Here is a 288,358-nt window from a genome sequence, read left to right on the forward strand (position 1 = left end):
TTTGTTTGTTCGTTTTGTGCTGCATCATGCAGCTTGCGAGATCTTAGTTCCCCGGCAGTGAAAGCACAGAGTCCTAACCATTGGACTGCTAGGGAATTCCCAATTCTTCATGTTTCTTTATTTGGCTCATATCTCATTTAAATCTTCTGCCCCTTTACATAGCTTTGGAGTCAACAGAAAATTTTAAAATTTCACCTGTAGTCCATAAAGACTACCTTAGGGGCCTCTTTTAGCCTCTCCCACTAAGAGTGTCTGTGCTTATTGGGTGAGATAAAGTGCCTGAGAGTAAACCTGAATCTCAAGTCTAGGAAGGCTGTTCTGCTGATTATATGTCAACAAGAAAGTGATCTGGTCTCTAAGTTTTTTCCCTGTCCTAAGGAATAGAAATAAGGTCTAAGTGACTGAGATAACATCTGAAAAAAAATCATTAATCAAATTACGATAAATCCCTCTCCACTTGGATGCATGTGAACTGCTGCCTGGAGAATTTCCATTCTAGGTTTCAGACTTGATTTGAAGTTTGCTGATATGAAAGATGAGGAAAAGAGAGATAAAGGATAGCTCTTACATTTTTGTGGAGAGCAACAGCTGGATGGTCGCCATTTGCTAAAAATGCAGCAGACTAGGGAGAAACATTTTGGGGTAAAGATTGGAGGATGGAGTCGAGTTCTATTGTGGACATTCTTTTACCTTGTATCTGCCAGAAGCAGACCTTAAGATGAGGATTCCTATGCAAGTGGTTTATTAAGGAAGTTCTCCCAGTAAGAATGGTAAGGGCATGAACAAGCAGGACAGTAAAGTGGAAGTTAAGGGTGTGATCTCAGCTGTAGTCCTGCCATGGGTCGTTTCAGCCCGATCACTAAGGAAACTCTAGAATGTAAGTTATGCCTTAGACTTGTCAAGATTCCCCCCTCATTGTACTGCCAGCTGCTGAGGATCTTGACTGCTGACAATTCACAGCTAAATTCCTCTATAGGAGTTGCTCTTGCACAAAGAGAGCTGGGTCGTGCACGGTTAACACTGCCTCCCCAAGGGCAATTTAGAGCAAGTCCAAAGAGCCAATCCAGAGCTCCCCAACAGATTGCAACCCTATCACAGATCAACTTAACCTTCCACCCAATCTGCTTCCTCTCAGATTCTGTTTCCCAGGCAACCTGACTTAAGACAGGCAGACATTTTACAACAGCAAGTCTCAAACTGAAATAAAAATTTTTAATTCATTTAAATGAATAAAATCATCACATGTTAACATGATAACATTTTATGAATAGTAATTATTTTCCAAAACAAAAATAATGAGAGTGGCATCATTATATAATTTTTTAGGTACCTTTAATAGTTTAATGGAAGACAGCTGGTGTCTCCTATCTGCATTCATTCTGTAGCAATGTCACATGTTATATAGACTGGGAGACTCTACACTCATGAGAGAATGAAAGTGAAAAAGGAAAATAAAGTCTTGGAATTACTATGGAAATATTTTGACCTAAGGGACCCCTAGGGATTCTCCGACCACTCTTTAAGAATTGCTGTTTTGACATCTGCCCTGGTTTCTTCAAAAACTCTTTGTTAGTGGACTAAAAAGTTGTGAAGGGAGGGGAACTGAGGAGAGGTGTTGGCATGCTATTTAAATATATAAGTGGTCCTAGATAGAGGATTTGAGAAACAAGAATAGTGGGCAAAGAAAATGTTAAAATGTGAATAAATAGAACAAATATTGACAGTGGAACAGAATAGCAGAATTGACTTATGGCATTAAAAATGACAGTGAAATTGCTGGAAAACACTGGCATATAATTCACAGGATTGGTGTGGGTTTGATTTAAAGTATTTTAGGTCCCTTTATTGTTAAAGCTAATGTTTTGAGATACAGATTTAGAATGTAAGAGACCTCAAAAAACAGTGCCTTAAAATAAAATTAAAACCTGATTTTTTTTATCCTTACTTTAATAGTCTGAAGTTAGGTAGTACAGAACTGGTACGACTTCTCTTTCTTGTTTTCCAGCACTCCTAGGGTGGTGACCTTATTCACACAGCCCAAGATGGCACACTATCATATTCACATCCCAAGGAACCAAGTGGAAAAGGGGGCAGAGAGGCACATCAGTTTACTCTAAGGACAGGTATCTAAAGTTGGAGACATTACTTTCCTTCACATTTTACTGGCTAGCACTTAGTAACAAGAACAGAAATAGCTGCAGAGCCAGCTGGGAAATTACAAAGACATAACATCCAGCACTGATGATTATGCAAGTAAGTGAATGGTAATGATGTGAAATGTATGACTCTTTTGGAAATTAAAGTTTTCATACTGATTTAAAAATTCAGGATTTCTGGTTTCAGCTCTGATATTTAAGGAGCTTGGAAGTCATTGCTCCCATCCTTACAACAAGGAAAAAAAAACCTGAACAAACTGAAAGTCAGTGACTTCCCCCCGCCTCTGAACTCTGGGAACCAACAATTATTACTATTATTTTTTTAAGATTTTTTTGTGTGTGTGTGGTACACGGGCCTCTCACTGTTGTGGCCTCTCCCGTTGTGGAGTACAGGCTCAGGACGCGCAGGCCCAGTGGCCATGCCTCACGGGCCCAGCTGCTCCATGGCATGTGGGATCTTCCTGGACCAGGGCATGACCCCGTGTCCCCTGCATTTGCAGGTGGACTCTCAACAACTGCGCCACCAGGGAAGCCCTAAAGATTTTTTTTAAGGGAAGTTTTCAGTTAACAGGAAAACTGAGGGGAAGGTACAGTGATTTCCCATATGCCCCCTGCCCCCACACATGCCTAGCCACCCCATTACTAACATCCCCCACCAGAGTGGTACATTTGTTACAATTGATGGACCTACTTTGACACATCATAATCACCCGAAGTTCGTAGTTAACATCAGGGTTCACTCTTGGTGTTGTACATTCTATGGGTTTGGACAAATGTATCCACATATATCCACCATTATAGTATCATACAGAATATTTTCACTGCCCTTAAAATCCTTTCTGCTATTCATTCCTCCCTCACCCCAACCCTTGGCAACCACTGATCTTTTTGTCTGCATAGTCTTGCCTTTTCCATATAGTTGGAATCATATAGTATGTAGCCTTTTCAGATTGGCTTCTTTTACTTAATAATATGCATTTAAAGTTCCTCCATGTCTTTTCATGGCTTAATAGCTTATTTCTTTTCAGCACTGAATTGTCTGGATATGCCACAGTTTATTCATTCACCTGCTGAAGGACATCTTGGTTGCTTCCAGGCTTAGGCATGTATGGATAAAGCTGCTGTAAACATCCGTGTGCAGGTTTTTGTGCAGACAGAAGTGTTCATCTCTTTTGGGTAAATATCAATACCAAGGAGTGTGATTGCTGGAATATTTGATTAGAGGATGTTTAGTTTTATAAGAAACTACCAAACTCTCTTCCAAAGTGGCTGTATTGGTTTCCCTGGTGGCACAGTGGTTAAGAATCCTCCTGCCAATTCAGGGGACACGGGTTCGATCCCTGGTCCAGGAAGATCCCACATGCCATGGAGCAACTAAGCCCGTGTGCCACAACTACTGATCCTGCGCCCTAGAGCCTGCGAGCCACAACCACCAAAGCCCATACACCTGGAGCCCGTGCTTTGCAACAGGAGAAGCCACTGCAGTGAGAAGCCCAAGCACCACAACAAAGAGTAGCCCCTGCTCACTGCAACTAGAGAAAGCCTGTGCACAGCAACACAGCCAAAAATAAATACATAAATTCATTAAAAAAAAAAGTGGCTGTATCATTTTGCATCCCAACAATGAATGAGAGTTCCTGTTGCTCCACATCCTTGTCAGCATTTGGTGTTGTCAACTTTCCAAATTTTGGCCATTCTAATAGGTATGTATAGTTGGTATCTCATGGTTGTTTTAATATTAATTTCCCTGCTGACATATGATATGGAGAATTTTTAAAATTTCATTGAAGTATAGTTGATTTACAGTGTTGTGTTCATTTCTACTATACAGCAAAGTGACTCGTTATATATATATATATTGCTTTTCATATTCTTTTCCATTATGGTTTGTCACAGGATATTGAATATAGTTGTCTGTGCTATACAGTAGGACCTTGTTGTTTATCCATTCTATATATAATAGTTTCCCTCTGCTAATCCCAAACTCCCATTCCTTCCCTCCCCTACCTCTCCTCCCCCTTGGCAACCACAAGTCTGTTCCCTGTATCTGTGAGTCTGTTTTTGTTTTGTAGATATGTCGATTTGAATCATATTTTAGATTCCACATATAAGTGATATCATATGGTATTTGTCTTTCTCTTTCTGACTTACTTCATGAAAACAATGACTTTTCTTAAACCCATCAGAGAATTGAGGTCACAGGGAAAACCACCACTCTGAATTGTGGAGAGATGGAAAAATATAGATAACAGCCAAAATCAGCTTACCCGGAGCAAAAGCCACAGGAGCCATAAACTGTTAAGAACACTTAAATGATAGTTTTGATGAATTGCTGAAAGGTGAGTGTGGATTAGCTTGAGTGTGAGAAGCTCTGGGGACCCAGCCTTAGGGAACCCCCACACTTTCATGTGTTTTATCTCTTGAGAACCCACCAGGTTCTCAAGGTAAAGATCTAAGAAACACCCTCCCCTCATTTTGGGGACTAGGAAAGGGCAGGCTTTTTGAAATACACTTAGAGTGTTCTACATAATAAATTCCTGCTCTCCTAGGCAAATGGTATTACCAGAGCCCTATCTCCTGGAGGGAAGGGCAGCTAGCCAGTGCCAGCCCCCTTTAACCTTCCTGTCTCACTGAAACGGAGAAGGGGAAAAAAGGCTGAAAAATACTTCCAAAATATTATAAGACTATAGAATGCTTCCCCTCCCCCACACCTTAGCACCACATGATAGGGCTCCTGTATAATAACAGTGGATTGCAATGGAAAGAGCCACAGGATACAGACTTGATTTAAGAAGGAGATCTTAGGGAAACCCAAAGACAACAGAGGAGGAAGAAACGATGACACCAGAGAAAACTGAAGCCTCTGTCACTTACAGCTGTAGCAAACATTAAACATGGTCCAGCTACTGGCCAGATTTACATAAAATCTCACACTAAGGTATATTACTTCCGTTTATATTACCCAATACATCATATCCAGTTTTCAACAAACAATTACAAGCTATGCTAAAAGGCAAGAAAAAACTGAAGTGATGATGCAAGCATTAGAACCAGGCTCAGATATGACCCAGGTTTTGGAATTATCAGGTAGGAAATTCAAAATAACTGTGATTAATATGCTAAAGGACTCTAATGGAAAATGTAGGCACTATGCAAGACAGTTGGGTGTGTAAGAAAAGAGATGAAAACTCTAAGAAAAGATCAAAAGAGAATGCTAGAAATCAAAAAATACCTTTGATAAGTTCATCAGTAGAATGAATATGGTCAAAGAATCGATGAGCTTGGAGCTATGTCAGTAGAAATTTGCCAAACTGAAATGTAAAGAGAAAAAACTGGTTTAAAAACAACTCCAAAACAAAACAAAAAGTCAGAACAAAATATCCAAGAACTTTGGATAAATAACAAAAGTGTTACATACATGTAATTAAGATGCCAGAAGGAGGAGAAAAAGATAAAGGAGAAATATTTGAAATAATAATGGAGGAGAGTTTTCCAAAATTAATAACACCAAATGACAGATCCAGGAGGCTCAGGAAATACCAAGCAGGTGAAATACCAAGAAATCTACACATATGTACAGTTGATCCTTGAACAATGCAGGGATTAGGGGTGCTGACCCTCAGAACAGTCTAAAATCCACACACTGCTATCTCTGTCTCAAAACCAAAGGAATTGATAAATGACTCACCCAAGGACAGGAGGCTGAAACAGTTTGGAAAGAATTAGGACTCAAACCTTAGTTCTTTTGATCCCACATATTGTGATTTCTAATTGAACACAAACCTTTCCCCACACATAAAATTCTGTGAAATGAAAATATACGTACTGTATTTATTGAAAGTAATCCATGTATAAGTGCACCCACACAGTTCAAACCCGTGTTGTTCAAGCAGCAACTGTATATCATATTGAAACTGGAGAAAACCAAAGACAAAGAAAAATCTTGAAAGAAGCTAGGTTTTGTGGTGGGGGGAACACCTGAAGTCTGGAGAACAAGGATAAGAATTACATTGGGCTTCTCTCTAGAAACCATGTAAGCATGAAGAGAATGGAGTGAAATATGTAAAGGGTTGGGGAAAAAAAACCTAGTATTCTACAAAGCTATAGTAATCAAAATAGTATGGTGCTGGCACAAAAACAGACACATAGATAAATGGAACAAAATAGACAGCCCAGAAGTAAACCCACACATATCTGGTCAATTAATCTATGACATAGGAGGCAAGAATATACAATGAAGAGACAGCCTCTTCCATAAGTGATGTTGGGAAAACTGGACAGCTACATGTAAAAGGATGAAATTAGAACATTTTCTCACACCATATACAAAAATAAACTCAAAATTAATCAAAGACCTACTGTAAGACCTGAAATCATAATACTCCTAGAAGAAAACATAGTACACTCTTTACAGGTCTTAGCAATTTTTTTTTTTTGGATCTGTCTCCTTAGGCAAGGGAAACAAGAGCAAAAATAAAACAAGTGGGACCTAATCAAACTTAAAAGCTTTTGCACAGCTAATGAGACCATCAACAAAACAAAAAAAGCAACCTACTGAATGGGAGAAGATATTTGCAAATGATATGTCTGATAAAAGGTTAATATCCAAAATATATTAGGAACTCATACAGCTCAGTAGCAAAAACAAACAAACAACCTGATTTAATAATGGCCAAAGGACCTGAATAGGCATTTTTCCAAGAAGACATATGGATGACCAACAGACACATGAAAAGATGTGCAACATTACTAATCATCAAGGAAATGCAAGTCAAAACCATTGTGAGATATTACTTCACACCTGTCAGAATGGCTACTGTCAAAAAGACAAGAAATAAGTGTTGGCGAGGGTGTGGAGAAAAGGGAAACCTAGTACATTATTAGTGGGAGTGTAAATTGGTATAGCCACTATGGAAAACAGTATGGAGGTTCTTCAAAACATTAAAAATAGAACTACCATATGATCCAGCAATTCCACTCCTAGTTATATACCCAAAGAAAATGAAAACACTGATTCAAAGATACATGCATTCCCATATTCACTGCAGCATTATTTACAACAGAACAAGGAAAATTATCAGGGGAAAAGAGGGCATCAAATAATCATAAAGAGATCAATTGCTCAAGAAGTCATAATAATCATTAAAGTGTATAGACCTAAGAGCAGAGCATCAAAATGCATGAGGCAAAAACTGATTGAACTATATTCATAATAGCCAAAAGGTAGAAATAATGAAAATGTCCACTACCAGATGAATGGATAAACAAAATATGCAGGGGCTTCCCTGGTGGGACAGTGGTTGAGAATCCGCCTGCCAATGCAGGGGATACGGGTTCAATCCCTGGTCTGGGAAGATCCCACATGCCCCGGAGGAACTAACCCCATGTGCCACAACTACTGAGCCTGTGCTCTAGAGCCCATAAGCCACAACTACTGAGCCCGCATGCCACAACTACTGAAGCCTGCGTGCCTAGAACCCGTGCTCCACAACGAGAGAAACCACCGCAATGAGAAACCCACACACCACAACAAAGAGTAGCCCCCATTCGCCGCAACTAGAGAAAGCCCGCACGCAGCAACAAAGACCCAACACACCCCAAAATAAATAAATAAGTTTTTTTAAAAATACTGTATCCATTTAACAGAATGTTATTTGGCCATAAAAAGGAATGAAGTACTGATACATGTTACAGTATAGATGAACCTCAAAAACATTATGCTACATGAAAGAAGGCAGAAGCAAAAGACCACATATTATATGATTATTCCATTTAGGTGAATTATACAGAATAGGCAAATCCAGAAACAGAAAGCAGATTAATGGTTTCCAGGGACACTGGGGAATGAGGGATTGGGGAGTGACTGGTTAATGGGCATGGGGTTTCCATTTGAGGTGATGAAAATTTTCTGGAATTAGTGGTGACAATTGCACACCGCTGTTAATGCACTAAATGCCACTGAATTGTACACTTTTTAAATGGATAAAATGTGAATTTTATCATCATATAAATGACTGATAGAACCGTAAGGAGACTACTACACCCCACCTTAAGTAATTGATAAGTCTATGAGGCAGAAAATCAGTAAGGACATAGTTGAACTGAATAGCAGCATTGATCAGCTGAATTTAATTGACGCTTATAGACTGTTTCATCCAAAAACAGCTGAGTACACATTCTTCTCAACTCAGTTCAAACATTCACCAAAATAGACCACATTCTGGCCATAAAACACACCTAACACATTTTGAAGACTAGAAATCATATAAATTATGGCCTCAGGCCACAATGAGAAATAAACTAGAAATCAATAATAAAAAGCTGAAAAAAGTCACAAAATGTTTGGAGATTAAACAACAGATTTATAAATAACACATGGGTTAAACAATTATCAAGAGAAATTCAAATATGTTTTCAACCAAGTGAAAATACAATTTATCAAAATTGTGGAGTGCAGTGAAATGAGTACTTGGAGAGAAATTATAGGCTTGAAGTACTATATTAGAAAAGAAGAAATATCTAAAATCAATAACTTAAGCTCCCACCTTAGCAAATGAGATAAAGAGGAGCAATTTAAACTTAAATCAAGCAGAAAGAAAGCAATAATAAAAACTAGAAATCATTGAAATTGAAAACAGGAAATTAATGGAGAAAATCAGTGGAAACAAAAGCTAATTCTTTGAAAATATCAATAAATTGATAAAGCTCTAATGAGTCTAACCAAGAAAAAAGATGACAAAACTATAAATCTCTTAGAAAAAAAATTTAGGGGACAACTGACATTGGATTGGTAATAATTTCTTGGCTATGACACCAAAAGCACAGACAATGAAAGAAAAAGTAGATATATTGGACTTAATCAAAATTAAAAACTGTGCATAAAAGTATACTATCAAGAGAGCAAAAAGACAACTCACAGAATGGGAGAAAAAAATCATATTTCTAATAAGTGATTAACATCCAGAATATATGAAGAATTCCTAACAACAAGTAACAATCCAGTTCAAAAATTGACAAGTGCCTTTTATAGATATTTTTCCAGTGAAGATACATAGATGGTTAACAAGCACATGAAAAGATACTCAACTTCAATTGTCATTATGAAAATGAAAAATCAAGACCATAATGAGATATGACTCCACACCCACTATCATGACTATTATTTTTTAAATGGAAAATAATAAGCTTTGGCAAGGATGTGAAGAAATTGGAACCCTTGTGAATTGTTGGTGGGAAAGTAAAATAGTGCAACTGCTGAGGAAAACTGTTTGGCATTTCTTCAAAAAAGTTAAACTTAGAGGGCTTCCCTGGTGGCGCAGTGGTTGAGAGTCCGCCTGCCGATGCAGGGGGCACGGATTCGTGCCCCGGTCCGGGAAGATCCCACGTGCCGCGGAGCGGCTGGGCCCGTGAGCCATGGCCGCTGAGCCTGCGCGTCCAGAGCCTGTGCTCTGCAACGGGAGAGGCCACAACAGTGAGAGGCCCACGTACCGCAAAAAAAAAAAAAAAAAAAAGTTAGAATTACCATATGATTCTGTATTTCTACACCTAAGTATATATCCAAAAGAATTGAAAGCAGGAATTCAAATTGATATTTGTAAACCAATGTTCATAACAGCATATTGACAATAGCCCCAAAATGGCCATCAGTGGATGAATGGGTAACCAAAATGTGGTATATATATACAATAGAATATTATTCAGCCATGCAAAAGAATGAAATTCTGATATACACTACAATATAGATGTAACTTGAAAACAGTGGTGACTTTTGTCCTGAAAAACAGTTACCTTGGCTGGATTATTTTTTAATAAGAATCTTGATAGATGGAATTTTTTTTGATATTTATTTTATTTATTTGGTTGCACTGGGTCTTAGTTGCAGCAGGTGGGCTTCTTAGTTGTGGCTCACTGGCTCCTTTTTTGCAGCTCACCAGCTTCTTAGTTGTGGCAGTCAGGCTCCTTAGTTGTGGCTCATGGGCTCCTTAGTTGTGGCATGCAAACTCTCAGTTTGGGCATGCATGTGGGATCTAGTTTCCTGACCAGGGATTTAACCCAGGCCCCTTGCATTGGGAGCATGGAGTCTTAACCACTGTGCCACCAGGGAATCCCTTGGCTGGATTTAAAATACAATCTGTCTCCCCTGAATAAGCAGTAACTGAAATATCTGCTCCATTTTTCCAGTCTTCTAGTTGTTGATTTCCCTAGGCTCTTTGGAGTTTCCTTTTACTTGTAAGTTTCAGGCATCAGTCAACGATTTGGGCAGAATTTGTATGTAGATCTTGAGTCTCTTTCTCTGTAGCTCCCTCCTTACTGGAATTTAACTCTTCATTATTAAACCATTTCATGAAACTTCAAACGTCATCCTCCAACTTCTCAAGCCAGTATGATTGTGGCTTTCTACTTGTGTTTAGCTACCTCGTGCCACAGAGGCTGTAAAGTGCTCTTAGGTGATAATCTATATAAATGTTAATGTGTCACAGTGCACTTTTTGTTTTTCAAGGTTCAACTCCGCTTCAATTTTTGCCTACTTTTATTTGTTCCTCAATGCCTTCACATTGTGTGTGTGTGTCTGTGTGTGTGTGTGTGTGTGTGTAAAAACCTAGTCCAGAGTTTATAGTTATTATCTTTGTGTGGATTAGTCTGAAATAAGCAAGTCTGCCACTACTGAAAGTGGAACTAGACAATGACATTTGAGCAAAGAACTGAAGAAGGTGTGGGAATGAGTCATGGAAAATTTTGAATAAAGAACATTTAGCTTTAGAGAACAGAAATTTCAAAGACCCTGCAGAGAGCATACATGACATGTTCAAGGAATGGTAAGAAGCAGGACATTATGGTCAGAGAAAAGAGAGGTAAGAAGGGACTAGTAAGTGATGAAGTTTAGAAAGAGATTGAAGGCCAGATTAAGTTGTGTCTTGAAGATGAGTCTAGGAAGGGATTGGCTTTTGTTTTGTAAGGAGTGGGAAACCATTGGAAGGCCATAAGTAGAGGACTAACACAATATGACTTATGTTTTAAAGGGATTGTCTTATAGGACCTATTAATATTAGAGGGCAGAGGAGCTAATGTGGAACCAGAGATACAAATTGAGAGGCTCAAGGTAATAAAGGCTTGGATCTGGGTGATAATGGTTGATGTATTGAGAAGTAGTCAGTTTTTTGAGATATTTTCAAGGTAGAGCTATAAAGATTGGCTGATAGATTTGGTGTGGCTCATTAGAGAAAGAGAAAAATCAAGATGATGCCCAGATTTTTGACCTGATCAACTTAAAAGATGCAATTTCTATCTGTTGACATGGAAAAGCTACAGGACAAGCTTGTTTGAGTGTCTGGATGGACAGGTTGCTAGGGAGAGGCCTAGATTTCCAAGCACAGAAGTCTACTAGACAACTAGATATGTGGATCTGGAATCCAGGAGGGATGTCTGACTAGAGATATACTTTCATGGGTTGTTAGAATATTAATTGTGTTTAAAGCTATGAGACTGGATGACAAGAGATCTAAGGACTGATCTTTGGGGGGAACTCTATCATTTAGAGGGCAGAGAAATGAAAAGCAAGCAGCATAGGAGGTTAGAAAGTGGAGCCAGGGAGTTAGAACAAAAACCTAGGGAGGAAAAGGTATTGGGAGCAAAGTGAAGAAAGAGTTTTTAAAAGGAGGGAATGATGAACTTTATCAAATTTTGCTAATTGGCCAAGTAAAAAGACTGAGGGACTTCCCTGGTGGTGCAGTGGTTAAGACTCTGCACTCCCAATGTGGGGGGCCCAGGTTCAATCCCTGGTCAGGAAACTAGTTCCCACGCTCATGCTGCAACTAAGAGTTCGCATGCCACAACTAAGGAGCCCTCAAGCTACAACTAAAGGAGCCCGCCTGCCTCAACTAAGACCTTGTGCAACCAAATAAATAAATAAATATTTTTTAAAAAGAAGAAGATGGGATACTGACCACTGAATTCTTTAGCAACAGCAAAGTTATTGGTGACCGTGACAAGATTAGTTTCAGTAAAGTGGTGGTAAGTAAACTCTGAAAGTAGATAGACTATGTAGTTAAAATGACTATAGTGATGGGAGATTTTACAGTCTCTCTAACTGACTGATCAAGCAGACAAAATGTTTTTAGGCTTATAGATAATCTCAGCAGCACAATTAACAAATTTGACCTGCTGGACATATCTAGAGCATGCATCTGACAACTTCAGAATATACATTCTTTCCAAGCAAACATGGAACATTTATAGAAGTTGACCATAAAGAAACTATCAAGCAAATATCAGTAGATTAATATCTTAAGCTGCAATCTCATCACATTGCAGTTAAACCAGATATCAGTTACAAAAAGCCTGGAACCTTTCAGTATATCAGAAAGCAAGAAAGTTATCAGATTACTGGGGTCATTTCAAAGGACACAGGAGCCAACTTGAAGGGACTCTCACTGGCCAAAGATGATTTTAACAAGGAAAAGATTAATGACTACAGAGGACTGAAATATAACAATTGGTGAAAATCCATAGGATCAAATTATGCTGGAAAAATAGCAAGAAATCAAAACTTATTTTTCACCAGTGGCTGGTGCACCAACTCCTTATATTGAAAATGTGATAATTAAAGAGTTCTCTGTATGAACTGTATTTCGTAGTACACAAATAGTCCTAATAGTGGTTGCAAATAGCTAAGTAGTTTAAAAAGAAAAGTCTGTACAGAGTAATTCTAGTTAATAAGTCTAAGAAGTATGCTAGAAAAAAGTATGCTAGAATTAGAAAAATCAACATTTTACAACCTTAAATGAAATAACTGATTCAAGGAATCATCTTCAATCTATGCTAAAACCCTAAATAAATGGTTGATTGAGAAGTGGATATTTTTAGGATTTCAAAGTGTCACCCTACATAAAAGTCAACTTAACTTTAAAGTGGAAAGATCACTGGTCAATCTCAGACTCAAAGTAGGACAACTAAATACTAGGTACTGATTGGTGTTATACAATACAAAGACAGGGCCAGTAATGTTTCATTGGAATCTAATTGAACATTTAACTTATAATTTACATAAAGAGTAGAGGAAAAGTTAAGTAATGCCAAAAAGAAGCAATCAGGCAAATCCCAAATGTTGCATATTCTGTTGGACAATTGATCTATTCAGTTTCAGTAAGTCAATGGCATGAAAACAAAGGAACATTCTAGATTAAAAGAGACTTGAACCTCAAAATTCAGATAATTTAAATCCAATAAAAGTAAACCAAATTTAAAAATAAATAAATAAATAAATAGACTTGAGAGACATAACAGCCAAACACAATGTGTAGACTCTGTTTAGATCTTTATTTATTTATTTATTTATTTTTGGCTGCATTGGGTTTTCGTTGCTGTGCGCGGGCTTTCTAGCTGCGGCGAGCGGGGGCTACTCTTTGTCGCGGTGCACGGGCATCTCATTGCAGTGGCTTCTCTTGTTGCAGAGCATGGGTTCTAGGCACACAGGCTTCAGTAGTTGTGGCACGCGGGCTCTAGAGCGCAGGCTCAGTTGTTGTGGCGCATGGGCTTAGTTGCTCTGCGGCATGTGGGATCTTCCTGGACCAGGGATCAAACCCGCTTCCCCCGCATTGGCAGACGGATTCTTAACCACTCTGCCACCAGGGAAGTCCGTGTTTGGATCCTTTTTTGATGAAACCAGTGGCAAAAGGATATTTGGGAGTATAGTGGTATCTTATTGCAGTACCTTTTTGTATATTATTGGCCATTTAGATTTGCTAAATGCCTGTTGTAGTCTATTGCCCATATATTTATTGAATTGTCCATCTTTATTAATTTGTGGATATATATTCTGGATATGTATCCTTTGTCAGATGTACACATTATCTTCTCCCAGTGGCTTGGTTTTTGACTCTCTTAATGATATTTCTTAATGAACAGAATTTCTTAAATTTGAGTGACATCAATATTTTTTCTTTTATGATTAGTGCTTTCTGTGTCCAATTTTAAAAATCTTTGCCTATAGGAGTATCATAGATATATTTCCCTTTAGTTTATTCTAGAGACCTTAATGTTTTATCTTCCACACTTAAGTGTATTATCAATTTTGAATTATTATGTATAGTTTGAATTAAGGATCAAGGTTTATTTTTTTTCCTCACATGAATATCCAATTGATCAAGCACTATGAATTGAAAAGACCATTCTTTACCCATTGAATGTCAATGGCTTCTTTTTCATAAATCAGGTATCTAAATATGCTCAGTCTGTTTCTGGACTTTCTATTCTGTTCTATTGATCTATTTATTTATCCTTGCACCAAACCACAGTCTTATTGGCTGTGACTTTAGCACAAGTCTTGGTAGATGGTAATTAAGTCCTTCCGCTTCTTCATATTTTCTTGGTTATAATAGAGCCTTTGCATTTCCATATCATTTTGGAATTAGCCTGCCAATTTCCACAAAAATTGTGCTGAGATTTTGATTGAGACTACATTGAATTTATAGATCAATTTGAATGAATATTGACATAGTAACAACAATCTTGCAGTCAATGAACATGGTATATCTGGGCCACCATTCAATCAGTATAGATGGAGACAGCCTATCAGGCCAGTGAGGAAAGAAGGGACAGTTGAATCAAAGGAGCAGGAGAAAATTGGTTTTTTATTTGGCAAAAGATGAAGTTCGGCCTTCAATAATACACAAGATCAACTCCATAAAGATGAAGGATTTTCATGTTAAACATAAAACTTTAAAACACTGGTTAAAAATATATAGTTGCATGTCTTTTAGACATTGGGGTAGGGAAATATTTCTTAAATAAAACACCAAAGAGTTGATTAACAAAGAAAGAATTAATGTATTTGGCCATTTTAAGTGGTCATTCATCAAATGATATCTTAAACCAAAAAAACAAGTTATAAATTAGGAAAAGACATTTGCCATACACATAGCTGACAAAGAATTGATATCAAGAAAACCCTCTACAAATCAAGGAGAAAAGCAAAACAACCCAGTATGAATATTGACAGGAAACATAAGCATTTCAAGAAAAAAATATATGAGATCAATAAATACATTGAGATGTTCAATGTAATTAGGAGTAGAGGAAATGCAAGTTCAAAACCACAGCAAAATATTATTTAACACCCATTGGATCAGCAAAAGTTAGAGTCTAACAATAATGTATCAATCCAGGCCTTGCAGGAAATAGGTAGTCATTCAAATTGGGTACATTGAGTAGAGGTAATTAAAGGAACTATTTATAAAAATGTGGATAGAGTGTAGAGAAACCACAGTATCTTGAGGCAGAGATCCATTATCACCCTAAACCTGAGAGGTGTCCGGGAAAAAGAGTACCAGAACCCCCAAATAGAGAGGGCCATGTGGAGAGGGAATGTTTGTCAAGACCTGAGAACTTTAGTTGAGGGTCACAGCCAACATCATGCTTCCACAGGGAAGGAATGGGGAAGGGATAAATGCCTCATCCACTTTCCTTTCTCCCTCTGATCTCCTGGTAGGGCTCCCATTGAAGGAATGCAATTAGAGAAAACAAGTTACAGCTTGTCCGAAGGTAGTGCATTATCTCAATAGATTGTTCACAGTCAGTTACAGATCGCACTCCTCATTCTGCTCCTCCCCCCCTTCTCACTACTGCACTTGACTAGTCTTAAGAAAAAAAGTTACAAATTAGGAATATATATTTGCTATACACATAACTGACATTGATGCAAGTCAGCCTCTCCTGCACAGAATAGGGTGAAAAATGATAGAGAATTGATCAGGAGAGGCAAAAGAAAGCTATTCAGTACAAATCCCAAATGTTGGAGAGGATGTGTTCCCAAGTTCTGTCATTCGTTGCTGGTAGTAACATAAATTAGTGAGCCATTTGTGAAGAGTTTGGCAGATTAGTTTTTTGGGTTTCTTTGCGGTACGCGGGCCTCTCACTGCTGTGGCCTCTCTCGTTGCGGAGCACAGGCTCCAGACGCACAGGCTGCGGATGCGCAGGTTCAGCGGCCATGGCTCACGGGCCCAGCAGCCGCTCCGCGGCATATGGGATCTTCCCGGACCGGAGCACGAACCCGCGTGCTCTGCATCGGCAGGCGGACTCTTAACCACTGCACCACCAGGGAAGCCCGGCAGTTTAGTTTTTATCTTCTATGGTTGAACATTTACATGCCCAGGAACTGTACTCCTAGGAGTATACCCAAGATAAGCTGTTACACATGTTCACCAGGAGACACGCACAAGAATGTTCATCACTGCACCATTCTCAATAGCCAAAACATAGAAACAACCCAGATGTCCATCAACAGGAAAAAGTGCTTTACTCTCACAGTGGACTACTTATTAGATAGCAGTCAAAATGAATGAACTGCAATGACACAACAGTACAGAAAGTCTTGGTGATATAATAATATTAGAAGAAAAAGTAAATTCCAAAGATTACATATAATGAAGTAGCTTTTATTAATCAAGTAAAAAATAATTAATAATATACTTTTTAGCAAAACATATGCAGTAAAACTGCATAAAAGCAAACGAAGGGACTGATGAACACAGGATTCAGGATGGTGATTACCAGGAGAGGAAGGGGGTTGGAGAGAGTTAACATATAGTTACATATAGGCTATTATCGAGGTTATATTTATTATGCTGGGTGGTGGGTTCATGAGTGCTTATAACATTATTTAAAATAACAAACTTAATTGATCAGTTTAGAATGAATTACCACGTTGTAACGAGTGAGTCTGAGATCTTAGTGACAAACAGCAAAGAATTATTTCTCACTCATATTCATGTCCATTGTAAGTTGGCAGCTGGTCTGTTCCATGTTATCTTTATTCCAGGACCTAGATTGCAGAAGCAGCACTTATATAAAATGTGGCAGTCTCATGGCAAGGGGAAAGAGAGATGGTGAAACCAAGCAACTACTCTTAAAGCTCCTGCTCTGAACTGGCACATGTCACTTTCACACATCACCAAGCCTGATATCAATGGGCAGGAAGTATAATCCTCTTCTAAGGAGAGGCCCAGAGAAAAGTGGTAAAAAGTATGGTATAATATCAAAGTCTACCACAGTAGCCAACTAAAAAACCTAATGTGGGCCCTGAATGGACAAAGGCTGTTATTAATATAACTATGTGCACCTGAGGTAAAAATATCAGACAGGGACTTCCCTGGTGGCGCAGTCGTTAAGAATTTGCCTGCCAATGCAGGGAACATGGGCTTGAGCCTTAGTCCGGGAAGATCCCACATGCCGCGGAGCAACTAAGCCCGTGCACCACAACTACTGAACCTGCGCTCTAGAGCCCGTGAGCCACAACTACTGAGCCTGCAAGCCACAACTACTGAAGCCCGCGTACCTAGAGCCCATGCTCTGCAACAAGAGAAGCCACCGCAAGGAGAAGCCCACGCACCTCAACGAAGAGTAGCCCCTGCTCACTGCAACTAGAGAAAGCCTGCACATAGCAACGAAGATCCAACGCAGCCATAAATAAATAAATAAATCGAAAAATATATATATATCAGACAAAACCCAGCAAAACTAAAGACAAAGTTAGGAGACATGGATCTGGTATCTACATTTCTTCTCAGTAGAATTACATTCCTTACAATTCTGAAGTCCAAATAATGTCTTCAAAATTGACAGAAAGACTTCAAAAAGAAGCATCTCTGAAAATAAATAAATAACCACCTACTTCCCAAGCCTGTGATTAAGATATAATGTCTGTAAACTCAAAGTTTTCAGATGAAATTCTGATGGAAGTTAGTTGCCTTGTGATTTTCAAAGGATTTGTTGGAAGTCTCTATTTCCATTGGACTGTGTCTCAAGAATTACTAGGAAGGGTGTGTAAGGGTTTTGCTAAAGTAAGAAGGAGGGGTACTTGCTTTATTTAATCATGTTTCATTGGCCTTTCTCTTTAGATTTAGTGCAATGGGCTTCAAACTTTGCCCAAAGGTACCCGAGATTTTGGTTCGTTTTTTTTGTGGGAAAATTGGATGGTTTGGGGTCCTGTAGAGGAAATGGGTTCAAGAAGATCTCTAATAAGAGAGAATTCCATGTCCTATTGATCTGCACTGGGCCTAGTGAAAAGTCCTTTCACCAGGAGTTGAATGGGAACTGGGTGTGTTGAACGAAGTTGAAATGTAGAAGGCAGAGGCCAAGATCCTTGGGGTAGAAGATTATTTCCAACTCAGAAGTGTGGGAATAAGGGAGACAAAATACAGAGGGGAGAGAGGAAATGAAGAAAGAGTCACTGCTACTTTAAGATTGCAATAAACTTAAAGGACTTATGAAGGCTTCAGTACACTTAAAATCAAATAAATGCAGTAAAAAAAACCCCACATGTAGCCTACATTAAAATTATTTTTATGTAGCTCAATAGAATTGTGTTGAATATTAAACCTGTCACATTGAATTTTAGGGACATTTGACTATACATGGTAATTTTTATATCGTAGGTCTCATGTTTTAAAGCCTACACATAGGTCTGAAATATTTTAGGCCCTAGAATAGTCCACAGGGGTCAGGTGGTTTGCCCATCATTACTTCATCCTTTACTCTATCCCTGACTCATGTCTCTAAAACTTCCCCACCTACTTCCTTAATGACTAAAGGTCTTTTAATGTCTTTTTTTCCACTCTTTCCCTTTTAAAAAATTGAGGTATAATTTACATATAATAAAATATAAAAATATTAAGTATGCATCATGTGCATATAACTGTGTGTCCCTCACCCAGATGAAGAAATAGAATATTTTCTATTCCCTCAGAAAGTTCCCTTGGCTCCTTCCCAGACAACAGCTACCATCCTCTTCTGAAGTAATCACTCTTCTGACCTCCATTTCCATAGATTAGTTTTGCTTGCTTTAGAACTCCATATAAGTGGAATCATACCATGTCTTTGGTATCCGCTTCATTTGCTCAGATGTGAGATTCATCTATGTTGTTGTGTGTAGCAGTTTCTTTCTTTTCATTGCTGAGTAAGGGTACCACAGTTTGTTTATCAAATCACCTGTTGGTGAATAGTTGGGTTGTTTCCAGTTTGGGACTATTACAGATAAAGCTACCATGAACATTTGTATACAAGTCTTTGTATAGATCTGTGTTTCCATTTCTCTTGGATAAATACCTAGGAGTGGATTGACTGGGTTCTATAGAAGGTATATGTATGAAGATTCTTAATTTTTGATACTGTTAATTCAGTCTCAGTAGTTTCATTTTCTTAGCTTGGCAACCCATGGAAATATTAGCCAGAGTGGCAATTTCAACTGATAATCTTGGACCAACAGATAGAGGTGAACATCAGCTGCACCAGGCTTTGGGCAGAGTGCCAGTGGAAAAGCCAAGGCAAAGCTTCAGCAGCTGTTTCTGGGGCATAATTAATGACTGTTTTAGTGTTCCCAGATAACCAGCTGCTAGTTCTTCTCTAACTAAATTTGACAACCATGAGCAGCCATTTTATGCAATGCTACCGATAGAGTCTCTGTTAAATGAACTTGGCAGAGAGCTATACTATGACTGCTGCCCCATCCCAAAGTTGTCTCAAGCCACATGAATTTAAATTGGCCTCAACCTTCGTGAAATTTTACTTTCTTGTTGCATGTTGGACAATACCTTTCTAAGATCTCCTGGTGTCTAGCGTGCAGGAGTGGTTTCTGCTATGTCTGGGAGTTCCTTCAAGGGACAAATAGTGAAGGCACAGAGTAAGTCATAAGTGTTATTTAAAATACGAGGGACTCAAACTGATCTGATCTTTAAATAAAAACAGTGAAGTGAAGGTAGACATAAGAGGTGGTTGAGCTTGCAGCAGAAGACAAATAAGGTATGTCCCATGGGCTGACTGATGCCCCCAGTGTTAGAGGTAGAAGAGGGGTACCTCTGAATAAAAGAATTTATCTTTTGCACTCTCTTAATTAGGACACTAGTTTGGTCTTTAGTTATTTGGGGACATACAAATGTTACAGGAGGAAGATTACAGCTGGCCTTGAAATTTTCATTAAGGATATAAATGAGATTTTATTTCTTTGGTCATATTGACTAGAATACAGAAAACTATCAGCTATCCGTTCGAAAAAGACTAAGTAAATATCCCATCCCATCCTTTGTCTTTTAAAGTAGTGCTTCTCAAATTGTGGTGAAAGACAAAATCTTTTTTCTTTTCTTATTTAAAAATTTCAAACTGTTGTGGACCAAGACTTTTGGAAAATATAATAAACATAAATTTAATGAAAAATAAAAAAGACATACGTAACACAGCCCCAATTTTTTTCATTTTTAGACTCAACAAACATAAAATTAGATTTTCATAAATATAATCAGAACAAACATAACAGGGAAAAAGAAAATAATATTAAACACTTCACATTGTTCATTAAAGTGTGCATAGGGGTGATACAAAATTACTGTTATACTCATAGCTTTTGTAGTTCCATAATCCTAACCAAAGAAAATATGAAGGAAATAGCAATTCTCCATACTGTGTCTATAACTTGGAACGAACACTGTGCATAACACGTTTTTCAGTTTCTGTGACAAATGAGCTATTTAAATTGTTGAGTAGGAACTTACCTCTTCTGTGCTACCCAACTGCCATCTGCCTGTCACTATTACCTCTATCCACAGGCCTCAGAGTGTACACTCTTTCATCTACCCTGGTAATAAATGCTCCATCCAAAGCATCACCAGCATCTGCCACTTCCAGGAGAGTCTCACCTTGGCCCTTCCTCACAGGTTTTACCAGGGGTTACTCTCAGGAGTGATGATTTCTGTTTCTAAGGCCATGTCCTCTTATTTACCTCCAAAGAATCTGATTTGCACGTATCTCTAGTTCTAACGGTGTGATTTTTGCCCAAGTCTTAAGCTCAGAAACATTGTCTCTTTACCCAGAATCTTCACTCTGGGCCCAAGTTTGTATCTTTCCTGCAAGAAACCAGTTCTCTTCTGGTGGGTGCTTGATGTTTGACAGACATAATAGACAGTCTCAGCCCACCTTTGCTTTGCTGATTTACATTACAGATTTTGGAGGAATTCAGTATTTTATTTTCTAACCTACCTTGTGACTAAGGGCAACCATGTGCCATAAATCTGGCCAGTGATATATAAGCAGATATATTTGGGGGTCAGGGTGTCAGCATTTTCTTTCTTTCTTTTTTTTTTTTTTTGCGGCACGCGGGCCTCTCACTGTTGCGGCCTCTCCTGTTGCAGAGCACAGGCTCCGGACGCGCAGGCTCAGCGGCCATGGCTCACGGGCCCAGCCGCTCCGCGGCATGTGGGATCTTCCCGGACCGGGGCACGAACCCGTGTCCCCTGCATCGGCAGGCGGACTCTCAACCACTGCACCACCAGGGAAGCCCAGCATTTTCTTTCTTAATAGAAGGGGAACAGTTATCTAGCAAAGTCTTTCCCCTTAATTTTTGCCAACAGCAGAGACCAACCTTGAGTCCCTGATAAGGCACCATTCCCTGTGAGGACCAGCCTGGTAGAAGGTCGATTACATTAGACATTTCCATCATGGATGAGGCAGAGATTCATCCTCACAAGTATAGACACATATTATCTTAGATTTCCTTTCCCTCCCTTTAATGCTTCTGCCAGCATCACTAACCACAGACTCATAGAATGCTTTATCTACCATTATGGCATCCTGCACAAATTTTTGTCTGAACAAGAAACTCATTTCACAGCAAAGGAAGTGCAGCAGTGCATTAATGCCCAGGGAATTAACTGGTCTTATCACGTGCTGTATCACCTGGAATCAGCTGGCCCCATTGAAAGATGGAATGGCTTACTGAAGATTCAGTTACAGAACCAGTTGGAGACATCACCCTGAACGGTTGGAGTTCTGTTTTACAGGATGCAGTATATATTTTGAATTGGAGACCATTATGGCCTTCCCTATAGGTAAAACACATGCTCCAGAAATGAAGGAGTGAAGTGGGAGTAGCTTCTCTCACTATGACATCTAATAACCCACTCATGGAATTTGAGCTTTGCTGCTGTGGAGAGAATAGTTCCCAAGAGGGCAATTCTTCCACCTGGAGACACACCAATGGCACTTGGTCTATGGAATTGGAAGATGAGACTTACCTCTTGAACATTTTGGGCTCCTTATACCACTGTACCAACGGGGGAAAAAAGTTAATCTGCTGGCTGGAATGATTGACCCTAATTACCAAGGAAAAATCAGGTTAGTGTTATACAATGGAGGTAAAGAGGGACATATCTGGACATCTCTGGCATTCCTCTTAGTACTTCTATGTACTAGTAAAAGTAAAGTAAAAATTAATGGAAAATGTAGGTAATAAAAAGAAAAAAATACAGAATGATTGACGACACTGAATCTTCAGGAATGAAGGTTTGGGTAAATCTACCAGGTAAAGAATCTAGAACATCTGAGGTTCTTGTCGAAGGCAATGGAAATACAGAATGGATTGTTGAAGAAAGAAGTCATAGACATCAACTATGACCTCATATCTAGTTAGACATGAGGACTGTAGTAGCTTTACATATTTAATCTTTGCTTGTTGTATGAGTTTATTTGTATGTACTAACTACTTTTTCTTCTCATTTTTATTTTATATACAAGAAGTTGTTGGAGGTTAACTTTACAATTTATTCTCTAGGCAACAGAATATTCAGTGGGGCTATTACTGAATCCCACTTTGGCTTGAGGAATAATTAATATAGCCAAAAAATTAATTAATTAGTAATCAATATAGCTAGCTCTTGGGATTGTACATTTTCTTGTTTGGATAGTTTTACCTAGCTAGGCAGATATGTAGAGTTGTTTTGTTATTGTATGGGAGCTCAAATGTGCGTAGAAAGTTATTTAGAAACTGAGTAGACAAAGGGGTTGACTGTGCCCAGTTATTGCCTCTCAGCTCCAAATTCACCCTTCAATACCTATTCTGTGACTATGGACTGGATTTTTAAGAAATATTTATTTATTTATTTTAGGCTGCATTGGGTCTTAATTGCGGTATGAGGGATCTTTCGTTGTGGCGCATGGGCTTCTCTCTAGTTGTGGCATGTGGGCTCCAGAGTGCATGGGCTCTAGTTGTGGTGCACAGGCTCGGTAGTTGCAGTGCAGGGGTTAGTTGCCTCAGGGCATGTGGGATCTTAGTTCCTACCAGGGATCGAACCAGCATCCCCTGCATTGGAAAACAGATTCTTTTTTTTTTTGAATTTTATTTTATTTATTTTTTTATACATCAGGTTCTTATCAGTCATCAATTTTATACACATCAGTGTATACATGTCAATCCCAATCGCCTAATTCAGCACATCACCACCCTCACCACCCCGCCGCTTTCCCCCCTTGGTGGCCATATGTTTGTTCTCTACATCTGTGTCTCAATTTCTGCCGTGCAAACCGGTTCATCTGTACCATTTTTCTAAGTTCCACATATATGCGTTAATATATAATATTTGTTTTTCTCTTTCTGACTTCACTCTGTATGACAGTCTCTAGATCCATCCACGTCTCAACAAATGATCCAGTTTCCTTCCTTTTTATGGCTGAGTAATATTCCATTGTATATATGTACCACAGCTTCTTTATCCATTTGTCTGTCGATGGGCCTTTAGGTTGCTTCCATGACCTGGCTATTGTAAATAGTGCTGCAGTGAACATTGGGGTGCATATGTCTTTTTGAATTACGGTTTTCTCTGGGTATATGCTCAGTAGTGGGATTGCTGGATCATATGGTAACTCTATTTTTAGTTTTTTAAGGAACCTCCATACTGTTCTCCATAGTATGTATCAATTTACATTCCCACCAACAGTGCAAGAGGGTTCCCTTTTCTCCACACCCTCTCCAGCATTTGTTGTTTGTAGATTTTCTGATGATGCCCATTCTAACTGGTGTGAGGTGATACCTCATTGTAGTTTTGATTTGCATTTCTCTAATAATTAGTGACGTTGAGCAGCTTTTCATCTGCTTCTTGGCCATCTGTATGTCTTCTTTGGAGAAATGTCTATTTAGGTCTTCTGCCCATTTTTGGATTGGGTTGTTTGTTTTTTTAATATTGAGCTCCATGAGCTGTTTATATATTTTGGAGATTAATCCTTTGTCCGTTGATTCGTTTGCAAATATTTTCTCCCATTCTGAGGGTTGTCTTTTCGTCTTGTTTATGGTTTCCTTTGCTGTGCAAAAGCTTTGAAGTTTCATTATGTCCCATTTGTTTATTTTTGCTTTTATTTCCATTACTCTAGGAGGTGGATCAAAAAAGATCTTGCTGTGATTTATGCCAAAGAGTGTTCTCCCTATGTTTTCCTCTAAGAGTTTTATAGTGTCCAGTCTTACATTTAGATCTCTAATCCATTTTGAGTTTACTTTTGTATATGGTGTTAGGGAGTGTTCTAATTTCATTCTTTTACATGTAGCTGTCTAGTTTTCCCAGCACCACTTATTGGCGAGTCTGTCTTTTCTCCATTGTATATCCTTGCCTCCTTTGTCATAGATTAGTTGACCATAGGTGCGTGGGTGTATCTCTGGGCTTTCTATCTTGTTCCATTGATCTATGTTGCTGTTTTTGTGCCAGTACCATATTGTCTTGATTACTGTAGCTTTACAGTATAGTCTGAAGTCAGGGAGTCTGATTCCTCCAGCTCCATTTTTTTCCCTCAAGACTGCTTTGGCTATTCAGGGTCTTTTGTGTCTCTATACAAATTTTAAGATTTTTGGTTCTAGCTCCATAAAATATGCCATTGGAAATTTGATAGGGATTACATTGAATCTGTAGATTGCTTCGGGTAGTATAGTCATTTTCACAATGTTGATTCCTCCAATCCAAGAACATGGTATATCTCTCCATCTGTTGGTATCATCTTTAATTTCTTTCATCAGTGTCTTATAGTTTTCTGCATACAGGTCTTTTGTCTCACTTGGTAGGTTTATTCCTAGGTATTTTATTCTTTTTGTTGCAATGGTAAATGGGAGTGTTTCCTTAATTTCTCTTTCAGATTTTTCATCATTAGTGTATAGGAATGCAAGAGATTTCTGTACATTAATTTTGTATCCTGCAACTTTACCAAATTCATTGATTAGCTCTAGTAGTTTTCTGGTGGCATCTTTAGGATTCTCTATGTATAGTATCATGTCATCTGCAAAGAGTGAGAGTTTTACTTCTTCTTTTCCAATTTGTATTCCTTTTATTTCTTTTTCTTCTCTGATTGCCGTGGCTATATTGAATAATAGTGGTGAGAGTGGACATCCTTGTCTTGTTCCTGATCTTAGAGGAAATGCTTTCAGTTTTTCACCATTGAGAATGATGTTTGCTGTGGGTTTGTCATATATGGCCTTCATTATGTTGAGATAGGTTCCCTTTATGCCCACTTTCTGGACAGTTTTTATCATAAATGAGTGTTGAATTTTGTCGAAAGCTTTTTCTGCATCTATTGAGATGATCATATGGTTTTTATTCTTCAATTTGTTAACATGGTGTATCACATTGATTGATTTGTGTATATTAAAGAATCCTTGCATCCCTGGGAAAAATCCCACTTGATCATGGTGTATGATCCTTTTAATGTGTTGTTGGATTCTGTTTGCTAGTATTTTGTTGAGAACTTTTGCATCTATATTCATCAGTGATATTGGTCTGTAACTTTCTCTTTTTGTAGTATCTCTGTCTGGTTTTGGTATCAGGGTGATGGTGGCCTCATAGAATGAATTTGGGAGTGTTCCTTCCTCTGCAATTTTTTGGAAGAGTTTGAAAAGGATTGATTTTAGCTCTTCTCTAAATGTTTGATAGAATTCACCTGTGAAGCCATCTGGTCCTGGGCTTTTGTTTGTTAGATTTTTAATCACAGTTTCAATTTCATTACTTGTGATTGGTCTGTTCATATTTTTTCTATTTCTTCCTGGTTCAGTCTTGGAAGGTTATACCTTTCTAAGAATTTGTCCATTTCTTCCAGGTTTTCCATTTTATTGGCATAGAGTTGCTTGTAGTAGTCTCTTCGGATACTTTGTATTTCTGCGGTGTCTGTTGTAACTTCTGCTCTTTCATTTCTAACTTTATGGATTTGAGTCCTCTCCCTCTTTTTCTTGATGAGTCTGGCTAATGGTTTATTAATTTTGTTTATCTTCCCAAAGAACCAGCTTTTAGTTTTATTGATCTTTGCTATTGTTTTCTTTGTTTCTATTTCATTTATTTCTGCTCTGATCTTTATGACTTCTTTCCTTCTGCTAATTTTGGGTTTTGTTTGTTCTTCTTTCTCTAGTTCCTTTAGGTGTAAGCTTAGATTGTTTATTTGAGATTTTTCTTGTTTCTTGAGGTAGGCTTGTATAGCTATAAACTTCCCTCTTAGAACTGCTTTTGCTGCATCCCATAGGTTTTGGATCGTCGTGTTTTCATTGTCACTTGTCTCTAGGTATTTTTTGATTTCCTCTGTGATTTCTTCAGTGATCTCTTGGTTGTTTAGTAACGTATTGTTTAACCTCTATGTGTTTGTGTTTTTTACGTTTTTTTCCCTGTAATTGATTTCTAATCTCATAGTGTTGTGGTCAGAAAAGATGCTTGATGTGATTTCAATTTTCTTAAATTTACTGAGGCTTGATTTGTGACCCAACATGTGATCTATCCTGGAGAATGTTCTGTGCACACTTTAGAAGAAAGTGTAATCTGCTGTTTTTGGATGGAATGTCCTATAAATATCAATTAAATCTATCTGGTCTATTGTGTCACTTAAAGCTTCTGTTTCCTTATTTATTTTCATTTTGGATGATCTGTCCATTGGTGTAAGTGAGGTGTTAAAGTCCCCCACTATTATAGTGTTACTGTTGATTTCCTCTTTTATAGCTGTCAGCAGTTTCCTTATGTATTGAGGTGCTCCTATGTTTGGTGCATATATATTTATAATTGTTATATTTTCTCCTTGGATTGATCCCTTGATCATTATGTAGTTTCCTTCCTTGTCTCTTGTAACATTCTTTATTTTAAAGTCTATTTTTTCTGATATGAGTATTGCTACTCCAGCTTTCTTTTGATTTCCATTTGCATGGAATATCTTTTTCCATCCCCTCACTTTCAGTCTCTATGTGTCCGTAGGTCTGAAGTGGGTCTCTTTTATACAGCATATATATGGGTCTTGCATTTGTATCCATTCAGCAAGCCGTCTTGTCTTTTGGTTGGAGCATTTAATCCATTCACGTTTAAGGTAATTATCAATATGTATGTTCCAATGACCATTTTCTTAATTGTTTTGGGATTTTTTTGTAGGTCCTTTTCTTCTCTTGTGTTTCCCACTTAGAGAAGTTCCTTTAGCATTTGTTGTAGAGCTGGTTTGGTGGTGTTGAATTCTCTTAGCTTTTGCTTGTCTGTAAAGCTTTTGGATTCTCCATCGAATCTGAATGAGATCCTTGCTGGGTAGAGTAATCTTGGTTGTAGGTTCTTCCCTTTCATCACTTTAAGTATATCATGCCACTCCCTTCTGGCTTGTAGAGTTTCTGCTAAGAAATCAGCTGTTAACCTTATGGGAGTTCCCCTGTATGTTATTTGGCATTTTTCCCTTGCTGCTTTCAATAATTTTTCTTTGTCTTTAATTTTTGCCAATTTGATTACTATGTGTCTTGGCATATTTCTCCTTGGGTTTATCCTCTATGGGACACTCTGCACTTCCTGTACTTGTATGGGTATTTCCTTTCCCATGTTAGGGAAGTTTTTGACTATAATCTCTTCAGATATTTTCTCGGGTCGTTTCTCTCTCTCTTTTCCTTCTGGGACCCCTATAATGCGAATTTTCTTGTGTTTAATGTTGTCCCAGAGGTCTCTTAGGCTGTCTTCATTTCTTTTCATTCTTTTTTCTTTATTCTGTTCCACAGTTGTGAATTCCACTATTCTGTCTTCCAGGTCACTTATCTGTTCTTCTGCCTCAGTTATTCTGCTATTGATTCCTTCCAGTGTATTTTTCATTTCAATTATTGTATTGTTCATCTCTGTTTGTTTGTTCTTTAATTCTTCTAGGTCTTTGTTAAACATTTTTTGCATCTTCTCGATCTTTGCCTCCATTCTTTTTCTGCAGTCCTGTATCATCTTCACTATCATTATTCTAAATTCTTTTTCTGGAAAGTTGCCTATCTCCACTTCATTTAGTTGTTTTTCTGGGGTTTTATCTTGTTCCTTCATCTGGTACATAGCTCTCTGCCTTTTCATTTTGTCTATATTTCTGTGAATGTGGTTTTTGTTCCACAGGCTATAGGATTGTAGTTCTTGCTTCTGCTGTCTGCCCTCAGGAAGCAGATTCTTAACAACTGGACCACCAGGGAAGTCCCTGGACTGGATTCTTTAAGCATATCTTTACAGTGAATATGATATGAAACTTTGTCAGTAGAGGGCACTGGAGGAGGAAGGGGGCATCTCTTCCTGGTTCTGGTCACTGTATTTTGCTTTTTCTTGCTCTTGCTTCATGGTCTATGAGGTATGTGTGTGTCTGTGTGTGTGTGTGCGTGTGAACCCTCAGTAATGCTCAGCACCAGCTGTGCTCCAGAGCATGCAGTCTCTTGGAGGTCTCGCAGACTTGAACTGGACCCAGTGACCACCTTGCTGAGGTCCTCCTGATGAGACACTGTGTGCTCCAGACCTCATGCCCATAGTGGCATACCAACTCTCTCTGCATGCCTGCCCATCAGCTTTGGCTTGCATGTCCCTTGGAGGGCTATTTCCTGGAACTCTTCTGATGTGGGTACCATGCATCTCAGGCCTCATACCTGTAGTGCTATTCTAACTTTCTCTGAGTACTTGGCATCCCAGCAAATTTCCTTGCCATCCAGTGGGCTGCAACCACACTTTACCTAATGAGGTTTGAAACCCAGCTTCTGGGAGGGACTCTCCTTCCAAGTTTGTCCTTCCTCAGCCATAAAGGACCCTTTCAAATTCTCTGATGTCTTTATAGTTACCCTCCTATAATTGCTTTATAATTCTTTATATTAAACTTCTGTTTAAATTCTGGTACAATTTTTGTTTTGTGAATGAACCCAAACTGATACAAACTGACTATAGGAATTGGCTACTGGTACAAAAACTTCTCATTCATTTTTGGCAAAAACCCACGATTATTCACCAAGACCTTCACACTTAAGTTCTCTATGGTACACAACTATTAAAAGTCTTCGGGCTTCCCTGGTGGCGCAGTGGTTGAGAATCTGCCTGCTAATGCAGGGGACACAGGTTCGTGCCCTGGTCTGAGAGGATCCCACGTGCTGCGGAGCAACTAGGCCCATGAGCCACAACTACTGAGCCTGCGCGTCTGGAGCCTGTGCTTCACAACAAGAGAGTCCTCAATAGTGAGAGGCCCATGCACCGCGATGCAGAGTGGCCCCCGCTTGCTACAACTAGAGAAAGCCCTCACACAGAAACGAAGACTCAACACAGCAAAAATAAATTAGTTAATTAATAAAACTCCTATCCCCAACATCTTTAAAAAAAAGAAAAAGTCTTGTAAGGCAGGATAGTTTTTGCCACCTGCCTCCTTGACAGATCATGATCTCCACAATAAAGACCCTCAACTTTCTCTTCAAGATATGTGTTTCGGCCAATCAGTGTTCTTAACAGAACACTGAGCATGATGGAGAAGCTCAACAACCTGAAAGTGAATATTTGTTTACAGTGATGTTATATTTTTATGGGGGTTAAATTCAAGTCAGGAACAGAATAAAAAATTGGTTATAGTCTAAATTATACTATAAAATATCTTAAATGGTTCACAAGGCATATAACATGGATTGATTACCTAACACTGAGGAATAATGTATATATATGTGTGTTAATAATACATCATTAATACACATATATAAAGTCCATATACATAATACAATTTCATGGTTCATATTTACATGAAATATTAACACATATATTAATTTATGTAACATGTACCTTATATTAAATATCATATGATTGTTGAGAAATAGGATATTAATGTTGTCGTAAGTTATCAACCCTCAGGTTACTCACTAGTTAGGAAAAAATATAACTTTACAATTAAGATATCTGGCCATTACCACCTTAACCAAATGATCAAATTTAGCATCACCAATAGTGACATGACCTGACTTCATGTTTCTCCTGATGTGATACAACAAGAGGACACAACGCTGTCTACGTAGTATCCTTACCAAATATGTTTAACCTGGATTTTACCATGAGGAAATAACCAGATAAACCTAGAATGTAAGACATTCTGTAGAATAACTATGCTAGAATCTTTTTTTCTTTTTTAGTTTTTTGGTGACGCCGCGCAGCATGTGGGATCTTAGTTCCCCAACCAGGGATCGAACCTGCGCCCCTTGTATTGGAAGTGCAGAGTCTTAACAACTGGACCTCCAGGGAAGTCCCTTTTTTAAAAAAAAAAAAAAAATCAATGTTTAAAGAAAACAAAAAGGTGGAGGGACTGTTCTAGATTAAAAGAGACTAAAGAGACATAACCTCAAATATAGTGCATAAACTTTGTGTCCTGATTAAAGAAAAACCTGCACAAGACATTTGGGGAACATTTGGGGGAAATTGCAAGTGAATTGTGGAATTATTAATTTCCTTGGCTCTGATCATGGTGTTGTGGTTAGAGATACATGGGATGTGCTACTGTGTTTACTGATGTGAGTGTGAGTGGTTTTTGTGGTATGTTTTTTGTGGTACCAAAACAATTGAGTGTTTTTTGCGGTATGTGGTGATATATGTGTGAGACACTGTGTTTAGTGGTGTGTGGTAAGAAAATGTCCTTGTTTTTAAGATACGTGCTGACATATTTAGTAGTGAAGTATCATGATACTTGAATTTATTTTCAAATGGGAAATAAAGTTTATCAAAAGTGGCAAGTTGTTAACAACTGATGAATCCAGGGGATAGGCATGTATAAGAGTACTTTGTACTATTCTTTGAGTGCTTCTGGAGATTTGAAAATTTTCAAAATAAAAAATTGAAGAAAATGTGCCTTTTGAGTGATTCCGCTCTACCGTATGAGAGAAATAAATGTGGGAGGGCACTGAGATGCTTAAGGATGTACCCAAAGACCCCACTGGAACAGGAGAATAGGGAACCAGTTCCCCAATTTGTTTCCATAAAAGAAGTTTCTGGAGAAGGATTGCAGAATATCCTGGTTGGGCCAAGGGGTGGGGGGGGAGGTGAAGTATCTCAGGAAGTAAGGCAGAAGGACTTGGCTTTCTGATGAATTGATAGGTCATTCCATTCCTCCTCCTGCTCTGAAGGAAGATTTACTCATCCAGACAGAGGTTAGAAGACTGAAATTGATCTTATGGGCTAAAATCAAGGTGTTGGCAGAGCAACATTCCTCCTAAAAGCTCTAGGGGAGCTTTTAAAATTTATTTTATTTTATTTTATTTTTTGGCTGCAGAGCTTGCGGGATCTTAGTTCCCCAACCAGAATCAAACCCGCGGGCCCCTACAGTGGAAGCGCAGAGTCTTAACCACTGGACCACAAGAAAAGTCCAAAGGGGAGCATATTTTCTCTTGCCTTTTCCAGCTTCTAGAATCACCTGTACTCCTGGTTCATGGCTCCTTACTCCCTCTTCAGAGCACATCATTCTAACCTCCTCCTCTTTCCTCACTTCTCCTTTCTGACTCTGACCCTCCTGCCTTCCTCTTATAAAGAACCGTATGATTACTTTGGGGCTACTCAAGATGATCCAGGATAATCTTCTTATTTCAAAAGATCCTTAATTTTTTTTTTTTTTTGCGGTATGCGGGCCTCTCACTTCTGTGGCCTCTCCCGTTGCGGAGCACAGGCTCCGGATGCGCAGGCTCAGCGGCCATGGCTCACGGGCCCAGCCGTTACGTGGCATGTGGGATCCTCCCGGACTGGGGGATGAACCTTGTCCCCTGCATCGGCAGGTGGACTCTCAACCACTGCGCCACCAGGGAAGCCCCAAAAGATCCTTAATTTAAGCCTATCTGCAAAGTCTCTTTTGCTATGTAATATAACATAGTCATTCACAGGTTCTGAAGCTTAGGACTTAGACATATTATGGGAGAAGGGGCATTATTCTGTCTACCACATTATCTTATTGGCATCATTTGATATATATAGATATGTATATATATATATACATATCTATATATACTTTTTTCTCCTTTAATTTGTTCATGCAATACGTTTTGTCATTTTGTTGTTCTTTCAACATTAGCAAATTTTTGGACAAAATTAATTGTACAAATTTTATACTACATTATTGAAATCAGCCTTTTATTTGGAATTTTTGCATCTATAATCACAAATGTTAAAGTAATTAAAGAAGGAGGCTATTAGACTGAGGTGACTCTAATGCCTTGGTAGCTTATGTAAGCAAACCAAAACCTAACCCAGAGCCAGTGCACTCGAATCAGAGAAAATAAACCTTAGGGACAACCAATCACAAACAGCCAACTCAGCTTTCCCCAATAAAATGACTGCTTAAGGTATAGCCAATCAAATAACTTCCTTGCTTTGCTTTGGGGTCTTCTCTATAAAAACCTCTCCACTAGCTCCTATTTGTTGAGTGCTCCTAACCACTTTTGACTTGATGCTGCCTGTGTCTCAGTTTACCTTTTAACACAAATGAAACTGATTAATAACTTTTCTTTTGGCCTGTCGTTATCAGGTTTTATGCTAGTTAAACAAAGTTAATTAGAGAGTATTCCTTCTTTTCCTAGGATCTGAATAAACTGAACCATCATTATTAGTTCAAAAATTAGCTAAAACTCAATGATAACCATCTGGTATCTTTCTAATAGTACCTATTTTAAGATATATTTAAATTTCATTATAGCTAATGTTCTGTTCAGGTTTTCTACTTCTTAGTAGAAATTAGTAATTTAAATTTTACTAGAAAATCTACAGTTACCTCTACTGTGGTTATAAAGTTGCACATAGCCTCAAAATTATTTTAAACATTATGTCTATGGTTTAACCTTCCACACTTCTAATGTTTTTGTTTTGATTTAATTTTTTTGTTTTGTTATTGTTTATCGATATTGTGTTTCATTTATCTTTTAGAACCAAATTGTGAATTTTAAAAGTCCAGCCCACTTTTTTGTTTTCTGGTTCATCATTTTCAGAATCTATACTGATAGAAGAAATTTTCATATATTGAGGTATGGGGAAATCATTCTGGTTTATACATAATTTGGCCTGAAATTTATGTTCCTGGAACAGCCTTGTGTCCTGTTTATCATACATTACACACCTGCTTTAACCATTAAAGAAAAAAATGCATGATCCCAAAGTAAAGAATGTCCACTTTGAAGATAAGGATAAATGCCTCCCTTCCTATAAGCCCATACCAGTTCTCCTTTAAAGATAAGGTTCCTTTCCCAGACGCCAAGCCTATACTGACTCACTGTGTACGTGCTAATCTGTCTCTTGAAAGCTTGAAGGAATGTACCCATGTCATGTTTGATGTATGTTCTTTGTTCTGACAAGATATAAAACTATGCTGAAAGCCATGCTTCTCTGGAGCAGTTTCTCAGAACTACTGAGAGGCTATATCCCCTACTATAGTCCTCAGCACAGCTGGAATAAAACTCTCTTCTATTCCTTATTGTAGATGGTTTATTGATTATTTGCATCCACAATAGTTATTCATTTTATATTTGACAAAATTTAATAAGTAATGTTTTATAAGAAGGACATGAAAATGGCCAAAATATAAGGTGATACTCTTTGTGTGTGTGTGTGTGTGTGTGTGTGTGTGTGTGTGTGTGTGTGGTACGTGGGCCTCTCACTGCTGCTGCTTCTCCCGTTGCGGAGCACAGGCTCCGGACGCGCAGGCCCAGCAGCCATGGCTTACGGGCCCAGCCGCTCCGCGGCACGTGAGATCCTCCCGGACTGGAAACCCGTGTCCCCTGCATCCGCAGGCGGACTCTCAACCACTGCGCCACCAGGGAAGCCCAAGATGAAACTCTTAAAGTAAAAAGAAAAAAACTCACACATCCTCGAAATTAACTACTGTTAACAAATGTTAGTGTGACTTTCCAGCGATCTTATTACCTGTCTTTTTTTTTTTTTTTTTTTTGTGGTACGCGGGCCTCTCACTGTTGTGGCCTCTCCCGCTGGGGAGCACAAGCTCCGGACGCACAGCTCAGCGGCCATGGCTGACAGGCCCAGCCGCTCTGTGGCATGTGGGATCTTCCCGGACCGGAGCACGAACCCGTGTCCCCTGCATCGGCAGGCGGACTCTCAACCACTGCGCCACCAGGGAAGCCCCTACCTGTGTCTTTTAATCTATATTTATGTACTTATAAAATGTTTGAAAACAGTATTACATAGTATACAGAGTTTAGTATTGGTATTCCATTCCGGACCAGGGTTGTCCTTCCTGAACCTCCCCGGGCCCTTCTCAGACTCCCCCACCCTGAAGTCTACTGCTCCCCTTCAGACTCTCCCCGCCACGTCCCCAACACGCTAGGCTGGTACTACATTTCCCAGACGCCTTCAGGGTGGGCCCAGCCCCTACCGGGCGTCCCTGGGGCCCCGCCCAAATCGTGCTGGAATGCCGGGATTGCAGGCTGCAGCGTTCCAGCGTTCCAGAGTGAGGACTGCACTTCCCGGCGGCGCCCGGGATCTGAGAATGAATTCTCAGCGGAAACTTGAGCACCCCCTTTCCCCGCCTGTGGGCTACATTTCCCAGAAGCCTCCACGGGCCACAACCCTTTCTTACCCCTCCGCAGCCACCTATTGCTACCTCGACCTGTGAGTTCGCCCAGGTTCTTGGAGGATGTTCGCGTGCGGCTGGGCGGTCAGGACTGGGCTTCATTGAAGCTTGGAACACGACGCGACTTGGGGCGGAGAAGACTGTTGTGCCGGTTCAGGCTCTATTTGGATTTTTTCCCTCTCTGGACTGCATTTCCCCGAGGGCTCCGCGGTGTATGCGGATTCCGGCCGAAGTTCGCTGGCCGGTGTGAGTTGCCGGGAGTTCGGACGCAAAGGATCGGGGCATTCCAGGTTGCCTCAATCACTGGTTTGGGGCGGATTCAATCAGACTGGAGTGAGAGGACCCCGGAGAAGTGGACGGTGAGGAGGCTTGGGGCAGGGCTGGGGTCCTTCGGGAGTTTTAAATATGGGTGGATGTCTGGCATGTCCAAGATGCGTGCACGCGCTTGGAAAATAAAGGACGACGGGGAGGGTGGTGCTCTCCAGGCCGCTTGTCCACACTCGAGGGTGGGAGGTATGGGCCGCGCGCCATCACGGGAGGGTGTGGCTTAAGGCTGGCGCGGGGGCGGGCTGGGGATGTCTGGAGGTTAGGGGTGCCGTAGCTGTGTGGCCTCCTGCCTGGGGAAAGTCCGTGAGATACTCCCTGGTGTTGATTTGTGCGCCAGACGTCCGGTGCTCGGCAAGCAGTGCCTCGCGGTGCTGTGGTGGGTACTCTATCAAAGCGGGACTCCCTGTGGCTCGGTGTGCGCGCGCCCAATGTGGCCACGTCGCAGACTCTGCCCTTTGGAGCTGGGAATGGCGCCTTCTTTGTACATTTTTGGTGGGCGCTGAGTGGGTTGCGCGGGTGGGTGTGTTCCGGGCGTCTACCTCGGCCGGGACTGCGCTCCCATTGCACTCTCCAGCCCAAGAACTGGCACAGCTGCAGCCGCTCGCTCTCCAGCGCAGTGAATGGCGCTTCTGGGGCTGTTTATGGTGGTGTCGGGGGGTTTCTAGAGCTTTGGGCTGGGACGCCCTTCTACTTCCACTTCTCTGTTCTTTCACCGTGTGGCCACCAAGGCCCAGGCAGGTGCCCCCAGCCTAAAGGACAGGAATGTGGGATTCTTTAACAGGTGAATCCAATTAGGATGTTTCTTGGAGCCACAGATCTGGGCTCAGTGTAAGATACTGGAGTCTGAAAATACCCAAAGTCAGGTTCTTATGGAGGAAAGAGGCCACAGTCTGGGAGTCTTTCCCAAGACTCCCATCTGGGCCCCTAAGGTCGCCTGCTCTTCTTTTTGAAGATGAGAGAGGGTGGTGGGGTTGCAGGCTTCTTTGGTTTTGGGCTCCCTCTCAGTGCCTGGGGTGGGGTAGGGATTTGTTCTGACTTGGCCTCCTCTGGGCTCCAGGAAGGAACTGATGTCTCTTAGTTTCTTAACCATTTTCTACCTTTTTCCTTCTCTAAGAATCCAGAAGAGGAGGGGAAAAGAGCTGCTGGGCATCAAAAGTCATGGCGGAGGTAAGTTGTATTTGCAATTTTCTTCTGGAAAGGGCTTCTCTGTTTTCAGGACACTATCCTATTTCAGGATTCTAGCCAAGAGATTTACAGTAGTGATTTGGAGAAAGGGGAAGAGATGGTTTCCTCCTAAACTAGCCAGGAACCTAAACCTGGGCTGTCTGCCTTGCATACATTGTCTTATCTGATCTGGATTTTCCATTTCCCTGGATTTTGTTCAGTGCTATAACAGTCTTGACAGGATGTGCCTCCGTGATTTGGCAGGGAAGTTGAAGAACAGAATAAGTTTAGTTAAGTCTCACTAATTTCTTTGTTGTCCCCTCCAGAGTCACATGCAGTAGCCTATTTTCTTCCAGATTGCTAACAGCCTGGAATGCCTGCCTGCCCCCTTCAGATTTAGATATCCCCCCCTCCAAATAGAAATAACCTAATCGCTCTCTTTCTAACGATTAAAGTTATATAGGATTTTTGCAAAAATTTCAAAATTTGAGTAAGTTATTAAAGTTTATGGCCCATGGTCCCACCACCTAGAGGTTAATCACTATTAATGTTTTTAAATTATTTTGTCTGCACGTATGTGTGGGTATGTAATTTTGTTTACAGAATGGGATCATATTACTAATAGAAGCAACTAACTTATTGGGTGTTTACTTTGAGCCACTTGTAGTTTGAAGTTCTTGATATGTGTTATCTTGTTGAATCCACATAACAACCCAATGAATCAGTTATGACTGTTTTTCATTAATTCAGTGATGCATTTTTCCCCCACATTTTAACTTCTCTGAAATCAGGATGGGTTTTTCAATTCCCTGTAAGTTATAGTTTCATTGATTGCATTTTTTTTCTTTCGTGGTATATAAAGTAATGGTGGCATCTCAGATTTTATGAAATATATTATTATTCTAAGTTGACAAATGAGAAAATAGATTTTGTTAAGTCACTTGGTCCAAAATTACAGTTAATAAATGGTACAGTTGGGATTTCTAAATTGCCTACTGATTTCTTTTGCCCATTTGTCAGTTTATATGTTAAGCATATTTTCTCTTTGTCATTTACAGGTTGTTTTAGAAATATTTTTTCACGGTTAATGTATCTTTTGTGTGTTTTTAAGATTCAGAGTTTTCAAAAAATGTTCTCTTTATGTCATGCCAGAAGGTCTTCTCTACAAAAATAGAAAGTCACTCATTTTTCTAAAGTACTTTTGTCTGAACAATTTAATCCTTAAGGTATCTGGTTTGAGATATAACTAGAGAATGTTGGCTGTAAAATTCCTAGTTGATTTTAAAGAATGGCATGGTATTTGTAGTATGTGAGATTTGGAGTTTTTTTTCCTGGATGTGTCTGAGTGTAGGTCTTCCTTTATTAATTCTGTCCACTTGCTTTTCAAGGATTCTTTTCACTAAAGACTAAAGAAATATTCTTTCTTTTCTGGATGAATCTGTTTCTTCCTTTCTCTTTGACTTTTCTGAATCCTGTGAGAACTTATTGAGTTTGTCTTCCAATTTCCATTCTGGCCAAACCCTTCCTAAAATTCTCAGAAGAGGACCACATTCTCCCCATCAATTCTCAGCATATTTGGGTGAGGAAGAAAGTCTAGCTCCCCTTTGCCCTTCAACCTTCGACTGTCCATTTCTCCCTCTGTTTCCTCCTTTCCTCAGAGTGATCATTGTCCTTTCACTGTATTAATAAGAGGCTCTGCACTGCATAAAAGCGTAGAGTCTTACCCAATATCCACCATTTATTAGCTCTCAGACCATGGCTTCCTCATAACTTCTTCTGTATAATGTAGTCTACAGGGTTTGGGGAATATGCTGGTAATGGAAATTTACCTGAATGTGCACTTACACCAGCAACAGGGAGGTCCCCAGCTCCTACTTCCTGATCTCCCCAACATTCAGTGCGGCGACAGATCCCTTTGCATCTGTCCCTTTCCTGCTCCTTTTTGGTCTCATGCCCTGTGACCTCACTCCACTGTCTGTGTGCCAGATGAGACTTTTGTGGAAGTGGGTGATACGTTGATTTAATCGTACTCCCTGGCTCTAGGTTATTCCTCCAAAAGAAAATAGTCCAGTTATGTCACTTCCTTTATTCAGTGAATCCCTGCTACTTTCAGGATAAAGCTCTAGCTCTTTCACATTCATTGTTTATTTACTAAAAAGCACATTCTATATTTACTAGAGCACCAATCCTAGTATTGGAGTAAAGTGGTGAGTAAGGATGGTATGTTGAGTCCTGGCGGAGGTGACCGTCACCCAAGACCTTTCTGTTCTGATCCCTTTGGACTTCTTCAGCATCGCTTCTATCTACTCCTTGCCCAGAATCCCTCACCAGTTACCCCAGTGAACTGTCTGCTCCTCAGACACACAGGATTCAATTAGTCTCCCTCTCTACCTCCAACTTACCACGTTCACTCTGCTTGGAATGCTGCTTGGTCTGTTTTTGTTTGCTGGAGTTCTGTTCCTTTTCAGGGCCCCAGTTAATCTTCTACATGTTACAGGAAATTCTCCACATACCCCTCAACCTAAGTAAGTCACTGTACCTCGTTTCCCATAGGAAGTTTCTTCTACTTGTAATCGGAGCTCATGTATCCTGCTTAAAATCCCTGACCTGTGAGGGAATTCCCTGGTGGTCCAGTGGTTAGGACTCCACACTTTCACTGCCCAGGGCGCGGGTTCAATCCCTGCTCGGGGAACTAAGATCCCGCAAGCCACGTGGCACGGCAAAAAAAAAAAAAAAAATCTGACCTGTGAGAACCTCTAAAGGTCTCGTGAGCTGATACTTGTTTTCAGTCTCATTGCTCTGCTCCCTCTCTGACTTGACTTTAGCCTTTGTCAGAATGCCCAGTGCTATCTCTGGCCTCCATGGCACAAGAAGAACAAGGGGGGCGCTTATCCCTCACCACCACTTTCTCAGGGTTCTGTGAAGCCTACTTCACTTACCTGATTATGCTTGCTGCCTCTGAGTGACTGCATTCCCCTGTGTTGCATCTGTTCTTATCACACTGTATTGTAACTCTTTGTTTAAAAACTGCTTTTGTTAAATATTGAATAGTAAAAAATGTTTATGGTGTGGTGAATGAGTGAACACCCATATTTAAGAAGTAAAGCATTAAGCATTGTTAAAAACCCCACGTGAACTGTGAATCGTCCCAATCCAGTTCCCTTTTCTGCCCTTCAGAGGTAACTCTTATTCTGAATTTTATGTTTCTCTTTCCCTTGCTTTTCTTTACAGTTTTAATCATATGTGTTTATTGTCATTTTAAAATTTGATATAAATAAAATCAAACTGTTTGGAATCTTCTGCAACTTCATTACTTGTCTCTCAACGTATATTCATGAGGTTCATTCCCATTGTGAATTTATCCTACTGTATAGCCATCCACTGTATAAATATATTTTTTTTTCTTTCATATTTCAGTCATTATTCCTGTGAACATCCTTGAATTTGTCTCTTGGTATCATGCACAAGAATTTCTCTAGTTATATAACTGGAAGTGGAATTGTTGGGTCATAGGGTATGTGCATCTTTAATCTCACTAGACATTGCCCAGTTGTTCTCGTGTTTATACCCAGTAATAAATCCTGTTACTTCATATCCTCACCAAATACTTGGCACTGTCAGACTTCAATTTTTACCCATTGGGTAGGCGTGAATTGCTATGTTATTCTGAATTTAAATGTGCGTATCTTGGTTTTAAATGAGGTTGAGCCCCCTCTCATGCGTTCTCTTCTCTGAAGTACCATTTCATCTCATTTTCTAATTTTTCTATTGAGTTTTATATTTCCAGTTTTTTGTTCCATTTAATACTTTGTAAGCATTCCTTAAATATTGTGGATTGTCAGTCATATGTGCTGTACATGCTTTCTCTCATTTTTTGTCTTGACTTCTAACCTTTAGATAGTAGAAATTCTCAATTTTAATGCCATCAAATTTAACACTGTTTTCCTTTACTAATTTATGTATGTCTTGTTTAAGAAATCTCTTTTCTCCTAAGAGTAAAGATATTTTCCCATAATGTTTTCTATAAATGGTTTTGTTTTGCCTTTTGTGTTTAAGCTTTTAATTCACTTGGGGTTGATTTTTACCATGGTGTATGGCAAGGGTCCAATTTTACTTCTTCCATTTGGATAACTAACATCCCAGCATCATTTATGGAAAAGGCCATTGCAAAGGTTTAGGCAAACTGCACAGCCTAAGGGAATAAACCCTGTAAGACTGCCTGCTCTCACTTCAGACACCAGCTGCAAGTTTGAAGGCCCCAGGGCCACCCTCACTTGAGACCAGCTGGCTATAAATTTAGAAATTCTCACAACCACCCTCAGGTTCGACAGTTTATTAGAAAGACCCACAGAACTCACTGAAAGCTATTAATTCATGGTCACATTTATTACAGGGAAGGGATACATTAAAATTAGCCAAGGGATCACTATATTGTACACCTGTAACATATAATATTGTACATCAACTATACTTCGATTAAAAAAAAACTTGCAGTCTTACTGGACAGATAGAACAACAACAGCAACAAAATTAGCCAAGGGACAAGATGCGTAGGATAGAATCTGGGAGGGTTCCAAACTTGAAGTTTACTTTCCCAATATTGACATGTGACAACATGCAGGGAAGCTCACCTGAGCTCAGTGCCTAGAGTTTTTATTGAGGCTTCATTGCATAGGCAAGATTGAATCATTTTCACGTGGTCAAATGTAATCTCCAGCATCTCCCTTCCCTACTTGCTTGGAAGTCAAGCTGCTATCACATAACCCAAAGCCCCAAGGTTCTGATTACATGGTTGGTCTTTCTGGCATGGCCAGCCCCTACCCTGCATTGTTTCGTTAGCATAAACTAACATATGTGGTCTTGGGGGCCCACCATAAATAATAAAGACACTCCTGTCACTTGGGGAATTCCAAGTGTTTAGAGGTTGTCCTATTAGCTAGACAAAGGCAAGAATCTCTCTTTGGAGGCCAAATTTCTTACTCCACAATCATCCTTTCCTCTCTGTACTTCAGTGGCAACTCTGTCATAAATTAAGTTCATATATATATATATATCTCAACATATGTGCTTTGGTCTATTCTGTCCTTTCTAATCCACTGGTCTGTTTGTTTTTCCCAGCTGGCCTATTTGTCTATCCCTCCATCAAAACCACATTGTCTTAATTAAGACAGCTTGGTAATAATATTTGATATTTGGTAAGTCATGTTCCTCTACCATCATAGTCTTGTCCTCGAAGAGTGACTTAGCTGTTTCTGGCCTTTGGATTCTCCATATAAATTTTCGAGTTGGCTGATCAAGTTACGTAGAGATCCAGTTGGGATATCAATTCGTACAACATTGAATCTTTGATCGTTTTGTGGAATGTTGACATTTTTACAGTATTGAGTTTTCCTCTCTATGTGGTATAACTCTGCTGATTTCAGTCTTGTATAATGGTTTCCAATAAAGTTTTTTAATTGGAGTCTTACACATCTTTTGTTAATTTTATTCCTAGGTATTTTAATATTTTGTGTTTTTTGTGAATGGCATTAATTTTTAGACTAATTTTCTCATTGTTTCTTGTATACAGACATGAAATTGATTTTTAGATAATGATTTTATATCCATCCAACTTGCTGAACTCTCATTTATTGTAATATCTTGTAGGTTCTTTTGGATTTGGGGTCATCTAACCTAGATAATCATATCATTGATGAATAAGGACACTTTTTGTGTGTAAATAATTGTGTTATCTGTAAATATTGATGTTTTCCTTTTTTCAGTCTTTATTTGGTGCTAATTCTTGTCTTATCACACTGGCTCCATCTCCCAGGACAGTATTGACTGGTGAGAATGTGGGCACATTTTCTTAGTCCCAGTTTTAGAGAGGATTCCTTTGATGTTTCACTTCTATTTATGATGCTTTCTCTTGGATTTTTGGGTTTTTTCAAGATGTCCTTTATCAGGTTAGAGACATTACTTTTTATTCCTAATTTGCTCTGAATTTTTAATCACGAATGAATATTGAATTCTTTGAAACACCTTTCTACATCTCTTGAGGTGATCTTATGTATCTTCTCTTTTAATTTGCTAACGTGCTTAGTAACTTTAATTGATTTCTAAAATCATTTATACTATGTTATACCAGGAGAAACCTAACTTGGCCATGATGTATTATGATTCTTTTTCATATCGCTGAATTCAGTTTGCTAATAATTTATTTAGAATTTTTACATCTGGGCTTCCCTGGTGGTGCAGTGGTTGAGAGTCTGCCTGCCGATGCAGGGGACACAGGTTCGTGCCCCGGTCCAGGACGATCCCACATGCCGCAGAGCGGCTGTGCCCATGAGCCATGGCCGCTGAGCCTGTGCGTCCAGAGCCTGTGCTCCACAACGGGAGAGGCCGCAACAGTGAGAGGCCCGCGTACCACAGAAAAAAAAAAGAAATTTTACATCTGTAGCATGTGTAAGCTTGGCCTATAATTTCCATTTTTCATAAAATCTTTATGCAAGTTATGTTGTCAAGGTTACTCTAGTCCAAGAGTCAGCAAACTGTGGCCCTGGCCTGTAAGCCAAGAATGTTTTCTACATTTTTAAATGGTTAGAAAAAGAATTAAAGGAAGAATAATATTTTATGACATATGAAAATGGTATAATTTAGATTTCAGTGTCCATAAATAAGGCTTTATTGGAACATAGCCGCACTCATTCATTCATGTAATGTCTACGGCTACTTCCATGCCCCTGTGAGAGTAGAGTAGTTACAAGAGACAGTAATGACCCACAGACTTTAAAATATTTACTTGGGCTTCCCTGGTGGCACACTGGTTAAGAATCTGCCTGCCAATGCAGGGGACATGGGTTTGAGCCCTGGTCCGGGAGGATCCCACATGCTGCGGAGCAACTAAGCCTGCGCACCACAATCCTGTGCTCTAGAGCCCGCGAGCCACAACTACTGAAGCCCGCACGCCTAGAGCCCGTGCTCCGCAACAAGAGAAGCCACCACAATGAGAAGCCTGCGCGCAGCAACAAAGAACCAATGCAGCAAAAATAAATGAATAAGTAAAAATTTAAACATAAAATATTTACTTTCTGTCCATTTATAGAAAAAGTTTGCTGACTTCTGGTCTAGCCTCATAAAATATGTCATAGTGTTCCCTTCTCTTCTTTTTTCTTTTTCCCTTGGTAGGATGGGGGGAGGATTTGAGTGCAGTGTTAATCATAATCTTCACTTCACGGCACATTGTTATTGGTCTGGGCAAGGTTGTTCACTTGTTCTGATTATTTATTTCTCTTCCATTCCATTTCCCACCACCACCCCCATAGGCAATCCTATTAAGGTGCGTCTTTTTATTAGTATGTATTCATGAAAAATGTTTCTATCTTGTCTTAAAGTCCAGTGTGGTCAGTTTTTCTGAATCTTCCAGATATGATTGAGATGATTATTATTTGAGTTGGGTGCATTTTTCTGTGTGTGGCCAATAAATCAAGCTCACTAGTTTTATTATTTAAATGTTCTCTATTTTTACTGACTTTTTATCTGTGTTATCAGTTATTTTGAGAGGTATGTTAAATCTCCCATAATGATGAGGGTTTATCTGTCATAATTCTGTTCCTTTTTGTTTTGTGTGTATGTACTGTATATATTTATTATTTGTTAGGTGTGTACACGTTATCTACTAGCCTTTTACTTCCAGTCTTTCTGGATGTTTATGTTTTGGATGTGTCTCTTATAAACAGCATATAACTGGGCTTTGGTTTTTGACCAACTGTATCTTTTAATGAGAGCATTTAGTCTATACAGTGGTTGTAATTACTGACATAATTGAAAGTATCTTTGTTGACTTAGTTTGTGCTTTTTATTCTACCCTTTCTGTATTTTATTATCTCGTTCCCTTTTCCCTTCTGTGAGTTTGAAAGTTATAAACTATGTTTGTTTATTTATTGGTTACCTTAGACATTTTAACATACTTTTCTTACCAGTGTCTGAAACTAAAGAACATCTTTATGCTCTTGCTGAATAGTATAAGGAACTAGATATTCCAGCTGATCAAGCAACTTATATTGTAGTCAGGTATTTTTCTTTCATTGTTTTTTTTTTAGTCCATAAGACATTTTTATTATTTTGTATATTGAATGTTAGCTTAGTTTATCCACGTTTTTGCCATTTTAAAGAACGGCACCATTCACCATTCTTATATCTCAAACCCTCTATCTGGGAACACTTTCCTTTAGTTGGAAGTACATACATTAATGAATTTCTGTTCTTTTGGCTTTTTGAAAATCCTTTTATTTGTCCTCCCTTGTGAGAGAGAATTTTTATTCTGTCATCTCTGATTTACATTGTTGCTGTTGAGTAGACATCTGTCAATCAGACTGTTATTCTTTTGTAGACAATCTGTCTTTAATATCAAATTACTTTTAACATAGTCTGTTTTTAATGCTCTGCAGTTTTGATATAATTGCCTGGATTTCTTTTTATTTATTGTTTGAGACTCTTGGCTTCTGAATAATGCTTTCTTTTGCCAGTTGTGAAAATTTCTTAGCCATTATGTCTTCAATTACTACCTTTTTCAGTCCTTTCTCCTTTTTTCTTCTAGAACTCTAGTTAGATATCTGTTAAACCTTCTTACTTTATCTTCTTAACCTCTTATACTTTCCCCCATTGTCTTTGATAGCATTCTGCATAATTTCTTTTTAAATATTTCAGCCCAGTAATTTTTCTCTTCAGAGATATTTATTCCAGCCATTGTATGATTTAATTTTAGGCATTGTGTTTTTTATTCTAGAAGTTTTAAATTTTTTTCTTTTAAATCTACCTGTTATTTTCGTGGAGTTTTGTTTCTTAATACCTTACCCCCTTTTTAAAATCATATACCTGCGTTATCTGCATAATATGTAAATTTTTGCAGGTGTGATATTTCCGTCCAACATTTTATTATGGAAAATTTCAAATATAATGAAAGTTGAAACAGTTGATTTTCCTGCCTCTTGGATCATGGAATTATGCCTCTTTGCATGTTTCTTTTTATTTAGGTGAAATTCACATTACATACAATTAATCATTTTAAAGTGTACAGTTCAGTGGCATTTAGTTCATTCACAGTGTTGTGTTGTTTTATTATTTTTGACTCTTTGGTCATTTTCCTTGGAATTCTACCCATGGATTCTTGAGGTCTGGATGAAGGTTGTTCCTCTAGGACACATCTGGGCTTGCTTCTTCCAGGAGCACCGCCAAACCAGAACCACATTAAAGTAGATTCATAGATGGTAGGGTTTTTAGATTCACTTTAGTAATAGGAATGTGAGCTGAGACCTGTGTGAGGGCTAATTTGTGGTTACAGTTCCTCAGGGGAGAATATTTTCCTTCCACCAGCAGCCAGAGTTCAAGTCAGGCAGTTTTCCTTGTAGCCCCTGAGAATGGGAGTGCTGCTTCTACTTTTTCCTTACTCTGAGGGCCTGGTCCTAGAGGTCCCAGGTCTTTGCAGTGCAGAGCCAATACATTATGGACAGTTGGATTCCCTGGAATTCAGGGAAAGCAAAGGTTTGTTTTTCTCCTTCAAGTCAAGAAAGAGAAAGAGACTCTGTGCGTGTGTGTGTACGCACTGGGTTGCCAAAAGCAGGAAGATAGGAACAGAGGAGGAGAGAGGAAAATTCATTTTCAGTCCTTTGGGAACTCTGAGGTCAGTCTGGTGACTCAGGGCTGCTCTAGCTTCTTCTTCCTTTGCCTTTTTAAGCTTGCTTTTCTCTTAGATGAGCCCAGGATATAAATGATCTGGTTTTGCAACCCTAAAAGCCATTGTTTATATGAACTGATGTTTTTTCTCTCCTTCATTGAAAGCATTTTTTATTCTGGAAGATTTCAACAGTGGATTTCTTTTTCCTGAAACTGCCTGCCTCCCTGAGCCTTTCCAAGGGACTTGTTCCCCACTTCTTCCTATTCCAATGAGTGATGCTACCAAAGGCTGCTGTCCCATAAGTGTCTCTCTGTTCTCCAACAAATGTTTAGCTATTTATTCAGAAAACCCCTTAGCATTTGATAAGTGCTTATCCTTCCACCAGGAGTACTGATGGAATGGGAAAATCAACCCTTGCTGAAAATTTTGTACCTCCCTTGTTCGAGCTGTGCTTTGATGAAGTGGAGGTGAGTCATTAAGTGAGATTCCATGTTGCAAAGTTGGGTTTTCCAGGTAAACAAGAAGGTAATTGACACTGATTTGTTGCATTCTCAGTATTTGCCCGTGTCTTTATCTTTGAGATTTTTTTTGACTGGGAATATGATAGATTCAGTATATGAAGTTTTGTGATATTCCAAGGAGTCCGTGGGTCCATTTTGAACTTGTGTGGTGTATACTCATCTTGGGTCACATCAATGTGAGTCTGGATCTTACTTCATCAGTCCTGGTAGTTCTGGACCAAGGAGAGTATAGTTAGGGACAACTTATTGTAACAGGAACAGTTTAACCAGATGCATAAATTATTGAGAAGTAACGACTCTTGTAACCGCAAGAGAACTTGTTTAAGCTAGTGCTGCAAAATAAGAACATTGAATACATAAGATGGGGCATCATACAGCCAATGAAAATTATGTCTATATAGTGACATGGAAAACAGCTAGAATTGAATATGAGCCTGAGTTTTTAAGAAATTAAATCACATAAGTTATATCCAAATCCTATGTTCAGAGAGAGAGATTTTTAAAGATATCTGTGAATTCTTCAGACTTTTTTTTTTTTTTTTTGCTGTTTGCGTGGCTTGTGGGATCTTAGTTCCCCTATTAGAGATTGAACCCAGGCCCTTGGCAGTGAGAGCGCTGAGTCCTAACCACTGGACCGCCAGGGAATTCCTGAATTCTTCAGACTTCTAAACAGATTTTTAAAATGAGAGAATGGAAGGAGATGGTCACAGTGTTATGTGCTGAACATAGCATGTGCTATGTACATGTACGTACAGCTTCATTTAATTGGAAGACACCAATTATCTGAACTCTATCCACCCAGGCCTGGGAATAAACAATGGAAGAGGATAATGCCGAGAGGTTATATCTGTAGTAGCAAGCATGTTTAAGAATGATTTGTACAACACAAGGAATGTAACTAATATTTTATAATAACTATAAATGGAATATAACTTTTAAAAATTGTGAATCACTGTTATATACGTGAAACATATAATATGTACATCAACTGTATTTCAATTAAAAAAAAAAAGAATGATGTGTGCACCAAGAACGTGTGCTGTGATCATCCTTGTTTCCACACTGACCTATCCATGTTTTCTTTCTTTTTTTTTTCCCTAATAGAAGTATAATCAGTTTATTGATACAATGTTGTGTTAGTTTCAGGTGTACAGCAAAGTGATTCAGTTATACATATATTTTTTTCAGATTCTTTTCCCTTATAGGTTATTATAAAATATTGAATGTAGTTTTCTGTTCTATACAGTAGGTACTTATTATCTATTTTATAAAGCGTAGTGTATATATGTTAATCCCAAACTCCTAATTTATCTCTCCCCCACCCACATTTCCCCTTTGGTAACCATAAGTTTGTATTCTATATCTCTGGGTCTATTTCTGTTTTGTATATAAGTTCATTTGTATCTTTTTAAAAATCGATTTATTTTTATAAATTTATTTATTTTATTTTTGGCTGTGTTGGGTCTTTCTTGCTGCGTGTGGGCTTTTTCTACTTGCGGCGAGCGGGGGCTACTCTGTTGCAGTGTGCGGGCTTCTCATTGTGGTGGCTTCTCTTGTTGCAGAGCATGGGTTCTAGGCGTGCAGGCTTCAGTAGTTGCAGTATGTGGGCTCAGTAGTTGTGGCTCACAGGCTCTAGAGTGCAGGCTCAGTAGTTGTAGTGCACAGGCTTAGTTGCTCCACGGCATGTGGGATCGAACCCATGTCCCCTGCATTGGCAGGTGGATTCTTAACCACTGTGCCACCAGGGAAGCCTGTATCCTTTTTTTTTAGATTCCACATATAAGCAGTATCATATGATATTTGTCTTTCTCTGTCTGGCTTACTTCACTTAGTATGATAATCTCTAGGTCCATCCATGTTGCTACAAATGGCATTATTTCATTCCTTTTTTATGGCTGAGTAATATTCCATTGTATAAATGTACCACATCATTTTTATCCATTTATCTGTAGATGGACATTTAGGTTGCTTCCATGTCTTGGTTATTGTCAGTAGTGCTGCAGTGAACACTGGGGTTTATGTATATTTTCGAATTATGGTTGTCTCTGGATATATGCCCAGGAGGGGCTTGCAGGATCATATGGTAGCTCTGTTTTTAGTTTTTAAAGGAAACTCCATGCTGTTTTCCATAGTGGCTGTATCAATTTACATTCCCACCAACAGTGTAGGAGGGTTCCCTTTTCTCCACACCCTATCCAGCATTTATTCTTTGTAGACTTTTTTTTTTTTTTTCCTGTACGCGGGCCTCTCACTGTTGTGGCCTCTCCCATTGCGGAACACAGGCTCCGGACATGCAGGCTCAGCGGCCATGGCTCACGGGCCTAGCCGCTCCACGGCATGTGGGATCTTCCCGGACCGGGCCACGAACCTGTGTCCCCTGCATCGGCAGGCGGACTCTCAACCACTGCTCTACCAGGGAAGCCCTCTTTGTAGACTTTTTGATGATGGCCATTGTGACCGGTGTGAGGTGATCCCTCATTGTAGTTTTGATTTGCATTTTTCTAATAATTAGCAATGTTGAGCATCTTTTCATGTACCTTTTGGCCAGCTGTATGTCTTCTTTGGAGAAATGTCTATTTAGGTCTTCTGTCCATTTTTGGATTGGGTTGTTTGTTTTTGATATTGAGCTGTTGACTTACTCATGTTGAAAGGTCCAGCACATCCTGTTTTCCCAACAGTGTTCCCCTATTGAATTGCTTTTTCAAAATTTCTTTTATTTTATTGTAAAGATTTTGCACGTTAATTTCTGTGTATTTTTATCTGTGGTTTCAGGACTTGAAGTTCAAAGATGTGGCCATTTACTTCACTCAAAAGGAGTGGGAGTGCTTGCACTCTGCTCAAAAAGATTTGTACCGAGATGTGATGTTGGAGAATTATAATACCCTGATCTCACTGGGTAAGTTTACCTGCCCTCCAGAATTTGGAATTGGCCTTCTGGAATTTTTATGTTTATTGTTATAAATTTCTTGTGAGTGCCTCCCAAGTGCTTGACTGAATTAATGATTCTTGCTTACCAAAGAACGCTTTTTGTGCCTGTGAAGTTAGAAATTGGCTGCTCCATCAGACTTTATCTTCTTCATCCTTTCCTCTGACCCTTAATTTACTTACTCCTCTTTCCTGACAATCATGGACTGATTTTAATTCTGAGACACTCACAACATAACTTGGTCCTTTTTTTCTTTCTTGAACAGGATTTTCTGATTCTAAGCCAGATGTGATCTCCTTATTGGAGCAGGGGAAGGAACCTTGGATGGTTAACAGCAAGGAGACAAAAGAATGGTGCCCAGGTGAGTAATGGTTACTCATATGGGAAAGGCCATGGCAGGTGGTCACCCACCTGGCCTGTGAGAAGGCAGGCAGCACTTATGAGATGTTGGTAGGAAAGCTCCCTGAAAAGCCTGAGATCTGGAGAAGTAAGGATGTTTCAGCATGAGCCCCCAAATTTTCATTCCACTTACCACTTTCATGCTACCCTTGCTCTTATTCCTTCTGATTTCAAGAAGGAAGTGCCTTCCTCTTTCCCACGAGACAACAGTTTACCCTGCGCTTTGGGTCCAGTTTTGTCCTGACTTAAAAATAGCTCTGTTGAGATATAATTGGCATATCATAAAATTCATTCATTTAAAGATACAGTTCAGTGGCTTTTAGTATATTCAGAGTTTTGCAACCATGACAACAATCTAATTTTAAAACATTTTCCTTTACCCCAAAATGAAATCCCATACCCATTAGTGGTCACTCCCCACACCCAGCCCTACGCAACGACTAATCTGCTTTCTGCTATAGAGCTGGCCGTTCTAGACATTTCATATTAATGAAATCGCACAGTACATAGTCTTTGTGACTGGCTTCTTACAATTAGCAGAATATTTGTTTTCAAGGTTCATACATGCTGTAGCATATACTACTACTTCATTTCTTTATATTGCCAAATAGTATTCCGTGTTGTGACTATAGCACATTTTGTTTATCCATTCATCAAATGATGGACATTTGGATGGTTTTCCACTTTTAGGCTACTATGAATAATGCTTCACTTTTCCTAGTTTGTTAAATGTGTTTATCATGAAAGGGTTTTAGAATACTTTTGTTAACTGCTTTTTCTACATATATTGAGATATGTGGGCTGTATCCTTTGTTCTATTAATATGGTATATTGCATTGATACATTTTTGGGTATTAAACCAACTTTGCATTGCCCAGGTAAATCACACTTGGTCATGATGTATTACCTTTCTATTTGTTGATGGATTTAGTTTGGTTTTATTTGTTGAGGATTTTTGTGTCTATATTAAGTAAGGGATATTGATCTATAGTTTTCTTGTGATGCCTTTTTCTGGTTTTGATATCAGGGTAGTAGTGGCCTGAGAATTCATTGGAAGGTATTCCCTCCTCTTCTGTTTTTTTGAAGTGTTTGTGAGGAATTTGTATTTGAAGTGTTTGTGAATGATTTGTATTAAGTTTTCTTTAAGTGTTTAGTAGAATTCAGCAGTGAAGCCATCTGGTCCTGGGTTTTTCTTTGTGGGAAGGTTTTTTATTATTATTATTTATTTTTTTATTTTTTTGGCTGTGTTGGGTCTTCGTTGCTGTGCACAGGCCCCCTCTAGTTGTGGCCAGCAGGGGCCACCCCTCTCTGGGGTGTGCTGGCTTCTCCTTGCGGTGGCCTCTCCCGTTGCGGAGCATGGGCTCTAGGCACACGGGCTGGGAAGATTTTTAAATTACTGTTCAATCTCTTTGTAGGCCTATTCACATGTTCTCTTTCCTCTTGAGTTAGTTTTGGTAGTTGTCTTTCTAGGAATTTGTCCATTTCATCTAAGTGATCTAATTTGTTGCATATAGTTGTTCATAGTATTCCCTAGAAATTCTTTTAATTTCTGTAATGTTGGTAGTAATATCCCCACCTTCATTCCTGGTATTATTATGAATCTTCTTTTTTCCTTGGTCATTCTAGCTGAAGTTTGTCAGTTTGTTGTTTTCAAAGAACCAACTTATAGTTATGTTGATTTTCTCTATTTTTTTTCATTTTATTTATCTTCTCTCTTTATTTTCTTCCTTCAGGTATCTTTGGGTTTAGTTTGGTCTTCTTTTTCTAGTTCCGTAGGTGTATAAGTTAGATTATGGATTTGAGCTCTTTTGTGGTTTTAATATAGGCAATTTAAGCTGTACATTTCCCTTTAAGACCTGTTTTAACCATACCCCATGAGTTTCGGTATGTTGAGTTTTCATTTCATTCATACTGGAAAGTATTTTCTAATTTCTTTTGTAATTTCTTGTTTCATTGTTTTTTTAAGAGTATGTTGTTTCCTGTTTCCTTGTTGATCTGGCAAGTCGACCTATCTATTATTGAAAATAGAGCATTAAAGTCTTCAATTTGTTGAATTGCCACTTTTTCCCTTTAATTCTGTAGGTTTTTGCTTCCATGTATTTTCGGGCTCTATTATTAGGTGCATATATACTTATAACTGTTACATAATTTCCTGATGGATTGACCTTCTTATCATTATATAGTAATTATAAAATTATAAAATTGTCATTGTAAAATGGTCAATTATAGAATTTCCTTTGTCTCTAGTTATAATTTTTGTCTTAAAGTCTGTTTTGTCTGATAATAGTAGTTATTGAAGCTCACTTTTTTAATTGAAGTATAGTTGATTTACAATGTTGTGTTAATTTCTACTGTACAGCAAAGTGATTCAGTTATACATATATATACATATTCTTTTTCATATTCTTTCCATTATGGTTTATCACAGGATATTGAATATAGTTCCCTGTGCTGTACAATAGGACCTTGTTGTTTATCCATTCTCTGTATAAGTTTGCATCTGCTAATCCCAAACTCCCAATCCATCCCTCCCCACACCCCCCCACTTTGGCAGCCACAAGTCTGTTCTCTATGTCTGTGAGTCTTTTTCATATATAAGTTCATTTGTGTCATATTTTAGATTCCACATATAAGTGATACATATGATACATGTCTTTCTCTTTCTGACTTACTTCATTGAGTATGATAATGTCTAGGTCCATCCATGTTGCTACAACAACATGGATGGACATTATTTCATTCTTTTTTTATGGCTGAGTAGTAGTCCATTGTATATGTACCACATCTTCTTTACCCATTCTTCTGTCAATGGACATTTAGGTTGCTTCCATGTCTTGGCTATTGTAAATAGTGCTGCAGTGAACATTAGGGTGCATGTATCTTTTCAAAGTATTGTTTTCTCCAGATATATGCCCAGGAGATGATGGTCTTTTTGATGATGGCCATTCTGACCAGGATGGGGTGGTACCTCATTGTAGTTTTGATTTGCATTTCTCTAATAATTAACAGTGTTGAACATCTTTTCATGTACTTGTTGGCCATCTGTATGATCTATTTAGGTCTTCTGCCTATTTTTTGATTAGGCTGTTATTGAGTAGGATTACATAGATTTTTATTGTTGTGTAAAACTGTCAATATTCTAGGACACTGGTGTAGGCACATGAACAGATTTGCTCTAATGGCACAGGCTTGCTTCTGTGTTAACTGCCATATGCATCAGAAGTGATGTAGGGAGAGCATTTTGAAGCTGGGCAGGAATCAGAGACAGGAGGACACCTCTATCACCTGTTAAATAATTAGAAGCATGGAGTGATAGGTGAATCTCAAGTCACTCTCCTAATCTCATTATCTTTAGCTTATTTCTCTTTATTTCCATTTGAATACGCTTAATCTACTGATTAGTTTATTTAACATTAATTGAACTGTATGCTGGGGTTGGTTATATCATGGAGCATACAATAAGTATTATGTCAGTTCTAGGCCACTTAGGGAGAAATTATACCAGTAGATAAACTGATGAACAAATATGTAATTCCAGAACTGAGAAAAAGATCGAGGGCAAAGAACAGGATGCATGACAGAAAATTAAGATATTTAGAATGAGAGAAACTGGCCATGGAGAGATCCTGGAACACAAAACATTCATGGAAGATGAAACATTTCCTGAAAGGGTCTAAGATGAGAAAGTAATTGGCATGATATGGGAGTCAAATGGATGCCAGTATAGTGAGCTCATGGTGAGTCAAGGTGAGAGCACCTCAAAATGAAGGTGAATAGGGAAGCAGGGACCAGATACTCTAGAATTTTGCAGGTCTGGTAGGGAATTTTGTATATTTTTTGAAGTGCAGTGGGAAAGGCACTGTATTTAAACATTGAGTGCCACACTTTGAGTTGCCTCAATCAGTGAGGGAGATTAAAAAAAAAAAAATACGAATGGCCGTTCATTCACCAGTCATTGAGTATTTACTCTATATAGGTACAGTGAAGGGTGAGCAGACAATACAGAAATAAACAAGTTAAAATATAATCTGTTGAATTTAGAGGTGAAGTATACTAATGTCTGCAAGATGGATTGATGGATGGAGGGGCAGATAGATGTGTGAAAACGCAAGTAGAGCCAAATGTTTATTGTAGAATCCAGCTAGTGGGAATATGTGGGTTCCCTGTCTGATTCTTTTCATTCTTCTTTATGTTTGAAAGTTTTCATAATAATGTTGGAGAAATAGATTAAATGGCATGTGTACTGCAGAAAAATGCAGTAAGTAGAGGGATGAGCATCCTGTTTTGTAAAGTGTGGTCTCTTGGGGAATCCCCAGGTGGCCCAGTGGTTAGGACTCGGTGCTTTCATTGCCATGGCCCGGGTTCAATCCCTGGTTGGGGAACTGAGATGCCATGGGGCATGGCCAAAAAAAAAAAAATAGTGGTCTCTTAAGTCGGCGTTTGCATAGAGGTCAGAATGAAGTAATTGAATGAGCCATATTGATATCTAAGGGAAGATATTTGCAGGCAGAGATTCTGAAGGAGAGGTGTGCTTGGCAAGTTTGAACATCCAGTTGGTCAGGGAGCTGGAACAGAGTCAGCTGAGGGGAGGAGATAGCCAGTGTGGTTAGAATGAGGTAGTGCAGGACAAGTTCAGAGGCCCTGTAGATCACAGGAGGATTTTGACTTTTACTCTGCATGAGAGGGAAATACAGTGGAGAATTTTGAGCAGAAGAATGACGTGATCTAGCTTATTTTAAGAAGAACAGTACAGCCACTGTGTTGGGTGTGGAATATAAGGAGGAAGTAGGGAGATACTCCAGGATAGTGTTTTGTTAATCTTGATGAGGGATGGCTTTGGACAACGTGATCGCCACTAGAGATACTAGTAGAAGTAGTCAAAACCTGGATATATTTGAGGCTAGAGATGAGAGGATTTGCTGTTAGATAATGTCCTACTCCTTTAGATTCTCATTTAGTTGGTTGGGTCCTGGACATTATATTTTTAACAGTTCCCCAGTTGATTCTGATTCTTAACAGAGGCAAAGAATCACCTCCTTCACAAGCTCCCCTCATTTTCTCTGTTCTTATTCCCCCCAACCCTTTTTTCAAGTTGCAATGCAGTGTTAAGAGTTTACATTATTCACTATTTTTAGTTTGTCATTTCTACCTTAGAACTTTCCTTTCTCCTGCAACATGAAAATACCCACTATTTTCTTTGTTATCTTACAGATTGGGAGTCTAGAAGAGAAACCAAGATGCTAAAGGAGGACAGTTATGAAGTTCAATCATTGCAACCAGAGATAACAAAAAGACTTACAAACTCTACCCTTGAGTACACTAGGGTCAGAAGTAACAGAGAAATCAGATGCCACTTGGATAGGCTACAGGAAGGACATTTCAGACAAGCCACAATAACCTCTGAAGAAAGATCCACTTCCATTCAGCGCACAGATCGTAGAACACCTCAGACAACTCATACTGGAGCAAAATCCTGTGAATCCAAGGAATGTAAGACTTTGAGGTACCAATCACACCATAGTCAACATGAAAGAAGTCATAATAAGGAAAAAGACTCTAAATGTGGAGAATGTGGGAAAGCCTTTAATAGTAGGTCAGACTTCATTAAGCATCAGAGAATTCATGACAGCAAAAAAAGTGATGAAAATAAGAAATGTGCCTTTATTCGTGACGCTCAGATTACTAAATCTCAGAGTGTTAATACTGCCGAGAAACCTCATAAATGTAAGGAATGTGGGAAAGCCTTTCATTCTAACTCGCAACTTAGTAAACATCAAAGGATTCATATAGATGAGAAACCCTATAAGTGTACAGAGTGTGGAAAGCCATTTCCATCTACCTCACAACTTAATTTACATCAGAGAATTCATACTGATGAGAAATACTATGAATGTAAGGAGTGTGGGAAAGCCTTTACCCGTCCCTCACACCTTATTCGACATCAGAGAATCCATACTGGTGAGAAACCCTATAAGTGTAAGGAATGTGGGAAAGCTTTTCGTTATGACACACAACTTAGTCTTCATCAGATAATTCATACTGGTGAAAGACGCTATGAATGTAAGGAATGTGGGAAGGTCTATAGTTGTGCCTCACAACTGAATCTACATCAAAGAATTCATACAGGTGAGAAACCTCATAAATGTAAGGAATGTGGGAAAGCTTTTATCTCTGATTCACATCTTGTCCGACATCAGAGTGTTCATACTGGTGAGAAACCATATAAATGTAAGCAATGTGGGAAGTCTTTTCGTCGTGGCTCAGAACTTACCAGACATCAGAGAGCTCACACGGGTGAGAAACCTTATAAATGTCGGGAATGTGAAATGGCCTTTACTTGTAGCACAGAACTTATCCGACATCAAAAAGTTCACACTGGTGAGAGACCCCATAAATGTAAGGAATGTGGGAAGGCTTTTATTCGAAGGTCAGAACTTACTCATCACAAGAGGAGTCATAGTGGTGAAAAACCCTATGAGTGTAAGGAATGTGGGAAGGCCTTTGGTCGTGGCTCAGAACTTAGTCGACACCAGAAGATTCATACTGGTGAGAAGCCCTATGAATGTAAGGAATGTGGGAAAGCCTTTATTCGTGGCTCACACCTTAGTCAACATCAAAGAATTCATACAGGACAGAGGAGTGAATGAAGACATGTGGGAAGCTTGGAATTTAATTGACACCTGGAAATTCATACTAGTAAAACATAAAACCCCCTGTAATTGTAAGGAATATGGGAAAGCATTTAAGGATAATAACTTAATATCAGAGTTCATACTGTGGACGTGAGGGAGTCCAGAATTTGGTATTTGTTACTGATAAAAAACCTTATAAATGTTATGAATTGAGAGGGGTGTATTTCTGTTTCAGAATTTATTAGACATCAATCAATTGGTGAAAAAGTGAAAAACTCCATGAATATAAAGAAAGTGAAAAGGCTTATTAGGAAAGCAGTGTTAGAGACATTAATCATTCTAACTTTTCTCAACATCAAGGGTCAGTTAGCCCTTATGGGAAATCAGAAGTCATAATATAAATATTTATATGGAGCACCAATTTGCTTTAGCTAACTAATTATTCATCTGATAATTCATACTAGAGGAAGGCTACATTGTTAAAAATGCAGCAGATTCTTCCATTCCGTTCAACTCTTGTTAAATGTTTGCAAGCTCTGAACTGAATCAGAGTGGGAAAGGATTTAACCAATATTTAGTGTTTACTTGGCTTCACCATTATTACTCATTTCTTATAGGGCTAATGACTTAACCAAATTCTCTCATTTATGAGAGAACCATATTTCTTAGTAGCATTTTGTACATTGTATCCCTTAGAATAGTGTCTGGTTCATATTGAAAGTGTGTTAAATAAGAGGGGCTTTATTCTTTTTTTTTTTTTTTTTGTGGTATGCGGGCCTCTCACTGTTGTGGCCTCTCTCGTTGTGGAGCAACAGGCTCCGGACGCACAGGCTCAGCGGCCATGGCTCACGGGTGTAGCTGCTCCACGGCATGTGGGATCTTCCTGGACCAGGGCACAAACCCGTGTCCCCTGCATCGGCAGGCGGACTCTCAACCACTGCACCACCAGGGAAGCCCTAGAGGGGCTTTATTCTTAATTTTGTTTTCCTAATTGTGTATTAGAGATCATATGAGAGGAAGGCCTTATGTGTGCAGTGACTATATGAAGATCTTACATCATCTTTCTTCATGGAATGTTAGATATTTCCTTCTGGAGAAAAATTTTAAAACTGAAGCTTTTCATAGGTTGCCCTTTTCCCCATTAGGGGGTTCATAATGTAAAGAACCCCAGTAGAATAAAAGTGGGGTGCTGTGAGGTCAGAGGGAAGACTTAGATAATTTTTTTTAAGACCTTCCAAAAAACAAGAGACATATGCCATGATCTCTGGCCTCTCTCTTAGTGAATTAGAAAATAAGGCCTCAGCCAAAATCCATTTCTCCACGAGGAAATTTAAGATACTTGTATAAATAATTTTTTACATTAAAAAGGAAATCAAGGCAGGGCTTCCCTCATGGCTCAGTGGTTAAGAATCCGTCTGCCAATGCAGGGGACACGGGTTCGTGCCCTGCTCTGGGAAGATCCCACAAACCACTGAGCAACTAAGCCACAACTACTGAGCCTGCGCTCTAGAGCCCGTGAGCCACAACTACTGAGCCCGAGTGCGCCTAGAACCCGTGCTCTGCAACAAGAGAAGCCACCCAATGAGAAGCCCGGGCACTGCAACGAAGAGTAGCCCCCGCTCACCGCTTAGCCCGCACACAGCAACAAAGACCCAACGCAGCCAAAAATAAAAATAAATAAATTTTTTTTATTAGAAAAGGAAATCAAAAAAAAAAAAAGAAAAGGAAATCAAGGCAAATTATCACTAGGCAGATTGTCATTCAAATGAATGACAAAGAGACAACTTCATGTTAAAATTTGTAGGATGCAACCGAAGCTTTACTGAGGGAATTTAACTTCTTTCAGTATATGTAGAAAACAGAGAAAATTCAAAGCGAGGATTCATTCTCACTTCCTTATACTTAGTGCACTGCCTATTCCTGGTAGGTTCCCAGTAAACATCTGTTGATCAGAGGAATGAGAGAGTGAATGAATAAGCATCCAACTGTAGTATGTTGAGATGCTCTAACAAAATAAGTGCAAAGCCCAAGAAAACACCTTAAACTTTTTGAAGTGAAAAAGATTGCACCCTAGAAAGAAAAAACTCAAGCATCATAAGTGACAAAGGATATGTAACTACAGAAATGAAGGCGATGGAGAAATAAGCCAATATTGTTTGGCTGACACTGTTGGTTGCCTGTCCATTGGTATTAACCATTCTCCCTTTGCCAGGATTGCCTGCTGCCCACCTAAGTCTAAACGCCAGATGCTTGCCCTCTAATTGCTTTGCTGCTGGGCATGTGTGTAACAGTCCCGGCCGTAGAAGATCTAAGCAAAAAGTCTGCAGGTGAGCTTCAGTTAAATATTGTTTACTAACAAAATAGGAGGAAATGGTCTTCCTATAAACAGGATGCATGTCTCTGTGTCTGTGTGATACCTGGAATTATGGCCATTTTACAACCAGGGGAGGTGAGAAACTGAGATTGGCACAGGAATAACTTGTGTCTTTGACATTACTGAGATGATGAAACAATTCAGAACTGCCCTGTGCCCGGACGGGTGTGAACTAAGAAATTCTGTGCCTATCTGTTTTAAGTTTATATTCAACTTTATATATCCGAGTCCTGGAAAAAAATATTTTCCTATACATACACGTTTATTCTACTTTAGTAAGATGAGAAAATGTTTATATTCAGCTTTTTATAGTGTATGTGAAATTATAGAAAAAGCATTATTTTCTTAAACGTATATGTGTGTGTATATATATACAACTTTGATTTGTTAAGATGTAGGAAATGTCTGCATTTAGCGTCTCACAGTATATGTTTATATGCAGTTTTTTTAAGTATGTCTGAAATCCAGGAAAAGTAGTAGTTTCCTGAATATAGTAAGAACCAAGAAAAAACTAATTAAAGAGCTACACCATATAATTCCTCTAGTACTAGAGTAGATAAAATCTAAGTCTTTAAGATATAAAGAGTATCAGCTATGAGGCTAACACAACCCCTATACCAAATTTGGAAAAGGACAGCATCCAGCTCAAATCAGCTATAAAAAGAATCCATTGTACTCAATGGAATATGAGTATTCCAATTAAAATAGCAAGTCAAATCTAGCAGCCTATTAAAAGAAAACAGAGGGGTTGTTCTGTCTAGAATAAAATGGTTCATGACCTGATCTGTCAGATTGTAAAAAATGTGATGTATAAATGTAGTGTTTGCACGCTGAAAACTAGACACTAAAACAACTTATCCACTGAAAGTAGTAAACTGTTAGCAGCATATGCATATTCAACTGCTGTGAGGTCACTGCATTGCCCTCTTAATCACACCTAATGGGGTGTAATCAGTCACAGCATTTGGAATAATCACCATCCGGTGTATTCCACCTTTGCCCCACACTTTAGAAAAATATTACATACTAAGTTTAATGTAAACATGTATTATGTGACAGATTAAATCGGTCATAGCTAAATATCAATCAACCCATTGGAGGACAATTTATAACAAAAATTTGAGCATTTTTTTAAAAGAGGGAAATGATTACTAAATTTTATCTATACTTTCTCTACAATTTCTAACATTTTTTGAGTTATAATAAATGTTATAATTATAATGAATGTCAAGAAATGATTCTCTGTAGACTGGAGGTTGCCAAGGGGGAGGGGGATGGGAGAGGGGTGGATTGGACGTTCGGGATTAGCAGATGCAAGCTGGTATATATAGAATGGATAACAACAAGGTCCTACTGTATAGCACAGGGAACTATATTCAATATCCTGTGATAAACCATAATGGAAAAGAATATGAAAAAATATATGTATAACTGAGTCACTTTACAGCATTAATTAACACAACATTGTAATTGAACTATACTTCAATAAATTTTAAAAAGAAATGATTCTGATTTTTTGCCCCTGTATACATATTTCTGTTTTCAAGATTTGAGAGTTCTATTCCAAATTTATGTAACATGTTTTGCCAAAAATGAGATATACTGCAAAGGTTTAAACAAAACAGAAAAAAGAGCTATCTGTACCTATTTTCTGAAGTGCCAACATCAAAAGCTTTTCATCCTTTTCTCCATACCCTCTCATACCCACATTGGAGCTTTATTTTCATAATGGGAGTTATGGCTGGGAGTGGTGTAGTTTGAATGGGATTGTGCTGACACATTGAAGTATAGCCTCATTTTCTCACTTGATAACATACCAGTGGACTTCCTTCCAATCAAAACCTACAGATGTAACTAGTTAGCTTTAAATGATTACATAGAAAAAGCACATTAAAAAATGCCGAACATCACTAATTATTAGAGAAATGCAAATCAAAACCACAAGTACCATCTCACACCATTCAGAATGGCCATCATCAGAAAGTCTACAAACAGTGCTGGAGAGGGTGTGGAGAAAAAGGAACCCTCCTACGCTGTTGGTGGGAATGTAAATTGGTACAAACATGATGGAGAACAGTATGGAGATTCTTTAAAAAACTAAAAATAGGGGCTTCCCTGGTGGCGCAGTGGTTGAGAGTACACCTGCCGATGCAGGGGACATGGGTTCATGCCCCAGTCCGGGAGGATCCCACATGCCGTGGAGCGGCTGGGCCCGTGAGTCATGGCCGCTGGGCCTGTGTGTCGGGAGCCTGTGCTCTGCAAGGGGAGAGGCCACAGCAGTGAGAGCCCCACGTACCGCAAAAACAAGCAAACAAACAAACCTAAAAATAGAACTACCATATGATCCATCAAGCCCACTCCTGGGCATGTATCTGGAGAAAACCATAATTTGGAACATTACATGCACCCCAGTGTTCATTGCAGTGCTACTTATAATAGCCAGGACATGGAAACAACCTAAATGTCTCATCAACAGAGGAATGGAGGAAAAAGATGTGGTATATTTATACAATGGGATAATACTCAGCCATAAAAAAGAATGAAATTGGGCTTCCCTGGTGGTGCAGTGGTTGAGAGTCCGCCTGCCGATGCAGGGGACACGGGTTCGTGCCCCGGTCCGGGAAGATCCCACATGCCGCGGAGCTGCTGGGCCCGTGAGCCATGGCCGCTGAGCCTGTGCGTCTGGAGCCTGTGCTCCGCAACGGGAGAGGCCACAGCAGTGAGAGGCCCGCGTACCGCAAAAAAAAAAAAAAAGAATGAAATTATGCCATTTGCAGCCACGTGGATGAGATCATACTAAGTGAAGTCAGAGAAAGATAAATATATGATATCACATATGTGGAATCTAAAAAAAAAATGATACAAATGAACTTACTTACAAAACAGAAACAGACTCAGACTTCAAAAACAAACTTACAGTTACCAAAGGGGAAATGGGGGGGATAAATCAGGAGTTTGGGATTAACATATACACATTATATAAAATAAACAGCAAGGACCTACTGTATAGCGCAAAGAACTATACTCAATATTCTGTAATAACCTTTATGGGAAAATGAAAAAGAATGGATATGTATATGTATAACTGAATCACTTTGCTGTACACCTGAAACTGACACATTGTTAATCAACTGTACTCCAATATAAAATTAAAAACGTTTTAAATGATTACATAATAAAGACAAATCCTATTCTACCAATGAAAGTTCAGGTTATTTTTACAAATGATTGTACAATTGTACTGCACATGTATTACTTCATGTTGCTTTTTTAATTTCTGGAAGTGGGTAGATTCCTATCAGTTGGATTCCTTGCCTGAGAACATAGATATTTAAAATGTAGTTAATGCCTTATTTTTTTTTAATTTTTTTTATTTTTGGTGAAACTTGCCATTAAACTCTACAGGAATTTATATCTATTTCCAACCTAATTTCAACCAGGACTGAACTTTTTTTGTTAAATTGGATGAAGAAAACTAATGTGCCTTCAATTTGCATTTTCTTAACTGCCAATGAGGTTGAGCATCTACCATGCCTGAGTCATTTGAATTTTATTTCTGTGAATTGCTTTTTTTAATCTATTCCTTTTAATTAGACTAGCTTTTAAAGCAATTTGTAGAAATTTTGTTAAGGAGATTGTTTTGTCATATATTTTATAGTTTGTTTTCTTAGTCTAGCATGTATCTTCCTTCAAACTTTTGTGAAGGGCCAGCCAGTAAATATTTTAGGCTTTGTGGTCGTGCAGTCTCTACTGCCTTTGTAATATGAAAACACGTAATAAACCAGCGGTTCTCAATCAGAGGTAGTTTTGCCTTCCCTACCCCCACCCCCCAGAGACATTTGGCAATTAGACATTTTTTGGTTATTGCTATGAAGGGGAGTGCTGCTGGCATCTCGGATGCGCTAAACATTCTACCCACCCTCCCCGCCGCCCCCCGCAACAGAATTATCTGGTCCAGAAAGTCAGTGGTGCTGAAGCTGAGAAATCCTGACCTGTAAGCAAGTGGGCATGGCTGTGTTCCAATAAAACTGTATTCAGAAAAACAACAAGCCACATTTGGCCTACAGGTTGGCATTTGTTGACGCCTGTTTTAAATTATCTTTTTGCTATATGAGATCTCGTTTTCTGGTTTTGTTCCTGAATTGTCTTTCATCTCATTTTTTCCAAATTTTCTTCCATTTTATTTTATGCTTTTAAATCTTCTTGACTAAATAAAATACAAAACAATAGCAACTACTGCCTAATAATTAGGCCTCTTATTGTTTTGTTTTAAAAATGTTTTTATTTATTTTTGGCTGTGTTGGGTCTTCGCAGCACAGGCTTTCTCTAGTTGAGGCGAGTGGGGCCTACTCTGTTGCGGTGCACGGGCTTCTCATTGCAGTGGCTTCTCTTGTTGTGGAGCACAGGCTGTAGGCTCACAGGCTTCAGTAGTTGCGGCACGTGGGCTCAGTTGTTGTGGCTCGCGGGCTCTAGAGCACAGGCTCAGTAGTTGTGGCACACGGGCTTAGTTGCTCTGCAGCATGTGGGATCTTCCCGGACCAGGGCTCGAACCCCTCTCCCCTGCATTGGCAGGCAGGTTCTTAACCACTGCACCATCAGGGAAGTCTCCCTCATTGTTTCTGATTAAAATTTTATAAATCATCTCAGAAATAGGTCAAGTCTTTTCCCTTTGGTCCTGCTTTTCTCCCTGGGTCTGTAGAAGCAATAGAAAACCAACACTTGGTGTACACATAGAAACACATGGTATGAGGTACCACCTAAGTAACACAAGCAGTGATACATCTGTAATTTTCTTTATTGACAGTATTTTAGTAGGATCTAAAACTATTGAAAAATACTGATCTAATTCTTTTACTTGCTGTTGTATTTTTATGCATTTATCAGTCTCTTTACCGATAAAATATAGAAAAACAATTGCAGATAAAAATCCATTCTATTCTAAGCAGCAATGGATTTAATAAGAGGTATTTTGTAATTTGAAGAATTTTCAGGAAGCCAAGAAATCGGGCCTTTGGAGTGCACCATCCAGAAAAAAGTAGTAAGAATGAGGCCCAAATATAGCACAGATGCGCTGATAAAGGCTCAGATACACTGTTCCTTGAACAGTACTTGGATGGTACTGTGTTTAAGGAAAACTGCTGCTGCTACTTACTGCATATCACCTATTGTTCTATGGAATGGATGCTAGAAACTTCCATAGCTGCCTCAGGAGAACCAGTCACTCCTGCCACTGTGGGTCCTACCCCTGGATATGCTGCCACCATCTCATTATACTCATGTCTTCCACCTCCAGTGTTCAGGTAGTGCCTGCTAGAAGCCGGGGAGTTGCATGCCAGCTCCCAGCTACAGTGAGGTCCAGGTGAAGCCTGTGAATTGTAATGAGTAATCACAACTTGGGGGATGACAAGGCAGATTCATTCTTATTTAACACTGTCTCTTTAAATTTGGTGGAACAAGTACTTTCTCCGACCCCAGATAAAATCATGGGCAGACCATGTATAGAAAGCAAAACCTTTGTTTTTAATTAATTTATTATTTTTTTTAACAGTAGGTCCTTGTTGGTTATCTATTTTAAACATAGCAGTGTGTACCTGTTAATCCCAAACTCCCAATCTATCCCTCCTCCCCACCCTTTCTCTGACTTACTTAAGCATCCTTTACAGGTGGGCTTCTCCCTTCCCTTACCTCAGGCACGTTGGAGGGTGGGTAAGATGGCAGCTGAGAAAGAGACTGGAAAGGCAGAAGCCATCCATGTCGTTTTTTTCCTCATCTCCCAGCTGTCTTAGTTTCTGATTGTTTCCTTTATGGAGCTTAAGTATTGGAGAGCGAGTCAAGTTCCTATTTGCATGATAATGGTGATCCTGCCACACTGCTCCCTGCACTTGCTGGCTTTCTGCTGGGGTGCTTTAAGTTCTTTGCAGGCCCTCAGCATATAAAACTGATGACCTATTCAATACTATTTTTGCATTCCTTTTTTTAAAAAAAAAATACACCTTTATTTTATTTCTTGGCCGTGCCGTGTGGCATGCAGGATCTTAGTTCCCCTACCAGGGATCGAACCAGTGCCCCCTGTGCGGAGTCTTAACCACTGGACACCCAGGGAAGTCCTGCATTCCTTTTCTGATTTGTGTCTACGTTAGTATTCTCAAGTTTATCTTTTTCTAAATATTTTTTCTTAGCTGTTCATGTGATGGATTACTCAATTTGAGTCTGTTAAGGGTTCCCTCATGATTAAGTTCAGAATATGCATCTTTGCTTTTATGAATTTTTGACAAACACTAATCTCTCTTCAGACATTATGTGAAGGAATACACGATGCGACTATCTTATTATTGGTGATGGTAACTTAATCACCTGATTAAGGTGATGTTTTCCAGGTTTCTCCACTGGAAAGAATATCTTTCTCTTTGTAGTTAATATGTAATATGTGGGGAGATGCTTTTAGATTATTAAAATCATTGTTTTCCATTAAAGGTTAATATCCATTGATGATGCTTCATTGAACCATTACTATGATGGTCATATCCTATGATTCTAATCCTTTTGAGATTTGTTGAAATTTGTTTTATGGCTCAGAATATTCTCAATTTGTATAAAAGTGCTGTGCTTGCTTTAAAAAATGCCCATCCATCGAATCACTATTCATGAGCTTCTCAGGCTGCTTCTAAAAGTTTGTACCAAGAATCATCAGTTCAACAAATTAATGTGCAAGGTGTTTAGAACAGATCCTAATTGACCTGTTAACTGTTGATGAAGATAATACACGTACTGTTAGATAAATATTAGCTGCAATTTATTACTAACTTCAGCAGTTGTAAATTTTCTATTATTTTATAGTAAATTCATATAATTTCAGCAGTGTTTTATTGTGGAATTGAGTCTTGGTTTCAGACCTGCTCTCCTAGGAGAGAAATCCAAAGTGGAAATGTGTTCTGTTGGTTAACATTTGAGAGGGAAGCTCCTTTGGGTATGGGTAGAAACCAACAACAACAGTTATGCATAGCCTTGATTGCTTTTAAAAATAACTTAGCACATTACAGAAAACATTGTGACAATTACAGTGAAAGTGTGGCATAAAACCAGGAGGGTCCACATAGGATAACTAAACAGGAACAGAATGACCAGAGAAGAGACAGACTTGTGATTACATACAGTGCTTATTTCTGCTTTCTCCCTTAAAATGACAGTCAAGTGTAAAATCAAAAGAACAGGGAATTCCCTGGAGGTCCAGTAGTTAGGACTCAGTGCTTTCACTGCGGTAGCCTGGGTTCAGTCCTTGGTCAGGGAACTAAGATCCTGCAAGCCAGGCGGCACAGCCAAAAAAAAGAGGATGAAGGGGAATTAACAGAAAAAATGACAGATTTTTAGAAGATGGAAAGCATATGAGGACTTCCCTGGTAGCACAGTGGTTAAGAATCCGCCTGCCAATGCAGAGGACACGGGTTCGAGTCCTTGTCTGGGAAGATCCCACATGCCACGGAGCAACTAAGCCTGTGTGCCACAACTACTGAGCCTGTGCTCTAGAGCCTGCGAGTCACAACTGCTGAGCCCACGTGCTACAACTACTGAAGCCCGCATGCCTACAGCCTGTGCTCCGCAACAAGAGAAGCCATCACAGTGAGAAGCCTGCGCCCCACAACGAAGACCCAATGCAGCCAAAAATAAATAACTAAATAAATTTATTTAAAAAAGAAAAAAAAACATATGGGAGAATATCAACTGATACCACAAGCTTGGGAGCTTAATTAAGAAGTCTTGAAGAGAAATTCGAAGTGAGATCTTGTACCGCAAAATACCAGAAAGGCCTCCAGGAGTCCCATGGCAGCAATAGTGGTGACAGCAGAGGCAGTTGGGACAATGCCAAAAATTTGAAGGGAGGAAAACCTTTCTCTCTGACCAGAGGAACTGTGTTTCCAAAAACGTGGGGAATCCTGTTGCTTTCTTTATATCTGTTTACTGCGTGGCCCTAGAGGTTCACAAGAAATGCATGGTAGAACAGAAAAGCAAGTTGTCTCACCTACCAGAGGACAGGGAGGAGGGAGGGGGTCTCTGGGTAAAAAATATCCAAATGAAAATTTTAGAACTGAAAAATATAACTCATAGTTCACCATATGGGCTCAATATGAGAATGAAGGTGATAGAGGAAAGATTAAGTGTAGTTGATTAACAAAACTAATCTGTTTAACAGAAGAAAAAAGATCAGGAACTTCTGGTTTTGGTGCTGAGGTTTAAAGTGTTTGGAATTCATCACTCCCATCTCAAAACAAGAAAAAGCTGGACAAATTAAAAAACAAAACTTCTCTTGGGCACATCAGAAAACAGGTTGCAGGGCAATCCACTATCCTGAAATCTAGAGAGATGGGCAAACTCGGACACGGTCAAGATCCGTTTATACCTGCATCAGAGCAGACTTCAGAACAAACATTATCAGGATTAAAGAGGGGCACAACATAATGATAAAGAGGCAATTTCCAAGAAGATAATCCTAAATGTATGTACTTGACAACAGAACATCAAAGTACATGAGGCAAAAACTGATAGAACTGAAAGGAGAAATAGACAAATCCACTAGTTACAGTTGTAGAATTCTCTCTCCTGTCAGTAACTGATAGATCAAACAGGTAGAAAATCAGTAACGATACGGTTGACCTTAACAGCATTACTGTCAATTCAGCATGATTGAATTCATTTTTTTAGTTTTGAGTTTTTTGTTTTATTGAGCTGACATACAACACAAGTTTAAGGTGTACAACGTAGTGACTTGACATGCTATCCTGTGCAATGATTACCCCAATAAGGTCAGTTAAATTCATCACCTCGTATAGGGATCAAAAAAATTTTTTCCTTGTGAACACTTTTAAGATTTACTCTTAGCAATTTCCAAATGTACAAGACAGCAATGTTAACTATAATCACGTCGTACATTACACGCCCAATGTGTTTATCTTATAATTGGAAGTTTGTACCTTTATAGTATACTCCATCCAACAATAGAATATACATTCCTGTGCTCCCATGGAACATTCACCAAGTTAGACTACATTACTGGCCATAAGACACACCTTAACAAATTTAAAGTAGAAATCATCCAAATATATTCTCAGACCTCAATGGAATTAAACTAGGAATTGGAAAGATAGCTGGAAAAATCTCCAAGTACATGGAAATTTAACACAGTTCTTTATAACAGATGGATGAAAGAAGTCTCGAGACATTTTTAATATTTTAAACTAAAAAAAAATAAATAAAACTGTAATAGGCTGAAAAATGTACTCCCCTCAATAATATCCACATCCTAATCCCTAAACCTGTGATTGTTACATTATTTGGGAAAAGTGTCTTTGTAGATATAATTAAGTTACAGATCTTGAAATGGAGAGATTATTCTGGTTTACCTGATTGGGCCCTAAAAAGGAGGAAGAGGGAGATTTGACACACACAGAAGAAAAGGTAATGTGAAGACACAGCCAAGGTGTATTTGAAGATGTCAGTTCCGAGGGCTAAAGTAAAATCACCCAAAGGAATTACAGCAATTACCAGAAGCTGGAAAAGGCAAGGAATGGATCTTCTCCTAGAACCCTGGGAGGAAGCATGACACATGAATCCTTGATTTCAGCCCAGTTATTCTGATTTCATACTTCTAGCCTCCAGAACTGAGAGAGGATAAGTTACTGTTGTTTTAAGCCATTGAGTGTGTGGTAATAAGTGAAAACGGTGCTTAGAGGGAATTTTATAGCATCACATGCATATGTTAGAGAAGAAGAAAGATATAGACTCAAGAACCTAAGCTTCTACCATAGTAAAGTAGAGAAGAGTAACTTCATCCTAAAGCAAGTAAGAGAAAAAAAAAGTTTAGAGCAGAAATCATTGAAATTGAAAACAGAATAGAGGAAATCAATGAAAGCAAGATTTTAGAAAAGATTAATAAAATTGATAAATCTCTAGCCAAGGTAAAAGAAAAAGAAAATGCCAATCACCAATATCAGAAATGAAAGAGGGGTCATCAGTACTGATCCCATATACATTAAAAGAATAATATGGGGGGTTTCCCTGGTGGCACAGTGATTGAGAGTCCGCCTGCCGATGCAGGGGACACGGGTTCGTGCCCCAGACTGGGAAGATCCCACATGCCGCAGAGTGGCTGGGCCCGTGAGCCATGGCCGCTGAGCCTGTGTGTCCAGAGCCTGTGCTCCACAACGGGAGAGGCCACAGCAGTGAGAGGCCTGCGTACCGCAAAAAAAAAAAAGAATAATATGGGAATATTATAAACAATTCTACAACTTTGATAATTTAGATGAAATGGACCAATTCCTTGAAGACACAAACTACCAAAACTCACACAAGGAGAAATAGATAACCAAGTAGCCCTTTATTTTGAAGAAATTGAATCAATAATTAATAATCCCCCAAGAAGAAAGACGAGGCCCAGATGGTTTCAACAGTGAGTGCTATTAAACATTTAAGGAAGAAATGAAACCAGTTTCCACAATCTCTTCCAGATAATGGAAGCAAGAGAGAACACTAATAATTCATTCTATGAGGCCAGCATTATCTTAATACCAAAACCAGATAAAATTTATAAGAAAACTACAGACCAATCTCTCTCATCAATACAGATGCAAAAATTCTCACAAAAATATTAGCAATCAAATTCAACAGTATATTAAAAGAATTAAAAAAAAAAAGAATTATACACCACGATCAAGTGGGATTTATTCCAGCTATTCAAGGCTATCAACATTAAAAAAAAGAAAAAAAGTTAATGTAATCCACCATATCAGACAAAAGAGAGAGCATGTGATTATATCAGTGACACAAAGCTTTTGACAAAATCCAAAATCCATTCATGATAAAATAATTCCCAGATAATTAGGAGAAGAGGAGAACTTCCTCATCATGATGAAGAGCATCTACAAAAAACCTACAGCTAACATCATACTTAATGGTGAAAAACTCGATGCTTTCCTCCTAAGATCAGGAACAAAGCAAGCATATCCTCTCTCACTATTCCTATTCAATATTAGACTGGAAGTCCTAACTAGTTAAGTAAGAAAATGAAATAAAATGTGTACAGATTGGAAGGAGGAAATAAAACTTTCTTTGGTCATAGATGACACAATAGTCTATGTAATCCTGAAGGATCAAGAAAAAATTCCTGGAACTAACATGCAAGTATAACAAGGTCACAGGATAACAAGTCAACTGCTTTCCTATATACCAGTAATGAACAATAGGAATGTGAAACTTAAAGATGCAGCACCATTTATATTAGCATGAAAATAAATAATTAGGTATAAATCTGTCGAGAGTTTAGGTAAGCTACCCATAGTACTGCTGTCTTGGCATCCATTTTGTTTGGCCAAGCAGTCTGCAGGGACCTTCAACTGACACTAGCCCCCTCATGCTAGCTCATGCCCTAGATAACAGTCTGCAGAGTCACTAGCAAATGTAAGTTCCTGATATGACCTCCTCAATACCTTTGTGATCAACAATCTCCCCTGCCTCCCAGCACTTTCTTGTGCACCCCTTAGTCTTCTGCAGCCCCTGTGGGGCTTGTCAAAGCTCTCTTTTGATTTGAATTGGCCAATCCAGCCTTATCCCAGGACCCCCGAAGCCTTCCTTCATGACCCTAATAAAGGTATGTGCCGCAGGTCCTATCTCTCTGTCTGCACTCTGCCTTGACCTCCCCCAATGTCCCCTTGATGCATGCTGGGTACTTTCTCCAGGACCTGTGAGTAAGCTTCCCTATTTCAATTTCTCTTGTGGTCTATTGTTGAATCATAGCTATCTGGCCCTGTGCTCCACTTATCAAGTATTAATTTGACAGACTCATAGCAAAATGTTAAGTGTGTGTATATATATATATATATATATATATGTATTTATTTATATATAGGATCTATATGTGAAAGACTATAAAACTCTGATGAAATAAATCAAAGATCTAAATAAATGGAGAGAATCAAGTTCATAAATTTGAATACTCAAAGGGGGAAAGTGGCGGGGTGGTGGTGGTGGTGTGATGAATTGGGAGATTGGGATTGACATATATACAGTAATATTTATAAAAGGGATAACTAATAAGAACCTGCTGTATAAAAAAATAAATTAAATAAAATTCAAAAAAAAATTTTTATACTCAATATTGTGAAGAAGTCAACTGTTCCAGACTTGATCTGTAGATTCACTCCAATTTTCAATCAAAATGCCAGAAATTTTGTAGATATCAAAATTATTCTAAAGTTTATGAGGAAAAGTAAAATCCTGAGAATAACCAACACAATGCTAAAGAGGAAGAACAAATTTGTATGGCTCACATTACATATTTAAGACTTATTCTAGGGGCTTCCCTGGTGGTGCGGTGGTGAAGTCTCCGCCTGCCAATGCAGAGGACACAGGTTCGATCCCTGGTCCAGCAAGATCCCACATGCCGTGCAGCAACTAAGTCCATGTGCTACAACTACTGAGCCTGTGCTCTAGAGCCCGTGAGCCACAACTACTGAGCCCACGTGCCACAACTACTGAAGCCCACACGCCTAGAGCCCATGCTCTGCAACAAGAGAAGCCACCACAATGAGAAGACTGTGCATTGCAAGGAAGAGTAACCCCCATTCACTGCAACCAGAGAAAGCTCACACACAGCAATGAAGACCCAATGCAGCCAAAAATAAATAAACTAATTAATTTTTTAAATTCTTAAATATTTAAGGAGTCAGTTGATCCCAAGGTGGAATGCAAAATGTGATAAAATCTAAATGTGTTGTATAGTATTGTGATTAATTTTAGCAAGTCCATTATAACAAACATTATAGTAAGATTTGTAATTATGAAATTGTTCTTATTTCAGCATTTATGTTGTTTGAACTGATTAAGGAATTTGTGGTTTTATTGACATTTAGTGTTCTACAGTTCTCACATTCAAAAACATATTGGCTGTCTTGACAAATGAAATAAAACCAGAAACAAACAAATCAGACCTCAAACTTAAAAGCTTTTGCACAACGAAGGAAACTGTAAACCAAATGAAAAGACAACCTACAGAACGGGAGAAAATATTTGCAAACGATGCGACTGACAAGGGGTTAATTTCCAATATATACAAACAGCTCATATCAAAACAACCTAACCAACAAACTGGGCAGAAGACCTAAGGAGGCATTTCTCTAAAGAAGACATACAGCTGGCAAACAGGCACAAGAAAAGATGCTCAACATCACTAATTATTAGAGGAATACAAATCAAAACCACGAGTACCACATTGCACCAGTCAGAATGGCTATGAAAAGTCTACAAATAATAAATGCTGGAGAGGGTGTGGAGAAAAAGGAATGCTCCTACACTGTCTGTGGGAATGTAAATTGGTACAGCCACTATGGAGAACAGTATGGGAGTTCCTTAAAAGACTAAAAATAGAGTTGCCATATGCTCCAGCCATCCCACTCCTGGGCATATATCTGGAAAAGATGAAAACTGACTCGAAAATTTACAGGCACCCCACATTCATATCAGCACTATTTACAATAGCCAAGTCATAGAAGCAACCTTTATATCCATTCAACAGATGAATGGATATAAAGATGTGGTGTATATACACGATAGATTACTACTTAGCCATAAAAATAAAAAAAGAAATATTGCCATTTGTAGCAACATGGATGGATGTATAGAATATCACACTAAGTCAGAGAAAGATTATTATATGATATCACTTTTATGTGGAATCTACAAGATACAAATGAATTTATCTACAAAACAGAAAAACATTCACAGACATAGAAAACAAACCTATGGTTACCAAACAGGAAAATGGAAGGGGGGAAAGGCATAAATTAGGAGTATGGGATTAACAGATACATATATCAATACATATAAAATAGATAAGCAACAAGGATTTACTGTATAGCACAGGGAACTATATGCAGTATCTTGTAATAACCTATAATGGAAAATGTGAATATACATAACTGAATCACTTTTCTGTACACATGAAACTAACACAGTATTGTAAGAAACATATTGCATATTGTAACAAATGCAGTTGAGAGAATCCTTAATTTATCTGAAGTATTAAAATCACACTTTAGGGGCTTCCCTGGTGGCTCAGTGGTTGAGAGTTCGCCTGCCGTTGCAGGGGACACAGGTTCGTGCCCCGGTCCGGGAAGATCCCACATGCCGCGGAGCGGCTGGGCCCGTGAGCCATGGCCGCTGAGCCTGCGCGTCCGGAGCCCGTGCTCTGCAACAGGAGAGGCCACAACGGTGAGAGGCCCGCGTAACGCAAAAATAAAAAAAAAAAACAAAAAAAAACAAAAAAAAACAAAAAAAAAACCACACTTTAAAGAAAAGGGCCTCCCAAGTTTGTTGACTTTTTTTTTTTTTTTTTGCCGTACATGGGCCTCTCACTGTTGTGGCCTCTCCCGTTGCAGAGCACAGGCTCCAGACGCGCAGGCCCAGCGGCCACGGCCCACAGGCCCAGCTGCTCCGCGGCATGTGGGATCCTCCTGGACGGGGGCACGAACCCGCGTCCCCTGCATTGGCAGGCGGACTCTCAACCACTGCACCACCAGGAAAGCCCTATTTTGGAGATTTTAAATTTATTTTATTTATTTATTTTTGGCTGCATTGGGTCTTCGTTGCTGCATGCGGGCTTTCTCTAGTGTCGAGCAGGGGCTACTCTTCGATGTGGTGCGCAGGCTTCTTATTGTGGTGGCTTCTCTTGTGGAGCATCAGCTCTAGGTATACAGGCTTCAGTACTTGTGGCATGTGAGCTCAGTAGTTGTGGCTCGTGGGCTCTAGAATGCAGGATCAGTAGCTGTGGCACATGAGTTTAGTTGCTCCGCAGCATGTAGGATCTTCCCAGACCAGGGATTGAACTGGTGTCCCCCTGCACTGGCAGGTGGATTCTTAACCACTGCACCACCAGGGAAGTCCCTGTTGACTTTTTTTTTTTTTTTTTTTTTTTGCGGTACGCGGGCCTCTCACTGTTGTGGCCTCTCCCGTTGAGGAGCACAGGCTCCGGAGGCGCAGGCTCAGCGGCCATGGCTCACAGGCGCAGCCGCTCCGCGGCATGTGGGATCCTCCCGGACCGGGGCACGAACCCGTGTCCCCTGCATCGGCAGGCGGACTCTCAACCACTGCGCCACCAGGGAAGCCCCCTGTTGACTTTTAAAATAACCTACTGAATGAAGCTTACTTGTTTATAGTTTTTAATATCTTTGTGATAGTTAATTTTGTGTGTCAGTATGGCTGGACCATGGTGCCGAGATATTTTGTCAAACATTCTGGGTCTGCTGGATCATAGGGTCCACGTGACAGAGCAGCTTGCATGGCAGCCTGGACCTGTTGCAGAGCCTTCTCTTGTTCTGGGCCCCACTTAAAACCACCAGATTTTCAGGACACCTGGTAAATGGGCCAGAGTAGCACACTGTTGGGCTGCAAGCCTTGTAGTTGCCCAGCCTAGAGACCAAAGAAAGCCTGGAGACAGCAAGAGACATCAATAGTTTTTTGGACAGGGGATCTTACAGACAGTGGGCAGGACACTGCAGCAGTCTTCACTACTCAGGGGAGAAGGAGGCTACCATTTATAGGGCGATTGATGTCAGCTTGACTCATCAGTTACCAGGGAAACCAGCAGCTGGGGCACATCACTCACAGCCCCTCAGATTAACAAGCATCCCTAGGGCAGATGTTTCCCTTTAGTAAACTAGGAGGTGGAGCCATTTCAGCCTGAGGATTAGAACCATTCATAGCTAGGGCAAGGGGCAAAGACGTTCACGTGAGTAGGTGCAGGTAAAGAAAGGACTGATCGAGGGCTTCCCTGGTGGTGCAGTGGTTAAGAGTCCGCCTGCCAATGCAGGGGACACAGGTTTGAGCCCTGGTCCGGGTAGATCCCACATGCCACGGAGCAACTAAGCCCGTGCACCACAACTACTGAGCCTGCGTGCCTAGAGCCCGTGCACTGCAACGAGAGAATCCACCGCACTGAGAAGTCCGCGCACCACAACGGAAAGTAGCCCCGCTCGCCACAACTAGAGAAAGCCTGCACGCAGCAACGAAGACCCAACGCAGCCAAAAATAAATTTATTTAAAACAAACAAAAAAAAAGGACTGATCGAGCAGGGGATGCACAGAGCAAGAGAACAGCCACCTTGGGTGACCTGACCAAACACTCCACCCCTACATACCCTGCACGACCCTTACAATTTTGGTCCACCCCTCTTCCGAGATATCCCTGGGGTCAGGTATGTAGAGGTGCACTGCAATCAAATACCACAAATGCAATCCAGACAACAGCATCTAAAGGATATCGAGAGTCCAAGAGGTAGAAAAACTGTAGCCAGATGCCTATCAGGTCAAGTTTTCATGGAAACCAGAGGAGGACACTAACAGCCTCTCACTGTAGACCCAGCAATCAGACTCATTTCACAGTGAGGCCTCCATTGTGGCCCAGTCCACGAACAAATTCCCTCCCCTCACACTAGGGACAAAATGTAAGGTGTTTAACAGGCACAACACAGGGAAGGTCGTGACCATTAAGCAAAATACAAGCAGTAATCACATTCTGAGATAATACCACCTCTGCCTGTGGTCCTAGCCTGCAGTACCATTCCGCCAGTCCACCCTTAGCCCCAGAGCTTGTGCGGAATACTGGAGAGGTGGTGTAACAACCCACCACAGGGTTAATATGATGGCGCCTTTCTCTAGTAAGGGGCCCGGAGTAATTACCTTAGTAGTCTCAGGTGGGCCAAGTAGGAGACAGGTGAAGTCTGTCAGTCCCTTTCTAATCCTGTCCCCCATGGGGTGGCAAACTCCAAACACCTGGGACTTACCTGCCAGTCCCAGGGCCATTTTATAACGTGTTCCCCTGGAGGTAGACCCTGTGGCAAGGGCCAGAGTGAGTTACTGTCCTGACCAGTAGTTGGCAACCGTCCTTCGGTGGGTAACCGTTGAACTCGCATTGTGTTGACTAGTTGTCTCTGGGTTAATATGGCTTGGTCATTGGGAAAATTGCTCCTGAGATGTTCAGTTATAGTCCTTAGGGCTTGAGTTAGCCTCTGGTCTGCATATCGAGAGCATGGGTTTTCAACATCAGTTGTTAAGGAGTCCATTTATTCTTTCCATTAGCCCGGGAGCAGTGAGGTTGGAGGGCAGGTGGAAATGTCAGCGTATGTCATTTTTAATCAACCCATTCCTGAACCTCATGGCTGGTAAAGTAGTTTCCTTGTTCACTGTTGATGTCCATGGGGGTCCTATATGTTGCACACAGGTGTTCTAGACCCCAAATAGTAGGGTTTTCTTGCATTGTTAGATGACTCGGGTAGGTCTTTGGTAATGTCTTCCACCTTTGCAATGCACCGTAGATGCATATAGCTGTTGTTCCATCACACTAGATTGTTGCTCTGCCCTCTGCCGTAGCTGGGACCAGAAGGTTACTATTATTTTGCCATTGCCACAGGCCCCAACCAAACCCTTCCGGGTAACTGGCCACGTCCAATTCACAAGCCTATCCCTGAGGTAATATCCCTAAAGCTTGTGTATGTAATTGTTTAGGGGTGAGGGGTCGGAGGGTGATGCTAGTCTTTTGTAGATAATCCAGGTCCTTGTGTGTTTTATTCATCAGCCATCCATGTGCAGTCAGATAAGCCATAAGCATTTGACTGCTACTTTTTAAAAGTTACTTATTTATTTATTTTGCGGTACGCGGGCCTCTCGCTGTTGTGGCCTCTCCCGTTGCGGAGCACAGGCTCCGGACGCACAGGCTCAGCGGCCATGGCTCACGGGCCCAGCCGCTCCGCGGCAAGTGGGATCTTCCCGGACCGGGGCACGACCCCGTGTCCCCTGCATCGGCAGGTGGACTCTCAAGCACTACGCCACCAGAGAAGCCCCTGGGCTGCTACTTTTAAACTGGAAAGAGACTCTGAGGTTAACAGGATATCATTGATATAATGGAAGAGAAAGACATACCTCATGGTAGTCAGCTGCCACAGGGCCCCACATGCTAGTGGGCAGCCACCTCGGGATCACCCCCATAACTTTCTGTCCGCCATCTTTATATCCTGACCTCATGGCACTTGTGGGAGTTTCCTCGGCCTCCTGGTTGGCCAACTATTGCGCTGTACCCCACAGAACTGCAAGCCTTGTAGTTGCCCAGCCTCAAGACCGAAGAAAGAGCCCAGAGATGGCAAGAGAGATATCAGTGGTTTATTGGGTGAGAGGATCTTACATACCTGAAGCAAGGTCCTGGAGTGACACCCCACAGTGTGCATCAGACAGCGAGTAGGACATGGCAGCAGTCTTTACTACGCAAGGGAGAAGGAGGCTACAATTTATAGGGGGAAATGACGTCAGCTTGGCTCCAGTTACCAGGGAAACCAGCAGCTGGGGCACGTCCCTCACAGCCCCTCAGATTAACATGCATCATGAGGGCAGATGTTTCCCTTTAATAAAGTAGCAGGTGGGGCCATTCTGGCCGGAGGATTAGAACCATCACTAGCTGGGGCAGGAGGCAAAGACGTTCACGTGAGTAGGTTACAGGTGAAGGAGAAACCGGTCGAGTAGGGGATTCACGAAGAGCAAGAGAACAGCCATCTTGAATGACCTGATCATTCTGACACCTGTCAGAATGGCTATTATCAAAAAGCTGACAAACAATAAGTGTTGGCAAGAATGTCGAGAAAAGGGAACCCTGTGGGTGGGAATGTAAATTGGTGCAACCATTCTGGAAAACCATATGGAGATTGCTGAAAAAGTTAAAAATAGAACTACCATATGATCCATCAGTTCCACTCCTTGTTATGTATCTGAAGAAAATGAAAACACTAATTTGAAAAGATACATACACCCCAATGTTCATTGCAGCATTATTTACAATAGCCAAGACATAGAAGCAACCTAAATACCCCTCAACAGATGAATGGATAAAGAAGATGTGGTATTTATTATAATGGAATATTACTCCGCCATTAAAAAGAATGAAATAATGCCATTTGTGGCAACATGGATGGACCTAGATGGTATTATGTTAAGTGAAATAAGTCTGACAGAGAAAGACAAATACTCTATGACTTCACTTATATGTGGAGCCCAAAAAACAAAACAGATGAACAAGCATAACAAAACAGAAACAGATCTATAGATACAGAGATGAAACAAGCCAGAGGGGAGGGGTTGGGGGAAGTAGAGAAATAGGTGAGGGAGATTAAGAGGTACAAACTTCCAGCTGCACAGTAAATGAGTCATGGATATGAAATGTACCTTGTGGGAAATAGTCAATAACTATGTAATATCTTTGTACAGTGACATATCATAACTAGACTTATTGTGGTAATAATTTTGAAATATATAGAAATATCAGGGCTTCCCTGGTGGTGCAGTGGTTGAGAGTCAGCCTGCCGATGCAGGGGACACGGGTTCGTGCCCCGGTCCGGGAAGATCCCACATGCCGCAGAGCGGCTGGGCCCGTGAGCCATGGCCGCTGAGCCTGCGCATCCGGAGCCTGTGCTCCGCCATGGGAGAGGCCACAACAGTGAGAGGCCCGCGTACCGCAAAAAAAAAAAAAAAGCCTTTTTAAAAAAGAGAATGGAAATGTAATAGGACCAATTAAACAGATGTTACCTATATAAAATAAACAATAACATGTTTCTCTCCATCCCTTGGTATAGTAGAGTATTTTTACTCTTCTTTCCTTTTCCAATAATACTTCTTCTGAACTACCTGCACCCTTTAAGACATCGTGTTATTCTGGTATATTGGTAAAATAGAATATCGGTAAACATGAAATTCACTTTGACATGCAGCTCTGCTCTTATTAAGCCCACATTACAAAGATTCTCGTCGTCAGCCTAATGTGATGACATCAAGTTAAATACAAAGCCTTTGAGCATTTGTGGGATATACGTATAGAATTTTACTTACAGGCAGCATGTCCTTAGACTTATAATTAATCTCTAGGCCCATAGAATGTCCTGCCTGATAGGAGTGTCTTTGTTTGCCTGGGGGCTCTCGCCACCAGTCTAACAATGTGATTTATGATAGAGGTTTTGGGACACACCATATTAGGTCTGACCACTGGAAGAACTGGAGACTTGAAACTTCGATGCTCATACTTGAAAGGTGTGAGCTTGAACCTTCTGAAGAAGTTGAAGGCTAAAGATCAGCCTAACCTCATGGACAGAATGTGAGCACCAACAAAAAATCTGGAGACCACAGGCTTGGGCAAGCTTTCTTGTGCATATTGTCACAACTCATGGCCAAGAGGAGGTAATATCATCCTTGTGTTCAAGGAGAAGATGACCAGAAGCTCCACATTTGGATCCCTCCCACACTTTGTCCTATGCATCCATCTCTCCCTTTAGCTGATTCTAATTTGTATCTTTTCATTGTAATAAAACTAATCATAACTGCACTACATTCCTGAGTTGGGTCAGTTGTTGTAGTGAACTACTCAACCTAAGAATGGTTGTAGGAACCCCTGAATTTGTAAAGAAATCTGCATAATTCATCACATCAGAAAATTAAAGGAGAAAAAACAGGTTCACACCAACAGATGATAAAATAGCTCCCAACAAAATCTAACAGGCATTAAGTAGAACAGGGACTGAATGAAACTACTTACATATAACAGACTATTTACTCTAAGTCAATAAGCATTATACTAAATGTTTAAATAGATATGTGATTTCCATTAAATTGGGAAAATGAGGGAAGTTATTCCCACTAGTATTCAACTTTATTCTGAAAACTCCAGCTACTGCAATAAGAAATAGAAATAAAATAAATAATAAAAAATATTGAGGGAACTTATTTCTATTTGCAGATGCATGGCAGAAAACATAAAATATAAAAAAGAATACAATTATTTGGTATGGCTTAAAATGAAAACTGTATGCAAAACAATAAACACCATAACACAGTGAAAACACAAGCCACCTTGAAGAAAATAAGTCCAACATTTATAAATGTGTAATACCTGGAATTATCAATACCTGGATTATTTAATAAATCCTAAAAAAATCAGTGAGATAACCCAGAAAGAAAGAGAGAAAATGCATGAATAAAAAAAGCACTAAGGGGGCTTCCCTGGTGGTGCAGTGGTTGAGAGTCTGCCTGCCGATGCAGGGGACACGGGTTCGTGCCCGGTCCGGGAAGATCCCACATGCCGCGGAGCGGCTGGGCCCGTGGGCCATGGCCGCTGAGCCTGCGCGTTTGGAGCCTGTGCTCCGCAACGGGAGAGGCCACAACAGTGAGAGGCCCGCGTAGCGCAAAAAAAAAAAAAAAAAAAAGCACTAAGGGAAACATAATTGGCCAATAAACACATATGAAAAATGTGCTCAATTCACTTGCAATCAGAGAAGTACAGACACTCATATTCAATAACTGAAGGGATTCAATATTGGTGCAATGATGGAGCAATAATCTAGCAATATGTGAAACACAGCACTTCTAGATATGCACCTTTGAGTCTCAACTCTTCAAAGAAATAAGAAAACGGCTTTCAGCGACTGTGAAGCTGGGGAGGTCCCGGCTGGGAGAAGGACATTGGATCTCATTGTCCTCCCAGCCTTTCGACCCTCCCCCAAAGCCCCTCAATAAACTGGCTTGATTCCAAAAACTAAAAACAAGAAAAAAAAAAACCGCACAAAACGGTATTCAATATAGCATTTTTATTACAATGAAAAATCATTTTGTCCTAATCACTGTTTAATAGAATATTTAAGCATGTTTAATACATACATTATCAAGCACCAGGCTGGAATCTTTTCCATTCTATAGAAAATCATTAGCCTTCCATTCAAGCAGGAAGCTGCTTTCAGAGTATAATGTGAGCTGCAAAAGAAAAGTGCCCTTCCTCACCCCTTCCCAACACAATCACTCACCATGTCTGAAATGACATCCTTGAAGACATTCATTGTTGTTATGGTAGCATCTACCAAAGTGGTTCACATTCTAAAGGTGTTAAAAGGTATTTGGAGTGAGAAGTGCACAATGAAGTAAATTTGAGATACACTATGTTAAATGAAAATTTCTTTAATACATCTTTCGACAAGCTGATAACGTGTACTTGGATTTCCCCCAGAAGTAGATACTTTATCCTTTGTTTCATTTACACTTTTTCCCCAGATATATTTTTTCAAATATCATCAAGGAGTAGTATTCCCTGAAGCAAACTTGTGGAGAATGGTGGTTAAACACTGGTCTTCTGGAGCTACTTTGTACTTCGGAAAGGAAAGGCAAAACACTGGCCTATTAGTGAAGACTGATTTTGTAAGAAATTCTAAGTATAACTGTTTAGAATTATGAAGAATAGAATTTTCATAAGTGAAGTTGGTCTAGATTTTGCTCTTTATCTTCATCTAGTTTTGTATCAGATTATTTCACCTGTGTAAAATTAATTGGTAAAATCTTGTTAAGGATTATCTATTCTTAAGGTTTTTACCTACACAACTATCAGATTTTTTCCTTAAACAGGAACTTCGTACACACACACATTTGTTGGTCTGTGGGTTCTAGAGCACAGTCAATTGTGATAACATACTTATAGAGAAGAAAATGTAATCCCTCTATATTTTTACATATATTGGAATACATATAGTATATACAGTGTTACCTTATAATTAAAAGGAAAATTTATTGATAATCTGTAATCACTTTTATCATCATTAATGCTGAATGTTTATATTTCATTTTCTTTTCCTTGATTGGACCTGCCAAGATACAGTCATTAACATTGGAAGTCTACTAGTGTCTAATCTCTTAATTTCTACTTTCAATTGTACTTTGTTTCTCTTGTGTTGGTTTTACTTTGTTCTGTTTCTTGTTTCTTGACATAAATGCTTATTCATTCCTTTAATACATTTATCTACGTGACAGGCCCAGCACTGATTGCTGCAGGTAAGTGAAGAAGATGAAAACTGGGCCCACAAACGTTTTCTTAATGCATTCGGGGCACACATTTCTCACCGAATAGAACTTTGGTTACATCTGACAAATTTAGATATGCAGGCATCTCATTAACAATCATTTCTTAAGTAGTGTATAATTTCAGCTTTGATTTTAAATATTACTTCAAATACATAAAAAAGTAAAAATGTTAAAACAATGAACCCTCCATAAACAGCTACTCTACTTCAGTAATTATCAACATTTTGCTAATCTACTTTCTAGCTCTTTGCCAATTTGCTTTCTTTTTCTTTTGCTGGAGTTATTTTAATGCAAATCTGGGTATCTTACTTCATATATATGTATCTCTAACACATAGGATGTTCTATCTTTTAGTAACCACATTGACATTATCATCCCTAACAAACAAAATATTTCTAAAAATCATTTAATACTCAGTGCATGTCCACATTTCCCCCAGTCTCCAAAATGTTGTTTTACATTTTGTTCAATCTGGGTCCAAATAATACCCACATATTGAATTTAGTTGATAAGCCTCATCTTTTTTAATCTGTTAACAGTGCCCTTCTTTTCTTTTTCATGCCACTCATTAGTTGAAGAAATCAGGTCATTTGTTTTGTAGAATTTTACACATTCTGGATCTGCTTGGCTGCTTCCTTGCAGTGCCATTTACTTTTTCATCTATTCCCAAAATTCTTGGCTTTAAAATTTTTGATTTAAGGTTTGATTCCTTCAGTCCATTATTCTGGCAATAAGACTTCATAGGTAGTGGTATGTACTTCCTAATTGCATTGTATCAGGAGGTGCCTATTTTCTGATAGTCCCACCTTTATAGACGTTAAAATTGAATAAAGGGCTCAGAGGTGGTCAGCTTGATAAATCCAATGTAACGTTCTAACGATAAACTTTTTCCCAAATCGTTTTAATATCCATTGAAGATCATTTTCTGGACCCATTATTCCATTAGGAACTAGAAAATTTTTCTAATCCTATCAATTTTTCTGTATTTACTGGTGAGATTTCTTAAATTAAAAATAAATTAATTTGATGAGCTTTGGGTGACTCTGAAACTTGATTCACATGGGAAAAGCAAAATAAATACTTATTTTTCCATTTATTTATTGGTTTTCAGAATAATGAGTTGGTACCCAAGCATTTCCCATAGCAGCCATAACTGAGTAAATTATCAAACTGCTATTGGGGTCATGTGAAAAGACCCAACACCCACTGGCTGAAGATGGGGCAATTTGAGCATCAAAAAGTATATTGACTGTAATGGAATGTTTTCTTTCTTTTATACAAGAGTATTATACACACACACACACACACACACACACACACACAATTAAATTTCCAAGTGGTTAGTTCCTTTATACCACCTTTTTGATAATTTCTAATTAATTGAATGGTGGTCAGAGATGAGAGATTATAAAACATTTACTCTTTGGAATTTATTATGGGAAAATAATTTCATATTTCTCTTTGATTCTTCCAATAGTTGTACTCTTAACAACCTCATATTCATAAAATTCATAAGGTTTCTTTTCAGCATGAAATTTTGGATGCAGCTCAAGTGGTGAAGAACTTCTCACATTCAATATAACCTCCTAGATTTTATCCAGAATAAATTATCTTAAGTTTAGTAAGTGCTGAGCAGTGACAGGAGGCATTTCTACATTTATTACTTCTATAGGATATTCCTTTCATATGAATTCACTAATACTAATGATGTTAATAACAACTATAGGTAATATTTACAGAAAACATGCTATGTGGCTGCTATTTTTCCAAGTATTAACTACTCACTCCTCACAACAATTCTATTACATGATGTAGCAGGCTGACTCTGGATTGGCCCCAGTGGCCCCTTCCTCCTGGTATTCATACTCTTGTGTAAGCCTTTTCCCTTGAGTGTAGGGTGGCCTAGTTCCTCGCTTTTAACCAAAAGAAGATAGAAAAAGTGATGAAATAATGTCATTTCAATGATTGGATTACACAAGACGACAGCTTCTTTGATGCTAGCAGCCTCTTGCTTCCTTGGCTTGCACACTCTGATGAAGTAAGCAGCCACCTTGAAGAGGCCCATGCCACAAGGAAGTGAAGTCAGCATTTAGCCAACAGCCAGCTAGAAACTGAGGACCTCAGCGCAACAGCCCTCAGTGAATTAATTCGGTCAACAAGCACATGAGGTTGGAAGTGCATCCCTTCCCCAGTTGAGCCTTCCGATGAGACTCAGCCATGGTTGAAATCTTGATTTTAGCCTTGTGAGAGGCCCTGAAGCACAGAACCCAACTAAGTTATGCCTAGACTCCTGACCCACAGAAACTGAGATAATGTGTATTATTTTAAGCTACTAAGTTTGTGGTAATTTATTACACAGCAATAAATAACTAATATACATAGGTACTACTATCACCATTTTACAAGTGAGCAAAATGAGGCACAGAAATCTAAGTACCTTGTCTAATAACACACTGGTAATAAAGGGGTGAAATGGTGATAATGATAGATTAAGGCTAAAGATTTTCCTGCATTCATTATATTATTTCCTCATATAAATTTGCTGAAGATATACAATGTCTGAATGGTGGTGGAAGGTTTTAAAGCAACAATTTTTTCTGAAATATAAACTTTTTAATGCTTAGTTATAAGCATGAAACAAATTTTCTCAAAAATGAATTTTCTGATGTTCTGTAACATGTACATTTGAAAGCCTTCTTGTATTAAATTCCATTATGAATTTTCTGATGCTGAGTAAGGTGTGAATGTTGTCTAAAGGCCTTCTTACATTCCTTACATTTGTAGGGTTTCTCACCAGTATGAATTCTCTGGTGTTGAGTAAGAAAAGAATAAAGTCTAAAAGCTTTACCACATTCCTTACATTCATAAGGTTTCTCTCCAGTATGAATGCTCTGATGTTGAGTAAGTTGTGAGAGTAGTCTAAAAGGCTTTCTACATTCCTTACATTCAAAAGGCTTCTCACCAGTATGAATGCTCTGATGTTGAGTAAGTTGTGAGAGTAGTCTAAAGGCCTTCCCACATTCTTCACATTCATAAGGTCTCTCACCAATATGAATGCTCTGATGGGAAATAAGTTGTGAGTAACTACTAAAGGTCTTCCAACATTCCATACATTCATAGGGTTTCTCACGAGTATGAATTCTCTGATGGCGAACAAGTTGTTGCCTCAATCTAAAAGTCTTCCCACACTCTTTACATTCATAGGGTTTCTCACCAGTATGAATACTCTGATGGACAGTAAGCTGTTGGCATATTCTAAAAGCCTTTCCACATTCCTTACATTCATAGGGTTTCTCCCCAAAATGAATTTTCTGATGTATTCTAAGGTCTGGACCACATACAAAGGCCTTCCCACATTCCTTACATTCATAGAGCTTCTCAGAAGTATGAAGTCTCTGATGTCGAGTAAGGTGTGTACACTGCCTAAAAGTCTTCCCACATGCCTTACATTCATAGGGCTTCTCACCAGTGTGAATTCTCTGATGTCGAGCAAGCTGCTGATGTACTCTAAAGGCCTTCCCACATTCCTTACATTCATAGGGCTTTTCACCAGTATGAAGTCTCTGATGTTGAGTAAGTTCTTGGAGGACTGTAAAGGCCTTCCCACATTCCTTACATTCATAGGGTTTCTCACCAGTATGAAGTTTGTGATGTCTAATAAGGTGTGCACGCTGTCTAAAGGCCTGCCCACATTCTTTACATTTGTAAGGTTTTTCACCAGTATGAATTCTCAGGTGTTGACTAAGTGTTGAGCGACGAATAAAGGTCTTCCTACATTCCTTACATTCATATAACTTTTCTCCATTATGAATTCTCTGATACTCAGCAAGAAGATTATGCCTTTTGTAAGTGGACATTTTTTCAGAAGCAATTTTCACTTGCCCAAAATATCCCTCTTGTGGTTCCTTTTGCCCCTCAATCTTGCTTTTGCATTCCCAATCATTTCTAAAAAAGGAGTCTTGAAGGCCATAGCTTTTAATTCTTTCCATTATCTCCCACTGGAATGAATATATTTCATAAATGTCCTTTTCTGGAGATAAAGTATTGGTCCTGTATCTGGACTCCAAATCTGAAAGAAAACAAGAAAGCAAACACACGCTGTTTTCCGGTTCCAGAAGAAAGAAAACTATACAGAAATAAAAAGCATCTAAAATAATGCCTATTACTGAAACTAAGCAGGACCCTGTGGGGCTCCTGGGCACGGAAGCCTTTCTGTGTCCCCCATTTCTTTGTTTGCAGGGAACAGACTCCAGCCTCCATGACCTTCCCTGAGTTCCAAAGGGCAAATTCGAACAGTTGCTAATCAGGGAAGAGAGGGGATGCAGAAACAAGGAAGGGTAGTCAAGAAACAACAGTACAGCCTTGGGGTGTCCTGGTTCTACCTCAAGGGATACACATAGCAGTATCTTTGAGTTCTTCTGCAGAACTAAAACCCCACCAAACAGAAGATGTTCCAGAGAGAAAGTCACAGTTTGATAACCTCGAGAAGCTCATCAGGAGACCACCTGAGGCCAGATTGAAGGAATACAGGCCCTGCACACACCCTGATCCTTATCAGCAACCCCGCCCTTGAACCACTGCTATAAAACTCACCAAATCCTCCTGGGTTGGGACACACAGTTCTTGAGGCACTAGCCTGCTGTGTCCCCGTTTGTCTGGCAAAGCAATAAAGCTATTCTTTTCTACTTCACCCAAACCTCTGTCTCCGAGATTCGATATGGCACTGGTGCACAAAGGCTGAATTTTCAGCATCATTACCAGTGAATAGATTAGACATCTCTAGAAGATAGGCATCCTTGCTACAATAACACATATGTGTACCTAAAAAAACCTATCTTCTGTAAAATTACACACCAAAAATTAGAGTTTATGGGGAAAACAGGGCTGGAGAAGAACACTCAAATCTATGCAACTTTATTGGCAGAGCACTAACAAATATAATAATTGATATCTCAAGAGATAACCTGAAAGGCAGCTCAACACAGCTGAAGGCTGCGTCATGGATATTAAAATGCACACAAAAAATTGAAAACACTGGATTTCAGGTGCTGAGACATTGTACATGAAAATAAAGCCCTGAGCCAGTGAGGCTACCATTAAGATGGAAATAGGATGAAGTGAAACCTGTCATCAGCTAGGAGACACGCAAGGTTGATGGTATCCATGTCTGGGGAGGGAGCCTGAATGTAGGCATTTATTATTAATTTTCTTAATATGGAGGTGTAAGGGCTCTTAACAATAAAGTATCAAATTAAAGGCTTTTGCCTTTCCTGCTGAATGTTATAAATCTACTTCTACCATTCTGGCACTATTCAACAAGGAAAATTACCTGTGAAACAACTAAGTTCCACATTATACTGATATCATTCCCTACTTCATATCATTACTAAGCTAATTTGTATTATGGATTATTAACTGTATTATGGAACAGACTATATTCTCATACATTTCAAAACAAGGCAAAGGAAACAGAGAATAAAGAAAGTCCAGGAATGGAGGTGAGGTTGGTGATTAGGCAAACAAGGTAAATCAGTGGAGGCCTGATTTAAGTGTGTGTAAGAATCACCTAAAGGTCTGTTAAAACTATACAGAGATGTTTGACTGAAACAAGATCTACAGGACTAGTTCCTGCACATGTTTTTGTTTTGTTCTTTTTTATATCTGACAATAAATGACCCTGTTGCTGATCAATGTTTGAGTCTCTCTACTTAAACGTGTTCAATGATTTCTCTTTACAATTAGAATAAAAGAGAAATATCTGAGCATGAATAATAAGGCTTCTGCTTATCAACTCCTCTCCCATTTACTTTCTCTGTTCATGCCATAAAGGCCTCTTTTCAGCTCACAAAATGCACTGTTTAATGTTTAATGCAACTGTTGCCATTAAATAGGGCTCTTGACAGGTTGCTCCTTCTTTGAGAAATCCTCTGATTTTGCATGGTTGACTTCTCTTCATCCTCAGATCTCAAATCAAAAATCACTTCTTCAGAAAAGATATTCCTGCTGATCCTATTTAAGTCTAAACACTTAATGCTCTATCCCAGAAACATGTTGCTCGTCTCTATAACATTGCAATAACATATTTATTAATTTTCTCACTTGTTATTCCGTTAGTCTCTTACCCCTAAGTTTTCCCAGTGGCAGAAACGATTCTAAGTTCACTTACTATTGAATAAGCAACCCCAAATTCGCAATAGATGTTACTCATTTAATTCCCACAATTATGTAATCACTAACAAATATATACATCCGTCTCTAACCTTTTTTTTATTTGTTTTATTTCTGGCTGTGTTGGGTCTTTGTTGCTGTGCGCAGGCTTTCTCTAGTTGCAGTGAGCAGGGGCTACTCTTCGTTGCAGTGCGCAGGCTTCTCATTGAGGTGGCTTCTCTTGTTGTGGAGCATGGGCTCTAGGTGCTCAGGCTTCAGGAGTTGTGGCATGCAGGCATCAGTAGTTGTGGCACGTGGGCTCAGTAGTTGTGGCTTGTGGGCTCTAGAGTGCAGGCTCAGTAGTTGTGGCACATGGGTCTAGCTGCTCCGCAGCATGTGAGATCTTCCCATACCAGGGCTCAAACCAGTGTCCCCTGCACTAGCAGGTAGACTTGTGACCACTGCACCACCAGGGAGGCCCTGCCTCTAATCTTTTATACTGTACTACAATGACTTGCTTATCTCCACCAGAGTTCATACGATTACTACATCAGTGCTATATTTACTCAAACACTTGCTCCTCCATATCTTCCCTAGGTGCTCCTCTCCAATCCTACATAGCCGCAGCAACTTTCGTACTTCCCAGAGAATGATCTCAAATATTTTTCAATCATGCTAATATTGACAGGCTTATGAAATCCTGAGCAAAAAGGCATGTGTAGATATTGAGTACAGAAGAATGGCTGTCAACTATAGAATGGGATTTGGTATCACCTGAGTACAAGAGAGTACAAATAAAGGCTATGTTAGATGTGGGCTTGAAGACAGTGACCCAGATGGGGGACTTGAGTGAAGAATATCTAAATGCAAATGAAGTAAGAAAAGAGATGGGAGAAGATGGGATAGGAGAGATAGGAAAGTATTTTTCTGCGACTACCGTATAAATGTATAAAACTGTTGAAATGACTCAAATCATTGCTTGATCACTGAAACAAAATGAGAAATAAAATCATAAAACCAAGAGACATCTTCACTTCAAAAATTTAAAACTATTTACTAAATTTTAAAAAATTGAAGAATTTCTAGAATACTGAAAACACCACATTATCAAGAATCTATGAAAAAAAAAGAATCTATGAAATACAGCTACAGATCTTAGAAAAAAATTCATCAATACATTTAAATAGAGCAATAGAAATGAAAGAAAAAAGTATATGAGTATCCCACTCAAAACTTAAGAAAAGAACAACAAAATATACTGAGGAACCCAGGAGAAAATAAATTAAAATAAATGCAGAATTCCATTAATTAGATAACAGAAAAATAATGAAATTAATATGCAAGTGAAAAACCCAGGTTGTTTGAAAAAAATTAAATGAAATATATTAACCATCTGCTAAGATAATAAGAAAAAACAGGAGGGACTTCCTTGGTGGCACAGCAGTTAAGAATCTGCCTGCCAATGCAGGGGACACAGGTTCAATTCCTGATCCAGGAAGATCCCACATGCCATGGAGCGACTAAACCCGTGCACCACAACTACTGAGCCTGCGCCCTGGAGCCCGTGAGCCACAACTACTGAGCCTGCGTTCCTAGAATTCGTGCTCTGCAACAAGAGAAGCCACTGCAATGAGAAGCACATGCACCGCAACGAAGAGCAGCCCCCACTCGCCACAACTAGAGAAAGCCCGTGCACAGCTACAAAGACCCAACACAGCCAAAAATAATAAATTAAAAATATATGTTTTTTAAGAAAAAAAAAAGGAAAGCATTCAAACAAAATAAAAAACAGCAACTAGGTATCAGAGCACATCTTGCAAGCAGAAACACTGACTACCTTTGTTCTGGACTATAATTTTGAGAATGTTTGTGTAACAAATACCCTTGGAAGGTAGAGATACTCTCTCTAAATCAACCTACAGGTTTGCTAACTGTTCAATATAATAAAGGTAGTATCTCCCTCAAAGCCAAGGTCATGCATGTGTATTACCCATTATGAAAGATTTGGGTTCTCTAAACTCCGGGTCCTCTCCCATAATGCAGCTCACTGAATGCTCACGTATCTACCTGGACCATCCGCATCACCCCCATGGAACTTGTGGGCAAAGAGGAACAAGGCAAATATGTTGATGTTCATGCTGCTTGTTGTGCTTTGAGCAATAAAATCCTCTGCCTTTGGATTAGGAGTCTTGTGTCTTCTGCCAGCATCCATGACACTGCTGTCGGCTACTTGTTAGCTTGCAAGTAGGGTAAAATTTCAGACCCTTTACACTTCTTGACACTAACAAATTATTAATAAAACAGAATATTTTGAAAATCGTAAGGAACTACTATGGCAATAAAGGGTAATTTTCTAAGAAAATATAGAGAAAGTAGTCAAAGACCTTCTCCAAAAACTATCTTGAAGATTATCAAAACTTTAGAAAGCATGTAGCCCAATATTTAAAGTAGCCCAGCATGTTAAAAATAAGAAAATAATTCCAAGTTATTTTTTTTTCCAAGTTATTTTTTAAAGTTTATTTTATTTTTGGCTGTGTTTGGTCTTCGTTGTTGCACGTGGGCTTTCTCTAGCTGCAGCGAGCAGGGGCTATTCTTGGTTGCGGTGTGCAGGCTTCTCATTGCTCTTGTTGCAGAGCATGGGCTCTAGGCACTTAGGCTTCAGTAGTTGTGGCACGCAGGCTTAGTAGTTGTGGCGCATGGGCTTAGTTGCTCCATGGCATGTGGGATCTTCCTGGACCAAGGATCGAACCCATGTCCCCTGCATAGGCAAGTGGATTCTTAACCACTGCGCCACCAGGGAAGCCCCCCAAACTATTTTTAAGTGAGTTTAAAAATGAAATCTAAACCTAGTAAAGGAAAGCTATATGCCAATATCACTTATAAAAATTCATGCCAAAACTCATAGCACACTAAAAGAAAATATATCATAACTAATCATGGCTTACCCTGAGAACGGAAGGGCAGTTCAACATTAGTAAATCTTCTAAAAAATTTATAATATTAATTATTCATTTTTAAAATTTATTTTTATTTTATTTTATTTTTTTGGCCACACGGCATGTGGAATCTTAGTTACCTGACCAGGGATTGAACCCATGCCCCCTGCATTGGAAGCATGGAGTCTTAACCACTGGACTGCCAAGGAAATCCCTATAATATTAATTATTCTAAGGATTAAAATTATACACTTATTTCTAAAGACACTGGAAAGCCATCTGACATTAACTCAGCACTCATTATTTATAAAAAAAGCACTCATAGTAATAGGAATATACAGTTACTTCCTTAACATGATAAAAAATGTATTTCTTAGCCCAAAAGCTAGATTTAACTTAGTGAACAAACACTGGGAGCATGAGGAGACTTAGGAACTGTTCTAAAAATTGATTGTGGTGGTAGTTACATAACTATATACGTTTATTAAAATGCCTAAAACTGGATACTAAAAAGAGTGAATTTTAATGTATGTCAATTATATATTCATCAATAAACTGAATTTTTTAAAGTATAAAAATGTAAACACAAAAAAGATGTAGATTCCCACTAACTTATAAAAATAATGCAATCCTCAGGGAGTATGTGGAAATTTTCTGTACCTTCCATTCAATTTTTCTGTGAATGGAGACTATGAATGAAGTCTATTTTTTAAAAAATGAATGTAAAGTGTCTTGTCCCTCTAACTCACCTATATTCTACTTTTTTATTCTGAAATATTTAATTATGAACTCTAAAAGTCATTTTTCTTTTTGCCCAAACTCTGTTCCAAAAATTAATTTGTAATGGCTTTCTTTAGTCACCAGATTATCACCTAGAATGGAAAAAACCTGTAGGTCAGAGATATAAGTGGCCTAATGCAATGCAATAATGCTACAATGATTTGAATTAAGGATCAACACTACACTTTAAATCCATTTGTGTAAATGGTTTTTAAGTATATGTTTTATTATTTTTAAAAAATTTTTAATTAATTAATTAATTTTTGCCTGCATTGGGTCTTCATTGCTGTGAGCTGGCTTTCTCTAGTTGCAGTAAGTGGGGGGTACTCTTTGTTGTGCTGCGTGGGCTCCTCATTACGGTGGCTTCTCTTGTTGTGGACCACGGGCTCTAGGCATGTTGGCTTCAGAAGTTGTGGCATGTGGGCTCAGTAGTTGTGGCACACGGTCTTAGTTGCTCCGTGGCATGTGGGATCTTCCCAGACCAGGGCTCGAATCCATGTCCCCTGCATTGGCAGATGAATTCTAAACCACTGAGCCATCAGGGAAGCCCTTAAGTATATGTTTTAAAAGGGTTAGCGAAATATTTTTGTTTGGGGTTTTCTACACAAATGTATAGCTATCACTGAAAAACTGGGGTAGCTGACACCCTAAATCCAGGTAAACCTCCACGAGATTACACTACGCAGTCCCTATTTCTTAGGGTAACACAAGCAGACCCCAAAACATGGAAAGTCTGGAGGATGTCTCAGCAGGGCAACCAAAGAGATCAGGATATGACTCCACCTGAGCTGCAAAATTCTGAGACCTCCTGGACGAAGTGCTGCTCTGCTTTGGAGAAAGCAGCTTTCAGAGAAATCAGCACCATGTGGCTCCTTCCTGAGAGATCCCAAAAGCATAAGAGGGGTGGCCGTAAGGTGGCTTGCAGTTTTAACTGATACTCTGTGATTCTGAATCCCAGTGGAAAATTCTACTCAACAAGCGGAAGAAGAAAATAATTTATTCTCTTCTAGAACTAGAAAGTTAGTCTTTTAACAGAATAATATGCCAGTCAAATGATTTATTTCTTTCTTATAATGCTCCTTAGAAAAGCAATCTTGCTGTAAGATCCAACAGATGCATTTTATGCAAACAGAGAGGTAGAATAAAATTAACACAATCCAAATTAAAAATACGAATGAATTTATTTTTTCCTAGAATTAGACATGTTACTTCAAGAATCTATATGGAGAAATAGCCAAGAATTTTTTAAAAACTGGAAAAGAAGACTAATAAGAAGGGAATACTCCAAAGGTTAGTAGAGGTACACTAAAAAGCTCCAGTAATCATACAGGGACTTCCCTGGTGGTCCAGTGGTGAACAATCCACCTTCCAATGCAGGGGACGCAGGTTTGATCCTTGGTCAGAGAACTAAGATCCCACATGCCACGGGACAACTAAGCCTGTGCACGACAACTACTGAGCTCGCGCGCCTCAACTAGAGAGGCTGTGTGTCACTAACTACAGAGCCCACGTGCCCTGGAGCCTGTACACCACAACTAGAGAGAAGCCCAAGTGACACAACAAAGAGCCTGTGTGCCACAATGAAAAGATCCTGCAAGCCTTAACGAAGATCCTGTGTGCCTGCAACTAACACCTGAAGCAATCAAAATAAATTACAATACATACTTTAAAAAAAATAAAAAATAACAAAAATAATATTGACATTGATGACAAAAAACTGCATTAAAACATTAAAAATTTTTCAGGTTAAACATATTGTTGAGAAGCAAGAAGAACTACAATCCTGCAGCCTGTGGAACAAAACCCACATTCACAGAAAGATAGACAAAATGAAAAGGCAAAGGGCTATGTACCAGATGAAGGTACAAGATAAAACACCAGAAAAACAACTAAATGAAGTGGAGATAGGCAACCTTCCAGAAAAAGAATTCAGAATAATGATAGTGAAGATGATGCAGGACCTTGGAAAAAGAATGGAGGCAAAGATCGAGAAGATACAAGAAATGTTTAACAAAGATTTAGAAGAATTAAAGAACAAACAAACAGAGATGAACAATACAATAATTGAAATGAAAGATACACTAGAAGGAATCAATAGCAGAATAACTGAAGCAGAAGAACGGATAAGTGACCTGGAAGACAGAATGGAAGAATTCACTGCTGTGGAACAGAATAAAGAAAAAAGAATGAAAAGAAATGAAGACAGCCTAAGAGACCTCTGGGACAACATTAAATGCAACAACATTCGCATTATAGGGGTCCCAGAAGGAGAAGAGAGAGAGAAAGGACCCAAGAAAATATTTGAAGAGATTATAGTCAAAAACTTCCCTAACATGGGAAAGTAAATAGCCACCCAATTCCAGGAAGTGCAGAGAGTCCCATACAGGATAAACCCAAGGAGAAATACGCCGAGACACACAGTAATCAAATTGGCAAAAATTAAAGACAAAGAAAAATTATTGAAAGCAGCAAGGGAAAAATAACAAATAACATACAAGGGAACTCCCATAAGGTTAACAGCTGATTTCTCAGCAGAAACTCTACAAGCCAGAAGGGAGTGGCATGATACACTTAAAGTGATGAAACCTACAACCAAGATTACTCTACCCAGCAATGATCTCATTCAGATTCGGTGGAGAAATCAAAAGTTTTACAGACAAGCAAAAGCTAAGAGAATTCAGCACCACCAAACCAGCTCTACAACAAATGCTAAAGGAACTTCTCTAAGTGGGAAACACAAGAGAAGAAAAGGACCTACAAAAACAAACCCAAAACAATTAAGAAAATGGTCATAGGTACATATCGATAATTACCTTAAACGTGAATGGATTAAATGCTACAACCAAAAGACAGGCTTGCAGAACGGATACAAAAACAAGACTCATATATATGCTGTATACAAGCGACCCACTTCAGACCTACGGACACATAGAGACTGAAAGTGAGGGGATGGAAAAAGATATTCCATACAAATGGAAATCAAAAGAAAGCTAGGGTAACAATACTCGTAACAGATAAAATAGACTTTAAAATAAAGAATGTTACAAGAGACAAGGAAGGACACTACATAATGATCAAGGGATCAATCCAATAAGAAGATATAACAATTATTAATATATATGCACCCAACACAGGAGCACCTCAATACATAAGGCAACTGCTAACAGCTATAAAAGAGGAAATCGACAGTAACACAATAATAGTGGGGGACTTTAACACCTCACTTACACCAATGGACAGATCATCCAAAATGAAAATAAATAAGGAAACAGAAGCTTTAAATGACACAATAGACCAGATAGATTTAATTGATATTTATAAGACATTCCATCGAAAAACAGCAGATTACACTTTCTTCTAAAGTGTGCACGGAACATTCTCCAGGATAGATCACGTCATGGGTCACAAATCAAGCCTCAGTAAATTTAAGAAAATTGAAATCACATCAAGCAACCTTTCTAACCATAACGCTATGCAATTAGAAATCAATTACAGGGAAAATAACGTAAAAAACACAAACACATAGAGGCTAAACAATATGTTACTAAATAACCAGGAGATCACTGAAGAAATCAAAGAGGATATCAAAAAATACTTACAGACAAATGACAATGAAAACACGACGGTCCAAAACCTATGGGATGTGGCAAAAGCAGTTCTAAGAGGGAAGATTATAGTTATACAAGCCTACCTCAAGAAACAATAAAAATCTCAAATAAACAATCTAACCTTACACCTAAAGGAACTAGAGAAGGAAGAACAAAACAACCCAAAGTTAGCAGAAGGAAAGAAATCATAAAGATCAGAGCAGAAATAAATGAAATAGAAACAAAGAAAACAGTAGCAAGGATCAATAAAACTAAAAGCTGGTTCTTTGAGAAGATAAACAAAATTGATAAACCATTAGCCAGACTCATCAAGAAAAAGAGGGAGAGGACTCAAATCAGTAAAATTAGAAATGAAAAAGGAGAAGTTACAATAGACACCACAGAAATACAAAGCATCTTAAGAGACTACTACAAGCAACTCTATGCCAATAAAATGGACAACCTGGAAGAAATGGACAAATTCTTAGAAAGGTAAAACCTTCCAAGACTGAACCAGGAAAAAGAAATACAAAAGAAATAGAAAATATGAACAGACCAATCACAAGTAATGAAATTGAAACTGTGATTAAAAATCTTCTAACAAACAAAAGTCCAGGACCAGATGGCTTCACAGGTGAATCCTATCAAACATTTAGAAAAGAGCTAACACCCATCCTTTTCAAACTCTTCCAAAAAATTGCAGTGGAAGGAACACTCCCAAACTCATTCTATGAGGCCACCATCACCCTGAAACCAAAGCCAGACAAAGATATTACAAAAAAAGGAAGTTACAGACCAATATCACTGATGGACATAGATGCAAAAATCCTCAACAAAATACTAGCAAACAGAATCCAACAGCACATTAAAAGGACCACATGCCATGATCAAGTGGGATTTATCCCAGGGATGCAAGAATTCTTCAGTATATGCAAATCAATCAATGTGATACACCATATTAACAAATTGAAGAACGAAAACCATATGATCATCTCAATAGATGCAGAAAATGCTTTTGACAAAATTCAACACCCATTTATGATAAAAACTCTCCAGAAAGTGGGTATAGAGGGAACCTACCTCAACATAATAAAGGTCATATACGACAAACCCACAGCAAACCTCATTCTCCATGGGGAAAAACTGAAAGCATTTCCTCTAAGATCAGGAACAAGACAAAAATGTCCACTCTCACCACTATTATTCAACATAGTTTTGGAAGTCCTACCCACGGCAATCAGAGAAGAAAAAGAAATAAAAGGAATACAAATTGGAAAAGAAGAAGTAAAACTCTCACTCTTTGCAGATGACATGATACTATACATAGAGAATCCTAAAGATGCTACCAGAAAACTACTAGAGCTAATCAATGAATCTGGTAAAGTTGCAGGATACAAAATTAATGCACAGAAATCTCTTGCATTCCTATACACTAATGATGAAAAATCTGAAAGAGAAATGAAGGAAACAGTCCCATTTACCACTGCAACAAAAAGAATAAACTGCCTAGGAATAAACCTACTGAGGGAGACAAAAGACCTGCATGCAGAAAACTATAAGACACTGATGAAAGAAATTAAAGATGATACCAACAGATGGAGAGATATACCATGTTCTTGGATTGGAAGAATGAACATTGTGAAAATGACTATACTACCCAAAGCAATCTACAGATTCAAAGCAATCCCTAACAAATTACCAATGGCATTTTTGTGGAACTAGAACAAAAAAATCTTTAAATTTGCATGGAGACACAAAAGACCCTGAATAGCAAAAGCAGTCTTGAGGGAAAAAAACAGAGCTGGAGGAATCAGACTCCCTGACTTCAGACTATACTACAAAGCTAGAGTAATCAAAACAATATGGTACTAGCACAAAAACAGGAATACAGATCAATGGAACATGATAGAAAGCACAGAGATAAACTCACGCACCTATGGTCAACTAATCTATGACAAAGGAGGCAAAGATATACAAAGGAGACAAGGATATACAATGGAGAAAAGACAGTCTCTTCAATAAGTGGTGCTGGTAAAACTGGACAGGTACATTTAAAAGAATGAAATTAGAACACTCCCTAACACCATACACAAAAATAAACTCAAAATGGATTATAGACCTAAATCTAAGATTGGACACTATAAAACTCTTGGAGGAAAACACAGGAAGAACACTCACAACAAGATTTTTTTTGATCCACCTCCTAGAGTAATGGAAATAAATACAAAAATAAACAAATGGGACCTAATGAAACTTCAAAGCTTTTGCACAGCAAAGGAAACAATAAACAAGATGAAAAGATAACCCTCAAAATGGGAGAAGATATTTGCAAATGAATCAATGGACAAACGATTAATCTCCAAAATATATAAACAGCTCATGCAGCTCAACAATAAAAAAACAAACAACCCAATCCAAAACTCAGCAGAAGACCTAAATAGACATTTCTCCAAAGAAGACATACAGATGGCCAAGAGACACATGAAAAGCTGCTCAACATCACTAATTATTAGAGAAATGCAAATCAAAACTACAATGAGGTATCACCTCACACCAGTTGGAATGGGCATAGTCAGAAAATCTACATACAACAAATGCTGGAGAGGGTGTGGAGAAAGGGAACCCTCTTGCACTGTTGGTGGGAATGTAAATTGATACAGCCACTATGGAGAACAGTATGGAGGTTCTTTAAAAAACTAAAAATAGAATTACCATATGATCCAGCAATCCCACTTCTGGGCATATACCCAGAGAAAACCATAATTCAAAAAGACATATGCACCCCAATGTTCATTGCAGCACTACATACAATAGCCAGGTCATGGAAGCAACCTAAATGCTCATCGACAGACAAATGGATAAAGAAGATGTGGTACATATATACAATGGAATATTACTCAGCCATAAAAAGGAACGAAATTGGGTCATCTGTTGAGACGTGGATGGATCTAGAGACTGTCATAGAGTGGAGTAAGTCAGAAACAGAAAATCAAATACCGCATATTAACACATATATGTGGAACCTAGAAAAATGGTACAGATGAACTGGTTTGAAGGGCAGAAATTGAGACAAATGTAGAGAACAAACGTATGGACACCAAGGGGGGAAGTGGCGGGGGGTGGTGGTGGTGGTGTGATGAATTGGGAGATTGGGATTGACATGTATACACTGATGTGTATAAAATGGATGACTAATAAGAACCTACTGTTTAAAAAAAATAAAATAAAATTCAATAATTCAAAATAAAATGATAAAAAAACATTGTTGATAACAATATTATGTACTTGAATAAAGTAAATTAGAAGATATGTAAATTTCATTAGGACCCATCTGCCTTTCTTGAGGAATTCAGTAAAGAATAAATTAAGAAAAGAAAGAGAGATCTGGAAAGAAGGAAAATCAAAACTATGTCATAACAATTGGTATGAGTATTGAAACTTTTTAACTCTATGACTAATTTTAACAAAATGTGTTAATAATGTGAGGATTAGGGTTACAGAACATAATTTACATGTTATTTACTCTAAAATATAGAAATACTATAAGAAGAGGTGGGAAAGGAGACTTCTGTTTCTGACTATGACAGAGAAGCTAGTTTTAGACTAACCCACCCAAGACAACTGAAATGGTTAATTAAAATAATTGTTTGATGATACTAATGAACAACCAAAGCAGCCAGGACTGGACAGCCAACATCCTGGAGAGAAAGCAAACATGTTGAATTCAGCCAACACTCTGCATGGAATTTCCCCTGAGGTATTTGCTGACTCTCAAACTGAGCATCTATCAAGGCCATGAAATTAAGCAGAAAGTAACTTCTAAAAGGCTAAAGGTCCAAGTAGAGATTTTGGCAGTCTCAAAGTGCTAGGGAGACAGAAATTGGAGTCCAGATCCCTCTAAAGAGGAAGTTTCCTAATAATCATCCCAGACTTTCAGCTGAGACCCCAGAAGAGCTACAAACAGGCAGTAAACAGACTATTCTTAAGTGGATGAAGTTCATCAGCCCATGCTCTGTATGCCTACCAGAGGCAAATAAAATCATCTCTGAAGAAAGACAACATATTGTTCAGAAACTTTCAGAGCCTCTAAAAATTTTCAAACACAATGTCCAGAATTTGACTATAAATAATCAGGTATAAAAGACTGGAGAAAAATGACTAAAACACCAAGAGGTTAAGCAGACAACAGAAACAGGCCCAAGCTATTACAAAACTGTGATTAATATTCCAAAAACACAGGGGCTTCCCTGGTGGCACAGTGGCTAAGACTCCGCACTCCCAATGCAGGGGGCCTGGGTTCAAACCCCAGCCAGGGAACTAGATCCCACATGCATGCCACAACTAAGAGTTCACATGCCAAACTGAGGAGCCCGTGTGCCACAACTAATGAGCTGGTGAGCCACAACTAAGGAGCCCATGTGCCACAACTAAGGAGCTGGGGAGCCGCAAGTAAGGAGCCCTGGAGCTGCAACTAAGGAGCCTGCCTGCCGCAACTAAGGAGCCCACCTGCCGCAACTAAGGAGCCCACATGCTGCAACTAAGGAGCCCACAAGCCACAACTTAGGAGCCCACCTGCCGCAACTAAGGCCCCACACAACCAAATGAATATTTTTCAAAAATTCCAAGAAAACATATATAAGATGGAGAATTTAACCAGAAGTAGAATTCATTAAAAATATCCAAATAGAATTTTTATAACTTAAAATTATAATAAGTAAAATTAAAAATTTAACAGATAGCTTTATGGGAATTCCCTGGCAGTCCAGTAGTTAGGACTCCATGCTTTCACTGCCAAGGGTACAGGTTCAATCCCTGGTTGGGGAACTAAGATCCTGCAAGCCGCACAGAGCAGCCAAAAAAAATAATAAATTTTTTAAAAAATCCCTTTGCCAGACCACAGAGCCTAAAGATTAAAAAAAAAAAATATTTTAACAAATAGCTTTAACAGGGCTTCCCTGGTGGCGCAGTGGTTGAGAGCCCGCCTGCTGATGCAGGGGACACGGGTTCGTGCCCCGGTCCGGGAAGATCCCACATGCCGCGGAGCGGCTGGGCCCGTGAGCCATGGCCGCTGAGCCTGCGCATCCGGAGCCTGTGCTCCGCAATGGGAGAGGCCACAACAGTGAGAGGCCCACATACCGCAAAAAAAAAAAAAAGAAAAATACATGATTAATCCAAAAATAGGCAGGAGATGGAAAAAAGGAAGAAAGGACATGTTGAACAAACAGAAAAAACTAGGAAGACAGCAGATTTAAGCCCAAATATATAAGAAAATTACTTAAATGTAGATGGATAAAATATACCAATTAAAAGACAAAGATGCTCCTTATCTACATAGGGGGGAGGAGGCTGTGTGGGGAGTCCAATCTGGGTAAAGAGGACATCCACTTGTGGGGGCAGCCTTGTATAGGTTGTTAGGGAGTACCAGTGAGAAGAGGAGAGGATCCAGACAAAGGAGCAGCCCAGTATCTTCTGGACAAACCCACCATGAACCTAATATCTGTCATCCCACCAGTACCATTCAAATCACTATCAGGGACTTCCCTGGTGGGACAGTGGTTAAGAATCCACCTGCCAATGCAGGGGACACGGGTTCGAGCCCTGGTCTGGGAAGATCCCACATGCCACGGAGCAACTAATCCCATGGGCCACAACTACTGAGCCTGCGCTCTAAAGCCTACGAGCCACATCTACTGAGCCCTCGTGCCACAACTACTGAAGCCCCCGTGCCTGGAGCCCATGCTCCACAACAGGAGAGGCCACTGCAATGAGAAGCCTGTGCACCGCAACAAGGAGTAGCCCCCACTCGCTGCAACTAGAGAAAGCCCACATGCAACAACAAAGACCCAATGCAGCCATAAATATAAATAAATTAATTAATTAAAAACCACTACCATATTCCACTGGGACAAATGAAATAGCCTCCTAATTGGTCTTCCTACTCTCCATCTTGCCCCCATTCGATCTATTCTCCATAGAGTGATAATTATAAAATAAATCAGCTCATGTCATTCCCCTGCTCAGAAACCTCCAATGCCTATCACACTTAAAAATCACGTGCCAGGGCTTCCCTGGTGGCGCAGTGGTTGAGAGTCCGCCTGCCGATGCAGGGGACTCGGGTTCTTGCCCCAGTCCGGGAAGGTCCCACATGCCGCGGAGCGGCTGGGCCCGTGAGCCATGGCCGCTGAGCCTGCGCGTCCGGAGCCTGTGCTCCGCAACGGGAGAGGCCACAACGGTGAGAGGCCCGCGTACAGCAAAAAAAAAAAAAAAAAATCACATGCCAGGAGTTCCCTGGTGGCCTAGGGGTTAGGATTTCAGGCTTTCACTGCTGTGGCCCGGGTTCAATCCCTGGTTGGGGAACTGAGATCTGGCAAGCAGTGCAACAGGGCAAAAAATAAAAATAAAAGTCACATGCCTTCCCCTATGACATACAAACGTTTACAAGATTTAGCCCTGGGGCTTCCCTGGTGGCGCAGTGGTTGAGAATCTGCCTGCCAATGCAGGGGACACGGGTTCGAGCCCGGTCTGGGAAGATCCCACATGCCGCGGAGCAACTGGGCCCGTGAGCCACAGCTACTGAGCCTGCGCGTCTGGAGCCTGTGCTCCGCAACAAGAGAGGCCGCAATAGTGAGAGGCCCGCGCACCGCGATGAAGAGTGGCCCCCGCTTGCCACAACTGGAGAAAGCCCTCACACAGAAACGAAGACCCAACACAGCCATAAATAAATAAATAAATATTAAAAAAAAAAAAAAAAAAAAAGTGATTGTTTCCTCTGAGAAGTGGGATTGATGTGGATGTCAGAGAGGAACACTTTAAAAAAAAAAAAAAAAAAAAAAAAAAAAGATTTAGCCCTTGCCTAACTTTCTGACTTCATCTTGTTACTCTACTTTTCACTTACCTTTTGAGTAATCATCCTGGTCTTCTTGCTGTTCCTCAAACATCAAAGCCTTTTTTCCTCCGACCCAAGACCTCTGCATTTACTGTTCCATTAGGACTGCTCTTGCTTCTTGCTTTAGATATTCATATGGTTTGAGCTCTTTTTTCATGTTTCCACTCGAATATCACCTCCTCAAAAAGCCCCAACAACCCTAAAACAAACCTGTTTACACCTGCCAATTTCTATCCCTCTTCTTCTCACTTTTCTTAGTAATAACACTTGTCAGTATATAATATTGTTTATTCATTTACTTGTTTAGTTAATGTCCTTTCTCCTATTAAAATGTAAACAGCAAGACTGCTGGAAACTACCACTCTTGCTCACGATTGTCCTACTGGTGTCTAGGACAGTGCTTGTTTCAGACTGGGCACACAAGTATTTGCCGAATAAATGAACGAACATATTTTTAGGCAAGCAAATATATATATATTAGTTAGACTGGAAAGAAACTGGATCCCATATAGATATTGCTATGGACCAAATTGTGTCCCTCCAAAATTATACATTTAAGCCCTGACACCCAATGTGACTGTATTTGGAGAAAGTGCTTTTAGAAGGTAATTAAGGTTAAGTGAAGTAATAAGGGTGGAGTCCTAATTCACAGGACTGGTGGGTAGAATAGGATAGGATAGGACTGGTGGTCTTACAGGAGGAAGAGAGAGATTGTGCTCTCTCTCTTCACCATGTGAGGACAGTGTGAGAACAGGGCCATCTGCAAGCCAGGAAGAGAGCCCTCATCAGGCCCCAAAATGCCAATCTCAGAGTTCTAGTGACCAGAATTAGGAGAAAATACATTTCTGTCGTCTAAGTCACTCAGTCCATGGTATTTTGTTATGGCAGCTTGAGCTGCCTAATACAGATTTAGATATAGATGAATTGTAGTTATTGATCAAGAAAAAAGAGTAGCTCCTCTCTTTGTCAAATCTTTTACCTATCACCCCCAACAGGACATTTTTATTTACTTTTTATTTTGAAATAACTGTAGATTCACAGGAGGTTGCAAAGAAATGTACAGGAAAGTCTCATGCAGGCTTCACCCAGCCCCTTTCAATGTTAACATCTTACAAACTATAGTACAATATTCAAACCAAGAAATTACCCTTGGTATAATCCATAGGGCTTACTTAGATTTCACCAGTTATACATGCCATCATGTATGTGTATGTATATAGTTCTATGCAATTTTATCACATGTATAGCCTTGCATAACCACTACCACAATGAACATACTCAACTATATCATAACCACAAGACTCCCTTGTGTTATTCCTTTATAGCCCAACCACCTCCTCCCCTCCCTATGTTCCTAACCCCTGGCAACCACTAATCCATTTCCCATCTCTGTAATTTTATTATTTCATAAATATTAGACAATTAGTCATACAGTATATAACCTTCTGTGATTGGTTTTTCTCACTCAGCATAATTTCCTTGAGGTTCATCCAAGTCGTTGTGTGTATTAATGATGTATTCCTTTTTGTTGGTGAGTATTATTCCATGGTATGGATGTACCTTTTACCCATTTTTTAATTGGGTTGTTCATCATTATACTGTTGAGTTGTAGTGTAGAGGCTGGATACTGGTCCTTTGTTTTACTACCGTTTTCTCTCAGTCTCTGACTCACCTATTCATTTTTTTATTAGTATATTTTGATGAGACAAAGTTTTTAATTTGGATAAATTGTGACATCAATTTTTAATTTTTATGGTTATTGCTTTCTCCTAAGAAACCTTTGCCTACTACCAAGTCATTCCCCTATGTTTTCCTCTAAAAGCTTTATATTTCTTATATATAAAATGTATACTTAGTTCTTAAATTTTCATTTTATTTTTTATACTTAGCTTTTATATTTGGCTTTTAACATTTTTTAATGTTTATTTTTTATATTTATGTTTAAAATACATCTCAAATTAATTTTGGAATGAGACAGAGTTCAAGATTTTTTTTCCAGCTATTCCAGCATCAGTTGTTGAAAAGACTTTCCTTTCTCCACTAGAATGCTTTGATGCCTTTGTCAATAAATAAATGACCCTTTAAGCACATGTGAGGTTTACATCTAGGGTCTCTGTTCTGTTTGTTGATCCTTAGCCAACACCATAATGTCTTGATTATTAGAGTTTTATAATATATCTTGAAGTATCTTGAAGTCATGTAGTCTAAGTTCTATAATATGCTCTTCCTTTTTCAAGATTGTTTTAGACATGCTAAGTCCACTGCTTTTCCATATAAATTTTAGAATCAGCTTGTTAATGTCTACAACAAAAGTTCCTAGGATTATGACTGGAATTGTGTTGAATCTATACAATAGACATTTTTACAATACCGAGTCCCCATCCCCAAAATGGTATCTTTCTATTCACTAGGTCTTCTTTTATTTCTCTTAGCAATGTTCCATCATTTTTATTATAGAGGTTTTACACATTTTGTCAAATTTATTCCTTAGTATTTTGTTTTTTTGACACTACTGTAAATTGACTTAATTGACTTTAATTTTTCTTAATTGACTTTAATTTTCTAATTTTTTTCACTCTTAGTTTATAATAACACAATTGATTTTTGTAGCTCAACCTTGTATCCTGTGATCTTACTGTGATCTTCAAGTATTGCTTTGAGTAGCTGTTATTTTGATTCCTTATAATTTTCTAAGTATATAATTATGCCATCTCCAAATAGTTTTACTTCTTCCTTTCTGATCTTTACAATATCTCTTATCTCTTTTTCTTGCCTTATTGCAATGCTAGAACCTTCAATACAATGTTAAGTAGAATTGGGGAGACTGGGCATCCTTGCCTTGCTCACAATCTTGGGGGAAACTCTTTAATCAAGTATGATGAAGTTTATGATGTAGTATTTTTTCAGCAGATGTCCCTTATCAGATTGAGGAAGCTCCCCTCAGTTTCTAGTTTCCTGAGAATTTTTATTATGAATGGATGTTGAATTTTGTCATATGCTATTTTTACATCTATGGAGATGATCACATGGTTTCTCACATTTCTGTTAATATGTTAAATTACACTGATTAATTTTTTAATGTTAAACCAAGATAGGGTTTTCCTGGGATAAACCCTACTTGGTCATCATTTTTATATATTGCTGGATTTAATTTCCTGATATTTTTTAAGCATTTTACATCTACATTCACAAAGGATAGAAATTACCAAAGGGAAAAAAATTATAGACTTATATCCTTCATGAACTTAGTAAAAGAGTTATAGTAGTCTCATAAAATGAATTGGAAGGAGTTCTTTCTTTTTCTGAAGGAATTTGTGTAATACTGTAATATTTCTTCCTTAAATATTTAATAGAATTCACCAGTGAAACCATCTGAGCCTAGCATTTTCTTTCTAGAAAGACTTCTGATAATGGATTCAATTATTTTAGCAAATATGAAGTTATTCATATTTTCTTTTTTCTCTTGTGTCAGGTCTGGTAAGCTATATTTTTCAAGGAATTTTTCCATTTCATTGAAGTTGTCAAATTTACTGACATAAAGTTATTCATGGTATTCTCTTTTTTTTTTTTGCGGTACGCGGGCCTCTCACTGTTGTGGCCTCTCCCATTGCAGAGCACAGGGTCCAGATGTGCAGGCTCAGCGGCCATGGCTCACAGGCGCAGCAGCTCCACGGCATGTGGGATCTTCCAGGACCGGGGCACGAACCTGTGTCCCCTGCATCGGCAGGCAGACTCTCAACCACTGTGCCACCAGGGAAGCCTCTCTTATTTTTTTAATGGTTGTAAAAATGTGAAGTGAAAACCTCTCTTTCATTCCTGGTGTTAGTAATTTATATTGTCTCTCTTTCTTTCTTGATTAGTCAAGTTGGTGTTTATCAATTTTGTTGATCTTTTCAAGAAATCAACTCTAAGCTTTATTAATTTTCACTTTTTTTCTTTTTCTATTTTGTTGATTTTAACTCATATTTATTATCATTTTTTTCCTTCTACTGAGAACAGTTTCTCTCTTTCAAGTGGGAGAGAAACATGAGACAAGAAACAGAGAGTTGTAATCGAGGCCAGTAGGAAGTTCCTTTGCTAGCCCAAAGGTTAAAGATTTTAATTTGCTTCCTAGGTCTCAGGTCTTTTCTCCACAGGCTATGGGCTTTTGAAGAGAGATGTGTAACATCTCGAGGGTATGTCTCTACCCTAACATACTTGGCTATTACCTACAGTAATGACTTCCCCATGCCTGCTAAGCCCTCACTCACCAGGGTGATGTCTTCTTGTCCCTTCCCTTACAACCATCCAGGGCTCCTTCCCTTCATCCAATAAGGTAATCACATCTGGTTTAGAAATGGAAGGTCCTGCTTAAAAGATAATGTGACATGAAATTATAAGCCCCAAAGACCTTAGGTTCAGATTTGGTTAAATTTATAATAAACGATAGATCAAAATGGTACTTTATAAAGCCTAAGAGCAAAGAAATGCTAGGGAGTTGAAGAACACTCATACTAGGGTAACCTCAGGACCACAAGGAATAGACACCAGATGGGTAAGAAGAGGCCTTAAAACAATTTAAACTCATACCTCATACAAGCTCTGTTGAGAGGCAGTCTTTTGTAATAGTTGAAAACACAGAATATGGATCCAGACTGCGTGGGTTCATATCCTGCCTTTGTTGCTATGTTACCTCTGCAAATTATTAACATTTTGTGCCTAAATTTTCTCATCTGAAATAAGGATAATAATAGCATATTTCTCATAGAGTTTTTGCGAGGATTAATTAATAACGTACAATGCTCAGAATAGTAAGTATATGCAGTTATATGTATATATACACATAATATGTGTGTATACTAGCTATTGACTTTTATTGTTATCAATTTGCTGAGAGAATAAGAAGCTTCCTCAGACATCCTCAGATTCTTACTAAGATATTCATTTAATGTTGAATGCAAAGTTCTTAGACTTTAACTTTCTACCACAAAGCAAGTAGAACTGAATATGTCTGTTATAGGAAACAGAATGCACTTACTTGAGTTTTAGATGAACTTTGTGGATCCACCTCATACTATGTAAGTTCTACAGGCTCCTCTGATTTTTAAAGAGACTCAGAATCCCTGAGTCTAGGTATTCTCTTTGCAGGTGGATTATAAAGGAGGGTTAAGCATCTACATCAATTCCGAGCCTGGTTTCTTGGAGAATGCGTCTGTCGTAAAAAACCCAGAATTCAAACCCAGCCCCTTGAATACTAAGGAAACATGGAAACAACAGAGCCTGAAGAAAGTCTGATGGACCTAGCCTGCTGAACCTGAGAGTGATGAAGTGTTAAAAGGAGGGGCCTACTTCCAACCTAACAAAGCTTGGACCATTCCTTTGGAACAGAGAGAAAAATTTTATCTAGTTTCTCAAAACATAGTTCCGATATTGACAGAAGAGAAAGCCAGTATAATTGGGGATAAATAGCCTTACCTAGTGAGATGAAGTTGCTATAATTCTCCCACATGACATCCCTATATAAGTCCCTCTGAGCTGAGTCCAGGAATTCCCATTCTTCCTGTGAGAAGTCTATGGCCACATCTCTGAATGTCACTGAACCCTGAAAAAATAAAACTCATGGATAACTTGTGAAAATAAATGAAATATTTTTTAAATGGAAAGAGAGATCAATGATTGCATTGCAGAGAGGGAGGGAGCACACAGCAAGCAAATTTATGACATGTGTAAGGACAGTAAGAAAATTAGTATCACTGAAGCATAGTGCTACATGTCCTGAACAGTCCTGTGAGTGCAGATGAGATTAAATTTTTACCCAAAAATACCTGGAAAGGAATAAAATAACCAAAAGAAGTTCCAGTTAAATGAAACTGTGCACACAAACCCTCTGCAAGCTGTATCTCCACCACAAATTCTTAAGAAATATGAGGTCTTCTACCTTCTTTCCCCTTTACTGATCATGAAAAAACATTGATAAAAATGAAATGTACTATGAAATCTCTAAGAAAATAGACTCAAGTTCACCATAAAGTCACATTTTATTATAAGCATCTTCCCTGTTATGACCAATTCTTTAGTAAATTTTAGAAAATTTGCTACATGGCAGTCCACATTTCAAATGTATTAAATCCAATCTTTTTTTCCTCTCTCTTTAGATGTCTGGATTCAACACAGTCTCAAAAATCTTCCTCAACTCTCACATTCTACTTTATGTATTACTTATGCATCTGGATGATCTTCTTACTATTTATCATCCATCATCCCTCACTGAACATCTTTCCTCATTCCTGAGTTAGAGGATACCGAATGGTAAAGGTATCACCCTGGACCAGTGGTTTTCAATGAGGAGTGATTTTACTTCCCAGAAGACATCTGGCCATGTCTGGAGACAATTTTGATAGGCACAACTAGGGTGAAGGGGTGTGAGTGTTAGAAGTGTCTAACTGGTAGAGGCCAGGGATACTGTTAAACACCCTACAATGCAGAGGACAATCCCCCACAATAAAATATTCTCTGGCTCAAAATATTAATACAGTTGAAACTTGAACAACACAGATTTGAACTGCATGGTACCAGTTATACGTATATTTTTTTCAATAGTAAACACTACAGTATTACGCAATTCTCGGTTGGTTGAATCTGTGGATGCAGAACTGCATATAATGAGGAATTCCAGATATGGAGGAATGGCATATACAGAGGGCCAGATTTTCAACTGCACAAAGGATCAGCGTCCCTAATCCCTGCGTTGTTCAAAGGTCAAGTGTAGTTCCAAGGTTGAGAAACCCTGCTCTAAACCAGCGCATCCTGTAAAACTACACGATGGACTCTGCTCCTAGTATCCTTCTCTCAGTGGAGAGACGCATTCTTCCTCTCTGTTTGCAGTTCTGTTCCAATCACCTCCTACTCACCCCATTGCTGAAGGAGGGATCCCTCACCCTAAATGGTATGAGATGACTGAATATCCGACACCTGACAGATGAGACTGACAGCAGGTTATTAGTCACATATACTCACAGCCCGGCAGAGGAAGACACCACACGTCATGCAGGGCCACACAGGGGTTGCACTCAGGAATAGGGTGAAAATGCAGGATCTGTGGGAGGCAGGCTTTATAGTAAAAAGAGGATGAGGGGTCCCTGGCCAATGCAGGAGGATGTGATGAGCTTGTTTGAATAATTCTGTGGGCTGGCAAGGAGGTGAAACCTATTAGGTTGAGGACTAAGAGGGGTTTAGCTGGTCTAGCTGATAGGGAAACTAGCCAGGTAAAGAGTCGTTTCCATTGCATGGGGGTCGCATCTGGGGAGAGCACGGAACACTTGCTTAGGTCTGATAAGATATCAAGGCAGCATATGAACTTTTAGGCCTCACAATACAAGGCTGCAATCATATCCCTACCTAATCCACCCAATCCTACAAGCCTTACATACCATAAGATCTCAACGCATACAAGGACTAAGACCAGCCAATACTAAATCTCATCTTATGTACTTAAAAAATTCAGGTCTGTGGAGAAGTTTGGAGTTTTCCCTATAAGCAGTCAAATAAGACCAAATTCTGTATTTCATCAAACCACAAGATCATCAAGGAGTGTTCAAAACAGGGATCTCCCATTTAATATTAATAGTCCATTCTTGAAAATCAAGACATTCTAATACTATTTTCCCACCATTTTGGGTGGGTGCCTATTTTCCCATCATTTTAAAGCAAAGAATTATACTGCATTATATATCAACTCCAATCCTCCAACTAGCTTCACACATTTCCCCCAGGACAGAATTAGAGTACACGTGGGTCAGTGCACACATGATATCTCTGGCTTTAGTACTTTCACTGTCTCTTACCACATTTTTTTTTCTCACTTGCTTTGCTTCTTTCTCTACAAGTTTCTTCAATACTTTTCCAACTTCTTAGGAACTCATTTTACAAAATGACAAAAACAGGGGCTACATGTGAAGTGCACTTTGCAAATGCAATTCCAAGGAGAACATAATGGCAGGCCTGGCTCACACTCTGTATGATGCTCTGAGGCCTCCCTTATCACCAGCAGTACCACTTATACACATCCCCTTTAATGATATCTGCATGCATTTCAAAACATCTGCAGATGGTTCTGATGATCCAGCAATTGTATTTGGAATATAGCAAGACTTCCTACACATTGTTTTCTGTTTTAAAAAAAGTTACATTGAACTATACAATTTCACTTACATAAAGTTCTAAAAATAGGCAACATTATTGTATGGTGTTCAAAGTCAGGATTACATTTGGTTACATTTGGACTGGGTAGGTAGAAAGCGACTGAAAGGGGGACATGTGAATGCTAGTAATATTCTCTTTCTTGACCTGAGTGCTGATAGCATAGATATACTCAATTTATGAAAACTCATCCAGCTGTACACTTCTGATTTGTATACTATTCTCTATGTACATTATACAGCAATACAAAGTTAAAAAAACTTTTAAAAGATGTCAAATTGTGTATTGGGGATGTAAATTTTTCCCATATAAAACTAGGCCCCAAATCACTGTAATTCAGAGAAATATGCTTTCTCTGAAGTTTAGGTATTAAAATCAAAAGCTAAAATCAAAAATGTTAATGGGGGGACATTCTGCAGAGAATACCCACATTCTTCTCAAGGCATTTCACTTTTGCTCCTTGATGGTTCTTGACAGAAGATTCTGTAGATAGGAGATGGTCCACATTAGTGGAAAAAAGGGAAGGGGGCACATAGGGGACACTGGGCTATTTGTCCCTAACTCTGACAGGAATGAGAGGAACTAGAGTGGGTTCTTGGATGGAATTCTGTTAAATAGGAAGTTTCAGGATAATATTCCTTATCCTGAAACATGGCCTAGAAATTGGCAATATTTCAAAAATGAAGAAGAAACACCAACTTACATGGGCCATTGTTTCCAACTGCAAGAACCGGTCAGTCCTTTTCAAGATTTCTCTGTTGGAGAAGTAGAGTCCAGATAAACCAGATCTGGAAGAAGAAAAAGCAGCCATGAAACCAGATGTGCCTCAGAGCTCCCAAAATGACTTATGTTAGTATGAGCTTTTTTTCTCTTCCATTCCTGCTTCCAAACTACTCCTCACCGCTATACCCACATTGCTCTCATCCCCAACTGGAGGAGAGTATAGGGAGTCTGAAGAAATCCAAGCCCTGACAAAACTCAGCTAAACAATGATGATCTTTGTGCAGAGCCCAGATACTTTAGCGGGAGGATTTCTATCCAGTTCCCCATCTGGCAGTGTGGATCTGGTCCTGACACTGGATTCCTCAGACCTGTCCTAAGCAGCATCTCCCCTCTCCAGTGCAATTTTTTCAGGGCTGAGAAAGGGCCACACCATCCACACAGAGCCTCCTATGAGCCCCAGGATCCTGCCTGAACCTCCTAAACACAAAGACTGAAAACCACACAGATCGGGCCTGGCAGCTCCTGACAACGTAAAGCTGCACTGGTCTTTCCCCAGCCCGGACAACTCAGTACTCTGTTTCCCAATCAGAACCTCTCATACCATGACGTCCTTTTCCACCCCCTCTTTCAGTAGAGGATTCATGATTGTTGCAGTTAGTCAACAACAAACATTCATTGAGAAATTTCATGTGATGGCTGCTTTAGGTACATCACTCAGCATTGTTCTGCAAAGTAGTTCCTCTCTCCTTTCCATAGTTCAGAAAACTGATGCTCAGGGGTCAGATCATTTGCCCAGATGCAGTTATTAAGTGGCAGTGCTTTGCTTTGAGTCCACATTTCTCTAACTAAAAAGTCATCTTTCAACTTTGGTTTTTGCCTCTGAAGGGTAGAATTTCTACTTCACTGAGAGAAACCTGAGCAAGGGCAATTCACTAAAAAATAGAAATAACCTTTCAAAAGATACTAGACCTCACTACTAATTAACGAAATGTGTTAAAGCAACCAAAAAATACCTCTTTACAGCGACTGGACTGGGAGAGCCAAAAGATCTAAAGACTGATGATATTAGCAAGGTCACAGCACACTAGGTTGGTCCAAATTTAGAACTGTGTGAAACAGCATTTAAACCCCATAACGCTGTAAACCAGAAACTCCACTTCTGGGACTAAAGGAATTATTTGCACATGTACATAGAGATGTTTGCAGAGATATGTGAACAGATTTGGTTTATAATAAATAAAAGCTGAAAATTAAACTGGGGAATGATTAAATAAACTGTAGTGCGGCCTCTTGCCTTCCAAGATGGCCCACACTCTGTCTATGAAGTGTGTATCTCCCTGAATAAATCTTTCACTTTACTATGTCTTGCTCTTGAATTCTTGCCTGCACGAAGCCAAGAACACACACTTGGCGGCCATCCCAGGGACTCAGACATGACTTGGGATGTGACCATCCTCTCGCACCCCACTCTCTTTCCTGCAACATCTTTTCTGGCACCCAATGTGGGGCCTCAAAGGCCATAATCTCGATCCACCTATTGGGCTATGGCTCCCCTCTGAAGGGTGGCTGGGACTTATCCTGAGCCATGTAGATTCGAGTAGCCCGTTAAGTGGCAGCTGACGTCGCCTGCAGGATCTGGCAAAGACCAGTTCTCTGGCCGTGAAGAAGCACACTGAGTCCAAGGCTTTCCCCCTCAGTCTTTCTCATTCTCCTATTGCTCTATCTCTTTGGACTTGAAAAGATCCACCCAGACGACCACCAAACATCCAAATTAAGACTGCGTGGCAAGTAAATGACAACTTGGTTGGGTCTAAAGAACTCCTGCCAGAGGGCTAACCTGGTGGTGCAGTGGTTGAGAGTCTGCCTGCCAATGCAGGGGACACGGGTTTGAGCCCTGGTCTGGGAGGATCCCACATGCCACGGAGCAACTAGGCCCGTGAGCCACAACTACTGAGGCTGCGCGTCTGGAGCCTGTGCTCCGCAACAGGAGAGGCCACGACAGTGAGAGGCCCGCTCACCGCGATGAAGAGCGGCCCCCGCTTGCCGCAACTAGAGAAAGCCCTTGCACAGAACAGAAGACCCAACACAGCAAAAATAAAAAAATAAATTTAAAAAAACCCACAAAAAAACTGTAGTGCATCTATACCACTGAAAACCATGCAAAGAGTAAAAAGTGATGATGTTGCCCTAACTTTGATGAAATGGGTAAAGCCAATATGTTAAATACAAAAAATCCCAGCATGTGTGGCCTTAAACTATTTTGACAGAAAAAAAAAAATCACATGTGCCTAGAAGGACCAGTTAAAATGTTTACAGTGGTAGCTCACAACACTCACCACCATATTAAACACAGTGTGACCCTAAAGTATGCAAATACTCCGAGGAAGGGAAAGACTTTCCCAATTCAAGTTTTCTTCCAGTCTTCTGTTGAAGAAAAAAGTTCAGGATACTCTAAAAACAGCTGTTGTTTTTCCTGAGTGGCTTTTCTTCTTTACTTCAGTGTCTAATTCATGATTTAATCATGAACCATCTCCATGATTTAATTTACCCATATGTTAGAGTACTACCTAGAAAAGGATGACAAAGTCTCTGATATCTTTTAGGCACTGATGGCAGTCTCATGGCTGCTTCCTTTCACAGCGTCCCGACAAATGGGTTTCTTTTGCTTCTGAACTAATCCTTTGGGCTAAGATGCCTATGAAGCCCTCCAACTGCTATTAGATCTTCTTGTCCTATTTTTCTAACCTTGCATGTAACATCATTAAAATAAAAATTGTAAGGCATAAATCTTACTGTATGAAATCCTCCTTTTACAGAGACCTCACAGCTATAATCTGGACATAACTTGACAGTGCTTGCTGTCATCAGCTTAATATCACCCCCCTCATGATGGATTACTGAGTAAGGTGGGAAGGATTTGTTCAAGTAGATGTGATGATGAGATTTGGTATACTGTTGTAATTACTAACATAGGCTTTTCTGTCAAACTTCCAAGATATAAATCTCAGCTCTGACAATTATTAAGTGTGTTACCTTGGATATGTTACCTAACTTTTCAGCCTTAGATTCCTCCCATATGAAATGGTGATAACTATAGATTCTATCCCAAAGCATTGTTATGAGTATTAAATAAGACACTACATATAATAACACACTAAAGTAGCAAATAAACATTTAATAAACATCAGCTATATCACTGAAGATGAAGAATACTACATACTTCTTCCCACAGTTATTAAAGAAAATTCTCTTCTGAGCTTTCTTTTTTCTTCCACAAAAAGTTTGAGTTTCTCAGCCCCGCTCTTCCTGAGAATGCTAATAAATTTCAGAGCTTCAGACTGATAGGCAATTCCTCTTGATTAACAACAATTTACAAAGGGAGGGTATGTGGATGGATGAAGCATACATGGCAAAATCCTCATAATTTTTGGATCTGGGTGATGAGGAAAAACATGGATCACACTTTAATAATATCAACTAAATCTACTGAGCACTTATGTATCAAGCATTATCTGAGGACCTTACATATATTAATTCACCTATTCTTAGCAACCCTACACAGTAGGTTCTATTATTATCCTCCTTTTACAGATGAAGGAACTGTGGCACAAAGAGATGAAATAAATTGCCCCAACTTCACCCAGCTCTAAGGGTGAAGGATTAGGATTAGCACCCTGATAATTTGGCTCCATAACCCATATTGCAACTATACTAAACTGCCTGTCATAAGACCACATAAATATGTGGCCTGAAACAAACTCATGCCGTCAAAAACCTCAAACCAATTTTCAAATTTCTACTGATGTTTCCCTTCCCTCCCACTAGTAACCCCTTGTCTTGTTAACACAGAGTTCTCTGTTAAAAATCTATCACCTTACCACTCCTAAAAGCTTCAAAAGCATAAGACCCTGTCACCAATCAAACCATCTCCTATCTTTCCCTGCTTTTGACCTCAGGGCAGTGGAAAAGATCAAAACACCTAGTGTATGATTCCAACTAAACTGTAATAAATAAATCATAATAAATCACAGCCTAAAATAAAGCTCTACAGTTAGCCTCCCTGCATGAGGTTTACCTGCAGACCATTCAAATTATTAGAAAGCAGCAGCTCACAGGTGGAATTAAATGACTGCCAAATGTTCATCTGAATAGCCACTGGAGAGGAGAGGATACCCTTGGTGGAGGTGGGGGGGACTCTACCCTCATCCTCTCCACCATTCACTGGGAAGGAAGAACAAAGTACCATGCCAATGGATAGGATATTCCGGTGTTAAAGCCTAACCAACTAAAGACTACCTGTAACAATCCTGTACAGTCCAACAAAATAAGATTTATTGACTCAAGAGAGGGAGGAAATTCTACAGGAATGGCTGGAATGTGATGGAGGAGAGGGATAAGAAAAGCTCTTTTGTAAAGAGCTGAATTCCAGCTGAAGGATTCTGAAGAAGTGGGGAACCATACTTCAGTGACTGCTGTTTCTGAGGTGAGAATAGGAGCGGCAGGGATTAATTGGAGATTAAGTGCTAGAAAGTGAAGTGAGGGTAATTTAGTAACTGGGTATCCCCAGTGATAAAATAAAATCAGCAAGGCAGGTCTGGTGCAACACTGGTAAGAAAGCTATAAGCTCTCAAAAAGGGAGTCTTTATGGCATTTTACAACTGCTGCATGACCTGGGCAGAAATAATGTTTTCTATTAACTCTGCAGCTTGCTTTATCTGTCTATCCTCTCCCATCCAGATTAATGGCAGGGCCGCTTTATCTTTTTTCAGTCCGACCTGATTTTTCACTCTTTCACAGGAGAAGCAAACGTCCCCAAGTCTAGAAAAAAATAAAAATTACATTTCATGGAACAAAGAGGAAACATAAACATATATATAATCATATACATATATATATACACACACACATATATAATTGTATATACATAATTATTTTCCCCTTTCTGACTCCATTCCTAAAGATCAGCAGGTTGGGGGACGGAGACGGGAATCTGGACACATTGCGCCTTTTTCGGAGCTCAGCCTGTCCAGATTAAGGACACACCCCCGCTACCACATTTGCTCCCGCCATCCACCACACACATAACTCGATGGAAGTAAGAAGGAGCCTGGGGAGAAGCTGACCCTTCTGGGTGAGAATGGCCAGAGTACAAAGACCAGGTATGGAATACGTCTCTGAGTTCTCAAAAGCTGCCTTGGGAGGGAGCTCTGGTTAAGCTGTGGTTCTGAGAGCTGTTGTTCTGCGTGTTTTTGTTAGGGGCCTTCACTGTGAGGATCATAAATCTAACTCGGAGCCATTCTGGGCCGCTGCATCTGTGCGGCCCTGAAGCAGGCGGACAGAAGACGCACCAGGGTGCCCAGTGTCCAGTCAGCGTCACAAACTACACAGTCACTTCAGCCCAGTGCACACAGAGGCCCGTGCCGCCCCCGCGCCGCCCCCGCGCCCATTTCCTCAATGCACAAGACCAACTCACCTCTCCGAGCCGACACCAGCAAGGAAGCCGGAAGGAAACTAGGTGCAGAGGCTTGTGGGAAATGTAGTCCCGGTAGGGAGGGCCTGGTCCCCGCCCCAACGGGCTGAGAGGAATGCGCAAGCGCAGGCGCGAGAGATTGGGGCGGGAGCGGGCGTGGACCTCCGGACTTGGATTTTATGTATTAGTTCATAGATGGAAGGATTTTTCTCCTCTCAAAAATCTTTAGAAATTATCTGAAAATATCTAGGCTAATCTTAAATCTCATTTTTCGAACAGCAGAATATGTATGAAGTAGGAGATACATGAAAACTGCGATTGTGGATTTGTCTATTTCTACCTTTAGTTCATTCAGTTTTTGCATCATGTATTTTGAAGCTATTATTATAGCATACGCACATTTATGATTGTTTCTTCTCAATGAATTGACCCTTCTATTATGAAACATTTCTGTCTCTTGTCTTTTTTTTTTTTTAACATCCTTATTGGAGTATAATTGCTTTACAATGGTGTGTTAGTTTCTGCTTTATAACAAAGAGAATCAGTTATACATATACATATGTTCCCATATCTCTTCCCTCTTGCGTCTCCCTCCCTCCCACCCCTCCAGGCGGTCACAAAGCACCGAGACGATATCCCTGTGCCTCTGTCTCTTGTCTTGACATCTGTTTTATCTAATATTAGTAGAGTCACTCTAGTTTGCTTGTGCTTACTGTGTGCACAAGTATATCTTGTTCTACCTTTTTCCCTTGAACCTATCTGTGGTTACATTTAATATACATTTCTGGCAGATAGCATGTAGTTTGGGTTTCACATTTTTTCTCCAGTGTGGCAGTCTTGGGGCTTTTCACTGAAATATGTAATCAATTTATATTGATGTAATTATTAATTTGTTTGGATTTATGTTTACTGTTTTGTTGATTTCTATTTGCCACATTTTAAAAAATTAACTATTTCTCCTTTCCTGCTTTTTTTTGGGGGGGTTGATTAATTTTTTCTGGTATATTTGAATTCTGTTGACTCTTCAGCTATACCTCTATGCATCTTGTTAGAGGCTGCTCCAGGGATTAAATATGCATCTTTAATATAGTTTACACTAGAATTAATATCATACCACTTCATGTAAAATATAAGAACCTGTAACAATATCATTTCATTTGCACTCCTCATTCTTTTTTTTTTTTTTTTTTGGCCACACTATGGGGCATGACGATCTTAGTTCCCCAACCAGGGATCGAGCCCACACCCCATAGGGGAAGCATGGAGTCTCAACCACTGGATCACCAGGGAAGTCCCTGAACTTTTTATTCTTTGTCCTACTGTTGTCATTTCAACTACATACCTTATAAAATCCACCGTACCATGTTACATTATTTTGCTTTAAACAGTCATATATTTTAATAACATTTAGGAAAGAAAACAAATTTTATAGTTACCCACATATTTTCCATTTCTGATACTCTTCTTCCCTACCTGTTGGTCTTTCCTTCCTGTATCATCCAATGTCAATTCCCTTCAACCTGAAGAACTCCCTCTAGTGTTTTCTATACTACAGTTCTACTGGTTATGATATAAATCTTCACTTATCTGAAAATATCTTCATTTCATCTTCATTTTAAAAGGATATTTTTCTCTGGGGATAGAATTCTGAATTCACATTTTTTCTTTAATACTTTAAAGATGTTATTCCATTGTCTTTTATTGTTTCTGATTAAGTCAGCATCATTCATATTTTTGTTTCCCAATATGTTATGTATTGTTTTTTTCTATCTGCTTACAGGATTTTCTATTTATTAGATTTGGGGGATTTTGGTCATAGTTTTTGTTCTACCACATTCTATCAATCCTCTCATTCTAGGACTCTATTTACAAGTACAGTAGGTCACTTAATATTGTTCCATAAATATCTTTCTTTTTTCAATCTTTTTCCTTTTTGTACTTAGGATTGAATAATTATTACTGATCTATCATGGAGATTACTGACCATTTCTTCTGATGCCCCCCATCTGTTCTTATGCTCATTCAGTGAAATTTTTGTTTGTTTTTTTAGCTATAAAACTCTCATTCCCAATTCTATTTTACCCTTTCCATTTTTCTGCTGAAGATCCTGTCCATTTATTCATTATGACTATATTTTCCGTTAAGTCAATAAACATATTTATACTGTCTCCTAATTAATTCCAATATCTGGGTAATCTCATGTTCTATTTCCATTGGTTGCTTTTTTCCTGCTTTTTTGAATGAGTAGTCATTTTTGATTGTATGCTGTACATTGTGGATGCTATGTTGTTGAGAGTTCAGATTTTGTTATCTTTCTTTAAAGATTATTGATTTGTTTATAGCAGCCAGTTAATTTACTGGCAGAACAGTCTGATCTCTTCAAGACCTGTTTTAAGACTTTCTTCCCTTAGATCTAGAGTAGCCTTTGCTTAGGGCTAGCATAACCGTACTCTAAAGGTGTGGCCTTTTTAGGGTGTGAGCTGACTACTAGGGTGTCCAGAAGTGTCTGTCCACTCTGAATGTTTGGAATTTCCTTTTTCCCAGCACTTCTAGAATCTCTGTGAAGCTCATAACTCCCCAGAAGCTGTTCTCTGCTAGGCTTTGTGGAGTCTCTCCCTGTACATGCACAGATTAGTATTAATTAAAAATGTAAGAAGATCCCTATGCACAGTTCTGGGACTCCTTCTTTGCAGAAAACTATTGTCTTGACTCTACCCCACTAATTCCAGCCACTTAGCATCCCCAAACTCTTAGTCTTAGGCCAAATTCTTAGCCTACTCCGCTCAGTGAGACTCTGAGTTTATTTGAGCTATACCTCTCCATACCATACTCCAGAAAGTAGCCCCAGGCAGAAAGCAGAGACAATCATTGGCTTACTTCATGTTTTTCTCTTCTATCAGTGATCACAGCCCTGCACTGCCTATTGTCCAAAGTTTGAAAACAATTGCCTCATATATTTTGCCTAGTTTTATGATTGTTTTTGGCAAGAAACCTAGTTGGATATCAGTTACTCCATCATGGTCAGGAGGCTTTAAAATTTTTTTAATTCCTGGAATCCATACCTCTCTTGTATTTCTAGTTCACTAGGATTGTTGGTTGGAGACTGAACCAACATTCTTTGCTAGTTCACAACCTTAAGTAAGTTAATTAATCTTTTAGTACATTTGACCTATCTAGCACTTAGGAATACATTGCTTTTATTACAGTGCTCATGATGTACTTGATTGGATTCAAGAAAAAGAATCTGCCGTTTCAGGCATCTCAGTGGAAAAATGAAACCGTGCCCTGCAGTGATTGTATTTTATTTTTTTAAATCTAAGATAACTGCATTTTTCTTTTACTTTAATGAGACAATTAGGCTTTTGATACCACCCTGTGTTTAGGTGTTATTTTTAAAATGTTAATACTTTCTCTTACTCACATTTAACTGAAAGAAAGTCCTTCATAATTTATTCACCAAATACTTATCATACACATAGACCAGGCTTTTTTTTTTTTTGGCCATGCTGTGTGGCTCAGCATGTGGGATCTTAGTTCCTAAACCAGGGATCGAACCCGTGCCCCTTGCATTGGAAGCACAGAGTCTTAATCACTGGACTGCCAGGGAGATCCCAGCCAGGCATTATTATGCATCAGATACATTAATTAATTAATAAGTAAAATCACACACAAAAGCCCAGTTTCTACCCTCAATGAGCTCACAACCAAGAACTAAAAAGTTACCATTTTATATTTATTTATTTATTTATTTTTATTTTTGCCTGCATCAGGTTTTAGTTGTGGCATGCGGGATCTTCCATTGTGGCACGAGGGCTCTTCGTTGTGGTGTATGGGCTTCTTTCTAGTTGTGGTGCACAGGCTCAGTAGTTGCGGTGTGTGGGATCTCTAGTTGTGGCACACAGGCTCTAGAGTGCATGGGTTCTGTAGTTGTGGCGCGTGGGCTTAGTTGCCCTGCAGCATGTGGGATCTTAGTTCCCTGATCAGGGATCGAACCCACATACCCTGCATTGGAAGGCAGATTTTTAACCACTGGACCACTAGGGAAGTCCCTGAAAAATGACCATTTTAACACAATATGTTAAGTACAAAATTAATCTGACAAGACTGGCTTGATCAGGACTCTTATTCACCATTTCATCAGCAGCATCTCACCTAGTTCCTGGCAAATATCAAGTGCTTAAACATATGAAAAATGAACACATGGAGACACTAGGGTATAAAAGTCTCCTTTTAAGATTTGAGTATATAGTATAGCCAATTATTGGGTGAGAATGTTTACATACACAATTCAGATATCATTTTGTTCCATTGAGAACAGTAGATATTTCTTGACTATCGAGTTTGGTAACACTGGTAGATTCTGGGCATAAAAATTATAGAAGGAGGTTATAAACATAAGGTCTAGAAAGCAGTTACCCATCATTTGAATTCACAGGATGCAATGAGAATTCAAATGATGGGTAAATGGTTTCTAGACCTTATGTTTGAACTGAATCTTAAAGCACAAGTATGATTTTTTCAAGAAATATATATGTTCCAACCAAAAGTATGGAGTTATATAAAAAGATAATGTTTGGAGAACTCATATTACTGATTTCAAGATTTTCTATAATGTAATAGCAATTAAAACAGCATGGTATCAGTAAAAGAATAGATGAAATATCAGTGGTACCAAAGAGGGAGCCCAGCAATAGATCCACACAAATATAGTCAACTAATCTTTGACAAAGGAGCAAAGGAAATTCAATGGAGAAAGGATAATCTTTTCAACAAATGGTGCAAAACAACTGGATGCCCATATGCAAAAAGAACAAAAAGCAAAATAACACAAAACCTTGATACTCAAAATGGATCATAGCCCTAAATATATAACACAAAACTATAAAGCTTTTAGAAAAAAAATAAGAGAAAATCTGTGTGACCTTGGGATGGTTGATGAATTTTTAGGTACAACAACAAAAGCATGAGCCATGAAAGAAAAGATCAATAAGTTAGACCTTATTAAAAATCAAAAACATTTGTTGTGTGAAAGACACTAAGAGAACAAAAAGACAAGCCATAGACTGAAAGAAAATATTTGCAAATACATATCTAATAAAAGATTTGTATCCAGAATATATTTTTAAAATCTTAAAACTCAACAATAAGAAAATAACCCATTTGAAAAATGTGTAAAAGCTTTGAGCATATACCTCACCAAAGAAGATATACAGGTGGCAAGTAAGCATATGAAAATATTCTCAACATCATTTGTCATTAGGGAATTGCAAATTAAAACAACGAGATATCACCACTATCTTAGTTTGGGCTGCTATAACAAATTAGGATAGGGACTTCCCTGGTGGTCCAGTGGCTAAGACTCCACGCTCACAATGCAGGGGACCCGGGATCAATCCCTGGTCAGGGAACTAGATCCCACATGCCACAACTAAGAGTTCTCATGCCACAACTAAACATCCCACATGCCACAATGAAGATCCCGCACGCGGCAACGAAGATATCGCATGCCGCAACTAAGACCTGGTGCAGCCAAATAAATTAATTAATTAAATATATTTTTTTAAAATAAGGGGCTTCCCTGGTGGCACAGTGGTTAAGAATCCGCCTGCCAATGCAGAGGACACGGGTTCGAGGCCTGGTCCGGGAAGATCCCACATGACGTGGAGCAACTAAGCCCGTGCGCCACAACTACTGAGCCTGCACTCTAGAGCCCATGAGCCACAACTACTGAGCCTGTGTGCCACAACTACTGAAGCCCACGCGCCTAGAGCCCGTGTTCTGCAACAAGAGAAGCCACCGCAACGAGAAGCCCACGCACCACAACGAAAAGTAGCCCCTGCTCGCCGCAAGTGGAAAAAGCCCATGCACAGCAATGAAGACTCAATGCAGCCAAAAATAAATAAATTAATTAATTTTTTAAAAAAATCTTAAAATAAATAAATAAAACAGCTGCTCCGTATAAAATAATAAACAAAAACCAAAACCAAATTATGATGGACTGGGTGGCTAAAGCAACAAACACTTATTTCTCACAGTTCTGGAGGCTAGCCAGCAGATCAAGATCAAGGCATAGGCAGATTTAGTGTCTAGTGAGGGCTTGCTTCTTGGTTTGCAGATGGTTATCTTCTTGTTTCATCTTCACATGGCAGAAAGAAGAAAGAGCTTAAGCAAGCTCTCCTGTCTTCTTATAAGGGTACTAGTCTGAAAAGGCTACATACATACATTTTATATGACATTCTGAAAAAGGCAAACTATTAAGACATTAAACAGTTCACTGATTGCCAGAGGTTTAGGGATTTGGAAGAGTTGAACATGTGAAGCACAGGGAATTTTTTGGAGTGGTGAAACTATTCTGTATGTTACTGTGGTAGTGGATATATAACACTATGCATTTGTCCAAATCCATAGAACATAACAGCACAAATAGTGAACCTTAATGTTTACTCATAAAAAAAATAAATTAGGAAGTTGATCCTGAGGGATCCCAGGATGAAATTCAGACAATGGCAAAAAATCCAATTCAATCCAATTGATCCAGTTGTATTAAAAATGTATGATAGGGCTTCCCCGCAAAAAAAAAAAATGTATGATAGGGCTTCCCTGGTGGCGCAGTGGTTGAGAGTCCGCCTGCCGATGCAGGGGACACGGATTCGTGCCACGGTCCGGGAAGATCCCACGTGCCGCGGAGCGGCTAGGCCCGTGAGCCATGGCCGCTGAGCCTGCGCGTCCGGAGCCTGTGCTCCGCAACGGGAGAGGCCACAACATTGAGAGGCTCGCGTACCACAAAAAAAAAAAGTATGATAAACCTCATTGAAGAATATGGGGGGCGGGGGGAAAGCTGACTTAAGTAACTTTGGGAATGAGTAGAAACTGTAAGTCTAAAGACAAGTGTACATAAACGGTGTATGGGTAAACAATTCTGAAACCACTACATGTAAACAAATAAATAAATGGATGAAAGACAATGAAAGCCAGGTTCCTCAGTCTTGGAGTGGGAAGTTCCAGACCACCCAAGGCGGGGAGATAAGAGGGTTATAGTCACCAATTACAATGTGTGCCACCAAGCAATTTTTGGACACCAGCTGGATGTCCTACAATTCAACCCAATTCTGACACCATTTTCCCAGAGATAGCATCAGATTCCACAGGCTGAGGGCTCAGTCTTATATAAGATTGCCCACTCCTCACCACTTCAGATGCCAATTGTAAGCCCAGATTGTTACCTGTGCTTCTGACCAATTGGAAGCTAGGTTGTTACCTGTTTCTGACCAATTGGTTATGGTCGCACAACCCCTTCTTCAGGTTTGATTAATTTGCTAGAATGGCTCATAGACCTAAGGAAACCCGTTTACTTACTAGATTACCGATTTATTATGAAGGATATTAAAGGATATGAATGAACAGCCAAGTGAAGAGATATGGAGGGGAACATCCCAAAGGAGCATCTATTCTCATGGAGTTTGGGGCCGGGCACAGTGGCACATGGAAGCATTCTGGTTCCCTAACTTAGAAGCTCTCTGAACTCCCTCCTTTTGGGTTTTTATGGAGGCTTCATTATATAAGCATGATTGAACTCAATCTTCAGCTCCTCTCCCCACCCCCCAGAGGTGGGACGGTAGTGAAGGAGAGGAAAAGGGGGACTGAAAGTTTCAACCTCTAATCACACGGTTGGCTCCACTGGCTACCAGATCTCATCCTTAGGTGCTTTCCAAAAGTCACTTCCTTAACACAACAAAAGACAACTTTATCACTCTCATCATGTAGGAAATTTCAAGGGTTTTAGGAGCTCTGTGCCAGGAATGGGGTATAAGACCAAATATATACTTCTTATTATAACACAATATCACAGAAGGCAGAATGAACTATTTGTTACTGGATTAGAGTCAGAGAAATCAATATGAATTCATATTTAGCTTAATACATACACATATATAAATAATATAGATTTGTATGTATACCTGCATTAGTATACACAAATATGTTCTCTAGCTCTGTCTGCTGAGAGGGCCTAGAAGCAATCCCAGGAAAAATGAGCAATTCCTATGCCCAGCATTTGGTTTCTAATATCATTCAACAATGAAAAAAAAAAAAAAACAATGAAAGAAGTGTGAAATATGAAATAAAATGGAGTCACTAATGTCAAGGGGTTTTAAAATGGAGCCAGAAAGCCATTAGAAGGTGGACCTTATGCACGTCCTCACCAGGTGGAGCCAGGTGAGGCCAAACCACAGATATTCCAAGGACTCTGCAAGAACACCTGCAACTTGTCACAGTAACGAACTTTTACCTTCCTGCAGTGGTAGCCTTAGTACCCAATCATGTTTAGCCAAAACTAGCTTCTGCCTCCAACTCCAGTTAAGAGTCTGTAATGCAAACTTCCTTTCTTCACCTTTGAAAGTCCCTGAGTTTTACTCCCTAGCGGGACACTGGGTTGTTACCAGAATCTACGTGCCTCAAATTGCAATTCTTTGATCCCAAATAAATGTTTTTTTTGCTTGATTATTGCGTCTTAGGTTTATTTAGGTTGACAGGAACCAGAACTCCTTGGAGAAATGGCTGATTCTAAGGCTGGGCAGGAAATATACAAGATGAGCCTGCAATGTCTTGTAGCACCAGAAAATAAAGGAAGTGCTTCAAAAAACAAAATGATGGGGTATGTCAAAGGGACACAGGAGCTAACTGAAAGAGCTCACAATAGCCAAAGCTGGAACAATTTGAGAAAAACAAACAAAAACAAAAATACATAATATTGAATTATAACCCAAAGTATAAAATAAATATCAATGAGTCCATCCTGACATAAATAAATAGTTGAATAAATAAATGGGGGAGATTGACCAAATCTCCCATATAGAAGAATTCTAAATAATTTGTGTGGATTACCCCTCCTCGAGTAGTTGAAACATTACTTCCCACCCCTTAAGTGTGGGCTGTGCATAGTGACTTCCTTCCAAAGAGCATAGTCTGGGAAGAGGGATAAAATAACTGTACAGTGGAGAAATCTGGCAAACACTACCTTGGCTAGGAATTCAAGGCTAATATCAGTGATAAGTTATGTTGATAGCATATACCTCTAATATGTTTTAAGAGTGGCAGTTAGTGTGGTCTACTTCCCCCAAATTCAAACTCCCAGTCTAACTAGGAAAAAAACATTAGACAATCACAACTTCAGGGACATTTTATAAAGCAACTGACCAGTACTCCTCAAAACTGTCAAGGACATCAAAAGCAAGGAAACTCTGAGAAACTGTCACAGTCTTGAGGAGCATAAGGACACAGAGGAATAAATGTAATGTGGTATCCTGGATAGGATTCTGGAATGGAAGGACATTAGGTAAAAACTAAGGAAATTTGACTGGAGTATGGGCTTCAGTTAATAAGGATATACAAATGTACCATAGTAGTATAAGACGTCAACAAAAGGGAAAACTGGGTGCTCATTATTCGGGAACTCTGAACTATTTTTGCAACTTTTCTGTAAATCTAAAACCATTCTAAAAGAAAATCTTATTTAAAATAAAGTAGGGACTTCCCTGGTGGTCCAGTGGTTAAGAAACTGTCTTGCAAATGCAGGGGATGCCGGTTTGATCCCTGCTTGGGGAATTAAGATCCCACATGCTGCAGGGCAACTAAGCTCGCACGCCGCAACTACTGAGCATGCGAGCCACAACTAGAGAGCCCATGCACCACAGGTACTGAGCCCACATGCTCTGGAGCCTGCGCACAGCAATGAAAGATCCCTGAGTGCCACAACTAAGACCTGACGCAGCCCATAAATAAATAAATATTTTTAAAAATAAAATAAAGTATGAGACTATAGAACAAGACAACGGGTGCAGGAAACTTGCATTAGACCTTTTAAATTAAGGAGTAACAGTGAAAAGTGAGATTTATATAACTATACTAGAGTGTTTTAAGGATCCCAATGGCAAAAAAGTGGCTGGACCTCAAGAATTTGGAACAGAACTTTAAAAACTCACTTAGGCCTCTGCCTTGCCCCCCACCACTGCCCTCCACCTTACTCCTTACCTTCTGAAACACCAGAAAAGAAAGAGTATGCATAAACCCAGATTAGACTTTTCTAAAACTAATCTACTTTCTTGGAGATTAAACACATGAAGTAAATAACTCAACAGCTTGGCTGAATAGTAGAAGTGGAGATATGTGGAAGAGTAACTATAAGAATAGAAAAATCATGCTCAGAGTTTCTCCCAAAATTCTGTACAAAAGGATAAAAGTGGAAAACATGAGAGAAAATGACATGTGAAAGGCAGTGCCAGAAATTCTAATGTCTAATAGGAATTCTACAAGGAGAAACTAATAATAAGTAAGAAAAGGGAATTTTAAGAAAAAAAGGAAGACAGAGAAAACTTTTTGGAGGTGAAAAGAGACAAATTTTCAAGTAAAAATTATAAAAGCTAAAATTTAAGTGCTCTTTCTTTTCTTTTCTTTTTTTGCAGCACGCGGGCCTCTCATTGCTGTGGCCTCTCCCGTTGCGGAGCACAGCCTCCGGACGCGCAGGCTCAGTGGCCATGGCTCACGGGCCTAGCCGCTCCGTGGCATGTGGGATCTTCCCGGACAGGGGCACGAATCCGTGTCCCTTGCCTCGGCAGGCGGATTCTCAACCACTGCACCACCAGGGAAGCCCTAAAGTGCTCTTTCTTTTACCAGGCCTAGTTTTAAGAATGTTACATGCATTAATTATTTTTCATAACAATCCCATCACGTGGGTACCATTTCGATCCTCATGTAACAGACACAGAAACACAGAGAGGTGAAACGACCTGTTCAACATCACAGAGCAATTCATGGAGGAGGCATAATGCAAACCTGCTTTCTTTGTTAATGAAACTTTTTATTTTGACATAATATCAAATGTACAGAAAAGTTGCAAGAATAGCACAAAGAATTCCTGTATACCCTTCACACAGATTCTGTAAATGCTGACATTTATTGCATTTACTTTACGATCCTATTTTTTTCTGAACACTTGGAATTTCATTCAGAAAAGTCAGTTACCCACGTAAGGCTCCTTTATCCCTAAATGCTTCAGTGTATACATCCTAAAAGCAAAGACATTCTCTCCCGTAATCTCCATAATTACAATGATCAAAATTATGAAATTTACATGGATGTAATACTTTTATTTTAATATTTACCTTATTCAAATTCACAATTGTTCCAATAAAGCCTTTACAGAAAAAAAAAATTTCTGTTCCAGGGTCATATATTACACTTGTAATGTCTCTTTAGTCTCCTTTAACCTGAAACAATTCCTCAAGCTTTGTCCTCCTTGACCTTGACATTTTTGAAGAGCAAAGGTCAGTTATTTTGTAGAGCATTGCTCAATTTGCATTTTTCTGTGATTTCCTTATGACTAAATTCTGGTTATGCCTTTTGGCAGGAATATCACTGGAGTTGCTCTGTTCTGGAAGTACAGGATGTCATTTTGTGCCACACTGGTTATGTTAACTTTGATAACTGGTCAAGATGCTGTCTGCCAGGTTTCTTCACTGTATTGTTACTACTTTTCCCTTTGTAATTAATATTTGTGGAGAGACTCTTTACAATGGCATCAAATTCTGTTTCTCATCAAATTTTCACCCATTGGTTTTGGCATACATTGATGATTCTTACCAGAATCAATGATTACTGTGATGGTTGATTGATGGTGATTTTCTAATTTCGCCATTCCTTCTACATTTGTAAGTTGGCATTCTACTATAAAGCATGTTTCATGGATTCTTCTTTTAGTCACTGTGTTAGTCAATGGTTTTACTCAATCTGCTACTATTATGACCTGTTTTGATGCTCAGATTGTCCAGATTTGGCCAGTGAGAACTCCTTGAGATACTGTGACTTTTTGACATACTTCAACCATTTTTTGAGCGCTTCCCTACTTTCTACCCCCTCAGAATATTCCAATCTCACCTTGTGTTTTCTCTGCTCAGTGTCTTATGCTATTTCTCCAAGGAGCCCTTGTTCCTGGGATCTGGGTGCTGGATATTCTCATTGCTACAGCGGTGTAATTGCTTCTATATCCTCTCTGCTAGGGGGACATACATACACACACCTTTATATGAATTTCTAATTTTTTTTTTTTAAAGCATGACTTTGTAGTGATACCTCCAATTGCAATCCAACACCACAGGGTTCATCCTAGCCTCCTGCTTTCCCTATTGCAACGCCCTTCTCCAGCAACAACAAACTTGGCTCCCATTATATTTACTTACTCCCAAGTACAGTTACTTTTTTGCTTGATTCTAGAATACATGAAATAGTTCCAGAATTACTAATCTATATCACCGTGTAAATCAATCCTACTAACAAGAGTTAATTACTTGTTCACGGGTTTTTTTTTTCTTCTTCTGTTTTTATCCTGAGGGAATATGGTCAAATTGTCTTCAAAAGTTGCTTGCCGGGCTTCCCTGGTGGCGCAGTGGTTGACAGTCCGCCTGCCGATGCAGGGGACACAGGTTCATGCCCCGGTCCGGGAAGATCCCACATGCTGCAGAGCGGCTAGGCCTGTGAGCCATGGCCGCTGAGCCTGCGCGTCCGGAGGCTGTGCTCCACGATGGGAGAGGCCACAACAGAAGCCCACGTACCGCAAAAAAAAAAAAAAAAAAAAAATGTTGCTTGCCTAAGTCTTTTTTCCCCCTTTAGTGTGAAGGCAACTTTATTGATTTTTTTTGCTTATATTTCAACTTAGGTTCTCTTCTCTGTTATTCACTTAAAAAAAAATTGAACTATAGTTAATTTACAATATTGTGTTAGTTTCAAGTGTACAGCAAAGGGATTCAGTTATACATATATATTCTTTTTCAGATTATTTTTTGTTAGAGGTTATTATAAGATATTGAGTATAGGGACTTCCCTGGTGGTGCAGTGGTTAAGAATCCGCCTGCCAATGCAGGGGACACTGGTTTGATCCCTGGTCTGGGAAGATTCCACATGCTGTGGAGTAACTAAGCCCGCGAGCCACAACTACTGAGCCTGCATGCCACAACTACTGAAGCCCACGTGCCTAGAGCCTGTACTCCGCAGCAAGAGAAGCCACCACAATGAGAAGCCCGCACACCACAACTAAGAGTAGACCCCACTCACTGCAACTAGAGAAAGCCTGCGTGCAGCAATGAAGGCCCAATGCAGTCAAAAATAAATAAATAAAATAAATTTATTTTTAAAAAAGATATTGAGTATAGTTCCCTGTGCTATACAGTAAATCCTTGTTGTTTATGTGTTTTATATATAGCTGTATGTTAATCCATACTCTTAATTTATCCCTCCCCACTTTCCCCTTTGGTTGTTATTGACTTTTAAAAATATTTATTTATTTATTGGCTGCGTCAGGTCTTAGTTGCAGCACGCTGGATCTTTTGCTTCAGCGCGTAGGCTGTTTGTTGCGGTGCGCGGTCTTCTCTCTAGTTGTGGCATGCGGGTTCAGCTGCCCCGCAGCATGTGGGATCTTAGTTCCCCAACCAGGGATCGAACCAGTGTCCTCTGCATTGCGAGACGGATTCTTAACCACTGGACCACCAGGGAAGTCCCTGTTACTGACTTTTAAAATTTGTAAAACATTAATATGGTCCCTAAAATAAAAAAACACAAAAAATAAAAAACAGAATGTGTCACGTCCCTGTCCCTTTATGTACTAAAATCCCCTATGTATTTGGGTCTACTTATGGAATTCTGTTCTATTCCACTAGTCTGTTCATGCATGAGTACCACATCGTTTCGATTATAGGGACTTTTTAGTATTTTTAATTATCTGGTTGGACTAGTACCACTTTGCAGCTTTTCTTTTTCAGTGTTAGCCTGGCTATACTTACATAAAACCTGTATTGCTACCACTGTAGATTCTGTATACACTTCAGGTGAAAAGATTAACTGAATTGTCCCCCTCCAGTAATTCTCCTTCCCAGTATCTTTCTCATCATGACCCTTATCAGTATGTGAAGTTTTCTTAGTTACGTACTCACTGGTTGTCTGCTTTCCAGATTTTCCTGGAGATTGGGGATCTTGTCTTTAATATCCACTAGCATATTGAAATAGCCAGAGCACACCATGGCACCCTCCAGGTATGCATTATGCACAAGCATTTGCACGCATTTTTTTTATTAGCTATTCTGGTGGGTGTACAGCCATATCACATTGTGGTTTTAATTTTTCCATTTTCTTGATAATTAACGAACATGAGCACGGTCTGATATCTTTATTGGCCATTTGGATATCCATTTTTTGGAAGTGTTTATTTTATTTTTGGCCATGCTGCACGGCCTGCAATGGAAGCACGGAGTCTTAACCACTGGACCGCCAGGGAAGTACCCCCATTTCTTATTTGGTTGTCTGTCACTTATTGATTTGTAGTGGTTCTTTATATATTCTTGGTCAATTTTATGTATTGTGAATATAGTCTCCCAGTCTGTGGCTTGCCTTTTCACTTTAATGGTGTCTTTTGATGAAAATAGATTTTTTAATTTAATATAGTAAAATTTACTTTTTTTTCTCTATATGGTTAGTGCTTTTTGTGTTCTGTTTAAGAAATCTTTGCTATCCCAAGGCTAGAAAGATATTCTATGTTTTCTTCTAAAGTTTTTATCGTATATTCTACAATTACATCATTAACACATCTGGAATGTGTTTGTGTGAAATGTAAGATAAGAGCCAAGGTTAATTTTTTATCAATATGGATATGCAATTGATCCAGTGCTACTTATTGAAAAGAACATCACTTCCTCTGCAACCACACTGCAGAGGAACCTTTGTCGTAAATCAGATGACCACATGTATGTAGGTCTGTTTCAGGGCTCTTTATTTTATTCTGTTGGTCTACTTGTTCGTTTTGCATCAGTATCATGTTGCCTTAATGACCAAAGTACACCTTATCACATTAACAAATTCAAGAAGGAAAATATATCAGTGTGCCAAAAAGGCATCTGACAATATTCAGCAGGCATTTTTAATTTAAAAAAAAGTTAAATAGGGACTGAAGGAAACAAGTGAACCACACAAGGTCTGTTTACCTCAAACACAGAGCAAACATTACACTAAGTGATTTCCATTATGTTGGGAAAAACAACTAGATGCCCTCTATCACCACTAATCCTAAATCTTGTTCTGGAAATTATTTCTGTTAGAGGAAGAATAATAAAATAATCACTATAAATATTCAGGAAAAAATCATATCTATTTGTAGTTGACATAACTCATTGCCTAAAAAATCAAGTCTAGTAAAAAATGAATTTTAAAGGTTATTGGGTAATGAAAGCAATGATTGTATCCATATTTAAAATTTTAATATGACAATATCACAATAAAAACAAATAAGCCACAGTCTGGGAGAAGGTGAGTCCATCATAATACTAGGTAAAGGATTACTATCTAGAATGTTATTTTTAAGAATCCCACTATTTTTATATGAATGTTTTTTAAAAAATGGAACATGGGCAATACATATGAATTGGTAAGCTATAGTATTTAGCAATAAACATATGTGAAAAGATGCTCAACTCATTATTTACCAGGAAAATATTAAAGCACATACCAGAAGTGGGGATATGAGGAAATAATATTTCACTGGTTGAAGGGGTTGTAAATTGGTACCATAAGGATGTTCTCCTCTTCTACAGCAATATCTAGCAAGGTTGAACATGAACATAACCTCTGACTTACCAATCTCACCTTTTGATAAATACCTCAGAGAAACCCTTGTTATGTATAGCAAGAAACTCAGATATTCAACAAGATATTTTTCAGTGAGAAATTATATATAACCTAAATATTGACCAATAAAAGGCCTCAATACATATGGTGTATTTAGATAAAGAAAAGGACTAGGGGTTTTCTATTCTACTGAAAAGAACCATGTTAAATCCAAAAAAAAGCAAGCAGCTGGTTGGACAGCATGCTGAGTTGCTTGCCTTGCTAGATAACCACACACCTGCCACAATGCTGACATTTCCATCCTTGAAGCCTCTCCTTTTGGTTAGGGCAACAGCTGCCAAAATGGAATTACATCTACAATAGGTATTGGGAATGGGAGCTCTATAGCAAAGTATGAGATACATTGAGTTAGATAAAATGAAACATTTTTGATAGTCTTTTGATAGGCACTTAATGTGAATTTTTTCTCCCAAGAAATATAGAGCTTGCATGCTTGTTTGACCACAAAATCATTTTCTTCAAGAACCATTAAGTACTGGTGTTTTCTGGAACATACTTTAAGAAATTTTGAGTTAATGTACTGTCCCCAAAAGACTTCAGTTAACAAGAAAATGTTACCAGGGTGAAGAAACACATAATAGCACTTAAAATTCTCATTGTGTATGTTACATTTTTGTGTAAACACTGTGTAATGTCCACAAATTAAAAGCAATTTGAAATCATGAGTGGAAGAGATTTATTATTCTAGATGGTGACTGATTATTCAATGACATCTGCCCAATCTGCCCACTCTGAGCAAAATGGACTTAGAGGTACAAGTCAGTGTATGACAGTGACATTCATTTGGTTGAAAATAAAGTGCTGTGGCAATACTTGTTTTTCTTTTGTAGAAGGTAATAACTTTTAAGTATTGAATGCCTATTTTTCAAATAATCTTTCATTCCTTTTATAAAATTGATGAAGCTAAAATAAACGAGAAAAAGAAGAGAAACAAATGAAAGAAATTATTGGGGCAGGATCACATCATTTTTCCCAACACTGTTACACCGCTCAAGTTACAAAACCTAAATGCCTAACTAAATCACAAAAGGTCAGGCCCTCGGTATTCCTGGTAAATCATTTTATGTTTTATAACTGTTTTATCAGACTACTGAGTTCAATTTACTGAACTTTACTTGGAATGCCTGCATGTATCTTAAATGATACTGGTCTAGATTTTGCTTTTTAGGGATTACCCTCGTCTAAAATTTTATTATTGGGATATCTGCCTCATAGAATGATCCTGCAAAATTTTGTTAGAAGTTATCTATTCTTTAAAATTTTATTGCCTGAAAAACTATCGATTCTAGTTTTTAAAAAACAAGAACATAACTCCATTTAAATTTCCTTTGTTTACAGATCTCATACATTATAAAACTATAAATTATAAAATCTATAAATTGTTTCAAATATAAAATAAAATATAAAATCTATAGATTGTTCAGGCTTTCTATAGTCTCTTGAGTCAACTTTGATCATTTTGGTTTCTCTAGATAGCTCATTCTCTCTATATTTTTTTTAATATTTTTATACATACTGAAATATATGTATATAGTAACACATAAATTTAAAAACTTTTAAATCTCTTTGATATATGTACCTATTTCACCATTCCCATACATAAAGCTGTAATTGAATCAACTTTTGTCCTTCAATAATAACTGCTGATTCTATATTAATGGTCTTTTCAAAGAGAATATTCTTGGATAAAATCTACTACTTTATTAACTATCTTTTACTTTTTAAAAAAAAATTTATTTTTAAATTTATTTTTGGCTGCATTGGGTCTTCGTTGCTGCATGGGGGCTTTCTCTAGTTGCAGTGAGCAGGGGCCACTCTTCGTTGCAGTGCGTGGGCTTCTCATTGTAGTGGCTTCTCTTGTTGCGGAGCACAGGCTCTGTGTATGCAGGCTTCAGCAGTTGCGGCTTGCGGGCTCTAGAGTGCAGGCTCAGTAGTTGTGGCTAAGTAGTTGGGCTTAGTTGCTCTGCAGCATGTGGGATCTTCTCAGACCAGGGCTCGAAGCCGTGTCTCCTGCACTGGCAGGTGGATTCTTAACCACTGTACCACCAGGGAAGTCCTTCTTCTACTTTTTTAAAATTGTACTTTTACTTTTATTGTATGAATTACTTCCTGCTATTTACCTTAATTAAAAAAAAAAAAATGGGGCTTCGCTGGTGGCGCAGAGGTTAAGAATCCGCCTGGCAATGCAGGAAACAGGGGTTTGAGCCCTGGTCCGGGAAGATCCCACATGCCAGGGAGCAACGAAGCCCGTGCGCCACAACTACTGAGCCTGCACTCTAGAACCATCGAGCCACAACTATTGAAGCCCACACGCCTAGAGCCCATGCTCCACAACAAGAGAAGCCACCGCAATAAGAGACCCGCACACCACAACAGAGTGGGCCTCACTCGCCGCAACTAGAAAAAGCCTGCGCACAGCAACAAGACCAAACGCAGCCGAAAATAAATTAAATAAATGTTTTCTGGGAATTCCCTGGCAGTCCAGTGGTTAGGACTCCATGCTTTCACTGCTGAGAGCCCGTGTAAAAAACATGTTTTCTGGCTTATGTTAATGCTTTTTTCCCCCAACACTTTTGTCAACTGCCTGCTATGTGACAGGCACGGTATGTGTGGTAACAGAGTCGTGAACTAACTGCTCAATCCAGGTTTTCTAAATGCATTAAGTTTGTTAATTTCCTACAATGTAGAGCTTTGGTGGCTTCCCACAAATTTTTAAAAAATTTATTTATTTAATTATTTTTGGCTGCATTGGGTCTTTGTTGCTATGCACGGGCTTTCTCTAGTTGTGGTGAGCGGGGGCTTCTCATTGTGGTGGTTTCTCTTGTTGCAGAGCACAGGGTCTAGGCGCCCAGGCTTCAGGAGTTGTGGCTCATGGGCTCTAGAGCACAGGCTCAGTAGTTGTGGTGCATGGGCTTAGTTGCTCCACGGCATGTGGGATCTTCCTGGACCAGGGCTTGAACCCGAGTCCCCTGCATTGGCAGGTGGATTCTTAACCACTGCGCCATCAGGGAAGCCCTTCCCACAAATTTTTATCTGTAGGGATCAAATTATCATTTATCACTAAGTAGTCTAAAATTTCAGATTTTCCACTTAGACAAAAACTTTATTATGGAAGTTTTCAAATATATGCAAAGTAGTAAGAATAGCACAGTGAACCCTATGTACCCATTACCCGGCTTCAGCGATTTACAGCATTTTTCTGATCTTGTTTCATCTATCCTTCCCATTTTTTCTTTAGTATTATAAAGCAAATCATACATATAATTTCATCCTTGAATACTTCAGTATGGCTCTCTAATGCATAAGGATTTATACACACATACACACACCCACTCCCATGCCATCATCATGCCTAGCAAATGAATAATAATTATTTAATATAATTTAATACCCACTCCAGGTTTACTTTTTCACAATAATGTAAAAAGTTGTCTTTTTTTTATTTGTCCAAATCAGGATTGTATTGCCTGTATTTTCTTATTTTCTGTATTCTTGATGCTCTGGCATTTGGGGACTTGATCTTGGAGAGACTACCGCTTCTAGGGCTAGCAAATTCCTTGACAAATGACCCTCTTGGCAAGCATGCCATTGATATACAAGCCAACCAATCCAAAGTCCACACCCCTTTATCAAACATCTCCTTTATCAAACTCTCATACACCAAGCCATTATTTCTCCTGCCCTAAATCACCCCAGGGCCAGGTACTGGACAACTGAGGACCACCACTGGAGCTCAGAGCCCACAAAATTATTCAATCTACCCAGTCTTAAACTTGCTCAGTGTACCTACCTGGCATCACGTCACCCATTCTTTCCTGGGAAAACTCCAGTAAAGGTTCTGAGTCATGTTCTGCCCTCTTCCGCCTTCTGCCTCCTAACAGGACTAGGTGCTCCTTCCATGTTCTCCTACATATACTCAGTTCCTCCTGTTTGCAGAAATCTCCGCGTATAAGTGTCTTCCTTCATGATAATCATTTCCATGTCTTCGTGACTTACCATACCTGATTAAAGCAAATCCTGGGTACATTTTAACACAAGCATCTCAATACATTCCATACACTGTATTTAATTAATATGTCTCAAGTCTCTTTTAATTTGTAAAATTCTGTTTTTATTAACTTAACATATATTGGTTAAGAAACTAGGCCTTAAAAAAAAAAAAAGAAACTAAGCGTTCTATTTTGTGGAATTTCCCACATTCTGGATTTGGCTGTTTGCTTCTTTGTGTCATGAATTTGTTCATTTATTTCCCAAGTTTCCTGTAAACTGGTATGTTTAGAGACTAAATTACACTTTTTTTTTTTTTTTTTTTGCTGTACGTGGGCCTCTCACTGTTGTGGCCTCTCCCGTTGCGGAGCACAGGCTCCAGACGCGCAGGCTCAGCCGCTTTGAGGCATGTGGGATCTTCCCGGACCGGGGCACGAACCCGTGTCCCCTGCATCGGCAGGCAGACTCTCAACCACTGTGCCACCAGGGAAGCCCCACACTTTTTTTTTTTTTTTGTGGTACGCGGACCTCTCACTGTTGTGGCCTTTCCCGTTGTGGAGCACAGGCTCCGGACGCACAGGCTCAGCAGCCATGGCTCACGGGCCCAGCGGTCCACAGCATGTGGGATCCTCCCAGACCGGGGCACGAACCTGTGCCCCCTGCATTGGCAGGCGGACTCTGAACCACTGCTCCACCAGGGAAGCTCTAAATTACACTTCTGAATCAATATTTTGGACAAGAATACTCCACAGGTAGTACACATCCATTGCATTACATCAAGAAGCACACAGCCTTGCTGATTTAATTTAGAGATGTTACTATAGGTTAGCGGGTTGTCATTCTGCCCTGTCCTTTAAAACCTTCGAATAATCTCTCACCTAATGGTTTTCACATCCACTGATACCATCAAGATCCATTATTTCATAAAAAAAAGTGTCATTTTTTGGATTCTATCATTCCTTTGACCTTTATTAGCTAGAATTCTCTAATAATAAAGAACTTTCCTTCACCAACTTTTGGTTGTCTTGAAATATAGTTCATAGAGGAAAGGCAGGATAAATGCTCCATTTTCCCCCTTTATTTATTAATAAATGCCCTAATGTGCTCTGTAGCTGACCAATGCATCTTGTTAGAAAAAAAAGAAGCTATCACAGGCTACAGTAATCATGATAAAAGGACACAGGATCCAAACTGAGGGGATTCCCACTGGCCAAATATAGGACAATTTGAGCATTTTTTTTAAAAGTCTACAATGGATTTTTAAAAATTGATTCTGGACTTATAATATAGGTGATTTTTAATTTCCAAATAGTTTCTTTTTATCTTATTCTTTGTTAATTTTATTTACTTAACTGAAGTATAGTTGATTTACAGTATTGTGTTAGTTTTAGGTGTACAGCACAGTGATTTGGTTACATATACACATGTATATGTATATACAAACATATGGCGTATATATATATATTCATACATACAGTGAATATATATACATATATTCTTTTAAAAAATTATTTTCCATTATAGGTTATTACAAGATATTGAATATAGTGCCCAATGCTATACAGTAAATCCTTATTGTTTATCTATGTTATATATGGTAGTATGTTATCTGTTAATTTCATACTCCTAATTTAATTTATCCCCCCCACTTCCCCTTTGATAACCATGTTTGTTTTCTATGTTTGTGAGCCTGTTTTTGTTTTGTATATAAGTTCATTGGTACTATTTTTAGTTTCCACATACAAGTGATACAATATTTGTCTTACTCTGTCTGACTTACTTCACTTAGTATGACAATCTCTAGGTCCATCCATCCTCTGTTAATTTTAAATCAAATTTATACAGAGGCCAGAGAGTATAGATTGTAGAATATATTCTTTTTTATGAAAAAATTGAAAAAGGATTTCTCACTTTCACTATTTTAACAAGAGTAAGTTATCTGACATTCAATAATGGATGAGTGTTGGTGGAAGGCATTTCCATATTCAATGTGCCCATAGTCACTCATATGGATTTTCAAGAGAGCAATATTAATGATGATAATAGTAAAACAATAGTTAGTAGCTTAAAATAACAACCATTTAATTGTATCTCATGATTTTGTGGGTCAAGAATTTGGGCAGGGGCTCAGTTGGTGGATTTTTCTGTTCTATATGGCATCAACTGAGGTTATTCACTGGCATTGAGTTGATGGCTGGTTTGGAGGATCCAAAACTATTTCACTCAGATGTCTGGTGTTTTCATGGGCAATCTGGAAGACTGGGCACAGCAGAGCGCCTCTCCTTCTCTAGGTAGTCTCAGGGCCTTTCCATGTGGTCTCTTCAGCAGGGTAGCCAGACTTTTTAACATAACAGTTCAGGTCTGAACTTGAGAGAGTATTCCAAGAGATGAGGCAAAATCTACCAGTAAAGTCTGGGTCCAGAAACTAGCACAGCAGTACTTCGGCTATTCTACTGATCAAGGTAGTGACAGTCTGCCCAGATTCAAAGGGAAAAGGATGTGGATTCCACATCTTGATGGGTGGAGTACCAAAGAATCTGCAGTAATCTTTATTCTGCCACAGTATTATAATTTTATAAATCAAGAACTTATAGCATCAAGCAGTTAAACATCCTGTTCAATATAACACAGGTAGGAAAGTGATGGGCTAGAAATGATGATAAGTGTCTTTCCCACATTTGTTATATTAATAGGATTAGTTTCTAGAATGAATGTGAAGATTCTCAGGTCTGAGTGATGGTGGAATATATTAAATTAACACATTCTTTATAATGATAGAAACCCCGTTATGCTAAGTCAGGTGCATGGAGGAAGCAAAAGGAACTAATTACTACATTCATAGACTAAAAAGTCTTTCTTATATTTTTAAATTATGAATTTTCAGATGATGGGTAAGGTGTGAATGTTGTCTAAAGGCCTTCTTACATTCCTTACATTCATAGGGTTTCTCACCAGAATGAATTCTCAGATGCTGAATAAGAGATGAATTAAGCCTAAAGGCCTTCCTACATTCCTTACATTCAAAGGGTTTTTCACCAGTATGAATGCTCTGATGTAGAGTAAGTTTTTGGCGCAATCTAAAGGCCTTCCCGCATTCCTTACATTTATACGGTTTCTCACCAATATGAATACTCTGATGTTGTGTAAGTTGTGAGAGTAGTCTAAAGGCCTTACCGCATTCCTTACAGTCATAGGGTTTAACACCAATATGAATACTCTGGTGTGAAATAAGTTGTGAGTAACGACTAAAGGCCTTCCAGCATTCCTTACATTCATAAGGTTTCTCACCAGTATGAATTCTGTGATGTAGAATAAGATGATAACCACGACTAAAAGTCTTTCCACATTCCTTACATTCATAGGGTTTCTCACCAGTATGAATTCTCTGGTGGAGTGTCAGTTGCTGTCGTACTCTAAAGGCCTTCCCACATTCTTTACATTCATAGGGTTTCTCACCAGTATGAAGTTTGTGATGTACCCTAAGGCCAGAGCCACACAAAAAGGCCTTCCCACATTCTTTACATTCATAGAGTTTGTCAGCAATATTAAGCTTCTGATGTCGAGTAAGGTGTGCATACTGTCTAAAGGCCTTCCCACATTCTGTACATACATAGGGTTTCTCACCAGTATGAATCCTCTGATGTAGAGTAAGTTGTCCACGAACTCTGAAGGCTTTCCCACATTCTTTACATTCATAGGGTTTCTCACCAATATGAATTTTTTGATGTACTCTAAGGTCTGGGCCACATATGAAAGATTCTCCACATTCCTTACATTCATAGAGTTTTTCACCGGAATGAAGTCTCTGATGTCGAGTAAGATGTGCCGTCTGTCTAAAGGCCATCCCACACTCCTTACATTCATAAGGTTTCTCACCAGTATGAATTCTGTGATGAAAGGTAAGTTGTTGGCGTACTCTAAAGGCCTTCCCACATTCCTTACATTCATAGGGTTTCTCGACAAAATGAATTCTCTGATGTGAAGAAAAAGATGAGTGTTTTTGGTAAGAGGACACTTTTTGAGATGTAATTTTCACTTGATTGAAATATTCCTCTTGTCCTTCAAATTTTCTTTTGGACTCCCAATCATTTTTTAAAATGAGTCTGTTAAGGCCATGGTTTTTAATTCTCTCCATTACCTTCCACTGGGATAAGTTTATTTCATGAATGTCATTTTCTGAAGATAATTTCTTGGTCTCATAGTTGGTCTCCAAATCTGAAAGAAAACAAGAGAGCAAACATGTAGTTCTCTTTTTCTAAAAGAAGTAAAATTTCTACAGCAGAAGTAAAAGACAACCAAAGTACTACCCAATGAAATTCTAAAAATAGTTACATAATTAAAAAAAGCAAAAGGCAACCCAGGAAAATGAGAGTTCATGCAGGAAAATGAGATTAGTGACTAAGTAAATATTTTAAGTCAGTGGTTCTCAAACTGAAACGTGAATCAGAATCACAAGGGAGCTTGTTACAAATACTATGATTTAGATACCACCTAAACCACTTGGATCAGATTCTACAGTCCTGGGCAGTCCTATATTTAATATTCTCCATACGATGATTTTGATGGAAATGAAAGGTTGGGAATTCATGCTTAAATTCTTTCAACAATTTCTCTTTATTCTTAGAATAAAATCAAACTTGTTAAAAGGCCTCTGCTTACCTATAACGCATCATCTCAAACCACTGTTCTCTTTACTGCTACTTGGAGAGGCCTCTTTTCAGATCTTAGAACATGTTCCCACTTACTTCCATTGGACTTTTCAGTCTGCTCTATTTCCCCACAAATCTTCTGTTTGGGCTCTTTGCATGGCTGGCTCCTTCTCACTCTGAGGTCTTAGATTAAGTTACTTACTCTACAGCTGAATCTACTGACAGTACTTAAAGCTATGTGTTTACTATACAGTTGACCCTTGAATAACACGGGTTTGAACTGTGCAGATCCACTATACATGGACTTTTTTCAATAAATATACAAACGTATATGTGTAGAACATTGTGTGCAAGACTTGTATTGAAGTGGATAACCTATCCTTACATAGGCAGAAGATGAGTGATATTTAGTATAAAATTAATAACGTGTTAGCTTTCTTACTGTTTTACAACTTGCTTTCAAAGAATTACATTACTATATAGTGTGCTTCTTACATAGGCAGAAGATGAGTGATATTTAGTATAAAATTAATAACGTGTTAGCTTTCTTACTGTTTTACAACTTTGCTTTCAAAGAATTACATTACTATATAGTGTGCTTCTGTCTCTTGTGACTGGATAAACTGCATATCAGCCTATCATCACAGGTAAATGGTTTTTAAAAACATGTAACAATGTTTCCAATACTGTTTTATATATGTGACTGTAATATTGTATACCATAAAAGTTTTATGCTGATTCACTCATTACTGTATAGGCTAGGCTACCGTGAAGCATTCATATCGATTACACTAGGTTACCGTAAAGCAATCATATTGCTGCTTCTTCATTACCAATGCATAAGTCATTATATCTGTAAATAAATATAAAATTTTTTCACATTATCTTTTCATTTCTGATGTCCAGTGTTAGTAATACATATAATATGTAATGTGTTTATCATATAGGACAATACTGATGTAGGTACTGACAGAAAATTTATCTTATAAACAGACAACATAAACTTATGGTATCAATAAATACAGTACAGTACTGTAAATGTATTTTCTCTTCCCTGTGATTTTCTTAATAACATTTTCTTTTCTCTAGCTAACTTTATTATAAGAATACAGTATATAATATATATAACATATGTGTTAATCGACTATTTATGTTATTGGTAAGGCTTCCGGGTCAACAATAGGCTAATAAGTAGCTAAGTGTTGGGGGAGTCAAAAGTTATATGTGGGGACTTCCTTGGTGGTCCAGTGGTAAAGAATCTGCCTTTCAACGCAGGGGACACAGGTTCAATCCCTGGTCAGGGAACTAAGGTCCCACATGCCACGTGGCAACTAAGCCCATGTGCCACAACAACTGAGCTCATACACCTCAAAAAGAGAGCCTGCATGCCACAAACTACAGAGCCCACGTGCTCTGGAGCCCGCGCGTCACAACTAGAGAGAGAAAACCCCCATGCCACAGCTAGAGAGAAGCCCGCATGCCACAAAGAAGACCCAATGGAGCCAACAAAATAGAAATAAAATAAATAAATAAAATAAATAAATATATTTTTAAAAGTTATATGTGGATTTTTGCATATGCTGGGGGGGCAACACCCTAAACCCTGTGTTGTTCAAGGGTTAACTGTATATCTGCATAGTTATTATACATATATTACATACAACATAGAGCTATGTTGAAATTATCTATTTATTAATTTTTCCAATTGTTATTCTGCTTATTTTCTTACCCCTAAACCTCATTAAGGGCAGAAACAATCCCTGCTTTACTCTCTATTCAATAATAAATCCAGAGCACAAAATAGATTTCACTCATTTAATTCCTATACTTATATATTTATTCTGAATATATTTCTCGGCCTCTAACCTCTCACATCTTACTACAATGATTAAATATCTCCTTTATTCATTTAAGCTAGCCCAGCTGACTATATAAATGAAAAATGGTGGTTGTATTTTCCTGTACATCCTTCCATTGTTTATACCCTTATTTATGCAGTATTCTCTACATTGCCATTCCCTCCTTCACATAGCTATGGGTTGCTCTTTGTCTCCACATCACAACAAAGACACTGAGAAACTTACGTACTTCAGCTCCCTTTAAGCTTATTCTACTACTCATCCATTTTGCAAATGCTCAGTGGGTTTTGTTCCTTCATCCCCTTTTTCTGGTCTCCTCCCTTCTGTCCCCTCAGAGGCAAGACCATTCCTTATTTCCTAGAAATGTGACTTTCAGACAGGAAAACATGTTTATACCTTATTGAAGTTTATGAAATCTTTAGCAAAAAAAAAAAAAGACGTAATTTGTAAGTAACTCACTAATAGGGTCAAAGGGTTTTGCAGTAACTTGAGTGTGAAGAACTTGCTAACAAAGGTCATGATAGATGTAAACCAGAGGATGGTAAGCCAGGAGGAGAAACAGCCAGAGGGGAATTTAAGTGCTGAATGAGCTGTGTATGAGAGAGAAAAATGATGATGTTTTCAAGTATTATAATATAGTCTGTATAAGAAAACTGAAATCATATAGGTTCTACTAAAACTGGAAATTAATAATAACAACAAAAAAGTAAATCTACTTGGAATTTTAGAAGTCTATGTTAAATAACTCTTAGATCAATAGAGAAATAAGATCCCAAATGGTATTTGTTTAAAAAAAACAATAGTAACAATAAAAAAAACTACATTAAATTACCTGTAAAACTATAACCACAGTGCGTAGAAGAGAATTCAAAAACTTAAATACATAGGACTTCCCTGGTGGCGCAGTGGTTAAGAATCCACGTGCCAATGCAGGGGACACGAGATCGATCCCTGGTCCGGGAAGATCCCACATGCCGCGGAGCAAATAAGCCCATGCGCCACAACTACTGAGCCTGCACTCTGGAGCCTGAGAGCCACAACTACTGAAGCCTGCATGCCTAGAGCCCGTGCTCTTTAACAAGAGAAGCCACTGCAATGAGAAGCCTGTGCACCGCAATTAAGAGTAGCCCCCTCTCACCGCAACTAGAGAAAGCCTGTGCACAGCAATGAAGATCCAATGCAGTCAAAAATAAATAAATAAATAAATTTATTTTAAAAAATATCTTAATACATACAGCAAAAAAATGAAAAAAAAATTAACTAAAAATCCCACTCAAAAATATTAGAAAAGCAAGCTGAAGCAAAGCAGAAAAAAGAAATTAACTATATAAAAGCAGAATTAAAATAGTTAGAAAACAGAAAAAAAGAACTAACACACAAAGTAAAACCAGATTCTTTTTTTATAAATGAATCAGCAAAACAGATAACCATTAGTTAGTATAATAAAAATAGCAATAAATAAATAAATAAATAAAAATAGCAAGAACGCACAGACGTGGAAATTTAAAAATGGCAAAGTGAAAATAATCATGATTAAATACAGAACATAGTTGGAAGAAAGATTACTTTGCCAGTAAGTTTTAAAACACAGCTAAAATGAATAATTTTATAAGAAAATATAATTTACCAAAACTGACCACAAAAGAGATACAATGTTTCAACAGATTAATTTCCATAAAGCAAACAGAGATTGTAGTCAGACTTACCATCTCCTTCTTCAAGGAAAAAGCTTAAAAATGTTATTAAAGCTTTAAAGAACAGGCCATACAAATTCTGTTTAGACTGAGAACTAGGAAAAAGGAGGACTTCCAAACTATTTTCATGATGTAATAATATCATACTAAATCCTGTTCATAAAAAGAAAACTACACACCAGTTTTCTGAAAACTGATGTAAAAATTCTAAGCATCTAATAAAACAGTGTGTCAAAAGACCCAGTGTTGTTTATTCAAAGAATGTTAAAGAGGTCCAGTATGGGGAAATCTATTAAGATAATTCAACTCATTTAATACAGCTGAGGAAAGGGAAAAATAAAAATCACATGATCGGGGACTTCCCTGGTGGTCCAGTGGCTAAGACTCTGTGCTTCTTATGCAGGGGGTCCAGATTCTATCCCTGGTCAAGGAACTAGATCCCACATGCCGCAACTAAAGATCCTGCACATGTCAACGAAGATCCTGCATGCTGCAACTAAGACCTGGTACAGCCAAATAAATATATTTTTAAAAATATTTATTTGGCTGTGCTGGGTCTTAGTTGTGGCTCACTGGCTCCTTACTTGAGGCATGTGAACTCTTAGTTGTGGCATGAATGCGGGATCTAGTTCCCAAACCAGGAATCGAACCTGGGACCCCTGCATTGGGAGCTTGGAGTCTTAACCACTGCACCACCAGGGAAGTCCCAATATTCTTTTTTATTTCACATGATCAACTCCATAGATGCTGAAAAGGCAACTAAAAAAGGGAAACATACCTGATTTTTCAAAACAGCTCAATAAAGGAGGAATAATTACCTCCCTAAAATGATAAAATATATAATACCTTAACAAAAAGACAGCTTTGGAGTTATTAGTCAAGACACTTAAATATCAGAAAAAAATGAGCGGTAGTCTTAAGAATTTAAAAGAAGAGATAAAACTGTATTTTCAGATGATAATTCATAATTGGAAAACTTAAGAGGTTTAAATAATATAAATAACAGAATTTAATAAGGTAGGAGGATATAAAAACAAAAACTAATAGCCTTTATACATACATTTAATAATAAAATATGATGGAGAAAAAAAAGATTCCAGTCACAACAGTTTCAAGAGCAAACTTAAAATATATATATAACCTTTATGAAGAAAACACTGAAACACTCATGAAGCATCTGGCATTAGATTTTCTAAAGATATCACACATGAAATCACAAGAGGGAGATTACTCTGCACAAGGGGACAGCAGTCTATCAAGGGTATTCATACTGAGAAGCTGAGCAGGTATGGAGACAATGGCAAACAACAGGGCAAATTCTGTATTCAAAGTAGCCAGGTATATCGAATCCTGCAGATTATCACCCCTGGGCCAGATAGCAACTTCTGCTGTCTGCCTGCAGAGTAGGCAACAGATATGCGGGCTAGGGCATGAGAGACAGGCCAGTGGCTGGTCACGTCCAGGGGATATGGCCCCCTCCACAGGCCCAGTTGACAAAGCACTCCTATCTCACAAGAGTTAACTGTGTTTGTTCCAAACAAGTTTAGGCCAGTTTCACATTTTCCTGAAAGTACCCAATTTAATTAAACAATATGTAAACTTATAAGTAACTATGAGAAGAGATTGGTTCTATGAAAATGAAATTGAATACTTTAGAAAAACTGGTTGTAAATACATTGTTAAAAATCATGGCTAACAGGGACATCCCTGGCGGTCCACTGGTTAAGACTCCGTGCTCACAATGCAGGGAGTACAGATTTAATTCCTGGTCGGGGAACAAAGATCCTGCATGCCACATAGCACAGCCAGAAAAACAAAAAACAAAACATGGCTAACAAAAGCTAAGTGTGGAAAAAAAAAAACAAAAAAAAAAACTAAGTGTGGGAGGGACAACAGTAAAAGATGGGGAAAACATAATAATCAAGAAGTGTTCTGTACTTGTTGCAAATTTGGTTCTTGTTCTACCTAAAAAATTTTTAACTAGAAATAGTAATAGACTATAAATTGTATGTGTGGTTTAGATGAAAAATTAAATAAGAGACACAATGGAAAGAAAGCCTTAGACACGTCAAAAGTATTGACAAAGAGCTACATTTTAATGTTGAGAGTAAAAATATTACTTCTATGGTATGTACATAAAATATCTAACCCTTTTTTATGAATAAACAAACCAAATACCAGTCCCAATTCTGTTAGACCAAAGAATTTCTATTCTATTACACAATGCTGATGAGAATATAGAAAAATATAAGCCCTTTCTTTGATCAGTTAAAAATATATGAATATAAAAAATCACAAATGTGATTCCCCCGTTTCAGAGAACCAGCTTCAATTAAATGGAAAATGTCACATAAATTACCTGAACTTAGTACTTAGTCTGTTTAGGCATTTTATTATTAACCACCTTGCTTTGTTGATACAAGACTAGGATATAGAAGATTTGGTTCCAAGGTAATCCTATTTGCATTTCAACACTGTGGACAGAGTACAAAGATCTGAAAATAATAAAACCTAACATCCGAGGAACTGTACTTCTGAAGTATCGATTTTAGTCACATCCTGAATAAGGCCATAGTGAATGCTACCATTGAATAATCCTCATTCTATTCATGATCATCTTTCTGATTTCACTGAGGAAATAACAATAGAAGAATATGCTGTCCTCTCTCCGCTACCCAGACCAACTTACTTGCATTCATAACTACATTGTTTTCCCTTTAATTCTCTCTTGTTCCCTGGATCCTATCCCCTTCCTCCACTCCCACCTCAAGGACACTGCTTCCAAATTTATGCTCTCTCTACTGCATCAATTTCCCCCACCTACAGAATCATTCCCATGGGCACACAAACATGGTCTATAATTGCACACCATAAACTACACTGCTTATAACCCAAATCCCCAGTGTAACTACCAACTCCATTTCCCAGCTTCCCTTCATACATACATCTTCCAGAGTTGTCTTACACCCATCTCATCACTGCCTTACCTACTCTTTTTTTTTTTGCGGTACGCGGGCCTCTCACTGTTGTGGCCTCTCCCGTTGCGGAGCACAGGCTCCGGACGCGCAGGCTCAGCGGCCGTGGCTCACGGGCCTAGCTGCTCCGCGGCATGTGGGATCTTCCCAGACCGGGGCACGAACCCGTGTCCCCTGCATCGGCAGGCGGACTCTCAACCACTGCGCCACCAGGGAAGCCCTACCTACTCTTATTAAGTCACTCCAATCAGGTTTTCACCCTGACTCCACTAAAATCACTCTTGACAAGGTCACCAGCATTCTCCATCTTGCCAGAATCTGGGGTCAATTCTCATCCTCATTCTCTACTCCTTCCATTTTGAAACATTTTCTTTTGTTTTTATCAGTGGCTGCTCCTTCTGCATGTCCTTTGCGGCCCCCTCTTTCTAACGTCTGAATAGGGGAGTATCCCATGAATCAGTCTTTAGGCCGCTTCTCTTTATCTGCTTTCTTCTACCTGCATGTGTTCCTTAGATGAACACATTCAGACCCATGGATTTCAATTTTAACCATAAAGTGAAGACACCCAGATGGACATCAGGCTGTAACCTCTCCCTGAGCTCCATGTGTATATACATATTCAGCTGCCTACTCAGCATCTAAAACTGGAAAAATAAAAGACAATTCAAACTTAAAATATCCAAAACAGAAACTCTCAACGTCTACCTACCAACCTGCTCTTCCTATCTTCCCTACCTCAGTAAATTGTGCTTCCATTCACCTAGCTTTTCAAGCTAACACCCTTATCTCCTCCTTTGATATGTCTTTCTTACTTACCGCATTTATAAGTCCATCAGCATGTTCTTTTGGGACTCCCTTCATACATAACCTGAGTCTAACAGCTTCTTACTACCTCCTATGGCTGCCAGCTTTATCCAAACCACCATTACTTCCAGTCTGAACTGAAACTGCTTCCACACTGGTCCTTCCTACTTTTGCACTTGACCAGAGGGATCATTTTAAAACAGAAAGCAGACTATAGCTTCCAATTTCTCTTAATGATTATATTATATGGCCCTTGACTAACTCTGATCTCATCTCTTATTACTTTACCTTCCTCTCCCCCATGTTCTAGCCATGATGGCTTTCAAACATGCAAAGCTAACTTCTTCCTTAGGCCTTTTCTATCTGCTCAGAATGCTCTTCCTCTAGAGTCAAATGGCTTGAGCCCTTACTTCACATCTCTCCTCAAATACCGTCTCCTCAAAATACCTTCCTTCATTTGTCCACTTTTCTATATGCATTTATACTTCAATAAAACTTAACTAAAAAGAAGAAAGAAACAAAGAAAGAAAAGGAAAGGAAAAAATAATGACCTTGTTTAAGATGTCTAACTTTGAATCAACAGTTGTTATTTTGGCTAAATATTTCCTGACTAAACTGATATTATCTTATTCACTTGGAGCCACTGTATTTCATTATTTTTGTAGTATTAACAGTTGTAAATATCATTTAATCAGATGATAGAAAATAAGCTAGGGTTGGGAAAAACAGCATACTTTTCTTTCCTTTGGTAGAAAGTGAATCAGAAGATATAACCTTATAAACAGTATGGGCACTGAAATGGCTCTGGTGTTACAAAAGAACTTTTAGCCTAAAATGAGTCTCCTCTGTCAGACCTGAATATAACACAGAGCAAAATATAAAGTGACAACATATATCTCTGTATCAAGAGTTTTAAGGATCTTTCTTTAACAAAAGGTCCAAAGAGAGATGAAAATAGCACAGAGGTAGAAGCTAAACCAAGGGATCATTTTCCATATAGTCTATTACATTCATGTTTCTTCCTGATGTGAAGGTAGATATATACATACATGGAAAAAGGTAAATAAAAATGATATTCTGTAAACTAAGGATCTATCTTCTAGAGTAATTCACATGAAACTTCAGTTGCTGATAAAACGTATGATATTATTACCACGTCAAGAACACTCATCTCCATAGTCTTCTATTTCCCATTTTTAATTTTATGAGAAAAGTTAGGGAAGAAAGGCTTTCCTGACCATAACTAAAACAGTTTTCCCATCCCATCCCATTCTCTATTCCCTTACTGTGCTTACCTTTATTCATAGTACTCCCTTATTACCTAACATTATATTTTCTATTTACTTACTATGTTTCTGTAAATCAGGGTAAATCCTCATAGGGACAGGGATTCTAGTGGTTTTATTTACCACTGTATTGATGGTGTCCAGCATAGTGCCCGGCTCAGAGCCCAGTTGGTCGATCGATCTATCTATCTGTCTGCCTATCTATCTATACATGCAAAAGAAGAAATCAAAAGAAGAAATCAAAATATAGATAGAATAATATTGGGAACAGAGAGCACCTTTCCATACCTTATGCCCCCTTCAAAGGGGAGGAAAATTAGAGATAACAACAACAATGAAAAAAGGAGAGTGGTAAATAGGATACAGTAGTACTATGAGTAACCCCAGCTAAGTCCTTAATTTGCTCCCAGGGTCTCAGACCTTTTCTCCTTAGGCCATGGTCTTTCAAAGTGGGTTTTCAAAACAACATCAGAAGGGTGTGCCTCTTCCTTAACTAGCAGGGAAGTTTTCTCTGGTGATGGTTTCCCCTACTCTATTGGCCCTCACTTACCTGGATATCGTCTTCTTCCTTTCCTCACTACTTTCCAGGGCTCTTTTCCTTGCTCCAATAAGGAAATCACATCTGGTTTAGAAACAAAGCATCCTGGACAGAAGAAAAGAAATGTAAGGTAATGTGGAAATAAAAAATAAATTCACAATTACTTTGATTCAGTTTTGGTTAAATTTTTAATAAACTATAGGTCAAATGGTAATTGATAAAGACTTTAGAACAAAGAAAAGTGAGGTGATTAAAAAACATCATGTTAATATTACATAAGAAATGGAGATTGCAGAGGAAAGGAAAAGGTCTTATTTTCATTTATATTCACAAAAGTACTCCTTTTCTTGAGAGCAATAATGGTTGACAGACGTCTGGGTTCAAATTTTGCCTTTGCCATAACCCAGTAGTGTGACCTTGGACAAGTTACCACTCTGCTTTATTTTCCTCACCTATAAAATAGGGATAATTATAGTACCTATCGTACATGATTGTTGTGCAGGTTATATTAATATATATCCATATCTAAACATTGCCTAGAATAAACACTAAGTGCTACATATATTTTATTAGCTATTATTTATTACAATTGCTTTTTTTTTTTTGCGTTATGCGGGCCTCTCACTGTTGTGGCCTCTCCCATTGCAGAGCACAGGCTCCGGACGCGTAGGCTCCAGACGCGCAGACTCTGGACGCACAGACTCAGCGGCCCAGCCGCTCCACATGTGGGATCCTCCCGGACCGGGGCACGAACCCGCGTCCCCTGCATTGGCAGGCGGACTCTCAACCACTGCGCCACCAGGGAAGCCCCTATAATTGCTTTTTTTAACATCTTTATTGGAGTATAATTGTTTTACATTGTTGTGTTAGTTTCTGCTGTATAACAAAGTGAATCAGCTATACGTATACTTGTATCCCCACATCCCCTCCCTCTTGGGTCTCCCTCCCACCCTCCCTATCCCACCCCTCTAGGTGGTCACAAAGCACGGAGCTGATCTCCCTATGCTATGCAGCTATTTCCCACTAGCTATCTAATTTACATTTGGTAGTGTATATATGTCCATGCCACTCTCTCACTTCGTCCCAGATTACCCTTCCCCCTCCCTGTGTCCTCAAGTCCATTCTCTATGTCTGCATCTTTATCCCTGTCCTGCCCCTGGATTCATGAGAACCTTTTTTTTTAGATGCCATATATATGTGTTAGCATACGGTATTTGTTTTTCTCTTTCTGACTTACCCTGTATGACAGACTCTAAGTCCATCCACTTCACTACAAATAACTCAATTTCATTTCATTTTATGGCTGAGTAATATTCCATTGTATATATGTGCCACATCTTCTTTATCCATTCATCTGGCGATGGACACTTAGGTTGTTTCCATCTCCGGGCTATTGCAAATAGTGCTGCAATGAACATTGTGGTACATGACTCTTTTTGAATTATGGATTTCTCAGGGTATATGCCCAGTAGTGGGATTGCTGGGTCATATGGTAGTTCTATTTTTAGTTTTTTAAGGAACCTCCATACTGTTCTCCATAGTGGCTGTATCATATAATTGCTATTTTAATGAGAGGAAAATAAGAAGTTTCCTGAGGCATTTACTGTTTTTTCTTAGGATATTCATACAGTGTTACATGCAAAGTTCTTGGATTTTTTACTTTTAATCATAAAAGTAGGTTGGAGTGAATATGTTTGTTTATGAATATAAGACATGAGTTCTCTTGAACTGTAAATAAATCCGGTTGATACCACTTACCACTAAAAAAATTATGTGTTCATTTGAGAGTCAGAGAAAAACCAAGATATAAGGTCTAGCTATTTTCCTTATAGGTATACCAACAAATAACAAAACACCTATAGCAATTCTGAGTTCAGATACAAAGTGAAGCCTGCTTTCTTTGACACTGGTAAGGTTGTAAATCACCCAGATTTCAAACCCAGTCCTTTCATCATTAAGGAAGACCTGAAGACCACATAAGGATGGGCAAGATGAATACGCTTAGTGAAGGTGCTCACTTCCCAACAAAAAGAGCTCAAACCATTCCCTTGAGAACAGGGAGCAGAAATTTAGATAGTTTCTTGAAAGATATTCCTGAAATTTCTAGAGAAGAAAGCTAATTTTGCAGAGAACAGAGTCTAAATTTCTAGAGGCAGATAACCTTACCCAATGAGACCAAGTTGCTGTAGTTCTCCAACATTACATCTCTATACAAATCCCTCTGTTCCAAGTCCAGGTAGTCCCACTCCTCCTGAGAGAAATCTATGGACACATCACTGAACATCACTGATCCCTGAAATGACAAACCATAAAACTGAAATTAAAGAATATTTGTTTTAAGATGGGAGAAAAAAGTGGAAGAGATACTGCAGGAAATGGATCATAGAGCAAGCAAACAGGCTTGGGCTGGAAGCCCGTAACACAGTAGTTAGGAAATGAGTGTGCTTGAAGCAGGATGCCTATATGTTCCTGAAGGATCCTGTTGCTACAGATACAGCCTCTTGTATACTCTAGCATATCTTAACTATCCAAACACATCTGGGAAAAAAATAATCAGTATGTATGCATGTATTTACGTATGTATGTATTTATTTATGCTGTGCCAGGTCTTAGTTGTGGCATGCAGGATCTTTAATTGCAGTATGCAGACTTCTTAGTTGCAGCATGCGGACTCTTAGTTGCGGCATGCATGCGGGACCTAGTTCCCTGACCAGGGCGCAAACCCGGGCCCCTTGCACTGGGAGCGTGGAATCTTACCCATTGGACCACCAGGGAAGTCCTTCAGTTTTCTAATTAAATGAAATACTGTGTATAAGCCTTCTGTCTGTTGTATGTCTCCCTCACAAATTCTCAAAAAATGTGTTCTTCCACCCTTTCCCCTTAAAGAACAAGATTTTTTAAAAAAAGTTTTCCTATGATATCTCTATGTTGGAAAAGGATCTGAATACAATTAAAACTTTCTTCCAAGTTCACCATTGAATCAGATCATAAACATTTCCCCATTTATGACAAATTCTTTTATGAAATTTAAAAAATTGGTTGTATAATAGTCTATGCAATAGATATCTGCATGATCTTATCTATCATTTTCCATCCCTCACTGTATGCATTCATTATTCCTGAGTTAGAGGATACTGATGTAGATTCTGGATACTGGTGATCCAGAATCACAAAGATGTCATTCTAGACTAGCTCATCCAGTTCCAATATAAATGGTATACAACTCTTAAGGATTTCCAGAGAAGATACTCGAGCTCCCTGCATGCAAGACCCAACCATAATCCTACCTAGTCCTAAAAGCCTCATAAAGCATGAGATCTCACCATGTACTGAGGCTGAGGTCAACCAACAGCAAATCTTACCTACTTGGAAAACTCAAGTTTGGAAAAATTTAGCGATTTCCCATGAGCAGTCAAATGGGCCCATACTCTCTCAACTACTCAAAAGAGATGGTGAAACGTCTCCCTAAAGGGATTTCATTTCTGCTCCACTGCAGCTTTTAGCAGAAGACTGAGCACATATAACAGATGCTGAATGATTTGTTCAATGAATACATGAACAATGACTGGAAAAAAGAGGACTCACAAGGAGGGTATTGTACTATTTATTTGGCCTCATCTCTCACTGGATTTGGAGGAAATGGGTCCTTAGATGGGGCTCTGATAAGTAAGAAGTTTCAGGATAAAGAAAAGTTTATAGGAACTTAACTTCCAGAAGGTGAAAGAAACAGCAACTTACATGGGCCATGGTTTAGAAATTCAAGAACTGGTCAGTCCTCCTTGGGGTTTACTTGCCTGGAGAAGCACAGTTCACAGAGGCCAGAGCTAGGGGGAGAAAAAGGGGGCCATGAGATAGGCCTCAGAACTCTCAAAACGACTCAGTTTAATATATTCTTTCCCCTCCCTGGACCTCCCCACCACACACACACACACACACAGACACACACGGAAATTTGAGGAAGTATGGACAAATCTAATCCCTACTTATAAATTTCAGGGCTGATAAGGGACCACATCATCTAACCCAGAATCTCTTTCAAAACCTCACAAGCCTGCTTAAATTAAACAGATACAAAGAGAGAAATCCATAGGACCAATGCTAGCAGCCGTTACCACTGAGAAATTACTGCACTGGCAGCCCTGCCTGCCTGCAGTCAGAACAATAACTTCCAGAATCCTCTGGGTTCATAACTATTTTCAATCAGAATCATCCACATTGCTTTCCTGGATGACTTCATCTGTCATTCTGTTTCTTACAACCTAGGCTGAAGAGGTGTGAATTCATGTTGTCAGCAGTTAGACAATAACATATATCTATTTATCAAGACTTTTCACAAGAAAATGAAATAAAAGCCATCCAAACTGGAAAGGAAGAAGTAAAACTATCTCTATATTATATATAGAAAATCCTAAGGACCCCACAGGAAAACTGTTAGAATAAAAGAATTCAGTAAAGTTGCAGGATACAAAATCAATTTACAAAAATCAGGTGCATTTATATCTACTAATAATGAACTATAAGAAAGAGAAATTAAGAAAACAATCCCATTTATAATTGCATCAAAAAAATAAAATAACTAGGAATATATTTAACCAAGGAGGTTAAATAGACCTGTACACTGAAAATTATAAGACACTGATGAAAGAAACTGAAGATGACGCAAATAAATAGAAAGATATTCAATGTTCATAAATTAGAAGAATTAATATTGTTAAAATGTCCATACTGCCCAGAGCAATCTACAGATTAAATGCAATCTCTATCAAAATTCCACTGGAATATTCCACAGAACTAGAACAAACAACCCTAAAAGTTGTATGGAACCACAAAAGGCCCCAAATAGCCAAAGCAATCTTGAGAAAGAAGAAAAAATCTGGAGGCATCATGCTTCCTGATTTCAAACTATATTACAAAGCTACAGTAATCAAAACAATATGATATTGCCCCCCCTGCAAAAAAAAAACAGCTATATAGGTCAATGGAACAGAATAGAGAGCCCAGAAATAAAACCCATGTGTACATGATCAATTAATTTACAAAAAGGAGCCAAGAATATACAGTGGGAAAAGGACAGTCTCTTCAATAAATGGTGTTGGGAAAACCAGACAGCCACATGCAAAAGAATGAAACTGGACCACTATTTCATACCATGCACAAAAATGAACTCAAAATGGATTAAAGACTTGAATGTTTAAGACCTGAAACCGTAAAACTCCTAGAAGAAAACACAGGAGGTAAGTGCCTAGACATAGGTCTTGGTGATGATTTTTTGACACTAAAAGTAAAGGCAACAAAAGCAAAAATAAACAAGTGGGACTACATCAAACTAAAAATCTTCTGCACAGCAAAGGAATCATCAACAAAATGAAAAGGCAACCTACTGAATAGGAGAAAATATTTGCAAATCATATATCTAATAAGGGATCAATTCCAAAATATATAAAGAACCCATACAATAGCAAAAAAAAATCTTGATTAAAAAATGGGCAGATCTAAATAGACATTTTTCCAAAGAAGTCATAACAGATGGCCAACAGGTACATGAAAAGATGCTCAACATCACAATTGTCAGGGAAATGCAAACCAAAACCACAATGAGATATCATCATACACCTGTTAGAATGGCTATTATCAAAAAGACAAGAAATAACAAATGTTGGCAAGAATGTGGAGAAAAGGGAACCTTTGTGCACTGTTGGCAGGAATGTAAATTGGTACAGCCATTATGGAAAACAGTATGGAGGTTTCTCAAAAAATTAAAAATAGACCTACCATATGATCCAGCAATTGCACTACTAGCTATTTTCTGAAGAAAATGAAAACACTAATTTGAAAAGATTTATGCATCCCCATGTTCACTGCAACATTATTTACAACAGCCAAATTATGGAAACAACCTAAATGTCCATCGATGGATTAATTGATAAAGAAAATGTGAAACACACACACACAGGAATATTATTCAGCCATAAAAAGAATAAAAGTTTGGTGTGGTTGGGGTTGGTGGCTGACTTCGCGGGCGCACGCCCTGGCCCACCGGCCGGTTGGATTTGGACCCCCTGCGAAGGAAGGCCGGCCGGGGACGTGTCTCCCGCCGGGCGGAAGGGGCGGGGGCGAGGTGTGTGCATTGCCGCTTCTGCCCCCACCCCTTGATTTTATTTATTCAAGAAATAAGTGAATAAAGGGAAATTTGACAAAATACCCTGGCCATTTTCAGAGTTGAAGGCATCCACCAGGGATACTTCTGTCCCCAGCATCTACCCGGGCGGCACAAGTGGCACCGGCTGGAGCCCACCTCGACTCCAGGGGATTATCCCTCGCGCTGGATCAACACCAGCCTCAGGCCTCACCCCCATGTCCCAGCTCCGCCCGTCCCCTGGTCAGCAGTTTGGGTCACCGGCCGTGCTCCTTGACCCGTCTCTGCAGAGGTCACTGAGTGACCTTGGGGCGAGACAGGCGGGCTTATTTTTCAAGGCGGAAGAATACTAAGCGGTTTCAAGATTGCAACTTTTTCAAGAAGGGGAAAGTCCCTTCTACTTTGGCCTGTTAAGTTTTTTCTTCTTTTTCAGTAAAATTTATGGTAAGAAAAAAAAAAAAGAATAAAATTTTGCCATTTTCAGCAACACAGACGGACCTTGAGTGCATCATGCTAAGCGGAATAAGTCAGACACAGAAAAACAAATACTGTATAATCTTGCTTATACGTAAAATTAAAAAAACACAAACTCTAACCAAGCTCACAGATACAAAGAACAGATTAGTAGCTTCCAGAGGTGGGGGGATGGGAGGGGTGGAGAGGGTGATACGGTTGAAGTGGGGGGGCAAAGGGACAAACTTCTAGTTTTAAAATTAATGTCATGGGTTGTAATGTATAGCATGGTGATATAGTTTATATATATATATATATATATATAATATAGTATTGCATATTTGAAAGTTTCTAAGAGAGCAGTTCTTATCACAAGAAAAAGAAAATTGTAACCATGTATGTCTACAGATGTTAACTAGATTTACTGTGATCATTTTGCAATATATGCAAATATCAAATCATTATGTTGTACACTTGAAACTAAAACAGTGTTCTATGTCAATTATACATCAATTAAAAAAAGAAGAGAAAAAAAGGACTTCTATATGATAGGTATTTTATATGTTAATTGTATCTGCAGGATTGCTATGTAGTATCATAATTATCCTATCTATGCAATGGATCCGAAAATTCACACTAAAAGAAGTGAAATCACTTGCAGAAATTCAGCTAATAAGTAGCAAAGCTGCATTTGAAATCCTTATTTTTCTAACCACAAAGTCAGCTCTCTTTCACCTCTAGCTCTTGCCCCTGAAACCCAGAATCTCTTGTCCCAGTGAGAGAAACATGAGGAGGTATGACTCACTAAAACATAGAAATAACACATCAAATTACCTAAAGATATTAAACCTCGTTTTTTTTTTTGTTTTTTTTTGTTTTGTTTGTTTTTGCGGTACGCGGGCCTCTCACTGTTGTGGCCTCACCCGCTGCAGAGCACAGGCTCCGGATGCGCAGGCTCAGCGGCCATAGCTCACGAGCCTAACCGCTCCGCGGCATGTGGGATCTTCCCGGACCAGGGCACGAACCCGTGTCCCCTGCCTCTGCAGGCGGAATCTCAACCACTGCGCCACCAGGGAAGCCCCTAAACCTCGTTTTAAGAGTACTGATGCCCATATTAGCAAGCCTGTAAGGATATGAACATTCTAACCTGTAGACTGCACAAAATTTAAAGTAGGTACAAGCAGCATTTAAACCATGAAAACCCTTTGATGCAGAAATTCTAACTTATGGGATTAAAGAAAATATTAAATAATTGTATATATGGACAAAAATGTAAAAGTGTGCTGACAGACATTATTCCTAGGGGAAAAAAGCTTTCCAGAACTGAAACATCCTTCAGTAGAAATAGATTTAATAAATTATAAAGCATCCATAGAGTGAAAAAACTTTCCATTTAAAAATTATGATGTAGGGCTTCCCTGGTGGCGCAGTGGTTAAGAATCCACCTGCCAATGCAGGGGACACGGGTTCAAGCCCTGGTCCGGGAAGATCCCACATGCCCCAGAGCAACTAAGCCCGTGTGCCACAACTACTGAGCCTGCATGCCTAGAGCCCGCGAGCCACACAACAAGAAAAGCCCCCGCAATGAGAAGCCTGCACACCACAATGAAGAATAGCCCCCACTCGCCACAACCAGAGAAAAGCCCACACGCAGCAACAAAGACCCAATGCAGGCAATATAAAATAAATAAATTTTTAAAAAATTTTAATAAATAAAAATTAAAAAATTAAAATTATGATGCAGATCTTTAATAGGAAAGATGGAAATATGTTTACTACATGTTGCTGAGTGAAGAATGCAGGTAACAACAGTTGTGAGTACTGTGATCCTGTCATGGCAGGTAAAAACACCTATATGTATCTATATATTCATGTATGTGCAAAGTAATCACTAAATGCTAACCTTTATTATTAAAAATTTTTTTCGATTGAGGCATAGTTGGAAAATATTATATAAGTTTAAGCTTTAGAAAGTACACAGACATACAAAATATTCAAGATATGCAGTCTTTAGAAAAATAAAATGAAATGGTTATTATAATTATTTGTAAAGTATACATATATATTGGCATAAAGAGGTACTAACAGGCATCAACAGACAGAAAAAAATCTGCAAAGATTGCTATTTCTACATTTTTTCTTTTTTGCTTACATGTACTAATTTTCTTCTTTTTGCTTACATGTACTTCATAATTTTATATGGCCATATATACCCTTGAAATATATATATATTTTAAAATTTTATAAACAGGAACTTCTTCTTCAAGTAGGTGAAAGAGATATTTTAAAGCAGTCATCCCTTGAACCTGGAGGAAAAAAGCTGCTATTTTTAAATTTATTTCAGCTCCCAATATCTGAACCAACTCTATGATTTCTAAGTTTCTGCTGCCTCTCATAACTTTTTGACTGATGAATTTATCTTGGTTCTGAATTAGTCATCTTAGTCACGATGCCCTCCAAAGAGCTAATGAATTGTCTTTCTCCTGTTGGTCTCGCTCTGCATCAACATCATGAGGAAAAAATAAACTGTGAGACAAAGCTTATTACATAAAATCCAATGACCTCCACAGAAATCTGATGGGTTTGGTACTATTTGGTCACAACCTGATAGTGCTTGCTATAATCAGATGATGTCTCCTTTCCGGGAACTCCCAAGCCATGCCATCAGACTTCTTCATTGACTTTATTTTAGTCTTATTCCTGTAGAGGTTTATCTACCTTGATAGATAAAAAGCAACTTAAGGATTTTAGTTACTGTATTTTCCCCAAGCACTAGCACAGGATCTGGCATGATATGAGTTCTTTTTAAATGTCTGATAATTTAACCTAGAAATTCCAATTCTAGGAATTTATCCTTAGGGAATATTTGTAAAAGTATACACAAAGAAGTATATGCAAGGAAGTTCTTCAAAGAATAATTTATAACCAAAAGAATACCTAACAATAGTCAACAAGCTAAATAAATTATGTTCCACTGTATGATGGCATATTATACAATTATTAATAATGATGATACTGGTTCATATTAATTAATGAAGAAAGATATCCATGATAAACTGCCAAGTACACTAGGCAGACTAAAAAGAATATGCAACAATGTTGGGAGGTGACTGACTCTCACATATGAAAAACACAGGCTTTGTTGTCAGGATCCAGTATGTGAATCTAAGCTCTGACAGTTATCAACTAGGAGGCTTTGGACACGTTACTAATTTTCAGTGCCTCTGTTCCCTCATAGAAAAACTGGAGAATAATAACAGTATCTAGGGGACTTCCCTGGTGGTCCAGTGGTTAAGACTTCGCCTCCCAATGCAGGGGGTACAGGTTCGATCCCTGGTCGGGGAGCTAAGATCCCACATGCCTGGAAGCCAAAAAATGAAAACATAAAAACAGAAGCAATACTGTAACAAATTCAATAAAGACTTTAAAAATGGACCACATCAAAAAAATACAGTATCTATCTTATAGGGTTGTTGTGAACCGTTAATATAATACATATAAAGAACTTAAAGCAGCTTATTATAAGCACTGAATAAAATGAAAAACATGTCCATTCTATTTATTAAAGAAAATTATCTTTAACAATTTTTAATTAAAAATTTTAAATTTTTGATAAATCATCTCTAATAATTTTTTTTTAAGGAACATTTATTTTTTGGCCGCATCGGGTCTTCGTTGCTACGTGCAGGCTTTCTCTAGTTGCGGTGAGCGGGGACTACTCTTCGTTGCGGTGCGCGGGCTTCTCATTGCAGTGGCTTCTCATGTTGCGGAGCATGGGCTCCAGGCACGCGGGCTTCAGTAGTTGTGGCACGCAGCCTCAGTAGCTGTGGCTCATGGGCTTGGTAGTTGTGGCTCGCGGGCTCTAGAGCGCAGGGCCTAGTTGCTCCACGGCATGTGGGATCCTCCAGGAGCAGGGTTCAAACCCGTGTCCCTTGCACTGGCAGGTGGATTCTCAAGCCACTGAAGCCCTCTAATAATTTTAATACTAGCATGCCCTTTCTCTTTTTTCTTAACAGTAAATTTTTTGAGATTTTCACAACTGGCCTTTCTTAACAGCATCAATAAATTTTAGAACTAGGTTTAAGAAAGTAATTAACAAAAATCAATGCCTCCATAACTAAAAAGTGTAAATTCTTGAAAAGTTTTTCAAATTAGAGGGGAACCATTGCACTCCCCTTTACCCTGTATAGGCATAACAATATAATAAATCTTATGACTGCACTGGATTGCTTTTTCATAGTGTTGGAGAGTCTTTATCTTTTTAAATAACCAATTTTTATGATTCTATTTTGCAAACCAAACATATATACACAAGTGCACAAAAAAATATTTGGAAAAACAAACATCAGAATTGTAATATTCATTAACTCTGGATGATGGGACTAAGGGCATTTAAAATTTTCTTCTTAAAACTTCCTTAGGTGCCTGCATTTTTTTTCTTTTTACAATAAACCTGCATGAATTCTATCATCAGAAACAAAAATTAAATTACTATTTCCATACAAATAAAATAGAGTTGGGAGAGGGAGTACCTTCCAGTTGTTAAGAGAAATGTGAGTCATAGGCCTGTGACATGAGAGGGTTCTACACACACACACACACAGACACACACACACGCACACACAAATTAGCATGGCAGAAATAAATAACTGTTCTTTTACTGTTCATCAAAACGATAAGCTATCTTCACAATCCTTCTCCTGTAACTGAACACAATGAAGGTAAACAGCATTCCCAAATTTAGAAAGAGTATACCAAAGCAGACACAACAGTATTTGGTATACAACGGATGCTTTACCTCCTCCTTTCTCCACTGAATAACTATTAAATTTTCATATTAGATATATCATTGCAAAATGTCACACAAACCCCTAGTTTATTAAAAGGAATTCATACATAACTAAAAATGTCTTGAGTCATCTTGTTCAAAACTGTAACTATTGCTTAAAATTGATCATTTTACTTCTTTTCCTTCTCATGAGTCAATACCAATGGCATAAAATTGCATCATATGGATGGAATGTGATTTATTTAATAATTTCCTATAATTAGACACATTTTAATTGATCTTATCTTACCTTATTTTATTTATTTTTGGCTGCACCACGCAGCTTACAGAATCTTAGTTCCCTGACCTGGGATTGAACCCAGTGGCCCACGGCAGTGAAAGCGTGGAGTCTTAACCACTGGACCCCCAGGGAATTCCCATAGATACTAATTTTATATAGTTCTTATTTCAAAGAACATTCTCAGACATTAGCCTTTGATTCTAGGCCAATGGATCTGAATCTTTTTGGGTCATGTTTGACAATCTCATTAAATTACGGACTTCCTTCCCAGAAAAATGGCATATTATCAACTATTATAATTTCACATACAATCTCAAGGGGTTTCTGGTAAAGTGAAAGCCCCAAATGGATTTAAATTACCACTAGTTAAGAATTCCTATTCAAACCATTTGAGTACCTCATTTTTAAAAAAAATTTTTATTGGAGTATAGTTGCTTTACAATGTTGTGTTAGTTTCTACTGTACAGCAAAGTGAATCAGCTATACCTATACATATAGCCCCTCTTTTTTGGATTTCCTCCACATTTAGGTCACTGCAGAGCATTGAGTAGAGTTCCCTGGAGCACCTCAATTTTTTAAACTAGGAAATGTTCAACACAATTAGCATGGTATTTCCATTTTTCCTGATCTATTGAAGGCCGATGGGGAATTGCTCCAAATCACCACTTAACAACAAATAGCTAATGTTTATTAAGTACTTATGAAGTATCAGGCACTGTTATAAGACCTTTACACATAGTTAAAAAAAAGAAAGCTCTCAGAAGTAAGGGGAAGTATCTGCCACATGGATATATGCATATAGGCACTAGGGAGGGGAACTACATATCAAATTAATGGACAGGTCATACTAAGCAGAAGGAAGCAAATGTTTACAGGTTCTAAAAAATAAAAATGCATTTCACAGAACAAGTGGAAATACCCACTCGTCTTGACCTTGACTTTTAAGTGGGCAGTAGGAATTCATTCCTCCTCCTCATCAGAGCCCTTTTCTTAGTTTGACAAGACTGAGGAAGAAGGGAATCTTAAGACAATATAGGCCTTCCTTGGAGCCCTGCCCACGCCGGCTAAATTAGGGCACGTCACGACCGTATCTGTCCCCACCACCCACCACCCACGCACGCCGCCCAGAGTAAGGAAGAGGAAGGGTACTGACTCTTCCCAGTAATAGAGAAAAGCCAGGGTCACGGTTGTGCGGAGAGGGAATTCCTGGCTCCGAAACCTGCAGGTGGAAAGTGCGGAGCTGTATGAGCAACCGTGCGTGTGTCCGCGTGCGCCCGCCAGAGAATGTAGTGCGCTGGGAATACTCCCAGGAGCCAGCCTGGGGGGCACGTTCAGTTCTAACATTCTTATCCCAAGACGGGTCTGAGTCTTTTTGCTGGGAGTCTTTTCTCTGGCTCTCAGTTACCTGACTGGGGGCCATTTCTCTACGGCTGGCAGAAGATTCAGCCGTGACGCTAGGGTCGGAGTCACCCAGTCCACGGCAACCGACGGTCACACAAGAGGCTCTGCACCCCATTCAGTCACACAAACGCCATCACCCACTAGTTCCAGCCTCACAACCGCACATAGTCCCGATGCCATACTCCGGTACAGTCACGCCCACAGGCACACCACACCGTTACACCTCCGCGGTTCTCACGCCCACTCGGGGCTGAGATGCTGGGCTCCCAACACTCTGAGGTGCTGCAGCGCTTCCCTTCCCTCTCCCTCATCCCCGGGCCGCAACGCCGTTCCTACCGATGGCCAGAACAAATGCTCCGAGCCAGGACTGCTCACCTGGGGCACCGAACCCGTCTCACGGTGATGCCCAGTGGAAGAGAGCGCGCGACACCTCAAGTAAGTCCACAGCCCCCGGAGCCTAACGGGCCGCGCGCGGGGCTTGTTGGGAGCGTAGGCTGCACGCACTGAGTACGCAGGCGCGGCCGAGCCCCAGGGGGCGGAGCGTCATTGAGTGAGCTGCTTTGCGTGGGCTGTGTCGAGTGAGCCCGAGATCCAGTAGCTCCGCGGTGGGGCGGGGTTCTCGGCTCTTTGTCCTGAGGAAGTCACGGCTGGGCCGGAGCGGGGCGGGGACGGACTACAGGCGCATTAAAGAGGGATGTGTATGCGAAAATAGGACTCTCCGCGGGGCCAACCGGAGAGGTCCATGACCAAGGACAGCGCTTGTGTATCTGTCTTTGGAGTGGTTCCGGATGCGATTTTTTTCATTGAATGTGGCTGGTTGTGTTTGAGATGGTGTGACTGCTGGGATTGGAATGCGGTTTATGAAGATTTTATGACTGGAATTGTGTCGGGCTGTGTCGGATTGAGCATGTTGTGAGGGCCTGTGAGATAGTGGAGCTGACTGTGAGTGCATGAGGTTGCGTTTCTGTGAACGTGTCTGTAATTGAGCATTTCTGTGGCTCGGTTTTGATAGATTTGTTTTCCTTGGGCCTTCTTTGCAGACCCTGGATGTGAGTCACTCAGTGTGTCTTAGAAACGACCTGCCTGATTGTGTGGCGAGTGTGTGTGCTTCTGGTATGTTCCTGCAGGACTGAGGAGGTGGCTATCTGGATGATTGGATGTGACCAGGAGCCTCATTCTCCTCAGCTCTGAAGAGGGAAAGGAATATTGCATCTTCAAGGAGCATCAACTTTACTGAAGGATTTAGTGAAAAAACGGATTTTTCTGGGAAATCATTTCACATTTAATCACAGGTTTCTTATGGAGAAAAATGCAAATAAGCATTACTTTAAAAATAAGATTTCAAAGGAAATTTCGGCATAGAGTAGTTGATTTGCTTCTGCCCCAAATTCCCATGAGTGGGCTTTCCCTCTCATGGGAAAGGGGGTTTTGTTAGGAAGATTTAAGAAGCCCTAGTCTATGCAAAAACATCTTTACACAAAAGAGAAGCAGTATGGCTAGAGCAGACAGTCCAGGATTAGGAAGTCAGATATCTTGAGTCCTGGATTAGACACTATTTTCCCTATGTTCAAGGAGGGCAAGAAAGACTCAAAGCATGAGTCCATACTGACATTACTAATTCAAATTTAACATTACAGAGTTTTATTCTTACTTTTTATTTTATATTTCTGCTTCTTTTCTCTAACAGAAATCCTAGTTCCTAGCAATATTAACATATTTATTTATTTCCCTTAGCCTAGAATTGCTATAAAATAGTTTAAAATTGTAATACCAATATTATTACTAACAATCAAGCCAGTAAATATAATTTTAGACTGTAGTTCTTTTAAAGCAGGGGTTGGCAAGCTATAGCCTGCAGGCCAAATCTGGCCTGCCACCTGTTGTATAGCTAGTGAGTGTCTATGGTGTCTGTGTTTTTTTAATGGTTTAAAAAATCAACGATAATAATCAAGAATATTCCATGAGGTGTGAAAATTATATATTTCAATTTGGGTCCTACACAAAGTTTTATTGGGACATAGCCATCCTCCTTTATGTATTGTCTATGGCTACATTTGAACTACAAGGGCAGAATTGAGAAGTTAGTGTAGACTGAATGGCCTGTGGATTCTCATTATTCATGGTAGTTATATTCTATAAAGTTGTTGCAAACACTGAATTAGTGAACTGTTGCTCCTAGCAGAGAAACAAAGTTAGTTTCCTATAAACATCTGGTCACAACATTTTCCTCAACCAGTCAATACATAACATTGTTTTATGTGTTTCTATTTAAAGACACTTTTTATATGTTATTGATTTATTGACACTGAACTCAAGGCCAACAACAGCATAACTCACTCCTGAATGAAGTTTATCTAACACATGTATTGTCTCTGTAAGGCACATCTCTGTAATCCTTCTTGCCCTCAGGAACACTAGACAGCACTTCAGCGTAAACTTGGGGACCATTTTAAACAGCAAAATCACCAACAAAAAGCACAAAGATGAGGGACTTCCCTGGTAGTCCAGGGGGTAAGACTGTGCTCTCAATGCAGGGGGCCAGGGTTCAATCCCTGGTCGGGGAACTAGATCCTGCATGCATGCCACAACTAAAGATCCCACATACCACAACTAAGACCCAGCACAGCCAATAATAATAATAATTAATAAATAAATTTTTAAAAAAACACAAAAATGAGAGGAATAAAGTAATACTAACCACACTGAGAAAAGGATACTTGTTTATGGTATAAGAACAGAAACAAGGGCTTCCCTGGTGGCACAGTGGTTAAGAATCCACCTGCCAATGCAGGGGACACAGGTTCCAGCCCTGGTCTGGGAAGATCCCACATGCCGTGGAGCAACTAAGCCCATGCGCCGCAACTACTGAGTCTGCGCTCTAGACCCCGCAAGCCACAACTACTGAGCCCGTGTGCCACAACTACTGAAGCCCGCGTGCCTAGAGTCCATGCTCCACAAAAAGAGAAGCCACCGCAATGAGAAGCCCGCACACCGCAATGAAGAGTAGCCCCCATTCACCGCAACCAGAGAAAAGCCCGTGCTCAGCAACGAAGCCCCAACGCAGCCAAAAATAAAATAAATAAAATAAAATAAATTAATTAGAAAAAAGAACCGAAACAAGAAGACAGAGGGTCCCCTATTTGACTTCAGCTGAGAACATGTGTGTCGGGAGACTCATTGGTCATCAATTTTCACATGCCAACGAATGACTAAAAAGGTTCTGGGAGTATTGACTCTGGGGTTACAAATGAATTTTAGCGAGTAGGTTAGTTTGCAAATATGGAATCTGCAAATAATAAGGATAGACTGCATTTACTATCTGGCCTTTTACAGAAAAAGCTTGCTGTCTCCTGTTTTAGAGTGTATCCTTCTTAATTATAGAGTGTTTAAAAACTACTTGAAATAATTCTTTTCCTGTGCCATCAATAAATTCCATAATTAATTATAACCCATTAAATAAATTAAAATCCATAAACAAGAGAAAAAGAAGAATGCCAGCTAATAAGTTTGTTTTACATGGCTGTGAACTCTGCTTCAAGTACATTTACAATATTTGGATTTGATGAAGATTTTTGTATAGAATGATGTTTTCCTTTAAGTTCACATTCATTTCTATTGTCTTCTCTCATGTCACCTATCATCTGCAGTTAGGTAAGATAGTGACATTGTTAAAATGGATACATCTTCATGGCATGAAGGCTAGCCATTGGTAGGATAATATTATAACACAATTTATCAGGCAATACTGAGTTTTCTTTGAAGTCAGTCTCTATCTGATTTTTCCCAATGCTTAATGTTTGCCTTGCCTGCTGCTGACCAGCACTTCTGCTTCTTTACAGAGCCTTGACACTCATAGTGCCACTTGCATTGGTAGAACAAGGTGCCCAGAGAATAGCTTTTCCAAAGCTGGGCAATAGCTGGGTGAATGAGTCCTAATTAAAGAAGATGTGCTGGTAGTTTTTGTGCATCCTCAAATGTATTTCTACTGGTCACTCTCCAGGGAGGGAGGGCACTGTTGCACTGCTCACTCCTTAGGTGTAGATTGCCTAGACTAAACCTCATATTTGCTTACTAAAGAGCTCTGCATCCAATTTCAGTGTGTGTGTGTGTCTGTGTGTGTGTGCACACGCGTGTGTGTGTGTGTTCCCCACACCGCCAAGCAATTCTCGGACACCAGATGGGTTTTCTGCAATTGGACTCAATTCTGATTCTGTGTACCTGGAGATAGTGTCAGATCCCAGAGGTTAAGGACCCAGTCCTACACCTCCCCACCCCCAACTTCAGATGCCAGTTGCAGGCATCTGGCACCCAGGTTATCACCTGTGCCTCTGACCAACGGGTTATAGATTGGGGATTTGAACAACCCCTCCTTGGGTTTGATTAATTTGCTAGATCAGCTAACAAAACTCGCAGGAACATCTTACTTGCTGGATTACTGGTTTATTATAAAACGATATAACTCAGGAACAGCCAGCTGAAGGAGATGCATAGGGAAAGGGCACATAGCTTCCATGCCCTCTCTGAATCTCCATGTGTTCTTGCACCACTATCCCTGAATCTCCACGTTTTCACCAAATCAGAAGCTCTCTGAACCCCATCCTTTTGGGTTTTTATGGAAGTTTCATTACATAGGCATGATTGGTTAAATCATTGGCCATTGGTGATTGATCCAACCTCCAGCCCTCCTCCCCTCCCTGGAGGTCAGGGGTGTGGGACTGAAAGTTCTGACCCACTAATCACATGGTTGGTTCTTCTGGCAACCAGCCTGTAGCCTTAGGTGTGGTCCATAAGTTACCTCATTAACATACCAAGAGACATCTTGATCACTTTCAGCACAGGATATTCCAAGGGTTTTAGGAGCTCTGGTGCCAGAAACAGGAAAAAGACCAAATATTTGTTTCTTATTATAAATCACAATATCACACTTACTCTCCAACATCATTGTTGCCATGAGCAGGTATGTTTCTGAGTGTGAAGTGCTACTCAGAACTGGCAGGACAAGGCATTCTCTTAGTGACTTCAAAGCCTATGAGAAATTGCAGGGAATTCCCATTGCGGTCCAGTGGTTAGGACTCTGCATTTTCACGCCGAGGGCGCAGATGGATCCCTGGTTGGGGAACTAAGATCCCTCAAGCCACAATACGCAGCCAAAAAAAAAAAAAAGAGAGAAATTGCAAATGTATTCGTATCTTTACTGCAAATTCTCACATATTATTTAATGCAATGAAAGAAAGCAATAACAAACAGTTGAACATAGCAATGGAAAATGGATATGAATAGGCAACTAATAAAAGAAAAAATGCTGCTAATAAACACACAAACTTAATCAAGTTAGTGAGAAGAAATAGTTAAAATGAATTTTTTTTAATTAGGAAGAGAAAATTTTAAAAGATGTAGAATACCAAGGTAGGCATAGAAGTGGAAAACAGCCATACTCATGAGCACTGTTTAGTAACATGTCTCAAAGGCCAGTGATTCAACTTTTAAGAAGTTATCCTAAGGAAAATTGGGACAAATGAACAAAAATATGTGTGAATGCTTGTTCGCCACAGCATTGTTTATAATACTGGAAGTAATATCTGATCAGGGAAGTAGTTAACTTTGGGGGTCCCAATATAAACTATTAATCTAGACAAAAGATACTATATATAGATTTGTCTGGAGATGAATGATGTATAAGTATATATGATTTCCAGATTAAATTAGATTGTGCAAATCACCTAGACGAGAATGACCTTTATTATGTTCTCAGGGAAAAATTTACTTCCTAGATATCCACAATAAAAGAAAAGAGTAATGAATCTATTTGGTATGTTATAAAATCTATTCATGTAATCAGTGTTTAAATGTCACTTGAAATTTTCTTATATATTATGAATAACACACTTAAAATAACATAATGAACATTTAATTTATTGCATACCCTTAATAAATATGCAATTTAATGGATAAATAATTTTTTTGTACTGGATGTGGCTCTTTATTTTATACCTACATATTGATACATTTTCCCTTGATAGGGAAGTGGTGTCATTCTTTCTAATGTAAGGAAAAGTTAAATATTTGACATTGTTCATAGTCCCTGGAAAAGAAAATGTGACTCCATCTTCTGCTTGGTTTTTTTAGGTTTTGAATTATATCCTGGCCTGAAATTCATTTCATACAGAAAATGACTGCAAAGCTTCATTTTGCAAATAGATGATGCCTTCAGTGCATTCTTTCTCTAGCCTCTGTGCTGGAAGAGGGGCCGAGGAGGAGGTTACCAAAGCATAATTAAGGTATCAGGAAGATGAGCTTCCTAGCATTTTAGAATAAACCTGGGCTACAGGCAGAATTTTTGGCTTCTTGCAAGTAGAAAATACACTTGTGTTCTCTTGTGAGCCTAGAAGATGAGTCAAACTTACCTTATTAGAGATTTTTCCCATTTCTCTGTTCAGGAAACCACCTACTTTCTTGTCTGTATTTCTCCTCTAATGGAGGTATACCAATATAAAGAAAAATTAAAGTGACTTGACTTGATGCCTCTGCTGCAATTTGGACCATTATTTTTCCTCTGATACAACAGTTTTCTCAGCCTAAATACCATTTCAGGCCAAGTGATTCATAAACAAAAACATAATCTCAAACTATGTAGGAATATGAGTGCATATTGGCTGTTTAGGCCAAGGCAGTGAGATACCACAGAGAGAAAGAGAAAGCTCTTCGGTTTGGGACTGTGGATTTCAGGTTGGTGGTCATGGTGGGAGATTTCAGCAATTGGTTTCTGAGCTAACATAGCATATTGTTCATCTATAGCTATTTGAGAATCCTTGGAGATTTGCTGGAGAGGGATGACAAGTGGCCATTCATTGTGTTCAAGTACAGATAATTGTTACCACTCTGCTTCCTTTAGATTTTAGTACTTAGAAAAGCAAACCGCATCTTTTATCTTGTAGACAAATCTATGACCAAAATTCCAGTGTCCCTCCTATGCATTGCGGAGCACTGGCTCTAGGCACTTGGGCTTCAGTATTTGCAGCATGCAGGCTCAGTGGTTGCAGCACATGGGCTTAGTTGCTCCGTGGCATGTGGGATCTTCCCAGACCAGGGATCATACCCGTGTCCCCTCCATTGGCAGGTGGATTCTTAACCACTGTGTCACCAGGAAAGTCCCTTTTTTATTTTATTATTATATTTTATTTTGGCTACACTGCACAGCTTGTGGGATCTTAGCTCCCTGACCATGAACTGAACCCCGGCCCTCAACAGTGAAAGAGCCACATCCTAACCACTGGACCGCCAGGGAAGTCCCTATTTTAACTATTTTAAAGTGTACCATTAAGTGGCATTCACAATGTTGTGCTTCCATCACCAACATCTAGCTCCAGGACATTTCATCATCACCCCCACCCCACCCCCAAACAAAAAAATCCCATATACCCATTACATAGTCACTTCCCATTCGCTACTTCCCTCCAACCACTGGCAACCACTAACGTATATTCTGTGTCTATGGATTTCTTTTGATGGTGTTCCATTAAGTCCCAGACTGGATAATTTCAAACGAGGTGTCTTCTACAATAGTTCACCGATTCTTTCTTTTTATTGGTCTACTCTGCTATTGAAGATCTCTATTAAATTCTTAAGTTCAGACATTGTATGCTTTAGCGCTAGGATTTTTTTTTTTATGATTTCTGTTTCTTTGTTGAACTTCTCATTTTGTTCATACATTGTTTTCCTAATTTAGTTTAGTTGTCTGTCTGTTCTTGTAGTTTGCTGAACTTCTTTAAGATGATTATTTTGAATTCATTGTCAGAGTTCATAGATCTCCATTTCTTTAGGGTCAGTTATTGGAGCTTTATTCGTTTCCTTTAGTGGTGTTATGTTTACCTGATTTTTTGTGATCCTTGTATCCTTGAGTTGGTAACTGCACATTTGATTAAATGGTCTTCTCTTCCAGACTTTACATCTTTGCTTCAGCAAGGAAAGAACTTCACTAGTTTACTCAGCTTGGGGTACTGGATTGGTGAGCTGGTAGCATCCCTGAGCAGCTGGGGCTTGCAATCAGGGTCTCTAGATGGGTGAGGCCACTGCCCATGCTCTGAGGTCAGGGGTTGCCACTGCCTAGGCTCTGCTGTTGGGTGGAGTCACTAGCTGGGCTCTGCAATCACTTCTGGTCACATGGGGGTATCAGGCTGTGTTCCCTGACAGGGCAGTGCCACTGGTTGGCTTCTGTGATTGGGCAGGGTGGCAGGCTGTGCTCTGAACTGATCTTGGTTGGCTGGGCCTCAGGTTATGCTTCCTGACTAGATGCTGCTACTGGCTGCAGTCTAAGTTCAGGTAGGGCCATAGGCCGGGCTTCATGGTAGTTTGGGGCCTCAGGCTGTACTCTGCAATCAGCAGGAGCTGCAGATTGTGCCCCAAAGTTGGGTGGGGCTTCAGGCTGGGCTTTGTGACTAGGTACACTATTGGCTGTGCTCCACTATTGGGCATGGTCACTGGACAGGCTCTCTGGTCAGGCAGGGATTCCTGTTGTACCCCACAGTTGGGTGGGTCTGGAAACTGTGCTCCATGGTTAGGCTGGGTCGTTGTTCAGGCTCCGTGACTGGGTGGGGCCACAGCCTATGCTTTGCAATTGGGTGGCATCACTGGCTGAGCTCCCTGCCTAGGCAAGGACCCAGGCTGTTTTCAGTAATTGGGCAGGGTTGTGGTCCGGGATCTGCTACTGGGTGGAGGTGTAGGCTGGGCTCTGTGGTTGGGCCATAGGATGTGCTCTGCAGCTGCTGAGTATCTGTGGCTATACTCCCCAGAGGAATGGAACTAGATGCTATGCTCAGCTGTTTGGTGGTACTGTTAGTTTGCAACCCTGCCTAGGTGGGCCAAAGGATATGCTCTGTGGGTCCTAGGTGTCTGTGGTCAGGCTTCCTGGTGGGGTGAGACTGGTAACTATGCTTAGCAGTTCCTCTCCTGCCTGAGTGGAGCCACGGAATGGGCTCCATGGCCAATACAGCTCATTGGCTGGGGATCCAAATCAGGTAGAACTGCTGACTGAGCTCCCTGGCCATGGGACCACTAGCTCAGTTTTACAGGTGGGCAAAGCTACTAGCTAGGATCTTTGCTCAGGCACTGCTGTAAGCAGGAATACAGTCTGTAAAGATCTAAATGCTGGTTGCTTCTTTGTCCACCTCCCTTCTTCATCTCTATCTGATCACTTGTGGTAGAACTCTATAGGCTCCCCCAGTGAATCCCATGAGGTAAGACCTGAGTGGTTTTCCTGGAAAGTGTCCTACAATGCTGGGGAAGCTACATGTCCACCTTGGGTCCTCTTTTTCCCAATGGAATAACTGTAGGTCTGGGGGGTCCTCCTTGGTAGAGTGTTGTGCTGGCCCGGGGGAGGAGCAATGTGGTCAAAAGGAAGCCACTCTTCTTACCCTTCTATTGTGGTTCTTCTCATTCTTTGTGATCAAGCAGGGGTACTTCAGCTCAACCCTGGGTTCTGGGATTTTCAAAATAGTGTCTTGTCTATGGATAGTTTCTGGTTGGTCTTCTTGTGAGGGGGATTGAAGTTGGGAATGATCGATGATGCCATCTTATGTGCCCAGTCTCTAAAATGTTCAGTTTCCAAGAAAAAATTGTGACACATGCAGAGAAACAAGAAAGTGTGACCCATACACAGGAAAAAAGCAAAAAACAGAAAATTTCACTAATAAGGTTCAGACAAAAACTTCAAAGTAGCCATTATAAATATCTCAAAAGAACTAAGTTAAACCATACTTAAAGAAGTAAAGGAAGTTATGATGAAAATGTCTAACAAAAATAGACAACCCTCAGAACGCAGAAAATATTTGCAAATGAAGCAACCGACAAAGGATTAATCTCCAAAATTTACAAGCAGCTCATGCAGCTCAATATCAAAAAAACAAACAACCCAATCCAAAAATGAGCAAAAGACCTAAATAGACATTTCTCCAAAGAATATATACAGATTGCCAACAAACACATGAAAAGAATGCTCAACATCACTAATCATTAGAGAAATGCAAATCAAAACTACAATGAGATATCACCTCATACCAGTCAGAATGGTCATCATCAAAAAATCGACAAACAATAAATGCTAGAGAGGGTGTGGAGAAAAGGGAACCCTCTTGCACTGTTGGTGGGAATGTAAATTGATGCAGCCACTATGGAGAACAGTATGGAGGTTCCTTAAAATACCAAAAATAGAACTACAATACGACCCAGCAATCCCACTGCTGGGCATATACCCTGAGAAAACGATAATTCAAAAAGAGTCATGTACCAGAATGTTCACTGCAGCTCTATTTACAATAGCCCGGAGATGGAAGCAACCTAAGTGTCCATTGACAGATGAATGGATAAAGAAGATGTGGCACATATATACAATGGAATATTACTCAGCCATAAAAAGAAACGAAATTGAGCTATTTGTACGGAGGTGGATGGACCTAGAGTCTGTCATACAGAGTGAAGTAAGTCAGAAAGAGAAAGACAAATACCATATGCTAACACATATATATGGAAGTTAAGAAGGAAAAAAAATGTCATGAAGAACCTAGGGGTAAGACAGGAATAAAGACAGAGACCTACTAGAGAATAGACTTGAGGATATGGGGAGGGGGAAGGGTAAGCTGTGACAAAGTGAGAGAGTGGTATGGACATATATACACTAACAAACGTAAAATAGATAGCTAGTGGGAAGCAGTGCATAACACAGGGAGATCAGCTCGGTGCTTTGCAACCACATAGGGGGTGGGATAGGGAGGGTGGGAGGGAGGGAAATGCAAGAGGGAAGAGATATCGGAACATATGTATATGTATAACTGATTGCCTTTGTTATAAAGCAGAAACTAACACACCATTGTAAAGCAATTATACTCCAATAAAGATGTAAAAAAAAAAAAGATGTGGCACATATATACAATGGAATATTACTCAGCCATAAAAAGAAACGAAATTGAGTTATTTGTAGTGAGGTGGATGGACCTAGAGTCTGTCATACAGAGTGAAGTAAGTCAGAAAGAGAAAAATAAATACCATATGCTAACACACATATATGGAATCTAAAAAAAAAAAAAGGTCTGAAGAACCTAGGGGCAGAACAGGAATAAAGATGCAGACGTAGAGAATGGACTTGAGGACACGTGGAGGGCGAAGGGTAAGCTGGGATGAAGTGAGAGAGTGGCATGGACTTATATATACTGCCAAATGTAAAATAGATAGCTACTGGGAAGCAGCCGCATAGTACAGGGAGATCAGCTCGGTGCTCTGTGACCACCTAGAGGGGTGGGATAGGGAGGGTGGGAGGGAGATGCAAGAGGGAGGAGATATGGGGATATATGTATATGTATAGCTGATTCACTTTGTTATAAAGCAGAAACTAGCACATCATTGTAAAGCAATTATACTCCAATAAAGTTGTTAAAAAATAGATAATATAAATAAAGAGAAAGAAATAAGAAAGCCAAATGGAAATTCTGGAGTTGAAAATAACAATAATCAAAATTAAAAATTTACTAGAGTGGCTCAGTAATAGATTTGAATTGGTGAAGAAGGAATTAGCAAACTTGTAGATTGAGAGAGATCTAACAATCCAAAGAACAGAGAGAGAAATGAAGAAAAGTAGACAGCGCCTCAGAGAAATATGGGACACCAGTAAGAGCACCAAAATATGCATAATGTGAGTAACAGAAGGAAAGGAGAGAAGGAGAAGAGCAGAAAAATATTCAAAGAAATCACAGAAGAAAAATTCCTAAATTTGATGAAAAACATGAATTTACACAGCCAAGAAACTGAATGAACTGCAAGATGGTTAATCACAAAGATATCGACACATAGAAACATCATAATAGAAACACTGAAAGCTAAACACAAAGAAATCTATTGAAAGCAACAGAGCAAACCAACTTGTAATGTATAAGAGAACACCAATAAGATGAATAGCTGACTTTTCAATAGAACAAATGGAGAACAGATAAAAACTGAGAGATTTATTTACTAGCAGATACACCTTATAAGAAATACTACAGGGGGACTTCCCTGGTGATCCAGTGGTTAGGACTCCGTGCTCCCAATGAAAGGGGCCTGGGTTCGATCCCTAGTCAGGGAACTAGATCTCGCATGCTGCAACTAAGAGCCCACATGCCGCAACTAAAAGATCCTGCCCGCATGCCACAACTAAAAGATCCTGCCCGTGTGCCGCAACTAAAAAGATCCCACATGCTGCAACGAATATCCCACATGCACCAACTAAGACTCGGCACAGCCACATAAATAAATAAATATTTTTTAAAAGATAAGGGGCTTCCCTGGTGGCGCAGTGGTTGAGAGTCCCCCTGCCGATGCAGGGGACGCGGGTTCGTGCCCCGGTCCGGGAAGATCCCACATGCCGCGGAGCGGCTGGGCCCGTGAGCCATGGCCGCTGAGCCTGCGCGTCCGGAGCCTGTGCTCCGCAACGGGAGAGGCCACAACAGTGAGAGGCCCGCGTACCGACAAAAAAAAAAAAAAAAAAAAAAAGATAAGAAATACTACAGGAAGCTTTTCAGGTTAAAAGCAAGTGACCTCATACAGTAATTCAAATCCACATGAAAAAAACAAAGAGTACCAGAAAAGATAATTACATAATTATAAAAAGTATATAAATGCATATTTCTTTTCTATTCTTCTCTTTACTCATTTAAAAATCAATTGAATAAAACAATATGTATATAATAGTATTTAGGACCTATAACATATAGAAATATATTTGCCACTAACAGCACAAAGAAGGTGAATGGGAGCAAAGATGTACCAGTCTAAGGAAACAACACCCAATAAAGGGTGGAAACTCAAATCCACAGGAACAAATGAGACCCATAAATGGTCAACAAGGTTACTATAGCAAACTCTATAAATATATACTTCTCCTTTCTTACCTCAGCTTCTTTAATAACCATAAAATCATGTAAAGCAATAGTTAAAATAATGTATTGTGGGTTATGTAGCATATATAAGTATAATATGTATAACAATATAGCAAAAAAAGCAGGAGAGGGAGGGACTTCCCTTATGGCGCAGGGGTTAAGAATCCACCTGCCAGTGCAGGGGACACAGGTTCGATCCCTTGTCCGGGAAGATCCCACATGCTGTGGAGCAACTAAGCCTGTGTGCCACAACTGCTGAGCCTGTGCTCTAGAGCCCGTGAGCCACAACTACTGAAGTCTGCACACCCTAGAGCCCATGCTCCGCAACAAGAGAGGCCACCACAATGAAAAGCCCATACACCGAACGAAGAGAAGTCCCCACTCGCAGCAACAAAGATCCAATGCAGCCAAAAGTAAATAAAATAAAATAAATAAATTTACACAAAAAAAGAGGGAGAAGGAATAGAGCTATATAGGAGTAACATAACTATATCTCTAAATATGAACTAGATTCTGATAATGTAAGATATGTATGGTAAGCCCTAGAGCAATCACCAAGAAAATAACTTTTAAAATACAGTAAAAAAAAAAAAAAATCATTAAAAGAGGGCTTCCCTGGTGGCACAGTGGTTGAGAGTCCGCCTGCCGATGCAGGGAACATGGGCTTGTGCCCCGGTCCAGGAAGATCCCACATGCCACGGAGCGGCTGGGCCTGTGAGCCACGGCCGCTGAGCCTGCACGTCCAGAGAGCCTGTGCTCTGCAAAGGGAGAGGCCACAACAGTGAGAGGCCCACCTACCGCAAAAAAAAAAAAAAAAAAATCATTAAAAGAATTTAAATGTTATGTTAGAAAATATTCACTTAATGCAAAAGAAAGAATAATAATAGAGGAACAAAAAGGGCATAAGACATAGAAAACAAGGCAGCAGTAAATGCAACAATATCAATAACATTAGATGTGAATGAATTAAACAATCCAATCAAAAAGCTGAGATTGTCAGACGGTATTTATTTTTTAAAGATCCAACTATATGCTGTCTACCTGAGCTACACTTTCGATTTAAAGATACAAAAAAGTTAGTTGTAAACCAACCATAACAAAGCTAGATCGGCTATACTAATACCAGTCAAAGATAGAGTAAAACATGGGAATTCCCTGTTGGTCCAGTGGTTAAGACTCTGCGCTTTCACTGCCATGGGGCCAGGGAACTAAGATCCCACAGGCCCCACGCATGGAAAAAAAAAAAAAAAGTAAAACAAAAATGTTACTAGAGATAAAGAGGGACAATTTATTATGATGAAAGGGGGCTTCCCTGATGGCACAGTGGTTAAGAATCTGCCTGCCAATGCAGGGGACACAGGTTTGAGCCCTGGTCTGGGAAAATCCCACGTGCCGCAGAGCAACTAAGCCCGTGCACCACAACTACTGAGCCTGCGCTCTAGAGCCTGCGAGCCACAACTACTGAGCCTGCAAGCCATAACTACTGAAGCCTGTGCGCCTAGAGCTTGTGGTGCTCTGCAACAAGAGAAGCCCCCACAATGAGAAGCCCATGCACCACAACGAAGAGTAGCCCCCATTCACCGCAACTAGAGAAAGTCCGCGTGCAGCAACAAAGACCCAACGCAGCCAAAAATAAATAAAATAAATATTTTAAAAAATTGTATCTATGTTAAAAGGGTCAATCCATCAGGAAGATATAACAATTTGAAACGCATAAGCACCTAATAATAGAGTCCTTAAATACATGACTTAAAAATTAGAAAAAATGAAAAGAGAAATACACAATTCAACAATAACAGTTGGAGAATGCAATACCCCATTTTCAATAATGGATAGAAAAACTAAGTAGAAGATCAGCAAGGAAATGGAGGACTTGCACAACACTGTACACTGACTAAACCTAACAGACATCTATAGAATACACCATCCAACAATTCTGGAATACATATTCTCCCCAAGTATACATGGAATTTTCTACAGGGCAGACCACATGCTGGGTTATAAAATAAGCCTCAATAAATGTAAAAGGATTGAAATCATGTGCGTCATGTTCTCTGATTACAATGGAATGAAATTAAAAACGAATAACAGAAGAAGATTTGGGAAATTCACAAATATGTGGAAATTAAAGAACACACTCCTAAAGAATCAATGGACCAAAGAAAAAAACTCACAAAGGAAATTAGCAAGTACTTTGAAATAAATGAAAATGAAGACACAGCCTACCAAACTTACAGGAAGCAGCTAAAGCTAATAGCATTAAAATGCATATATTAAAAAAAAAAGATCTGAAATCAGTAATCTAAAGTTCTGGACTTCCCTGGTGGTTAAGAATCCACCTGCCAATGCAGGGGACACGGGTTCGAGTCCTGGTCCATGAAGATCCCACATGCCATGGAGCAACTAAGCCCATGCACCACAACTACTAGAGCCTGCTCTCTAGAACCTGTGAGCCACAACTCCTTAGCCCGTGTGCCACAACTACTGAAGCCCACGCCCCTAGAGCCCCTGCTCCACAACAAGAGAAGCCATAGCAATGAGAAGCCTGCGCACCACAACGCAGAGCAGCCCCTGCTCGCCGCAACTAGAGAAAGCCCGGGCGCAGAAACGAAGACCCAACACAGCCTAAATTAAAAAAAAAAAAAAATCTAAAGTTCTACCTTATGACACTGGAAAAAGAAGAGCAAACTAAATGTACAAGAAACAAAAGAAAGGAAATAAAGATTAGAGTGGAAATGAATGAAATAGAGAATAGAAAAACAAAAGTGAAAATCAACAAAAATAAAATGTTGGTGGGCTTCCCTGGTGGCACAGTGGTTGAGAGTCCGCCTGCCTATGCAGGGGACGCGGGTTCGTGCCGCGGTCCGGGAAGATCCCACATGCCCCGGAGCAGTTAGGCCCGTGAGCCATGGCCGCTGAGCCTGTGCGTCCTGAGCCTGTGCTCCGCAACGGGAGAGGCCACAACAGTGAGAGGCCTGCGTACCACAAAAATAAATAAATAATAAAAAATAAAATGTTGGTTCTTTGAAAAGATCAACCAAATTAACGAACTCTTACCTACATTGACTAAGAAAAAGGAAAGACTCAAATTACCAAAATCAGGAATGAAAAAGAGGACATCATTATTGACCATACAAAAGTTTTTTTAAATTATAAAGGAATACTATGAACAATTATATACCAATATATTAAATAACTGAGGTGAAATGGGAACATACTTAGAAAGACATAAAGTACTGACTGAAGAAGAAACAGAAAGTCTGAATAGTTTCATAAAAAATAAAGAGATTGAATTAGTAATTTAACCACTACCCAAAGAGAAAAGACTGGGCTGAGATGCCTTCACTGGTGAATTCTACCAAACTTGTAGAAAATTACAACCAATTCTTCACAAACTCTTCCAAAAAATAGAAGGGGAGGTTATACTTCCCAACTTTGCTTTAAGTCCAATATTAGCCTAATTTCAAACCAGAAAAAGACATCACAAGGAACAAATTCTACAAATCAGTATCTGTTATGAATATGATGCAAAACTCCTCAACAAAGTATTACCAAACCAAATCCAGCTATACATATACACCATGACCAAGTGGAATTTATCCTGGGAATGCAAGATTGGTTTAACATTCAAAAATCCATTAATGTAGTACACCATATCAATGAAATAAAGGATAAAAAAGTCCCAATCATCTCAATAGATGCACAAAAAGCATTTGACAAAATCCAGTTCCCCTTCATGACAAAAATACTAAACAAACCAGGAATAGAAGGGTTTTTTTTCAACCTGATAATGTTCTTCTACAAAAAATTCACAGATAACATCATATTTAATGCCAAAAGACTGGATGCTTTCCTCCTAAAAGTAAGAACAAGATAAGGATGTCTATTCTCACCACTTCTGTTTGACATTGTACTGGAGGTTATAGGTACAGCAATTAGGCAAGAGAAAATAAAATAAGAATAAAAGGGAAGAAGTAAAACTATCTGTTTGAAGATGACATGGTCTTGTGTATAGAAAATCTTAAGGAATCCACTAAAAAACTGTTAGAACTAATAAATGAGTTTAAAGAATTTGCAGGGTACATGATCAATATACAAAGATTAATTGTATTTCTATAGACTTGCAATGAGTATCAGAATTGAAAATAAGAAAAAATTCCATTTGTAATAGCATCAGAAATTAAATATCTAGGAATAACTTCAACAAAATAAGTGTAAAACTTATACTGTTTAAACTATAAGATATTGATGAAAGAAATTAAAGAAAATCTAAATAAATGGAAAGGCATTTCATGTTCATGAGTCAGAACACTTAATATTGTTAAAGTGGCAAATTTCCTAAATTGATCTATAGGTTCAGTGCAATCCCTATAAAAATCCCACCTGGCTTCCTTGATAAGTTGACAAGCTGATCTGAACATTCATATTTGAATACAAGGGACATAGAATAGTCAAAACAATCTTGAAAAAGAACAAAGATGGAGGACTTACATTTCCTAAATACAAAACAGTAGGCTACAGTAGTCAAGATAGTATGATAGTGGTATAAGGATCAATGGATCAATGGAATAGAACTGAGAATTCAGAAATAAACCCTCAGATTGCAATCAATTGATTTGCACATTCTTTCTCTAGCTACGGCAAGCAGGGGCTGCTCTTTGTTGCAGTGTGCGGTGTTCTCATTGTGGTGGCTTCTCTTGTTGCAGAGCATGTGTTCTAGGCATGCAGGGTTCAGTAGTTGTGGCATGCAGGCTCAGTAGTTGTGGCTCACAGGTTCTAGAGCGCAGGCTCAGTTGTTGTGCGCATGGGCTTAGTTGTTCCATGACATGTGGGATCTTCCCGGACCAGGGCTCAAACCCATGTACCCTGCAGTGGCAGGTGGATTCTTAACCACTGCTCCACCAGGGAAGCCCTACAATCAACTGATTTTTGAGAAGGGTGTCAAAACAATTCCATAGGGGAAGTAATAGTCTTTCAACAAATCATCTTGAGACCACATTTTCACATGGAAACGAATGAAGTTGGACCCCTACATCACACCATAAACATAAAGTAACTCAAATTTGATCGAATACTTAAATATAAGAGCTAAAAAGTATAGAACATCTAAAAGAAAACATGGCTGTAAATCTGTGAAACTTTAGATTAGGCAATGATTTAGATATGAAACTAAAAGCACAAGTAATAAAAGAAAAGATATGTGAATTGTTCTTTATCAAATTTAAAAAACAATTTTGTGCTTCAAAAGACACTGGTGAAAGAAAGTGAAAAGAGGACTTCCCTGGTGGTGCAGTGGTTAAGAATCTGCCTGTCAATGCAGGGGACATGGGTTCAATCCCTGGTCTGGGAAGATCCCACATGCCGCAGAGTAACTAAGCCCATGTGCCACAACTACTAAGCCTGTGCTCTAGAGCCTGCAAGCCATAACTACTAAGCCCATGCGCCACAACTACTGAAGCCCACGTGCCCTAGAGCCCACGTGCCACAACTACTGAGCCCACATGCTTAGAGCCCATGCTCTGCAATGAGAGAAGCCACCACAACGAGAAGCCCACGCACCACAACGAAGAGTAGCCCCCACTCACCACAACTAGAGAAAGCCCATGTGCAGCAACAAAGACCCAATGCAGCCAAAAAATTTTTTTAATTAAAAAAATAAAAATAAATCAATAAAAAATAGAAAGTGAAAAGACATCTCACGGAATGGGAAAAAATTTTGCAAGTCATATATCTGATAAGGAACTTTCATCTAGAATTATATAAAGACCTCTTACAACTTAACAGTAAAAAGACAACCCAACTTAAAAATGGACAATATATCTGAATAGACGTTTCTGCAAAGAAGATATATACAGGCCAATAAGCACATGAAAATATGCTCAACATCACTAGTCACCAGGGAACTGCAAGTCAAAACTATGAGATACCACTTCATGTATTAGGATAGTTGTAATAAAAAAGACAGATAATAACAATTGTTGACAAGGCTGTGAAGAAATCAGTACACTCATACACTCCTGGTGGAAATATAAAATGGTGCAGCCTCTTTGGAAAACAGTCTGGAAGTTCCTCGAACTGTTAAAGCCATATAAACATACAATCCAGCAATTCCACTCTTAGATATATATACCCAAGAGAAATGAACTATATGTCCACAGAAAAATTTCATGAATGTTCATAGCATTATTAATCATAACCAAAAAGTGAAAACAACCTAGATGTCCAGCAACTAACGAATGAAGGAATGAAATGTAGTATACATACAACATGATACTATTCAGCCATAAAAAGAATGAAGTACTGACACAGCTACAACATGGATGAACCTTGAAAACATGCTCTGTGAAAGAATGCAGACACAAAAGACAGCATATTATATGATTGCATTTACATTAAACATATTGAATAGGCAAATCTATAAAGACAGAAAATAGATTAGTGGTTGCCTAGTGTTGGAAGGTATGGGGGAAGCAAACCCAAGTAATTAAAGAATTGTGTTTGAAGTCTCAAAAAAATGTGGGCAAATGAATTTTGATATGCTCATACCATAGACTATTATTATAGAGTAGTCTTCCCTGACTCCCATATTTTCCTTATAATTGATATATTACTTAAACTTACGACTTGAGCTTCTTTTTTATTCACTGCCCAAACCTGAATTCTTTCAATCCATTTAAAAATAAAAGTGATAAATCTTAGTTACCCTGGTTTAGGAAATATTTCTTAGATAGGATGTAAAAAGCATGAACCATGAAAGAAAAAAATGATAAATTGATTTCATCAAAACTAAAAACGTTTTCTCTACAAAATCCAGTGTTAAGTAAATGAAAAATCAAGCTACAGATTGGCAGAAAATAGTTGCTGACCATATGTCTAATAAAGGACTTGTATCTTGAATATACAAATAATGCATGACACAATAAGAAGGCAAATAACCCAAAAGGACTGGTAAAAGATTTAACAGATACTACACCAAAAATTATATGTGAATGGCATAACAAAACAAAATAGAACAAAAACCCACATGAAGAGATGCTCAACATCACTAGTAGATTAAAACAGTGAGATGTAAATTAAAATATAAATAAAATGTAAATTAAAACGAGATGATACTACACACTCATTAAAATGGTTAAAATTTTTAACTGAAAATATTAAGTGTTGGCAAGTTTATGGAACAACTGGAACTCTCAAACATTGATGGTACATGTCAATGTTCTTATAAAGTTAAAGATATACTCAGCATATGACCCAGATATGACTTTATTTACCCGAGAGAAATGAATACCTGCTTATCCAAAGAGTTGCACTTGAATGTTCATAGTAGCTTTATTCATACTGCCAAAAAATGGAAACCACCCAATGTGCATCAATCAGTGAAGGGATAAACAAATCAGAGTATTTCCGTACAATGCTGTATTACTCAGAAAGAAAAAAAGAATTAGATAATCTACTGATACACAGAACAACATGAATGAATCTCTAAAGAATTATGTTAAATACAAGAAGTCTTACATAATACATTATGTACTGTATGATTCCATTTATATTAAATTCTAGAAAAGTTGAAATTTTTGTGGACAGAAAGTAGATTAGTGGCTACCAGAGGCCAGGGCCAGGGATTGGGGAAGGGGTTGATGACAAAAAGGCATGAAGGAACTTTTTTTTTTTTTGGCTGTGCCACACAGCATGTGGGATCTTAGTTCCCCAACCAGTGATCGAACCTGCATCCCCTGCATTGGAAGCATGGGGTCTTAACAACTAGACCACCAGGGAAGTCCCTGAAGGAACTCTTTGAAGTGAAGGGAACATTCTAAATCAGCTTGTGGTAACGATTACATGATTGTATACATTTTTCAAAAGTCATCAAATTGTACACTTAAAATTGGTGAGTTTTACTGCATGTAAATTGTACCTCAATAAAGCTGATTAAACAACGCCAATAAAAAGTAAAAATGATTCTAGAAAAATAGGAGTTACATTAGCAAAGTTTTTAAATCGTCCCAAATCCCCACATATATATAGAGCAAGCAGCCAGTAAAACCAAAAACCTATTGGCAACATTTAAGTAAAACTGGATGAAACAATTTTATGGGCTCAATTGCACCTCCCCTCAAATTCATATGTTGAAACCCTAACTCCCAGTACCTCAGAATGTGACCATATTTGAAGACAGGGGCTTTAAAGAGATGATTAAATTAAGATGATTAGTGTGGGCCCTAATCCAGTCTCTTCTTATAAAAAGAGGAAATTTGGATACTCTGAGAAACACTAGGGAAGTGCTGGCCCAGTGGAAAGGCTATGTGGGGACACAGTGAGAAGAGGTGGCCATCTGCAAGTCAAGGAAAGAGGTAGGAAAAGACTTCCTGACATCGTGATCTTGGACTAATAGCAACCAGAACTGTGAGAAAATAAATTTCTGTTGCTTAAGCCACCCAGCCTGTGGTAATTTGTTATGACAGCCCCAGCAAACTAATACAGATAACATACCCATTAATCCCCAAATAAAAGCAGATAGGGAAAAATCATAATGCAATACCTGCATGGTGAATCTGTGCATCTATGAAGAAGGAAGGCAAGCCAAGTAATTGGACATCTGAAGTAACCTGAAAGCAAGAGAACACCAGAACATACTCACTGGAAAGCAGAGTGGGCCAAGTTGAGAACAACAGCTGAAAAGGGATGCGGTTTTGCACACACCAATGGGAGAGGAGTGCAAGTTGTCCACGACGGAAGATCTGAAGGGGCTTGTGAAGCTTTGTCTGTGAGAACTTTCAAAGTAGACAGCCCAAATTTCTTTCCAGGAGAAAGTTCCTCCCTGAGGAGAAAATGCAAAGAATGGGGAATCATAATTGAGCTGGACAGGGAAAACAGAATCGAAGTCAAGGTCCAGATAAAAGTGGGAGGGAAGAAGAGAGCAATTAAGTGTCAGAAAGGCCATGTGTGTGTGTGTGTGTGTGTGTGTGTGTGTGTGTGTGTGTGTGTATTTCTTTTTCAACACTGTGTGAAGCCTACAGAAACAGCTCTGTAGGTATAAAAAATTACCCTGAATCAAACCTCCTTCTAAAGTGGTTCAGGGAAACTACTATATAAAAATAAGTAACAGAAAGGTATCAGACCAACTCCATAAAAGTTACTATTTTAAAGGAGAGAGAGAGAGAGAATAAGGAATGCAATAACATCCTTACAGACAATGAAAGCATATCAGAAAGATCAAAATTGGAACTGACTATTTCAAAATGAGCTAATACTGCATTTAGAAAATGATACAAAATATGAAAGAACAATATAAATTAGAACCAAAAAAATCAGAAATGGGGTACTAACTCAGAAAAGAATTAGAAATAAAAGTCATTTCAGAAATAAAGACTCTCCTTAAAAAGCTAAAAATAGAACTACCATATGACCCAGCAATCCCACTCCTAGGCATATACCCAGAGAAAACCATAATTTGAAGAGATACATGCACCCCAATGTTCATTGCAGCACTATTTACTATTTACAATAGCCAGGACATGGAAGCAAACTAAATGTCCATCAATAGAAGAATGGGTAAAGAAGATGTGGTACATATATACAATGGAATATTACTCAGCCATAAAAAGAACAAAATAATGCCATTTGCAGCAACATGTGGATGGACCTAGAGATTGCCATACTGAGTGAAGTAAGTCAGACAGAGAAAGACAAATATCATATAATATCACATATGTAGAATCTAAAAAAAGGGTACAAATGAACTTATTTACAAAACAGAAATAGAGTCACAGATGTATAAAGCAAAACTTATGGTTACCAGGGGATGGGGGGCAGGGAATAAACTGGGAAATTGGGATTGATATATCACACTACTATATATAAAATAGATAACTAATATGGACCTAGTGTATAGCACAGGGAACTCAATACTCTGTAATGGCCTATATGGAAAAAGAATCTAAAAAAAGAGCGGATTTATGTATATGTATAACTAATTTACTTTGCGCTACATCTGAAACTAACACAACATTGTAAATCAACTATACTCTAATAAAAATTTTTTTTAAAAAAGGAAATAAAGACTCAACCAGAAGGAATACAACAATGACTAAACCAAGAAATGCCTAAGAGAAATAGAAGGTAAAAATTAGGAAAATTTCTAAAATTGGAAAGAAATGAAGAAAGAAATTTAAAAAGACTTGAGAGACAGAGAAAAATATTGGAGACAGACAAAGAAGATCAAACATATTAACAGAAGTTCCTGAAGAAGAAAACAAAAGCAAAGGAACAGAATACTAAAAACTTAGAATAATAATAATAATACTGATATAAAAAAGATTTGCAATTGCATATTGAAAAAGTAGATGGTGTACCTGAGAATATCAATTCAGAACAACAAACTACAAGTCATATTAGTAAAATTACTTTAAGGAAAAGAAAAAAATTATTTGGGCACCTAGGGAGAAATAAATATGTGACTTTTTTTTTTTTTTGGCTGCACTGCTTGGCATGTGGAACTTCCCCAACCAGGGATCAAACCCATGCCCCCTGCATTGGAAGCATGGAGTCTTAACCACTGCACCATCAGGGAAGTCCATAAGTGACTTTTAAAAGGAAAAAAAAATGTCAGGTTATCATCAGACATTTTGAGAGTAAATACAGTATATTTAGAAATATAAAATGGATTAGCATATTTTAAATACTCAACGAAAGAAAATATGAGCCAAATATTTTATACCCAGCAAAACTAAAAAACAGTTATTAACATATGAATATGGAGAAATATTGTAGGTTAAAAGAAACTTACAAGACGTGTCAAATTAAAAAAAGCAGTAAGGTAAAACATAGTGTTTAGAGATGTACAAATAGATAAATTATAAAGAAACACAAAGAAAAAATAACACACGGAAGAAAAGTTAGGAGAGTGGTAGTGGTTACTTTTGGAGACAGGGCAAGGTAATGATTGGGACAGAACATAGGGAGGAATTTCTGACTTATCTGGTAAATTTCTATTTTTTGACCTGAGTGATGGTTACAGGGGTATTTGTCTTATAACAATTCATTTTGGTGTATTTTTGTGGTTTTTCTGTGTGTGTTTTATTTTTGCAATAAAAGAAGATTAAAAAAAACAACAACGATGAACAACAGAGTCTCAGGAATTATAACTTTTCTCCTCCTTCACAGCATGTAAACATGGAGGGGAAAAGTCAGTGCTGTTGAAAGCCACTCAAGCCTGAAAACATTTGTATTTGCTGGAAAACTGTTCCAGTTACACAGAGAATGAACAAACACTGGAATTCTAAAAGCATAAGATATCATGCCTACTAGCCCTCAAGCATATTTAGAGTCTGAGTAGACAAAGCCTGTATGGGACAGGAATTCAAGCCCTGAACATGGTTTAAGGTAATCTCCAACAGGTACCCTTATCTTCCTGGCAGAAGTAATATTAATTATTTCTTGATCTCAGGGAATCTTCACAAATAATTATTTTCAAGGTCAATGAGAAGCATGTGGTAAAAGAAACTAAGCCCTCAGTGAAACAAGATATTATGAAAGAGAACCAGCAGAAACACAAGATAGTGACAATAGGCTTTCATTTGAATCATAGATACAAGTTACCAAAGAACTTTGCTTATGTTTAAACCTCAATTTTATTTCTTTAAAATACGTGTAGGGAACTATAAAAATTACAGATTTGAAAAAGAACAAAGTAAAACTTTCATATGGGAAAAGTACAATAACCGAAATTAGATACTTATTGTACAGGTTGGGCACAAAATTGGACAAAACAGAAAAGAGAATTACTTAACTGGAAGAAAGATATAAATACACAGAATCTATCACAGAGAGACAAAATGAGGCTATATATAAAAGAGAGTTTAAAGATATGCCATATAGAGTTGGAGTTGCAACTAAACTTCAATATTAGAAGAAACAATAAATGAACAATTCCCAAAGATGATGACAGTCTCTAAACCATTGACTCAAATCCTTCAACCTAGACCCATTATGGAGAAACTGCATAAAATCAAAGACAATGAGAAAATCTTAAAACAGCAAACAAAAAAGGATAAGTTACCTTCAAATTAGCCATTAGACTGACAGCTGACTTTTCACAGTAGCAATGAAAGTTAGAAGAGTGGAATGATAGCTGAAATAAAATACTATCCACTGAAATAAAATAATAATGAGACATAGGGAAAATGATCCCCAATGGAAGTGTTGAGAAACAAGAATAAATGAAAAGCAATATAGGAATTATGGGGGCAAATGTAAATGAACATTGACTATAAAAAATTATGTCTATGAGGTTAAAAAAAGATAATAAATATGCAAGAAAACAATAATCTACATTGGTATATGGGTGGATAAATGTAGCTAAAGTACTCTAAGTATGTTCTATTGTCATGGGAGTGAATAAAGATATGAACTGTTTTAGACCTTGATAAGTTTTAGTATTCATGATATTTTCTGAAGTAACCCTTAAAGCATAGAAATAGCATGTAGAATTTCCAATAATAGAGGTAAAAACAAAATGACAATTTTTAAAATCATGAAGAAAACAAAGAGAAAAAAGAATATAGAATTGGCAAAATAAACAAAAGATTAAAGATGGTAGATTTAAAGCTAAATATATCAGTAATTACATTGAATAAATTAGATCTAATACTCTATTTAAAAGACAAAGAATGTCATATTGAATTTTAAAAATGCAACTATATTGTGTTTAGAAAACACATCTATAACTTAACGATACAAAAAATTGAAATTAAAAAAATTGAAATTTAATTAATTGAAATTAAATTATATCATACAAACAATAAGCAATTCATGTAACTATACTACTAGCAGACAACCTAAACTTTAAGCCAAGATGCATTAATAGAGATACCTGTTTGAAGATCTTGTCTGATGTAGTTATCTTGCAATAGTGTTACTTTTCTCATGCTCCCCTCCCCTTATATCGAGACCATAAATTATAATCAAATCTCAGCATATTCTGAAAGTCAAACCTAAATATCAGAAACATCGTCTAAGGATAATGTAGAGAATATATGAAGAAATACTTTCACCAGTGGACACAACAGTGATTCCAATACAATGTAAAGTGAGCCTATAACTTGGCTATTTAGAGCTCCTTGTGACCCTGGACAACAGACCAAAGGCTGGGGTGGAAGAAGAAGAAGGTGTAGGCTGGTGTTTGCCAGGCTGATTGATCCTGGCTCTCAAGGGAAAGATAGGTTTGAAATTTCCAAATGGAACATGGACAGAACACAAAGATTCCCCTGGGTCAACTCCTACTTCTAAATCATTTCCAGTAGTAAAAGTTAATAGAAAACTATAATAACCAACAAGGATTCAGATCCTTTTTTCATAAAGGTTTAGGTCACTTTACCTATAAAAACTCCCCAATCTACTAAATTAAAAGGGAGTGTGTCACAACTGTCATTTACAGAGAAGAAGACTGGAGCATCTATCTAATTTATATATACCTATATATTATGATTACATTTCTTCTTACTCGTTTTCTTCTATGTAGGTTGTTACCACTTAAGACAAAGTTTACAGAATGTCTACAAAGGATCCTGACAGATAGAGAACAGGTATAGATATTACCCAGCACATTTTCAGTTGAGTGGGGGAATGGCCATATTATTTTAAGTGAGGTTTTCATTTTCATCTGTGGGAAGAATTATGTATGATTAATGGGATGCCATCTTATAAACGCTGGCCATTCATTTGGCTGCCCAGTTCATGTGTACCCTTGCTATGATGGGAAACATCCGTCTTTAAGAAGCAGAGGCTGGGGGCTTCCCTGGTGGCTCAGTGGTTAGGAATCCACCTGCCAATGCAGGGGACACGGGTTCGAGCCCCGGTCCGGGAAGATCCCACATGCTGAGGAGCAACTAAGCCCGTGAGCCACAACTACTGAGCCTGCGCTCTAGAGCCCGCGAACCACAAGTACTGGAGCCCACCTGCCACAGCTACTGAAGCCCGCACACCTAGAGTCCGTGCTCTGCCACAAGAGAAGCCACTGCAATGAGAAGCCCGCGCACCGCAACAAAGAGTAGACGCCACTTGCCACAACTAGAGAAAGCCCACGCACAGCAACAAAGACCCAACGCAGCCAAAAATAAATAAATAAATAAATATAAAAGCAGCAGAGGTTGATCCTCGCTAATCTGAAAATGTATCTGTCTTCCCAGCAGCTAATGCACAGGGATGGAACCTAGGCTTCAACACTCAAACACACTCCTCTCCAAACAGCAAGCTGATAGAACAAAGGAACAAGGACTGTGGAAATTCCATCTGGGTGATGGGTAACCCCAGGTACACAGGTGGCAGTAGCAGGAACATCCAGAGCCCAGCACTCATGGTGTCAGTAGTGTAAGCTGGGGATTCTGTGTACAGCAGCAGCAGTGGTGATCTCACCACACAAGCTCTATGTCATCATTTGGAACATTGTTTCTGGTTCTGCATCTTTGTTCTTCAGCACATTAAGATTTTCCATGAGCAACTCAAAACCATTTGAATGAATTCTTTATCCACTCAAATTAATAAAATGTAAAACATATTGACTGTAACTAATGTGTTTTCACTAAAATTAGAAATAAAACAAAAATGGCTATAGAAAAATTTTTTGTGGGTGATAATTAGCTATAACTCTCTCATCCTGATTTCTAGACTGATTGAGAAATAAGTCATTTTTTTTGTAATGCTTTATTGAAAGAGGCAGCTTGAACCTGGAGTTAAAATGCATAACCTAATACTTCATTCAAACTCTAGATATTGGGATGTATACCAGCAGAGGAATGGGTCTGCAGAGTCAGCATAGAGAATCATAGCCTGCCCCAGGAAACATGAGAAATTCAGGGTCAAATAAAGGGAGGTAATTTATGTGTTTTAATACATTTCACCAAGGTAATAAATCATTTCTCTTATGACACACAAACAAGAGTAGGGATGAAAACAGGAAGCAGAAATTATCCTCAAAATCCAACTCTTCAGTCTGTAAAAATGGGGAAAATCTGTTTAAAAAGAAGTCCTGCTCAAAATCCACTGTCATCAGGTCTACAACATGAAATAAGACAAGAAAATAGGTGTAATACTGTGAGATGGGTATATCTTTTATCTGCACATTACAAAAGATCAAAAGAATCTATCTCTTTATAATCAATACCCTAATAAAATATGTTAAACTTTCAATTATTACTAGCATATCTTAAGGACTATATATATTATATTTTATATACATTATAAAGATATTAGAGAGTAAGGAGGATGAAGAGCTCTCAAAGAAATTTCAAGACATACATATATATTAATGAATATCCAGTCAGTGTCAATGATGCATTCATTTGGGATACCCTATATTTAAACTTAATAATTCAAAATATAATCCCAATGAGGATTTTTACTGGAACTGGATTAAAAAAATTTTTAATTCTAATGAAGAAACATTTGTCTTTACTTTCAAATAAAAACTATGCAATTATATGTATTTTTATTTACAAGTAATAAGTTACTGAAAAGTATAAATCAAAGATTGCTGGCAAATAGGTCTGAGGATATGAGCACTTAATATATGATAGATAGTGTTTTAATTCAGTAGAAGATGAATAGTTCAATACTTTAATAATTGTTTCTGGCATAATTGGCTTTATTTCTGGATGAGAACAAGCCAACATACTATATCACACCATATATAATAATCAATCCAGATGGATTAAGTGTTAAATCTGTGTGTGTACACACCCACATAAACACATATATGAAAACCTGTACTTTTTTCCTTTATCCTCTTGTCCTCTGAAATTTTCTAAGAAACATGGAAAACATTGGAAATGTTTTGGGAAACCTATTTTATAGAAATAAAATAAATAGACAAGAATATAATATATGAATGTTTATTGCAGCACTAATTTTAAACGGCAAAGGAGATAATATGAAATATCACAACTGGGGAAATACTGTAGTTGAGTAGGTATTGGTATAAGCATACTGTGGAATATACTGTAAGCATTAAAACAACTAAGTTCAATCATCATTTACTGATTTGAAAGAAAATCCAAAATGTACTGTTGAATGTGAAAAAGCAAATTACAGAGAAATGTATAAGGTATCATCCATTTGGGGGGGGTAAAAAATACTAAAATCATTTATTTGTGTTACTGTTTAAGCTTGAAGAAGTATATGGGGGAGATACACGAGGTTTAGACCTTACTCAGAAGGAAATAGACAAAAGGGAAGGGAGTGCGGAATGGAGAGGAGCAGAGATACTGTTTTTTTCTTTTTACTGGCATTGGTTCAAATGCAAATGCATTACTTCTGTAATTTTAGATGAGGAACTCAATACATGACTTTAAAATGACAAAAGAATATAAAACTTCACTTAGTTCTCATTTTAGTGTAATGCAGAATATTAGAATAAAACAGCCTCTTTACTAATTCTACCATCTGCAGATATGTTGCTCACTCTACTTATCTCAAATTGATTATTAAATATTTTACTTCTTCATGCCTCGTAAAAAATAAAGTAGCTCAATGTTCTGTTTTGTTTTTTAGTCCTCTAATATGGGATCTAAGAAAAAAAGAGAGTGGGGCATAGAAGGACAGATCTATAGTAACTTTGGATATATGGATTTTCCTTCCACAGAATGGTACCATTCAATGTAGGAAGCTGCTAGCTGAGCATGGAAATTGAGGCACAGTAAAGGCCCATCTCAAACACTAACCTAAACCTAAACAAAGCTAAGCGGTGGGACTTTTTTTTTTAACTTCAGGATTTCTTAAGAAACTTTAGTAGGCTTCCACACTATAATGGCAGAGGTGAGTAGTTGCAACAGAAATAGTATGACATACAGAGGGTAAAATATTTATTTTCCGGCCCTTTACAGAAAGTTTGCTGACCCTTGGTCTAAAACAGAATGCATAATTCCAGTGACATATTTGCTGCTAGAGTGATGGTCTGGCTATTTATTTTTCTCAATAGGTTAACTCTTTATCCTTATTTTCAGCTGCATGTGTATACAGTTATATAGCTCAAGAATGGGATTACAACATATAAAATATACCCTAGTTTTTAAATGACATGATGCTGAGAATAAAAACCTGCATGTAGAAAATATGGGACTGGATCAAGTCCTTAAAAAAAAACTGTATTTGGAGCTTAGCTACTTTATCTCTGAAAATACTTTTCACATCTAAGAAATTCCAGATAAATTATCTTGTATTTCACTATTCCCCTGCCACCCTTAATTCTCCTTGGGGCTAAGGGATTTGCACTATTAAAAGCTCCTCCTGTGAGCCTTTTGCACACTCACTGCTCTAGTGTCCAGAACAAAAGTAAGCTATGGGTCACTTGCTACTTGCAGCGTCAATGTATCTTTGGTCCATACCATGTTTAAAAAAAAAAGAAACAAAACCCTAGCTGCCATTTAAAAAATCAAGGGCTATCACACACTGAAAAAAATGTAGATTTCTGGATTTTCCCAAAGTCAGAAGAGCTGGCAAAACAAGGCCTGCATTTTCTCATAGCACTCATTAGCTGGAACTGGGCACTGGGGATCCTCTTCAGTTACTGTCCCAATGCAGGTTCATTTCTGTTCATTTAATAGATACCTAGAGTTTGCTATTTTCTTTAGTATGCTTGTATATATCTTCATGGATGACCCTGAAAAATAGCTTCCTGTTTGTGTTCTCCTAATCCTTAACTAACATCAGGCTTATGTTAGAGTATGTTATGAGATGTCTACTTCTATATAACAAAAAGTTCCTTGAATACTTGATAAAGTCTTTCCTGTTCTCAGCACAAGAAAAAACATTCTGTAAGTATGCATGGTGGCGGATGTTAACTAGACTTATTACGCCGGTCATTTTCCAATGTATACAAACATCAGATTATTATGTTGTGCACCTGAGACTAATATAATGTTGGTATCAATTATACCCCAATTTTTTAAAAAGAGTTCTGCCTGAAAAGAAATTGGGTTTGATGCTTCATTAGTAATAGCTACTATATCTCACGCTAAATTTCCCCTTTTACCCCTGTTTATGAGTCTCTCAAGAGTTTAATTCTCTTTGAGTCAATACTGTAATTTTTATTTTCCTAAAAAATAATTTTGTTTAGGTTTTCAAATGTATTGGAAGTACTGTATTCAGTATAACATTAAAAATCAGTCACTATAAGGTTTCTCTTTATGTACATATGCGTGTTCATTTTCAAACATAATGCTGTTTGTCTTTTCATACTTTTTCATCAGTGTCACCAATGTCTTGTCTATATTATCATCTGTCTTTATATTAGGTATTATATGATGTAGTGAAAAGGATACCAGTCTGAATACAGCCTTTCCTACTCATTACACACATTACTTTCCCCACCAACACCCAGGATTACTTCATGTTCCATAGGAAGTAAGTGATAATGGAAAATTTCTTAATTCATTACCTTCAATGGGTCTTTCTTCAATTATCTATCCTGTCTGATGTTGAGTAAGGTCTGTAGAAACAGTTGCTTTTCAACAAATAATACTAATAATGACAACGATGAATACAATTAACAATGACCAACATTCTGTGGGTATCTATTTATTATATGACAGGCACAATTCTAAGCACTTGGTGTCTCTTTATTTGATCCTCACACAAAATTATGAGGTAGGTATTATAATGATCCCCATTTTATAATTTCTACCAAAACATATATGTATAAAAACATAGAAAAATGCTCAGGAAGGATAAATACTAAACAAGGAGGGATATGGGTACAAGGATAGTGGTCAAAGGCCTTACTTGTAATGTTTAAACCTATTATAAGGAAAATATATATTGAGGCTTTATTTCTGCAATTAAAATAAAAGACATGACACAAAGATATACCTAGGGAGAATGCCCATCAGGGCACTGTGTATAATGGCAAAAACACTGGAGGAAACTACAATGTCTATCAATAGGGATTTGATGAAATGATATTACAGCAACACAAGGAAAACACCATGAAGATAGTAAAGGATCTCTATTTACTGAGTGGTAAGTCATTACATGAACGTTTCTACAACAAGAAAATCTAAATTTTGTAAAGAGCAAAAGGAATAAGCTATCTTCAAAAATAAAGAGGTCACTGCTCTTGGGTATTAAAGCTATCTTAAAAATAAAGATATTTTATAAACCATGATATACGCAGATGGACTTTACAGTTATATAAATTTAAATGGATTAAAAGATTAAGAATATTACAACTATAGAAAAATTGGGGGGAAAATAAAATGAAAGTCACAGGATTACACTTCAGCATGTATTCTCTGATGTTTAAGATAAGGTTAGAAAGGTGCCAGAAGTGCTGTTGTCATTTTGAGTATTTACTAGACTGAATTACCTGATGGCAAGGGAAATAGGGGCTTTTATTAAATGGCTTCCAAAATGTATTCTACTCATAGGGTGTTTCTCCTACATGATTTTTCTTGGGCTGAACGAGCTGTAGTCAGCAAATAAGATGTTTCTACCTTATTCTATTTAGAGGGATTAATATAGAGATAAATTCTCTTTTGTTAAATAGTTGATGTTAATAGTTTTGAGCTGTAAATAAAAGCATTTGCACACATTTCATATATTCTATGTTTTATCACCAGTACAAATTTTGATGTTGAATCAGCTGTGAGTCATAATTAAAGGTCTTCCCACATTCCCTATATTCATAGGGTTTCTCACTAGTATGAATTCTATGGTGACTAATAAGTTGTGAACTCTGAGAATAGGCTTTCCCACATATCTTACATTCATAGGGCTTCTCACCAGTATGAATTCTCTGATGTCGAGTAAGGTCTGAACCAGAGCGAAAAGCCTTTTCACATTCCTTACATTCATAGGGTTTCTCACCTGTGTGGATTCTCTGATGTTTAATAAGTTGTGAGCTCTGACTAAAGGCATTGCCACATTCCTTACACTCATAGGGTTTCTCCCCTGTATGAATTCTCTGATGTTGAGTAAAGTTTGAGCCACTACTAAAGGCCTTCCCACATTCTTTACATTCATAGGGCTTTTCACCAGTGTGAATTCTCTGATGCCGAGTGAAGTTGGAGCCACTACTAAAGGCCTTTCCACATTCCTTACATTCATAGGGTTTCTCACCAGTGTGAATTCGGTGATGTCGAGTAAGGTCTGAGCCACAAATAAAGGTTTTTCCACATTCCTTACATTCAAAGGGTTTCTTGCCAGTATGAATTTTCTGATGATGACTGAGTCTTGAGGGATGTCTAAAGGCCTTTCCACATTCCTTACATTCATGGGGTTTCTCAACAGTATGAATCATCTGATGGGTGGTGAGCTGTGAGTCATGTCTAAAGGTTTTCCTATATCCCTTGGCCGCACAGTATTTCTCTTTATTACGAATGATTCGCTGTAATGTAAAGGATGGATGTTGACTAAAAGTGGGCATGCCTTCATGGGTGAATATCAGTTGACTGAAATGTCCCTCCTGAGAGCCATGTTGTTTCTCAAACTGGCCATTACATTCCCAATCATCTCTGAAACTAGAGCACTGAAGGTCATGTCTTGTAAGTCTTTCCATTATCTCCCACTGGGCTGACTCTATTTCATAAATTTCCTTCTTCAGAAATAATTTCTTGGTCTCACATCTTGACTCCAGGACTGAAAGAAAATATGAAAGCAATCACTCACATTTTTCTTGTTTGGGAGAAATAAAACTTCAATTAAAGTGGGAGCATTAAACTGAAAATTTTAAAAATGGACAAGAAAAGAAGAGTGAAGAGAGATGACATAGTAAGGTGAGGACAGTAAGTAAGCCACTGGTTTCTAAACGCTGCTATATCAGAATTACTTATGGGAGCTTGCTCAATATACAGATGCCTTAGACTCCCTTGTTATAGGATGGCTCTAATCACACATACACACACACAAAATCTCACATCATATGCAAACACACATATAAAAGCGGCGCACAGCATGAACTGTAAAATAAGGGGAATGATCATAGCACTTAATAGGGTGGTTGTCAGGATTAAATGAATATGTCTAAGGAAGAATGTTCAGGGGTTGGCAAACTATGTACTGCAGCCCTGCAGTAATTTTTATAAGTAAAGTTTTATTGGAACACAGCCACATTTATTCCCTTATGTATTGTCTATGGCTGTTTTTGAGCTACAGTTGCAACAGAGACCACATTGACTGCAAGCCTAAAATACTTACTATCTGGCCTGTTGAAAAGTTTGCCAGGCCCTGGTTAGATCTGTATTGTCCATTACAGTAGCTACTAGCATATATGTCTATTTGAATTTAACATAATTAAGATTAAATAAAAATTCAAATTCAGTTCCTCAGTGACAATATCCGCATTTCTAGTGTTAGAAATAGCCATATATGGCTAGTGTCTACCATACTGGAAATCACAAATATCAGACATTTCCATCATTGCTGAAAATTCTAGATTAAGTAACTAGAGGCTTACGTTCTCTTCAACCAATGACAGGGAAATAGAAGGTGGCAATGCAGATGGGAGAGTACCTTAAGAAAAGTCAGGTGCTGAAAGAACCTAGCATGAGTGTTATATAGGGAGGATTTTCTGTGGCTCGATATGGGATATGCTTGGGGTTTGATGAAAATACTATGCCTTGGAATTCTGTAATTCTGAACTTACGAAAAAAATGGAGAGTACTTAACAAGTGCACAAGCACTGTAGTAGTGATGACCAACCGACAGGAAGGGCTTTGTAGGTTCAAAGAGAAGTGAAAAGAATATAATGGGAGGCAGTGTATTGCTATTGAAAGATCAGAGGTACAAGATTCAGTTGTATGAGTTTTGAACTCAAACTCAGTTAATTACAAGCTTTGATTCCTTGGGCAAATTAGTTCATCTTTCTGAGCCTCCAACTGTCTGTCTATATGACAGGAATGATAACTAACTCTTATAATCATTGTGAGGACTGGGAATACTACATGAAAAAATACTTGGTATTAAATAATTATTTAGTATTTGGGAGATAATATTATGGAAGAATTTCCATATAAAAATACGGATGTTAGGCAAGTGAAGTGTTTTGAGGACCACACTATGGACCCAGAGGAAAAACCTCAAGCCAAAAAAGTGAAGATCATTCTAGTATCATCTTATTCATCTTACTCTCATATAATTATTTAACAAATACTGTTTAATATTGTTCCTAAATATATCCTGACACTCTTCCCTTTATATTCAATATAATACCTAATATGAAATATCTCTCCCTTGGAATACTGGAATAGCCTCCAACCTAGTTTCTCCACTTGAGGTTTGTAGTCTTGAATCCATGTCACTAGAATGGCATTAGCCTGCCAATGCTCTGCTTAAAATCCGTTGGTGGTTTCCTTTTATTACTCTTACAATAAAAGCCAAACTCCTGAATGTGGTCTACAAAACTCTGAATGATCTTGTTCCTGCCTGCCTTTCAACCAAATCTCACACTATGCTCCATTTTGGTTTCTAAGCTCCATCCACGTTGGTCCTATTTTATAGTTCTTCAAATGCTCCTAATTATTAGTCCCTGTTTAGATCTTTCTAGGTACTTTTCCTTTAGTATGGAAGGTATTTTCTTTTACTCTTGGCCTTGGTAACTATTACTCATTTTCCAAATCTCTACATAAAGATCATACTTTTTGAGGTCGTCTCTGATCCTATGACCAAATTACACCCTCCTTGTAATTATATTTTTAGCACTCTGTTCTCTTCCTTAACAGGATTTTCATAATTTATAATTACATACTTATTTAGGTTCATTTACTATCTTTTCCTTCAATAGGTCTTAAGTTCTGTGAAGGCAAGGAAAATGTCTATTGTCTTCATCAATGTGTATCCAACTCTGAGCATGGTACATGGTACATATTGGAAGATCAAGTATTTACTGACTGACTCGATAAGAAAGTATTTAAATATATACTCCTTAATGAAAAACGTCTAAAAATTTCCTCCAGGGACTTCCCTGGTGGCGCAATGGTTAAGAATCCACCTGCCAATGCAGGGGACACAGGTTCAATCCCTGGTCCGGGAAGATCCCACATGCCACAGAGCAACTAAGCCCATGTGCCACAACTACTGAGCCTGTGCTCTAGAGCCCGTTGAGCCACAACTACTGAGCTCAGGCACCACAACTACTGAAGCCCACACATCTAGACCCTGTGCTCTGCAACAACAGAAGCCACTGCAATGAGAAGCCCACACACCACAACGAAGAGCAGCCCCCGCTCGCTGCAACTAGAGAAAGACTGCACACACCAACAAAGACCCAACGTGGTCCAAAAATTAACTGATTAAAAATAAAAAGGACACACTTTTTGCAAATATGGCACATTGAATATATGCATTTATTACTGCTCTTTCATGAGGTGCCACTAAAGATAGTAATGAGATTCAACAAAAGAAGAAACTCCATAAGGACAATGAGAGTGGGGAAAAAAGCACCGACAAAAATTTGGAAACTAGAGAATAGATGGAATAGTAATAAATGATGTATTAACCTTGAGCCTTGAAACCTAAGTCACAGATTAGTCTTACTGTAGAATACCAGATATTTTCAAGAATGCAAACACCAGGTACCCTTGAAACTAGGGTGCATAAGGGTTGCAAAAAGGATAATTACTTGAAAATCTGTAAGAAATAGACAGACTTCACATTCTCAAACCTATTCCATATAGCAGGCTGATTCCACAGTCCACTATACCCAGTAAACTCTCAAGAATCGGGCAGCCACGCTTATTTTATTAATTCCAGAAAGAAAGTAGAGGATCCCATTCTGGAGAAAATCAGTCCAAGAGAAAAGACCTGATAGGTGGTGTCAGCCAATGAACTGTTCTAGGCAGATCACTCTACAGTAACTACCACCAATAAATCTACAAATCCTGTCACAAGCAAGCTCAAATCAGCTTTTTAATGCCACAGTTTTATATGAGCAAATAGCTTTGAGTCACTAGCTATTTCAGGAAAACATTAAATATAAGAGCTTAAGGAACTTCCCTGGTGGCGCAGTGGTTAAGAATCTGCCTGCCAATGCAGGGGACACAGGTTCGTGCCCTGGTCCGGAAAGATCCCACATGCCACAGAGCAACTAAGCCCATGTGCCACAACTACTGAGCCTGCGCTCTAGAGCCCGTGAGCCACACTACTGAGCCTGCATGCCACAACTACTGGAGCCCGTGTGCCTAGAGCCCGTGCTCGGCAACAAGAGAAGCCACCGCAATGAGAAGCCTGTGCACCACAACGAAGAGTAGCCCCCACTCGCCGCAACTAGAAGAAGTCAGTGTGTAGCAACGAAGACCCAACACAGCCAAAAATAAATAAATTAATTAAAAACAAAAACAAAAAATAAGAGCTTAAAATACACAAACAGAAACAGGAGAGACAATGGAGGGAAAAAAACCAAAATTCAAAAGAAGAATGTTTCTAAAAAAAAAAAGGAAAGAAAATGCTTCTAAAAACAATGTTATATAGCAATTCCATAGAGAATGATGTCAGAAAAAGAAATACTGAAAGTGTTTTTTTAAATAAAAATACAAAGATGAGAACTTAATAAAACCTCACAGAAAGTACAACATAAAAAGAGAGATGGAGGGCTTCCCTGATGGCGCAGTGGTTGAGAGTCCGCCTGCTGATTCAGGGGACACAGGTTTGGGCCCCGGTCCGGCAAGATCCCACGTGCCGCGGAGCGGCTGGACCCGTGAGCCATGGCCGCTGAGCCTGTGCGTCCGGAGCCTGTGCTCTGCAACGGGAGAGGCCACAACAGTGAGAGGCCGGCGGACCGCAAAAAAAAAAAAAAAAAAAGAGAGAGAGAGAGAGAGAGAGATGGAAACTAGAAAAAAGAAAAAAGAGCAAACTACTATATATAAAATAGATAAACAACAATAGATAAATAAGGTCCTACTGTATAACACAGAGAACTATATGAAAAAATAATATGTATATATACATGTATAACTGAATCACTTCACTATACACCAGAAACTAACACAACATTGTAAATCAACTATACTTCAATTTATAAAAAAGAAAAAGAAATTCTAGAGGTAGCACAAAAAATTTAAGATCTGAATTACGAGTGTTCAATCATTCAAAAAATTTAATTAGCTCTTACTATGTGTCAGACATGGTGCCAAGCACTGGACATAAAAAATGATCAATAAACATTGAAACATAGAGAACAGAGAAAAAGAGAAAACAATACGGAACAAATGATCAACAAAATTACAGAAGAAAATTTCAGAGATTTTTAGTTTCTGGAATAAGTGAGTGCCCTGGTACATGAAAGAATAAAATCAACATCATGATACCTCAACATGAAATATTAGAACATCATAAATAAATAACAAATGCTAAAAGCTTCCAAAGAGATTAAACAGGTCACTTAAAAGAATTAAGAACCTGAATGGGTTTTAGACTTCTCTACAACACTAGATAACAGAAGATTTTAGAAATCCTTGGAGCAATGCCTTTAAAAAGTTGAAGTAAGTTTTTCCACCTAAAATGACATCTCCAGTCAAATTATCAATCAAATTAGGAGAGTGAAATGAAAACATTTTTATTCATGAAAGGATTCACAAAATATACTTTCTATTTACTTCTTTTGCATCCTTCCCTTGGTTGCTTTTGAAAGATGTGCTTCAGAATAATAAGGAAACAAATCAAGAAAGAGGAAGGCAAGAGATCCAACAGTCTAGGTATACAAAAGTATCCAAGGCATGCAAATACAGAAGAGAATCAAAACAAATTCAAAGGGGAGGAGTTAAGGGAATCAAAGGGATGATCCTAAGGGAATCCACCGGATGATAATAAAGGAAAATTCTAAAATAAAGCTATGTTACAATCACACCTGGGGAGGAAGAACAGAGGGTTAGAGGAGGGATATCTCAGTTAAAAAACAAACCACAGAACAGGAGAAAATATTTGCAAATGAAGCAACTGACAAGGGATTAATCTCCAAAATATACAAACAGCTCATACAGCTCAATATCAAAAAAACAAACAACCCAATTAAAAACTGGGTACAAGATCTAAATAGACATTTCTCCAAAGAAGACATACAGATGGGCAAAAAACAAATGAAAAGATGCTCAATATCACTAAGAGAAATGCAAATCAAAACTATAATGAGGTATCACCTCACACTGGTCACAATGGCCATCATCAAAAAATCTACAAACGGTAAATGCTGGAGAGGGTGTGGAGAAAAAGGAACACCCCTACACTGTTGGTGGGGATGTAAATTGGTACAGCCACTATGGAGAACAGTATGGAGGTCCCTTAAAAAACTAAAAATAGAGCTGCCATATGACCCAGCAATCCCACTCCTGGGCATATATCTGGAGAAAACCATAATTCAAAAGGATGCATGCACCCAATGTTCATTGCAGCACTATGTACAATAGCCAGGACATGGTAGCAACTTAAATATCCATCGACAGGAATGGATAAAGGAGATGTGGTACATATATACAATGGAATATTACTCAGCCATAAAAAGAAACAAAGTAATGCCATTTGCAGTGACATGGATGGACCTAGAGATTGTCATATAAAGTAAGTCAGAAAGAGAAAGATAAATATCATATAGTGTCACTTATATGTGGAATCTAGAAAAATGGTACAGATGGACTTATTTGCAAAGCACAGTTATTTCTTGGCTCTCTTTTGTTCCATTGATCTATGTGTTTGTTTTTATGCCAATACCATACTATTTTTACTACAGCTTTGTAATCTAGTTTGAAATCAAGAGGCATGATGCCTCCAGCTTTATTCTTCTTTCTCAAGATTACTTTGACAATTTAGGGTCTTTTGTAGGTTTCATACAAATTTTAGAATTGTTTGTTCTATTTCTCTGAAAGATGCCTTGGAATTTTGATAGGGAGTGCACTGAATCTGTAGACTACTTTGGGTTGTATGAACATTTTAACAATATTAATTCTTCCAATCCATGAAAATGGAGTAGCCTTCCATTTATTTGTGAATTCTTCAATTTCTTTCATCAGTGTCTTATAGTGTTCAATGTACAGGTCTTTTCACCTCCTTAGTTAAATTTATTTCTAGGTATTTTATTCTTTTTTTTTGATACACTTGTAAATGAGATTTTTTTCTTAATTTCTCTGAGTGTTCATTACTAGTGTATAGACATGCAACTGATTTTTGTATGTGGATTTTGTATCCTGCAACTTTACTGAATTCATTTATTAATTCTAACAGTTTTTCTAAAAACAGAATTACCATATGATCCAGCAATCCCACTCCTGGGCATTTGGATTAGACAAAACTCTAATCCAAAATGATACATGCACCCCTATGTTCACAGCAGCACTATTCACAACAGCCAAGACATGGAAACAATCTAAGTTTCCATTGACAGAGGAATGGATAAAGACGATGTGGTAAATATATACAATGGGATACTACTCAGCCATAAAAAAGAATGAAATAATGCCATTTGCAGCAACATAGGTGAAACTAGAGATTATCATACTAAGTGAAATCAAAAAAGGAAAGACAAATACCACATGATATCACTTATATGTGGAATCTAAAATATGACACAAATGAACCTATCTATGAAACAGAAACACACTCACGGACATAGAGAACAGACTTGTGGTTGCCAAGGAGGAGGGGATTTGGGAAGGGATGGAGTGGGAGGTTGGGGTTAGCAGATGTAAGCTATTATATATGGAATGGATAAACAACAAGGTCCTGCTGTATAGCACAGAGAACTATATTCAGTATCCTATGACAAACCATAATGGAAAAGAATAGTAAAATAATGGACCTCCCTGGTTGCGCAGTGGTTAAGAATCTACCTGTCAATGCAGGGGACACAGGTTCAAGCCCTCGTCCAGGAAGATCCCATGTACCACGGAGCAACTAAGCCCATGTACCACAACTACTGAGCCTGTGCTCTAGAGCCCGTGAGCCACAACTGCTGAGCCCGCGTGCCACAACTACGGAAGCCCACGTGCCTAGAGCCTGTGCTCCACAACGAGAAGCCACTGCAATGAGAAGCCTGCACACCACAACGAAGAGTAACCCTCACTTGGCGCAACTATAGAAAGCCCGCGCACAGCAATGAAGACCCAACGTAGCCAAACAAAATAAATAAATAAAATATTTTAAAAAAGAAAACATTAAGAAGAAATAGTGCTTTTAAAAATGTATATATGTATAACTGAACCACTTTGCTGTACAGCAGAAATTAACTCCACATTGTAAATCAACTATACTTCAATAAAATTAAATAAATAATTCTATCTTTTTTTAGTGGAGGCTTTGGGATTTTCTATATATAATATCATGTTATCTGCAAATAGTGACAGTTTTACTTCTTCCTTTCTGATTTGGATGACTTATATTTCTTTTTCTTCCGTAGTTGCTCTGGCTTAGACTTCCGGTACTATGTTGAATAAAAGTGGTGAGAGTGGGGATCCGTGTCTCATTCCTGATCTTAAAGGAAAAACTTTCAATTTTTTACCACTGAGTATGATGCTAGCTGTGGGCTTGTCACAAGTGGACTTTAGTATGTTGAGATATGTTCCCCCTTTGTTCAGAGTTTTTATCATGAATGGATGTTGACAAAAAAACAACATAAATGAAATTTTACTTAATGTAATTTTATAATTTATATGGAAGACCAAAAAGACAAGTATAACCAAATACTTCTGAAGAAAAAGGTGGAGGGACCTGTCCCATCAGAGATCAGGACTCTTGATAAAAGCAAGAGTAATTAGGACAGGTACAGATAAAAAGGCCAATGGAATAAGACTGACCTATGTATACATGGAATTTTAATATGTGACTGTGGATCAGTGGAAAACAAATGGACTCTTCATTCAGTGGGGCAAAAATAATTTGTTTTCTCTACGGGGAAAAAATTATAACTGATCTCATACCATTTGTGAAAATCAACTCCAGGTACCTTAACAGGGCTTTAATAACAAAGTAAAAACATAAACATTCTTGGAAGAAAAAACAGGAGAAAATGGGGCTAGGAAAAGGTTTCTTATGACCCCAAAAGTGTGAAGCCTGTGAAGGAAAACAAGCAGAATTTTTTAATAAACTTATATAATTATAATTATGTATAATTATATAAAATTATATAATTATATATAATTTAACTATTAAATATATAATGTAACCATAATAACACAAAGGATTACTGTTCATCAAAAGATGTCATAAAGAAAATGAATAAATAAGCTACAATAGGAAAAGATGTCTATAAAACATGCTACTGACGAAAAATTAGTACCTAGAAAATATATAAGGAATTCCTATAAATTTTAGGAAAAAGACAAATAGTCTAATAAAAAAATGATCAAAATGGCATTATAGGGACTTCTGTAGTGGTCCAATCGTAGAGAATCCATCTTACAGTGCGGGGGATGTGGGTTCGACCCCTGGTTGGGGAACTGGGACCCCACATGCCACGGGGCAGCTGGGCCCGCACGCCACAACTGCTGAGCTCGTGCACCACAACTGATGAGCTCGCGTGCCACAACTGCAGAGCCCATGTGCCCTGGAGCCTGCATGCCACAACTAGAGAGGAGAAGGCCTGCACACCACAACTGGAGAAAGGCATGCGTGCCACAGTGAGGAGGCTGTGCACCACAGTGAAGGATGCTGCATGCCTCAACGAGGAGCCGGTGTGCTGCACCTAAGACCCGACACAGCCAAAAATAAATAAAATAAATAATAAATAAATCTTAAAAAAAAAAGTGCAGATTATCAAATCAGATGAAATGGAGCATAGGGTCAGCTACTGCAATTAAGAGAAGGGAGAGATAGCAGTTTAAAAAAAAATGGCATTACACAGAAGAGACACTATTGGCCAAACATGTGGAAAAATAATCATCTTCAACAGTAACCAGGAAAACTCAATTTAAAACAATGAAATAAGATTTTTTTTTTTGGCTGCGTTGGGTCTTCATTGTTGCACACGGCAAGCAGAGGCTACTCTTCCTTGCAGTGCACGGTCTTCTCATTGCGGTGGCTTTTCTTGCTGCGGAGCATGCGCTCTAGGCGCGTGGGCCTTAGTAGTTGTGGCACATGGCCTTAGTTGCTCCGTGGCACGTGGGATGTTCCCGGACCAGGGCTCGAACCCATGTCCCCTGCATTGGCAGGCAGATTCTATTCTATTTATTTATTTATGGCTGCATTGTGTCTTTGTTGCTGTGCACGGACTTCTCATTGCAGTGCCTTCTCTTGTTGTGGAGCATGGACTCTAGGCATGCAGGCTTCAGCAGTTGTGGCACACAGGCTTAGTAGTTGTGGCACATGGGCTTAGTTGCTCCGCGGCGTGTGGGATCTTCCCGGACCAGGGATCGAACCCGTGTCCCCTGCATTGGCAGGCGGATTCTTTACCGCTGTGCTACCAGGGAAGTCCCAGCAGGCAGATACTTTTTGTTTTACATCTTTATTGGAGTATAATTGCTTTACAATGGTGTGTTAGTTTCTGCTGTATAACAAAATGAATCAGCTCTACATATACACATATCCCCATATCCCCTCCCTCTTGCGTCTCCCTTCCACCCTCCCTATCCCACCCCTCTAGGTGGTCACAGAGCACCAAGCTGAACTCCCTGTGCTATGCGGCTGCGGCAGGCAGATTCTTAACCACTGTGCCACCAGGGAAGCCCCAAAATGAGATTTTATACTCACCAATCAAATTGTTAAAAAATGAAAAAAATCTTACAGTATCAGTTACAGGGAAAGATGGTGATACAGACACTTGGAAAACAGTTTGGTATTACGTGGTAAAGCTGAATAAGAAAGTATGCCTATTTAAAGTCAACTGGGCCACACAGCCTGTCTGGTGTGTTTTAATGTCCACTAAATTCTCCGACAAAGCCCCAGAGGACTTTACCCTCTTTTTTGGCTATATGTCTATACAAGCTAAGTGGAATAGAGACTTGAAGTGACTATCTAGAGATATCAGGATCCAACAGGTTAACTGATTTTTTAAAGCAAACTTTAAAAAGTTTAATAAAAATCACTCTTTAAAGGTGGGGGGAAAAAAAAAAAGAATGTATGCCAAGACCCAGCAATTATATTCCTAGGTGTATTTCCTAGCAAATCTCTTGTGTATGCAAATCTAGAGATTTACATGTTATTATCTTATAATTTTATGTTAGTTAAATGTTATATATATCCTATTGTGCATGTACTATATTTTATAAATAACTATACTAATAAAAAAAAACAGTGGATAAGCTGAAGAGCCAAAAGGTCACACATAACTGAATATATTAGTGAATCAATACAAATCGAGGCAAGGAATTCTACGTAAAGGCAGTATAAATGGAAAAAGAGATGAAGAGTTTAAGCCATTGGAGGTGATTCAGATGTTCTAATGTCTGTTTAATAGGAGCTTAAGAAAGAAAAGGAAATGGTAGCAAGGTAATGTTTGAAGAGATGACTGCCAAGGATTTCCTATCACAAGAAACAGATATAACTCCTCAGATTTAAAAATACAACCAGAAGCAAAATATGGCAGAATAAAGGTAACCACACCTGAATATTAGAGTAAAAATTTAGCCCCTTAGAAGAAAAGTTTATAAAGGAACAACAATCATACATCGAGAAGAAAACATTGGAGAATATCTTTATGGTCTTATGGTAAGCAAAGGTTTCTTAAACAGGACTAAAAGTACAGATAGCATGATCTGTTTATATAAGATTCAAATATAGGCCAAGGAAGAATTTCTTACATAAGTCCTAATAAGTGTGAAGCACAAAAGAAAGATTGATAAATTTGACCAAAATTAAGAACTTCTGTTCACAAAAAGAAACCATAAAGAGAGCTAAAAAACAATTCAGAGTAGAAGATATTAGCAATTTTTAGAACATGGAATATACTCATAAGCAAAATATATAAAGAACTCTTCTTACACATCACTAAGAAAAATACAGGCAATCTAACAGAAAAACAGGTAAAAAAGACAAACAGGCAATTGACTAAAGAAGAATTTCAAAAGACGAATAATGATATGAAAACGTGTTCAAACTCATCAGTAAAAAGGGAAATGCAAATTAAACCACACTAAAGTATCACTATATGCTCAGCAATTGGTAAAAATCTAAGTTTGACAATACCATACATTAGGAAGCACGTGCAACAATGGGAGCTCCTATATACTGCTGATGGGATTGTAAACTAGTATAAGCATTAAAGAAAAGTTGAAAAATGGACAGCTAAAGATATGATGTCTTATGATCCATTCATTTCTATCCTTTTCAAGTAACATAGAAAATGTTCATAGTAGTGATTTATAACTGTCAAAAACTGGAAACAACCTAACTGCCTATGAAAAGTAGAACTGAAAAATAAACTGTGGTATATTCATATAATCAAATGAATCAACTCTGACTATAAAAAATTGTGTGGCTCTCTTAGGTGGTAAAAGTATAAAGGGACACAAAGATACTGTGGACAAAGAGAGATCTGTGCTGATAGTGTTGTAGTTCTTGACCTGGGTGATGGTTCCATGAGAATTCATTCTATAACTGTTTGAATATCTGCCTATAGTTTGTTAGTTTTCTGTACTTGAGATAATTTCCAATAAAAAGAATTAAAATATATTAAACTGTCTCCTGCGCCTGTCTATCTCTGCAGGTACAAGTGGATAGATGGATAAAAGAAATAGAAAAAGAGGCCCTGAAATACAAACTAACATAAATCAGAACTTATAACTGAACAGGCAGATAAAACAATGATGATATAAGCAGCTGTTCAGTAAACGGTGCTAAAATAAGGTATGGGGGCACGGGTGGGGGGACTGATTTGGACTCTCAATTTACAGCTTATTGTAAAAGAACTTTAAAATGGATTTAAATGCTATTGAAAATAGCAGAAAAATGTTTTAAAAACAAAATATCTATGAAGTTTGTAGAAGTCAGTTAATTTTCTAAAATTAGAAACTGTAGTAACCACAGAAGAGCTGACTACAGACACATTAAAGCATACACTTAAAGATGCCAATCCAAATTAAAATTTAAAAAGTAAAAAGCACCCTGTGGAAATGGGTATATAATGTTTTTATTTCATAAAGTCCATAAAAATTGACTGAAAAACTTAGGACAGTAATAGATAAAAAGTGTAAAATATAGCACCAACAAGTTAAAAACAGTAGCACCATTAAGGTGAAAATGTTCACTCTCACTAGTACTCAGTAGAATGACACTAAAACAATCCAGTGTACCAAGAAATCAGTGTAAAAGTTATTAGGGATGATAAAGCATTAAAGTTATATAAGGGAGAAAATTTCCATATTTTTTAGAATTACATATTGAGGTTATACAAGGGTGAAATGACATGAAGTCTTGGATTTGAAAATACTTTAATAACAACAACTGGGATAGATGAAGCACTGGCCTCCTGGCTGCTCCTCACACACAGCCAATGCATACCTGCCTCAGGCCCTTGAATGTTTGGCTTCCTCTCTCTGGAATGTTCTTCCTCCCAGTAATCACATACAATGATTTACAGCTATACTTCTTCAGGTCTCTGTCCCAATGTCATCTTACTGGAAAAAGTTTCTTGTACCATGTCACATAAAATAGCACCCACCTCATCCCCTTTCTCCACCTTGTTTGTCTTTTCAGCACTCATGATTATATATTATATATTCATTTATTTGTGTATCTCTCCCTGCACCAGAGGGTAAACTCTGGAAATAGAGAGTCTGCACATTCTATTCACTGCTGTAACCTCAGGTTGACAGTAGTGCTGGGCATGCAAGAGGTATTCAATAAACATATACCGATCTATCGACAGATGAATGGATAAAGAAGATGTGGTACATATATACAATGGAATATTACTCAGCCGTTAAAAACAATGAAATAATGCCATTTGCAGCAACATGGATGGACCTGAAGATTATCATACTAAGTGAAGTCAGACAGAGAAAGACAAATAACGTATGCTATCAATTATACGTGGAATTTTAAAAAATAATAATACAAATGAACTTATTTACAAAACAGAAATAGACTCACAGACTTAAAGAATGAACTTATGGTTACCAGGGGGAAGGGGGGGGAGGGATAAATTGGGAGTTTGGGAATGACATGTACACACTGCTATATTTAAAACAGGTAACCAACAAGGACCTACTGTATAGCACAGGGAACTCTGCTCAATATTCTGTAATAACCTAAATGGGAAAAGAATTTGAAAAAGAATAGATACATGTATATATATAAATGAATCACTTTGTTGTACACCTGAAACAAACACAACGTTGTTAATCAACTGTTCTTCAATATAAAATAAAAATTTTTTTTTAAAAACATATACTGAATTAAGGAATGTGCTGTGCTGTCTTGGTTTTTCCTTTTTTTTTTTTTTAATTTATCTTTGCTAGCACTAAGCTCTCAATGGAGGCACAGAGCCTTTTTTCCTTTTTTCCATTAAAGTCAATGACATGCATGCTCAAATCTCCCTCTATGACATCTATGTGATCAACTCTTCTTCTACCTCTTTAGCCCTCACTTTCTGCTGGGCTCCCTATTTTAACCTCACTTATGGTGCTTCTACATTTTAGGAGTCATATATAATATCCCTATTAAGCTATAAATTCTGAAATTGCTTATTCATTTTTTGTTTTTCAGTTTTGGCTGCACCATGTGGCTTAAGGGATCTTAGTTCCCCGACCAGGGATCGAACCCATGCCCCCTTCAGTGGAAGCATGGAGTCCTAACCACTGGACCACCAGGGAATTCCTGCTTATTTGTTTTTTAATCTCTTCAGTACCTAGTAGAGTACCTCACACACATTAGAAAATCAGTAAATGAATGAATCAATGAGTGTATGAGCTACTGTATCTTAAAAATCCTAAAGGAAATAAGTCTTTGGTAATGTAGAAAAAAAAATATTTCAGGAGACAGTGATGCTTTTTAAAGACTAAATACAAAAGAGGATGAGAAGCTGATAAGGAAGTAGATCCAAATTTGGAAAGAAAGGAATATTATTAGAGAATGTGGAGGAGGGCACCAGTTGTTTAGAATTGGGACAGAAGTACACGAGGAGAAGAGCAGGTGGAGTGTGTTAAGGGGAGAAGGTAAGATCATTTGAAAGGTCATGCTGAAAAGGCTTACTTTTGCACAACAGGCCTAAAGTTTTTAAGGGGAGCTTCCCAGATTTCATCTCAAAGGTGCAGTCTCTCCACTGACCAATTGGGTCATTACCTGCCATGCCTCACTTACCTGGCCACTGGTCTGTTGTTAGTTCTCTGTCAACCAACCAGGGTTCCTTCCCTTGCTCCAAGAAGGAGATCACATCTGGTTTAGAAATAGAATGTCCTGCTTACAAAAGAAGTAATGAGATAAGTTTATGATGAGAATGTCCCAGAATTCAAATCCAGTCCCTTCATTATTAAGAAAGAGTCAAAGAAAGATACATCAGATTTATGAAACATAACAGAGGACTTGAAACTTCCCTCATAACTCAATGCAGCTTCCTCTTTCTAACTCTACAGTATTAAAATTATTCCTCTGGAAACAAGCTGTAGAAATCCAAATGGTTACTTGAAAGGTAGGTGAGTATAACACCAGAAGAAGGAGACCTTCTCAAGGCAGAATCTGAATTATTATGGACATCCTTACCCATTGAAACCAGGTTGCTGTAATTCTCCAACATCACCTCTCTGTATAAATCTCTCTGATCATCATTCAGGTACTCCCACTCCTCCTGAGAGAAGTCTATGGACACATCACTGAACATCACTGACTCCTGGAACAACAACCATGTTAAATTGTTAAAAATTAGATTGGATTAATAAACATAAGTGTTTTTGTGACAGAAAGAGAGAAGAAAAAAATAAAGCTAGAAGAGGAAATTCCCTGGTGGCACAGTGGTTAAGAATCTGCCTGCCAATGCAGGGGACACAGGTTCGAGCCCTGATCTGGGAAGATCCCACATGCTGTGGTGCAACAAAGCCAGTGCACCACAACTACTGAGCCTGCGCCCTAGAGCCTGCGAGCCACAATTACTGAGCCCACGTGCCACAACTACTGAAGCCCACGTGCCTAGATCCTGTGCTCTGCAACAAGAGAAACCACCGCAGTGAGAAGCCCGGGCACTGCAAGGAGGAGTAGCCCCCGCTCACCGCAACTAAAGAAAGCCTGCGCGCAGCAACGAAGACCCAACACAGCCAAAAATAAATAAATGTATTTATTAAAATAAATTAATTAATTAAAATAAAGCTAGAAGAAGTGAAAACCAGCAAGCATACAGAGTGGGGCTGAATGTCTGGGATGCATCTGGAGGACTGTAAACAAATAAGCAGGACTGAATCACCGAGCTTCCACGTCATCTGTTTCCTCCAAGGAAATTGCCTGTGTATAATGGGACACTTCCATTATCCAAGTAAGTCTGGGAAGGTACAAAATCCAGCCAAGATGAGTTTCCTAATTAAATGAAATAGTATACACAAACAACTAGCAAATGCTTGTCATGTAATATGTTATGAATATATATGACTATCTTTTGCAAGATAGCTATAAGTAAAATTTCAGAATAAGGGATAAAAAGAAGACATTAAAAGCAGGTTGGACAAAAGCTATCAAGAATCAGAGAGGCGGGGCTTCCCTGGTGGCGCAGTGGTTAAGAATCCTCCTGCCAAGGCAGGGGACACGGGTTTGAGCCCTGGGCCAGGAAGATCCCACATGCTGCGGAGCAACTAAGCTTGTGAGCCACAACTACTGAGCCCATGTGCCACAACTACTGATGCCTGCGCACCTAGATCCCGTGCTCTGCAACAGAGAATCCACTGCAATGAGAAGCCCCCGCACTGCAATGAAGAGTAGCCCCTGCTCGCCGCAACTACAGAACGCCTGCGCACAGCAACGAAGACCCAAAGCAGCCAAAAAAATAATTAAAAATAAATTAAAAAAAAAAAAAAAAAGAACCAGAGAGGCAATGGTGTTCTTAAGAAAACCTCTAAAAACAAGAACTGGTAAGAACAATTCAATATGCTGATGAAGAAAAGAAATTCTGATCTAGAAATCTATAACCAAATTTTCATTCTGTTGTGACAATTGAAAAAAGAAATTCCTAGATATGGAACGACTCAGCACAATTTCTTAGGAAACTACCAGAGGCTGTGCTCCACCAAAATCAGAGAGTAAACTAGAAAAGAGGAAGACATGGGATTCAAGAAATAAGTGAATTAACATGGGAGAACAGTGAAGGAAAATCCGGGGGTGGGGGGGAAGGGAAATCTTTGGGAAACAGACCTAGAGAGCAACTAGATGGGAGCAGGGTGAAAAAGGGAATAGGGACGCATGTTCAAAAGGAATTGATGTGTTTGACCAGATGGAAAACGTATTGATTGGCATGTGGCAGTGATTCTGGAGATTTTGGATGTAAATACATGGACAACTAAGAAAATGGGGGGAAGAAAGCAGTTAACCCCAGGAAAAATGAAAGGTTGTAACAGAAAAAAGCCATGAATTGGCTCAGCAGTGAGTGATATTTGCAGTCCTAAGAATGTGTACACTATTGATTTAACCAAAAATTGTGATATAATAACAGAATCAGAGGAAATGAAGGGTGCAATATGTAAGTATAATGTCCTTTCCACTCTGCAGTAAGTCAGGAGATAATGAGTAAAACTGATTATCAATATTCAAGAGTTGAGGGCAGCTACCTTTTGGGAGTGGAGCTGGTAGTGGAGCCAAATTGAAATAGCACTATTTACTTCTGAACATGTATAATATGACTTTAAAAAATATTTTAAATTTGCATATAATTCAAGACTGATCCATTCTAATGTCACACTACTGTATAATAAGTTATTCCTTGTTAAATTCTTTCCATAAGCATATATTTTTCACTGAATAATATTCTATAATACGGACATAAATGACAACTTCTTTGCTTTCAGACGTTGAGGCTGAAGGTGATCTTTAATGACTTTCCCAACATTGGCCCAATCTCACCTAAAACTGCCCATTGCTCAACTGTAAATTTCCTTTGTTCTGAACGACAGGAAATTGGCAGAACGTGATCCAGTTTCACACAATGGCATTACTGATGTCTATCATGGATGATCTCATAGGGTGTCAGAGCTTTGTACCAACCACCAGTCATACCTTCAAACCTGAAAGTCTCATACATAGGAGATCTTTCTGTGTGTTAAGAATGAAATCAAAACCATTCCACATACTTTCTTACTGGAAAACCTAGGTCTATGGAGATGATCAGGGCTTTTCCCTATGAGGTGCCCCTAATTACCCATCTCCATCCTATTAAATCACTGTCCAAAGCAAATTAGATTGACAAACGGAAAACACATTTCTGTTCTACCAAGATTTCTGACACAACTCTGATAGAAGATGCTGAAGGACTTACTAAATGGATTTGTAAACACTGTTTAAAAGAAGAAGGGGGCACTGTGGAGGGCACTGGGTTGTTTAGGAGGAAATAGGGGTCAGGTTCCTGAAGGGGGACCATGTTAACCAGTGAAAAAAACTTTCTTCCAAACCTGGTCTCAGTCAGACTGTTTTTACATTATGTAATTAACAATTTGTGGGAACAAATAAAGATACTTGATGAACTCCATAAGCAATTTTTTAATGGATTTTAATCTGATTAAGACCCCTTCAGAGGAACTTGTTAGCTACCCCTCAGCCCTCTAACAGTTATCTGTAATTTAAGAGTATAAAGATCTTTAACCAAACATTCCTTCCTTTTTTCCAACAATGATTATCTAACCACTTATTTTTTCTATAAATATTTCCACCAAGAGAGAAATTTTTGAATTGGCTTATTAGAGACCTGTTCTTTAGAGCAAGAGTAAGAGAACTTTGACATTGCTTATAACTAAACTGTCTGAAAGTTGTTTTTTTAAAACACCTAAAAGCTCATGATGAGGAAAGCAAATATTTACACGTATTGGGTAAAAATGACTCTATTTGAGCAAAAAGAAACAGTATCTCACCTGAGCCATGGCTTTGATATTTGCAGTCTTCCTCTGGGTTCCTCTTCTGGAAAAAGGCAGAGCTGGAGGAAACACAAAGAAGCTATATAAGACCCCGCTTGCCTCATAGCTCCCAGAATGATCATTTCCCCTCTGTTCATTCTACACAAACAGTTGAGGGGTATCAGTGAGAAGAATGGGCAAATCTCTCATTATCCCCTACTCCAGAAACCTCAAGCTTTGACTAGAGCCAGATAGATCTGGACAACTTGACATGGCTTAGAAACATAGCTTGTATATATACACATATACACACAAAGATGTACTTTTTAAAAGTACAAATTATAGCACATTATACACACTGTTACTATTTTTACTTAATATATCTTGGACCAGATCCCAACTAGTACATTCAGAGGTACATAATTCTCTTAGCTACATTGGATTATGCTAAATGAATACACATTAATTCATTCAACCAATTTGCTGCCAATGATCATTTGGGTTGTTTCCAGTCTTTCACTATAACAAACAATGCTGTGATATATATTCTTGTACATATATCATTTTACCTGTATATAAATTCTGAATGATTAATTCCTAAAAGTTGATCATATGCATTTTAATTTGGATATACATTGGTCAAACCAATTTTCAATGATCTTGGATTGTACAATCAGGTCCCAAGTCCTGACCAAGGAACATCTAGTTGATAAACCAGATCCTCTAATCTTGCCTAGTTGAGAAGACTTTTGGGGTTAATGAGCCTTGACTTAAGAAAACTGAAATCCAGAAAAGCAAACAAAGTAATTTTACAGAATTTACAGTAATTTGGGGAAGATACTAAAATTAGCATAACAATATAAAGGAGTTTAAAACTACAGAAATAACATAGAAATGGACTAAACCCACATCACTGATGCTTTAGAATAGCTTTTGACTATAAGTATAGTAATAAAATTCATAATAATTGTGTATATTCTGTGTGCTTCTATACTAACAGAAGTCTAAAACTGTTTAAGGGGAGTAACTGAATTTGTCATCGAAGTTTAAATATTTAAGAAAATTTGTGGTTTTTTGTTTATTGGATATAGGAATGTAATAAACTGAGCATTATAAAAGTGTAAAGGGCAGTGAGCATCCTCTATATATACCAAGCTCCTTGATCACCAAACAATTTATCAATAATTTCATGTAAAACCACTCAGGAAGTAACACCATGGTATCATGTTATAAATTATTTAATGGCTACTTCTACCCCTAGTTACTCACTGCATTCCCCCACAGGTAAGCACATTCCAGGAAATGAAAACCAAAGTAATCCACAAATGCCTCTTCCTTAAAACCTGAAGGCATTCCTTTAAATAACTATTATTACTACTTACTAAGTTCTTAGTATTTTTAAAAACCACATAGCCTCTTACATGCCAGGTATTGTGCTAAAAGAAGAAGGGGGGACTGTGGAGGGCACTGTTGATACTAAAGAATCAACAGTAATCCAGAAAGACTTGAAAAGAGTTCCTTCTGCTATACGCCTCACTTTTAAGTCCCCCTTTCTGGTCTCTCTTCCTGGTCTTTCCCTGATTTTAAAGGGACTTCCTCAAGTGCTGTACCTTCCAAGCAGAATGGGCAGGAAACATCTCACTTCAATAACTCCATACTATGTTTGTCACATTCCCAACCCTCTTCATCTTTGCCCCAGATGGTATCCTCCCAGGCTGAATTCTTGCATCTGGAGGATCTGCTCCTCCCTTTTAAAGCCAACAATCTCTGTGGCCAAGACCATCATATATTTGCAATGTGACCACACCTGGGGCATGGAGCACTGCCAAAAGATACCACTACACAGAAGAGAGTCTTACAATCTAATAAGTGATTTAAAATTTTTGAGAATTTTGCACTCTTCTAAATAACACACCTCTTTTAATTTAAAAAAATGTAATGTATTAAATATTCCCAGTATTACCCTGAAAATTTCCTGTATGCTAGGAACTGCAGTTGTCTGTTAGTAATAGAGACCTGAAAAGCAGTTTAATTTTTCTTATATAATGAGAAGGCTAGAAGTAGGTAGTAGCTGGCTTTGGTCCCCATGGTTGTTTTAGACACAATATCTATCATACAATTAAAGATTACTAGACATGCAAGGAGATAAAAACAGAAAACAGCAGCAGAACCAAAGACAATTTAGATACTGGAGCTGGCAAACAAATAATTTTAAATGGCTATAATTAAAATGTTAAAGGCAACCAAGGAAAAGATAGGCAAATGGATGATAAGATGAAGAAACTAAACAGAATTGAAATCCATAAAATTTCGGCAAATTAAGAAACAAAGAAAAAAAAAAAAGAAACAAAGAAGTCATTGCATGGTTTTGAGATCAGACAAGCAGAAGACAGGATCACTGAACTCAAAGACAATCCAACAAAAAATATCCACATGAAGTGCAGGAGAAAAAAAATAACAGGAGTATAAAGGACACACGAGACACAGTTAAAAGATCTACCACAAACGTTAAGTGGAGTCTCAGAAGGAGAAGAGATTGGAGAGGAATTAATATTTGAATAGATGTATACACTGATGTGTATAAAATTGATGACTAATAAGAACCTGCTGTATAAAAAAAATAAATAAAATTAAAATAAAAAATTAAACAACAACCAAAGAGCCTATGGGGAAGACTGATCTGAAAAAAATTTTTTCAATTTAAAAAACATTTTAAAAAAATTTGAATAGATTAATTGATTAAAAGTCTCAACAAGAGTTTCAAGAAGCTCAGCAAACCTGAAGAATAATAGATAAGGTAAACAAAACAAACACACAAAACAAAAGCAAAACCACAACCAAGTATATCAGAGTCAAACTGCTGAAAACCAAAGAGAAAGGAAAAATTATTGATAGTACCCAGAGGAATGAAAGATCTATTACCAACAGCACTGATAAAAAAGAAAGGGATAACATAAACAAAATCAGGAATGAAAAAGGGAACATTATTAAAGATAGCATTGACATTAAAAAGATAATAAGAGAATACTAATAACTTTATGTTCTTAAGTTTGAAAGCTTAGATGAAATGGACAAATTCCTGGAAAAAATACCAAAACTGACAAAACAAACAGAAACAACAGAATAGCTGAAAAGTTAAATTGATTCCATAATTTAAAATTTACCTATCAAGAAAATTTCAGGCCCAGATAGCTTCATCAGTGAATTCTTCCAAAGTTAAGGATTAACTGTAGTCTTACAATGTATTGAAAAGAGAACATAAGGAATTCTTCCCAACTCATCCGAGGCTAATGTAAGCCTGACACCAAAACTTAATGAAGACATTAGAAGAAAAGAAAATTATAGGCCAATATTTCTCATGAACACACATGCAGAAATTCTACAAAAAGTATTAGCAAATCTAACCCACTGGGGGGAAAATGTAATAAATTATGGCTAAGTAGGGTTTATTTCAGGAATAAAACATAACATAATTTACCAGATTAATAATAAACAATACCACATTTGATCCTTTCATAGACACAGAAAACGCATTTAACTAAATTCAGTCCTCATTAATGTAAAAAAGTCTTAGCAAATGAGAAAGAGAACTCCCTCAACCTGATAAATAGCATCTACAATAGGTGTTTTTGTAGATGCTAAATACAAGGACAAATACAAAAAGCAATTGTACTTTTAGCAGCAATTGGAAATTTTTCAAAATTTAAATACTGTTTACAATTTCAACAATAAATGTGCAAATACCCAGGTATAAATCTACAAAAGATGTGCACTGAAAACCATAGCTAACTGATGAGAGGAATTAAAGACCTTAACAAATGTACATATAAGCCATATTTAATAGTTGGAAGATGCAATATTGATGTCAATTCTTCCCATATTAACAAATAGATACACAAACAAAATCCCAGCAACGATTTTTCTTTTTTGGTGAGAATTAACAAGTTGATTCTAACATCTACAGGAAATTGATTTCTTGAAAAAGAAAAAAAGTCAGAGGATTAATACTACAGATCTCAAGACAGTGGTACTGCCAAAAGACAAAAAGTAAAAAAGAATACAGTTCAGAAAGAGAGCCACATTTATAATACCACCTGATTTATGATAAAAGCTCCTTTCAATTCAGATGGGTAAGGATGGTATGTTCAATAAAATAGTGGTGCAACAACTGGGTACTTGAATGGAAAAAAAATAACCTTTATCCTTACCTCTCACCATACACAAAAATTAATTCAATATGGATCACAGTCTTAAATGTGAATGATAAATTTATAAAGCTTCTAAAAGAAAACATAGGAGTGTATCTTCAAGACCTTGGGAATAATCGAAGATTTCTTTTCAAGATATAAAAAAACCACTAACCCTAAAAGACAAAGTGCTAAAAAACTGCTAGAAAAATGGGGAAAGATATAAATAGGCAATCACAAAAAAAGATTTTAAAATGTTCAAGCACATTCATAATTAAATAAATTAGAAAACAACACCGAGATACTATGTTTCATGTATTAGATTGGTAAAAACAAAAGGCATGCATGAGGACACATTCTGCTCCTAGGCTGTGGGGAGAAAGAGGCACTCTTACACACTGCAAGTGGGAATGAAAACTGGTACAACAGCTCTAAAGGAGAATTTAGCAATACCTAACAAAACTGCGTACACACCTACCTTTTGACCCAGCAATCCCACTTCTAGGACTCTACTCTGAAGATACACCTCCAGCAATACAAAAATACATACATACAAAGTATTCATTGCAGCGCTATTTCTAGTAGTAAAATATTGACCTAAATTCCCATAATAGGAGAGTGGTTGAATAAACTATGATTAAATCCATATACTGGAATATTATGTAGCTGTAAAAAAGAATTATTAGTATCTCTTTGAATTGCAGTAGAATAATGTCCAGGATATGTCATTAAGTGAAAGAAGCAATGTTCAAAAGAGTACCTAGAATATGTTATCTTTAATGCAAAAAAAAAGAGGTCATTCAAAAGAGTACCTGTATCTGCTCATTTGTGCAAAGGAAATACCAGAAGGATAAAAACAGAAACTAACGAGACTGATTATGTACAAGAAGTGGGCAGGAACCATGTTAATGTTTTCATACTCAAAATATTATGACATGTTACAATCAACCAGGATGTGAAGGAACCCAAAGTGTAACACACAAAGCTAAATGTAGGAAAAATGAGTAACAAAACTATACTGAAGAGGGTAGTGAAGAAAACTAAATTGAGTAACTTTGGAAACAGTTTTGACTATATAAGTTTAAGTTAAAGAACAAAAAAGTTGCACACAAACACTTTACTGTACTTAGTACATTTATTTTTTACATAAGTATGGGTTAGCAATTCTGCAACTACTTTATATACATTCTAGGATATGTGTAAAAAAATTATTGATACTAAGAAGCAGGTTTCTCACTGTTGGAGAAAAGAGTCACAAATAAGGAAATGGCCAAACCTCAAAGAAGACAATCCTCCATGAGTCTTGCATGTTTCTGCACATGTTGCCAGATCAGAGACTAAGTGCTATTATTCTGGATAATTTCTGCAAGATGTTTACATAATGAACAGCCTTGGAGGACAGAGATAGTCTCTCTCTAGAGCAAAAGCCAGGCATGCTTATTACCCATTATAAAAGATTCAGGTTCCCTAAATTCAAGGGAGCACATAAATACCTGTATATTGTGCATCACCCTATGGGTGCAAGTGAACCAGTGCAAGGAAAATACTGATACTTTGGCTACTTCTACCACCATGAGCAGCAAACTTTCATCTCTGACTCGAAATCTCATGTCTTCTACCAGCATCCATGAAGCTGCCCAAGCTAACTTTTAACTTATAAGTAGGGTAAAATCTCAGATACTTCACAGTGCTTGACAGAATCCCATGGTATTGAACTGGAATTGAAAGTATGAGTATGAACTGGTGGTTTTTAAATATATACAAATAAAGATAGATAGATAGATAGATAGATAGATAGAGATGTCTGTATATACATTTGCTTATTTTCTAGCTCTGTCCGTTGCCAGGAACTAGAGGAATTACACCCAGGTAGAAATGAGCACACCAAGTGCCCAGAGCTTGGTTTATAAATCCACTCTCCAATAAAAGAAACCACGGCTCCTTGGAGAAATTGCTGATTCCAAGGCTAGTGGAGGGAAAAATACAAGCCTGGAACATATTGGTGCCAGAAAGTAAGACAGTGCTCAAAAAAATAATGGCATGTTGAAAAGACACAGAAGTCAAACTGAAGGAGTTCCTAGTGGCCAAATATGGGACAATTTGAGCAACAAAATATGTAACAATAATAGATTATGAACGCATAGAATAATATATATATATATGAGTTCATAAATAAATAATTGAACAAACATATGAGGAATAAGGGACAACTCTTCTTTACACTAGAATTTAAATTAATAAATGTAGAAGGAATTATGGAAAGGGAAAATCACCACTAGGCAAACATCACAGTAATAATTGTTACAGATAAGAATTATCAGTGGGGCTTCCCTGGTGGCGCAGTGGTTGAGAGTCCGCCTGCCGATGCGGGGTACGCGGGTTCGTGCCCCGGTCCGGGAGGATCCCACATGCCGCGGAGCGAATGGGCCCGTGAGCCATGGCCGCTGAGCCTGCGTGTCCGGAGCCTGTGCTCCGCAACGGGAGAGGCCACAGCGGTGAGAGGCCCGCGTACCACAAGAAAAAAAAAAAGAATTATCAATGGATATTAAAATTGATGAGTGAAAGTATAATGAGAAACAGTATTTTTGCATAGTCCCAAAGCACCTTCCCACAAGATACTTATTAAATAAAAAGAGGAATACAGTAATTTTACGAAGGAGGAACCAGGCAGACACCACCTTTAACCAAGTGATCAAAGTTAACATTACCAGTAATGAGATATACTGATATAACTCCTGATATGACACATTGAGAAGAACACAACATCATTTCTGTGATCTTTTTGCCAAAAATGCATAGTCTAAATTTAGTCACGAGGAAACAGCAGACAAATCCAAATGAAAGACATTCTACAAAATAACTGGCCAGTGCTCCTCAAAAGTGTCAAGGTCATAAAAGATAAAAAGGACTAAAGAACTATGTCAGATGGGAGGAGACTAACAAAACAAGACAACTAAATCAATCTGGGAACTTAGATTGGATTCTGGAACAGAACAAGGCATTGATAAGACAATTAGCAAAATTTAAATAAGGTTTGTAAATTAGCAAACGTCTTGTATCAGGGTAAATTTCCTGGTTTTCATAATTGTACTGTGAACACCTGAATGAAGAGTATATTGGAATTCTTTGCACTATGTTTACAATATGAAAATAAAAAGTTTTTTTAATGAAAAAAATTAAAAGGACAAGAGAACACTTTTAAAAATTGGATATTCAAATAGCCAGTAAAGATATGAAAAGGTGCTGAACATCATTACACACCAGGGAAATGCAAATTAAAACTGTGATTAAATTCCACTACACATCCACCAGAATAGTTGAAAGACTGATAATTTCAAATAATGGAAACGATGGGGAACACCTGAAACTCTCATACATTACTGGATGGAATGTAAATTGGTACAACATGAGATATTGGTAGTATCCATTAAACATGCCTGCCCAATGATCTAGCAATTCCACTCCTAAATATTTACTCAAGAGAAGAGCATTTACGTGTTCACCAAAACCACAGTAGAACCACAGCAGCAACACAATTCGTAATAGCCCCAAATAGAAAATATCAAATGTCCCTGAACAGTGTAATCAATTAATAAATTGCAGTATACCCCGAAATGTAATGAGAACTAAGTACAATTACACTCAACAACATAGATGAATCTCATAGACATAATGTGGAACAAAAGAAGCCAGGCATAAAAGAACACATGCCATATAATTCCATTTATATATGAAATTCAGGAATGGGTAAAATTAATTAATGGTTATAGAATTCTGAATACTGATTCTGGGAGAGGAATAACTGGGAAGGGGCATGAGGGAAACTTCTGGGGTGCTGGCAAAGTTCTTTATGTTGATCTAGGAAACTGTTTTATTGCTGTATACTGAAGATTTGTGTACTTTACTGTATATGTGCTATATGTCACAAAAACGTTTTAAAAAACTATCAGAACCATGTTTTGGTAGGGACATGGAGCAATGAGATTTTTCAAACACTGCTGTGCAAATATAAATCTGGCACCCTCTTTTGTAAATATTTTGGCACTATTTGGTTAAGTGGAAGATATATGACCTAGCAACTCGATTGGTAGGTAAACTCATGCATTGTACCCTATGTAAAGAATGCTCCTGGCAGCATAGCCTATAAAGTCAAAAACTAGAAATAACTCAAATGTCCATCATTACTAGAAGGGATGAATAATAGTAGTATACTTTAAAGGATAGAATACAATATAGCAAGGAAAACAAATGAACCACTATTAGATCTAATATGCATAATTCTCAAAAACATAGTTGCACAAATAAGCAAAGTTAGAGATAAAAGACAGTATGGCAGCATTCATATAAAGTTTAAAAACGGGGGGAAACTACAGTATAATGCTTAAAGAGGTAAACATAAGCGAAAAAACTTCATACATTTAGCCAGTCACACAAACATAATCACACACAAACTTAAATCACCATGGTGACATACAGCTAGAGATAACCCACAACCCAACAAGAGGGTCGCATACTCAGGGCCTCAAATGGTCACATAAGCACAATCACACATTTACCAAGAGGACAGTCATTCACAACCGGCACTGTCACAGGCACTGCACACCTGCACATGGTCGCACAGTCACAGTCACACTAACCACAGATTAAAACCACACAGTATCCAGAGGTATCCCCACGTGTACTCTGCAGCCCACAGTCGCACAGTCACACCCCTCTACGGGGACAAACGCTATCACATCCACCGAGTCACAAGCTCCTCACACCCCGACATACAATGCCGCACGTGATTACACGCACATCACTGGGTCGCATCCCATCACACCAGCACAGTCACAGGCTCTCAGATTTGCTGCACACGATTATCACTGGAATCACACACACGCTCACTACAGGAACAGCTAGACACAATCACGCGTTCATTCATCACATACCACTACACAGACACAATCACACAATTTCAAACTCACCCCCTCAGCGGTACAAAGCCGAGGCTCCGGTCCCGCCCTCTCCTCTGGTTCCGCCCTTCAGGTCTTCCAAGCTTCCAAAGCAGCACAACCTTCCACAGGACTGGAACAGTCACCCGTGCAGACCTGAGGGTCCCGCCAGCGCGTGACTTTGAGGCTGAATTCAAGTGAGAATAACGTTCTTGCCGAGAAGTCCTCTGGGAAGTGTAGTCAGAGACGTCGCAGCGGTGAGCAAGATGACCGCCGGCCGCTCGGATTCCTCTCAGAGCTCAGCTGCGACCCAGCCGAAAGGATTGCATTCCGTCATCAAACCGCGCATCGGAGGCCTCACGGAGCCTGGCTCAGCCTCGGGCCGTGACTCCCAAAGAAGCTCACTCTGAAGCGTTTGAAAGTGGACTTTCCGGGCCCGCCCTACTATCCCCTGGAGTTGAACAGGCTCTGGAAGAAAAGAACTAGTCCGCGAAGGGAGATAATTTGCACAGGCGAGCCTTCTGGGAAATGTAGTCAGGGAGCAGGAAAAGCGGTGGATGGGTCGTTTGAAATTCGTCTTGATTCTTCATAGCCTGCGCTTGGTCACACCCCGGAGACTTCTGGGAGTGTCACTGCGCCCAAGGAGTGCGTAGGCATCCTGGGTCGCCGTTTTGGCTTTTCGGGCATGAGTTTGGTTTGTGGGTTCCTCGGTGCAGAGGGCTTTTGGGACCTGAGCTTCTGAGACCCAAATCTAGTCAGGGAGGACAAAGGGGAGGAAACCAGGAACCTGCAAAGATATTGGGGAGGTTGAAGGGGGAGGAATCGCTAAACGTGAAACAGGGAGGGGTAAACAAAACGGGATGCGTTTCCGATGCTGCGAAGGGGGTTGATGCTGTTCTGTGCTACTTACTGATTTCTCGGTGGTAGTCGGGGAGTGAGGAGAATGAGGGGGCGGTGAGGCAGGTTGTGCAGGAGGCGAAGTAACGAAAGCCCGGATGTGTGTGACTTAGGGTGTTGGGGGTAGTAGAGAGGGGCAGGAACAGAATTGTATGTGTGTGTCTGTGTCATTGATAATTTAAATGAGTATCACCGTATGTATGACTGGGATTGTATATTGGAAAATAATCCCTGAGCCTCATTGGAAAACAATAACAAGAAGGATAGATCTGGAAGCATTTTCTCTCTCTTTTTTTTTTTTTAGATTTGATGGGAGAAAGGTTACGTAACTGAGCTAATAAATTATTGAAAGCTTGACTTTTATGTAAAACCAGAAGCGTCAATCATGGAATAGAAATAAAAACAGCGCTTTCGTTAAAAAGAAAGTCGGTTTGAAAGGAACTTTTTTTCTATTTTCTTTTTTTTTTTAATGGGGTGCTTGCTCTTGCTTAGAGCCCAGACCCTGGAGTCATAGCCATTCAATCTTACGTGTTCTTTTAATGTCCTGGGGGAGGGGTTTAGGTCTAAGGGAGCTGATTTGTGAAGTCTTGGACTAAGAAATGACTTTAAAGTTTGATGGGCAGTATCGGCCATTGGAAACAAGCAGAGAAATGAATTAGGGAGTGTTAGTCCCATTTTCTGATGAAAACACCATGGTCTAGAGAGATCAAGGAATTTAAGTTTAAAGTTCTTCAAGGAGCCTAGTCAGATCAATGGATTTACTAAATTTTTTTTCCGGGTTACCCCCCACCCCCAGGCCAGGTGGATTTTGCTAGGTGTAGAAATAAATTGCTTCTAATTGCAAAGATACTTTCTCCAAGAATTTTACTACAGTTACTTTTAATGTAGTTTTAAATAAAAGGGGAAAATAAGGTTGTTGGGTATAAAATTCGTGTAAATAAACTTCATATGTACAAACAAAACCTTGGAATAGGAAAATGCTTAAGAATTATCTTAGCAATAAATAAATAAAACCTACATAAAATACTTAAACACTATGAAGGACACAAAGAATTAACAAATGAAAAGTTATACCATATTCTTGAATAGAAATCTTTAACATCATCAACATGTCATTTAAAATTAATTTATGAATTTAATATGATCCCATTGAAAATAATATATTTTTCTAAATAGGGCTTATTCTAAAGTTCAAGTGGAATGACAAAGGTAGGAATAGACAGTATATCTGGGGGAAAAAAAGGCAGTGGGAGGTAGTTGGGGCTAGTCTTACCAGATCACAAAAGATACCCTAAAACTTCAAGATTTGAAATAATGCGGGCTAGTTATCTGACTGGACAGACCAGTGGAACAGAACAGAGTATCAAAAATGGAACCAAATAAAGAATTGTAGTGTCTGGTGAATGGGGCATCTCAAATCAGTTGGAAAAAAATGAACTTTTCAATAATGGTAATAGGAACAATTTGGTAGCCTTTCTGGAAAAAAGAAAATAGATTATGCCATGTACTGAATCCAGAGTTAACTCCAAATGGGTCAAAACTTAAAACTTAAACAAAAAAATAAATAAATTACAAAGACTGAAAACTTAAATTAATTTATAACCATGGAATGAGGAAGGCCTTCCCAACTTCAAAATCCCAAAATCAAGATGTAAAAGATTGATCATTGCTACTACATGAAAAAAAAAAAGTTAAAGTGACAAGATGGAAAAAATTTGCATTTTTTGTTACAAATAGCTAATCTCCCTAGTATATAAGGAGCACTCAAAAAAATTGATTAAACAAAAAAGACTAACAACCCAATAAAAACAGAACGAGATTAACAAAAAATACTCAGAACAGAGTCTACATATTGTTCTCAAGTATGCAAAAATACACTCAACCTCATTCATAAGAAGATAAATGCCATTAAAACTATGTAGAGATACTGTTTCTTATAGACTTGAATGGCAAATATTCCCCAAATTTAAAAACTTACCTTGTTAGAGGGACTGCCGATTGGTACAAACTATTTGGAAGGCAATTTGGCAGCATCTTTCAAAATTCCAATCGCATTTATCCTTTGACTGAGCAATCCCACCTCTGGGATTTTATCCTACAGATCTAGTTATGATGATGCATATCCAAGATTTTTGTGTTCATCACATTTCTTTTCAGAAAGGTATCACAACCCCATTCTTGACAATTTCCTTGACTTCCTTCAAACTTCTCTTTCATTTTTCTAATTCTAATCCTCTGATGACTAAAACAAAAATAACAGCAACAAAAACATTAGTGAATTGTTTTCCACTTGGCCTTCTTAAAGTCAGGATTCTGTTATTGACCATCTTCTCTTAATCTGTAATTTTTTTCTTTTTGAGCAACTATATCCCACTACGATGGCTTCATCAACATTTACTGGCTCATGACCAACAGATTTGTTTCCATGCTAGGCCTATCTTTTTTGTGTATGTGATAAATTATGCATAAGATAAAATTTACCATTTTAATCATTTTTAAATGTATAGTTTAGTGGCATTAGTACATTCACATTGTTGTCCAACCACCACCACTATCCATCTCCAGAACTTTTTCATCATCCTAACCTGAAACTCTGTACACACGAAACAATAATTAGTGATCACCCCTCCCTTCTGGTAACCACTATACTACTTTCTGTCTCTATGAATCTGACTATTCTAGGTACCTCATGTAAGTAGAACCATACAATATTTGTTCTTTTGTGCCTGGCTTATTTAACTTAGTATAAATGCTTTCGTGGTTCACCCATGTTGTAGCCTGTATCAGAATTTCATTCCTTTTGAAGGCTGAATAATATTTCGTTGTATGTTTATACCATATTTTGTTTATCCGTTTATCTCTTGAAGGACATGTGGGTTGTTTCCATCTTCTGGTTGTTGTGAGTAATACTGCTGTGAACATGGTATACAAACATCTCTTTGAAACCCTGCTTTCAATTAATTGGTGGGTATACCTAGAAGTGGAATTACTGGATCATATGGTAATTAAATGTTTAAGTTTTTTGATGAACCACCGTACTGTGTTCCACAGTATGCTGCTTCTGTTTCTGCTGCTTCTTCTCCTTCTCCTTCTTCATATTGTTATCATTGTTGTTATTATTATCATTATTATTATTATTGGAGTATAATTGCTTGACAATGTTGTGTTAGTTTCTGTTGTACAATGAAGTGAATCAGCTATATATATGCATATATCCCCTCCCTCTTGGACCTCTCTCCCACCCCCCCATCCCACCCATCTAGGTCATCACAGAGCACCAAATTGAGCTTCCTGTGCTTTATAGCAGGTTCCCACTAGCTATCTATTTACACATGGTAGTGTATATATGTCAATCCTAATCTCCCAATTCGTCCCACCCTCCCTTTCCCCCCTGTGTCCACATGTCCATTCTCTACTTGTGCATCTCTATTCCTGCCCTGAAAGTAGGTTCATCTGTACCATGTTTCTAGATTCCACATATATGTGTTAATATACAATATTTGTTTTTCTCTTTCTGACTTACTTCACTCTGTATGACAGACTCTCGGTCCACCCACATCTCTACAAATGACCCAATTTTGTTCCTTTTTGTGGCTGAGTAATATTCCATTGTATATATGTATCACATCATCTTTATCCATTCCTCTGTTGATGGACATCTAGGTTGTTTCCATGTCCTGGTTATTGTAAATAGTGCTGCAGTGGACTTTGGGGTATTATTATTATTTCACTGGCTAGGACATCCAGTATGATGTTGAATAGGAGCAATGAGAGTGGACATCATTGTCTTATCCCTGATCTGGGAGAGAAGGCATTCAATCTTTAACCACTAGTGTTAGGTCCTCTATTAGGTTAAGAAAAGTCATTTCTACTCCTAGGTTGTTGAGAGTTTCTATTATGAATAGACCTTAAATTTTGTCAAATGCTTTTTCTGCATAAGTTGATATGATCATATGGTTTTTCTTTTTTTTAGTTTAATATGGTGGATTACATTAATTGATTTCTGAATATTAAACCAGCTTTGCATTCCTGGGATAAACCCAACTTGCTTGTGATACATACTGTATTGCTAGTTGTGATTTGCTAACTTTTTGTTGAGCAGATTTGTGTCTATGTTAACAAGGGTATTGGTCTGTACTTTTACTTTTTTTTTTTTGGTGCTGTCTTTGTCTGGTTTTGGTATCAGAGTAATGCTAGCCTCATAAAATGAGTTAGGACATTTTCCCTTCTGTTTTTTTGGAAGAGATTATGCAGAATTCCCATTATGTATTCTTTAACTATTTGGTGGACTTCAATAGCAAAACCATCTGGGTTGGAATTTTCTCTTTTTGGAATTTTTAAACTATGAATTTAATTTCTTTTTTACATTGAATTATATTTGATATATAACATTGTGTAAGTTTAAGGTATACAACATGATGATTTGATACATTCATATATTGCAATATGATTGCCATTGTTGCATTAGATAGCACCTCTATCATGTCACATAATTATCATTTCGTTTTTGTGGTGGGAATTATTAAGAGCTAGTCTGTTAGCTGGTGTGATGTTTATAATACAAATTTGTTGCATATCATCACTGTACTGTGCTATGTACTGTGCTAATGGTGATCCAGTGATCACCAGGACTTATTTATCTACTAGTTGCAAGTTTGTATCTTTAATGTCTCTCCTATGCCCCCAGCCCCTGGTAACCACCATTTTACTCTTTGTTCTTATGAATTTGGCTTTTTTTAGATTCCATATATAAGTGATAACATACAGTATTTGTCTTTTTCTCCCTGATTTTTCTCGCTTAGCATAAAGTCCTCGAGGTCCATCCATGTTGTGAAAATGATAGGATTTCCTTCTTTCTCATGGCTGAATAATATTCCACTGTGTGTTTATGTGTGTATATATATATATATATATGTGTGTATATATATATATATATATATATATATATATACACATATATCACATCTTTTTTATCCATTCACTGTTGAAGAGAAATTAGGTTGTTTCCATACCCCTTGGCTATTGTGAATAAAGATGCAATAAACATGGGAGTGTATATATCTCTTCAGTATCCTGTTTCCATTATCTTTGGGTATATACCCAGAAGTGGGATTGTTGGATCATATAGTAGTTCTGTTTTTAACTTTTTTTTTTTTTTTTTTTGCGGTTCATGGGCCTCTCACTGTTGTGGCCTCTCCTGCTGCGGAGCACAGGCTCCGGATGCGCAGGCTCAGCGGCCATGGCTCACGGGCCCAGCCGCTCCGCGGCATGTGGGATCTTCCCGGACCTGGGCACAAACCTGTGTCCCCTGCATGGCAGGCGGACTCTCAACCACTGCGCCACAAGGGAAGCCCTATTTTTAACTTTTTGAGGAACTTCCATATTGTTTTCCTTAGTGGCTGAACAAATTTATATTTCTACCAGCAGTGTGTAAGAGGTTCCTTTCTCCACATCCTTGTCAACACTTGTTATCTCTTGTCTTCTTTATGATAGCCATTGTAACAAGTGTGAGGTGATGTGTCAATGTGGTTTTCATTTGCATTTTCCTGATGTTTAGTGGTGTTGAGCATCTTTTCAGGTACCTGTTAACCATTTGGATTCCTTCTTTATAAAAATGTCTATGTAGTTCCTCTGCCCATTTCTTTAATCAGATGGTTTGTTTTATTTGCTATTGAGTAGTATGAATTCCTTATATATTTTGGATATTAACCCCTTATCAGATATATAATTTGCAGATATTTTCTCCCATTCTTTAGGTTGCTGTTCATTTTGTTTGTTTCTTTTGCTATGCAGAAGCTTTTAAGTTTGATGTGGTCCCACTTGTTGGTTTTTGCTTGTTGCCTTTGCTTTTGGTGTCCTATCCAAAAAACTGATTACCAAGACCAGTGTTGAGGAGCCTCTTCTACATGTTTTCTTCTAGGCACTTTATTGTATCAAGTCTTATGTTTAAGTCTTCCATTCACTTCTAGTTAATTTTTGTTAGTAATGTATGACAGAGATCCAATTTCATTTTTCCACATGTGGTTATCTAGTTTTCCCGATACCATCTGTTGAAGACACTATCCTTTTCCCCACTCCAAACCAAGGGTGCTTGGCTCCCTTGTTGAATATTAGTTGACCATATATGTTGGGGTTTAATTCTGTGCTCTCTGTTCTGTTCCACTGGACTATGTATCTCTCTTTATGTCACTAGCATAACTGTTTTATACTATAGCTTTGTAGTATAGTTTGAAATCAGGGGGTATGATGTCTCTGGATTTGTTCTTCTTTCTTGTATTGTGTTGACAATTTGGGGTCTTTTGTGATTCCCTACAAAATTTAGGATTGTTTTTTCTATTTCTGTGAAAGATGCCACTGGAATTTTGATATGGATTGCATTGAATCTATATATGGCTTTGGGTAGTATGGACATTTTAACAATATTAATTTTTCAAATCTGTGAACACAAGATGTCTTTCCATTTGTTTGTGTATTCTTCAGTTTCTTTCAACAAAGTCTTATAGTTTTTATTGTAGAGATCTTTCACTTCCTTGGTTAAATTTACTTCTAGGTATTTATTGGTTTTGATACTATTGTGAATGGGATATTTCTTTTTCAAATATTTCATGGATGTTGTATAGAAATGCAACTGATTTCTGTTTGTTGATTTTATACCCTGCAACTTTATTGATTAGTACCAACAGTTTTTTTGGTTGAGTCTGGGATTTTCTATATATAGAAATCATATAATCTACAAATAAACCCTTTTACTACTATTTTTCTGACTTGTATGCCTTTTATTTCTTTGTCTTACCTAATTGCTCTAGCTAGGACTTCCAGTACTGTATTGAATAGAAGTCGTGAGAGTGGGCATCCTTGTCTTGTTCCTGATCATAGGGGAAAACTTTGAATTTTTCACTGTGGAGTATGATGTTAGCTGTGGTTTTGTCATATATGTCCTTTATTATGTTGAGGTATAGTCCCTCTATACCCAATCTCTTGAGGGTTTTAACATATTTTTAAAATTTTATTTATTTATTAATTTATTTATTTTTGGCTGCGTTGGGTCTTCATTGCTGCCCGTGGGCGTTCTCTAGTTGTGGCGAGTGGTGGCTACTCTTCATTGCGGTGCGCAAGCTGCTCATTGTGGTGGCTTCTCTTGTTGCAGAGCATGGGCTCCAGGAGCACAGGCTTCAGTAGTTGTGGCCTGCAGGCTCAGTAGTTGTGGCTCATGGGTGGTAGAACACAGGCTCAGTAGTTGTGGCACACAGGATAAGTTGCTCCACGGCATGTGGGATCTTCCTGGACCAAGGCTCAAACCCGTGTCTCCCACATTGGCAGGCAGATTCTTAACCACTGCACCACCAGGGAAGCCCCCTCTTGAGAGTTTTTATCATGAAAGGACATTGTATTTTGTCAGATGATTTTTCTACATCTATTGAGATGATCATGTGATTTTAACCTTTTATTCTATTATTGTGGAGTATCATATTTATTGACTACTGAATGTTGAACCATCCTTCCATTCAAGGGATAAATTCCACTTGGTCATGATGTTTAATCCTTTAATGTGTTCTTGAATTCAGTTTACTAATATTTTGTTGAGAAGTTTTGCATTTACATTCATCAGGGATATTGATCTATAGTTTTCTTTTTTGTCCTTTTCTGGCTTTGGTATCAGGTTAATGCTGATGGGGTAAAATGAGTTTGGAAATGTTCCTCCTCTTCAGTTTTGGGGAACAGTTTGAGAACAATTGACATTAATTCTTTAAATGTTTGGTAGAATTTGCCGGTGAAACCATCTGGTCCTGGGGTTCTCTGTGTTGGGAGGTTTTTAATAACAGATTCACTTTTTTTACTCATTATTGGCCTGTTCAGATTTTCTATTGCTTCCTAATATAGTCTTTTTATAGATTTTATTTATTTATTTATTGGCTGCATTCTGTCTTCGTTGCTGTGCACAGGCTTTCTCTAGTTGAGGCGAGTGGGGGCTACTCTTCGTTGCTGTGAGAGGGCTTCTCATTGTGGTGGCTTCTCTTGTTGCAGAGTACAGGGTCTAGGCATGCAGGCTTCAGTAGTTGTGGCACGCAGGCTTCAGTAGTTGTGGCTCATGGGCTCTAGAGCCCAGGCTCAGTAGTTGTGGCACACGGGCTTAGTTGCTCTGCGGCATGTGGGATCTTCCTGGACCAGAACCTGTGTCCCCTGCATTGGCAGGCGGATTCTTAACCACTGCGCAACTAGGGAAGCCCCCCAGTACAGTCTGGGTAGGTTGTGTGTTTCTAGGAATTTGTTCACTTCTTCTAGATTATCTCACTTGTTGGCATATTCATAGCAGTCTCTTATTATCCTATGTATTTCTGTAGTATCAGTTGGAACATCTCTATTATTATTTATTTATTTGAGTCTTCTCTCTTTTTTTCTTTGTATAGCTAAAGGTTTGTCAATTTTGGTTATGGTTTTGAAAAATCAGCTATTGGTTTTGTTGATATTTCCTATTGTTTTTCTGGTCTTTATTTATTTACTCTGATCTTTATTATTTCCTTCTTTCTGTTAACTTTGGGCTTAATTTGTTCTTCTTCTTCTGGTTTCTTGAGGTGTGAAGTTAGGTTGTTTATTTGAAACTCCAGTCTTTCAGTGAAAGAGGTCTATTTGCTCATCTTAAAAGCTGCGGCCTGAGGGGTATGCTGCTAATTTAACACATATATAGGGGCTAACTGCAATTCTCCCCAGAGACCAGGACACCAGTTGGCCCCATCTTTATGCTCTCCCTCTGTGTCTGCATGCTGGAGTCTTCATGAAAGGAGCTTGTGCACAAGTCTGGCCCCCTGGTTATGGTGGCTGCTGTCCAGAGGACACATTCCTTATAGCCTGACTGTGGTGGCCAGTGGTGCTTGTGTTCATGGGTTCAACGGGATGGTAGAAAAAACCAAAACAAAACTAAGCAGTTCTTAACTGGCTATTCTTCCAGGGGCTAATACAGAGGGAGCAGACAGAAACAGCCATCTCCTAGTCTTCCCCAGAAGAGATATATCTGCATACGTTTTTTTTTAATTTTAATTTTTTGGCCATACCACGGGGCATGCAGGGTCTTTAGTTCCCTGACCAGGGATTGAACCCATGCCCCCTGCAATGGAAGCACAGAGTCTTAACCAGTGGACCACCAGGGAAGTTTATATTTGCATACTTTAAAAGCTGCTGTCTGACCAACTTCTTTAAGATGAAAGAAAGGGTGCTAATTAGTAACAGGAAAACATACGAAAGTATAAATCTCACTGGTAAAAGTAACTATTTAGTTAAGTCCAGAATAATCTAGTGTTGTAATGGTGGTGGGTTAATCACTTATAAATCTAGTATGAAGGTTAAAAGACAAAATTAGTCTGCTGTTTCTGCGCCAAGTCCTGGGAGAATAGCCACAGTGATTCTTCACAAGACTGTTAAGAACTGTTTCTTAGTTCACTATAGCCTTGTGAGTCTTGTGGACACATCTCATTGGCTTACAGAGCTAGATATTTTGGGGGTCTGTCTCTCAGGTGGAATTCTTAAAAGTTAGGGTGCCAGATATGTGGTCCAAACCTTTTACCCCTCAGGGAGAAGCTGGGAGTTGGGTTCTCTCTTGACTGTGTGTCACTGTGCCAGCAGTGGGTTTTATGGCGAGTTTGTGTCTCAGACTTTCCTACCTGTTTCACTGTGGATTTTTTCTCATTTTCCTGATATGTAGGAGTCACTCAGCTCATTTCTGGATTTCTTTCAGAGGGAATTATTCCATAGGTGGCTGTAGATTTGGTGTGTCTGTGGGAGGTTGTATATTAAAGGGCCTCTTATGTCAACATCTTGAACTCAAACCTCCACTGGCTTCTTAATCTGAGTCTACCTTTTGAGGGGGCTGAGTGAGTGAGCAAAATGTGGGTGTGACAACCGGACTGGAGGCTTGAGTATAGTAGGAAATGCTCACTAATCATTTTCAGTCCTCTCTCTTAACACTTCCAGTTCTGTCCATCCCACTGCTGCCTAATAGAAACTTTCTCATTCATTCTTATAGATCATGTTGTGGCAAGTCTGGATTTTTCTCCTCCCAAAAGCTATTTATGGAAATTACTATAAGCAAGATCATAAAAGCATGGGATAGTCTGTAACATTTTTATATCATGTGACATTGTGTGCTGGGTCTTCTGAAGAGGCCAAGTATATATCACCCCATTTCCTCCCATGAATTGTTATTTAACTGAGATTTGGGACAAAGTGTTAAGACATATGGAAGCTAAATATTGCCTTTATTGTAGATAAAGGCAAATTGGAGGATGGTTTATGTGGGAGTCCAATGAGATTCATGACTGGACTCCAGAAATAAATAGACTGGCTTAGTAAATCATGGCAGTGGAAAAAACAGGCTCTTAATACCCAGTCCCAAGGCGTGGCCTAGGGAATGCATGCTTTGTGCTCTATGCAGACAGGCAGATTCCACAGCAGAAGAGAAAAGAAGTAGGGCCAGGGCAGTCTAGGTTTAATCAGAAGGCAGGAAATTACACAGTGACTGAAACAGGGAAGTTTAATATAAAGAATTATTAAGCAATAATAGTAATTATATAGAGCTCTTTTTATATACTGTTGAGATGGAAAGGGACTCAAGGGTCTCTGGGGCTGAGGCAGTGTACCTAAGGAAGGACCAACTTGGAAGGAGAGGAGTTCATACTTCATGAAAGACCAACTATAGCAGAGAAGTTTGCTGAGTTGCTCAGACCCCAGATATGATTTACACCAGGCAGTGAGATGAGCAGAAGCTGATAGATAGACATGTACAGGGAGTTGGGGTATCACTATGGACACTACTGGAATGTGGAGCTATAGAGGCCTCCCTTTGTAGGTACCTAGCATATATCCATGAAGGGCTTGGGCCAGGACAGCTCCTGGTAGCTGTCAGCTGATAAAGGCCAGGTACTGGCTTGCTAGATGGCTGGGTGCATGAGGTCCCCCAAGTGTGCATTTGTAGGGCTTTAGAAAGGGCATAGGGAGTAGAGCCCTGGCTGGGACACAGACACATTTGTTTGAAGAGCTCGGCTATGATGTCTGTGACTGAGTAAAGAACTAGAGAAAACATGGTGGCCAAATGCTGGAGAAAGCTGTGCCAGAAAGGCACTTTGTACTGGAGAAAACTATGGAACCAAGCAGTAGAGAAGAGAGCCTATTTTCAGGAACTTGGAGAGAGAGCCACACTCGAACCAAGAACTCCTTCCTGCTGCATTGTTTCTCCAGCACTCTCTAATGACGAAACTAAACATCATGCTAGCTGGTGAAAGAAAAAATGTTTAAAAAGAAAGATCTCTTCTCACAGATCAGGCAACAAAGGGTTAATTTGGAGCTAAGCGGCAATAAATTCTCTAATCAGCTATTTTGCTCCACCTTTCCAGGAGAGAAATAAGAGGTAAGGCAAGAAGCCAAGAATATTTAGGGAAAATCTCTCCTCTTGAAAAATGGATTAGTGGGAAAGAAGCATTATTCGCTAACGTTCCCCAGGTTTTGTTCTGTTAACTCAACGGATATGGCCAAAACCCTCTGGAGTCAATAATTTATTAGTATAGCCTTGCTTGCATCTTCGTGAGACCACTGCCCCACTACCAACCCTTGTTACTTGGGGCATCCTTTTGGACTGCTAATAAAAATGTATAATTTGCCTCCAGAAGTCTCTGAATTGGGTCATTCGTAGCACATTAGTTTAATTAACCCCAAGGTCTTGCTTTGCCCAAATGCCAACAATCCTGTGACAAAGATTCTTTGCCTGACCAAACTTTAGTCAGATTCTTGAACCATCTCCTAGGTCTATCTGTGCACTTATTATGAAATCTAGATGTAGCAAGAACTCTGCTAAGTCAGTTGAACTAGAACCCTCCACCCTTGACATCTGATCACTCTTGATATCTGATCAGGTTCCTCATCATCTGCTATCCCCCAAGTGATGACAGATCATGCTGGCCTGCCTTCAACAAGAATCCTGTTAGGTTGATTTAGCCAGAACCACCCTTACCCCTGATGTTTCCTCTGAGAATTTTTCATCCACTGACCCTCATCCTGTTCCCTGGCTATAAATTTCCACTTGTCCATGCTGTATTCAGAATTGAGCCTGAGGTCTCTTTCCCCCTATTGATATAGTCCTGAATAAAATGTATTTTTACTATCTTAACTACTGTTCAGCTCTGGTTTTTCACATCAGTCTATAATTTTTTTCCATCCCAAATTATGCTTAGTTCTACTGTCTAATAAAGCCTATCACAGAGATTCTGCAATAAGGAATAATGAAATACCCAACATAAGAGGTACCAAATTTGAGAAAATTTTCCTTCCATTCATATTTCCTGTTTAAAGTCTAAAAACTAAAACCACTCAAAAGTTAAAGTCCAAAGTAGTGAACATTCAAAAGAGTTGAATCTGAAAACTAATCCTGTTGCTCCTTTGAAATAAAGCCCTATGGCTGAAAAATATTCCATTGTATATACACCATGTCTTTCTATTCCATTCATCCATTGACAGACACTTAAGTTGTTTTCATATCTTGGCTATTGTGAATAATTCTGCAATGAACATGGGAGTGGGGATATCTCTTTGAAATCCTGTTTTCATTTCCTTTGGATATACAGTTGACCCTTGAACAATGCAGGGGTTAGGGGCACAAATTCCCAATGCAGTTGAAAACCGAGTATAATTTTACAGCCAGCCCTCTGGATCTGCGGTTCTGCATCTGAGGATTCAACTAACTATGGATCGTGTAGTACTGTAGTATGTATTTACTGAAAACATCCATATATAAATGGACCCAGGCAGTTCAAACCCATGTTGTTCAGGGTCAACTGTATACCAGAAGTGGGATTGCTGGATTATATGGTAGTTCTATTTTTAATATTTTGAGGAACCTCCAAACTGTTTTCTAGTGTGGCTCCACCAACTTACATTCCCACCAGCGGTGCACAAGGGTTCCCTTTTCTCCACATCTTCACCAACATTAGTTATCTCTTGTCTTTTTGATGACAGCCATTCTAACAGGTGTGAGGGGATAGCTCATGGTTTTGATTTTCATTTCCCTGATGATTAATGATGTTTAGCACCTTTTCATATACCTGTTGGCCATCTGTATATCTTCTATATACAATGGAATATTATTCAGCTACAAAAAAGGAAGGAAATCTCATTTGTGACAAAACTAATGGACCTTGAGGGCATTATGCTAAGTGAAATAAGTCAGACAGAAGACAAATGCCATATGATCTCACCTATATGTGGGAAAAAAAAATCCAAAAACTAAACTCACAGATACAGAGGACAGATTGGTCGTTGCCAGAGGTCTGGAGTGAGTGGGGGTGGGTGGGTGAAATGGATGAACGTTATTAAGAGGTACAGACTTCCAGTTAAAAAATAAATAAATCCTGGGGATGTAATGTACAGCATGGTGACTATAGTTAATGATATTGTATTGTATATCTGAAAGTCTCAAAGAAAGTAAATCTTAAAAGTTCTCATCACAATAAAAGAAAAATTGTAACTGTGGTGATGGATTTTAGTGTTATTATGATCATTTCACACTATATACAAATTTCAAATGATTATGTTGCATTCTTGAAATTAATATAATGTTACATATCAATTATAGGGGGAAAAGAGAAAGAACTATGAAAAGCAAATCTGTTAAACTCTTGAAAGAAAATATAGTACAATAGCTTTGATACCATGGAGTAGGAAATAATTCATAAGCAAGATCCCAAATGCAAACATAAAAGAGTAAGGTGATTATATTAAAATTTAAAACTATTGGGCATCCAAAAATATCATAAAGTGAAAAAAGAAGTTGTAGTCTGAGAGTAGATATTTGCAACATGTATAACCGACAAAAGATTAGTATTCAGATTATATACACAATTCATACATAATTATTTGTAAATGCAAAAAAAAAAGTGGGTGAAGGGTATACATGAACAGAAAATCCACAGAAGAGGAAACTAGATAGACAAGAAACATTTGAAAAGAAGCTTATCCTCACAAATAACCAAAGAAATGCCAATTATAGCCACAGTGATCTACCATTCCACAATCAATATGTTTGGGAAAATTAGTGTGAAAACAGGGGTTGGTGAGGATGTGGATCAGTGGGGATTCTCATACATTGCTAAGAGAATATAAATTGGTACAACAATTTTAATGCAATTTGGAAATATTTAATAAATATAGAAATATAGATACCATTTGTCCTAGTATTCCATTCACAAATACACCATGAATCACTTGTGTGAAGAGAGTAAAAAAGCACAGTAGAAGTCATTCCCATTTTATCCAGGGCAGATAATGGAAATATTTGTCAAATCTGAGATCTCATCTCACAGTTCCCTGAGAGATGGAATAGTGTGAATATCAGTACCCAAAAGAGAGAGAGAAAAATCACTGCTTCCAAAGTCTGTGACCTTTCAAGGTCATTTGAGAGCCCTTGGAGATGACGACAAAAAAGAACGGTACAGCGGTTTAAGAAGAACATAACTTTGTCTTTATATTGATGGAAAATGCTGAATTTCAAAATATCTACAAAATTTTTCCCTAACCCAGGGCTTTTTGTTATTGAAAAGAGCCCTGGCCAGAGATCAGGAATCCTGGGGGTTTGTCTTTGTCTTCTATTTATCAGTCATAGGCAACTCACTTGTCATGTCTTGAGGGGGTTTATTCACTTCATTCATTCATTAATTCCTCAGATATTTATTGAGCACCTTCTGTGGTCCAGAAACTGTGCTAAGACTGTGCCTGAGTCTTGCAGCATACATAGGGAGACAGATATCTATCAGTCATAAAAAAATGGAAATTCTCAGCAGTTTTAAGTGTTACAACGAGGATTTATATTGTTTGATGACCAGTAAAAATAGCAGTTTTGCCCTAATCAGGTATCACAGAGGCTACTTGCCTGAGAAACTAACCACTGAGCTGATGAGTCAGAACCAGTCAGGTAAAGTGGGTGGGAAGCTGCTTCTAGCTCGGGGACAGCATATTTACAATTTCTGTAATATAGCTCTTGACCAATTGTACATAGGTTATCCTTTGCCTAGGAATGATCTTTTCTCCCTTCTCTGCCCAATGATGTCACTCTCACCCTTCAAGACTCAGTTTAAATGTTACCTTCTCTGAGAAGCCTCCCCAGACCCAGCTTCAAAATTTGTCACAGGCTCTTCTGTACTCTTGCATATCTTTCACATGCTTCTATTCCACAACATTTATGATTATTTAACCCTATATCTGTTTCCTGTACTACACTATGTGAGCCTCAGGGAGCAAACTGTGTATTCCATATCCATTAGCCAACAGCAGGACCTGATTCAATGATGGGATCAATGAATAACTGAATGAAAAATAGATTTGACATTTTGCACTTCATACTTAGGATATTTGGTAAAGTATATGACTGAGGCTTTTCTAGAAACACATAGCTCCTCAATGGCCTGGGCTATAGTAGATGTTCAACAAATGTCTCTATGGTTGCAAGATGGGAAAAATGTTGCCTGACTGACATACCCTTCCTTTTCACATTTGAGGGATCACTTCACATAGTTTCCGTTCATGACCCAGGTTGTCTATGGAGACTATGCCAAATGAAGGCATTTTGGGTCACAGAATCTGGATTCAAAACCTTCAAGGGCTTGAGGTACTAGAGAGGAAAATCAATTATACTGGAGTTGGCAAGATTTACTCTTCCTGTACTCCATTTCAAGTTTTTCACATTGTATTCTTCCCTACATCTGCCTCTTTTATTATATGCTCTGTCCATATAAAAACCTCCTCTGATGTTAATTTTGCATTCCTACCTGAGATGAAAAAACTCTTTCAATTAGCATTAGTCTCTACCTTCTCTGAACAAATATTATTCTTTTAATCATAGCTTAGACCAATATTGTAGATTTATCATTTTTTAACTTACTGATGTGAGACTACTCATTTAAATACTAGATAATAATTATGATTAACATTTACTCATTGCATATTTATTACCAGGAAAGAGATTTTTTATTGTAGTAAAGTATACATAACACAGCATTTACCATTTTAACAATTTTTAAAATTGAAGTATAGTTGATTTATAATATTGTTTAGTTTCAGGTGTACAGCAAGTGATTCAGTTATACATATATATATTTTCAGATTATTTTTCATTATAGGTTATTACAAGATACTGAATATAATTCCCTGTACTGTAGAGTAAATCTTTGTAATTTATCTATTTTGTGTATAATAGGTTGTATCTGTTAATCCCATACACCCAATTTTTACCCCCCCTCCCTCTCCCCTTTGGTAATCATAAGTTTGTTTTCTATGTCTGTGAGTCTCTTTCTGTTTTGTATATAGACTCATTTGTATTATTTTTTAGATATAAGTGATATAAAGCATTTGTCTTTTCTCTGTCTGACTTACATCAATAACTATAACATTTTCTAGGTCCATCCATGTTGCCTCAAATTGCGATATTTCATTCTTTTTTATGGCTGAGTAATATTCCATTGTATATATATACCACATCTTCTTAGGCCACTTATCTTGTTGATGGGCACTTGGCATATTTTGATGTCTTGGCTATTGTAAACAGTGGTGCTATGAACATTGGGGTGTATGCATCTTTTTGAATTAGAGTTTTCATTTTTCCAGGATATACACGCAGGAGTGGAATTGCTGGATCATATGGTAGCTCTATTTTTAGTTTTTTAAGGAACCTCCATACAGTTTTCCATAGTGGCTGCACCAATTTACATTCCCATCAACAGTGTAGGAGGATTCCCTTTTCTCCATACCCTCTCGAGCATTTATTATTTATAGACCTTACAGATGGCCATTTACAGATGGCCATTCTGACTGGTGTGAGGTGGTACTCATTGTGGTTTTGATTTACATTTCTCTAATAATTAGCGATGTTGAGCATCTTTCCATGTCCCTTTTCATGTGGCCTTTAATTAGGCCATCTGTATGTCTTCTTTAGGGAAATGTCTATTTAAGTCTTCTCTCCATTTTTTGTTTGGGTTGTTTGTTTTCTCAGTATTGGGTTGTATAAGCTCTTTATATAATTTGGATATTAACCCCTTATCAGTCTCATTGTCTGCAAATATTTTCTCCCAGTCCATAGGTTGTCTTTTCATTTTGTTGATAGTTTCCTTTGCTGTGCAAAAGCTTTTAAGTTTGATTAGGTCCCATTTGTTTATTTTGCCTTTATTTCTTTTACTTTGGAAGACTGATCTAAGAAAATATTGCTATGATTTAGGTCAGAGAATGTTTTGCCTATGTTTTCTTCTAGGAGTTTTATGGTATCACATCTTATGTTTAGGTCTTTAAACCATTTTGAGTTTATTTTTATATGTGCTGTGAGGGAGTGTTCTAATTTCACTTATTTACATGTAGCTGTCCAGTTTTCCCAGCACCACTTGTTGAAGAGACTGTCTTTTCTCCATTATATATTGTTGCCTTCTTTGTCATAGATTGACTGTAGGTGTGTGGGTTTATTTCTGGGCTCTCTATTCTGTTCCATTTACCTATGTGTCTCTTTCTGTGCCAGTACCATGCTGTTTTGATTACCATAGTTGAGTAGTATTGTCTGAAGTCTGGAAGGGTTATGCCTCCAGCTTTGTTCTTTTTACCTCAGGATTTCTTTGGCAATTCTGGGTCTTTTGTGGTTCCATATAAATTTTAGAATTATTTGCTCTAGATATGTGAAAAATGTCATGGGTATTTTGATAGGGATCACATTAAATCTGTAGATTGCTTTGGGTAGTATGGCCACTTTAACAATATTAATTTTTCCAATCCAAGAGCATGGGATATTATTTCCATTTCTTTGAATCATCTCTGATTTCCTTTAACAAAGTTTTATAGTTTTCAGTGTATAGGTCTTTCACTTCCTTGATTATGTTTATTCCTAGGTATTTTTTTAATGTGATTTTAAACGGAATTTTTTTTTTTTACTTTCTCTTTCTGATATTTCACTATTAGTGTAAAGAAACGCAACAGATTTCTGTATGTTAATCTTGTGTCCTGCTGCCTTGCTGAATTCATTTACTAGTTCTAGTAGTTTTTGTGTGGAGACTTTAGGGTTCTCTATATAGAGTATCATGTCATCTGCAAATAGTGACAGTTTTACCTCTTCCTTTCTAATTTGGATAACTTTTATTTCTTTTTCTTATCTGATTGCTGTAGCATCCTTGTATTGTTCCTGAATTTAGCAGGAAGGCTTTCAGTTTTCATTGTTGAGTATTATACTTGCTGTGGGTTTTTCGTAAATGGCTTTTATTATATTGAGATATGTTCCCTCTATACCCACTTTAGTGAGAGTTTTTATTGTGAATGGATGTTTAATTTTGTCAAATCCTTTTTCTTTGTCTACTGAGATGATCAGGTGGTTTTTGTCTTTACTTTTGTTAATGCAGTATATCACACTGATTGATTTGCATATGTTGAACCAGCCTTGTGATCATGGAGTGAATCCAACTTGATCATGGTGTATGATCCTTTTTATATATTGTTGGATTCGGTTTACTAATATTTTGTTGAGGATTTTTGCAACTATATTCAACAAAGATATTGGCCTGTAATTTTCTTTTTTGATAGTGCCTTTATCTGGTTTTGGTATCAGGTTGATGGTGGCTTCATAGAATGACTTAGGAGTGTTCCCTCCTCTTCAATCTTTTGGAATAGTTTGAGGATAGGCATAAATTCTTCTTTGTATGTTTGTTTTTGTTGTTGAGTTGTAGGAATTCTTTGTGGATTCTATTGTGGATACTAATATGTGTGTTGCAAATATTTTCTCCAATTCTTTTCTTTTCACTCTCTCTCTCTTTTTTTTTTTTGGCTGTATCAGGTCTTAGTTGCGGCATGTGGGATCTTCATTGTGGCATGTGGGATCTTTTGTTGTGGTGCACGGGCTTGTCTTTAGTTGTGGCATGCAGGCTCTAGAGTGCATGGGTTTAGTTGCCCTGCGGCATGTGGGATCTTAGTTCCTCGACCAGGGATCAAACCTGCATCCTCTGCATTGGAAGGCAGATTCTTAACCACTGGACCACCAAGGAAGTCCCTCTTTTCACCCTCTTGATAGTGACCTTTAATACACAAGTTTTAAATTTTGATTTAGTCCAATTTATCTATTTTTTCTTTTGTTTGCCTGTGCTTTTGGTATCATATCCAATAACCTATCACCAAATCTATTGTCACGAAGCTTTCCCCCTATGTTTTCTTGTAAGAGTTTTATGGTTTTAGGTCTTAAGTTTAGGTCATTTTTCCATTTTGAGTTAATTTTTATATATGGTTTTTGGTAAGGGCTCGACTTCATTACAGCTTGAGCCAGTTTTCCTAGCAACATCTGTTGAAAAGATTGTCTTTTCCCCATTAAGTGGTCTTGGCACTTTTGTTAAAAATCAGTTGACAATATACACAAAGGTTTGTTTCTGGGGTCGCTATTATATTCTGTTTGCTATTTGTCTGTCCAGTGCTGCACTGTTTTGATTACTGTAGTTTTGTAGTAAGTTTTGAAATCAAGATCAGCAAACCCTCTAACTTTGTTCTCTTTTTCAAGATTTCTTTGGCTGTTCAGGCCACTGAAATTTCATATGAATTTTAGGATACGTTTTTCTATTTCCACTAAAGCACCCCTGGGATTTTGATAGGGATTGTATTTAATCTGTATATCACTTGGAGTGGTACTGTCATCTTAACATTATCATCTTCTATTGATGAACATGAGATGTCTTTCCATTTGTTTATGTTTTCTTTAATTTCTTTCAGAACTATTATGTAGTTTTCACCATACAAACCTTTGATCTCCTTGGTTAATTTATTCCTAAGTAGTTTATTCTTTTTGATGCAAAATAGTTGCAAGTGGAATGGATGCTATTGTAAATGGAATTGTTTTTATAATTTGCACGGGGAGGGGTTTTCTTATTGTTAATGTATAGGAATGAAATTGATTTTTTGCATGTTGATTTTGTATCCAGCAACTTTGCTGAATTCATTTATTAGCTCTAATATTTTTTGTGGAATCCTTAGGGTTTTCTACATAAAAGATTGTGTCAGAGAATTGAGATAATCTTACTTCTTCCTTTCCAATTTAAATGCATTTTCTTTTTCTTGCCTAAGTGGTCTGGGTAGACCTTCCAATACTATGTTGAACAGAAATGGTGAATGCAGACTTCCTTCTCTTGTTGCTGATCTTAAGGGAAAAGTTTTCAGTCTTTCAACATTGTATCATGGTATCTATGGGTTTTTCATATATGGCTTTATCATGTTGAGGAGGCTTCTATTATTAATTTGTTGAGTGTTTTTTTTTATCATGAGTGGGTGTTGGATTTTATTAAATGCAGTGTGTTACATTAATTGATGTGTGCTGAACTATCCTTGAACATGCTGAATCATCCAGGAATACATCCCACTTGGTCATGGTGTATAATCCTTTTCATATGTTGTTGATTTAATATGCTATAGATATATCCTTATGGTTACCATGGGTATTACATATAACATCCTAAATGTTGTAACAATCTAATTTGAATTAATACCAACTTATTTACAGCCACATAACAAAATTCTTCTCCTATACAGTTCTGTTCTCCCTTTGTTATTAATGTCAAAATGTTGCATCTGGGGGCTTCCCTGGTGGCACAGTTGTTGGGAGTCTGCCTGCCAATGCAGGGGACATGGGCTCGCACCCTGGTCTGGGAAGATCCCACATGCCACAGAGCAACTGGGTCCGAGAGCCACAATTACTGAGCCTGCGCGTCTGGAGCCTGTGCTCCACAACAAGAGAGGCCGCGATAGTGAGAAGCCCGTGCACCGCAATGAAGAGTGGCCCCCGATTGCCACAATTAGAGAAAGCCCTCGCACAGAAACAAAGACCCAACACAGCCATAAATTAATTAATTAATTTTAAAAAATGTTGCATCTGTATACAATGTGTGCCCAATAACATAGATTTGTAAATATTTTTATCTATTTGTCTTGTAAATTCTGTAGAAAATAAAAAGTGGAGTTACAAACCAAAATTATAAAAATATTTGCCCATGTACTTTACTCTACCGCAGTAGAGTTTCTTCATATACTGTATATCTTCAACCTGAAGGACTCCCTTTAGCATTTATCATAGGCCATCTGGCCTCTAAGGTTTTGGTGAGAAATTGAGTGACAGTCTTATTCAGGATCTGTTGTATTCAATGAGTCACTTTTCTCTTGTTGCTTTCAAGTGTCTCTGTCTTTGGCTTTTGAAAATTTGACTACATTATGTCTCAGTCTGGGTCTCTTTGGGTTTATCCTACCTGGGGATTGTTGAGCTTCTTGTAAATTCATGTCTTTTTAAAAATATATTTATTTATTTATGGCTGCATTGGGTCTTCGTTGCTGTGTGTGGGCTTTCTCTAGTTGTGGCAAGTGGGGGCTGCTCTTCATTGTGGTATGCGGGCTTCTCATTGCAGTGGCTTCTCTTGTTGTGGAGCATGGGCTCTTGGCACATGGGCTTCAGTAGCTGTGGCTTGTGGGCTCTAGAGCGCAGGCTCAGTAGTTGTGGCACATGGGCTTAGTTGCTCTGAGGCATGTGGGATCTTCCTGGACCACGGCTTGAACCCGTGTCTCCTTCATTGGCAGGTGGATTCTTAACCACTATGCCACCAGGGAAGTCCCAGATTCATGTCTTTTATCAAATTTTTAAAGTCTGGGGCCACTATTCATTCAAATAACCTCTCTACCCCTTCTCTATCTCTTCTGTTTCTGGGACTCCATAATGCATATTTTGATCTGCTTGTTGGTGTCCAACAAGTCCCTTATGCACTTTTCTTCATTTGGGTTTCTATTTGCCTCTTACACTGAATATAAAATAATATATTATTTAATATATTCAAGTTTGCTGATTTTTTTTTTTTTGTCTAATCATGTCCACTGTTGATCCCCTCTAGTAAATTTTTCACATCAATTATTGTATATTGTAGCTCCAGAATTTGTTTGGTTCCATTTTATAATTTCTGATTGTTGATATTCTCATTTTATTCATGTGATTTTCCTGGTTTCCTTTAGTTATTTGTCCATATTGTCACTTAGCTCTTTGACCATATTTAAGACAATTGTTTAAAAATCTTTGTCTAGTAAGTCCATGACTGGGCTTCCTCAAGGACAGTTCCTGTCAATTAACTTTGTTCCTTTTCATGAGTCATGTTTCCTGTTTCTTCATGTGCTTTATGTTTTGTATTGTAAATTGGACACTATTAAAAAGTGTTAATTCTGGAAATCAGGTTTTCCCCCTTCCCCAGTTTCAATGTTTTTGATTGTTAAAGGCTGTGGTAATCTGATACTTTTTCTAATTATTTTTGCATAGACTGTTTCTTGCATGCATGATAACTTAAAAGTCATTTTCTGTTTTTTAAAAATATTTATTTAATTATTTGCCTGTGCTGGGTCTTTGTTGTGGCATGTGGGATCTTTAGTTGTGGCATGTGGAATCATTTTTTTTAAGTTGCGGCATGCGGACTCTTAGTTGCAGCATGCGGGGTCTAGTTCCCTGACAAGGGATCAAACCCAGGCCTCCTGCATTGGGAGTGTAGTCTTAACCACTAGACCACCAGGCAAGTCCCTAAAAGCGTTTTTCTTTAGTTCATTTTGTGTATATCTGCTTTTAACTGTTTTGACACAGATTTTCTTGAATGCCAGAAGCTGAAACAAACAACACACAAACACACACACACAAGAGAACAGCCACCTTCCCTAGTCTTTGCAGGTTGGTTCTGTGCTGGGGCATTCCTTCACCATTTAGCTAGAATTGCTCTGAGCCTAGGTATCACCCCAAGGTGAAATCTTGTCTTCTCAAGATTAAGTAAAACTTCTTGGCATGCTTCTTGTGTGGACATGTATATATCTTTTTTTCTTTTTTCTTTTTTTTGCTGCACCGTGTGGCATATGGGAACATAGTTCCCTGAACAGGGAGCAAACCCACACCCCCTGCAGTGGAAGCAGAATCTTAACCACTGGATCACCAGGGAAGTCCCTGTGTGGACATGTGTATGTCTTAGTAAAGTCCCCCCTATACACATCTGCTTTTGAATGTCTTAATTTCCCAGAGTTTTACCCTAGCTTTTCCTCCAGGCCATAGCTTGTGTCCCCACCAATATCTCTTGCCCCAGGCATTCCACCTTGAAGGTTTTATGAGCAGTGCATGCTCATTTCCCCACCTGCATTCTGAGTAATGTGAAACAGTAATGTGCCTTGCATCAGTCCTTCAAGTATCCTCAAGATAGGTTAGAACAGAGATACACAATAATTTGCAAACATGGTCTGCTCTGCTCCCTCAAGTTTGAGGAGAAACTGGGTTGCCACCAGGTCAAGACCAAGATCACTGTTGTGCTGGGGAGGGGTGGGGAAAGAGTAAACATGCCACAAAACATTAGTAACATTTTGAAGATGGCTTTTCTTAATTGAGCATTTTCTTGTTTCAAAAAACCTTTGACTGTTTCTCAGAGGTACTACAAAGTTGGTTCAGAAAGCTTCTGGGTTTTTTGTTGTTGTTGTTGTTTTTCAGTTTCTATGGGAAAACAATAGCTTGGAGCTTCCTAGTTCAACATTTTGGTGACATCATTTGCAGGAACTGTATTTTTCACATATTTCCCATTCCAACAATTTTTATTTTAAAATGAAGAAATTGGGACTTAGGAAGTTTTACAAATTGCCAAAAATTACAGTTTGTTAATGGAGTTGGGATTATACTCTTCTAATGAGAAGTGGTTTTGTCTTATTTACCATATATCGGGAGCTCATAGCATCTGACAAGGTGTTTACCTCATATTTAACTGGCTGGGGTAGAATTAAGCAGGAAGGGGACTGTCTTCGCTTGAGCTACTATAACAAAATACCATAGACTGAGTGGCTTAAACAACAGACATTTATTTCTCACAGTTCTAGAGGCTAAGAAGTCCCAATAGCAAAGTGCTGGCAGATTTGGTGAAGGTCCATTTCCTGGGTTGTAGACAGCTGCTGTCTCACTGTGTGCTTGGTGTATACACAAGACATTCCTTATAAGGACAATACTCCCATCGTAAGTGTGCCACCTAATCTAAAACTAATTAATCTCCCTAAGGCCCCATCTCCAAATACCATCACATTGCAGATTAGGGCTTCCACACATGAATTCTGGGCTGGGGTGGAAGGGGAATTTCCTTATTCACCGAAAAAAAACTTTAATATAACGGTATTAAGCAGCGATGGGCTTCAAATTACTTTGTTCAGAATCCTCATGCTGATGGACATGAATCACAATTTGAACAAATGCAAAGGCATACTATGTTTTGGGACAGAAAGACAGTATTATAAATGTCATTTCTCCCAAAGTAAGTGTATGTATTTAGTGTAATTCCAATTAGAATATCAAAGCGTTTTTGTAATTTGAGAACACTATCTTAATTTATATAGAAAGAAAATTAGATTAGCCAATAAAACTGAAAAACAGGGAGTGAGGGACTAGCTGTAATAGTATCAAAATACAATAAGGCTAATATGTTATCAATTAATATGGTGTTAGTATAGGAATAGAAAAACAGATTAATGAAGCAAGAGAATACAGGTGTTGGTATAAATCAAAATATAAGGCAGTTTAAGTTGAATGAAGAAAAGACCATATGGTTAAAGGATTACATAGCAAAGTTTTAGTTGAGTAGGAAAAGTGTGGTATCAGTAAAGGATTAAGAACAGGTCTTTCCCACTGATTCATCTCTGGAAAAATGACTTTAGATTTGCCTTTCTACCAGTTTCATTGAAGAAAACACCACTGTAAATCTCTCATCTGTAGCCTGTATCTGGATGGGGTGAACTGTTAACCGGCATGTAGACACTGACAGCCTATATAAGTAAGGCATCACAAGTCTTGGGAAACCAAGGCAGTGGCTTATCCGTGCTTAAATGATTATCATTGTTACAAGTGAGTGTGCCCCATGTGATGGTGGCACACCGTGCAGATGCCCTGGTTGATTATTATAAAATGTGCTGGATGAGAATGTTAATGTTTCCCAGTGCTGAGGTGAACCACTTCCATTTTGATCTTTTCTCCTCTGGGCAGTGCTGAAGCAGTGGAAGCTGTGCTTGCTTAGATAGTTGCGGGACTGTCGATGAACATGCTGTGAAGACATTTTTTTGTCAGGTCAAATCTAATAATAAACTTAATGCCAGGTTAAAGCTTATTCTGCGCTCCCTCTCTCTTTTTTTGATTGCTAGTTCAAATCTGTGATTGCTTCTGGTGGACATGCAGGTGTCAGAGCTATGTGACTTGCTGATAAACTGGCTGCTGGATTATTTTAACAAATTGTGCTTGTATAACTGGCAACCCATCTGGAAGAAAATGAACCCTCATATATGACATTAAAAATTCAATTCTAGATGGATTAAATATTAATATATTGCAAAAAGGAAACAATTTATAAGAAAACCTAAGAAATAACATATATAATCTAGAGATTAAAATATCTCTGTAACCAATCCATAAACTTCCTAATGTCTAATACATGAAGAAGTCTTCAAAACTGACAAAAAGAAAAATAATCCTGTAGGAAAATAGGCTAATATGAAAATTTACAAAGAAGCAAATCTAGGAAAAGGTGAGGTTTATACTCATCAGACAAACATGAATTTTAGTATAATACCACCTATTGCATGGCTGGAGGAAACTTGTCTTTTTGAAAATAACTGATTGCATCTTAAAATAGCACATATCCTTTGATCAAGCAGTCTCTTGCCTATAATCTATCCCCCAGAAATAAAAATAAAAAGTAAGGGCCAATATAAGGGTGTTTACTATAGTGTTGTTTGTGATGGCAAATAACTAGAAACAAGTTGAATTAGTAGGGGGATGGCTGAATAAATTTATAGCACACAGTATCACTGAATACTGTGCAGCAACTGCTTATCTTACTCTATCTGACCATTATAATCATTATTGTTGCTAGGCCTTGGCACTGACCAGCTATAGGCACCAAAAGGTAATCCTCCTTATTTGGTCTGGATTAGAGTTCCTAGTTGCTCTGGTGATTTCAAAGCTGCACCAGCACAAAGGGATAACATTTAAGGAATATGAGAGAATGCTTAATGAGAAATGGAAGAAAAGAGAGGATAATTTAGATTCACATAGATATACATGTATCTTATTTGGATACATTACCTCACAAAGTCAACCTATGGCATTTATAATCTTATCTCAAGACCAACCTTCAAATATGCTAATGATAAGCCATGCAGTGCTATAGTTATAGTAGCATAGTATTATTCTGGGTTTAAAAGAAATTGATATATTTGAAAGCAGCCTAAGGTTTGTGTTACATACTCATTTTTTAATCACTATTCAAAAAGAACACTAAATGCTTTCTATATGTCAAGTTATTGTGGAAAGGAATCAAAAATCCTCATAAAGATTTGCTTTTAATAAAAGAATTCTGTTTAGGTCTGAGATCTCCCTTTTCAGTGCCATTTTCCTGAAGGAAACAAACAAACTAGAGGTGGGGGAAATTGATTGACTGTGGCAGGTTAGAGAAAAAAAATAGTCTGAGTTAAAAACTCAAGCTGAAATGCAAGAGTTGATGTTTTACTCAATGGCATACAAAAAAATGTAAGAGTGACATGTTTTCCTCATTTAAAAAATGTCAAATTTCTAATGCCAATACTGGTTATGTGGACTATTAAAATTTCTGATAAATGTTTCTGAAAAACTAATTATCTCTAACAAGTTTGTGCATGTATTACTAAGTGATATGATCCTTAAATGTATGTGATTCAATCACCTGTTGCAAAATCATGCTATAATCTACTGTGGTCTCAGTAGAGACCACACAGAGATTAATGATATGACATTTGAGAGTAAATTTAAATAACTAGATTTGTTACCATTCCAATTTTTAAAATTCATATTTTATAGTAAAGATATGATTGTAGAAATATCTTCTGTAAAATATCTGCATCTAACTGGGAATGTGAATCCACTATAACATGTACTCCATATAGTTTCCCTACTCCTATCCCTATCTTTTTTAATTTTCAGAAGTTTAAAAGAAACAGCATAAACAACAGAATAAATTCATATACTATTACAATTCAGAATTAACTAATATTTTGTTTTATTTACTTGGAATCTTTATTTCTTTTTAATGAGATAGATATTTAGATACAAAACTGAAGTATCCTTTAACTACCATGTTTGGCCCCATTTCCCTTCTACTGCCTTTCTTTTTAGAGACAACCACTTTTGGGAATTGAGTGTGTATTCTTCCAATCCATTCTTCATAGTTTTACATAAAAATGTTCACCCATAACCAATGCTTTAATACTAGTGTTGGTTACTGTTGATTTAATTCAAATTCATACAGGTATAATTATAATATATTCACTTCGTTTGTTTTCACTCTACATGATTTTCATATCTTTCTCTATTATTACATATAGATTTAATTTGTTAAACTTAACTACTAGAGAATATTATACAGTGTGACTGCATCACATTTTATTCATCCATTTCAAAAGTGACAGACATTTGTTTCCAATATTTTGCTAATATAACTCATGCTGCAATGAACATAAAGGTACAGGACTCCCTGGGTACATGTATCAGTTTCTTCACTATATGTGTGTATACTCAAGAGTGGGTATTCTGGAATCTGTTTTTGAAATTCTTTCCTACCCTGAGGTTTGAAAAAATTCTCCTATAAAATTCTTATATTACTAAGTTTTGCTCTTTGCATTCTAATCTTCACAACACTTTTGGATTTTTAAATAAATACTTTAATGAATAATAACAGCAAAGATCTAATATTTTTCCATATGAAGAGTCAATTACCCTGAGACCATTTTTTAAATCATCCAGATTTTCCTACCAACTTGTGATTACCACCTCTATCAACTGCTAATTCCCCATAAAGATATGCATATGTTTCTGGATATAATATTCTGTCACAATCTTTGTTTTCTATTACTGCATCAAGAGCAAATAATTTTGATGACTATACATGTAGCAAAACATGTAACAAAAAAATGACAATTTTGGGCTTCCCTGGTGGCACAGTGGTTGAGAGTCCACCTGCCGAGGCAGGGGACATGGGTTCGTGCCCTGGTCTGGGAAGATCCCACATGCTGCACAGCGGCTAGGCCTGTGAGCCATGGCCGTTGAGCCTGCACGTCCGGAGCCTGTGCTCTGCAACGGGAGAGGCCACAACAGTGAGAGGCCCACATACTGAAAAAAAAAAAACAAAACAATTTTGTCTCTTAATTTCACATCTTAATACCTCGCATATCTTTGCCTGAATGCATCAAGTAGGCCTTCCGGAACCATGTTGATTAGTGTCCATGACTGGATCCTTACTTTAATGAGAATGCTCCTAAAAGTACAGCAGGAACAATGTTTGTTGTGGGGGTCTTGGGGGTGTAGGTTTTCATGATACTGTGATAGTTATTAAATTCTCAGTATATTACATTTTGAGCTGTTGCTGAAGGATTTTCCACATTCATGTGACTTCACTGTAAAATGAATTTTCTGATATACTGTTTAATACAAATTCTCTTGAAGGTGTTCCCAAATTCAAGGCATTCAGAGTTTTAATGAGTATGAATTCTCTGGTGTCTAATATGATGTGACTTCTGGCTAAAAGCTTTCCCACATTCATTACACTGATAAGGTTTTTCTCCAGTGTGGATTCTCATATGCAGAGCAAGAGTTGAGAACTGAGAGAAGGCTTTCCCACATTCATTACAACCATAGGGCTTCTCACCTGTATGGCTTCTCATATGCACAGTAAGAGATGAGCTTTGACAGAAGGCTTTCCCACATATTTTACATTCATAAGGCTTATCACCTGTATGAATTCTCACATGTACAATGAGAGATGTGATTCGAGAGAAGGCTTTTCCACATTTATTACATTCATAGGGTTTCTCTCCTGTATGAATATTGTGATGTTTAATGAGGTACTGCTTCTGCCTAAAGATTGTTCCACATTCATTACATTTATAGGGTTTCTCTCCAATATGAATTTTCTCATGCTCAGTGAGGTTTGATTTCCCACTGAAGGCTTTTCCACATTCCTTACATATATAAGGTTTCTCTCCTGTATGACTTCTCTGGTGTCTAATGAGGCTTGACTTCTGAATGAAAGCTTTCCCACACCCTTTACATTCATAAGGTTTCTCGCCAGTATGAATTCTTTGATGGATAATGAGGTTTTCCTTCTGGCTAAAGGCTTTTCCACACTCATTACATTTAAAGGGTTTCTTTCCACTATGGATATTCTGATGTTTAACGAGGTATTGCTTCTGGCTGAAGGCTCTTCCACATTGATTACATTCAAATGGTTTCTCTCCTGTATGAATTTTCTCATGCTCAGAGAGATATGATTTTCCATTGAAGGCTTTGCCACATTCCTTACATACATAGGGTTTGTTTCCAATATGATTTCTCTGATGTTTAATAAGGCTTGGCATCTGAATAGAAGCTTTCCCACATTCATAAGTTTTCTCTCCAGTATGATGTTTTTGATGAGTAAGCAAGTTTCCCTTCTGGCTGAAGGCTTTTCCACATTTATTACATTTATATGGTTTCTTTCCTGTATGACTTCTCAAGTGTAGAGTAAGGGATGAGACTCGAGAGAATTCTTTACCACATTCATTACATTCATGTGATTTCTCTCCAGTATGCATTTTCTTATGCTCTATGAGGTTTTGCTTCAGGTTAAATGTTTTTCCACAGTCATTACATTCATAAGGTTTCTCTCCAGCATGAATTTGATCATGCTGAAGGAGATCTGATTCAGGCTGAAGGCTTTCCAACATTCTTATCATGCACAGATACCTTCTCCAACAAGAATTCCTTAGTATCTCTTGACATGTGACATGGATGAAAGCTTTTCCACATTCAGTAAATTCATATGGTTTCTCTCCAATAGTAATTCTCAGCTATCTAACAAAGTTGAATATATGATGAAAAACTTTTCACATTGGTTATCCTGTGATTAGCTGATTACAAATTGGGATGAAATATAGCATCCTCATTATATTCTTAATGGTTCTTGCTTAGACAGCTTCTCTCATATTTAAGTGTAAATTAAATGTTCCAAACTCGTTTAAACTGAGTCCCATACACAGAGGAGTTGTCTTAAAGAATCAATGTCTGTGCTCAGAGGAAATACTTTTCTGCTACCTAGGTTTTCTGAGTTTTTCTTTAGCTGTGCTTTCATGGAGAAGGATGAGACTTAACCCACAAGTCTTTCCTGTTGTGTCTTTATTTACTTATAAATTTCCCAGGCCTTTTCTAAAAAGGAGTACAAAAAAAATCATCATTGAAAAGAGTTAATAACTGTAAAATATTTAATGCCTGGCATGTAGTAAACATTCAATAAAGTAGCTATCATCATCATCAATATCACACTTGTAAATTTTCCCACTATTTTTAATAAAATTTCAAAAATATGCAATTTAAAAATAGACTCTTTATTTCAAACCTAACCTACCAGTATAAAAGAAAGCTCAAATGCAAATAACATCCATGGGTGCATGTAGCTTAAACTGCTTTTAAATGAAACAATGTATACTTTATATATCAGTAAAGTAAGGGAAAACATAAAGAACAGGTGACAAACAGGATGAAAGACGAACACATAACATTTGGAAAGCCTAGGATGAAGGGATAAAAAATAAAATGAATAGGAGTATTAATAAGGGCTATGTGGTTAAATAAGACATTTATTTCTACATTTTCCTGAAACTCCATTAAAATAACAATAGGGGATGAAGGGCATTACTCATAAAATCTAAAAGGTTGAGGAGACAACAGTGAATGAAAGTATTAAGAAATTTTGAAAGGAAAGCAAATAAAGGACTGTAAATTAACAGCAGAACTGAGTGACTTAAATAAAATGCTAGCAGATGAGGATGCTACTTAGAAGCAAGGTAATCTGTGACACAGCTGTCAACAGAAAGGCACTATAACTGGAGACACTGCATGAGAGTGCAAGGTGGGGCTTATAAAATGAAAGGAGCAGCTGATACACCCAATTCTCCTAACTGGAAAGAAATAGTAATTTATTATCCAGACAAAGTACAACTGCGAAACTCCAAATTTAGTGATGACAGGGAAAGTAGATGAGAGTACCATACTGAAAGAAGTGGATGAGTAAAAGTTTATATATAGTATAGGCTCCCAACTTCTTTCTTCTGCTAGACTCTAAGAATGCTGGTAGTTGTTAGATAATGGAAGGGTTCTTGTTTGAAAAAATGAGAAGATCATGAGAACACCTACAGATACTGACATCTGGAGTCATATAAAAGAAAGACTTAGATATCTGACTGAATGCTGCACAGTGAAGCCCACCATTTTACAAGACCCACCCATGGACACAGAGATTACAATAATCTTTCTGGTACCTCAATGTATTAATGTAGAGTTAAAGATCACAAAAATTGGACAAAAGCCATAATGTGAAAGATCAAACAAATAGGAAAAAACAAGGCAAGGAACAGAAGAGCACATACATACAATATATAATTAGTATCACGGAAAGTTAAGAGATTATATAGCAATGAAATATTAACAGGATTCTATAAATAAGTGCTTTTGGAAATAAACAGTATGATGCTAACCTTAAAAATTCAATAGGTTGGGGGGAAAAATACAGAATATCTCCCAGAATAAAAAAATTTAAAAAAAAAAAAGGAAGGAAGGGAGAAAGGAATAAAGAAAGAGAGTAATGACTGGGAAATTAGTAGTTTAGTGGAGGAATCCAGGAGGTTCAAGAGAAAATATGAAGCACCAGAGAAAGGAGTTTCAGAGAAAATATGAAGAAAAATGAATGCAGGAAATTTTCTGAACCCCATCTTTCATATTAGCATGTTGATAATGATTAAATTGATTACATTTAAAATAGGTAAAATAGCTGTATAAAATACAGGAATAAACACCAATAGACACAGTCAAATGAGTTGAAAGTGGCTGTCTATGTGGAACAAAAACTGTGGGTGAGGAAGAATGGAGCAAGCATAGTTATAATCCTATTTGACTTTTAAAAGCCCCTATTTGTTATACTTACAGAGATCTTGAAGACTTGAGCCATTTAACTTGACTCAGTCTATAATTGTATAACTATAGACAGTGCTCTTTTTATCTACTTACAACTGAGTTTCACATGGACTAAACAGCAAAGTACACATATATTTAATGGGAAAGAAAATATGCCAGAAAATAGCCATTTTTACTTCCAAATCTGATTTTGATTATTGCTACTATGGTTTCTTGATACAGAAACTGTCATTGCCATCAAATTCAATTTTCATTTATTTTTCTCCTTTCATTATGCCTGATATACTGGCACCCAAGCCCTTTTCTTGTCAAGAGCCCTCTCCTTGGCCTCTCTCTAAATCCTTTCTTTTATAACTGTTTTCCATCCACTCACTGCAAACCTTGGACATTATCCTGATCTATCTGTCTTAAAATTATATCCTCATTTTCTTATAAATCATTTCAAGAACTGATTAGTAATATGCTGCCACTCATATCAGTGCTATAATTTCCATAACTAGAAAAAAATACCTCAACCCTCACTGCATACCATAAGCAAAAATTCACTCAAAATCAATTATAGACCTCAGCATAAGCATTAAAACTATTAATAAAAAAACTATTAATATAAAAGAAAAAGTGGTAGACTTCATCAAAATTTAAAACTAATTAATGCCCTTCAAAAAACACAGTTAAGGACTTCCCTGGTGGCACAGTGGTTAAGAATCCACCTGCCAATGCAGGGGACAAGGGTTCGAGCCCTAGTCCAGGAAGCTCCCACATGCCATGGAGCAACTAAGCCCGTGCACCACAACTACTGAGCCTGCGTGCCACAACTACTGAAGTCTGCGCACCTAGAGCCTGTTCTCTGCAACGAGAAGCTATCGCATTGAGAAGCCCGCGCACCGTGATGAAGAGTAGCCCCTGCTTGATGCAACTAAAGAAAGCCTGCATACAGCAAGGAAGACCCAATGCAGCCAAAAAATTTTTAATTAATTAAAGAAAAGAAAATAAAAACACAGTTAAGAAAACGAAAAGGAAAGCCATAGACTGGGAGAAACTAATAAAGGGCTTGTATCCAGAATATATAGAACTCTTGAAACACAATAATAAAAAAATAAACAATTTAGTTTTTTAAATGGGAGAAAGACTAGGGTAGACATTTCACAAAATAAAACATTTGTGCTCAAGAATGCAGACAAGAAGGATAGAAAACTGGCCTTTCTGCCAATAAGCTTCAATGTATGTCTCAGACATCAAAGCAAAAAATACAAATCTAACAGAGTATATACTTAAGATCCAAGTTGCTCTGGAAGCTACAATATAAGATGGAGATACAGAGATTAGAGAGATTGGGCTAGAAGTGAGAGACAATTTAATAAAAATGAAGTTCAAAGTTGAACAGTGGATAGGATTTTGATAGATGGGTCACTGCACAATCAACGGCAAAGATGCAAAGAATTTCATACTATGAAGGGGGAGCTGAGAGCAGTGCAACTGTTACTATTTAAAGCTAGAATAATAATCATAATCACCAACAGTGAAGGGAAGAGGGAGACTGAAAATATTTATTGTAAAATGTATAAAGTATACATCACTCCTGGTAACAGACAGTAAATAGATATTATCTCAAATCAAAGATGAAGACTAAGAAAATTATGAATATAAAGGCAACCATAAGAAAAAAACATAAACTTTCCAAATTTTCGGGAAAAAAAGACATATATTCAAAACAAAGAAAGATCCTATAGCAAAAGATACAAAAGATAAAAGATGAGGCAGAATTTAAAACAGTTGGGAATTCCCTGGAGGTCCAGTGGTTAGGACTCCGTGCTTTCACTGCCAAGGGCATGGGTTCAATCCCTGGTCAGGGAACTAAGATCCCACAAGCTGTGCCGCATGGCCCCCCCAAAAAAAAAAAATTAAAACAGTATATAAAATAAAATCAGAGAATCAATACCAACCATATTGTTCCTGTCAATAAGTGCAACTAGAATAAAACTAACTATTAAAAGAGCTATGATAGGATCATACAGAAAATTCTCAGGCCTCAAACCAGACCTCCAGAATCAAAAAACCTGTGGGTAGGGCCCAGCAATCTGTATTTCACAAGCCCTTCAGGTGATTTTGATTCATGCTAAAGTTTAACAACTGATATAGCAAAACCCCCCTAAACTATATATATACAAGATATGCATGTAAAACAATATATAAGAAATGGTGAAAATAAAGACTAAAGATAAAATAAAGAAGATAATCATGAATATATAAAATACAGAAATCCAAGATTCAAAAACACATTAGCAACTGAGAAGACCACCTCTCTCAACCTAGGAGATCAAATCCATGAAATATGCAAACATATAAAAAATGGGAACATGAAATAAAAATATGCACTTATTTATAATACAGAGCTAACTAGTTTATTCTGCATCTTGAAAATAGGTAGTGAACCATCTTTTAAAATGCTCAGAGAACATTCTCAAAATCAGTCCACATAGTAGGCCTATAAAATCTCAAATATTCCACAAAGTAGAAAAGGACAGATAAAATTCTGACTAAAAAAAAAAAAAGTCATAAATTAGAAAAATGAAAATCTTTCACGTGTAAATTCCAAAATCTACTGGCTTGAACAAACTCTTTGGTCAAAGAGGAAATTAAAATAAATTGTGTAATGTTCAGAATGTTATTCAGAACACAGTGTATATCAGAACCCAGAACCCATAGAACACATTTGAAAATAATGCGTGGAGAAGTTTTAGCATAAATGTTTACATTATTTTTAAAAGAAATAATCATAATAAACATTCCAACTAAGGAATTACAATAAGGAAAAGTAAATAAAAGAAAAACAGAAAAATTAGTAAAGATAAGAAAAGAAATTAATTATTACAAACAAAAATAGAAGTAATAATAGGTTCATGAGTTGATTCTTAGGGAAAAACTAAAAGGGAATAAAAGCAAAATTACAAAAATAAAAAATGATTATTTGGGAATAAGGATTGTAGAGATTATTTTGCTCAACCCTGTGCAAATAAACTTGAAAACCTAGCAAATATAACCTCTGAAAACTGAGACCAGAAAAGACAGAAAATCTAAACCGAAAAATAAACATAGGAAAAAAAGAGATAATCATTCAGACATTTTATCACCCCAAAGTCCCAGGTATACATGGCTTAAGATGTGAATTTTACTAAACTTTTAACAAAGTACAGTAATACTATATATTTAAAATTTTCCAATTCTTAAATTCATTAAATTTGCAAAAGCATGATTCTCAACAGATCAGGACTAAGTTCTGTATTACTAATAAGCCAAAAGAAAACACAGAAATTATATCCCCTTGGTAATTAAAGCCCCTTGTATTTTTACAGGGATTATATCAACATCCTTCACACATACTTATCAAAACTGAATTTTTTTAATACATCTTTAATGGAGTATAATTGCTTCACAATGCTGTTACTTTCTGTTGCACAACAAAGTGAATCAGCCATATGCATACATATATCCCCCAATCCCCTCGCTCATGAGCCTCCCTCCCACCCTCCTAAAACTGAATTTTTTATACTGTGAAATGACAGTCCTGAACTGAACTAGGCAACATTGTCTGAATACCAGGCAAAATGGTCCTTTCAACAGCATTTATCTTGTGGTTTAAAAAGTATTTTCAAAGTATAAATCAAAATGCTCTAATGCCAAGCAAACTAACTGTGCTATAATGCCTGGGTTGAGTTGTTGCAACAGAGATCCTATGGCTTACAAAGCCTAAAAACTTACTACCTGGCCCTTTACAAAATAATTTATTGACCCCCACCCCCCCACACACACCCTAGAGTGGTGATTCCTCTCTCCTCTACCAGGCTGGAACAAGGATGCATTGCTGATCCAGCTTCAACCACAACTAAATGATAAAGAGACACCTGGAAGAAATCTGGATCTTAAAGTACCACAAAGACCAAAGCTACCACGCAAATTTTGACTACTCACCACATAACTGATATGTGACCAAGAAATGAATTCCTACATTCCTTAAACCAGCACATTTTGGGGTTTATTATACTCACTTAGCTTTACCATGATTGATAACAATTTTCAGTCCAGTTTCATTGCTTTACGTATCACGTATCTGCAGATGCCAACTCAGCTCAGGCATTGTAGCTTGAAAGTAGTCTCAGACCCTAAGAGAATGAATGAACTTTTTACAAAAACACATAGCAGGGTATAGTTGCCAACCTCTGCTCTTAACAGGTCACCATTTAAACAGAATACATTGAGTTTGCTTAACATTTGAGCATTTTGATATATGTTACAACTCTTCTCAACATAGCAATCACAGTAATCTTGTCACAGTCAAATCATGTCACTGCTCTGCCTGAAAGTCTCCTTGTATACTCATAAAACATTTAGAAGCATACAATGTTAATAATTGCTGCTTCCAGGGAGCAGAAATGGAGAACTGAGAGCCAGGAATAAGGAGACATATCTATTCTTTTAATTTCTATCAAGTATATGTATTAGAGTTTAAAAATAATAGTACTATTTCTCTTTAAAAGTAACAGGGAATTGAACTAGTAGGAAGCCAGCACTTATTTCCAAGCCTGCATTATTGTAAAAAGCAGGAGGTGGAGAAGAGTTATACTATGATATCTGGAGGTAAGAAGACAATAAGGAATAAGGATAAGGGGGTAAAATTCAACTCTGAGGTATATAACGATAGAAGGAGGGAGAAATGATAGTTAAATTTTAAAGAAATGAATCTACGTGCTAGTTTTTGAAAGATTACAGATCTATAATCCTTGGCAAGAAGGACTGAATGAAGGAAAGGAGTCTAGGCATATAGGGAGAAGTAAAAAATGGAGAATGTTAGTGAGAGGGAGAAGCACGAAATTTAGGCTGTAGAAGTCATAAAATTGAGACAGCAAATGAGGTAGAGAGGCTGGCGTCCAGTTAGAGAGGCACCCAGTCCTCCAGAATCTGAGAAAATTCTGGAAGGAATTTTCCAGAATTCTTCAATCCAGGAAGAACAGGTGGAAATGTTACCTACGTATCTAAAGAATTCCTAGCAATTTTCACTCCAAAGGATGGGGGCTGATAAGAAAATCTCCTCAAAAAAAGTTTCAGGGAATTCCCTGGTGGCGCAGTGGCTGAGAGTATGCCTGCCGATGTAGGGGACACGAGTTCGTGCCCCGGTTCGGGAAGATCCCACATGCCGCGGAGCGGCTGGGCCCATGAGCCATGGCCGCTGAGCCTGCGCGTCCGGAGCCTGTGCTCCGCAACGGGAGAGGCCACAACAGTGAGAGGCCCGCGTACCGCAAAGAAAAAAAAAAAAAGTTTCAGATGTTGTAAACTCACTGAATAACTGAAATGAGCTTTTATTCCATTCATACCTGCTGAGTTCTTCCTAACTCACCTGGAGAACACCTCCTTTACATTTCTTCCTCAATCATCCATTGCTCTTCTTGTTTGAACTGGTGACTTTAAAATTCGAAATACTAACATAGGACTTGGATGTTACTGCTGAAGGTCAAAGCAGCATCCCAGAATTCAGGCTGAGCCCTTAGACCCTCAAAGGAGTTGAAGGATAAGGAAAGTGCAGCTCCTGGGGATACAAAAGGAAGCTGGCTTGTGAAAAAGAACAAAGTAACGCTGACCCTTTGGCTTAAAAACTGGAGCACATACATACATGTGAGCACATGGAAAAAGGAGTATTTGTAGTTTGCATCTCAGGCCAAACTCATTATGCCATTTAAAGGCTCCATACATTTCAAAAAATGGGAAACAGAAGCTATCGTATTTTCAGAATTTAGGTTATACAGAGAAACTACAAGACTGAGTTGCTAGGGTTCTCTAGAATCACAACCTGTATGGGTACCTTTGAGCAGGTGTCACTTGTAGCCTTGCTCCTGATTGAACAGTCACAGTCACACTTTTGAGTATCATAATGACACTTTTCTCATTAAGTGTGAAGTCGCCAACCTTGAGTGATATGGATAAAATATAAAGGGAATGACTCTGAAATAAGTCATGAATCAGAGCTCTTAAAGTTTTTAGAAGCCTAATATTTTACCTAGGTTATGTTACTCTAGGAGAAATTAAATATTTTAAGGGTCCTATAATTATATGGTCATTCAATTCATTGGTTCAGCAAACATATATATATTTCTCACTTATTATGTGTATTGAAAACACCATCGTCTCCAATTTGTAATGAGGTATGATAGCGAAAAGGATCATACTTCCTCACAAGCTTGATCCAATGTAGTATGCTTAGAATCTGCCTGGACAGTGCTATTAATTGATGAAAACAGGTAATACAGAAGTGGGAAAGGATGGAGGCAAACTGCAGGAGGAAAGACATAAGTATGACATTCTGGACATAAAGAGTTTGAAGTTCCTATGCAACCTCCAGATAGTGCTGTCTATTAGGCAGTTGGATATATGCATGAGGAGCTCAGGACAAGCCTCAAAGAGGAACGATCATTTGTTAGTCCTGTGTCAGGTGAAGCCACAGCAGTGGAATTTTGTTGCTCATAGAGTTCTTAGAGGTGAAAAATAATGATCGAAGTCAGAAACTTAAGAACACTAATATTTAAGGGAAAAACAGAAACGTTAAGTCACTAATGGAGGGTTTTTCTTTTTTTTCTTTTTCAGGGTGGGGGGGGGTTGTTGTTCCTTGGTTTTGACCGGAATTATAAAAATGAGAGAAGTATTATGGAAATCAAGGAAACGTTCAAGATCGAGGCAGTGATAAACACCTGAAAAGGAATGGAGTGAACACAGAAATCTAATTCCTCCATCCCAATTAAAAATGGAAGTGTACAAAACATGCAAGCAAAAATGTGATTCTTATCCGTGCCCTAGCTGCTGCATCCCCTCACAGCTATTTTTATTTTCTGTGTAACTACAAATATACATTCCTATCCCCACTTACTAAAAAAAGTAGTGTATTACACCAAATATACACTTTACTTCCTTCATGTAACAAAATACATTGCAGACTTTTAAAATCTATCTAACATATTGTATATATTTCCATTTGCTCAAGTCTTCTTTTGGGTCTTTCATTAACATTTAAAAATAATCTTCATAAAGGTTTTATACATTTACTGTTTATCCCTAGGTGTTTTATCTGACTTGTTGCTATTGTAAATAAAGTAGTCTTCTTTATAACTATTACTGATTATTTTCTGTATGTATCAAAGCTATTATTTCTATACATGAATTTTTGTGCTGTGGTACTTTTCTTTTTCGTTTTATTGAAAAATATGTTAAGTGTGATAAAATACTGGAAGAAATTCTCTTTGTAGATAAAAGAAAATTTTGTTTCTTTACATTTATAAAGGCCATTTCGTTTGGGGAAAACCTGGTCAAATTAGGAGTCAGACTGCCATGCTCACTGACAAACCAGGGAATCTTAAATCCGTTACTTGATTTCTGCACCAAAGACAGGACAACTTGCTTCCCAATTCCGTCTGTGCTGTGTGCACTAGTGGAAACTACCTCTTAAAGCTATTCCTTAGTCCAGAACTTCTCAAAGCAGCCTTACCAAAATTCCTTCAAAGAATTAAGAAAATTCAATACCTACAGGGAGTTTCCCGGAAATCTTTCCTCTTTAAAAAAAAAAAAAAAAAAGAATGCTGATTTTGTTTTTTACTCCACAATGAGTCTGCTTTTAGCCTTTTCCCTTTCTCATCTTTCACAGATACGGATGCTCCAGAGAGATGCATCCTTATCATTATTTTAGAAACTAGAAAAGTGAGGTTTACATGGTACTACCCCACTAAGTTCACAATGCCACCCAAACTCACAAACCTGGAACCATACAGGTTGCAACTCTACAACCCTCTCACATTCCCTCACAACCTTTGTCACCCACCGGAGAACCCGCCCGTTTCCTTCTGTACCCCTGCCCCCATCCACAGAAGCTTTGAACACTGCACGTCACAGGAGGCGATTCCTCCCCTTCAGTTTCCCCAGCCCGGTAGTAGGCTCCACAAAACCTCCCTTGCAGCCTCCCCGACCGGATTCTAAACCCAGAAACCCAGGTCCCGCAACAAGATCTGCGCTTCGCAGAGCCAAAACCAAACTCACCAGCAGACAAAGACGACGAAGGCGAGCCGGAAAGCCTGCGCCTGCGCTTGCGCCTGCGCACTCCAGGCTGGCGAGCATTCCCAGAGGTCTCCTGGGTTCCACCAAGCCTGGGCTCAGTACCGGGCAGAAGCAGTTGATGTTGGCCGGTTGTCCATTTTTTTTTTGACTGTGGACTACATTTCCCAGAAGTTTCCGTGGTTCGAGTCGGCTTTTCGAGTCAGCTTTTGTGCTTTCTCAGCTCCACCATAGTTTGTGGGACTGTCTTCCTGGTTGGGGGAGTAGTGTACGTAGGCCGAGCCTCAGGACTTAGGTAACACTCTACCTTTGTTAACTACCTCTGGAAGAGGGCAGTGGTGTGCCTTGGGTTATAATAAGCTCAGTTGAAGCACGCCAGGGTGACTCCAACTAGGAGCCACGGTGCAAGGCTACGCCAGGAGCGCCAGAAGACTCCGGGGCGCGATTCGAGGCTGGGGTGGAGTAGGGGTGAGGCAGGGAGTGATTGTGGGGATCTCTGGCAGGGCTCAAGCCCAGCGCCATCTTGTCCCTCGCGAGTGCGGCTCTGAACTACATTTCCCAGAGGCCGCCGCGTTCTCCGGCCGGCGGCTCTGAGCAGAGCTGTACGCGAGCCGGGTGTTAGTCTCTGAACTGTTGGCTGACGCCGCGCACGGCAGATTGGAGGTGAAACGTCCAGAGCTCGGGGCGGGGGTGGAGACTGAGTATTAAGTCTGTTCAGGCGGAACGGACGGGGTTGGGGAGGGGAGTGTCGGTTACGAAATTGTGTGTGGCTATGTGTCCCAGTGATGTGTGTGTTATTCTGACTGTGTGTGATACCGTGTGTGTGTAGCTTTCTGTGGATGAATCTCCGTGGTATGATTGTTAATATGTGGCCGTGTGTAATACTGTGTGCTGGTGTGGGCTACCTGTGACTGTGTGCCCCTGTGGTGGGTGTGTGGATTGTTTCTGTGGGATCGTGTATTCCTCTTCTGTGCAGGCATAGGGAGCTTTGTTATTGTGCCTCTGTGACTGCGCCCTAGTGGGGATTGTGACTGTGTAGCACTCTGTGCGGAAGGAAGGGGGAGTCTGAGACTGAGGCTGTTAACTTTGTGTCTACTGGTGGGTGTGTGACTATGCAGCACTGGATGTGTGAATTTGGGGAGACTGTGTCAGTTACTGTGTCACATGTAGTCATGTATGAGACACAGGATGGCTCTGCCCCTGTAAAAATCCTGATTATTCTGTATGACGTTGAGGTTGAGATGGAAGCCCGGGTCTCCTCTGATAGCCTTCCCCTGGTCCGGGAGGGGCAAGTGAGCAAGGTGACCTTGTCATCTGGACCTCAAGAAAGGTTTGTTGTCTCCTTGCCCCATCTCTGTTAGCGGGCTCAATGGGTCTGTCCCTTGTGGTGCATAGCCAGTGCACACATCAAGTACTTTTGAGTAAAGCAGAAGCATTTATTACTTGTGACAAGTAAGGAGACAGAGAGCTAGCTCTCAAAGTACTGTCTCTCCAAAGCTGGACGGGGAAGTTTTAAACCTGGGGGGCATGCATAGTCCTGAAAGGGCAGGCATGGTAAAGAGATAGAGGTTACTCTAGGTTACCAAAAACTGCAAGCAAACAGGTGTTTTGGTTGTTTGTTTGCACTCTAACCTTTTTGAAACATCTGGCTTTGGAGCTTTCTGCAATTTAACAGTTTCTGCAAAACAAAGCACACTTTGGTGTGCTTTAACCCCATCCTTTCCCTACTGCTGCTTAGCTAACATATCCTCCAAGAGAGACCTCCAAGGAGGAGAAAATAATGGTTGTGACATCTAAAAGTCGTACATAAGGTGGCTTGGTATTTTCTCTTTGTTTGTAAAATGCTTTATTTTTTCAGGAGGTGATTTTTTTTCTTTCTTGGCTAACTCCTAACAAAGACCCATGAAGTAAACTGGAACCTACTGTTTCTCTTTGGAAATATCTTCCTTGCATTTGTAATTTAAAAAATTAATATGTATTCTGAGTATTCTGATTTTACATATGTACATATATGTAACCATGTAGATACATATATGTACACACGTATATATATACACATGTGTATACATATATATTTTAAAAATACTTTCATTTAAATGATGTTGTAACTTCCCACATAATTGAAAGTTATTTGAGAATATTTTTAATATTGGACAGTGTTGTTTTTTCATGTGTGACTAACCCAGTATCCATTCTCTCCTTTATTGCTATAAAAATCCGGATTTTTGTTTGAAGGGGCAGTGTGCTCAGCTTAACAAAAAACAAATAGGAAGGGAATTCCCTGGTGGTCCAGTGGTTAGGACTCCCACGCTTCCACTGCAGGGGGTATGGGTTCGATCCCTGGTCAGGGAACTAAGATCCTGCAAGCTGCACAGCATGGCCAAAAACAAACAAACAAAACACATGTTTTAGTTTCCCTTATAGTTGTAAACAAAAGCTGTTAGATTGGATTTCTTAGTTCTTTAAAGGGGTGGGGATGGGGCAGGCTCAGTATGTATGTATTCTTTTGGCCTTCCTCCTTTCTCCTTCCTGCCTGGAAAGTGGATATAGAGCTGCATATGGAGCAGCCATCTTATAACCATGTACTTACTAGGAAAGGAAGCATAAGAAAATTTACCGTATTATATTAAATGAAAATAGAGGATTTTAAATGGTATATATTGTATGAAAGTTTTTGGTAAACAAAACAAAATTTACCTATAGGTGCATGAAATGTATAGTAGCATTTTAATTCTTTTCATTTTAATGTGGACTGAAATAAAAACACACGTGAGAACTGTGAGTTTCAGTTTTATTTGGGGACTTACTGAGCACTATACCTTGGGAGACAACCTCTCAAATAGCTCTGAGAAATTACCCTGAAGAGGTGAAGGGGTACACGCAGTTAAGGATACATCTCGGTAGAAGGTTACTGCCAGTCATGAGGAACAAATATCTCAAGTAATGATTTTAGTGCTTTTCTAAGTTTGGGAAGATGCAAGAATCCAAGTTCATTTAAAAATTCTCCTGAAATAATTCTAACTATCTAAAGGCCCATTTTTGCAGAGCACAGAGTGACTCATCCTGAATTCCTTTCAGGATGTAAGTCAGTGACTATAGTGGCTAATGGCTTGATTCTTGTAGAACTGGATGGTGTACAACATTTTTTGTTTTACAGTTTCCCCCTTTTGGTCATAAGTTCAACCAAGGTTTGGGAGGCATTTTGTGACCAATTTGTCCCATGGTGCTAGGAAGGCTCATTCCTAGGTATGGCGAGGATTTCATTGATGGGCCGCTCAGTGTGCTGTTACTGGACTAGGCATTGTTAATGGTAGTCATAAAAGTTTCTGTACCATCTGTCTTACTAGTCTGTTATGGTCTAGGAAATGATTCCCTCTTGCTGCTTCTTCCCATATCTAGGGTTACACTACTACAATCATTTTGACCTTGTATGTATATGTAAAACTATATTTAGTTAATTGTTTCAGGTTGCTTAGTCATCATTATCTTTATTGGAGGCTCAGTCACATTTGGTAATGCAAAAAACAATAATTTTATAAAATATGCAGAATATAAGTAATACAGCTAGTAGCATTGATAAGATCATAAGTAAGAATTTAAACCAAGAGCTTCCATTAGGTGTGGCCCAGTATATCCCCAGTCATCTGACCCAGTGTGTTCCTTACCAATCGCTATCTTTAACGGTAATGATATATAAGCATTGTTCATAAGGCACTCAGCCCAATTTCCTAGTGTTATTAGGCTGGTTATCTGTAGTATGATTTAATTGTTCCCAGCAAACAAATTGTTCCCTTAAACTTAAACAACAACCATAGCCTGGTATTAGCCATATAAAACCATCCCATGACTGAGGGAGGGTCCCTCCTAATAATCAGGAGTATATATTCTTTCACTGAAATTAGCTCATTTCTCTGAGCTTGAGTAACTTTAAAATTCATATTTATGTCCAGGGTCAGAGCAAGTATGATTGGTTGGCCAACTGAGGGGGTCCCATCTAGTAATATCAATAGTGGCCCGAAGAGAACTATAACTTCTTTCTTCTATAATAAATTTCCTAAGGACTATCCAATCATTGCCTTGGAGAGGAGAAATCCCCCAAGGTAACCCAAAAGTACTGGACATAAGTAATTGACCATAAGCCCAACAACAGGATTAAGTTTTAAACTCTGTGTAGAATTTTGCCTGTAATTGAAAACATTTGATTCATATGCAGAAGTCCAAGAGATCAAGAGAACACTATAAATAATCATACAAGTCAGGTCTAGCATCTTGGGATAGCTATTTCTGATGTTGTCTTCTTGTCCTGGTGTGCCATTTCCTCTCTGTTTGAGCATTGTTTTAAGGAGAGTTTGAGGTCAGCAGTCCTCTATATAGACCAGTACAGTGTAGGGGCCCATTTTAAGTGGGAAATATGATTCTAACAGTGAATTTCTTCACTTTTGCTACACATCAACTAGTTTAAGGGTCCTTTCATCTAGGTTGGAGACAGTCCTTTAAATCAGGGGTTCCCAACCCCTGGGCTGCGGACCTGTACTGGTCCGTGGCCTGTTAGGAACCGGGCCGCACAGCAGGAGGTGAGCGGCTGGCGGGTGAGTGAAGCTTCATCTGCTGCTCCCCATTGCTCCCCACTGCTCTCATTACTGCCTGAACCATCCCCCTCCCCCCTTCCACCCCATCCGTGGAAAAACTGTCTTCCACAAAACCAGTGCCTGGTGCCAAAAGGGTTAGGGACTGCTGCTTTAAATGATGTTTCTTCATATGTATATAATCTCCTGGTTGTAGGTCACAGGGCATCTGATCTTCATCTAAAGATAGACTACTGTGATAAGCTTCAGAAACAAACCTAGAATGTCTTTTAATAATTCAATTAAACTTCTGTAACAACACAACGTAGTAACAAGGAGTCATCCAGGAAGTGAGTCTTAGGTAGTAAACACAAACCCTCAGAAGCAATTAACAACACTAGAACTTAACATACATAAAGTAATATCACTAAACCATAATTTTTCTCTCTAAAATTATCCTGATTTCTACCAAAGATAGTCAAATTAAGACTAATTGTTTGCAAAATAAGTTTGGTTTCAATAAACTTAGCCTGATTATTCACATAAGTGTAATTTATCCTACAGGCTCTTTTAAATTGGCTGTGCTGGAACTTTTTATAAGGAATCTCAGATTGAACTTTTAAAAGGCCTCTTAAGGCCAGGAAAGCCCTGCCAAGGACTTGCCACCTGTGATGGGTATAGATTTGGATGAATTCCTCCCTTCTCAAGGTCCCCAAAATAACTCAAAATTCCTGTACCGTCAGGAAGTGGCCTTCCTTATTTACCTGGTAAGGCTGCTGGGAACCTAGGAGTTTCCAATTTCTGGAGGGATCAGGTAGAAAAGATAAATGTTTCTACTCTGCTTACAAAAGTATAGTTTACCAAATTGCTGTCAGTTATAATTAGCTTAAGGGGGAGGGTTTCCTTATATCTGGAAAACAAAGATTAAAAACCAGTAATATTTCAGACAAAAAAGTCATAAAAACTATTATTCAGCCCTATGTAGCTAAGTCTTGTTGATCTTGCTCTTTTTTAACAGTTTTATGAAGCCATCAGGGTTTCCATTAGAATTCTTTAATTTCTTACCCAGTTCAGTGGTATGATGTAAAAATTATCAGAAACCTGTACGGGTCAAAAGGTCCTTTCTATGAATCTTCTTGAAGATGAAGCATTTTTATAAAAGCATCAGAGTACAATAACTGCCTATAAATGACAAAAGACTTAAAAACGCATGGTCAAAGATCTGATTACAATGCAGTTGGCAAAGAAACTTGGTTACTTCTGTAACATAGAACAATTAAAGATAACAACTAGAGTTATGACTGATAACATTATACTAGAACATACCAGACTTTTAGGAATTCCATGTAATTTCTAGAATAGCTATATTAATAACATTTATCCATACAGTATATCCTAAGAGGGTTTATCACCATTCATTTGATAATGCTTCCCATGTTCTTTAATATACCAAATAAGCCTAATTAGTTTAATATCTTTCTCTGATAAGGAGAGAAAACAAATCTCTTGAGATGTTCCAGGGGACCTCTGGAAAATGTCAAGTTTATTTCAGGTCAATAACACTTCATTTAGAAGTTGATTTTTGGAAAGTTTGTCAAAAACATCAAATAGGATTATAGGTGCTGTGAAACAATACTTTTTCACTTAACTAAAGTGACAATAAAAGATTTCAAAGGCAAATACAGATAGTTACAACAGATTACTTAAAAGGTAAAGAAACTTTTATAATCTGTTATTAAAGCAGATCATTATTCCAGGAAAACTTTGTCCTCTTAACAGAGAGGGAAACAAATTCTAGTTTTGCACCACCTTACCTTTAATACTAAAATTCATTTACTCAATTAAATTTATTCTAATCTTAGTCCTGATCACACATTAAACTCTTTGCCCAGGGTTTCTTTTCCATTACTTTCTATAATTTCCTTTTTATCTCCAGATTTTGTCCATTTCTCTTCTATCTGACCTCTCTTTCAGACAAAATTTCTTTTCCCTTAACAAAATGTATTTCAATACCTTCTTTTTCCTTGCATACAAGGATGTTTCCTAATTAACTTTTTAAAAATTTATTTTTGGCTGTTGGGTCTTCGTTGCTGCGTGTGGGCTTTCTCTAGTTGCGGCGAGTGGGGGCAACTCTTTGGTGCGGTGTGCGGGCTTCTCATTGCGGTGGCTTCTCGTTGCAGAGCACGGGCTCTAGGCGCATGGGCTTCAGTAGTTGCAGCACATGGGCTCAGTAGTTGTGGCATGTGGGCTGTAGAGCGCAGGCTCAGTAGTTGTGGCTCATGGGCTTAGTTGCTCCATGGCATGTGGGATCTTCCCAGACCAGGGTTCGAACCCATGTCCCCTGCATTGGCAGGAGGATTCTTAACCACTGTGCCACCAGGGAAGCCCCAGAAGTTTTAAATTTTAATGACATCTGACTTATCAAGTTTTATTTTTCAGGGACCATACTTTTGGTATTTCTAGGAAAAATCATTACCAAACTCAAAGTCACCTAGATTTTCTCCCATGTTATCTTCTAGAAGTTTTTGTGTTTTTGTTTTTGTTTTTTTTAGTTTTACACTGTAAAGTTAGGCCCATGATTTATTTTGAATTTTTTTTTAAGTCATAAAGCCTGGTCCAGATGCATTTTCTTAATGTGGCTATCAAGTTGTTCTAGCAGTATTTGTTGATTGTTACATTTCTCCGTTGATTTGTCTTTGCTGTCTTGTCAAAAATCAGTTGGCTCTATTAGTTTGGATCTATTTCTGAGCTCTCTATTATATTCCATTTATCTACTTGTCTGTTCTTTTGCCAGTACACACTGTCTTGATTACCGTGTCTTTATAGTAAATCTTGAAGTTGATAGTGTTAGTCCTCCAACTTCTTCATCTTCAGTATTGTTTGACTATTTTGGATCCTTTGTCTTTTCATATAATCTTTAGAATCAGTTTGTCAATATCTACAAAATAACTTGTAATTTTAGTATAGCATTGACTCTATAGGTCAAGTTTGGAATACCTGTCATATTAACAATATTGGGTTATGAACATAGAATTTTTTTAATATTTATGAACTTAGAATATTAATTTATTTAGTTCTTTGATTTCTTTCATCAGCGTTTTCTAGTTCTTCTCATATATCTCTTGTACATATTTTGTTAGATTTATTCCTCAGTACTTTTTTGGTTCTAATGTAAATAATTATGTGTTTTTAATTTCAAATTCCTATTTTTCATTGCTGGTGTATAGGAAAGTACTTGACTTTTGTACATTAACATTATGTTTTGCAACCTTGGCTATAATCACTTATTAGTCCCATGAGTTTTTTGAGCATCCTTCAGGATTTTTACACATTCAACCATGTCATCTGCAGATAGCTTTATTTCTTACTTCCCAATCTGTATACGGTTTCTTTTTCTTGTTGCATTGGATAAGACTTCCAGTACAATACTGAATGAGTGGTGAGAGCAGATATCCTTCCCTTGTTCCTGCTTTTAGAGGGAAAGCCTTTATTTCCTCACCATTAAATATGATGTTACCTGTTAGTTTTTGGTAGATGTTCTTATCAAATTGAAGAAGTTTCCTCTATTTCCAGTTTCCTGAGAGGGTTTTAATAATGAATGAGTATGGAATCTTTTCATATGCTTTTTCTGCATCTATTGATATGATCATATGATTTTTCTTCTTTAGCCTGTTGATATGATAAATTACTTGATTTTGAAATGTTGAGCCAGTCTTGCATGCATGGGAGAAATCCCACTTGACTGTGGTATGTAATTACTTTTCTACATTTGTTGGATTTGATTTTCTAATAATTTGTTGAGGATGTTTGCTTTTATATTCATGAGAGATATTGGTATGTAATTTTCCTTCCTTACAATGTCTTTATCTGATTTTGGTATTAGGGTAATGACAACCTCATAGAATGAGTTAGGACATCATTCTATTTTCTGGAATAGATCACAGATAATTAGTATTTCTACCTTAGACATTTGGTAGAATTCACCAGTGAAATCATCTGTGCCTGATGCTTTCTGTTTTGAAGGTTGTTATTCATTTCCTCTAACAAATATGGACATATTCAGATTATCCATTTTTTTTGTGTGTCTTTTGGTAGATTTTGTCTTTTTTGGGATTTGTTTTGTAAGTCATCTAATTTGCTGGGATACAGGTATTCATAGCATTTCCTTATTATACTTTATATTTCTGTGAGGTTGGTAGTTAAGCCCTCTTTTTCATTCTGGATTTTAGTACCTTCTCCCTTTTTATTTTCATGGTGGTTTTAGCCAAATATTTGTCATTTTGTTGATCTTTTACTTGATTAAAAATTTTTTTTTGACTGCGCCATGCGGCATGTGGGATCTTAGTTCCCCAGCCAGGGATCAAACCCACGCCCCTTGCACAGAGTCTAAACCACTGGATCACCAGGGAAGTCCCTTGTTGATCTTTTAAAGAAACAAATTTTGGTTTCATTTATATATTTTTTCTATTATCTCTTCCATTTATTTCTCATCTATTCCTTATTATTTCCTTCCTCTTCTTGTTTTAGGTTTTCTCCCCTAGCTTCTTAAGCTGCAAAGTTAGGTTACTGATTTGAGATTTTTCTTTTTTAAAATATAAGCATTTACAGCTATAAATTTACCTCTGTGTGCTGCTTTATATGCATCTCATTAGGTTCATTTTCATCTGAAAATATTTTTCTAATTTTCCTTATTTTTTGTTTGACCCTTAGGGTTAATTAGTAATGTGTTTAATTTCCAAATATCTGTGAATTTTTCAAATTTCTTGGATTTCTAATTTAATATCATGTGACTGAAGGATATACTTTGTATGACTTTAATCCTTTTAAATTTATTAAGATTTGTTTCATGTCTCAGTGTGTTTTATCCTGGAGAATGTTTTATATGTATATGCTTTAGAACAATGTGTATTTTGCTCTTATGGGGTGGAGTTTCTATTGATGCCTATTATCTAAGCGATTCATAGTTTGTTCAAGTCTTCTATTTTCTTGTTGACCATCTACCTAGTTGTTCTAGCTGATATTGAAACTGACTTTGAAGGCTCTACCTATTGTGAAATTGTCAATTTTTGCTTCATGTATTTTGGAGCTCTGTTTTTATGTGCATTCCATGTTTATTTGGGCATTTTTATATAGTAACTTTAAAATCCTTATAATTCCAACATCTTTGTCATCTTGGTTTGTTTTGGTCTTTTTTCATTCAAGTTGAATATTCTTTGTTCTTGCTAGGATGAGTAAGTTTTGACTGTACCCCAATGATTTGGGTTATAATCTTATGACACTCTGGTTCCTATGTAAATCTTGTTACTTGTTGATAAGCAGGAATTTAGTCATGGCTCTCTTTACACACATAGTATTTGGAGCCCCCACTGGCTGGAAAGGGAAAGGACCTTTGTTACTGCTTCATTGGAGTGATAATTCACATATTGCCCCTGTAAATGTCTGTCAGTGCCAAGTCGCAACAGTAGTCAATGCCCCAGTTGTACTTACACACTCTCAATGCATCTGCCAGCCAGGAAATGAGGTGTGCTTCATGGTTCTTGGGCTAGGTTGGCAGTCAATGCTCTAATCACATACATGATCTTTATAGATGCCCATTATTGATGGGCCAGGATGGCAGTCAGGTCTCTGCTCACACACACAGCGCCTGCATATGCCCATTGCTTGGGAGAAAAGGCATTACTGCTGGGCTGGGATCTTAGGCTGTGCACACACAAGGCCTCTGCAGATGCTTACTGGCAAGAAGGGAGGATGGTGCTGCTAGCTGTTGTGCATAGTAGTGTGAAGGATTGGCATTTTTAAAGTGTTCAGCTAATGCAGAGTTGGCATTGTCAATAGGGTATTGTTCTGCAGGGCAGCAACCTTCTCAGCCCTTTGGATAGGAAAAGCAAGCATACCTTGGGTGTTTTATTTTTTTGTTATTGTTTGGTGTTTTGGTAGTTGTTTGCACCTGGTGGTATTTCTAATTTCAAGTCTCTGGTGCTCAGATAGGAATATATGGGGAGACAAAAACAACAAAACACCCAGTCTTCTGCCAGGGAACTCACCACTGGGCTGGGTTGTTATTCGAATCCCAATGTCAATAGATTTGGCCTTCATTACTCCAACTTTCAGATTCTTCTTAAGTTTATTTCATGTATTTTTTCCATGGATTTTAAGTCTAATAAGTGGAGAGTAATAGGGCAAACTGTGTTTACTCCATCATGTCCAGAGGTATGGTTTCTTATCTTTGCTCTTTTGCACATACAGGATATTTCTCCCCCTCCCTGCTTCTAAGATTTTCTCTTTGGCATGGATTTTAATCAATTTCGTTATGATTCCCTTGGAGTAATACCCCCTGTTCCCCATGTTTCTTGTGATTGGGATAGGTTGAACTTCATGGACCTGTGGGTTTATAATTTTCATGAAATTTGGAAAGTTTTCAGCCATTATTTTAATTAATTTATTTATTTTTGGCCACATTGGGTCTTCGTTGCTGTGCGCAGGCTTTCTCTAGTTGTGGTGACTGGGGGCTGCTCTTCACTGTGGTGCACGAACTTCTCATTGCAGTGGCTTCTAGTTTCAGAGCATGGGCTCTAGGGTGCATGAGCTTCAGTAGTTATTGGCATGCGGGCTCAGTAGTTGTGGCTCACAGGTTCCAAAGCGCAGGCTCAGTAGTTCTAGTGCGTGGGCTTAGTTGCTCCACAGCATGTGGGATCTTCCCAGACCAGGGCTTGAACCCGTCTCTCCTGCATTGGCAGGTGGATTCTTAACCACTGCACCACCAGGGAAGTCCCTTAGCCATTATTTCTTCAATTATTTTTTGGCCCCTGCCCATTCTTTTTCCTCTTTTCTAGGGATCTCAATTACACATAATTAGGCTAGTTGAAGTTGTCATACAGCTCTCTGATACTCTTATTTTCTCAGTCTGTTTTTCTCTGTTTCAATTTATATAGTTTTTATTGCTATGTCTTCCAGTCTACTAATGCTTGCTTTTGCAATGTTTAATCTATTAATCCTAGCACCTGTATTTTTATGTCTCAGACATTGTTGTTTTTACCTCTAGATTTGCTTGGGTCTTTTAAATATTTTCGACATTGGTACTTAACATGATCAATCTCTCTTCCTTGTTGGATATGTAGAATATAGTTATGACTTTTGTATTGTCAGTATCTATTATTAAATACAAGATCTATTTTTGTCATTTCTAGTTCTGGTTGTGTTTCTATTGATTTTTTGCATTATAGTCATGTATGCCTGCTTATTTACACTTCTGGTAAAATTTATTTGCTACAGACATTATGAAAGTTACCTTCAATGTGCTTGGTATTTTTGCATTTCTATAAATATACTCAAACTTTGTTCTGTAATATACTTATGTTACCTGGAAACAATTTGTTCAAGATTTGCTTTAAGCTCTGCTAGGTGGGACTAGGAAAGCCTTAATCTAGTGCTAACTCGCCTATCTACTGAGGCAATAGCTTTTTGAGTAATCTAACCAGTGCCCTATAAATTATGAGGTTTACCACTCTTGCTGGTGGGGACACAAACTATTCCTGGCTCTGTGTGAGCTCCAAGGATTACCTGTGCTCTTAAGCATTTCTTTTGTTGGCCTCAGGTGGTTTCCTTGATCCCATGCACTGATGAGAACTTGGCTCAATACTCTGCCCTGCAGACTCTAGCCATCACTGCCTCCCTGGACTCTCAGCTCCATCTTGTCTACTTAGGGAGATTACAAAGCTCCCCTTGTATTCCCCCTCACAGTGCTGAGGTGTGGAAATGCTCTCTAGGCAGTAGGCTGGGTCAGGTGTGTGGATCACATTTGTTTATACTTTCTTAGGCATTACCATTGTGTTGCCTGGTGTCCAATGTCTGAAAACCTTTATTTCTCATATTTTATCTAGTGTTTTGTTATTTTAGGCAGGAAGGTAAATCCTGCCTCTATTATTCCCATTTTGACTGGAAACAGAGTATTAAAAAAATAAATTCTATTCTTAAGAATTGAAAGAAGAAAAAAAACAAACAAACAAAGAATTGCAAGAGGAACTACAGAGCTTCCATATGCCCTTCTCCGAGTTTGCCTAATACTAACATTTTACACTACTGTAGTATAATGATCAAGACCAGGACATTAACATTGGGAACAATACTATCATCAAATGACAGGTTTGATTGAATTTCATCAAGTTTTCTCTACTAATGTTCCAAAAATTGAATCCACAATCCGGCATTGTATTTAGTTCCCTTGCCTTTTATGACCTAGAAAAGTTATGAACTTTTGGAGTACTGGGCAAGTTATTTTACAAAAAGGTATTTATTTTGGGTCTGCCTGCAGTTCCTTCATTATTAGAACATAGTTACGCATGTTTTGGTGAGAACACTACCCAAGTGTTTGCCCTTCTTAGTGCATCACCTTGATGCCAGTGTCTCACTGTTGGTGATTATTTGGTTAAAGGGGTGTGTGCAATGTTTTATTTTTGTAATTACTTGGGAGAGATACTTTGAAACAATTCTAATATTCCATTTTTTCCTTATACTTTCACTTTCAACTTTTACCATCCATCAATGGATTTTGTATGTAATTACCACTATTATTATGGTGATTTCCTATTTCCCTCATTCCCTTTACATATATTAATTAGAATTCTTCACCATTAAATTGAACCAGAATCCTTTCCTTGCAGTGGCTAATTTTATGGTTCAGGACAGCAATAAACAGGATAGGTCTGGAACATCCCTTTGTATTTGGGGAAAGAACCCAAAGCTTCCAAGTAGGCTAGGGCAAATGTGGAAAGGATAAAGGAACAAATGCAAATAGAAAGGAATAAATTTTATCAATTTGATCACCAAGAAAAAGTACCAGAAAAAGTACCAAATGTTACATTTTGGTTTATCAGATTAGCAGTCTGTGAAATGACAGGAGTTCATAACAAAATTCAAAGAAAAATGTTAATGTAATGTGACCAAAATAATGTAATGTGAACAAAATGTAGCTGTAATTACAAATAAGGGAGACAATAAGGATGTGTTGTATTTTTTTTTCATTTATTAATGATTCAAAAAATAAGTGTCAAGCCACATGGTTATTTTATTTCTGTCATTAATTTTAAGTCCGTATATAAGGTTTGGATAGTTCATTGTTTTAATTTGTTCGAGCAAGCAAAAAATATTAAAAACATACAAAGAAGTGTAGGGCAAGTAGCTCTGAAGTACTGTGCAAGAAGAGGGAAATTAATCAGCATTGATGGTAACTCAGAATAACCAGGTAGAGTAGGATATAAGAGCAAATCAGCAGTGTGGTCACATGACAGCTCAGTAAACAGAGTGAGCTATTAATAACAACATTAATAATTATAATACAATTGAACTATTTCAAAGATATGAAATAGCAAGTATCCTAATACGGGTAACAACAGAGACCCATTCTTTTACTCTGTAGGACATGAATGATCTATCAGTTACATACTTTTAATAACTGCTAACTTAAGTAAATTACTAATAAGGAATATGTAAAGAAAACATAGCTCAGTATACCCAATGAGAAAACCTTACTACTGCTGATCATGCAAAACTGGGCAAGATACCAATCTCAAAAATTAAAATCTAAAAAAAATAAAATTAAATTAAAATCTAATGAATGACAGTGATGTAAATGTATGTAAATATAACAGGTAAATTTTCTTATAAAAATTAATAACCAGTGCCTTTTGATCACTTTGATTATAGAACCAGGTCAACTGTCATAAGAAAGAGGTGATGAATAGCTAAGATTTGCAACCTTATTAACTGTCTCATTTTTTTTTTTAATTATTAATTAATTAATTAATTTTGGCTGCGTTTGGTCTTTGTTTCCGTGCGAGGGCTTCCTCTAGTTGCGGCAAGTGGGCGCCACTCTTCATCGCGGTGCGTGGGCCTCTCACTATCGCGGCCCCTCTTGTTGCGGAGCACAGGCTTCAGACGCGCAGGCTCAGTAGTTGTGGCTCACGGGCCTAGCTGCTCTGCGGCACGTGGGATCTTCCCAGACCAGGGCTTGAACCTGTGTCCCCTGCATTGGCAGGCGGATTCTCAACCACTGCGCCACCAGGGAAGCCCTAACTGTCTCATTTTTTTGTTGTCTTTTCGTTTTTCCTGGTCAGGGGAGATTGCTAAAATCAAAGGTCTACTGATTTTCCAACTGCCAAAACACAGTAAGACAACACTGAATGGAATAAAAAGGAAAATTATAAATAGATACAGAACCCAATCGAAGACATGGTAAATAGGCAGCGTTGTAAACCCTCTTAATTTTAGTGACCAGTTTATAATCATTGCAATAGCTGTAGATTTTCTCCTACTTTTAAAGTTGCCTAACAAATTTAAGAGATGTAAGATTGGGTTAGAATATTTTATGAAATATTTAAAATGCTCATTTTATTTGGATGCCTACTGGTTCTGCCTAGAGGTGAAAAGGCTCCTTAAAGGAATTGTGTTGCAAAAGGTATTTAGGGAAATCTGTTGTGTCAAAACAAAATAGAAATTCAAAAAGAATTCAAACATTTGATGACAATGGAAAAGTTAAAACATCTACCATTAAAACAAAATCAAGAGAAAACAAAACAAAACAAATCTACACAAACACCTTGCAGGACCACAAGACTTTAAAATCACATAGTGTCTGGGGGTTCTAACTCTCTGGAGAAGATAAGTATGCCATATAAAACAAGCAAAAAGTTAGAATGCAAAAGATATATTTGAGCAATATTACAAATCACTAAGCCAAAAACAATAAATAGCCAAAAACACAAAAACCAAAAGTAACTGTAAGCAAAACATCCCTGGACAAGAAACTCATATGAGGACTCCCCTGGTGGTGCAGTGGTTGAGAGTCCGCCTGCCGATGCAAGGGACACGGGTTCGTGCCCCGGTACGGGAAGATCCCACATGCCGTGGAGCGGCTGGGCCCATGAGCCATGGCCACTGAGCCTGTGCATCCGGAGCCTGTGCTCCACAACAGAAGAGGCCACAACAGTGAGAGGACTGTGTACCGCAAAAAAAAAAAAAAAGGAAGAAACTCATATGAAAATAACTCAAATAGGGGCTTCCCTGGTGGCGCAGTGGTTGGGAATCCGCCTGCCGATGCAGGGGACGCGGGTTCGTGCCCCGTTCCGGGAGGATCCCACATGCTGCGGAGCGGCTGGGCCCGGGAGCCGTGGCCGCTGAGCCTGCGCGTCCGGAGCCTGTGCTCCGCAACGGGAGAGGCCACAGCAGTGAGTGGCCCGCGTACCGCAAAATAAATAAATAAATAAAGCTTTATAAAAAAAAAAAAATTCAAATAATTAATAATTAGGGAAATACATTTCCCATGCATTTAAGAAACGGATTGATAGGCATCATCCTACATAAACGGATATTCAGAATGTTAATTGATATAAAAAGGAGAAATATTTGGTGATATTGAACAAAGCTGAAAGTATATCTCACTTATGAATGAATAATTCTAGTTCTAGAGTGGCCATAAAGTCTGGAAATAGATTTAATTGAGGTAGAATCTCTGCGATAACTTAAATACACATATTTTTCCAATGAAACTCAGAAATAAATGAGCTTTATATATGTCTTTCATTCAAAAATCTTCTCACCAGTACAACTTGTTCAATGTCAAGTAAGTTGCCTGCCCGCTCTAAAGGCATTCCCACATTCCTTACATTCATAGGGTTTATTACTATTATGAATTCTCTGATGTTTTGTAAAGGATGAACTATGTCTAAAGGCCTTCCCACATGCCTTGCATTCATAAGGTTTCTCTCCAGTATGAATTCTCTGATGTTCAGTAAGGGCCGAACTGTGTCTAAAGGCCTTCCCACATACCTTACATTCATAAGGTTTCTCACCACTATGAATTCTCTGATGTTGAATAAGGGCTGAAGTAAGTCTAAAGAACTTTCCACACACTTTACATTCATAAGGTTTCTGACCACTGTGAATTCTCTGATGTCGAGTAAGTTCACTACCTACTCCAAAAGCTTTCCCACATTCCTTACATTTATATGGTTTCTCACCAGTATGAATTCTCTGATGTCTAGTCAGGGATGAACTGTTTCTAAATACCTTTCCACATGCTTTGCATTCATAGGGTTTCTTACCACTATGAATTCTCTGATGTCGAGCAAGTTCTCGACAGACTCCAAAAGTCTTCCCACATTCTTTACATGCATAAGGTTTCTCACCAGTATGAATTCTCTGATGTTCAATAAGCTGTGAACGAATTCTAAAGACCTTCTCACATTGTATACATTTGTATGGCTTCTCACCAGTATGAATTCTCTGATGTTCAGTTAGTTGTGAATGAAATCTAAAGTCCTTGCCACATTCCATACATTTGTAAGGTTTCTCATCAGTATGGATTTTCTGATGTCTAGTAAGTTGTGCATGCACTCTAAACGATTTCCTACAGAAAGTGCATTCATAGGGTTTCTCACCATCATGAATTCTTTGAAGTGCAGTGATTTTTTCAATTCTTCTAAAAGTCCTTCCATATTGCTTACATTTATAGCACTTCTGATCATCACAGTGTACACTATGGTCTTCACAAAAACTAAATGCATTCCCATATTCCATACATTTACAAGGTTTCATACCAGTATGAATATTAAGTTGTAGGGTATGTGGGTCATCTACTCCAAAGGTTTTCCAATATCTACTATGTTCAGAGGTTTTCTCAGTATATATTTTCTCATATTCATCAAAGTTTAAGTCACAACTAAGGACCTTCCCAAATTCCTTACAGGGCTTCTCACTACCATGAATTCTCTGATGTAATGTAAGAGATTTATGATTTTTGTAATTGGGTACTTTTTCAGAGATGATTTTCATTTGACTGAAATATCCCACTTCGGGTCTTTGCACTTCAGTCTTCCTTTTGCTTTGCCAATCATTTCTGACAATGGAGTTCTTAAGGCCAACTAATTTACTACTTTCTATTACTTCCCAATGAGAATCATTTTTTTCAATAATGTCCTTCTCTGTAGATAAAGTCTCTTTGTCACACTTGGATTCCAAGTCTGAAAGAAAGGGAAAAAAACAATTAAAAAATAGTTATAAAATGCACAGGAGAAAAACTGAAAATAATTCACAGTATAAGTGAATGATTAAAATACTGTTATGAAGTTTGAGGAAAGGTAAAGAGAACTCAGAGAATGATAAGAGTATAACATAAGGTTGTGAGGTTTGTGCTAAGAGAAATAGATTTAGTCAGTGGGTCTGAAATTTTGGTGTTGATCATCACCTAGTAAGCTTGTCAAGTACTGATGTTCATGAACTAATCCAGATAAACTGAATCAACACCTATAGATGTGGAAATTAGTCATCAGTATCTTGTAGAGATACTAAAAATACAGGTCAAAATTTGATTATTGATACATACTAACAATTTTCTGATACTTTTCTTCTTCTACAATATAATCCCAATACTTTATCATTGATAACAGGGTGCTGCTTGTAAAACAACATTTTAATCCATTATCCCCTTTCACCTAATCATTTTCACCTTCTGCATCAAACCACATTTCCTATCATTTAGAGATACCCACAAGATATTTCATTTCTCAGAAATGGAATCCTTATATACTACTTCCTTTTTGTTGTCTGGGTCTAGAAGTTACCACCCTCTGAAATTAGGTACTAGCTGACTCTAAGTAAGTTCATATCTATATCTCTATTCCAATATCTAGTTCCTTGCCCTCATACCCATTTTTCCAATTGTGTAATCTGTAATTTTCTCTGTTATCATAGTTTATTTCCTTATTAAACTCCAAAAGGACAAATAAAATCATTCTATGTGCCACTGAATAGCAAGCTCCAAGGTCATAGTAATTTATAATTACAGGAAAAGCAAATCACTGGTTGAAAGCAATGTGAGAATAAAAGCCAATATTACAAAAAGAAGTCACTGGAGAACACAATTACCAGAATAATTATATAACTATAAGAATCTCCATGCCTTTAAAACCTCACACTACACTACAGTGATTTTATATATATAAATTTATATACATGAAAATTATAATATAGTAAGATACATTCATATATATAATAGTGTTTATAAGTGATTGTTTTCCAATTGCCTCTCCACCTACGCATACTGTCTCCATCACTGCTGTTAATTTCCTCCTATGCAAAATCATGAGTTTCTTCATCCCAATAAAGATGGTGTTTTATTTACCTCTCTTCAGTAACATTTTCACTATTATTCATCTATCCTCCTGAAATCCTAGTCTATATTTAAATGTTTTCCTTTATGCTCTTTCCCAGGTATTCCTTTCCATTTTCTTATTCTCAAAGCTAACCACTGCTATACTGCCTAAAATAGTATCAGAATGTTTTAGATATTATAATAGGTATTTCCCATATTTTAAAGCTTATGCAATTCTGAGTAAACCTGTGGCTGAAAAGGAGAATTTGGTAACAGAATGATATGTAAAATGTGGTGAAGGTGGGCAAGAGTGTAAGGCACTTTGTAACAAAAGATCTCTTGGACCTAGCTGGAGATTGACAATCAGATGAGGGAACAACCTAAGGAAAATCCAAAGTGACTGAAATACATTGCATGATAAAAGGCAAAAATAATTTCTGTGACTGAATTATGTATAATTAAGGTGAAATAATGCAAACACCATTATTTGACTGAAACAATAAAATCATAAATGAATGCCAGTATCAGTAAATTAAAAGTACTTCCAATTAGAAATGAAGACACTTTCTATCAAATAACTGTTTAGTTATTGTAGAAATGTAACTGAAATTACAAAACTTTCAGGGAATGGTGGCGTTAAAAATATTGCACATTAAAAATCTATGAAACTCAATATTAGTCACATAGAAAGTAAGAATTTAGACACTTATATTGATAAAACTGAAAGAATGAAAACCAATGTATACATTCCATTCAAGAAGACAGAAAAGAACAAAGTGACCTAAAGAAAAGGTGAGAGGAGAATTCAATAAATATAGAATCAGAATGTGATGAGTTAGAGAACATATAAAGAATATAATCAACAAATATAAAAAGTGAAAGAAATCAAAGATGACATAAACAGATGGAGAAATATACCATGTCCTTGGATTGGAAGAATCAATACTGTGAAAATGACTATACTACCCAAAGCAATCTACAGATTCAATGCAATCCCCGTCAAACTCCTAGTGGTATTCCTCACAGAATTAGAACAAAAAATTTTACAATTCGTATGGAAACACAAAAGACCCAAATAGCCAAAGCAATCTTGAGAAAGAAAAACGGAGTTGGAGGAATCAGGCTCCCTGACTTCAAACTATACCACAAAGCTTCAGTAATCAAGACAGTATGGTACTGGCACAAAAACAGAAAAGTAGATCAATGGAACAGGATAGAATGCCCAGAGATAAACCCACACACATATTGTCATCTAATTTACGAGAAGGGAGGCAAGAACATACAATGGAGAAAGGACAGCCTCTTCAATAAGTGGTGCTGGGAAAACTGGACAGCTACATGTAAAAGAATGAAATTAGAACACTCCCTAACACCATACACAAAAATAAACTCCAAATGGATTAAAGACCTAAATGTAAGACCAGACACTATAAAACTCTTAGAGGAAAACATAGGAAAAACACTCTGACACAAACAACAGCAAGATCTTTTTTGACCCACCTCCTAGAGTAATGGAAATAAAAATAAACAAATGGAACTTAAAAAAAAAATCCAATTAAAAAATGGATGGAAGGGGCTTCCCTGGTGGTGCAGTGGTTGGGAGTCTGCCTGCCGATGCAGGGGATACGGGTTTGTGCCCCGGTCTGGGAGGATTCCACATGCTGTGGAGCAGCTAGGCCCGTAAGCCATGGCCACTGAACCTGCACGTCTGGAGCCTGTGCTCCACAGCGGGAGAGGCCACAATCGTGAAAGGCCTGTGTAATGCAAAAAAAAAAAAAAAAAAGGATGGAAGACCTAAATAGACATTTCACCAAGGAAGACATACAGATGGCCAAGAAGCACATGAAAAGATGCTCAACATCACTAATTATTAGAGGAATGCGAATCAAAACTACAATGAGGTATCACCTCATGCCAGTCAGAATGGCTATTATCAAACAATCTAGAAACAATAAATGCTGGAAAGGGTTTGGTGAAAAGAGAACCCTCCTGCACTGTTGGTGGGAATGTAAATTGAAACAACCACTATGGAAAACAGTATGGAGGTTCCTTAAAAAACTAAAACTAGAACTACCATATAACCCAGCAATCCCACTACTAGGCATATACCCTGAGAAAAGCATAATTCAAAAAGAGACATGTACCACAATGTTCATTGCAGCACTATTTACAATAGCCAGGACATGGAATCAACCTAAATGTCCATTGACAAATGAATGGATAAAGAAGATGTGGCACATATATACAATGGAATATTACTCAACCATAAAAAGAAACGAAATTGCATTATTTGTAGTGAGATTGATGGACCTAGAGTCTGTTATACAGAGTGAAGTAAGTCAGAAAGAGAAAAACAAATACCATATTCTAACACATATACATGGAATCTAAAAAAAAAATGGTATTGATGAACCTAGTTGGAGGGCAGGAATAAAGATGCAGACATAGAGAATGGACTTGAGGACATGGGGTGGGAGGGGTAAGTTGGGGCGAAGTGAGAGAGTAGCATCGACATATATACACTACCGAATGTAAAGTAGTTAGCTAGTGGGAAGGAGCAGCATAGCACAGAGAGATCAGCTCTGTGCTTTGCGATGATCTAGAGGGGTGGGATAGGGAGGATGGGAAGGAGGCTCATGAGGGAGGGGATATAGGGTCATATGTATGCATATGGGTGATTCATTTTGGTGTACAACAGAAACTAACACAGTATTGTGAAGCAATTATACTCCAATAAAGATCTATTAAAAAAAATGACAAATGAAAGAACCATCACAGAGGGTATTTTTTAAATGTTATAAGACTCATATGCCAACCAATTTGAAAATGTTGACTTATGAATTATTTTCTAGGTAAATAAATACTGAAAACCCCAGAAGCCATAAAAGTTGAAAAATGAACAATTTGCTAGAAAGAGATAAAATTGTCAAAGACTTACCTCCCATGAAACAAAAAATCATAAGCATGCCTATTGCCCAGGTTGTGGCAATAAACCAGGTAATGAACCATGGCTCCTAAAATAAAGATCTGAGTCACGACCTGGAGCAGGTAAGGTAGAAGATGTGCCCTTGACTGTTGTGACAGAAGCAAGAATGTTTTATAATATTAATGAACCATAACAAAAAGACACAGATCATCAAAGGAGACCACCATTTTGACAATACAATAATCAAAAGAGGGTAAAAAGTACTTTGTGTACCTAAACATGTTAACTAAACAACTAAAAATTTATAGCTAGAATTAATTTTTTTAAAAGGAACAAAACACATAAAACATGGAAAACCAGAAGAACTCATTTTTAACCAATTCAGGTGTTTGGTCTGGGATAGGGAAGGTATAGGGTGAGCCTGGGAAAGCTTCAGAAAGCAATAGTAAATTCAAAGAATAAAGAATCAAGTCAAAGGTACACAAAAATCCATAAGGAATTAGTATTTATACAGCTAGGCATCAACAAAGACTGTGATGGGCTAAAGTATACTAAACCAATGAAAATCAACAAATCCATAATGATACATAAATAAGAGGTCAGAAAATTTCAAGTGCACCATTTGAGGTGGCTAATTAGTTACAATCATATAAAGAGTATAATCAAACACTTGCTGCCTTTTCCATTAGATTTCAAGTTTATCAAGTAGCATGAGGGTAACTAATTAGATGTATTAGAAGGAATGACGGACTTAGTACAACACTGATTTAAATGAAGGTTTTCAATTGTAAAAAGCATTAAGTGAATTGTTGATGAGGAACTGTGTATTCATAGAATGCTAAAGTAGGACCAGAGAGATCCCTTTCTGACCATAATATCTGAATTAGTTCCATTATTCTTCATCCCTTTATTTTGCTTACTTTTCTTTATAGCACATATCACTATCCATGATATATTTTCTAATCATTTATTTACCTATTTATTATATATCTCACTTACTAGTATGTTAGTTTCATGACATTAGATCTGTATTGATCTTTCTTACCATTGTACTTATAGGGCTAACACAATATCTATTACTGTACACACTGATTAAGTGTTGATTATATAAATGACCAAGATTTTTTTGTCAGTGAAGACATTTATGTAAGTCTAAATACAAGAGGAACTAGGGGAAATGTTGGTTGAATTGGGGAAGATCTTAATTTCCTTCCCCAAGTATCAGGCTTTTTTCCCATATGGGTTTAAAGGGAGTTTCCCCAAAACATCACAGGGGCCAACCTCCTCTTGGACAGGCTGGGCTTTTTACTCTGGTGATGGCTTTCCTTGCTTCATCAAGTCCTCACTCACCTAGCCCCATTTACTTGTCACATTCCTCAAAACCCTCCAGGGCAACTTCCCTTCCACTAATAAGGCAGTCAAAACTGGCTTAGAAATGGAACACTCTGTTTACAACAAAGAAATGTAACATAATATATAGAAATATATAAGAATCATAACCAATTCTAAAAAACACTTGAGAATTGGTTAAGTTTTTAATAAATGAGGTTGAAATGAAAGACTTCAGAGAAGATAAATATGAGAAGATTGAAAGAACATTCACCTTAAAGTGACCATAGAATTACAAAGTATAAAGAGAGTATAAATTTTCTGACCTCTTATTTACGTATCATTATGGAGTTGTTGATTTTCATTGGTTTAGTATACTTTAGCCCATCATAGCTTTTGATTGTTAATGGCTAGCTGTATAAATACTTTACCAGACAGGTAAAGAAATGTCTTC

At 38.2% G+C, this 288,358-nt stretch overlaps 3 protein-coding genes across 3 annotated transcripts; 1 reads left to right on the forward strand and 2 right to left on the reverse strand.

The window, feature by feature from the left end:
• The first annotated feature begins 46,313 nt into the window (after positions 1-46,313).
• Positions 46,314-56,408, forward strand: LOC136140261 (zinc finger protein 568-like). Its single transcript, XM_065898338.1, has 4 exons — positions 46,314-46,382; positions 49,209-49,332; positions 49,628-49,723; positions 54,973-56,408. Exons 1-4 carry the CDS (start codon positions 46,314-46,316, stop codon positions 56,406-56,408), a joined length of 1,725 nt encoding a protein of 574 aa, XP_065754410.1.
• A 27,978-nt stretch (positions 56,409-84,386) lies between these two features.
• On the reverse strand, positions 84,387-211,589 carry ZNF850 (zinc finger protein 850). The gene is given in 7 exon segments (XM_065899371.1): positions 84,387-85,420; positions 138,988-140,104; positions 148,852-148,886; positions 165,890-165,903; positions 195,481-196,495; positions 211,073-211,168; positions 211,472-211,589. Coding segments are annotated over 7 exon segments (3,429 nt in total).
• Positions 211,590-253,378: 41,789 nt separating this feature from the next.
• Positions 253,379-254,617, reverse strand: ZNF260 (zinc finger protein 260). The gene has a single exon (XM_065899370.1). It carries the CDS (start codon positions 254,615-254,617, stop codon positions 253,379-253,381), a length of 1,239 nt encoding a protein of 412 aa, XP_065755442.1.
• Positions 254,618-288,358: the final 33,741 nt, after the last annotated feature.

Source organism: Phocoena phocoena, chromosome 20 (assembly GCF_963924675.1).
Source record: "Phocoena phocoena chromosome 20, mPhoPho1.1, whole genome shotgun sequence".
NCBI lineage: Eukaryota > Metazoa > Chordata > Mammalia > Artiodactyla > Phocoenidae > Phocoena > Phocoena phocoena.

Excerpts from the sequence above, each read along its gene's own strand:
- ZNF260 (XM_065899370.1), bottom strand. The coding sequence starts at position 254,617 with ATGATAAGAATGTTGGAAAGCCTTCAGCCTGAATCAGATCTCCTTCAG.
- LOC136140261 (XM_065898338.1), top strand. The coding sequence starts at position 46,314 with ATGGGAAAATCAACCCTTGCTGAAAATTTTGTACCTCCCTTGTTCGAG. Across the intron at positions 46,383-49,208 it reads TGTGCTTTGATGAAGTGGAG|GACTTGAAGTTCAAAGATGT; the intron begins GTGAGTCATTAA and ends CTGTGGTTTCAG. Across the intron at positions 49,333-49,627 it reads TAATACCCTGATCTCACTGG|GATTTTCTGATTCTAAGCCA; the intron begins GTAAGTTTACCT and ends TTTCTTGAACAG.